The sequence below is a fragment of the Prionailurus viverrinus genome, chromosome B1 (genome assembly GCF_022837055.1).
Source record: "Prionailurus viverrinus isolate Anna chromosome B1, UM_Priviv_1.0, whole genome shotgun sequence".
NCBI lineage: Eukaryota > Metazoa > Chordata > Mammalia > Carnivora > Felidae > Prionailurus > Prionailurus viverrinus.
In genome coordinates this window covers 14,235,074-14,523,431 of record NC_062564.1, presented here as the reverse complement: position 1 = coordinate 14,523,431, position 288,358 = coordinate 14,235,074, and the positions used below count along the sequence as shown (strand labels likewise).

The window sequence follows — 288,358 nt, the reverse complement described above, 5'->3', positions numbered from 1 at the left end:
GCTCCCACTGTATAGATCCATTTGGTCACCGCAGCTGGACGGCAAGGTTGTTTGGTGAACAGAGTTTTCCCCCTACAGGCGGGCACAGGGGCCTGTCACGCGTCACTCGCCCCCAGGCTCACTTGCCCTCTACCTGGAGGGGAAGAGAAATTCAGGCTCAGCGTTATTAAGAAACTGACAAAAGAAAAGGACAGAAAGGAAGAAGGAAAGAAAGAGAAAAAGAAATAAACACCCATCTGAGAGTCCTTGGGGGCTGTTTGGTAACCTGAACAGAAAAACCTTTGATAAAATCCCTGGGAGAGCTTAAATATTTCTCCTGTCTCACTCTTTTGAGTATGGATGGCTTCGGGTCAACTCTGAAACAAGATGACCTATTCCACCAGCATCAATAAAGCCCCAGTCCTGGAGGAAGGAAGTGGGGTCTGGTTTCCACCGCTGCTATAAAAAAACCAGGGCTTTGTTTCGCAGGATTGCTCCTTCCAGTAGTGGTAACACGGGGCGGTTTGCTTTGGCAGGAAAAGCACCTTGTGAAGACAAAGGGTGGCTTTACGCCGGAGCCCCTCTGCGCTCGCGTGATGTTCCGCCCCGATGCCACTGGGTGGCGCTGAGGAGCCGGGATGGTGGCTGAGGTCAGGTCGCACTGGCGCAAGTCCCTCACGGAGGCAACGCGCAGAGGTGACTTGGGGGGGGGGGGGAGGCAGTGGGGCCGGCTGCCCTCCCAAAGCCACTTCTAATGTGGACAGTCGCTGTTTACTCCCTCTTGTATAAAGAAGGAATAAACGCATATTTAGACAAGACGGTTTTCTTTGGAAAATCGTATTTTTGTTGCTCTGTAAAAGACCATCTGCATTAAGAATGTGCACCTGCAGCCCGAAGCCGGATTTCCAGCTGGCAGCCCTTCCCCTCCCCTGCTCGGAAAGACCCGAGAGACCCGAGAGAGCGTGAAATCCCGCGCACCCTTGCTGCCTGGTTACCTGTCCCCTGACATCTCCAGGGGCTCACCCTGCGGTCCCCTTCCAACCCCTCTCCCCCCGCACCTCCCCAGGCCTCAGTGGTCCTCCCTTCCCCTCCGCTGCTCTCTTGAGTAACCCGGCTTAGCAACCTCCATCTTAAAACCCAGACTAAGTTGAAAACCAGCCTACTAGCCTTCCACTTTCCCTTTAGACTTACTCCCCGTCTCGCCTTCCGTTCTCAACAAAGGTTGGGGGGGGGGACTTACCTGTGAGTACAGCCCTGGCTTCCTCCCTCTGACTTCCTTGAGTCCACCCTGACTTAGTTTCTGTCCCTTCAGCTCCACTAAAACGGACTTGGTCCATAATCCCAAATCCGGGAGATGCTGTCGTCTTTTTTCTGTTATATTTGGGACCTGTCATCCTGATCCCCCTCCACCTGGTCCTCTCTTGGCTCTGGTGACTCACTTTCCTTGAGTTTTCTCCTAGGCCCTCCCTTCCTTCATCTCACTCCCATCTTGGTCCCACGGTGGCATCTGTTTTGCATAAAGCACCGTGATGGGCGTGCAAGAGAGTGCAAAGTTCCCATTACAGCAGGGAGTGAAGACCCGGGTCTGGGAGACGAGGTGACTAGAGTGCCATAACTAGCCCTCTGAAGCTTAAGTGAGGTAGCTGATGGGGTCTGCAATTTTGACAGGGATCAGGGTGCAGGAGAACGTTCATCTCTGCCCCATGTGGCACCAGCTGGGCAACTCCACCGAGAGGGGCACGGCTGGAGGATCCACATACCAGACGGCTGGAAACTGGAATTGGCTGTTGGATGGGAGCTCAGGCAGTGCTGAGGGCCAGGGGACTTGGCTTCTGTCCCCGTGGGCCTCTCCGTGATCCGCTTGGGCGTCCTCACAGTCCGGTGGCTGGGCTCCCGGGGACACAGGAAGTGGGTATCGCCAGTGTCTCGGGGCCGGGGCTAGGAAACCTAGCCCAGCACTTTTTTGTGTCCATTGCATCCATCTGGGTAAACGGTTGCAGGGCCCAAGTTCAAGAGAAGAGAACAGAGACCCCCACCCCCGGACAGGAGTATCACAGAATCTGGGGCCATGTTTTCAAACTGCCACACCTAGGGGACTGCCTCCGCCTGTACTCTCGCGGCCTCCTTGGTACTCTTCGCCTCCATCCGTCTAGGTGCGGGCTAAGTGGGGGCAGTCATAGAGTTGAGCCCAGAGGCCTCTGACTTTCTTTCTTCGCCCCAACGTCCGGACTACTGCCCTTCGTCCACGGCCATGCTTGCAGATGAAAGAGGGTGGTTTGATCCCTGCCTCTCCCAGGAGGGCGGAGAGGAGGGTAGGAAATGATGGAGCTTCGTTTGGGAGCAAGAGGAGTTCTCTGAGTGAAGGGAAGAGTGGCCGTCAGAATAGCGGGAGACCATGAGTCCCTGCTTCCGAGATGCCTCAACCCCGTGGCCCTCCCTACAGGCACAGAACAGAACTCCCGCTATTATTACTGTTGTTGCAGGTAGATCATTATTATTTCCTTAAATTGATTTTATTTTTATTTATTTTAGTTTATTTTGAGAGAGCGAGGGAGAGAGAGAGAATCCCGAGCGGACTCCACGCCAGCAATGCAGAGCCCGATGTGGGGCTCTATCCCACGAAGCCCTGAGATCATGACCTGAGCCGAAATCAGGAGTCAGATGCTTAGCCAACTGAGCCACCCAGGCGCCCCGCAGGCAGATTATTATTATTGGAATGGGTTTAAGCTTCTTTTTCTTGTCTTCCAGCGTGCTTCCAAAGTAACAGAAGGTAAAAGTCACGAGGCCCAGCCAGCCCAGGCATTTGCCTTCGAGGTTGGGGACAAGGAAGCGAGAGGTCGTGCCAACTGGGGTGGACATCTGTGCAGCGGGTATTCAACTGAGCCACTCATTTACCTCCCGGACGCAACCACGCGGCTGTAAGAGTGGTGACCGGCTGACCGCGGACACAGACCAATTCTGAGCCCACGGGCCTGAGAGAAACGTGCTTGCCCTGGCTGTTCTGTGAGCCGGAGAACGGGAACAAGTCGATGGCTCCTTGCGATGACGAAGGTGACGAAGAACATAAATCCGCTCCGTGCCGAGGCCGGCGGCACGAGAGTGGCTCAGTGCCAACAACCGTGGTGGCCTTTTTACAGGACGAGGCGCATTTTCCTGATACAGCCCCTTCCTTTCGCAAGCACAGAATTGATTTCCCTTTCACACCCACATGCACCGTCAGACCGGGAGCCCAGAATGGCCGTCAGCCAGGAGGACTTTATCCAGTGCAGTGGATACGGGGGACATTTATCAGAAAAGCGGTTCCACCCGAGGGGACAAGAGAGTCATTAGAAGTCAGCGTGGGATCCAGGAATTATTTCTTGGGGAGCCCCTTCCATCTTCATCAAACACTTCCTAGGTGACCTTGGAAGTCCGTCAGACGTTGGCTTCCTTGGGCACGTCGCAGCCTGGGTGGCCTGTGGGACCCCGTGGGATTTTCAGCTGAACCCTGATGGATGGGTAGGACTTAAATAATCGAAGAGGAAGCCTAGGGGAGTCGCTGAGGAAAGACGGGCAGGAGACAAGTAAGAAAGGAGACAGTGGGATGAGACAGAAGGGTACACACTTTAGGGTCCCACGGACTGGGGTTCAGCATTCAGTCCCTCTTTTTAGGACCTTTTCGCGAGACCCTCTTGAAGTCTCGGTCTCTAAATACCTAAGTTCCAAGTATTTCCATCTCTAAAAAGTGGGGATTAAAAATAATGACCCTCATAAAGTTGTGGTAAGTCAGTGGGGTCACGGACCCCATGGCAGCTGTTTGCGGCCTGGGAGCGAGGTCGAGGCCTGCCATCCACAGTAGTGACCTCACGTGGGCACCTCGAGGCAGGGACTGGTCTGCCCGGACCACAGCGCTTGTGCTGGGGAGGAGGGGTCGGTGTGAAAGACAGTGGGGTGTGAATAGGAAGTCACACAGAATATGGGGGCTAGAAGGTTGGATGTATCGCTTTCGAGATGAGTAACACGGAACCCAGAGAAGTCAGGTAACTCATCACACGAACGCTGTGTTCATAATACCATCTGAATATCTGGCCTTCTCAAAGATGCAGGCCTGGCTGGTGGCTCAGCAGCTAGAGCATGGGACTCTTGATCTTGGGGTCATGAGTTCGAGCCCCACACTGGGTGTAGTGTTTCCTAAATAAATAAAAACTAAACAAAAACAAAAAACCCACAAATAAACAAGATCTTTGAGGGCCCAGGCTGTAACTTACCCGTCTTCGAAAACCCCTGCAAAATCTAGCACATATTGGTGCCTATTCCTACTTTTTCAACGGGTTGGGGAGCATGAGCTCAGTAATGAAACATATTAGGGGCACTTGGGTGGCTCAGTCGGTTGACTGCCATTGGCCGAGGTCATGATCTCAGTTCGTGAGTTCAACCCCCATGTCGGGCTCACTGCTGTCAGTCTGTCAGCACGGATCCTGCTTCAAATCCTCTGTCCCCCTTTCTCTGCCCCTCCCTCACTTGTGCTGTCTCAAAGACTAAAAAAAAAAAAAAAAAAAAAAGAAAGAAAGAAACGAAACGTATTAACTATAATGAAGGTTTAATACTACTATGTGGTTCACCAACTAAATGGATCAAAACCCATCTGTTTTAGAGTGTTTAGGACAGACCCAGCTGACTCAGGGGGCTACAGGAGATGGCTCCATAAACAGCTCTAGGACTGTATCTCTCTGGCACACCAGCTATGGGAGGGAACCAAAAGGAAAAGAAACTGGAAAAATGGGTAATACCCGATGCCAACAAAGATACGGTTAAACAGGCACTCAAATGTGATTCTTACGATGTTATGAACTGGCACAACCCTACAGGAAAGCAATTTTATTCAAAGACTGTGGCCTTTGAGCCCATTATTTCACACAATTAGATTTATTTTTAAACAACGTCTGAATTAAAAGTGGGGCCGAGAAGGGTGGGTATCTGCATAAGGGGTATGACCGGTTGGGAATGCGGAGCCCAAGCTGGGAGAGGTAGGTGTCCGTGTGTGTGTGTGTGTGTGTGTGTGTGTTGAGTGGGGGGAGGATAGAGCAGGGTGTTAACATCCATTCAGGGTAAAGGGACATTCCTGCGGGAGGCGTTGGAGGCAGGGGCTGGCCCAGGGTATCAGAGACTAAGCAGTGGGGGCAGTGGGCAATGGGGGATTGATACCGGAAAAGGGATTTATTAAATAAGTAAATATAATGAGGGCTCTGGGAGCCAGGTTTTGCATGCTGGAGGGAGCAGTTAGGACTGTGGAAAGCAAGAACACTAGACAAGCCTGGGTGTACCATTGAAGCAGAGATAGTCATGTGAGCTCATGGTTGCAAACTTCACAGGTGAAAAGTTTACCTTTTCTTTTTAACGTTTATTTATTTTTGAGACAGAGAGAGAGATAGAGCATGAACAGAGGAGGGGCCGAGAGAGAGGGAGACACAGAATCGGAAGCAGGCTCCAGGCTCTGAGCCATCAGCCCAGAGCCCGACGCGGGGCTCGAACTCACGGACCTTGAGATCGTGACCTGAGCTGAAGTCGGACGCTTAACCGACTGAGCCACCCAGGCGCCCCGAAAAGTTTACCTTTAAACAAAGACAAATGAAGTTGAACATCTTTTTCGTTTGCTTAGCACACATTTTTTAGTTCTTTCCCTGTCAAAGGCCTATTTACATTTTTTACTGTGAAGAATTTTTGGAATGTTAGTAAACGTGGCCATTCGTCCCTAACAAGTAGTGTGAATATTTGCCCAGTTCCTCAGTCTTGTTGTTTTATGGCCAAATAGAATTTAAAATTTCTTACGTATTTGGGCCTGTCGATTTCCCCCCAGATGTGTCTGGGGTTTTGTGTCACGCTTAGAAACAGCTTTCTCTTCTCGAGTTCTCTAAAACGATGCACCATGTTTTTGTCATGCCCGTTTCTGATTCCACCTTTCCCATTTAAAGTCCGCTCCATCGGGGAGCCCTGGTGAAAGACAGGCCCGGGGACCCCACACACCCCGAGGCAGCTCCGCTTTCTCCTACAGGGGGCGGGAAGGAGCGGAGAGAGAGGGGCATGGCTAGGAGTGTGGCCCCCCCAGTGTCCAACAGCAGCTGTGTGAGCTCGGGCTAGTTCCCTCACCTCTCTGTGCATTCACGTCCTCATCTGTTAAACGGCGATAACAACAGAGCCTCCCTCAAAAGTGTGAGATAAGGAGTAATTGAGGGGATACAGTGTCTAGCACAGAGTATATGCCTAGGAAACCTTAAATATCATGTTATCCACCGTGTGCCTCTCTTTTAAGGACCTACAAGATGACAGGCATAAATCTGGGCCCCTGTGTCCATCATCCCAGTGCCAGGACAGCCCGGCAGGGCTGCCCCAGGGGCTGAGAAACAGCCTCGAGCTCTGCCTGGTGTGAGGGAACCCGGGACGACCGGGCCTGCAGGAAGGCAGGGCTGGGCAGGGGGGCGGTGAGGCGGGATGCCTGAGCCCGGAGCCCAGGCTGGAGGTGCAGGGGAGCCCGCACTCGCTCTCATCGCTAGGAGTCTCTGTTGCCACTAGAATCTTCTGATCGCCGACTTCTGCGCCGGCTTGCCGGCTAATTCTCAGGATGAAATCTCTCGGGTGTCCTTCCAGCCTCTTCCAGCATTGCCGTCCCAGTAGGCACGGTGTGCTTTTTTAATAAAGGAAATTAAACACACACACACACACACACACACACACGCTGTTTAAATAATTAACAAATCGAGGATTAAGGAGAGCGATTTCCTGGCTTTGGCTGGGTCGAAGCCAGCCACTTAACAAAGGGCAGGCTGATGAATGGCCGCTGGAGGGCACTGACAGGCAGGTCCGTGCCAGCCTGAGAGGGGCCAGGGCGTGTGTGTGTGTGTGTGTGTGTGTGTGTGTGTGTGTGGAGTTCAAGCTCTGTCTGGGATGCCCTGGCTTCATCCCTGCTGAGGAGAGCCGGGTGAGGGGCGAGGCCGCAGCAGAGAGCCCCTGCCTGCCCGCGGCAGGCTGGCGGCTGGCATTCTCCTCTAGGATGGTGTGCGCTGGGTCAGTGCTGTGGCCAGCAGCTCTGTGGCGTCCTCAGCCTGTCCTCCTTCCTGACTCTGACAGCTCCTGCCCACTGGGGCCGGTTTTTGTGCCGTGTTTTCTGCTGCTCGTCACAGCCACTGCCCATCTTCATTACTTCACAGTGGGCAACTGGTCCTGCCTCTTTCTTCTCCACCTGGTCTGGATGGTAAAGTGCACCCTCCTGGAGGCAGGCGGCCCTGGCTGGAAGGCCCTGCCCTTGAGGGGGCACCTTAATTACCCCCATTCTTCATCCCCCCACCCCTGCCCCGGCTCACACTGCGGCCAGCCAACCAGAGTGGCGCCAGCCCCCTCATAGAACCCACCTTTGGCTTCCTCCGGAGCCTTTGCACCTGCCGACATGCCCCCCCCCCTCCTCTTTGCCAACCTGCCTCCCACCGCTGCTAACACTCTTCATCTTCAGGAGCTGTCCTAGTCTGGCTGCTTGGCTCAGAGCACCTTTATCACCCCAGCGGCCGTTCAGGGGACAGGCCAACATGTCAGGGCTGGAAATAGTCCCCGTGGTTTCATTAGTTCAGGGAAACTGTACCTGTCTTCCCCCTCCCCCAGCTAGCCTTTCTGGGCAAGTCTTCTCTCAAAACCCTGTTCCAGTAGCTCAACTTTCTTTAAAACCTGCCCTTAAGGCCTCGAGTTTCACTTTCTTTAGCAAATTAGTAATTACAGACTTACTTGCCTGCTTCGTTTTCTAGACAGAGACCCTTGAAGGAAGAGCCCACCTCTGACTTATGTTACTATGTTAATAAGGTACGTTAGCAGTAGCTTACACATCTTTGCATTTCCGGGGCCAAACATAGTAGCTGACCTTGGGAATTCCTTTTTTTCTGGATGCGTCTACAATTATTTAATCACTAACTCCCAGACCGTGTTTCTAAACCTCCAGATTATTTCTTTCACCTCGTATATCTTAAATCTCCCTTACCTCACCCATCGTATTCCTAGATCTCTGTCCGTGAGAAAACCAAGTTTCTTAAGGATTCACGTTGGAAGTGGGTTCTCCGGCTATTTTGTTTGTCGGTTTCAAGGGCAGGACTCCTTACATGTAAGAATGATCTTGTTTAGTTCTTCAACATGGCAAGAGGAGCGAGTTTAAGGAGAGTAGGTGGGGACGAAGGCCAGAAGCCCATTCCCAGCTCAGCCCCCAAGCCATGTAGCCTGTGATCAATCCCAAACGGTCCCTACGCCCTTGCGGGCAACGGCCGTCATCAGCTTCCAATGGACAAGAACAGAGACGGGATGGGGGTGCGGCGTTCTGTGACAGAAGGGGGGCAGTGCTGGGTTTGAAAACGGGGGACATTGTTTCCTTAAGACTAATTTTAATCTCCACCTAAGGCTAATGTTGTGAATAAAGTAAGAAAATGGAATCATGCGTATCAGAACCAAACTGTTCTGTAACCAAACTGCAAACTATTAGTTGAGGAAGAGTAGGCAATTGAGAAGAGTGGCCTGGGCCATGGATATGATGAGCCTAGACCGGGAGGAGAGAGCTGGCTCATCCGGAAGAAGAAAGTTAGGACACAGAAAGTGGAAACAGAAACAGTAAGGGAGGAAGTGTTAGCGCCTTCCATCTGACACACGTCACCCAGAACAAATGTAACCCGTGGCTCAGGTAACCCTGGGTGCTGAAATAGACTTAAGTATTTATTTACAGGATACCTGTCGCTTCTCCTCTGAAGACCCACCCTCTCATGGGTCTGGCATATGGCATCATGGAAAACTCTCGTTCCAGAACTGTGCTAGCCTGCCGCTTGCAACAAGCCTGATTCATAAAATGCCAAACATTGTACACGCTCCCAGCATATTACGTTTCTAATGATGGCTCTCGTCTGGGTAAAATCTGCCTTGAGCTCTCGTGTTATTGACTTGAATACACTCATAGCTCCAAATTCGGTGCTTTATGAGGAGTCTCCATGGGCTACGAAATGCAGTTAGCATTTAAATAACTGAAACCAAAAGGAAACAAAATCGAATACCTGACTAATTGCAGAGTTCGCTAAATGGAGCCCGCAAAACAGTTACCAGCCTACAGATGTGTGTTTGTTTGCTTGGCTATACAGTGTTCTGTTCTGATTTTCGCATAGTGTTCAAAATGAGAAAACTTGCAGGTTCCTCCTAAAAATCAGGATTTCTGACTCGTGCTGAAATATTGGAAGATCTCTGACCCTGGTCCCCTTCATCCTGAATGGGAATACTTGGCAGGCCAAGTTTAGGTAGGGGCACCTATCTCCAGTTTCTAGGTTCCACTGGTCCTTCTCATTTACGTAACTGGCCTGTCGGTTATCACAAGGGTATTTAGCCAATGGTTCTCTAGCGAGTTTTCACTAGGCAAAAATGTCCTTACGTAAATGCTTCTTTTAAGTGTGGACTCTAACAGAGGACGTGGGTTAAGGAAAAATAAAGGTGAAACCAGGCTCCGCTACAATTAAAACGAGAACTGAAACAGAAAGCCCTTCTCAAAGCTACAAGTCTATTAGTTTTATGTACGCAGGCCATGTGCATAGGGTCTCTCCTATGTTTTATAACGGTGTTAATATCCTCGAACATGACTCTTTCTTGAATTAGAATATTCTTGCTTGCAATTCTGGAGGGTTGGAGTTAGGAGAAGGAATTTCCAAATTTGGAAGCAAACATTGGGGCACATTGCGTGCTTTTGAAAAATCTGTATTTAGAGCCAAGAGCTATATTTTTATTGTCGTACTGAAACGCGTCTTGCTTTTGTGAACCGGGATAGCACTGGAGCTCTAGGAGAGTCAAAATTCTCCCCGTAATACTTTCTCCTTCCTAAGGTGCTTTAAATAGGAGTAGGTATAACAAAGACGTTTCGACGGTCTTAGTTATTCACGGCCTTGCTCTCAAGCCAAGGATCTAAGAGACTCTCAAATTTCACACCAGCCATTTGGAACGCGAACCTTAAAGCCCCCTCTTCCCTTGGAGAATGGTGGGTTTGCTATCTGCTGGCACTTCCAAGATGGGACTGAGGTACACTGAAATACTACCTGAGGACTGTGGCGTTTACAACGGGAGATCCTTGAAGAGGCCAAGGCAGCAAAATAAACGTGTGTATGTTAAGGGTAGTTTTCAACAAGATATCGGGAGGATCGCTCACAAGATTTATTTTTCTCTTTCATTCTTTAGGGCCTTTGTCAGATCTTTTTCATGGCTTCCCATGGGCTCACGAGACAGGCAAAATAGGGCTTTATTAGAACTTGGTGAGCCATCAAGAATTCATTCACGAAAACTCCTCAGGAAGGTGTGCAGTGCCGTGCTTCCGCACACGAAAAACTGGCACCCAACGTGTCACTGAAAATGACGGGAAAGCAAGAGTTTCTGGGCCCTGAGTTTTTGTGGTATTAAGTCCGCGGAGCTGCGTCTTGGCCACCATCTTGCCATTCGTGTGAGGACAGCTTTCACAACCCCTGAAGCCTGGGAGGTGGTGAACGCGGGTGCTGCTCCCACTTGCTTGTGGGGAATGGATTTCTCCTCCTGTCCCATCACTAGAGCCTCTGCTGGGTGTCCCCGGGGGGGGGGGGGTCCATGCATCTTGTGTTTTCTCTGCACCAGGCGCTGTTCTAAGCACCTCCCACGAGTCAGCTCATTTGATCTTGACCCTAACACTGAGGTAGGCACTTCTCTAATCTGAGCTCTATAAATGAGGGAAACTGAGACACGGAGAGGCTAAGTAACTTGCCCAAGGCGTGTGAAGCAGAGGGGCCAAGATCCCCAACCAAACTCCAGAGCCTGGAGCCCCCAACACCCGGGTGGCAGGAACGGCCAAGCCTGGCTGAAGGCCCGCGGACGTGGACGGACGGGTCAGCTGTTGGCAGAAGGTCTGACCCGGAGCCGTAGGAGCGAGGCTGGCCTCATGGAGTGGTGCCAGGTGGTTGACACGGATCCTACTTGTAGAATTTAGGACAGACTTGGGTAGGAACAACACAAACAGATTTCTTAGGTGTTCCGTTTTCCTCTTAGGTGAACTATCGGCTTGTATCCTTTGTCCCTTTTTCTGTCTGGGGTTCATTGCTTATCTTAACAATCTGTCTATTGTCCTCTCACTCTGCCATGGGGGCGGTGGTTCTGTCTGTATTACCTCCTGCTGGACACCCAGCGCCCAGCAAACACTTACTGCCTAGTAAGTCTCAATAAATATTTGCTGAACGGCTGAATGAAGGAACATTAACTCTTTGTCTGCCATTTTCTAGTTGATTGCAGTGGGTCTTAAATGAATGCTCATGTGCCTAAGTGTCCCATTTTTATGTAATCAAACGCGTTGATTTTTTTTCTTCTGAGTTTTTCCATTAAAAATGTTTATAAAGTCCTTTCTCAGCCATATGTCATATAAATATTTGGTTATTTTTTTCTAGTATTTTTATTGTGATTTTTTTTTTTTTTTACATTACTGCCTTAATTCACTTGTAGCTTGTTTTCTGCTCTCGTGGGTCAGTGGCCACAAATACTTTCTTTCCAAATGAGTCTTCAATGTTTTTTTAGCACTAGGTATTGGATAATCTGTCATTCTTTCCACTGGTTTGTTTGTTCACTCCTGTGTGAGTATCGCACCTTTAAATGATCATTCATGTACCTATGTGAGTGTAATATGTTCAATATATAAATATACGTTTAAACAACTTTTAATACATGTCTGCCCTCATTATTCTGTTTTAAAATTGGATCTAGTGATATTATGTGTTCAGACTATAGGATTCAACCTAAAAATGACGTTGGGGATAACTGACATTTTATAATATTCATTTGGAAACATGACTAGTAAGAGCCAGCTGTTTTTAATCCATTTTCTTAGGTTTTCCCGAGAAAACTGAAAATAATGACAAATGCGTTGCTTGCTTTCTGACAGTTGGAGAGCCCAAGCTGAGAGCCACCAAAGCCTGTGTTCTTTACCATCACACGAAATTGCCCCTGGGTTGGGCTCTGGACCTAGAAGCAACTTAACTGTGTGGTCTTGGGGAAGTGACTTCCCCAAGAAAAGCAAGCATTTCATTAGTTTCTCTGAAATTAATGATTAAAAAACTGACTTGAGTGCTCAGGGTGGCCCAAATGATTCTGGGACTACCCCCAAGAACTCAGCAACTTTTCAAAAGTGGGATGCATCAGTGCGATTTGGGATGGAGCAGAACTCAAAGGCATTGGCAACAGTGGTACCCACACCCATACGTCTATACCACATTTAGTCACCAACTGGAGAGCCGCCTGAGAACCCGTTCATACCACAGGGGTGTCTAGGGTTGAAAGCTAACCACCCGAATCCTGTGTTCTCTGCTTTAAGTCCTGTGGTCCTATTATATACGATCTCTTGTTGTTGTATTCTTTAGTACTTTAATGTTTGAAGCTTTCTTTCTTTCTTTCTTTTCAATCACAGCCGCTTATAGATATCCTCAGACACGAGCGTGTGCCCATATTCTCTACATCTTGTTGGTTGTTCTCCGCTTTACAAATGGAGAGACACAAAGGCCAGACACAAACAGACAAAGACACAGACCAGGAGTCCTCCGCTAGCCACAGAAGGCAAGAGTCCTGCCTCGGAATCCAGTGCATCCGCGGGGCACCGCTCTACATAGCTGCCATCACGCCCTAGTCTGGGCAACGAATGACATGACAGAACTCCAGTGTGGACATGTGAAAACATGCATGTGCGTTCAAGCACCTTCATATCAAGGCCGATTTTGAAGAGAAAAAGAAAGCACAGACTTGGTGACTGTTCAATGTATGATTATGAGAAGAAACACCAAATCGATCAGGAAGGGGGAAGATTGAGTCAAGTCCAAGAGATGAGATGAATCCCACTCTGATAGAAACCAGATCTACAGACATTGCTGTTCTCCCCTATGATCAAAGCAAAACGTTTTTTGACAACAAGGGGGACAGAGGCAAATACTCATTAATGGTTCCCTCTCAAAGGGGGAGGGCGTAAACGATAGCGTCTTGGTGATCCATTTTGGCCAGGAGTTTTACTCTGATTTATTTATTAATGAGAGGGAGAAAAACAATATGGTGCCACTGAACCACAAAAGACAGAGGAAGGGAGGAAAGAAGGAAGGTGAAGGGAGGGAGGGAGGGAGGGAAGGAGAGAGGAAGGCAGAAGTAAAAAATAATGAAATTGTGATATGGCAAACTCAGTGAGGAATCGGGGTAAATGAGAAGAGATTGAATTTAGATAAATGTAAGGTAATACGCCTGGGGAGAAATAACCTTCAGCAAAATATATAAAAAAGGAAGGCTGCTGTTGAGGAAACGGCACTGTAGAAAAAAACCAGGCAGTAATACTAATTTCTTGCCAAAGACCCGAGTCCCTAATATCACTGCCACAACCAAGACGGATGCTGTCTTGGTCTGTGTGTCCAGAAGGATCCCTCAGAAAACAGAAGTGGTAATAAAGTTGCTTCCTCCGGCCTTTGTCTGGCAGTAAATTTCACTATGAAATGTGACTGCGGACTTGCCGAAAGGAACGCGATAAAAAGGCCACAAAAACACTGTTGAACCCTGAACGCAGAATAGCCAGAATCCTGCACGTGAGGTGGGAGTTTCCGTGGTTCAATCAGATCCCATTTTTATTTAAAGACGTCAGATCCAATGGGGCCCACATTTCTCTAGATGGGGATTTAAAGCAGGCATTGGGTTTCGTATTGTTTACTCTGTTCTGTCTCCCTGCGGGAAGAGGCACGTCCTGCAAATGTGCTTGGTGGTATTTTCACTGGATTCCTGGCATTATTTAGATCTCCAACAGAGGGCTGTGGCTGGGGGGGGGGGGGTTCCTATGAACTCAGAAAGCTGGTGTTCCGTCAACAAAATGGAAGTGCTCAGCCAGAATAAAAAATAAACTCAGAGTCAAATATGCAGGGAACTTGCTTCCGGTTTGGATCTTCTCTTGACCTATGGGAATTTTCATATAGTTCAACACAATTTGTAGAGAAGAATGAAGCTGGAATATTAAGCAAATTAAGACATCGGAGCAAATTAAGACAGCATCTTAGAGGCAGGGCGTCATTTCTGCTACTTTACCAACCCTCATACCTCAGTTTCCCGTCAGTAAAGAGAGCAGTTCTGTGTGGCACCCCAACCAAAGGATAATCCATCAAAAGGATGAAACGCAAAAGCCGTGTGAGGCTTCTCTATATAAATGAGTGAGGCAATAGCATCCCGGGATGGACCAAAGTTTGTTGTTTGATTTTCTTGCTGTCGATATAGAGGCTGATTCCGCACTGTTTCTCCTGGGCTCTTCATGCCGATATGGTCCAGGATTTACACTTCACTTGTTCTCAAACTTCTCTGTTCACTAGAATCTTCTGAGAGTTTATTTTAAAGATTTTTTTTTTTTAATGTTAATTTACTTTTGGGCGCCTGGGTGGCTCAGTGGGTTAAGGGGCCGACTTTGGCTCAGGTCATGGTCTCGCGGTTCACGAGTTCCAGCCCTGTGTCGGGCTCTGTGCTGACAGCTCGGAGCCTGGAGCCTGCTTCGGATTCTGTGTCTCCCTCTCTCTCTGCCCCTCCCCTGCTTATGCTCTGTGTTATAAATGTGTTTAAAAAATTAGAAAAAAAAACGTATTGAGTTCTAACTGATACTGTTGTTATGGCAGAGCATCTTAAAGTAATGTTTTTGATGATCAGATAAAATGTTCTATAATCATTGCCTTGAAAAAAATATTTCAGGGGCGCCTGGGTGGCTCAGTTGGTTGAGCGTCCGATTTCGGCTCAGCTCATGATCTCGTGGTTTGTGAGTTCGAGCCCCGCCTCAGGCTCTGTGCTGACAGCTCAGAGCCTGGGACCTGCTTTGGATTTTGTGTCTCCCTCTCTCTCTGCCCCTCCCCTGCTCATGCTGTCTCTCTCTGCCTCTCAAAAATAAATAAATGTTAAAAAAATTTAAAAAAAGAAAAAATATATGTCAAAAACACATATGTGGTAGGAACACTTTGGAATTAAATCTTAGTTTAGGTAGGAAGAAGTTGTTATGGGATATTCTTAGAAAAACGTCAAATAATAATAATAATACCTAGTGTCCAGTGACTGCCTGTGAGGTGATGGGCATTGGGCTTTTACTACATTATTCCTAATTTTCACAACAGACCCAGACTGGGTAATATCATCACTTAAGGATGAGGAAAGGGAGGCTCAGAGGTGTTTAGGGTCACAGAGTAGGAAATGGTAGAACTTGGACTTAAAAGCCTTCTGCCAAGGGACACCTGGGTGGCTCAGTCGGTTAAGCATCCAACTTTGGCTCGGCTTGGGTTCTCATGGTTCGTGGGTTCGAGCCCTGCGTCGGGCTCTGTGCTGGCAGTGAGGAGCCTGCTTGGGCTTCTCTCTCCTTCTTTCTCTCACAAAATAAACAAACAAACAAACAAAAGCCTTCTGCCAACATCAGCAGCCTGCCTGGGAGTCTCTAAGGTCATGCAAGATTTTTCCAAGCGTTTGTATCTTTTCCTGGCAGACCACAGCGTACCCAGAATTCAACATTACTAGTTTCCTCTGCCTTTGCACTGTGAATTGGGAACATGTAAGTTCCCAATCTATTCTTTACCGACATCTATGTTCTCTTTTTGAAATTGTGCCTCAATCATCCAAGAATCCCTTCTTGTGAGTGAAGACATCTCATCCACCCTGAAGGTGCCCTCCGCGTTCCCCAGAGCCTGATGTCACTCGCCAAGGTCACGTTTCTGGTCCTGAAGGGCAGTGCTCTAAATGGATTTGAACTCTGACATCTCTCCCCGCACACCCCACTGTGTCTGGCAGATTCAGGCCAACGCACGCACATTCTGCTTCCGCCGTGTTTCATTCTCTTTTTCTTCCCTTTTTTTTTTTTTTAAGTTTATTTGTTTATTTTGAAGAGAGAAAGAGAGAGAGCAAGCACAAGCGGAGGAGGGGCAGAGAGGGGAGACCGAATCCCAAGCAGGTTCTGCTCCCCCAGCACAGAACCTGATGTGGGGTTCGAACTCACAAACCGTGAGATCACATGACCTGAGCCAGGCTCAAGAGTCGGCCACTTAACTGACTGAGCCACACAGGCGCCCCATTCTCCTTTCCTTCCATGCCGGTCCCTGGGTTACTTGCCCCTTGGCCAGCCTCCTCTGATCCTACTTCTTTCTCTGTTCTCAGGCTGCTCAAGTCTGCAGACAGCTTGGCGAGAACTCAGGTGATCTTGGTGGTACCCAGGGCTTGGGCGGTGACAGGGGTCTGTCTGATGCACCTTTCACTACAGGTCGTGTGACTGTCCCTTTGATGCTTCATGTTCCTCTTTCTTAAATTGGCCGCAGTTATTAAGAAAAATCATTGTGGGGGCGCCTGGGTGGCTCAGTCGGTTAAGCGGCCGACTTCGGCTCAGATCATGATCTCGCGGTCCATGAGTTCGAGCCCCACGTCGGGCTCTGTGCTGACTGCTCAGAGCCTGGAACCTGTTTCAGATTCTGTGTCTCCCTCTGTCTCTGACCCTCCCCCGTTCATACTCTGTCTCTGTCTCAAAAATAAATAAACGTTAAAAAAAAATATAAAAAAAAAGAAAAATCATTGTGAAAGACAACTATGATACAGCTGCTAAGTTCAAAACAGGGGCCGAATACTTGTCGGGATGAGCACTGGGTGTTGTAGGTGAGCCGATTTGACAATAAATAATATTAAAAACAAATAAATAAAATTACTGTAGAATACATATAAAAAATTAAAAAATAAGAAAACAACACAGGGGCCAAATAACACCAACATTTAGAATCTTGCTTTACTTCTCCCCAATAAGGTGACGTAACCACAAAGGTGATCCTTCGGACTTGTTAGCAGAACAGAGGCTTAATCTCAAGTGCCCGAGGTTCTCAGGTTTCTGGAACATTTGAGGACCCTCGCTGTTGCCCCCACCCCACGCCATCCCCCTGACGAGGGTTTCCCCAGGTCTCCGGGAAGGAAACAGAGTGAGCGCTTCTCGACGTTTGCTGTATTTCCATAGCTTTTGTCCCACCAGCTTGCAAGAGGGGGCCTCTTGGCGTTTGGGCCGGGACGTTCTTGGTCGGGAAGGGCTGTGGGGCACACTGCAGGACCCTGCACCTTAAATGCTGATTTGTGACAACCAAAAGCAAGTAAGAAATGCTCCTATGCGTTTTGAAACACCCCCTTGGGCGGTGGGCGGGGCGGGGGGGGGTGTTGTGCACTGCCCCTGGTTAGTAACCCTGGAGAGCTGGTGGCCCAGGATAGCAAACCTTGCCCGAGGCCGGAGGTGAGGAAGCAAACCGCCCAACGTCCTCCGAATCCTCCAGAAGCCGGACTCGGGGCTTCTGGGAGACAGCCTCCAGCCAGTCCAGGGTCTCTCCCAGGACTATCGAGCGGTGGTGCCCAGGCTTCTAGCAAAACCCCCAGCCTACATAGGCCCTCCATAAATAGATGCTAATTAAGTGCCATGTCCTTGCTCATTATTATATGCACACTGAGACCAGAGAGTTCCCATCCTGTCTGTTGTGAAAAGCCCTGGCCGGACTTCATAGAACGCCATGCTACCGATAAGCACTCAGGAAATATTAATTACTATTGACGAAAGTGGTGACTACTTTAATTTAGATGCAAACAACCAAAAAGAGCGAAATACCCTTGGCTCTTTGCCTCTGTTGCGTTTGGAGAGGCTGATTGATACAGTCTTACACTTAATTACTTCTCCTTCCACTCTGGCACCTAGCGCTCGGGTGGATTCAGGTCACTGAGCCGTGGCGTGGGTGGGTAGAGGCCTTCTTGGGCTTTAGCCAGAGAGTCAGGCTATTGGCAGCAGAATTAGACTTTTAAGATACGGAAAACTTCATAAATATGCCAAAGTAGGAGTCAGGCACGGGGGCCAGGTCAAGCCAGGCCAAAAGATGGGGTCCCCGAAGAGGCTGGGAGGCCCCTGAGGGGAGGTCGTGCAGGAGACGCCGGGAGGTGGGAGTTACTTTGAGTGAGCAGGTTGGGGGCAGGGGGCTGGGGCAGGGTTGGAGCCAGTGCGCTGCGTCCCTTCCCGGGCCCCCACACCCCAGAGCCCCAGTTTCACCTGAAAATGTGATCGCTATCTTGCTGAGTGCAGGCAAGATCAAATCTGTGAGCTGGGATCCAAATTTCCATCGTTCTTCATAAGTCAGCCCAGAGGTTATTCCTCCCGGCCAAGGGGTACGTTGTACGAGTTTTCTTTCCCAGGATGCTCGCTCCACCGCGTTGGGCATAACACCATGCTCGGCGATTCCTATCCAGAAGCATGAGAAAAAAGTCCAAGGCAGGACTAAAGCTTTATAGAGAATTAAACTCACCACTGCGAGTTTTAAAACAAAAAATAAACTCTGATAGTCATGAGTAGTCACGGGTTTACCTACGCGAAGCTGCCTCTCTGCTGGCTGTCTAGGTGACCCGGGTTCATTTGCAGCTTTGCAGATTATACTCTCATTGTGTTCAACTTGTATACAAAGAGACAGTAACATTTGCAAACGGCTTAAGATCTGCCTGGTCTGACTTTCCTCAAATATCCGGCAAGATTAAATCCATTTTATTCTTAAAGAAAAAGGAAAGGGAGTGTAGGATTGTGTTTTAAGTACAAGGTGCACCTAAAACACAATCTCTTCCCCGTCAGTTTATACCCCCCCCCCCCCGCCCCGCCCAGTCCAACTGACAATTCCTTTTTAATTAGCCAGGAGTGTTAAATAACAAAAGAAAGCTATATTTTCTTCTTCCTTCCCAGGTGATCAGGATTTGGATCACTAAGTTTTGGTCGTTCTTTCCTGGATCTGGAGTGACGAGGACCCAGGACAGGATATCATGGGTAATGACTTTGCTAGAGGTCACTTTGGGCGGAAAGTTTCAAAGACAACCCCCACAGCCGCGAAAGACGACACTAGCATTCCGTGCGATGCCCTAGGCACGTGAACGTGTGAATGCGTGTAACATGTAAATCCTTAGGCGATGTCACGTCAAGGCAAGCTTGTCACCACAGAGTAGCATGAGGGTACCCACCCTCGATGACCGTCCCTCTTCTCTGACTCCTTAACTCAGGGGCTCCTCGGGGGTTCCTCCTTGGGAGTATTCTCTAAGTTGTGGGAAATAATAGGGTTGCTCGCATATTTGTAGAAAAAGGAAAACTGCATCATGTTTTTAGTTCAGTTTGTGTTTTTTACCTGGATCACAGGCTACTGTAGTCTTAGGTTTTTATAATCATTCCCTTCGAATTGGTTTTGAGTTTTGGCTCGGTGACTCAGCAGAGACCATGGGAGCTTTTCATAAACTCTCCGTTCTGTTTTCTCATTTATAAAATGGAAGTGTTAGGGGCTCCGGGTGGCTCAGTCAAGTGTCTGACTTTGGCTTAGGTCATGATCTCACAGTTGGTGGGTTCGAGGGCCCCGGGTCGGGCTCTTGTGCTGACGGCTCAGAGGCTGGAGCCTGCTTGGGATTCTGTGTCTCCCTCTCTTGCCCTCTGCCCCTCCTCTGCTGGTACTCTCTCTGTCTCTCAAAAATAAATACGCTTTTTAAAAAGTCTTAAAAAAAAATGGGAGTGTTAATACCTACCTCCTCGTGTTGGGTGAGCCTAAAGGATGATGTACAGAGAGCACCCAGCAAAGGTCCCCACGCATAGCACAGGCTCACAAATGGCAGCGAGATGATCCTTTCTGTCCCAGCCACAGCTGCTGGCAGACGTGGGGCTGCTGTCACCCGGGCAAGTGTGAGGACACGTGGCAAGGAGACGCCGCTAGAACCCTGTGCTGGCCACAGAAGTCCTTCTCAGAAGCTAATACTGAAGCTCTGGCATGTGGATGGGGACACTGCGGACAGAACACGGTTTCCACTGCGTCACAGACCACGGGAAGCTGCATGATGCCAAAGGAACAGGAGAAAAGCGGGGCCAGACGGAGCCCAGAGGAACAGCCCCATCAGGGACCGGTGTGGAAGAGCAAATGAAGAAGAAAGAGTGTTGACGATGACCTCCAGGAACCCACATAGTACAGTGCCCCGCGGGACTAGAACTTATGACTTGCCCTTCACCCCCTGGGTCGAATGCAGGGACTGTGTTTCCTCACAGCTGACCTCCTCGTGCTCCTCACCACGTCTGCACCTAATTGTAGGTGCTTCATAGCGATTGATGACCGATTAACTGAACGAACGACACTTTTAGCCTCCTGAGAACCCACATTTGCCTTTGCCTAGCTTCTGAGAAAACGTGGGCATTTTGCAGGGCACCAGGTTCAAAGAACCTATTTTCCTGAGGTCCTGCCTCAGAAATCCTTTTAGAATTCACTTTGTAGCGGCAGAGTGCGTGTGGAGGACCCAAAGAGAAGGTCGGATGCAACAGAGTGGCATCGGCATGCCTTTCGTGGTAAAATTCCAGAATGGTTTTCCGTGGGATGCAATATCATCAGTAAACTTCCAGAATATAAAAAAAAAAAAAAAAAAAAAAAAAGTCAGCAAAAAGCCAGCTTCTCTGCCCTCTTCGGCATTTGTCGCATATTTTATCAGTGGACGTCCTCATTCAAGCCTTTCCTTTAGACTTTCTCTTTTAGTCCCGTTGCTGGAGGTACTGAGTCATTTTGAGCCGTGGTCTCGAGACCATGGCTCAGTGGTTCCATCTTTGCCAGCAAAGAGCCTTGATTCTTTCTTTCTTAGACTCATCAGAAATATGAACGAAACCACGGCATTATCTGCGCGGCGAATCTGCTAGAATATAGGACTATTGCAACTGGTTATCTTGTAAGCGATTGCCCGAAGTTTAAACCCTTCTTTACGACAGTACGTTTACACCTTAAGGAATAACTGGACAGGCCGTTGCCAATTTTTTGGAAAGTAGAAGTTCACAAGCATTTTGAGAGAGAGAGAGAGAGTACGCGTGCGCACAAACAGGGGAGGGGCAGAGAGAGAATCCCAAGCAGGCTCTTCACTATCATTCCAGAGCCCCACGCGGGGCTCGATCCCACGAACCGTGAGATCATGACCCGAGCTGAAATCAAGAGTTGGACGCTCGACTGACCGAGCCACCCAAGGGCCCCAAAGCAATAGTTTTCGGCTGCCCTCCATAGACAGGCAGAACAGACCCAACAGAAGTGTATTTTTGGCAGCTAAGGAGCTTCCCAGGAAGGGATTCCGCCTGGGTCGTTGCTGGAAAACTGGTGTGGGGACCCAATAGGGCTCCTTCTGCAAAAACTGGGGAGCTTATCCAAGGGGAGGAAATTGAGCACGAAGCTGTTCTGAACGCTGTGGGAGCAGCAGGGAACTCGTCCTCCCCTGCTCTTGGCCCAGTTTACTTCACACACACATGTCTAGAGAAAGAGAAAACTACAAGTAGAAAACTGGAAAGATCTGCTTTAATGTACACTGTCAGATACTAAGGCTGAAGCAATAGAGCTTTGAGACGCCCTTCGGCACGGCTCACCATTCCATGGTTCGGGAACCACGAGAACTCAGGACGCCGGGGGGGCATCACCTACAGGGACCCCTGGGGACCAGCAAGATGGGGTCCAGTATCTGGTGGCACGGTGGCAGCCGGCTGGCCAATTTCTTCCAGTATAAACTTTAATTGGCTAAACACTCTACGTTGGTTATCGGAAAAAGAGTAGAGCTCTTTCTGTCTTTAAACCCACAAAATATATTTAAACATATCAAAGTCCTCTGCAAACAGACAACTGGCCTGTGGTGCCTTCCCACAATCACCCCTGCTGTCCACCCTAATCCAGGTGCTTACTGAGGGCTCAGAACTCACAACTTACTTAAGTCTGTGTCCATTACTTTATCCCTGAAATATACTTTTAAAACCCTGGACGGGGGTGAGTAGGACAAGAAGAAGTCCCAGCATCAAAGGAGGAAGGGCACAGGGATAGGCAGGCAGAGAAGTAATTAGCATCTCTTAGGTGCGTCTTGTCTTTCTTGTCTTTCTTCCTTTCTTTCTTTCCCTCCCTCCCTTATTCCCTCCCTCCCTCCCTCCCTCCTTCTTTTCCTTCTTCTTTCTTTCTGGTTTCTTTTCTAACCAAATGTTCATAGAAGCGTTATTATTTAGTTTTTTTAGAAGACAGTGTTGACTTATTTCTTAAAATACTTTATTGAGGTATGATTGGCACAAAAAGCTCTCCACATTTAATGTACACAACTTGGTGGGTTTTGAGGTAAGTACACATCTGTGCAACCATCACCCCAATCTAGGCCATAAACATTGAGGCTCAGAGTTTAGCCAAGTGGCAAAAGTCATACAGGTAGTAAGTATCAGCTCCAAAGCCCATGAAACTGAAGTTGTACAGGGTCACCGGCCACGGTGCGGTCAGGAGGAAGAGGAAGGGTGGGAACAGGGTGGGGAGAGGAGGGGAAGAGGGGCGGTGGGGGGGGCAGGGGAGTGCTAAGTGGTGAGAAGTCACAGGTCACCACGGAAATGGGAAAAGTCTGTGACTCCAAAGGCAGGTGCTATGCCAGTGAAGAGGGAGAGAGGCAGAAAGAGAATTCCCATAGAGCCAAACGGTTTTGAGAGCAAGGAAGCTCAGAGAACATTTTCACTGCGCTGGTGTGAAAAGTGGGAATCAGGAGACTGGGTGGAGGGGTGGGGCGAGGCCAGAGTACCAGACGTGGGGAGTGTGGGAGCTCTGGCTTTGGTTGTTTTGGAGAGACCAGCGGGGATAAGAAAGGCTGAGTCCCCAGCCACGCTGGAAGGACAGGTGTGAATCATCTGTCCCCATACAAGCCTTGCCTCGAAGAATCATCTTGATCGGATGTTCCCCTTTCATTCCTTCAAAAATTACCTCCTGAATGTTTAAAAGCCTGGAGTCTGCAGGCCAATAGCCATTTCTGTATTTGTTCTTAAAAGACGAGTTTGTAGAGTGTTTTAGTTTTTCTTTTCTACGGAGAAGATGCCTCTTTTTTCTCCCCCTTTACAAACTATCCAACACTGGAAACCAGCAAGTTGAGGACTATGCATTCCAGAAATTCCCTACAGGGTCCTAAGAACCTGGAGTGAGTGTTAAAAAGATCATTAAGCGCAAAGCATGTCTTCATTCCCCGGAGTTCCTGGTAATTTCTGTTTAAAGACCTAGACTCTAGCAGAGTTAATATTTACAGTGAGGTAATATATTATTTACACGGACCCCAGACACCAAAACATCTATAAATTCACACATAGTTAACCTCCTTCTGCTCCTTTCTTTACTTATTAAGTCAATTCAAGACCTAGCCTATTATCAGATATAAGGTTCTTTCAATAATTTCACCCACAAGCCCTTTAAAATGAAAATTAAAGAAGAAACGAAGGACCGGTCAAATTCTCATTTAACGCGAGGAACCCTGACGGATTTCAGAAGGAGTGGTTCTCGGTAAGGTAAATGATAAAAACGTGAGCGACAAATAAATTATTACCATTTTGTCCTTTGGCGTTACATACAAATTGCAGAGGAGGAAATGGACTTTAAGGGATGACTCTTCCTCCAGAATATAACAGCTTTTCCTGAGGATTTTCAGGGATAAAGGAGCGTGTGTAAGAACAAAGCTAATCTCAGAGGCAAATTATAGTGCTGACTAACATGGGCATTCGTTAACTTGCATGGACAAATCACGTATTGCACAAGAATTCGTTTTCTATTCACAGCTTTTGAATTTCTTTTTTAATTTATGCACAAAGAATTCTTAAGCAAGGGCTTTCCACCAAGTCATAAAATTCTGCACCTGCTGTTTCTTCCTCTGCACCTTCTGCAGCGGCTTAGTGAGTTCAAGTCAGGCTGCCTGAGTGTCCAGGTGTTCGGGTGTCTCAAGATTTCCCCATTGGCTTAATCCAGCTAAGGCTACGTGACCTGCTTACCTCTCAGGGACAGGAACAGAGGGAATCTCCTGACTTAATTACACAGCAATGAGCAACTAAAAGTAGACGGCAATTGGGAAGGCCTGTTGGGAGCAGGGTGGTACACCGATTTAAAAGCTAGAGGAATCCACACAAGAAGTTGCACGCAAACGTTTATAGCATCGCTACTCAGAAGAGCCAAAAATGCTAACTCAAATGTCCATCCACGGATGAATGGATAAATGAAATGTGGTATGTCCATACAAGGAAATATCGTTCAGCAATAAAAATAGATGAAGAACTGATACATGTTACAACATAGATCAACACAAATCACCAATATCAAGAACGAAAGGGGTCATCAGTACAGATCCCACTAATGTTACAGGAATAATAGGGAATATTATGAACAACTTCATGCCAACACATTACTAACAATTTAAATGAAGTTGGACAAACTCTCTGGATAACTTATAAAAACTGATACAGGATTGGGTGCCTGGATGGCTCAGTTGGTTGAGCATCCAACTCTTGGTTTCAGCTCAGGTCATGATCCCAGGGTCATGGGATCGAGCCCCATGTCAGGCTCCATGTGTGGAGCCTACTTGAGATTTTCTCCCTCTCTCTCTGCCCTTCTCCCCAACTTGTGCTCTCTTTCTCTAAAATTAAAAAAAAAACTGATACAGGATGAATCAGGAAATTTGAATAGCCCTATATCTAATAAAGAAATTTAAATTATCATCCAAAACCTCAGGAAGAAAATTCTTGGCACATATTGTTTCACTAGTGAATTCATCAAATTTTTAAGGAAAAAATATTTCTTGAAAATAGAGTAGAGGGAAACACTTCTAACTCATTTTCTGAGACCAGCATAGCCCTAATACCAAAGCTTGACCAAACATTACAAAAAGAGAAAAGACAGAAAAGAAAATTAGAGGCCAATATCTTTCTTGATTATAGACACAAGAATCCTCAACAAAATATTAGCTAATTAAATGTGGCACTATATAAAAATGATAAATATCATGGCCAAATACATTTTACCCTAGTAGTGCAAAGTTGGTCTAACATTCAAAAATCAATCTGTGTGATGTTTCATCTTTACGGAATAGAAGAGAGACACCACATAATTATTTCAATAGATGCAGAAAACTTACTTGGAAAAAAAATCAATACTCATTTGTGGTAAAACAAAGACATGAAAAAACTATCAGCCAAATAGGAAAGAAGGGAATTCTCTCAACCTGATAAAGAGCATCAACACAAACCCCGGAGCAAACATCATACTTAATGGTGAAGAATTCAGTGTTTTGGAGCAAACATCGTACTTAACGGTGAAGTATTCAGTGTTTTCCTGCCAAGATCAGGAAGAAAAGATGTCCGGTCTCTCCATGTCTATTCTACTCAAGGTCTTAGCTCTTGCAATAAGGCAAGAAAAAGAAATAAAAGGCATAAAGATCAGAAAGAACTGAAATCCCATTCTGTCCCCTTTCTCTCTGCCTCTCCTCTGCTTGTGCTGTCTTTCTCTCAAATATACAAATTTAAAAAAAATTTTTAAAAAATGGGCTTTGAGTAAGGCAGATTGTTCTCCATAATGTGGGTGGATCGTATCCAATCAACTGAAGGCCTGAAGAGAACAAAAGGCTGACCTCCCCTGAGCAAGAGGGAATTCTGTAGCAGATGGCTGTTCAGACTTCATCTGCAATATGGTATCTTCTTAGATCTATGGCAGACTGACTTTGGACTTTTTCCTGTAACATCAGTTCATCCCTGGGTCTCCAGCCTGCTGGTTCACCCTGCAGATTTTGGACTTGCTGACTTCCATAATCTCATTAGCCAATTCCTTACAATAAATCTCTCTCGGTACCTGTGTAGGTGTATGTGTGTGTATAAGTCTATGTGTCTGTGTGTGTATACATCCTATTGGGTCTGCTTCTCTGGAGATTCTGAGAAATATAGTTTCTGTTTCTCTTCTGAAACTTTCCATCTTTTCATTCATTGTGAACATATTCTCCTTTGCTTTGTTTGCCTCAAAGTCTGTCTACTAGCTCTTCAGGGCAGAAAAACTGCAGATTTTCTGTTGGAATTTTAGTAGGGTAATCAACCATCCTGGTTTGCCCAGAACTGAAGGTTTTCCTGGAACACAGGACTTCCAGGGCTGAGGCTGGGACATGTCTGGAAAAACTGGGTTGGTTGGTCACCCTAAGTTTTAGACACTCTGTAGGTTGCAGACTGTGGTTGAAGACATGGAAACAAAGAACTCACCTAGTGCCCTTTTTTTCTTCCAGAAGCTATTTTTGGTCACTTTCCAGTGCCTTCAAGTATTGGGGTTTTCGTGGTTGTTGTTTCTTTGTATTTTGTCCAGAATTTATAGCTTTCAGCTATCATCTGTGGGAGAGGTGGTCCACTAGAAGGTTCTTCAGTCATTACCAGAAGCAAATGTCCCCTCAGTCTCTCTTACCTGACGTGTTGCCAACCTAATTCTATCTCTTTTTGTCTGCCAGGCTGGGGCCCCCCCATTCTCCACAGGCATTCCGTCCTCTTGCTCTCCTGAGCTACCTTCCAAGTCTCCAATCTTATGAATGTGCCTTTCCCGGGTGCTCCCTGAAATCCCCACCCCAAGAGGCAGGCTCGGGGTGGATTATTGATCAACTCCGGTCAACATCAGGAAGCAATTAGTGCCCACAATGCTTGGGCTCTGTTGCATTCATGATCTCACCCGACCCTTATCGCAACTCTGCAAACAAGGCATTTTCCTCTCCTTTCTATAGATAAGACACCAAAGAGTCAATGAAGGTATTATCCAAGATCACGAATCTGGCAAGTAGAAAAAACATAAAACGAACCTCCTTGTCTAACTCAGTGCTCTGGCCCCTTCTTATCACTCATGGGTGTTAGGGCAGTATAAATAGATTCTTCTGAATTGGCATCCTGAATCTTATCTCCGTGGACGCTAACTGGCTTCTCTAATTGGCACCAGTATTCCTGGCACCAATTCCTCATTTCACACATGGGGTCTCTCTTGTCTCAGACCAAAGGCTGTGGCTGTTCAGTGCCCTGGTCCTGCTGGGTGGTGGGCCAGTGATCATCCCAGGTAGGGATGGAGATCTAGGAAACAAATACTTCAACAAAAATTCCCAGCGCCCACCATGCATGAAATTGTGCTGGGCAAAAGCCTTCTCTAAACTAATAACAATAATAGCAACAACAATAACCACCACCACCTTATGTACATGAAGGGAAGGGAAGGTTTTTCTGGGAAAAAGTTTACCGGCAAGAGTGTAAAAAAGATGTTCCTGTGAACGTCTCTCTTGTGAAATGTCGTGCTGGTTAATTCTACTGTTACTTTCTTCTCTGTGGCAGGTTGAGTTCCTTCCTCTGAGTTCCTTCAGAGGAACCTTGCGATTTTGCCCCCAGGAAATGAATAAATGTGGAACAGGTCCATTGGGAAGAGTACTGCTGTTGAGACAGAGCTCCATGGGAGGCACCAGCTGCTAACTCTGATCTCCACATTCCGGTTAAGATCATGTTCACCTGGTCAAGATCCCCGTCCCCCCCAACAATTTATTATAAACATTTTCAAACAGAAAAGTGGAAAGGATTTCATAATAAACACACATATCCCCACCGCCCTGGCTCTATCATTAACATTGTACTATATTTTTTTGATGACCTATCTCTCCATCTATACATTCTTCTTTATTTTGCAACTCATCTTAATTTTTACGTAATTAAAAGTAAATTAAAGACATCAGTGGCCTGTAAGTTTTTAAGCTTAAGTTTTATTTCTCCTTGGGTCACAGAACCTGTAATTTTTTTTTTTTTGAGGGTAAGGTTTTTTTTTTTTTAATGTTTATTTTTGAAAGAGAGAGAGAGAGAGAGCATAATCGGGGAGGGACAGAGAGAGAGGGAGATGGAGAATCCCAAGAAGGCTCCACAATGTCAGCACTGAGCCAGATGCAGGGCTCAGACTCACGAACCGAACCGTGAGATCGTGACCTGAGCCGAGATCAAGAGTTGGACGCTAAGCCACCTGAGCTACCCAGGTGCCCTGAACCTATAAAATCTTTATGTTTGTTTAACCTCTGCCTCTCTGCCCCAGAGGGCTTGTTTCATTCATAGAGGGACCCCTCTGGGGTCTTCCCTTTTTGGTCCTCATCAGTGTTTCTGCACTGTGCACCTGTGTGGATGCCCATCACTCCCTGAGCATGCCCAGGGCTGGGGGTGGGGGAAACGTGGCTGGTCAGGAGGACCTCGTCCCTCCCAGGAGGCCACCTGCTTTACTGGCAAGAGGAGGCAGCCGGGGATTAGGTTACAATACCAAGCAATGCCCATTGCCCATGTATACACATGATACTGTGACTTAAAATAAGAAACATAGATTTGGTCTTTGTTCCTGCTTTTGGGACAGAACCCTTGAAACCTTTGGAATTTCCTACCTGACGAGAGGGACAGAAGTGTCTTTTGCTAGGTTAATGAGGCCACTTTTGGAGCCCATCTAAAGATTGGGGCGGGTGGCCAGGAGAACCAACAATGTGACTGGACGGTTGGAACTGTTAGTTCCAGCCCCTTGACCCCACAGGAGGTCAGGCAGCTGGAGGTTGAATCAGTCACCAATGGCCAATGATTTGATCAGTCATGCCTATGTGATAAAGCCTCCATAAACCCCTAAAAGGACAGGCTTCGGAGAGCTTCTAGGTTGGTGAACACGTGGAGATTTGGGGAGAGTGGTATGCTCAGAGAGAAAAATGGAATTGAGTCCCTGAGATACAACCTTTTATAATATAGAAGGCTTTCCCTGAATTATATCCTTTGATAATAAACCGGACATCTAGGAAGTAAAATGTTTCTCTGAATTCTGTGAGCTGCTTTACCGAATTCATTGACCCTAAGGAGGGAGTCACTGGACCCTCCAATCTGTAGACCGTTGGTCAGAAGCACAGGTCGAGAGAAGACTTCAGTTGCTTCCGTTTTGATCTCCGACTTCCTAAGTGATTAAGTTCCTTTGCAGTTGATCTCTTAACGTAGGCAAAAGGCACTGCAGGCAAAGCATCCCCTGATGGGAACTGAATCCCCTCCTTCGAGCAGTAGGGACTGCCCTGAGCCCGCAAGACCCCGCGGTCAACCTGACCCCAAGACAGCGATCAACCTGACTTCACTGCCCACCTACAGTACCCACTGACCTTTGCCCCCCATTTTCCTTATATAAACCTGGAAGTCTTTTCAGCACTTGGGAGACAGTCTTTAAGGTATTCGTTTACAGTCTTCCCCGTGTTGGCCTCGATGAAATAAATTCCTTTCTTGTTCCACCACCACTTGGCTCTCTGCCTTTGGATTTTGTCAGTGATGAGTGGCCGATCTCGGTCTGTTGGAACACCCACCCACGCCCGCTGCTCTTCTGTGCCCCGGCTATGAGGTGACAAACTGGACTTGTGCTTGGCATCTAAAGGTGGGCGAGGCAGTCTTGTAGGACTGAGCCCTTCCCCTGTGGGATCTGAAGCTACCTCCGGGTAAATAGTGTTAGAATTGAGTTGAATTCAAAGACACCCAGCTGCTGTCCGAGAATTGAGTTGATAATGCGGAAACACCACCCCACGTCTGATACACATTGGAATAATCGGCGGTCAGGATCTTAGCTGGTGTCAGGAGCCTCAACACACCATGCACATCCCCCCCCACCCCCACTCCCACAAACACACTCACACACATGCACACGTGATTACAGCCAGCAGCCCCACCAGCACCTACATAAGTCGGGGAGCCATCAGTTGGCCACAGTGATGCAATTTTCAGATTTCAAATTTCAGCCCCAGCGTGCTTTCTGATATTGGTGGTGGTTTCCCTCCCGTCACTGGGGGTAGGAGGGACACCAGCAGAAATATTTTATTCTCGAAGACGCTCTTCTGTGTCTTGCACCAAAAACACTCATCAAGACCAAAATCAGAACGAAAAATGGAAATGCACCACGAAATAGCCGTCTTTTGGGCGTGGCTAGCTGATTTTTATTTTGTATGAATTCTGTTTAATCTTCCTCATCGTCTTGGAGTCACTGCTAACAGAAGAGCAGTGGAAAGGCTCCATATTCCCATTGCACGGTTTCCCTCGTTTGCTCTGACTATATTTTTCTTTCCAATTCTTCTCCGTAGGCTTCTTGGCTCTCTCCTCAGGGGCCACAGTTCCGTCATTTTTATCCATCTTATTTCTGAAATGTTCACCACTCGAGCGTCTCACATTTCTTAAAATCCCCAAAGCATTCGTAACCGACAGGCTTTCCCTTCTCCTGCTCAGCCTTCCCAAGGAGCCAGGAGTCTCTCCCCGAACATCCTGCTTAGAGTTGAGGGTGGTAGGCCCTCAGTAGATTGCTTCGTTTTCTTCCTCCTGAACCAACCCACTTACCCAGACGATCTTACCTTTCAGTTCTCACAAATCTAAGCATAAGGTAAATATCCCTTAAGGCTTCAATAGCATCTAACCAACAGGTCATTTTATTCTGTTCCTGACACATTTTGATGGCGTCGTGGGTTAACGGATCTTCTCATTGAATTATTGAGCATAGCCTTAAATAAAAACATCAAAGAATCCTTTATCTTATCCTTTCCCAGCCACAGGACAGGCCAACCTCGCAGCTCACCTCCTTATCAGAGCACTAACGCCCTGTGATTTATTCCCAGTGCACGCCCATCAAGAGCTGCTCTCTGCCAGCGGGGCTCGGCGCTCTCCCGCGCCCCCTGCACTGACAAGGCCACCGTGTGGAATAAGGAGTCCTTTCTCTAGTCTTGAACAGAAGGCTACTGGTTTTTCGACAACTGACTTCCGTTCTTTCACGGTATCCTGATTCTGCTGACAGAATACTACGTTGGGCAAATGCTCCGTTGTACACGCTAACAAAAAAGATAAATATTTTCTTTTTCTTTTCTTTTTTAACTTTATTAATTTGCTTAGAAAGAGAGAGAGAGAGCGGGGGCGAGGCAGAGGAGAGAGAGGGGAGAGGATCCCAAGCAGGCTCCCGGCTGCCAGTGAGGAGCCCGACTCGGGGCTTGAACTCACGAGCCGTAAGATCATGACCTGAGCCCGAATCTAGAGTCCGATGTGTAACCAAGCCACCCAGTCACACCTCTTTTTTTTTTTTTAAGTTTTTAATTCATTTATTGTTTTTTCCTTTTCTTAAGTTTATTTGGAGAGAGCGCTAGAGTAGGGGAGGGGGGTGGGGAGGGAGAGAGAAAGGATCCCAAACAGGCTCAGCACTGTCAGCACAGAGCCAGATGCGGGGCTCGACCTCACCAACAGTGAGATCACGACCTGAGCCGAAATCAAGAGTCAGATGCTTAACCGACTGAGCCACCCAGGGGCCCCTTTATTCATTTTTTTTAAGTACTCTCTACACCCAACGTGGGGCTTGAACTCACGACCCCGAGATCTAGGGTGGCACACTCTTCTGAGCCAGCCAGGCACCCCCCAAAAGGTAAATATTTTCTAACTCCACAATTATCTTCCATAATATCTAAAAGCATAGAACTTTATTCCCAACACCTTGAGACGGTTTTGTGGGTTAACAGACCTTCTTACCAAACTGCTGAGTCATTGAACTTGAGACGGCAGAGGCGGCCTCTGTTCGCAGGTGGAAGAGAGACGGGAAGTTCGGCATCTGTCTGGTGAGGTGTGTGGCTGGGCAGAGCACACCCATCTGGAGAATTCCGCATTCAGTCCTATTTCTCCCTGGTTACATTCTGGGCTGGTTAAGAGGGGTGGAGCAGCCTGGGGACCGGAGTGACCTGGGCTTCTATAGCGGGACTGTCTTTTGAAATCAACGCATGCTTAAGGAGCTCTGATTTCTGGGTCTGGTCCTGAAAGGTTGTGCGCGAATTCGATTTTGGTCGTTGTGTAATTTTCTCGCTTACTGACACCATAAAGTTTTGGATGCTTTACCTTGGCACCTAATTATCTTTAACAGGTAGTTATTTCCAACGTTTCGTTCTGTTTTTTCTGCTCATAGGCCTCGGATAAGCAGCTATTATCCTCTTAGTGAATGCTCACAAGTGCCTCGGAAGCTGCGCTTGCGAGAAGGCAGGGCTGTTCTCAGGCCTGAGTTTATTCCCTTTACACAAAATTTCTCACGTGGGAGGTTTTCCAGGCACAGCACACCTGTGCTGGGCCGGCTCGGCGTATCTGCCAGCGCTAAAGGCACCGGGAAGGTTCTGGTTATCTGTTCCGCCATAACCAACCGCCCCCCAAAACGTAGCGGCTTGAGACAACGATGTATTTTTCCGTCTCGTGGTTCGGCGACTTAGCTGGGTCCGGCTACGTGATTTTGATTTGACCTCTCATGCACTTGCCATCAGGTGTGGGCTGGCCTGGCACTTCCCGAGCCTCCAAGAAGGCTTCGTTAGCTATCCGGGCTAGGGTGCGCCCAGGCTAGGGTGGCTGCAACGGCCGGAGGCCGCCTGGGACCTCCTCGCAGCACAGCCATCTCGGAGCGGGACAACTTTCTGGCAGCGGCTTCCCCGAGAGATGCCACGCGCCACGAGGCCGGCAGGCCATGCAAGTCTACTTCCGACGCAGTCCCGGAACCCCCTGAGGAGGGTGGAACCGGACTCAAGGGGACGGGGCTACGCAAAGGCACACGGACACGAGGAGGTGGAGTTCAGGGGAGACCCACCTGTGGGGTTCAGCTACTACCACTGACTATGTGCCTATTGCTATGCGGTCGATGTATCCTCGTGTTTGTAAAACGGCTGCCATTCGCGGAGCCATCGCGCTCTGTCTCCTACGGGAGCCGGAATTGCGCAAAAGCGCGTAACACATTTCCTGCTCTCGCGGAGCTTGCGTTCTAGGCGGGGAGTAATGCAAGGCAATAAACGAGAATATACGTCATCTGTGAGATAGCGATAAAAGCTGCGGAGAGAAAAAACGAAGCAAGGGAAGAGGATTAGGACACGTGGGCCTGGAAGCGGTTGTAAACTGGCTGGTCAGAGAAGGCTTCCCTGATGAAGGGACGTTGGAGGGGAGATCTGAAGAACCGGAGGGAGTGAGACGTGGCCTTGGGGGGGAAGAGCCTTACGGTAAGGGGCCCACGTGGCTGGGGCTCAGTCACCGGGATGGGACAGGTGTCGGGACACGGTGCCCCAGTGGTGGGAGACTGGGGGGCTGGGTGGGTCTCCTAAAGCCTTGCACTTGGCTTTTACCGAGCGTCAACGGGAAGCCCTTGGAACGTCAAACGGGAGCCATTTGACAGAGGACTGGCTCTCTCCGCAGAAAGGGAACCAGGCAGCAGCCACTGCAGTCCTCCAAGCTGGGGTGGATGGTGGCTTAGGACCTGGGTGGTGGCCGCAGAAGTGATAGACACTGAGATGACATATTGCGGATCTATTTTGAAGGCAGGAACCGACAGGATTTGATTACAGATTGGATTCGGAGACCGGTTCCAGAGGAAACCACTCTGAGAAGTGTTGCCATAAATGAGAGGGGGTGGGGAATTGATGTGAGGTTCTGAGGGACATGTTGGCTGTCTCTTTTCTTTTTTTTTTTGATGTGAATAATATTTGGGACCGGCTCAGTCCGTGGAGCGTGCGACTCTTGATCTCGGGGTTGTGAGTTCGAGCTCCACACTGGGTGTACAGATTACTTAAAAAAGAATATTTTAAAGATGTGAATAATGTTTGTATGCTGCCGGGAACGGTCCGATAGAAAGGGAAGAGCTGGTGATGCAGGAGAGAGAGGGGCTAATCGCGGGCAGCATGCCCTTGAGTGAGACGTGCGGATGTAGGGTGCAAATGAGGGGTCCCTGAGGTGGGTGCCCGGACGGCTCACCCAGAATGACCAAGCTTATGGTAGGTTGGGGGATGTAGGGCGGGCGGGACTTCTCTCTTGATTGTCTCCGCCAGCTCCACAGAAGGGGTTTTGGGGGGTCTGGAAGAGTGACTATTTGCAAAACGGCCATCAAGCTGCAGGAGGAGTGAACCCAGGCGCAGGAGGCAGGGCCTCTGGGAAACCCTTGGGCTCTAAAAAGTGGGAGCAGCAGCACGGCCGTGTTTCTCCAGGGTTTTCAGCTTCATGGACGCGGGAGTGCTGTGGGAGGGCTGGACGTGAGCAGGTGGGAGGTTGGCGGGTGATTTCGAGGAAGGGAAGGGAAGCGAAAGGGCGGGGGGAACGTGCAGGGCAGAGCCCCTACCAGGGACCTGGGCTCTCGGCCGGCTGAGGAGGAAAGGGGGGTCGACCTGAATGAGTAGGGGCTACAGAGGTGAGGGATGCTGGAGCCGTGAAATAAAGCCTCAGGGCTACCGAGGAGGTTCCCTACCCGGGTTCGCGGGTATATATACGAGGTTATATACCCAGGTTCCTGCAAGCTTTTCTTAAAAAAATTTTTTTTTCAACGTTTTTTATTTATTTTTGGGACAGAGAGAGACAGAGCATGAATGGGGGAGGGGCAGAGAGAGAGGGAGACACAGAATCGGAAACAGGCTCCAGGCTCTGAGCCATCAGCCCAGAGCCCGACGCGGGGCTCGAACTCACGGACCGCGAGATCGTGACCTGGCTGAGGTCGGACGCTTAACCGACTGCGCCACCCAGGCGCCCCTCCTGCAAGCTTTTCTAAATTGTCTAAAAATACCTTCTGGGCCTCATAGGAAAACCAAATCACATACGCCAAATAACAGACCCTCAAAACCAATGAACAGAACTACAAAACTTTTAGGGTTTCCCTGTGTCAGCTCACCACTAACTGCCCAGCCCACAGAGTCAGCAAGGAAGGCCTTTGAAAACTGCTGGCTTTGACCCAGGCCCCGGGGGGGCCACCTCATGAGAGCCACACCCCTCCCCCTCCCCCAGACTGCCCCCCCTTCCCAGGACCCCCCTCCCATAGCTGCGTTTCCCCTCCCCCACTCCCCCCGGGGCCAGACCCCTTCTCCCTGGGCCGCACCCCCCACCCCCTCTCCTGCTCAAAGTAAAAGTAAGACCTAGGACCCTAGGCCGGGCAGCAGACAAGGGCTCCTGGGGCGAAGCCAAGCGCCCCCCTGGCCCCACCCCGGGCCTGGATGTTGGGAGAAGCCGAGATGAGGCCGGGAGGACTGCTCCACCCAACACCCACCGGGATTGCGGAATCGGATTCGGATTCGAATTCAGGGCCTGGGCCTCCCACAGTCTCCGCGTGTGGAGTGTGGAGCGCTTTCCCTGTCAACGCCCGGCCACCCTCCCCAGCCCCCATTCGGGCTTCAGGTTTCAGCCTAGAAGACTTGCTCAGACCTGCGACCAGGTTGGGGGCCACGGCACTGGTCACGGTCACGGAGGATTCCTCCCGCTTGAGCACAGCTGCTCACTGTCCTGTGGTCTGATGTTCACCGGTCACTTCTCGGAAGCGACAACAGGGCCGAGACAGGTGAGCCTGTGTCTCTGTTCGCAGCTCTATCCCCAGCGCCCAAACCCTTTGCAGCACAGGGGGACCCGATACAAATGGGCTGCATGAATGATGAGTCTTCTCCCCCTTTCCTCCTTTTTCCCAGATGGGGAATTGCGTCTCTGTGAGCAACTCCCTCGCTCAAGGTTGCAAGGCCGGAAGTCCCAGCCTTGACCCAGAGCCTCTTGCTTCCTGTTTCTCCCCTTTTCTGCTCTCTGGTCCCCCCGGGGTGAGGATTCCAGCTCCGAACCCTCAAACATCAGTGAGCGAACTTGTAAGGGGGGTGGTTTATTGTCCTTTTTGCCCCGCTATAAACCGAGTTTCAGTTCCAAACGGCACCTGTCTCGCTGGCCTCCGCATCTGAGATGTACTCTGACCTTCAGTGACAGAGAGCAGAGAACGTGGACGTTTACTCTGGACGTGATCCGGGGCAAAGCGACGGCGAAGACGGGTGTTACACGTCGTCAGGGGCTGGCTCTCTGGCTGGCTGTTGTCAGCTTGCTGGTGGTGTAACACGATTAGTACCGTCCACGTGCCCAGAGGGGTTAACAGCGGGGCGCGTGTTTTTAAAGCCTGAAAATAAAAGTCAGTAACCAACTAATGAGGGTTGTCAAGCTATAGTAACTTGCACGGGGTTGGATCTCCTTCGGAATCCCCACGATGTGTTCCCGACACTGGCACACGGGGGAGCCGTGGGTTGATGCCTTCCCCCACCCCCCCACCCCCCCCACCCCCCCCAGCTCCCAGGGCGGCCTGAATGGGCCTGGATGGCAATGTGCGGGCTGCCCCTTATAAACCACTTGCCCAGGGGGCAGCTTTATCTTTGCATCCATTTGCTTCAGGCTGGGGCATTCTGTGTGGTTCCTGGGCAGACAAAGACGGGGATCTTACCTGTCAGAGTGACAGCACAAATACCCCAGTCATCCGTGAAAAATCCATGTGCAAACACACAAGGAAAATACAGTAATACAGGAACTGTGTTGCAATTGACTTAAAAAACCCGAGACAACGCCTTCCGACGTCGCTCAGGGTTCCAGGTAGCAGGTCTGCTGGGAACGGCCTCTGTGTTTTCTCTCGGGGCCCCATGGCTAAGGGGTTCTTGCCTTGTGAGAACGGCGCTGTGCCATAGTTAGGTCAAAGGATGGTGTTCTGCTCCCGCTGAAGTGTAAACGTTGGAGAGCTAAGGTAAAAACGAGAGTCGGAGGTTTGCACTGTCAGAGGATGGTTCCCTTGCGGGGCAGCCCCTGGAGTCAGGGTCAGGCTTTCCTTTCGGCGTGGTTTCTTGAAGGCACCTCGAGAGCTCCAGCCACTTCTTCTTCTTCTTTTTTTTTTCTTGAGAGAGAGAAAGGGCACAAATGAGCGAGGGGCAGAGAGAGAATCCCACAAGAGGCAAAGAGAGAGAGAGAGAGTGGTGGAACTCACGCGGAGTTTGAGCTCACCCGATGTGGGGCTTGAACTCACCCGAGGCGAAGTCAGATGCTTAATGACTGAGTCAGCCGGGTACCCAGGGTCTGGCCCCTTCTCAACTTATCACTGAGCTAGCGGTTAGGGAGGAAGAAAAGAAGAAAAAGTGGAACAATAACCTTGTATGGAGAAAGATGAAACCCGCCCCCCCACCCCGTAGTCACGTGGCTTTGATTCCTCTGCTAATCCAGGGGGCGAGCCTCTCCATCTCCCAAAAGAAAAACCCAGCCTGAGTACACAGGAGTTTCCTTTCTTGGTGTCTCTTAATACGAAGGAGACAAGCTGGCATTTTTGAAAGGTCACTGACAAAGGAAAACAAAAAGGGAACAGCTACAGACAATATCAGCCGTATAGAAAATGGGATTCCCGAGGCGCCTGGGTGGCGCAGTCGGTTGAGCGTCCGACTTCGGCCAGGTCACGATCTCGCGGTCCGTGAGTTCGAGCCCCGCGTCGGGCTCTGGGCTGATGGCTCGGAGCCTGGAGCCTGTTTCCGATTCTGTGTCTCCCTCTCTCTCTGCCCCTCCCCCGTTCATGCTCTGTCTCTCTCTGTCCCAAAAATAAATAAAAAACGTTGGAAAAAAAAAATTAAAAAAAAAAAAGAAAATGGGATTCCCGATGCCCAGGAGCTCCCAGGGGGCTCAGTCAGTTGAGCATCCGACTCTTGGTTTTGGCTCAGGTCATGATCTCACGGTTTTGGGTGTTCCAGCCCCGCGTCGGGCCCTTCCCTGACAGTGCGGAGCCTGCTTGGGATTCTCTGTCTCCCTCCCTCTTTCTACCCCTCCCCCGCTCACGCTGTCTCTCTAAAGACAAATAAACTTTAAAAATTTTTTAAAAATCATATTTCCTCAAGACTATGTCTGATCCTACCGTGATGGTGCAACTCGACAGGCACGAGGGTCCTCTTGTCATCACTGCCGTCTTAGCTTTCGTCGGCCAAGAATAACCGAAATGTATCATCGCTTATGATCGTCCCATAATGACATACACGCATCTCCCCCCCTCAGGCCTGGAGGCCTCGCACAAATGAGGAGCTTAATAGCTATCAGTTGAGTGAATAAACGAACGACGTTGTATTTCTCGGATTGATGTACAGAACAGAAATGATTGACATGCTTGGGGCCCAGAAAATGGTTCAATAAGCCTGTTGTGGGATTTACCAATGTCCGTGGGCTCCTCTAGGCTGGATCGTTACTTCAATCCTTTGCCTTGCTCGTTCCCTCCTTCCATCCACCCAAAGCCTTCTGCAGGGATGCGTTTTGTGCAGCAAGTGTAGGGGACGAATACGCATCAGTGAGAAACCTTCCTCTGAGCTCTGCTAAGCAGTGATGGGTATTATTCAGGGAAAGTCGGGGCTGGGGGCAGCCCCCGCGGGGATGGAAAGAAACACGAGTTTGGCACACCAGGGAGCACCGTGCGCTCAGGGAAGTTCGGGCGAAGGACAATACAAGGGACCGACTTCAACTGTGAACAATTTGCCGGAGGTACGAAATGTAAGCATCCCTTTGGGAAATGAGGCAATTAGTGTTTCGAAACCGTACGCACACGAAGGTAGAATTGCTAAGTGTCTTCTTACAAATGGATCAGACCAAAGAGAAGTAACCCGGAAACCTGGCAGGTCAGAATGAATTGCTGTGAACACAACAATGAGAAGCGCTTTGGGTTGGCAAAGATTAAAAAGGATGTGGGTTCACAAGGTCGCCAATGCAAGTAAGGGCACAGGTGCTTGCAAACTATTTATTTTTTATTTTTTTATTTTTTTGAGAGAGGGTGCAAGTGAGTGAGGGGCACAGAGAGAGAAAGAGAGAGAGAGGGAGAGAGAGAGAGAAACGGGGCTCAGCTGAGATGGGGCCCAAGCTCACAAACCATGAGATCGTGACCCTGAGCCAAAGCCAGAAGCTCAACCAACTGAGCCACCCAGGTGTCCATTTGCAAGCTTTTTAAAGCGCATGCCCTTTGAACCAGAATATTCTGTACTTTCCTCGTGAAGACCCTCATCACACTTTATTTGCATTCCTTATTTAATACCTCAATTCTCTACCAGACTAACAGCCCTGTAGGAGGGACTGTGTCTATCTCGATTATTGCTCTATCCTAGTGTCAAGAGAGATTGTTAGGAGACACTTGCTACGCGTTTTAATGAATTAGTGAATACCTCCCATTTCTAAGACGTAGCCCCAAAATGTTGGTAAATGGTGACTTATCTCTCCGTGGCTTCTAATGCGTCTACAGAGGAGAGATTGGCTAATAAATTAAAGGCATCTATTCAATAGAATACTATGCAACCATTTAAAATGATGGTCCAATACATAAATAAGAATATTAAAAAAAATAGAGATAGAGGGGAGAAACAGCGTTCCATACTTACGGACACGGGAAGGTGCTCACAATACAGAGCCATGGACACACAGAGCCAAGTACACAACTGCACACCATCTATTGTGGAGTTTCTGTAAAGTAGAAAGCTGTGGGGGCAGGAAACCAGGTATTTTTATTTTCCTCTTCACGTTTCTGTATCGGCCGACTTAAAGAAGTTTTCTTTAAAAAATTCCTTTCATCGTGTGGAAAGCCAATAAAACCACTTCCGTTTTGAAAACAATGTAATTGTTGGTTCCCGTTTGGCCTTTCTCCATACCCCAGGCAATTATAGGCTGGTCTCAAGAAAAGAGGAAAAATGGCCTCAATTAGAGAACACCAGAAACTAGCACCTCATTAATTGAGGGAATTAAAAAGAAGGAATTGTGTCTGCTACAGGCTCTCCCCTTTGCAGCAAACAAAAGGACCCTGAAAAGCAATTTTAAAAAGCCAAAGACATAAAAATGCATCACGGGCCGCAAGTTGACTCGGCGCCCGATTAAGACTCAGAACAGCAAATCGGGAGATGATGAATCACAGGGTTTTTTTTTTCCCCCTTTGGATCCATACACATAATAATGCATAATTGCAACCCAGTGTCACCTGCCTGGAGGCCCTGAAGTCCCCCAGCCCCTCTGCAGCCGCTTTTTTTTTTTTTTAAATATCCGAACACTCACTCGCGAGCCCATGCCATACTGGGGCTAGAGCATGTTGTTGGCCTCACAACAGGATGAATGATGACTCCCCCTGATTTGGGGGTAGGGATACAAGTTTATTGTCTCACTGCCATCTCTCGCTACAAACCCCTGCTTTTACTGAATCTGGGTGACCTGTCCATATTCTCACTTCCCGGGGCTGCTCCCTCCTCCCCGCACTGCTTTGTCCTCGCAAACAGACCCCCCCCCCCCGTTTCCCACTTCCCAAAGCACCAAGATCTGAGGACCACGTGGGGCTCAGAGAGACCCCTACCGCCCTGCTCAGAATAGGTACTGACTTGCAATTAATGAGCCCACATCACCCAGCCCTTCATCCCTCTGCACTCCTGCCGCGGGGTCCTTCTCCCTGGCTGTCCCTCACCTCCTCGTGTCCGTGCCTTGTCTTGCGTCCTCAGGCTGCCTCTTCTCTTCTAGACCCTTCTCTTCCATATCTGTTCTTCTCTCCATCTTCCAAGCCCACAAAGCACTCTTCTTCTAGAACAGCCAGAGGACCCTGCCTACATCCCCCATACTTTAATGTTCTTTTTCTTTTTTTAATTTTTTTTAACGTTTATTTATTTTTGAGACAGAGAGAGACAGAGCATGAACGGGGGAGGGGCAGGGAGAGGGGGAGACACAGAATCGGAAGCAGGCTCCAGGCTCTGAGCCGTCAGCCCAGAGCCCGACGCGGGGCTCGAACTCACGGACCTCGAGATCGTGACCTGAGCTGAAGTCGGACGCTCAACCGACTGAGCCACCCAGGCGCCCCTCTTTAATGTTCTTTTAATATTTATTTATTTTTGGGAAAGTGCAAGTGAGAGAGGGGCAGAGGATCCGATGCGGGCTCTGGGCTGACAAGCTGACAGCAGTGAGCCCCATATGGGGCTTGAACTCATGAACCATGAGATCCTGACTTGAGCAGAAGTCAGAAGCTCAACCAACTGAGCCACCCAGGTGCCCCACATCCCCCTTACTTTATTAAGGAGAACAATTTAATTCCCGCTTACTCTCTGCCCTCCCCTGCCAATCTCAACCCAAATAAACTCCACTGAGGGCTTTATGTCTTCTGACCAAAAAGCCCCCATACGTGTTCTTTTTTTTTTTTTTTTTTAAGTTTTATTTTTCTTATTTTTGACAGAGAGAGCAAGTGTGAGCAGGGGAGGAGCAGAGAGAGAGGGAGACACAGAATCCGAGGCAGGCTCCAGGCTCTGAGCGGTCAGCACAGAGCCCGACGCGGGGCTCGAACCCACGAACCGTGAGATTCATGACCTGGGCCCAAGGAGGACGCTTAACCGGCTGAGCCACCCAGGTGCCCCAACCCCACATGTGTTCTTAAGCACGTATGCCACCTACATCGAGTAGGGCTTTTCCCCCCTACCATGTGAAAAATCTATGTTAATTAAAAATTTTAAATAGTAATTTCCTCTTCTCATTGAAATATCGATAGGGATCAGATGTCAGAGGTGCTTAGCTACGTAGATATTTGCTACATTTCTATATACACAGTTTATCCCTGTCCACACATAATGGGTTTTTTTTTTAAGTAAATAAAAACTGGAGTTTTCTTTAAGAATCTGTTCCCGTTTCTGTTGTACGAGCTTTAGAGGTGGGGAAGCAAAACAGGAACATATGGAAAAGGTATTTGGGGGTTTGGTACGGACAGTTTGTAAGAAATCTCGAAGCAGCCGTGTCTCTGAGAGTCTTTGCAAAGTGGTCTAGAATCAAGGAAAACAAGAGTTTCCATTTTGATGGAGGTCTTGGCAGCTGTCCATGGTCTTCAGAGAGGTTTCAGCCTCTTGTTCCTTGAAGATGGTCCCTTGGACGTTCCCCCCTCAGCTGGGCTTCCTCTCTCTGAACCTCAGGCAGAGGGCACCCCCAGGTCGAGCAGAAAGATAGTGTTCTTTGAAGTGGCCCCGGATGGATAGTTATAATCCCTCCTCAGCGTAATCCAAGCTATGAATAATTTAGAGTTGGATTGCAACCCTTACTGGCCATTGACTGTTCCACAAATCTCTGCCTTTTCCCCTCTTTCTGTCTTGGATGGCCCTGAAAACATTTAATAGAGCATCCGGCATTGAGCGTGTGCCTAAGCGTTCAAGAAACACGACTGAAATTACCCAAGAACATGCATGTGCATTGACTGCGGGCAGCATAAATATTGTCTCGAAGTCAGGTCTGGGAAGCATGATGAACTTATTGTGGGTATCCGCGTTCTGGAGGGACATTTATAGCAACAGCGAAAAGGCCAGATAATGGCCCCATTTAGAACAGCCATTTAGTACCATAAATACATTTCCGCAAATAAATCTGCTGATTACGCTCGCACTGCCCTAACAGCTCAGCCAAGTGGTTTGCCCTAAACGCTGCAAAAGGCCCCGCTGTGTGTTCATCCACATCAGGGACCTCACATGAAGAAATACAACTGGCAGGCCCCTTTCGGAAATGATTGCACAAAATGAGGAGAGAAATGGGGGGAAAAAAATCTCGCCGAGGCCAGCGTTTATATAGCCGGTTGCCTCTACGAAATCATAATTACTGCTTCAGGAAAAATCGGCCACAATTCAAGACCCAGAAAAGCGTTTCTACAAAGATCTTTGAGATGACAAAAGAAAAAAAACCCCAAAACAAGCTTTCTTTCAGATACACTATAAAGATGAGGTGGACAGTGACATGCTGAATTGTTAACCCTTCGGAGGGACGGCGGGTTTAAAGTCCTTTAGAGCTTCCCCTTGGCTTTTAGGATGGAGTTTAAATTCCCTAAGATGACAGAAAAGACCATTCATGGTGTAGCTGCGTCCTCTCTGCCACCAGGAGTCTTTCATGAATCTGGTTCTAACCATACAGAGCCCCCAACAAATGTCTCTTGCCTTTCGGAGGGTTCTCCCCTCTTCTGTCCACACCCATTTCACTCAGTAGAATCTTATTTGTCATTAGGAATCCAGGGCACAGATCATCCCCCCGGGGAGCCTTCCCTGAGTCTCTTCCTCCACCCCTGACTGATTTGGTCCCCCCCCCCCCCCCCCCCCCCCGCCCCAGCTCTGATGGCTGCCTGGTCATCTTGTGTGGTTTTCTTGTCTTTCTTCCGGGAGGCTGAGGGAAAGGGCTTGTGTCCCTGGTTCTGGAACATAGTTGGCGCTTGATGAACATTTCTTAACTAGTAAGAGACAACAGGCACCGAGTACCAGGCGCTATTCTTAAGTCCTTTACATGCCTTATACTCTCTCAGTAGCCTCCCAAAGCCTTAAGGGGTAGGGGCTCATAGTAACCTCATGTTATAGGGAGAAAACTAAAGCACAGAAAGTCTGAGTAACACTCCAAGGTCAGTCATACAGTTAGTAAGTGTTGGAATCAGGATTTGAACTCAGGCAGTTAGACTCCTGAGCTCCTATTTTTAAATGCCGCGTTGGGTTGAGAGAATAAATGGATGAATAAATACAATGGTGAGGAGACATCTTGATGTTCTTTCTTTCTTTCTTTCTTTCTTTCTTTCTTTCTTTATGTTTATTTATTTTTGAGAGAGAGAGAGAGTGCGAGCAGGGGAGGGGCAGGGAGAAATGGGGACAGAGGATCTGAAACGGGCTCCACCCTGACAGCACAGAGCCCGATGCGGGGTTCGAAGTCACAAACTGTGAAATCATGACCTGAGCCGAAGTCGGACGCTTAACCGACTGAGCCACCCAGGTGCCCCTTGAGGTTATTTCTTGAGAGAGGAGGAGGTCAGGAGAAGCTAGAGTTCTCCTGTCACACACACCGGAGACTGGCCCCTTGTTCTCGGGAGCCTGAGGCCTATATATGGCGCCTGTGGGGAGACCCAGGGGAAGGGGTGGGATAGGGGTGGAAAAAAACCACTCTTTCTCTTTGACATCTTCTTGCTCCTTTGACTTCTTGCCAATTTGTTCCTTTGGGGGTAAATAATTGTAGGTTGCAGGGGTGGGCATGGATTATTTCATTTTCTCTCTCCGGCCTAGACACTGTCCAGACTGAAATAGCCACAGATTTCTTCCACGTGTGCTGGTGTCCCAGCCACAAAGCTTCAGTGGCTCTTTCACCGCCCCCCTGCTGGGCTCTGATGGTCCATCTCTCAGGTCCAGGTGGGGATGAAGTGAGAGGTGACGAAGATAAGCGTCAGGAACCGACCCAGGGGCTGCTGAGGGGTCACCGGGGCTCCAGCAGGGCTTTCCTGGGATTTCCCCAGAGAGAGTGGCTGTTGGGCACATCTGGAGAAGGGCAGAGGGGCAGAGTTGTAGACCGTGTCCTTTGGATGGTTCTAGTGCCTCAGCCCCAGAACAGTGCTTGGGGCTTAGTAGGACCTTGGTGAACGTTTGTTTGCCTGTGGAAGGAAAGAGGGAAGGGAGGAGAGTGGGAAGGAAGGAAAGAAGGAAGGAAGGAAGGAAGGAAGGAAGGAGAGAAAGAAGGAAGGAGGGAGGCATGGAGGGAGAGAAGGACAGGAAGCCGGTCCAGAAAGATACACAGACTTGGGTATTGAAGAGGGGAAGGTTAGACATGACACAAGAAAAGCCAAGGGTCATGTTAACCTATGTTAGACTCACATCTGACGGTAGGGGGTGGTCTTTAGGGTGGCGGGTTTTATTTTCCATGTCTTTTCCCCAAGGCTTGATTTCCTGTAGGTCTCAGGTACGTGTTAATTTTCCTGGGTGCAGGATTTGGACTTTGTGGATGAACAAGTTACTGCTTTGGGATTTTAAACCACCTCCCAGGTCCCACGGTGGCTCTTTTCTGAACTCACCCAGCCTCTCAGGGTTCAGATCTGCTCATGAGGCTAGCTGGAGCACAAAGTGAGCTTTTACAACAGGTATATTTTGATTTTGGGCAGCATTTGTCTTCACATAGCAGAGAACGGCTCTGAGATTTCAGGATGGGTTATGGGCTTAGTTCACTGTGGTTCTGTTCCCACAGTCTCACCACAAAGGCCTCCTAATGAGATGATATCCGAGCGTTACCCAGTTGCTTGTTTATTATTTTTCCTGGCTACGCCCCGAAGGATGGCAATGACGAAACCGAACCCTGATTATTTTATCGCAATGAGGTCAGCTCAATGTGAGATCTCCTGGCTGAGACCCAGAAAATATCATAACTCACTCAAGATAAGGTCAGTGTCATGGAGTAAATCACAAACTCTCTAGTGAGAACAACCCTCCGTATACACTAACATCCATTTGCAGACGTGTTCTTAATCAGTGCTTCTAACAATGCATCCTCTATTTGAAGGGTTTGCTGCTTTAATCTCAGACAATAATGGTCATTCACTTTCTCAAGCCGGCAGCTGCCTTCCCCCCTCTTATAAAATTCCTTAATTGGAATCACCCTCTCATTGACCTAAACCATTCATTACAAACTATTCCAGACAAGCTCCTGATAACCCTGTAGTCGAGGAGGCTCTGTTTTTCTCTTATTTCAGATGCTTGTCCACTCGAGGAAGCTCTAGTCACCGCTCTGAAAGCTCATTTCTTTTGTCCTCATGTTCATAATGCACAGCTTTGCATTTAGTAGCAGACCTGGGACCACTCGATCTTGGGGTTTCATTATTTATCCAACAAGGTTGATTAGAGCTGGTGCTAGAAATAAGTATTCTCCTACGCTCTCGATGGGAGGGGCAGTTGCTACAACATTTCTGGAGAGCAATTTTGTGCCATGTGTCAAAAACTTTAGAATTAAATCGTTAATGAAGAATTAATATTAAATGTTAATTAAGTATAACGGACATTCGATAGGAATATTAAATAAATTGTTAATAATTTAAAACTATTTGTTCAAACAAATGCCTAGAAATTTATCTGAAATAATCATGCCCGTGTCAAATGATTTGATGATGAAGATGCTCACCGAGACTTTTTTTTATAAAAGCAAAAAACTAGAACCTCCGAGATGCCTAATAATAAAGGATTCGTTAAATTAATTCATGAATTATAAATATGTTTTTATGGCAAAACCACGCAACGAGCTAGACGGGAGCCACGGGGACAGTGAGGGGACTGGGGGCAAGCAGAGCTGTTATCAACCTTGGCCACCCCCCAGAGGGACGTGGAGGGAAGGGAGGGACGACCAGCACATGTCAGCAGAGACTTCTGTGGAGCGCCCTACGGAGAGCAATGGCCGCTGGTCAAGACCAAGGCCAGCCCAAGGGACCTTGTGCAGCGGAGGCCAAGAGAATAAAGATTCTCCTTTCTCTCTCATCTCCAACTCAGGCTCCTGTTGACTGAGCTAAAGACCACAACAAAGGTAAGGGGTCCTGTGAATGGCATTCCTACAGGGCAGACGCAGACGGGGAGCGGTGGGGAAGAGTGGACGGGGCCGGTGTTTTCGTTTCTGTGGCCGCCATAACAAATCGCCACAGACTTGGTGGCTTGAAACACAGACACTTATACTCTCATGGTTCTGGAGGCCAAAAGTCTAAGATCAAGGTGTCCACAGGGTTGGCTCCTTCCGGAGGCTCAGAGGGAGAATCCACTCCACGCTTCTCTCCTGGCATCTGATGGCTGTTAGCCGTCCTTGGTGCTCCTTGGCTTATAGGCACATCACTCAGATTTATGCGTCCGCCTTCACATGGCCTTCTCCTCTGTTTCTCCTTCGCGTCTCTCCTCTTCTGGGAACATTGGTCACTGGATTTAGGGCCCACCCAACTAATCTGGGACAAGCCCCTGTTGAAACCATTAACTTAATCACATATGCAAAGACCCTTTTTCCAAACAAGCTCACATTCACAGGTTCTGCGCAGGCGTATCTTTTTGGGAAGGGGACCATCCAACCCATCACGGGCAGGCCGATGGTATGTGGTACAACCATGGAAAGATTCTCATGCAGACACATAGGTAGAGGGCCACTGGAACGGGAGAAAAATGTCTTCTTATCCTTTGTTTGGCAAGGAAACCATGTGTGTGCGTATCTAAGCATAAAAAAGTAATTGTGAGAGAAAACCCAGGAGTGTTTAGAATGGATCTTGCTCTGTGGCAAGATTACAGATGATTTTTCTTTGTTTTCTTTCATTCATTCATTCATTCATTCATTCTTCGTACATTAAAAGAAGATGATGCTATGTTACTTTGTATTATGAAAAAAGCAAATAACAGAGAGGGAGAGAGAGAGAGAGAGAGAGAGAGAGACAAAGAAGAAAAGGCCGAGTGATAGCAGTGTTATGATCTGCATGAGACAATGACAGGAGTTTGCCCAAAATGTAAATGAGAGAAAGCCCCCACGTGTGGTCACGGGTGACCCATGCTTCTCTCCTAATAACATGAATGGAAAAAGGCAGAGTGCCTGCTTGGGTGGCTCTGTCGTTAATCATCTGACTTTGGCTCAGGTCATGATCTCACGGTCCGTGAGTTCGAGCTCCACAAAGAGCTGTCTGCTGTAAGCACAGAGCCTGCCTCAGATTCTCTGTCCGCCTCTTTCTCTGCCTGGCTCCCCCTTGCACTCTCCTCTGTCCGTCTCAAAATAAATACACTTAAAAAAAAAAAAGAAAGAAAGGAAAAGAGCATTCATGCTTTGTTTTTCAAGCCCCAAAGCACTTTTACTGTAGTCTATGGGATTTTCAACCACTGGCTTCTGTCCCATCACAACAAAGAAAAAAGGCCATATCCTGGCCTCCGGAGAATGGATTTAATTGCATTTGTTTACATGGCCAAAGCAGGGCTGGGCATTACCACGACCACAGGTGCCTCAAGGCTCTGACATACACCTGAACTTAGACCATGGCCGTGTAAGAACTTTTCTTCACACTGAGTCTGCATCCTGGCCAGAAGGTTCCGATGCTGAGAATACCTTGGGGGTCCCCAAGTCATCCTGGCATAGCCCTGCCCCTTCACTCAGTGTCTCAGAAGACATCCTGCTCTTTAGACAACTTGTCATTAAGACCTAATCTCCTACTTCTTTTCATGTTTCTTCAAAACTTATCAGAATATCTTTAGGCAATCCTAGGAAGCGGGAGTTGCAAGTGCAAAGGTCCTGAGGCAGCCACAAGGAGAAGGTGGGGAAGTCACAGACGTCAAGATGTGAGAGGAAGTGAGTCTAACCATAGGGTTTTCTCATAAGGAAAGGGAAACAGATAAAGGGTCTTGACTTGAAATGACTTAAAGCCTTTTTTAGCAGACTTTATTTTTTTTAAGGACAGTTTGAGATCTACAGAAAAATTGAGAACATAGACTATGGGGCACCTGGGTGGCTCAGTCGGTTAAGCGGCCGACTTCAGCTCAGGTCACGATCTCGCGCTCCGCGAGTTCGAGCCCCGCGTCGGGCTCTGTGCGGACAGCTCGGAGCCCGGAGCCTGTTTCCGATTCTGTGTCTCCCTCTCTCTCTGCCCCTCCCCCACTCACACTCCGTGTTTCTCTCTCTCAACAAAATAAACATTAAAAAAAAATTTTAAGTTGAGAACTTAGTATAGAAAGTTCCCATATGTCCCAGTTTACCCTACTACTAACATCTTACATTAGCAGATACATTTGTTGCAACTAATAAATGAAAATTGATGCCTTCGTATCAACGCAGGGTGTATTTAGACTTCCACAGTTTTTATCTTATCTAGGACACCACATTGCATTTAGTTGCCTTGTCTCTTCAGCGTCCTCTGGCTGTGGCAGTTTCTCAGATGTTCTTTGCTTTTGATGACAGGGACAGTTTTGAAAAACTGACTACTGGTCATATATTTTGGAGGAACGTTGACTATTAGAATTATCTTACGTTTTGTTTTGTTTTGTTTTGTTTTGTTTTGTTTTGTTGTAGAAGTCTGCCTGCTGGCAGAGAAGAGATTGCAACGGCGGGGAGGAGTGGAAGGCGTGTGCTTTATTCAGGAAGGACATGAAAGAGAGGCAACATGGTGACCGGAAGTGGATGGGTTCCAGATGCATCTGGAGTTCGAGCTGCCGGGCTTTGAGGACAGATTGGATGTAGGCTAGGAGAGAGGGAGAGAAGTCTCTCAATAATGAATAAACATTAAAAAAAATTTTTTTTAAAGAATATAGGTACTGAAGAGTAGATGTGATCACCAAATGTAGAGAAGGAAGAAAGTCCAAGAATTGAGTTCTGGAACATTCCAGCGTTGGGAGAAAGGAAACGTGGAAGGGAGGCGGCATTAGTTTCTAAGGCCTGCCATAACCATTTGCCACAGAGTGGGTGACTTAACGCCACGGAAAAGGGTTGTCTCACAGTTCTGGAAGCCAGAAGTCTGGCGTGGAGGTGTCCTCTGGGCTGTCCCTTCTCAGGCTTCCGGTGAAGGCTGGCAATCTTTGGTGTCCCTTGTCTCGTAGAGGTGTCACTCAATCTCTTTCTCTATCTTCCCTTGGCCTTCTCCGTGTGTCTTCTCCCTGTGTCGTCCTCCTACAAGGACACCAATCACGTCAGCCTAGGAGCTCCCTCTACTCCCGGTGACCTCACTTACCTAACCGATTACATCTGTAATGACCCTGTTTCCAAATAAAGTCACATTCCGACTGGAAGTTAGGTTTGCCACACACCTTTTCTGGTAAACAGAGACCGACGAGGAGCTGCCACAGAATGAGCTGGTCCAGAACGTAAGTGCAGATGTGGTTCAAGGAAGGGGCGTCAGGTGCGGCTGCTGGGTCAGCTGAGGAGAGGAAACGATCCGTTGCAGGTGACACCTGGGGACCAGAGCCTGCTGGGCATGGTTCCAGGGGGAAAGGGAAGAGACAATGTCTACGCAAATGTAGACGAGTCTTTTTAGGAGCTTGCTGTAAATTTTTTTTTTTTTCAACGTTTATTTATTTTTGGGACAGAGAGAGACACAGCATGAACGGGGGAGGGGCAGAGAGAGAGGGAGACACAGAATCGGAAACAGGCTCCAGGCTCTGAGCCATCAGCCCAGAGCCCGACGCGGGGCTCGAACTCACGGACCGCAAGATCGTGACCTGTGGAGCTTGCTGTAAAGGGAAGGAGAGACAGCGGTTGGTCGCTGGGAGGGTTTTGCCTTTGTTTTGTGGGGGCAACTACAGGATGATGATGATCTAGACCCAGTGAAGGGGGGAAACTGAGGATGCCAGAGAGAGGCGGGGAGAATTGCTAGGGGCTATGGGCTCTCGCGGTCAAGGACAGTGACAGCCCCCACCTCCTCGCAGGAGGGAAGGCAGAGTGCAGAGGTGAATACTGACAGCTGGCGGGTGGGATGCACAGGGGTGGCTACGTATGACGGCCAGAGTGTGTGGACGTCTCTTCTGACGGCCTCTGTCACGCTGTCACTCATTAGGGCGCGAGGTCCTGTGATTCTCCAGCAGCCCCCACGGCTCAGTGTGGCAGGGGGGAGGGACCGGGAGGTCTAAAGGTTTCCTTCCAGTCACTCAGTTAGGGGACGAACCCGGGTAGAGTTCAGGTCCCCTGACTCTCAGGGCAAGGCTTCTCCCAATGCGCCACCCCTGCCTTGGGCCACTAAAAGAAGACATTCAGCCCGAAGTTCTCCCCCCGCTGCCCACCGGCCGGGTGAGCTGACACTCCCCAGCCCTTCGGGAGTCTGCAGACGTGCCAGCCCGGGCCTCCGGCCCTCAGAATGCAGGCCGTTGTCCAGCACTTGGCTCCCGCCCGCTCAGTTGTGTGCTTGCCTCGAATTAGACCTGCTTAGGGCCATTTTTCTTTGGTTTTGATTTAGCTAGATCTCACCTACACCGATTCAATACGAGTGGCAATAAAGTTTATTTCTCTGCAGACGCGCTGGGGAAAACGATAAAGGTGGGGATCTCAAGATGGGAGCAGGTATGGGTGAAACAGTCGTTAACAGGCTGGGGGAGAGCCGTAAGAATCTTGACGTCTTCTGCACCGGGAACGTTCACGTGCTTTAAGTTTTCACTCCACATTAAGGAACCCAGGAACAGCCTTGGCGGATAGCGCGTTCAGGGGTAGTTTCTGCACGAGAGTACAAAGGCTCGGGTCAGCGGACACGCCGTCGTGGACAGCCTGGCCTGACATCACAAGGTGAGTGGGTGAGTGTATATCTATGTCTTTGAAAGTGAAATGACCCGACTAAGGTGAACGTGTATCATTTTTCACGATTCCCCGCTTCGAGACTGTCTCCATGAGACGACTAACTACCAACGCCGATCGTGTCGATATGAGGGCTTCTGCTCTACTCAGCGAGTTGCTCACCCCTGTCTCCCCTTCGACCAGGAATCGGCACAAATCGGCACTGGCTGTAGGTCACGCACATCCCCTTTAACCGTCCTCGGTTGGCACGTGCCTCTGAGTCAGGCCCACACAATCGTTGGCAGGGAGGTGACAAACTCCGATGCTCACAGGGGACAGGCAGGTAGCATGTGGGAGCAAAATGGGCCAGGTGTCAGAAAAACAGACACAGATACACTTCGCTTTCCTTTTAAATGTGTAGGAACACTCTTTACACCTACAGATAAATATGGCTAACCAGGGGTCTTGGGGTTTGTGACTCTCTGTCTTAGGGCTCATCCCTTCTCTTGCCTGGCTTCCCGAGAGGCACCAGGAATTGGCCCTGAACCCCAATGGGCACCACCTACAGAACAGGTACCAGCAGAACACGAACTTAGGCTCTCCAAGGAGCAAAATATCACAAGAGAAGGGCCAAAAAGTGGGACAACATAGAACATCCAAAGCAGAAGTATTGGAACAGATGAGCGAGGCTTTGAAACACTAATTATCCGGGTGCCTGCGTGGCTCAGTCCGTTGAGCGTCAGACTCCAGCGCAGGTCATCAACTCGAGGTTCGTGGGGTCGAGCCCTGCATCGGGCTCTGTGCTGACAGCTCAGAGCCTGCTTTGGATTCTGTGTCTCCTCTTTCTGCCCCTCCCCTGCTCACACTCGCGTGCTCTCTCTCTCTCTAAAATAAATAAAAACGTTGAAAAAATTTAAAACACTCCTTATATTTATTTTATAGAACATGAAGCTATTGGCAATACGAAACAAGAATAAGAAGGCATTCATTTACAAGACCTGAGAAAAATGATTAAGTATGAAGGTTTTTCTAGTTGAAATAAAGAACACAGCAGATGTGGCAAAAAGAAGCTGTCCGCACATATCAAAAGCACAGCTGGTGGGAGCCCCGGGGCAGGGTGGGTGGCCCAGTGCTTTTGTGAAGCCTTCTGGACCCCAAGCAGAAGCCAGAAAAATTTTTTAATGTTTATATATTTTTGAAAGAGAGAGACAGAGTGTGAGTGGGGGAGGAGCAGAGAGAGAGGGAGACACAGGCTCCAGGCCCTGAGCTGTCGGCAAAGAGCCCGACGTGGGACTCGAACCCACGAACCGTGAGATCATGACCTGAGCTGAAGTTGGACGCTTAACCAACTGAGCCACCCAGGGGCCCCAGATCCTCTGCATTTTAAAATATTATCTCAATTGTACAGAAATACTGAGAAAGCCAGACAAAGCACACAGTCTGTCTGTGGATTCCTGGTTTGTGAATTCTAAGGCTCATAGCCCTGACTAACCTCGTGGATTCGTAATGTGTGAGCTACTGATCATCCACATGATCATTCTTTTTCACACCGAGGATCAGTTACTGCCTGAACTGAACTGACGGTGGGATGAGCCACACATCGGACACGCAGTAGACTACCATCATTTAAAGCCTAGTTTGTGACAGGTGCTTTACGTGCATTATTCCGTCGAATCCCCCACAACAGCCCTGCGCGAGAGAGTTATTATCTCCGTGTTTCTATAAGCTGAGGCTTAGAGGGGCTAAGTAGAGCTGTGGCATACTCTGGGTCCCGCGCCTGGGTCAGACGCGCCAAGGTACGTTCCCACCGGTCTGAGGGGTGACAGGTGGGACATGAACGCAGAAGGCTCTTTGCAGCCCGGGGAAGAAACCAGCCTCCAGGAGCCATGAACTATCTTAGGGGGTAACAGCGCAAGGCAGCGAGGGAGGGCTTGCAGAGGAGGCCTAGGCGTGCTCCCGGCTCCTCTTCTGGTCCCGATGGAGACTTTGGCAAGTTACTTAGAGAAGCAGTGACGGAGGTCGGCTTAGGGGCTTCCTGAGGACAGGATGTTCTCTTTATCGCTCAGCAAGTCCTGTTCTAAAACTCAGAGCGTGGCAAGTCGAAATTCCAGTGAATCGCGCTGGAGTCTAGTCACAGCCTTGATAACTTTCTGAATGCAGAACTGGGGTCTGTAATACGGTAAGAGTCCAGAAATTTTAAATTAAATTTCTTCAGAAAGTTCAGGACCGAATGAATGTCTCCGTACAACCAAAGTCTGCAAGAGTCTTTGGCACACGAGCAACTACGGAATAGATGAAGTGGATTTCATCGAATTTAAAATTTTGTGCTTTGAAGAACACCATCAAGAAAGTGAAAAGACAACCCACCGAATGGGAGAAAATATTTGCAAATCATATACCTGAGAGAGGACTTGGAGCTAGAATATATAGAGAACTCTTCAAACTCAATAATAACAAGACAACCGGACTTAAAAATGGGCAAAAGAGGGGCCGGGGTGGCTCAGTTGGTTAGGCGTCCGACTTCGGCTCAGGTCATGATCTCGCAGTTTATGGGTTCGAGCCCCGCGTCGGGCTCTGTGTTGACAACTCAGAGCCTGGAGCCCGATTCAGAGTCTGTGTCTCCCTCTGTCTCTGCCCCTTCCCTGCTCATGCTCATGCTGTCTCTCTCTCTCTCTCAGAAATAAATAAATATTAAAAAAAATTTTTTTTAATGGGCAAAAGATCTAAACAGACATTTCTCCAAAGAAGATTTGTGAATAGCTAATGAGAGCATGAAAAGATACTCAACAGCACTCATCATCGGGGAAATCAAATCAAAATCACAAAGAGGGGCGCCTGGGTGGTTCAGTCAGTTGAGCATCGACTCCTGATTGTCGGCTCAGGTCATGATCCCAGAATCGCAGGATCGAGCCCTTTGTCAGGCTCCGTGCTGAGCATGGAGTCTGCTTAGGATTCTATCTCCCTCTGCCCCTGTCCCCAGCTTTTGCACTCCCTCTCTCTCTCTCTCTCAAATTGAAAAGAAAATCACAATGAGTTACCGCTTCACACTCACTAGAATGACTAGAATACAAAAGAGAACAATAAGTCTTGGAGAAGATGTGGAGAAGCTAGAACCCTCATACACTGCCGAAGGAACGTAAAACGGTGCAGGCACGTTGCAAAACAGTCTAGTGACTCCTCAGAAGGTTAAACGTAGAGTTACCATATGACCCAGAAATTCCACTGTTGGGTCCATACTCAAGAGAAACGAATGTGTCCATATGTGTCCATATAAAAGCTTGTACCTGAATATTCATAGCAGCATTATTAACAATAGCCAAAAAGTAGAAACACCAAATGCTCATCGACTGATGAATGGATCAATAAAAGATAATATGTTCATACAATAAAATATTATTTTGCCATAAAAAGGAAGTAAAGTACTGTTCCATGTGACAACATGAACATGAACCTTGAGAACCTCATGCTAAGGGAAAGAAGCCAGATACAAAAGACCACTTATTGTAGGAGTCCATATAGGAAATATGGGCAATTTCCATATAGGATGGGCAATTGATAGAGATAGAAGGTATCTAATTGCCTAGTTGTAGGGGTGATTAGGGAGTGATGGCCACAGAGTTTGAGGTTTCTTTTTGAGATGATAAAGTTGTTTTAAAACTGATCGTGGTGATAATTTCACAACTCCACGTATATTAGAAACCATTGAATCATATATTTTAAATGAAGGAATGGTATGGTGTGTGAATTACATCTTAATAAAGCTGTTACCACAGGGGTACCTGGTTGGCTCAGTCGGTGAAGCCTCCGACTTCGGCTCAGGTCATGATCTAGCGGTTTGTGAGTTCGAGCCCCGGGTCGGGCTCTGTGCTGACAGCTCGGAGCCTGGAGCCACTTCAGATTCTGTGTGTGTGTCTCTCTCTCTCTGCCCCTTCCCCAATCACACTCTGTCTCTCTCTGTCCCTCAAAAATAAATAAACATTAAAAAAAAATTTAAAAAAGGTAAAGCCGTTACCACAAAAGTAGCCTTTGGATTGGAATTTAATAGCAACGCAGTGAAGAAAAGAGAATTGATGGCGACTATTTCCTGAAAGGTCTAGTCTGCATCAGGACCGGAGCCCGCACGTCTTAGTTACTCGACCCATTTAAATATCCTAAATACCGGCCTCTTGCTCACTTACTTCCTTGTGAGTGACTTCTTTACATCCTGGCGCAGCAAATGCCAGCCCAGCCAGACGGATTGTCTTGGAGGTCAGGAGGACATCTCGGCATATTCTAAATCAAGCTGGAAATTTCCTGCCTCCCTTGTTAGTTCCTGCCAGCACGATGCGGCCGCAGAAAGGAGACACGTGGCTTCCCCGGCGTTGGGCCGTCCCACGGTGCGCGTAGAAAAGTGCTGTGTGTACTCTGCTCGAGGCGGGTGTGCAAGCCTGGGGTGCAAGTCCGAAACCAAGCAGCACCCACCGCCCACTGCAGCCCTCCGTCCTCAGGGGGCGTCCGGGGCCATGGCGTAGGGCCCCCTCGCTCCCAGGTCCGGGTTGTTTTCCTTCTAAAGAGATGGTCATACAACTGCCTCTTAAAACCGTGCTTTGTAAACCATGAACTTGAACGTCTATGCAAAGCAATGAGCCAGTGAACATGTAAATTACACTTCCTTCCTTTTAAGCTCTCGTGTAGTGTTTGCGGAATACTTCCATGCTTTAAGGAGTATAGTTTCACTCTGCACACACAGGGTGCTTTTACCCTCCGCCGTGGCTTAGTCAGACCCGAATGCACTGATGTGGTCCGTGTCCTTGTCGTTACTGGCCGAGGGGTTTTTGAGATCCCTGTACAATTTGCTCAGCCGTTTCCCCTTTTCTGCGTGTCTGGCCCGATTCCAGCTTTATACCATGTTAAAATTGCAGCTGCTGTGTATATATTTGTACATATTAGGTTGTTGTTGTTGTTTTTTTTTTTTCTTTCTTCTTAAGCATTATTTTCCTGTAGCATATTCCCCAAAGCGGAGTTACCGGGTCAAACAGTTCTGTAGCTCTTGTTACCTATTGTCCAATTTTTCTCAAGAAGAGGAGAAACATTGTGAAGAGCCACCAGCCATGTAAGCATGTGCTCATTTCCCTAAAGTCCTGCCAGCATTGTCCTTTATTCTATTTAAAAAAAAAAAAAAAAAAAAGATTGTGCTAAATAGGTGGGAGATTGTTTTTTTTTTTTTATGTTTATATATTTCTGAGAGACACCCAGAGCATGAGTGGGGGAGGGGCAGAGAGAAACAGAGACACAGAATCCGAAGCAGGCTCCAGGCTCTGAGAGGTCAGCACAGAGTCCGACGCAGGGCTCGAACCCACGAACCGTGAGATCATGACCTGAGCCGAAGTAGGACGCTCAAGAGACTGAGCCACCCAGGCGCCCCGGGAGATTGTTTTAAGTGACTTTTCTATCATTGCCGGGAGTTTGAAATCCACCAGTTTGGCGTGGGGCCAGACGTCCAAAGGTCCATGTGGGGACCCCAGCGGGAAAGCGGGCAGTGAGCCCCACCCAGGGAAGGAGGAGGGGCTCACTGAGAAAGCGCCACCAGCATCCAGGTGCATTTCCCCTCTGACCTAAGTCCCCAGCCTGCAGACCTGCTGGTTCCTCAGCCAGGACGCCTCCCCCTGCTCACAGCTCTTGCTAATACCTATAAATGTGGATCATCTTTTCCAAGTTCATTCCCGACCTGCCGTTCTGGGTTAGGGGCTGCTGTCTGTGTTCCCACAGCATCCTGCCCTCTGTCCCTCCTTACACGCGTCCCACTGGACTGTGGCAGTTGGTGCCATGTTTCCCTGGGACCAGGGCGTGGTTCGATTTGGTGAAAGAATGGGTGAATCATGAGAGGATGAACTAATCAGCCCTGGTACTTACAGTGGCCGCCGGGGCTCACAGTGTCCAGCAACCCGGGGCGGAACCAGAAATCTGTGAGACGTTCTAGACAAGGGAGCCCACGGGTGCTCCTCACTTCAGAGCCCAGAGACGAGCCCGACTCCTGGGGCAGGAGCAGGGGAAGGAGTGGTCACCATGGATACGGTAACAAGCTCCAAACAAGCCCTAATGAACTAGTTTTCAACCAGTTTGATCTAGTTTTGATGCAAGGCTAACTCCCCACAAGACCTCGGGATCGGTACTTCTGATTGTAATGACCATGAACACACCTATCAGTGGGGGGACAGATGTGACTGTGCCCATTGAAGGGAAGAAAAGAGGTGGCACTCTGATTCTGAGAAGCCCTCTCTCCTTCCCCCCAAAACCTCCCAGGTCAGCTTGCATCTGGGCCCCTTAATGACCCCAAACTCATTACCCCCTGACCATGAGAGCTTTTGGGGAGAAGGTGCCTTTAGAGCCTGAGCCCCCCTTCTCCATTCTCTGGCCATTGAATAAGTTACCTACTTGCTGACAAATACTGTTCAGTCACTTGGCAAAAGGCATTCGGTAGGAAAAGAACCTACCTCTTCAGTGACAGGGTTGAGGGCTGGCAGACTTGTTCCATGGTTATCTTTCCGCTTCAGTGAAATTAGGATCACTGCCTCCAACCATTTTTCAGGCTCTCGTCTTTGTTCTAATGGCTTTTATGAAATGAGACCAGAAAATACAAAATACACAAAAATCCATGAATCACAACCTTGTTCCAAGGAAACAGCTTTTCCTCCAGGTTGATCTACAAAGACCCTACCAACCGTCACACATGTACCCCATCCATTGGTGGTCCGAGTCTGCTTGTTACCCACCGCATTGGGTTTAGTCCACAAGCATTAATGAGCAAATGCAAAGTTCCAGAATCCCTGCGGGCCACGGTGGGCGTCCTCACATTGGGTGGCTGGGTACAGAAATTCTAATCTGAGGCAACTGCCAGGAATACGAAACAAACCAAACAAATAACAGTAGATTTGAGCTGAGAGTGGTGCTCAGTCGAGGTCTAAGAACAAGAAGGATGATGCCAAGGGAGTGCCAAACCAAAGCTCTCAAGAACATAGCCAGTAAAGAGGGAGCTGAGGGCATGGGCTAGAGGTGTCAGTCAAGGGGAGGCTGTATGGTCAAAGCCTTGCATTAAGTCGTCACTGCAAAATGCAGTCTCAAGAGCCAAATGCACCAGGAGTGGAAAAAGCTTCCAGAAAGGAATAGAATATGGCCATCACCTTCCAGGGCTTCCTCAATTATCCAGTCAGCAGGGAAGGCAGACAGAGAAACAGGCCACTAGTCACACCCACAGAACATACCGGGAAAAACAAAAATTAATTCCCATCCATGATCATTTAACTTTTTTACACTGACAGTAAATATGTGAACAACTTTTTTATTTGTCAGCTTAGACAGGCTGCACATTAGTCTTCGCTTAAGCCAAGAGTTTACCTTTTATGTCTTTTATATTAAAAATGGTAGCATACACCAGTGGAATAGAATAGAGAACCCAGAATTGGACCCACCAATATATGGCCAACTAATCTTCGACAAAGCAAGAAAGAATATCCAATGGAAAAAAAGACAGTCTCTTTAACAAATGGTGCTGGGAGAGCTGGACGGCAACATGCAGAAGGATGAAACTAGACGGCTTTCTTACACCGTACACAAAAATAAGTGCAAAATGGATGAAAGACTTAAATGTGAGACGGGAAACCATCAAAATCCTAGAAGAGAAAACAGGCAATAATAACCTCTTTGACTTTGGCTGCAGCAACTTCTTACATGACATGTCTCCAAAGGCAAGGGAAATAAAAGCACAAATGAACTATTGGGACCTCATGAAGATAAATGCTTCTGCACAGCAAAGGAAGCAATCAATAAAACGAAAAGGCAACCAGTGGAATGGGAGAAGATGTTTGCAAATGACATGTTGGATGAATGGTTAGTATCCAAAATCTGTAAAGAACTTATCAAACTCAATACCCAAAAAACAAATAATCCAGTGAATAAATGGGCGTAAGACATGAATAGGCACTTTTTCAAAGAAGACATCCGGATGGCCAGCAGACACATGAAAAGATGCTCAACATCACTCATCATCAGGGAAATACAAATGAAAACCACACTGAGATACCACCTCATACGGTCAGAGTGGCTAAAATTAACAACTCAGGAAACAACAGATATTGGTAAGGATGTGGAGAAAGGGGAACCCTCTTGCACTCTTGGTGGGAATGCAAATGGGTGCAGCCGCTCTGGAAAACAGTGTGGAGGTTCCACAAAATATTAAAAATAGAACTATCCTACAACCCAGCAATAGCATTACTAGGAATTTGTCCAAAGGATTCAGGAGTGCTGATTCACAGGGGCACATGTATCCCAATGTTTATAGCAGTGCTATCAACAAGAGTCAAATTATGGAAAGAATCCAAATGTCCATCAACCGATGAATGGATAAAGAAGATGTGGTGTATATATATATATATATGTATATATATGCACAATGGAATACTACTTGGCAATCAAAAAAAAGGAAATCTTGCCATTTGCAACAACATGGATGGAACTAGCGGGTATTATGCTAAGCGAGATCAGTCCATCAGAGAAAGACAAATATCATATGTTTTCACTCGTGTGGAATTTGAGAAACTTCACAGAAGACCATGGGGGAAGGGAAGGAAAAAAGGTAGTTACTGAGAGGGAGGCAAACCATAAGAGACTCTTAAATACAGAGAACAAACTAAGGGTTGATGGTGGGGGGCAATGGGTGATGGGCATTGAGGAGGGCACTTATTGGGATGAGCACTGGGTGTTGTATAGAAGTGATGAATCACGGGAATCTACTCCCAAAGCCAAAACACTGTATACACTGATGTTAGCTGACTTGAAAATAAATTATATAAAAATAAACTAATAAATAAAGATTAAAAATTTTTGTTGATAGCATAAACCAATCTTTTAACGCAATCTTCAAAATTTTGAAGTCGCGTGTACTCTGCGCAAAAGAGATACATCAATAAAACCAGAAGTTTTTGCCACAGTGTTGTTTTGCAGAGGTTTTAATTGTCTTAGCCAACTTCAGATTCTTTAAAGAAGTAGTAGGTGACGTGGGATATAGAGTATAAACTACAGAGTAAAACTAGGCTCCCTTGGTCCTACTATTCTGTCTCTACCATAGGTTGTAGCCATTTATAATTAAAGTTTACATTTTTTTTTCAGTATGTCACGTACTTAAACAACAGCTACTACTATTTCTCAGGCAATTAGAGATATAATTTGCCTCAATTATAGTTTTCTAAAATCGTTTCTCAAACTGGGAATCATAAATGGTTACACACCCATCGAATTTTAATTTCGCAGTTTCGTTTTAGCGATACTATTTATTTATTTATTTATTTATTTATTTTTAAAAATTTTGTTATGTTTATTCGTTGTTGAGAGACAGAGAGTGAGCAGGGGAGGGGCAGAGAGAGAGGGAGACCCAGAATCCAAAGCAGGCTCCAGGCTCTGAGCTGTCAGCACAGAGCCCGACGCGGGGCTTGAACTCCTGAACTGTGAGATCATGAGCTGAGCCAAAGTCAGATGCTCAACCAACGGAGCCACCCAAGTATCGCCCCAGCGATACTTTTTAAAAATGAGTAGTTTTTAAAGACAAAACTCACTAAGAGAATTTACATTGGATATTTTTAGAAGAAGATTTTACGTTTCTTAAGTCTATATTTTCACAAATTGGGTTTCGTGAACATATTCTGAGAGAACTAAAACAAAATGATTTCCCTACACATTCCTCAAGTTTCAAGACCACTGCTAGAGTATATATCCGTACACTTCCAAGTCCATTCTTTTCCGGTTTTGAGGGTCAAATGAATGACGTATTACCACCGTGTCTCACATTTTGCAATATCTTTTTGGCATTAAACAAAGTCCCCGGTTGTAGAAGATCTACTTCTATTTTTAATTTCCTGATGCACTTTTGTTTTTCCAGAACAGGTCTTAACATTTGCCAAGAGAGGTGTTTTTTTTTTTTTTTTTCCCCACCCAGGACCATGATTTTCTTCATCGTTGTTAAAAATGCGAGCAGGAGCTGAATGAATTCCACACGTGAAATAAAATACATTTATCTTTTGCTTATTGTAAGGGTCATGGAACTCTTTGAAAGCTTCACGGTGTCACCCTTGCAAAAGTAAAATTCAAATTATGTAAGAGGTCACGGTCGCATTCATCAAATGCTGAAGGCACACTGGATAAAATTTAGATAAGGAAGCTTTATTCACAGTACCTGGGAGGGTGAGCTGGACCTTTAATAAGGAAATATCAAGGAGTAAGATAAAGAATTCCAGTCTGGAATTACTCTCTCCTGGCAAGGATTAAACCATATGAAATCAATATTATTCAAATCCTGCCCAACTTCCTGAGCTAAGCTCAAAGACCACTTTTCTTAGTGACGCCTTCCCAAATCAACCCGTTGCTTCTCTTCCATCGTTGGCCCTTGATACCCTTGGAGGCATTTCCTGTAATCTGTACCTGGCCTAGGGGACTCCCCACCTTTGCCTTCTATGGTGGTTGCCAGGTGAATGTCTTGTCTTCCCTGTAAGATTATATGCTGCTTTTTTTTTTAAATTTATTTATTTTGAGAGAGAGAGAGAATCCCACAACCCTGGGATCTGAATCAAGAGTCAGATGCTCAACTGACTGAGCTGCCCAGTCACCTCAGGATTTAGCTCGTTTTGACAGAGATTGCTGCCAGCCTCCTCTGTCTTGTCCTTGGGGTGGTACCCAGTTCCTGAAACAAAAAGCTTAGAGGGGAGGTGGGGAGGTTTGTGGAAGAGAGGAAAAAGGTTACTTTAAACCCGAGCTCCACTGAAGCATTCGTGCAGCCATTTTGATTTTTGTTCCACTCAATGCTTTGAAGCGGTTTCAATAACAAGGAGCTTCTGAAGGAAAAGGCCATGACAAAAATAATGTCACTGGGATACAAGTGATTTCCTTTGTCAGGGGAATTAAGAGAGAAGCCTCCTTCAGACTCCCTTAGCACAGCGTCTTTGGGAAACCAGGATGGAACAGCCTTTTGGCAGAACAAAGAGCCTTGTGTTGGGCGAGACGTGTACCCGGTGGCCACAGGCGTGTCCTCTGGGGAGGCCCAGGTGCGCACTGCCGTCCCACAGACCCTTTCCACAGCCCACACTCAGCCACCAGAGGGCTGGGTGGCGCCCACTTGGCTCTGAGCTGGAGACACCCCTACTCCGGGGCTCAAGACTTCAGGACCCAGCCGCTAAGATGGGTCCCCAGAAAGGCTCACTGCTCTGGAAAGGCCTGTGAGCAAGTGACCTGAGCTCCTCCACTCTGCCCCACACTCTTTGAGATTTGGGGTTCGGGCATGATTAAAACAGAGCTTTCCCCGGCCTAGCTCCCTAAGGCCCACCTGCCCTGAGAAGGGCCTTCCCTGTCCCCTGAGACCCCCACCTCGTGGTGGCTGTCTCTCCCCTCTTCTGGTGAGCGTCTGAGTGTACTGACCCTGCCGGGCTGGGGATCAGAGTTCCCAGAAGCTTAAAACCAGACATGGATGGCTTATAGGTACCTAACTCATTTGATTGCTTTTCCATAGATGGCTTCATTTAGGCATTGAGTTCGTATTTCCAGCCAAAATGCATTAGACTCCTTCCAGGAGGACGGGCACCATGACTGCCCGTGATCACCACCATCCCCTCCCCACCGGGGCCCAGCCCTGTGGCTGGCCGTAGGTGCTCAGTAAACTCTGGATCACGTGACTGAGACTCTTAACGTTTTCTGCAGCCTGTTTTGTTGTTGCTGGTGGTGGTGGTGGTGGTGGTGTTTAAAGAAAGGGAACAGAACTGGCACCTCACCGGGCTGCCCAGTTCCAGGGACAAGTATTTCCACAGCATTCTATATAAATGGCTCCCCCTACATAGTGACCTCGGGGAAACTTGACCCGGGAAGCGATGCGAATTCTGATTTTACCTTTTGTTCCCAGAAATTCCTCATTTCGTGACTCCTGGCTAAGACTGGTATAGGTCCTTAGGCTGATGTTTCCTTTAAAGTCATTCTGGGGGCGGGGCGCCTGGGTGGTCAGTCCATTAAGCATCCTATTTCGGCTCAGGTCATCTCGTGGTTCGTGAGTTTGAGCCCCGCATCGGGCTCCGTGCTGACAGCTTGGGGCCCGGAGCCTGCTTCGGATTCTGTGTCTGTCTCTCTCTGCCCCTCTCCTGCTCATGCTCTGTCTCTTCTGTCTCAAAAATAAATAAACATTAAAAAATTTTTTCTTTTAATTTTTAATTTTAATTTTAATTTTAATTTCTGGGGGAGTCTGGTTGGCTCAGTCAGTTGAGGATCTGATTTTTTATTTCAGCTCAGATCATGATCCCAGGATCGTGGGATCGAGCCCCGTGTCAGGCTCTACACTGAGCATGGAAACTGCTTGAGATTCACTCTCTCTCTCGCTCTCTCTTTCTGCTCCTCCCTTCACCCAACTCTCTAAAATAAACATAAAATTAAATAAATAAAATAAAGTCAAGTCATTCTGGAATACAGGACCAGAGCCCCCTCTGTTCACAGAGTCCAGAGCTCCCTAAGGTGGGGGAATGCTGATCGAGTGGGGCCCCCGCCCTTCACGAGCGAGTCCAGGAACTTGTCAGCGGGAGTCTACACCCAAGTTTTGTGAAAGTGAGCCCCAGAACCAGAAAGGCTGTAAACAGATCCTGCGGCCACTCCCCAGGGCATGACAGTCCCAACGATCCTACTCATCTACTGAAGGCTTGAAGAGTCCCGTGTATTGTGTCCACCGTGGGGAACCTTGCACTTAGAGAGCCTCTGCTGTTCTTAAAGCTTTTTTAAAAAAAATAATTATTTATTTTTGAGAGAGAGGGTGAGCAGGGAGGGGCAGAAAGAGAGGGAGACAGAGGATCCGAAGCGGGCTCTGCACTGACCGCACAGAGCCCGACGCGGGGTTCGAACTCACCAACTGTGAGATCACGACCTGAGCTGAAGTTGGAGGCTCAACCGACTGAGCCACCGAGGCGCCCCCTTTTTTTTTAAAAAAAGTTTTTTTTCTGCTGTTCTTGCTTTTCATCCTTTTTCTGAGGAAGCTCATCCCAGCCCAGGGCTTCAACTCTTACCCGCTGGTCTCTCTAGAAACTCCACCAGCAGCCACAGCTTCTTCCCTGAGCACAAGACCCCTAAAGCCACAGGGAGGTGCCACAGGCACACGGGCTCAGTTCTGCCCGTCCCCACCTTCCCGCCTGTGGCTCTGCTAGCTCCCGTCTGGGTTAAAGATGTCACAGTCCGTATATCAACATCGAAATCCCTCCCTCTCCGCGTTATAGGTCACAGGCGCCTAGTGATTCTACCTTGACTCTCTCTTCTTGCCTGTTCGATTTCACCGCTCTGGCCCTAGATTCGGCCCCCAGGGTGTTGCCTTTCCTACTGAAGAACCTTCAAAGGGGTCTCTTTCCCTCCAGCTCGTTGTCAGCCATTCTGAACTCCTCCTTCCTCGTAGGACAAAGTTCAGGCGACTTCACGTGAAATGCAAGGTGAGGCCTTTGTCTCGCAAAAAAAGTCTTCTCTGCCCCTTTCTCCACTGCCCGGCGGCATTAGACAAGTTGGTCAGACCAACCGGGGTTGGAATGTTCTCCTGTCCCAGGTCCTGCACCCCCACATCCGATTTTCCACCGGTGCCTCTCTCCCTGTCACCTCCGCCCACTCACCCTCCTCTACCCTCTCCCAGGGCTGGTGTTCCTCACAGCTTCATTGTGAGCCCTTTTCTCTTCCCTCCGAATCCCCCATAAATCTTGGCCGTGCTCCCAAATCCCACCCGAAGGCCAAAGACTCCCCATTTAGGCCTCCGGCTCAGATCTCCGACCGCACGACGCGTCTATCCAGCCTCCCACCCGGCATCCCTGTGTGGATGACAAGCAGGATCGCAAATATAAGACAGGCCCCAAGAACTCCTGCCTCTTCTCTCTCTTGTCCTTTCCTCACGTCTCTCCCAGTTCAGTACATGGTGCCACGAGCCACCCGGGGGCTAAAGCCAAGATCCTGGGTCCCCGTCCACCCCTCAGCCCCCACTGCCAGGCGTCAACACGTCCTCCCCACTCAACCTCTGGAGAACACAGCCGAAATTCTCCCGTTTCTCACCGTCCTCCCAGGACGGCACCATCATCTCGGCCGCGCAAAGCGCTGCCTTGGCCATTCTTTCCAGTTGCCAAAGTAATCGCTTAAAAACACACGTTGGATCACGTCCGTGCTCCGGGCTGCGGCGCAGGGAAGCAGTCACGGTGAAACCCAAGCCCCTCTCCACAACCCCCGGTGGGCGTGTGGTGGCCTCACCCGGCCCCCCAGCACCTCACTTTGCTCCCTGCTCTCCTGCCACAGCGCCCTCAGCTGGGTTCCGGAAACACGGCAAGCATGTTCCCATTCAACTTCCCACTCTTGCTCCCTGTGCCTGGCCCGGTCCCCCCGGGTCTTTGTCTGGTTGACAGATCCGTTAGTTCCTGGCTCACATGTCACTTTCTCAGACACCTGGACCAGCCTCCATGACTCTCGCCAGATTTGTGCTCATTTTGTTTTCCCCTGTCCCTCTCCCCAACGGAAGGACAAAACTGTGCATTTCTTTTTTTTTTTTTTATGTTTATTTATTTACTTTGAGAGAGAGAGAGAGAGAGAGAGCGTGCAAGTGGGTCAGGAGCGGAGAGATCCGAAGCGGGCTCTGGGCCGTCAGCACGGAGCCGGACACGGGGCTCGAACGCACGAACCGCGAGGTCATGACCTGAGCCGAAGTCGGACGCTCAACCGACTGAGCCCCCCACCCGGGCGCCCCTGCTGTCGCAGCTGCTAACTTCCCAGCCCTAAAGCCTGGGTGGGCTTCGTGGCACCAAGCCGAGGTGCGCTCAGCGCCTGGCCCTGGTTCAAGGAGGGAGCAGGGTGCCCCGCGGGTGCAAAGCGTCTGGACAAAACGGAGAGGCAAGCGCGATGATGGCTGACGGCTGCTTCCACGGTGCTGAAGGGGTTAAGTCTTGGGCTTTGGTGCTATGGGTTTGGGCTTCAATCCTTGCTCTATGTATGGGAGGCTAATTGGCTTATTTAAGCCTCAGACCCCTTACCCGTTAGATGGAGTAATAACAGCGTCTACATCATAGAGCTCTCGTGAGGAGGACGAAGGTACCACAGATACAATCCTCATCCCAATGCCCAGCCAGCAGGAAGCGCTCATCAAATCCTGGCTATTGGCATTAGCCTTCATTCTGGGTTGTTCTGTTCTGTTCTGTTTTTCCCCAGCAGATGCCGCATGGACGGGAGGCTCCCTTCACTACCCGGAGTCGAGGCCTCACATTAGTTTTTCAGCCTCAGTTTTCTTAAGGCTTTGAACCAAATCTCAGCTGGGACTTCGGGAACATCAGGCGACGGGGCCTTCAGAGACACTGCAGCCCCACACACCCAGCTATGAGAAAGGGCTTTCAGACCCGCCGCTGGAACCCCACACGTCCCCTCACGCCGGGGCACGCCAGGGGGGATCGGTTAACGGGGACCAGGCTTCCTCTGCTTCCTGCCCTAAATGCCATCACCTGAAACCGACCCTGGAGCTGCTCACAAACCAGAACCAGTGCGTGTGGACGACGCATCCCGGGGAAAGGGTCCACACCTCCTCCCCGATCCGTGCCCTGGATATCCACCCCGGCCGCCTGCTTCACTGCGTTCACCCCCAGAACTGCCCTGGGCACAACACGGCAGGCCAGGGGGAATAATTTCCTGGCGCCGACCCCCCAGAGATCCAAGCAAGCTACTGGCTTCAAGTTTAAAGGCCCAGGCACACGTGTTCCTGCTTGCAGAGCAGTAATAGTTTGTTTTTGTTTATAGACATATAGAGATATTTTTCTTTACAGTATTCGATGTCCTCTTCTCTCTCTCTCTCTCTCTCTCTCTCTCTCTCTGATTCCAGTTGGCAAGGACTGAATCGTTTTCCTTTGCTCTCTTCTCAAAGTTGTTTGGTGAGTTTCAGGGATGCTCAACGAATAGACTGCCTGGCAATGGTAAATCAAACCAGTCAATTCAAGTGATGGATAAGGGCTATAAACTTTAACACAGTTTTTTGTTTGTTTTTAAACCATCGGTGTCTTGGGGCGCCTGGGGGGCTCAGTCGGTTGAGCGTCCGACTTCGGCTCAGGTCATGATCTCGCGGTTTGTGGGTTCGAGCCCCGCGTCGGGCTCTGGGCTGACAGCTCAGAGCCTAGAGCCTGGAGCCTGCTTCGGATTCTTGTGTCTCCTTCTCTCTCTCTCTCTGCCCCTCCCCGACTTGCCCTCTCTCTCTCTCCCTCTCTCAAAAATAAACATTAAAATTAAAAAAAAAAAAAAAAGAGTACTTACACCGCGGAAACTGGCAAAGGCTAAAAACGGGGGCTCCCACAGCCCAGGAGCCGCTGCTGAAATGTTTACCGGCGCACCACTGGGGGGCAGAACCCCGAAGTCCAGCTGGAACTAAGTCCCTCAGGAGGTTCTGAAGCCCAGAGCCTTAGAGCAACTCCGCTGAAGGCAGACTTGGGGACCGGGCCCCAGCCCACGTCTGTGCTCTGGGAAAAGAATGTAGGCGCCTGCATCCAGAGCTCTGTAAAGGACCCTGTGACTGTGGGTAAGTTACCCGCCTGTGTGTGCTTTGTCATCTACAAAATGGGTCTGCGGCTAGTGCCTCCGCGTTTGGCGATTGTGAAGACAAAGCGAGCTACCGTGTGTTCCAGGCCCCCGGGACAGTGCCTGGGGAGCAGAAAGCATGTGGCAATAGGTAACAACCTATTATTATGATCTGACAAAAGGAAAAAAGCTTAGTCCGACAGTTCCCCGCCCCCCTTTTTATAACCCTTGTTTTGAGAATCCTGCACGGTTTGTAGAACATTTAGAAAACACAACTAACAAAAATGTGGGAAAGGAAAAGCCCCCACCTTTAGCACCCAGTGAACGTTTCGGTGCACCCCCCGGCCTTTCTGGCATTTTCCCAAACCTAGAATAGGTCAATCTTGACACCCTTCCGGAACAGGACACTCTTGTTTGCTAACTCATGATGTTTGGGTAACATTTCCTACCACCGGTCATGCTCAGATACACCAGGACGGCCAGGCTGTGTCATCATCGTCACGAAAGGGAATCGGCGGTGATGGGCATTTATTACAGCGTTGGGACCGTATGTCTCCATTCACTATCATTTAGAGGGACCCACCTTTTTTACTTAATAGACAACTATTTGTTGAACCCAAGGCATCGTGCCCTGGGGGCTGTGAGGGCGACAGGGTGTCTTAGCCTCATGGGCGCCCTCCCAGGATTCAGAGTGTGAATCTCAGTTTAGCAGGACGAGGGATGTTTTTCAGAAACGTCATACACCACAGGTTTTCTTTTGCTCAAAACAATTGTGTTTGGCAGGAGGACCCCTTTGTCTCTACTCATGTCAAAGTGGCAGGGAGGCCTGAGCACCTGTTACGACAGAGGCGGATTCTCCCCCTTCATCGAGCGCTGGAGCCCCCGCTGGGAGACGGGACGCGGAGGGACGTTTGTAGGTTCTGTGGTTGGTTGTTCCCCCCGCGTGTCCCCACGATGCGGATTCCAGAGTCTTCGCTGGGCCCCGGGAAGGTGCACGCTGATCTCCCAGGGCCAATGGGGCTTCTTAGGGAAATTCTGAGATCACGGGGCTTGTGTCTCTCCACGGCCTTCAGACTCTAACGCTCTCAAAAGACATCTCGCGCCCCGGCCCCTTCTCTCTTCAGTCCCTCTCCCTGCTCATCTTCCCCTGCATTAGGGTTGCCATTGCCCAGGGGGCCACCTGCTTCAGGCAGCAGCCACGCTTTCAGGTGGTCTTGCTCTTAGGGCTTCCGTGTCTTTTTTTTCCTTTTTTTATGTTTATTTTTGAGACAGAGAGGAAGAGAGAGAGCAGGGGAGGGGCAGAGAGGGAGACAAAGAATCGGAAGCAGCTCCGGGCTTCCAGCTGTCGGCACAGAGCCTGACGCGGGGCTCGAACCCAGGAACCGTGAGATGCCGACCTGAGCTGAAACCAAGAGTCTGACGCTTAACCGACTGAGCCACCTGGGTGCCCCCGGGGCGTCTGTGACTTAATGGTACAAAGGAGCTTGTCCTTGGGGCCACCGGTTAGGTTGTGCATAAATGACCCTTGCTTACAATCCTGCAAAGGCTTTTGATGATCTATATTCTAAACTCCAAATGATTTAGCTTGCATGACGGTGCCCCGTGACCCAGCCTCATCTTCCACGGGCGCCCTCGGTCTCCGGCCATCCACCAGCTGTTCCGGCCCACTGTCTTTTGGGAGCGACCCCCAGACACCTTTGCCGGCGTCCCTCCCCTGAAACAGCCATCCTGACCCAGCGCTGTCCCTATCAGGGTGTTCAGCATCCCGTCTTCTTCTCTGGGTTGGTCTTGCTTGACGACCGCTCTCTCCAGCCCTGGTTCTCACGTGCTGCCTGGCACAGAGCGGGGGCCCAAACGCGTGAGGCTGAACCCGTGAACCCTCGAAGGGACTCCCTTCCCCGACGGCAGGTCCCAGGACAGCAGGCAGGGGAGGGCAAGCAACCATTTTGCCTGCGACCACAGACTTCACCTTAAACGTGAAAACATAAAACCCAGGAGGGAAAGGAAGGTCGTGTTCCCCACGCGATGCCTGCCACGTGTCTCCTAGGATCTAGATTGGCTCACAGCTGCATTGACAGATCCGATTTCCGAAAATGGCCACGCAAGTACCTCCAGTCCCATAGTTCTTCCAGAGACTTGCTGCTTCCCCACCGAGAGACGGAGCCTCTCCGTCCCTCTCCTAGGATGGAGCAGGCCCCCGTGACAGCCTTGTCTGTGAGGGTGATGTTCAGCCTCACTTGACATCACTGGGAGCAGAGACCGTTGTCCCAGACTGCAGATTCGCGAGTAAATACATCTATGTGATTGCTGTTTTCAAGCAACTAAATTTACGGATGGTTTACTTGGGGACATTCGTCAACACTTGCTCTGGACTGAGAGGTGTCCCCAGGTGTGTGACTTTTGGTAAACAGGGCTTTTTGTTTTGATTTTACTTATTCATTCATTCATTCATTTAATTTTTGAGAGAGAGACGGACGGCGCACACGTGTTGGGGGGGGAAGGGCAGAGGGCGAGGGAGAGAGATTCCTAAGCAGGCCCCGTGCCCAGCATAGAGCCTGACGCAGGGCTTGATCCCACGATCCTGAGATCACGACCAGAGCTGAAATCAAGAGTCAGACGCTCAACTGACTGAGCCACCCAGGCGCCCTTGGGGTTTTTGTTTTCAGATTAATGTTTGGGAGACAGAGATCGTGTGGTCCTCCGCTCACTGAACGTTGTGTTGGTAATTTTGTTTTCCAAATTCCGCCCCCACACCCACTCCGGGACCAGCGCGGCCTCAGCAGGAGCCCACACACTGGCCCAGGCGCATGCGGCTGTGGGTCGGGGCTTCGCACCTTCCAGTCCTAGGGATGCTGCACTGGGTTTTCCCCGCCCTGAGCACTCACTCCCCCTGTTCCTTGTATTTCTCTGAATTCTCTTACTCACGTGTTTCCCCGATGGCTTCTTCCCACTGGGATGCGAGCCCCTGGGGCGGGGCCTGCATCCAACGTGGTCTTGATTGTGTCTTCCACACTTAAACAGTCTGGCCAGGAGGAGGTGCTCGAAAATATTTTTCTAAATGCTGAAAGAATAAAGGAGTTGAGGGGTCACACATCCGCCCCCCCCCCCCCCCCCCCAGCAAGGCACAAACCTCCCCCACGGTAGCCCGGACAGGTGAGAATTAGCCTTTTTAAAACATCTTTGGGAAGGAAGGGTCACTGCCTCCCAGGGCGGCCTATTCCATTCCATCTCCCTCTCTCTCTCTCTCTCTCTCTCTCTCACACACACACACACACACACACACGTCTCATTGTGATACTCGGAATCATCTCCTCGTGACTCTTAATGGTTGTTCTCCAGAGCTCTCTGCATCCTGGCCACCTGCCTGGAGGAAAGCCCGAGCTTACCATTATCCCAGCTCCTGGTGATAAGGGCTCAGGACAAATCGCTAGCCCTTTGTGGACTCTTACGTCTTTGTGCAAACTGGAACCACCTTTTTAGTTCATTGAGGACAGCAATATACTTAAGGGATTCTGAAAATTTGTAAAAGTTAAGAACTCATCTTTTTTTTTTAAATTTTTTTTTTCAATGTTTATTTATTTTTGAGACAGAGAGAGACAGAGCATGAACGGGGGAGGGGCAGAGAGAGAGGGAGACACAGATATGGAAACAGGCTCCAGGCTCTGAGCCATCAGCCCAGAGCCCGACGCGGGGCTTGAACTCCCGGACCATGAGATCGTGACCTGGCTGAAGTCGGACGCTTAACCGACTGCGCCACCCAGGCGCCCCATCATCTTTTTTTTTTTTTTTTTAACATAAAATGATGGCAAATACTCGAGACAGCACCATTCACCTAATGACTCTGAGGCTTACTTTGGCTACATCAGGCTCTGGGTTCTGTTTCTCTCCCATCTCCCATTGAGCAATATCATAAAAGCTCTTCTCTGACCCTGGACTAGACTCAACCACTGGGTTGTGACGGGCAGTGGTTCTGTTTCAGCCGGTTAGGATCCTCCAGGGCAACAGCTCCATTTGAGGAACCTTCCTGTCCTGTCCCCCCCCAAGCCTGTCAGATCCGACCTTCCTGCTGTGGGTGCAGGAGTCCCGGGGCCCCTCGCAGAGAGGGGTTGGAGCAGCCCTGGGAATCTGGAGCACGTGACCTCTTGTCCCACCTGGGAGGCCCTGTATTCTCTCAGGGGTCACCCTCTGCAGAAGTATGCTCTCAAGGTGGGGCCTAAATCGAAAAAACAAACAAGATGAAGCCTCAAAGGTCAGTCCCCTTGTGGCTGTTCTTTTCTCACCAGAACCTTTGTGTTGGACCCGTCGGGAGTCTTCCTGCCTGGTGGTGCTTTGTCTGTGTGGCTTAAATGACAGCAAACACAGGTCAGCTTTGGACGGGGCACACACACACACACACACACACACACACACACGCCTCTCAGATACCGAGAAACACTGTCCCTAATGCGGGACTTGGAAAACCAAGGCCCCAATGTGGATGGAGAAACTCTTAAGAGTGAGACCCAGAGCTTCCCAGGATTTTCCCCTCCTCACTTAGCACCTCTTGGGCATCAGTCGTCGGTCTTTTTCATTTTAATGAACCCAGTGAACCCGCCTCTACCTTTCAAAGGAATCTGGGGCAACTTTCCTGCCAAGTCCCCACTGAGGGCCTGTGACACTCAAGAAGGAGGGCCAGGCCCTTGTGTAGGTTAAGGAAGTCCGAGGAGAATAAAGATTATAGGGAAACAGTCTACCTTTCTTTACAAGGTCTTGTTTTGCATCCCTGAAACCTCAGATTCAGCTATCACAATGAAGTCCTGTTGCAGAAAGAGCCAGCCTTTTATCACCACTTAAAATCTAATTAATCCATATTGAAGCACAAAGATTTCTGTTGTATTTTAGGGTGAGGGGTCACAGAGCCCTCTTTGTTCATCCTCAGACTTATACTCATCAAGCATTGGGGATATAATTTTACCAAGCAAATTGGAAGGTAACAGATCAAATCCTTATCAGAAAGCCTAACTCATAGTTTTAACAGGGTCCTTCGTCCTTTACATGAAACATTATATTCGAGAAGAACAAAAACGCATTTCAGAGTTTCCAAAGAGTTAATGGCCAAAGCTTATATTCCGGGCAGCATAGGACCCAAACAGTCACACTGCTGTGAAGCACGAAAGACAGGGACTCCCACAGGGGTGGCCAAAGTTGTAAGACTTGTTGCAATGGCTCTAGTCTTTAGAGTGGCGACGCAGTTCGTTGGACTTTCGTTATCTTTGCTGGGATGGGTTTTGTCCATTATTACAACTTACCTGCCACATTGGAAAAACCTCAATCTGGACTTAAACGAGATGGAGAACTGGACCATGGGACTCTGGCAGGCCTGTGTCGTCCAAGAGGAGGTGGGGAGACAATGCAAGGACTTTGAATCCTTCCTGGCTTTGCCTGCTGAACTCAGGATCTCCAGGATCTTAATGTTCCTGTCCAACGGGCTGGGGCTCCTGGGCCTGCTGGCCTCCGGGTTCGGCCTGGACTGCTTGAGGGTCGGAGAGACGCGGCCAGGCCTCAAGAAGGGACTGCTGATCCTGGGAGGGACCGTGTTCTGGGCAGCAGGCGTCGCGACCCTGGTTCCGGTCTCCTGGGTCGCCCACGTGACCGTCCAAGAGTTCTGGGATGAGACCATGCCAGAGATTGTGCCCCGGTGGGAGTTTGGGGAAGCCCTCTTTCTGGGCTGGTCTGCTGGGTTTTCCCTCCTCCTGGGAGGCTGCCTGCTGAACTGCGTGGCCTGTACTACTCAGGCCGCTCCGGCTCCGGGCCCCTATGCGGTGGCAGAAATGCAAATTTAGTGTCTGTACCTGGAAAATGGAACTGCAGACCCGAGAGTGTAAGACTTTGGCAAGAGCAGAAAGACATCTTTCCACATCAACCGCGAGGTGGGGTCTATGCTAGAAAGGGGTCTTTGTTATGTAATTAAATCTGTGCTGCTCTCGGTTTCTCATTAAGTAACTACTTTTTGATCCTAGGTCCCCTCTTCCTCCCCAAATCTGGAGAAGTAAGAAAGAGGCAAGTCTTATATCTAAAAGGAAACTATCATGGGAAGCATTACACAGGGATGAGCAAAGATAATTTCATCGACCCTGTTATTTAAATCAAAACGTGGCGGTGGCCGTCCATTCTAATCAGAATTAAGCTTTGATGTGTTAAATTTTATATCAGGAACTTTGCTTTTGTTGATAGCTGGGAATAATAATAATTAGTTTCTATTTCCTAAGGAAAAAAACCAATCTGCGATCTTTTAAACATTCTGCATTAGCAATATCCCCTGTTAAGCCTGTCCCAAAGTATTATTTCCACCACAGGGACTTTGGTCTTCTTTGAACACAGGTGGTTTGCATCTAGGAGATGACTAGGTACCGTGTGACAGGGTTTTAGGAGGGCTTACGGTTTTCAGTATATCACGATTCTCTCAAGAGTCAACATACTGGCCAGTCTCTCCTGTCTCTCCCTTCCAAAGTTTCCAATTTAAAAAAAAATAATAAAATAAACAACTCCAAAAATATTTTGCTTGCCATCCAGATAGCGACAGTTCGTTTGCTCAGTAACAACTTTCCTTGGTTCAGTGAAAAATGATAGACATGGGGATACATACATTAGTAAGTGAACCAGGGGAGATGTCCATCCTGACCTACAAAGCCCTACAGCTTGACTTTTCCACGATGCAGAAAGCCCACGTAGGGGGAAAAAAATAAATAAATAACAAGTGCGTACGCACACGTGCACGGATCTGACAAAAAGCCGTGTAGGTAAGTAGACTGGGTATTTGGGGTTGGGAGTTCAGTACTGCTCCCTATGTTATGTGGTGGATGTAGCTTACGGGTCTTCTGAACAGACCCGATGCAAGGTCTAGAGAGATTTCCGATAAGAAATACTTTTCTGGAACTCGCTTTTAGAAAATGGTAACATCCGGTATGACCACGACGTACGTATTGGAACAGGAGAGCGGCAACAGATGGCAAATCTGGACAGGTGCAATTGCTAAGAAAGCGAGCGGTGGGAGCTGAGCCCAAGCTGTCGGGTACACATTTTGCGTTGAGACTTCTTCACTCTTTGACGCGCTAGAAAGCTAGCAATGTTAACGAGGAAAGGAGGATCGGTCCTACCTGATGTTATTGCAGAGACAAACTGCTACTACGGAGTCAGCTCCTAGGACACGGGCACGGTGCTGGCCACACCTGGGCATTACTGGTTGGCAGACTTACTTCCTTGTATCCTTTGCTGAAACCTAGTCAACACCTTTTCAAACAATAGCAGCTCTGGCAAGAATCCTCTACACACAATGAAGAAATATTTCCGAGCTCTGAAGTGACAGCGTAAGGTGTCACACGTCCCCACGCAGAGATCGAAAGGCAGGAGTTAGTTTGGCTCAAGCTCCTGGGGATCTGCAATGGCTTTAGTAGTTCGAAGCGTGGCGCAATTAGCTGGAATTTCACTCTCTCTGCTGGGATGGGTTTTGTCCTGTCTTACAAACTACCTGCCACATTGGAAAAACCTCAATCTGGACTTAAACGAGATGGAGAACTGGACCATGGGACTCTGGCAGGTCTGTGTCGTCCAAGAGGAAGGGGGAACGCAGTGCAAGGACTTTGAATCCTTCCTGGCTTTGCCTGCTGAACTCAGGATCTCCAGGATCTTAATGTTCCTGTCCAACGGGCTGGGGCTCCTGGGCCTGCTGGCCTCCGGGTTCGGCCTGGACTGCTTGAGGGTCGGAGAGACGCGGCCAGGCCTCAAGAAGGGACTGCTGATCCTGGGAGGGACCGTGTTCTGGGCAGCAGGCGTCGCGACCCTGGTTCCGGTCTCCTGGGTCGCCCACGTGACCGTCCAGGAGTTCTGGGATGAGACCATGCCAGAGATTGTGCCCCGGTGGGAGTTTGGGGAAGCCCTCTTTCTGGGCTGGTCTGCTGGGTTTTCCCTCCTCCTGGGAGGCTGCCTGCTGAACTGCGTGGCCTGCGTTACCCAGGCAGTTCCGGCTCCGGGCCCCTACGCGGTGGTAGAAACACAGTGTCACCGTCAGCACCTGGAGAAAGTCTAAGCCAGGAAGGATCAGTGGCGTCTACTCTTCAAGTGAAGCTCACTCCTGTCTGGGTTTGGTAGGATCTCCTGTTGCACAGCTGCCCGTTCACTGAGCTGTTTAATTTTCTAAAATGCACTTGTTTTTTGTTTTTTTTTGTTTTTGTTTTTTTTCACTGTGGCTACTGGCTTCTTACATTGCAATTTCCTTCTAGGAGAGTAAACCACTGTCTTCTTCTATTCTGAGACCAAAACCACTCAAGACTCGAGAGTAATCACACTCATTACTGTGGATGAGTTTTCTCAATTTTAAAATAGATTCAGTGATTGCACAGAACCGGTAAATAAAGCCTTATATCAGTGCCTCCGTATCTTTGAAGGTGTCATTCGTAGAGATGGGTCACTTTGGCAGCTGGAAAGGTTACTGCTGATCGCCTACTGCTTCTAAGTGTGTAAGATCACCTATTATACTGAAGCTAAAGTCCTGTTGCAGATCGATTGCAAATGTCATTAGAGTATCCTAAAAACTTGCTGGTTCTTTGAAAGCTTGGGAGGTAAGCGATGTGGGACGCGCCATCTCCTTTTTATTCGGAGACCTCAGCGCCTCTACGGAGCCTTTTCCAAGAGCCAGCCGGGTTCATTCATGCTTCCTCACCGGGGCAGAAGCAGAGGGGGGCGGTCTGGTGCATGGGAAGAGTCACGGAAAACCTACCCCACAGGTGTGCTTTGGCTTCTGTGTCCTGTGCTCTGCAGACAACTGATGCCCCGGCCAACTCCTGGCTCGGTGAGCGGCCACGGGGAGCACTCAGGGTCAGGGCGGGGTGCACTGACCGAGAAGCTCCCGGGACCACGGCCCGGCCAGCCGACCAGAGCACAGGCTGGGATGGGCGGGGACCCCAGAGCTCACCTTGGAAGCCCCTTCTTTTACTCCCACTATGAAAATATGCCATTTTTATTCCTCTCAGCAACACATATCTTCCAACCAAGAACTATCCATAGCAAACTGCGGGGTTGGGAATTTCCTCGTGAGAGATTTTATACTTGCTCGGTACGTGGCTCAAGAAAACGCTTGTTTGCAGCACTTAGGGAAATTAAGCAATAAACGACACTGAAATAAAGTATGAGGCAATATGCATCTTTGTTTAAAAAAAACACACAAAAAAACCCACCGAACTTTTGTCCACCCACAAACACAGGGAAAGTGCAGAAACCAACGTTAATCTATGTGATGTATTTGCATACTTTTACAAACGAGACAAATTAAAACAGAAACATATTCAGAATTTAACCTGATTAAATATTTAGTTCAGTCCTGAGCTTTTGATATTTAATACGATATAGATAAAGTAATAGCGAAAAAAAAAAGATTTTAAATTTGATTTGCATGCCACAGAGATTCAGCTAAACTTTGTTCATTTGGCTACCAATATTTTTTTTTTGTACCTGCAACTTAGATTCTGATATACAAAATTATAATAACATACCGATAATTCAAACTTGAGACCTAAATATTACATTCTTTTTACCCTGTGCAGAATAAATTCTACCTTTAAAAAATAGTATTTATAATATTAAAATTCATATTGTTCATACGGTTTTGTGATCAAGTTATTAAAATGTTTTGTCACTGTGAATCATTTGGGTTAGTACAAATATGACAGAATTGTGAAAAGCTGCCTATAAATACATAACACTATTGCTGATTTTTAAAGTGTGGAAAAGGATTATACTAAAATAAGTTCGTTTCTCATGTTAGAAAGGAGCACATTTTGTGAAATAAAACCTAAAGCATCTTGGTCACAACTGTTAACTACCAGCCTGAGACAGATTTAATTCTTGTATAACTGGTCTGAAGCTTTTTGTATGACAAAGAGTGATTTGCTAATCTGGGGAAGATTTATAAAGGTGTAAATAGTCCAATATAGCCTCTTCTGGGTCAAACATTTAAAATGGCCAGAACCGAACTATATATTAAACAGAACATAAATAAGACCGTAAATAAATAAATGAAGAAAATAAAATCGTACGGTACAACTACACATAATTCTATAAACATTTTCACGGCCACACTACGAAGCTGAAAACGGCTGACCTTCATTTAGCTCTATATTAAATAAACTTCTGTCTTTCACATTTGACCTTGACAAGGAGGAATGGCATTCCTGCTCTGGTTTTCCTTAGTCATCTGAAAGAATGGGCCGCGCGGCCTCGAAGGACGGTGCGCAGTCGCGAGGCTGGTTTTTGTCCAGAGTGGTGTCACATCCAGTTATGGCTTCGGAGACATTTTAGATGAGAGTGGTGGGATAACTTAGGAAGAGATAACTAAAGTTCTCGGCTCAGAAACTGCTTACTTCGAATTTTGATTCTGATAAAACGAACTTTCCAGAATATGTAGAATTACTTTCAAGAAACTTAAGAATTCTTGCTGAGGATGCTATCTTAGAAATAGAACTTACTAGTTTTTTAAGGGATCCATTCCGTTAAGAGGATTTTTGTACTTCTCAAAAAACAAAACAAAACAAAACAAAGCAAACCCACCAAGATTTAGTTTGCTATGAAAGATGGCTGACCAAAACCTGCCTCTTCCAGTAGAACTGACTGAATGATAAGTATGAGTTAAATTGCACAAATACTCTTAACTTCAAAAGCCTTTATGCTGGCAGAGCAGATACGTTTCTCGCAAGCAGGGCCTGGGGCGGGTGGGCTAACATTCTACACGGACGACCTAGAGCCTTTTTCCCCTCTCGACACGAGATCATCTAGAATTGTTTTCTTAACCAACCGCCTTGGCTGATATTTCAAGTTAATAATGTCCCCAGGCACACTCTTCTCTTGGCCTCCTCACCACAAATTACAGATAGGATCCCCTAAACACGAGAGCTGCCAAATAGTTTCTAGTAAATGTTAGAAATCTGTTTAATAAAGTTTAAAAAAATTTTTTTTTTCTTTTGGCAACTTTGATCCAATCGGGACTCCCAGGTTCACCAGATGCGTGCTGACGCGCTTCCCTCCGCATCGCCCGCGCGCTCTGGGCTTAGAGCGCCGGCCACCACGGCGCCGTGCGGGGCACCAGCCTCACGCCCAGGACGCGGCGTCAAGGGCGCAGGCTGGGCACGGCCCTCGGAGCACGTACGCGGGCCCGGGCTGCGTCCGAGGCGGCAGGTGCTCGCCGAGGAGGTGACTCGTGTGTGTGTAGGGTCCCCGGTTCTCCCCCTTCCTCTCCCCGCTCAGGAGGTGACCCATCAAAAGGCCTTCCCCGCGGCCAGGAGCACTGCTCCGGCGGTTTGTTTTCTTTAGACTCAAAGAAAAGGACAAAAAGGAAGTTGTTTTAAGGAAACGAGGGGCTCTGACACAGGTGGCGGACGGGAGCGCAGACACCTGTTTCAGGTGGAGCCGGAACCGTACTCACGTTTGAGTTCAAACTCAAAGAGCTGCCCCTTGGTACAAAAATACCGCCCGGCCGGCTGCCATCCTCAGTCTGCTCGTGGGACAACCAAGGAAAAGCAAAAATCACCTTCTGCTAAACTGAGCTATTTCTCAACAGCTGGGCCACTGGGATATGCACGGGGCACCGCCTCCGTTCCACTTTTATGAACTGCAGCCCGTTGGCAATACGCAGGTACTGGACGTTCGTGTACCAGATCAGCCCGTTTTGGTTATCGGATTGCTTTTCTTTTTTAAACATATAAGAATTACATTCAAGATACTTTACAAATTAACATGTTGAAAATCTGCTGTGAAATAAAAGCTCTTTAAGAGTTGATAGTTACGTTACAAAAAGAACCCCCCGAAGCAAAACAAACGTTCAGTCTTGTACCCTCCCTAAGAATGAACAGGAGACAACGTAATGTCTTCAGCGATGTGATCACACATCATCGGCTGGCAGGGACGGGATGCTTATCTTCGCTCTGGTGAAGTAGGCAATCTTCTCCCTAGAGTCAGGGGTGAGAAATAAATGGACTTCAGTAGGAAGCTGAAAATACTCTGTGGCCATGGAAAATAGTCCCAAGAGCTCTGCCAGCCTGGATAGGGGATCTGTTCCTTAGGCAGAACCCCGAAAGGTCAAGATCGTCTTTGCCTGTTACGACAGGATGTAATGCGGGAGAAGGGCAGTTCTGGCTTACGGTAAATCACCTACAGACAAAGGCAGTACGTTCCCTCCCAGATTTCCAGTGTGAGACAGTTTTTAAACCATCAGCGGATCAGTTAGGAGTGCTTCTGCACTAGGCAGTCAAGGATGCAGGAAGTCCAAAGTCCCAGGGAACTCCTCAGGGCCTCGCAGAGAAGTACGTGATATCGGGAAAGTCCTTTAAAATCAGTACCGTGCTAAGCAAAGGGTGGAGTGATGTCGCGACTCCAAATGAAGGGGAAAGAAAGAGCGTGACTGTGGTAAAGGCAGGTCTGTCCTGTGCCCCGAAACAGCGCTCAGGAGAAACAGCCCGAAAGGGAGAAGCTGAGAAAATAGGGCAGGATGGTTTTCAGAGGTCAGGAGAATACTGAAAAACAAAAAACAAAAAACAACCCTTGGAGCGCCTGGGTGGCTCAGTCGGCTAAGAATTCATTGGCTTTTTTTTTTTTTTTTTAAATTTTTAAATGTTTATGAGAAAGAGACACAGAACACGAGCAGGGGAGGGGCAGAGAGAGAGGGAGACACAGAATCCGAAGCAGCTTCCAGACTCTGAGCTGTCAGCACAGAGCCTGATGCGGGGCTCGAACCCACGGACCGCCAGATCATGACCTGAGCCGAAGTTGGCCGCTCAAGCGACTGAGCCACCCAGGCGCCTCCCCAGGCATCTGGCTCTTGTGGTTTCTCCTCTTGATCCCGGCTCTGTTTGGGATTCTCTCTCTCCTTCTCTCTCTGCCCTCCCATACTTGCTCTTTATCTCAAACATAAAACAAAACAAAACAAAACAAAACAAAAACCTCTTAAAAAATAAAAATACAAAGTAAAAATTAAAAAAAGGCAAGTAAGCCTGATCATGACGTCACTGAAAGCCTTAAGGTGGAACCACAAACTGAACACTCCCTGCTAATGGATTTCTTTGGCTCAGGCGGGGTTTACATACCAGAGTCAGTTGCCAATGTTAACATTTGAGATATTTCATGTAGGACTCCTATTTCCAACTTCCCTTGACAAATCAGAGGCTGGGGAACACGGGGCCCCTGACTGCAGGTGAAACCAGGACTGTTCCCCCCCCCCCCCACTCCTCCCCCCCCATGCTTGGGGCAGAGTATCCGGCTCTCCCACCCATGCCTGTGCCCCAGGCTCTGGGCTTGTATCCCCCCCAACCCCCCGCAAGCCCAGCACAGCCTGGGGGGCCGGGGTGAGGGGCATCCACGTCCACGGGTTGGGGGGGGGCGTCTGTTGAGTGAGTGAACAACACAAGACCCAAAGATATATACCTCTTCGTATTTTGCGTCAAGATTTCTCAGCGGGATGACACCCTGGGTTCTTGGGGAGCCAGGCTTTAATCGGGTCAGGACCGCTGTCGTGGGGGCGGGGGGTGTAACCTCACGAAGGAGCAAATGGAAGCACATACGGTCCACCCGCTGTCACTGCTGACGTGAGCTCCCGCCGAACCGAGACCACGCGGAGGACAGTCCGGGAGCACCGGCGGGCCCGGGCGGCTTACCTGAAGGACTGCACCTGGCGCGGCACCTTCCGGCTCTGCTCGCGCAGTCGGCACACGTCCTTGGACACTTGCCGCATCAATTTCTCCGCGTTCAAGTCCTGCTTCTGCTCTTCTTTGGACTGTTCGGCCTGGCAAAGAAAATAAAACCCCCACAGGACGCTAATTAGAAAGTCCCGGAGACAGGGTGTAAGGCTTGAGGGCTTGGGCGCTGAGCCGGGAGGGCAGCCTCCGCAGCGACAGTCCCGCGCGGCTCCCCCTGCAGGTGTGGCGCGGCCGCCGCTGGGGACGAGTTTACTGCAGCGCATTTGAAAGATATTACTACACGGGTAATATGTGATCGTTTTATTGCATCTGGAAAGCCTAAGAACCCTCAGAAAAGAAATGAAGACGGGGTGCCTGGGTGGCTCCAGCCTGGGACTTCCACTCGGCGTCATGATCTCACGGTTTATGAGTTCGAGCCCCGGTTCTGGCTCTGTGCTGACAGCTCAGAGCCTGGAGCCTGCGGCGGATCCTCTGTCTCCCTCTCCCCCTCCCCCTCCCCTGGTGGCGCTCACTCTTTCAAAAATAAACAAACATTAAATGTTACATGTAAATAAGTGTTAAATAATGTAAAAAAAAAAAGATTAAAGAAAAGTAGACAAAAGACCTGAACCGACACCTCACCAAAAAAGATACACAGATGGTAAATAACCATATGAAAAGATGCCCTGCGTCGCATGTCATTAGGGAAATGCAAATTGAAACAACCACCAGATACAGCCACACGCCTATTAGAATGGCCCAAATCCAAAACACTGACAGTTCACTGGCCACACCAAATCCTGGCAAATATGTGGTACAACAGGAGCTCGTGTTCACTGCTGGTGGGAACGCAAAATAGTACAGCCTCTTTGGAGACACTTTGGCATTGTTTTCAATTCTCCCCCCCCCCCCCAACTTTATCGAGATACCATTGACATATACTGTGGTTTAAGTTTAAGGTGCAGGTTGACGGTTTCTTACAAAGCTAAATAAACATGCTCTTGCCGTATGATCTAGGAATCATACTTGTTGGTATTTACCCAAAGGAGTTGAAAAGTTATGGACACAGATGTTTATGGCATCTTCCTTTATAATCGCCAAAACTTGCGGGGGGAGGATGCCAGCTGGCTCAGTCTGTAGAGCGTGCATACTTGATGTCAGGGTTGTAAGTTCAAGCCCCATGTTAAGATTACTTAGAAATGAAATCTCTCTCAAAGAATGTTTATTTACTTTTGAGAGAGTGCAGGTGCAGGAGGGGTAGAGAGGGAGACACAGAATCCGAAGCAGGCTCCAGGCTCCGAGCTGTCAGCACAGAGCCTGACACAGGCTCGAACTCACAAACCATGAGATCATGACCTGCACTGAAGTCGGGCGCTCAACCGACTGAGTCACCCAGGCGCCCCTTAAAAATGAAATCTTAAAAAAAAAAGTTGCCAAAACTTGGGTGCAGCCAAAATGTCCTCTAGTGAGTGACAGGCAGGTAAACTGTGGTGCTTGTGAACAATGGAATATTATCCACTGCTGAAAAGAAATGAGCTACAAGCCATGGAAACACACGGAAACACATGATAGACTTACATGTATATCACTAAGTAAAAGAAGCTAATCTTATATGTAAATTCTACTCCAATAAACTGTTTTTAAAATGGCTAATATAAGAAAAAAGGTTTGGAAAGATGAATGAGATTGAAAGTGTATTTGCCAAATGTTAACAGGAGAGATTTCTTGGTTGCACTGCTCTAAGTTTTTTTTTCAAAGTTTATTTATTTTTGAGAGAGAGGGAGAGCACAAGTGGGGGAGCGGCAGAGAGAAACACACACACACACACACACACACACACACACACACACAATCCAAAGCAGGCTCCAGGCTCTGTGGGGCTTGAACTCACAGACCATGAGATCATGACCTGAGCCGAAGTTGGATGCTCAACAGACTGAGCCACTGAGGTGCCCCTGTCTGCTTTTTAATTGGGCTGTTCCTTTTCTCACTGCTGAGTTTTAAGAGTTCTTTGTATATTTTGGATAACAGGGCTTTATCAGATGTGTCTTTTGCAGATATTTTCTCCCGCTCTGTGACTTGTCTTTTCTGTCTCTTGACACTTACACAGGGCAGAAATGTTTAATTTTAATGAAGTTCAACTTACCAATTCTTTCTTTCATGGGTCATGCTCTTGGTGTTGTATCTTAGGAGTCATTGCCATATCAGAGGTCATCTAGGTTTTCTCTTAAGTTGTTACACTGCAGGACTTTTATCGTTTTGTGTTTTATATTTAGGCCTACAGTTCATTTTTAGTTAACTTTTGCTAAGGGTGTAAGGTCTGTGTCTAGATTTTTTTTTTTTTTGCATGTGGATGTCCAGTTGTTTGACTTGTTGAAAAGACTCTCTTGTCCCGTTGTGTTGCTTTTGCTCCTCTGTCAAAGGTCAGTTGCCTGTATCCACATTTACGTGGACCTATTTCTGGGCTATTATGCTCCAGGTATCTGTTCTTTCATCAATATCACACTGTCTTGATTACTTTAGCTTTACAGGAAGTCCTGAAGTCGGGTAATGTCAGTCCCACAACCCTGCCTCCTTCAATATTGTGTTAGCTATCATGCGTCTTTTCTCTCTCCATGTAAACTTCAGAATCATTTTGTCTACATCCACAAAATAATTTGCTGGGATTTTGATTGGGATTGCAGTAAATCTACAGGTCAATTTGGGAAGACCATTTTGACAATATTAAGTCTTCCTAGTCATGAACATGAACTACGTCTCCATTTATTAGTTCTTTGATTTCATTCATCAGGTTTTGTATTTTTCCTCACTTACGTCTTATACATATTTTGTTAGATACATAACTAAGTATTTCATTTTAGGGGGTGCTAATTGTATTGTTTTTAATTTCAAATTCCACTTGTTCATCACTAGCGTACAGAAAAGCAATTGACTCCATTAACCTTGTATCCTGCAAACTTGCTATTGATTTCTTGTTTTCAATTTAATTGAGAACTACCTAATTTTTATTATTTTTCTTCTGATTGCTTTGGATTTAATCTACTCTTCTTTTTCTAGTTTCCTAAGGCAGAAGCTTAGATTATGGATTTTAAATCTTTCTTCTTTTCTAGTATATACATTGACTACTGTAAATTTTCCTCTTTGCCGCATTGCACAAATTTGGTAAGTTGGCCTTTCATTTTCATTTAGTTGAAAATATGTTTTCTCTTGAGATTTCTTTTTCTGACCCATGTGTAATTTAAAAATGTGTCGTAGGTCTCTAAGTACTTTGGGATTTTCCAGCTATTTTTCCGTTATTGATTTCTAGTTTTACTCCATTGTGGTCTGAGAGTAGACACTGTATGATTTGTATTCTTTTACATTTTTAAGTTATATCTTATGGCACAAAACGTGGTTTATCTTGATGAATGTTCCATGTGAGCTTGAGGAGAATGTGAATTCTGCCGTTGTTGGATGAAGTAGTCTATGGATGTCAGTTGTGTCTAGCTAATTAATGGTTGAGTTCAACTACATACTTGATGGCTTTCTGCTGCTGGGATCTGTCCACTTCTGAAAAGGGGGCACTGAAGTCTCCAACAGTAAAAGTACTGGCTGTTTTGTCATTATACAACGACCTTATTTATACCGGACACTTTTTATGCTCAGATGTCTGTCTCAGATTAATTTGGTTTTGATTAGTGTTAGCATGGCATATTTTTCTCTATGCCTTTACTTTTAGCCTCTATGTGTTTTATGCGTAAAATTGGTTTCTGGTAGACAACATGTAGTCGGGTCTTGTCCTTTGTTCAACGCTGCCAATTTCTTTGAATTGGCAAATTCAGATCATCAATGTTTAAAGGGATTACTGATAGGGCTGGATTGATACCCGCCATATTTATTATTGTGTTCTAGTCACTGCCCTTGTTCTGTGTTTTTGCCTTCTACTCTTTTTCTGCCTTTTGTGGTTTTAATTGGGCAACTTGTATTATTCCATTTTCTCTCCTTTCTTAGCATGTCAATTGTACTTCTTTTTTAAACTTTTAAGTGGTTGTCTAATATTTTGTAATATGCAAAACACCACAGTACTTTATGGATAGTGCAAGTACCATATAATAATAAAATATTCCTAACATCTCCCTCTTGTCCCTCGTATCATTGGTGTCAGTCATTTCACTTATACGGAAGCATATATATGTGAAATACATTGTTGCTATTGTTATTCTGAACAAACTGTTATCTGTTAGGTCATTTAAGAATAAGAAAAATAAAAGTTTTAACTCTACAGTCACTAATTCCTTCCTCAGTGCTCTTCCTTTCTTTATACAGATCCAAGTTGCTGACCTACACTATGTTCCTAATCCCTGAAGGGCTTCTTTTAACATTTATTGCTAGGCAGGTCTCCTGACAACACATTTTCTCAATTTTCATTTGTCTGAGAAAGTAGTTCTCCTTTAGTCCTGAAGGATAGTTTTGTTGGGTATAGAATTCTCAGTTGGTGGTGTCCCCACCCCCCACCTCAACACCTTAAATATTTCACCCCACTCTATTCTTGCTTGCATGGCTTCTGAGAAGTCGTATGTATAATTATTATCTTTGCTCTTATATAAGTTAAGTGTTCTTTCACTTTGGCCTCTTTCAAGATTTTTTCCTGTATCTGTGATTTTCTGAGGTTTGAATGTTACATGCCTAGGTGCAGAGTTTCTTGCATCTAGCTGGCCTGGTGTTCTCTGAGCTTCCTGGGTCTGTAGTTTGGTGTCTGATATGAATTTAGAGAAATTCTCAACCATTCTTGCTTTAAATATTTCTTCTGTTTTTCTCTGTCTTCTGGTACTTCCATCGTGTGTGAGTTTTACCTTTTGTAATTGTCCCACAGGTCTCAGATACCCTCTTCCTTTTTTTCCCCGTCAGTCTTTTTTCTCTTTGATTTTCAGTTTTGAAAGTTTCTACTGACATCTCCTCAAGCTCAGAGTCTTTCCTCAGCCCATATCTAGTCGGGTAACAAGCCCATCACAGGTATTCTCCATTTCTTTGATAGTGTTTTTGATCTCCAGCATTTCATTTAGATTCTTTCTTAGAATTGCCTTTTTCTTTCAGCTTTTATTGACCATCTGTTCTCATATGTTGCCTACTTTTCCCATTAGAGCCCTTAGAGCCTTGATCACAGTTGTTTTAAGTTCCTGGTCTGATAATTCCAACATCCCTGCCATGTCTGAATCCGGTCAGTCTCTTGGTGGGCCTGTGTCCCCAAATGAGAACTTCACAAATGCTTGTCAGTCCCCCAACCCCCCCTTAGGTGAGACAGGGTGGCTGGAGTGGGTATTTTCCTACCCCCACGTTGGTTAGGCTCTCTTAAAAACCCTTGTAGGTTAGACTCTAGCTGCCCCTGAGGGTGGGTCTTGTTAGCAGAATGCTCCGGCCTACTTCAGAATGGTCGCTTTCCCCTCACGCTGCTGGAGGCGCAGGTTTTCTTTTCTGATCCTGAGGACCTAGTAGAGATCCTAGACGGAAAATTCACAAAAGTGCGGGGTGGGGGGCTCCCCATGGCTGCCCCCTGGAGGTTTTAGGTCTTAGGCTTGTTGACCGGGAACCTCCCGCAGTTCACCAATTCCAGTTCAGGCTCTCGGACCCCAGTACTGGCCCCCTCGGAGTTTCTGCTCTGGTGAATGGTCATTGTCTGTGCTGCCTGTCTCTCTACTTTGCGGGGGGCAACGTTTTGACCTGTGACCTCATCTTCCTGACAGATCTAAGAAGAGCTGTTGATTTTTCAGTTTGTTCAGCTTCTTTCCTTGTTGTTAGGGCAGAGTAGTGACTTCTAAGCTCCTAACAGGCCAGACCAGGAAATGGAAGTCCGTAACTTTTTAATAGTTTCATAGCATTGTATTTAATAGCTGGGGCGTAATTATTTACGTAATTATTTACGTAATTATTTACGTAATTACGTAATTATTACGTAATTATTTACGTAATTATTTACTCACGTTTCAATTATTTCCAGGCTGCAATGTTCATTCAGCTGGGATTTAGCATTTAAACATCTAGATCAATGAACATGTGGTTAAATCAGATGTAGAGGGGACACAGGCATGTCCTGTGTATTCTGAAAACTATCCACAATAAGTACATCTGCATATGTGTGTGTGTGTGTGTGTGTGTGTGTGTGTGTGTGTGTGTGTGGTGTGTGTATGTTTTATACTACCCGACTATCTCGGGGAAAAATTAATCACAATTTTGTTTCAGTTATACTTAGAACTTAAAAGTACATCAACTAAAAGGACAATTCCTTAGCTATATAAATAAACTGTGAAGTAGGAAATGAAGCTTAGGTATAAAGGTGCTACTTACTATTCTTCCTACCTTCTTATTTGGAAATTATGGGGTTTATTCATCATGTGGACGCCGGCCTCCACCAAGGCCCGGACTCCCACTTGCAGGTGAAGCCAAGAGGCTGCCTGATTGCTAATTTTGGTTTTGGCTCATGGTTTGCCTTGGGGTCCGAGCTGTTTACATGGGCCCGTAAGCTTCCGAAGGGTAGAGACTGCATCTGTTTGACATGATTTATAGAGGCTCAAGTGCTCAATAAAGATTTTGAAGCCAGTGGTTTGTTTTCGAAAACTGCCTATATTTGCAGAAGCTGCTCGTGATGTTGCGTTATACAATGAACTGTATTACGTCAAGTGGCTGGAGACTTCACGCGACCTACGTACTCAGATGAGGGGAAATGTCATCCAGAAGCAGTCTTGTCAACGCGTACTTAACGCAAAACAGTAGTTGTCCGCACCTGACAGAAACAAAAATCTAATTCAAATTACTTTGCGTTCTGAGGGAGAGTGAGATCTAATAAATATGTGTGCTAATTTTTGGCATTTGTTTGGAAAGCTGCTTTAAGAAAAGGAAGTTTAGGGGTGCCTGGGTGGCGTAGTCGGTTAAGCATCCGACTTCAGCCAGGTCACGATCTCGCGGTCCGTGAGTTCGAGCCCCGCGTCAGGCTCTGGGCTGATGGCTCGGAGCCTGGAGCCTGTTTCCGATTCTGTGTCTCCCTCTCTCTCTGCCCCTCCCCCGTTCATGCTCTGTCTCTCTCTGTCTCCAAAAAAATAAATAAACTTTGAAAAAAAAAAAAAGAAAAGGAAGTCTAAACAAAGTTTGGGGTGGTGATACAGGGTAACTTTCCTCTTCGCTTTCCCTCCCACTTCTCGCCAGGGTGTTGGGGAAAGCAAGCCGGCCAAGCACGCGCTGGGAAGCTGCCTCGTGCTGGAGGGAACCCACGCCTTGCAGCTCTTATTTCAACAGAAACTGTCACTTTTCTCCTGGACAAGATGGGCTGTGACTTGGTTTATTCCAGTCCGTGTCTTAAGTGCTTCTTGGCACATCTTACTAAGCGTCGGCCATTTTCTCAGTGATACCCATGGGCAGCACAGGGACTAGAGATTCTTTTCGAGGCACCCTGCCCCTGCCTTACTTTCTCAAGTGGCTTCAGGGTGGGGACTTGTCTGGCCCCCTCAGTGCCGGAATCCCCAGTGGGAGATTCCACTGCACACAGTGGGGGCACAACTAACGCAGTCTGAATGAATGAGTGTCAGTCTTTGGGGAAAACAGGTTTTTAGGTGACCATCTTTTAAAGATTAATAGGCCTCAGTAAGTCTCAAAAGGTTTAGAACCACCTTGGGTTTTTTCCAGTGGTTACTACCAACACAGCTCTCCAGAAAGTCAGAAAATGGAAACTGATGCATTTAGATTCAAACAAACATCTGGACTTCTGTCATCTGAAAGGTGTTCAAAAGGCAAATGGCAGAATGAACAAAACCATTTTTAACTCAAATAACAGAAAGGTGTCCAAAAGGCCTTCCAAGGAGAAAAACACAACAGGAAAAAGGACACTGGGCAGGAGCAGGCACCACACGGAATAAACACTAATGGCAAATCAACGCGAGTCACCGAAGTGCTACCATTCTCACCTACTGCACTGTGAACAGTTACGGGACCGGAATCATGGGGACAGCAAGGCGGATGTCCCAATGCCTGAGCCTCCACGGGTGAGAGGACTGTGCTGCTACCGAGCCAGGAAGAAGCATCTGGAGTCACAACTGCCGCCCCGCCCCGCCCCGCCCTGCCCCACCAAGGGGGTTTTGGGGTGGGGGAGGGGAGCTAGGGGCTGGGGAGACTCAGCTCATTTGGGAGCCCCCCACCCCCCGCCCCAGCATTGGTCAGCCTCTCTCGCCATGACCTCCCAAGTGCTGCGCTCCAGTGACAGAATATAAAACGTGGCCCTGCTTAGTGGAGGCCACTGGTCACGGTGGTAGCAGCCGGAACTGTAAAGGAAACATCTGTTTGTTTGTAGCTTGGAGCAAAGTCTTACTAGAGGGAGATCAACTCAGGCCAGAAGTCAGCACTGGCACAAGGAAAGGGAAGGAAAAACCGCTTTGCTAAGGGCGCTAGCCTGCAGCCTGCAGTCTAAGTTGACTGGACAATCCCACCACGGAGAACCTTCTGCGCTCGAAAAAGCCAAGTCCCCCTGTTACTAACTTGGGCAGTTACAACATTTAGAAGGAGATAGACTGGTGTTGGCAAAAAAGGGATTGTAAGGGTCTTGGCTTCCCACACGCGCCCGCTGTTTCAGACACTGTCAAGGCCAGGGAGCGGAAGGACGAGGTCTTCAGACATGGCAGAGACAAGACCTTTGACCGTGGTTCACAGCCAAGCTCTCAGGACCGGCAACTCTTCTACTAGGTATTTAAGCTTTGGAAACACTACTGAATCCAGAAAGATACAGGAATGCTCATTTGCACATTGTCCATAACCGAAAATCTGGGAAACTGTCATTAGAATGACTAAATAATTATGACATAGCCACCAAGCGAATGCCTTAAAAATAATGAATTACAGCAGCATTTACTAGTATGGAAAGCTGTTCTTTTTTTTTTTTCTTTTAATGTTTATTTTTTTGAGAGAGAGCAGCACACAAGCAGGGGAGGGGCAGAGAGACAGGGAGCCCGAGGATTCGAAGCAGGCTCCACGCTGACAGCAGACAGCCAGATGCGGGGCTCAAACTCACGAACTGAGAGATCATGACCTGAGCTGAAGCCCGATGCTTAACTAACTGAGCCACCCAGGTGCCCCGGGAAAGCTGTTGTTTGTATAAGAATATAGAATTAAGTGGGGGGGGGGGGGGAGGAGAGAAAAACAAGTTTTGCAACAATTTGTCTTTATGACCCTATTTTTGTGTAACCCTTTCAACTAACCCTAGAGGCTAACAAAGAGCCAGAGGCACAAATACCTGCGGGAATGAGGCTTCAAGGAGGGTTAACAGTTCTGTTACTATTTGACTTGTTATAATAAGCGTATGTTAATTTTTTTGAGAATCTTTTTAAATCTCAAACTGTTCTCAAAGTGTAAGCGTACTCATTTAAAATTTGAAAGTGGGGCGCCTGGGTGGCTCAGTCGGTTAAGCGGCCGACTTCAGCTCAGGTCACGATCTCGCGGTCCGTGAGTTCGAGCCCCGCGTCAGGCTCTGGGCTGACGGCTCAGAGCCTGGAGCCTGCTTCCGATTCTGTGTCTCCCTCTCTCTCTGCCCCTCCCCCGTTCATGCTCTGTCTCTGTCTCAAAAATAAATAAAACGTTAAAAAAAAATTAAAAAAAAATTTGAAAGTAAAAATGCTGAGGCACTCTTAGGAAAGATGAGATTTTTGAAAATTTATTTATTCAGCAAGTGCGTATGAAGAATCAATCACACTCACACTGCTCTGTGAGAAGCTACATGTCCAGCACAAGGGCATTCCTCGTCCCCTGCAGTTAGCGGCTGGCATCTGTCACCGCAAAGGATCCCTTTGCCGGATCTTTTTCACTGTCCCCCTTCCCCATTCCCTGATTTGGTGGATTCTGTTTAGGAAAGTGGCCTTTATTTGCCAAGCGGTAATTCTCTCTTGATTATCTTGCCATTGACGAGGCCGGGTAGCTGTCACTCGGTGCTTCGTGAGGTCCCAGAGAAGGAGCAGCTGACTCGGTAAAGAGAAGCCCCTGGCTTCTGCCGTGCTGCGGTCTCCATCACAGTGGTGAACTGCCGAGCAGACTGGAGAGTCTGCCCAGTTTTCCTAGTTCTTGGCAACTTACAACGTGAATAAACCAATCTTGAAATAGCCAACGGCTTATTGACTTAAGTAATGGGCAGATCGCGAGAGGCCAGACGAGGAAGGTACGTGCTGGCTATACTTAAGTAAGAAAACCTGGGCCAGGTTCCCCAGGATGTCTTTTATCAGATCAGAATGAACAACGGGCTCCCCGGGTCCCCTTGTGCCTCTGGCTGCCTTCCGCAGCAATGCAAGCGCGGGGGCCTGTTCTGCTCTCTACGGAAGGGCCTTGGTGAGATGGTCTCTCTACGGAGCCTGACGTCTGCTGACTGTCAACTACCAGCGTGTTTGCGGTCGCTGCGAAATCACTGAGAAATTCGGCTTTGTTCTGTGCGAAGTTAAGACCGACCGTGGCACACGTTCCTTTCCCCGCCGTGCAAGAACACACTTCACTGAAAACTACATTGATCTCTGTGTGTGTATCTTTCTCTAAAAATCTGGGCGACACAATGCGTCATAAAGTTTTTGCCAGCTGTTAATCATCCAGGGTAGCCAACCTTCAGGCGGTTACCTCTCCATGCCGGATACTTCCCTGTGACCAGTAAGACGTGTATCAGTATCTTTGACACGTCATTTTCTTAGCAGAGTCTAACTCAAAAAAAAAACAAAAAACGTTAACATCTGTATCATTTTAAGCTGTAAAAAAAGGCATTTTGACAGGGAAATCACCCTGAGGAAGAACAAGAACTTTCTGCTGCGGAAGCAACACGAGGCTCTTTTGGAAAAACGCCAAGCCTTCCTCGGCACCCCTCTCGCCTCTCCCCCAACGGGTCGTGACCGAGCTGCCCGGGGCCCGGCACAGGAAGCCACTTCCGACGTCCCAGATTCCAGAAGAGCCTGGCCGCGGGAGCCTGGCCTGCGGAAACGTCCGGTGACTTGGCCACAGCCGCGTTAAGAAGCCCACCGGCCTAAGGAGCGCAGTCCCGGCCTGATCTACAGCCCTGCGTTTCTTGCTCCGCTGCCCAAGGGCGTCGTGCGCCACGCGAAGCCACGGGCTCTGCGTTGGTTTTTATTCCGAGCTGCAAAACGGACCTCCGGCCACGAAGAGGGGGGCTATGGGGCGCGACCCTGGGCCCCGGCGGGTTTCCGGGCGACGGAGGTGGATCGAGGCCCTGCCGCTGCCTTCAACGAACCGCCCTTCCGGGCGCTGTAGTTTTCGTGGCGGTTGGCAGGCTCTGCGCTCACCGTCACGCCTTTGATGGCCCTGCCGCCGCCGCGCGCCTGACAAATCCCCACCCCGAGGGGGCAGCCCGGCCGAAGGGCGGCGGGCGCGCGTGCCGGCGTGTCCGCGCGTGCACAGCGACGTGGGTGCGGAAACGGGCCGGCGGGACGGGGAAGTCCGCCGCGATTGCCCACTTTGGCGGCCGCGGTGAAAAGGGGACGCTGCCGGAATCGTCCGCGCGTTCACGGGCGAGGCTGCCGCGAACTTGGGTGGTGGGAAACCGAGGTCCGCGACTCAAGCGGCCCACACGAGCAGGGCTGGTAGCCGTGAGGAAGAACTCCCGTCCCCGGGACCCCCATCACTACCCGGGGCCAGGGCACACCGGGCTCCGGGAGCGCGGTCTTCCCGCTGCGGCGGCGGCGGAACGGCCCGAGGTGGGCGTGGGTCAAGGTGCGGGAACAGCGGGGCCGCAAGGGCTGCCCCGGCGACCAGTGGGAGGGCCGACTGGGGGGCGCCTTCAGGTGGAGAAGCGGGGAGCGCAGCTCGGCGCAGACTTCCGAGTTGTCCACGTCCGGCACGTGCCCTCAAGGGCTGGCTTTTGGGCCACGTGGCCTTCCAGGCGCACCTGCTGGTCAGCACCTTCGCTCATCCCGGGAACGTGCTGGATTCGATCGCAAACAAACAGATCACAGAGTTTTCGGCTACCAGGGGTCTTGGGAGTCATCTAGTCCCATCCTCCTATTTTGTAGGTGAGGATGTGAAACTCCACCTGAGCACGGAGAACACAGAAGCCGAAGATAGGCACCTTTTTATGGCATTTTCTCAGGCGGATCTGTGTTCATATTTTTGTTAGAAACACGGAAGGGAGCTGCGGCAGGAAGGAAGGGGCCCGCTGAGAAAACAGAGCCGGCGCAGGGGAGGGAGGGCCCGGCCAGCCTCGCTGTCACAGTCACTCTCTTCCTTCACACTGGGATGCTCACCGAGGCCCCCAGCGTCTACCGGAGCGTTTTTCACTATTTATCAGGAGGCTGGGTAGAGAGCTCGCCCTGCATTGTGCACACAAGCATAGCATGCTGTTCACGGTGAACTTCAACTCCCCAGCAAAAGAGTGCGTCCTGCGGTATTAATAGAATCTGCATCTGACGTCCACAGTAACAATCTAGGAAATAACAGCGACGGCAGGGACATTTGAAGAAAAAAGTGATAAAGACGAACAACTACCTCAGCTCTTAGTGGCCCTTAGTTGTTTGGCTACACCCCTGCTTCGTCCCGCTGGATTTTCCCGACGAGAACTGGAAAACTATAGTCTCTCTCTCAATCCGACACTCCTAACACGTCAGCCCAGGCCCTCTCATCCTTTCCCGCTGCCCTCGGGGGACATCAGCTCCCTGTGGGGCCCCGGGGACTTCACGAAGGCACAGCTTCCCCTCGTGTCCCTTCTCCGAGCCTCCAGTCCCTGCCGTGGGTTTTCCCTGTGCACCACCTCCTTCCTCCCTCCCTGCTCCCCGGGCGGCGGCCCGTGGGTGGCGCAGAGTGACTGGGGGGGGGGGGGGGGGTTATCTCCTGCTCTGCACAGTCGCCAGCAAATGCTCCTTGGGCTCCTCTCTCCCCCTGGGATCTCGCTGTGCCCGCCGATTACGAACCCAACTCGGCACTCTTCATCAGATACACAGATGAGAAGACCTCTATTAAGATATAATTAAATTTCTAAGCAAAACCATCAATGCAACTTCCGTAAGGATGATTATAATCATCAGTAGCGTAGTATGAGGCCAGAATCATGCATAAGTGGGTACAGTGTAATGACTAAACAACTGCAGATTAATATAAAAACCAACCACCATTTCACAAGAGAGAATTCTCAAGTGTCACTCCTCTAAGACACTTCCCAAAGCCGGAACGAGACGTGCTTCTATCCTGCGCTGGACAAGCGTCCAGGGACGGGGAATCTTTGCTTCCCCGCGGCAGACAGACGAGGCCAAGGACTCTGAAGGGTCCCTCGGCAGCAGTAAGGCCGGGTGCCCAGCTCCCGCCTTCTCTCAGTGAGCGTCACCCGGTGGTAGGAGAAGACCCACTCCGTGGGCAAAGGCGTCCAACGTGGCGTGCAAGTGAACTCGGCTGGCCAGGCCAGCCACACGGCTCTGGACAGAAGTGTGCTGGGTTGTGTTGGGGTCTGAGGCCCGCAAAAACCTCACACACCCACAGCAGCACCTTCGTGGAGACGGTGGCCCTGGGGTAGACGCAGAGATGAGAGCGGCCGCCAGTGGTTCAGCAGCGCCCGCTTCCTAGACGGTGGCTTACCACGGGGACAATCAAAACGCTGTAATTAGGACACGGGAGGTGAAACTACCACCCACGTCACACAGATGGCTGCCCGAATGACCGAGCTCTAACAGTTTTCAGAGAGGCCACTTCCAAGGGAATTTAATTCAACCTCGTATTACGTCTGGGAAATCTGCCCGACGTTCCTAGGATTACTTCTGCCAGTGAGGACAGGAAGAGGGGCCGATCGACAGGTCTGAAAACAGAGGGCAGTCAAGGATCTCTGTATCACGGCCATTATTGTCCTAGATCGTGACTATGAACATTACGTGGGATGCTGGGATCCGAACAGCATAAATCCCCGTTTCAGAACCGTCTCTCAGAACTCTTGAGGCTCACGCACAAAGCGGTGTCCTACCTAAGCCCCTGGGTTTGACCTGATAACAGCCCTGGACCCTGGTACTCCTGGAGCTTGGAGGCACAGCCCAGACCAAGATGCCCACACCACGGCCGGGCCTAACCCTGAGGGTGGGGACTAGGCCTCAGGTGGCCGAGCTACCCTGGGGCCACCGACCGTCCTCATCCTGTCTATGCTCTATTTACCCATCCACCAGCAAGTCAGGGGCAGTTGTGTGCTCCAGTGGCAGGTAAGAGACAAGCAAAACTCCAAACGGGATAAAATCTTGGCTGGTAAGCAAAGTCAGCAGGCTTTCATGAGGCAGAAGAGACCTCTGCCAAGGTCAGATGGAACATCCCCTGTGGTGGCATCGTGATACAGGGGGTGGCCGCGCCACTGCCCTGGGGGGTTTACGCGGGAGCTCACCGGCTAGGCCAGAGGCACCCAGGAGAGAAAAGACTCTCACTCAAGAGCTGTTTCTCTTTTGCAGGCAACAGTTCTGCTCAAGTTCCCCAGGAAACCCTTCCCGGAATTTTCTGCAGCTGAGAACAGACACACTCAGGTTTTTAGAGGCTCAGCAACGCGCCTAGGCTGGCCCTGAAGATCTCCGTGGTTGCTGTTCTATAGCCCTCCCCGTTTCCATCCACTTGTGCTAAGGATTTCTTTAACGAGGAAGGAAAACAAGAGTCACCCGAAAAACCTGCAAACCTTGAATCCTCTGGTAACACCAGTAAAAGTCTTAGAATTCTATATGATGAAAGATTTAAAAAGCCCACTTAGAAACAGTGCATCTACGATACTTTTATCTTTGAAAGGATGCTTCGATTCCCTTTCTTCCAATCAGGATTAGACAGCTTAGATGTCGCCCAGGCTCCTTTCATTGTATTTTGCGGAAAATGGACGGGGTGGGGGTGGGGGGGGGTTCCCACACTAGCCCTAGGGATGTCACACACACATCCCTACCAAAGGCTTCCCAAAGAAACCTCCTCTCAAGAAGCGTTTGGTGGCCCCCCATCACAGCATTCAAGGCTATCCTTTGACCTTTTTCTTCCGTTAATTTCATCCATTTCCATGTAGATGCATGTAGGCATTCTGCTTGGAGTGACATGGAATCTGTGTACATTTTAGCAAGAATCAACTATAATAACTCCTCCTCCGGATCGGGGGATGGCTAACTCTGGCCTGCACCTGTGTTTGTCAAGTTTTCTTGGAACACGGGCCATTCAGGCACACCTGGTCTGTGGCGACTCTTGCGGCTGCATGGCAGAGTTGAGAGGTAGTGATATATTTCTTCTCCGGCCCTTTACAGGAAAAGTTTGCTGACCTCTGTTCTACATGAATGTGGCATATACGTCTCCATGAATTCAGAGGTTTTTTTCCCCTCCGCTCTTCTCACAAGGTTATTAAGTTTTCCCTGTAATGCAAATTTTTGTTACATTTATTCCTTGATACTTGATATTCTTTGACACTGTGGTAAAAAACATCTTCGTAAGTAAGATGTCTAGTTGTTTCCGGTTGGCATACAGCAATGCAACAGACTTTTGTAGATGATTCTTCTACTTACGCTTCTTGTTAGACTCTCTTCTTCCTCGTAGTCACCTGCAGATCTTTAACGTACACAATCCAGGTGTGCCTGCCAGTGGTGACAGCTTTATCTCCTCCTTTTCAATCCTTCCGCTTCCACTTTTCTCTTGCCTTACTTTGGTTAGAATTTCCAATCCAATGTTGAGCAGAAGAGCGTTGAACGCCTGCATCTGATTTTAAAGGTGATGATTCCAGTGTTTGTCTCTTTAGGACCGTATTTCCTTTTGGTTACTCTCTATCAAGTTAAAGAAGTCCTCTCTTCCTAACTTACCAAGAGTTTTAAACACGAATGGACATTGACGATTGTCAGTATATTTCTTTCATCGACTGGTTTTTCTCCTTAATCTGCTGAGGGGATTCATTACACTAACAGATTTTTCCAATGTGAAAAAAGCCTTGCACAATTCAGCACGGTCAAAATGTTGTATCTTTTTTTTTTTTTAATTTTTTAAAAATGTTTTTATTTATTTTGAGAGACAGAGCACAAGTTGGGGAGGGGCAGAGAGAGAGGGAAACACAGAATCTGAAGCAGGCTCCAGGCTCTGAGCTGTCAGCACACAGCCCGATGTGGGGCTTGAACCCATGAACTGTGAGATCATGACCTGGGCCGAAGTCTGACGCCCAACCGACGGAACCACCCAGGTGCCCCAAAATGTAGTATCTTTTAAATATATTGTTGGATTATATTTACTAATATTTTATTTAGGATTTTTATTTCTATACTTATGGATGAAACCAGCCTATGATTTTCCTTTTTGATAGTATCTTTGTCTACTTTTGGTATTAGGGTTGTTGGTCACATAGAATGAGTTGTGGAGTGTTCTCTCTTTTTCTAGCATCTGGAAGAGTTTACATAAAATTGAGATAATCTATTCTTTGAAAGTTTGGTGGAACTTACCTACAGAACATCTAAACCTATGTCTTCATTGTGGATAGATTTTTAATCACTGCCTTCATTTCTTAAAGAGGTATTAGGGTTTTTAATCTTTTTTCCCCCTTTTCATCAGTTTTAATATGTTATATTTTCCTAGATATTTGTCCAAATTGTGGGCCTTTATCTTTGATATTATTCATTATCTTTTATATCTCAAATTTACCTGTAATTCTATCCCTCTTTCCTTTTATAGTTGTCTTTATGTGTATCTTCTCTTCGTGGATCTTGCCAGACCTTTGTCTATTTTTGTTTCTTTCTTTTAGTTTTTTTCAAATAACCAACGTTAGCTGTACTGAACTTTTCTCTACACACTGGAGATTAGAAAGCAGTCGAAACAAACCAGAATAATTGTCCAAGTGATTCATGGATGAATTTAGCAACATGACATGAAGTGCACAAAGTCCCATAGTTTTTATAATTATTGCTGCCCAAGGATCTAGAACTTCAGACTGTGGCAAATCAAAAACAAACAACAAAAACCCCTAAAGATGCAAGGTTCTGTTTAAATCTGTAGTTGTAAAACTCTAATCCAGCTTTGAAAGCCTTTGACCTTTAGGGGTCAAAGGTCTGTGATGCTTCTCCATGATATTAAAGTTGGTCAGTGTTAACCAAGACTTTGAAATGATTGCTAATGGTGAATCGAAAGACTCAAGAGAATAAAAGCAATGGTTATTATTATCAAGGTGACAAATGTAAGAGTTGGTGACTTCGGCTTTTAATTCAATTTTCCATTAGGCAAAGGGACAGCCAGGCTCTGGGCTCTCCCTTCACTGTCGTGAGCTACCCCGGACATTGACTACTGCAGGATCCCGTGCCTGCTGGCCTCCCCACCGCTGTGGATGAAGTCCCACTACTCGCCTTCAAGACCACTTCGCCACTTCCTCCATGAAACCTCTCCCGACCTCGCTAGAAAGTGATTTCTCTTGAGGACCTGGTCTATCTGGCTCATCGCCTTTACCAAACCGCAAGCCCTAGGAGGGCATGACAGCGTCCAATCACCCTGGTAGTCTCTAAAGTACCAAACGTAGGGCGTATAATTCAACTCCCCACTGAACAGATACTTAACGACGTTCTACTGTATGCCCAGGTTTCTGTCTGTCGGTTGGGACATGATACAGATGCGTGATATGTTTTGTTGCTTGGACTTTCCTTAAAAAAATATTGGGATCAGGGGCGCCTGGGTGGTGCAGTCGGTTAGGCGTCCGACTTCAGCCAGGTCGCGATCTCGCGGTCCGGGAGTTCGAGCCCCGCGTCAGGCTCTGGGCTGATGGCTCGGAGCCTGGAGCCTGTTTCAGATTCTGTGTCTCCCTCTCTCTCTGCCCCTCCCCCATTCATGCTCTGTCTCTCTCTGTCCCAAAAGTAAATAAACGTTGAAAAAAACATTAAAAAAAAAATATTGGGATCAGTATGATCCCGAAAACTCATTAAGTTTCTGAGTTCCATCCAGGATTAGTAGTGCTAGTCAATTAAATGACTCAGTTTCTCCATAGTATCACACATTAGTGACCAAATAACAACGAGGGGCCAAAAAAGAGAAGTTTATACTATGGACAAGAATTTCTATTAGTTTAAGAAAGTTTCTAATCTATTTCGGGTTTCCATCAAATGTGATTGAAAGAGACTAATGTTTTGGCACTTGTAATATTGTGGCTACGTGGGAAGTTCTGTTTGTACGTTACACACGGCTGCGGACACACTCTCTTATGCCCAAATACGAATTCTAAACTTTAGAGAATAAACCAACAAGGCAGGCTCCAAAAAAATTTGGTTGCAGGTAGGTGGCAGGACAATAGAAATACTCCCTTAACAATACCCTAGTTTTTAATCGGTGATCGGATCTTATTTTGTACCGTTACCTGTGGGGTGAGAGGCAAAAATGCCAATATGGGACGTGTGATCTTTTTTGAAGGGAAGAAAGACTGTGAAAATTCTGAAGCCTTCAAATTGACAAGGCGTTAACAGTTGAGGTGGTTAATGAGTCCTAAAGGGCTACTCAGAAGATTCAGATGGAATCTGTCACCGATGTGAAAAGTTCCACTGAGTTTCTTTGCCCAGTCTCGTGTTGAGACCGTGAGAACCTCGGAGCAGGAACGGGATGGCCACTTCCCCCTCGTGGCCATGCTCCAGGCCGGCAGGTGGCCGGAGGGGTGGGGGCGGAGTGGTCGGGGGACCTGCTGTCTACCCGGGGGGGAGGGGGGGTGGCAGTGCTGCCTCTTAGCAATATCCTAGGTAAAAAAAAAAAAAAAAATAGGCCAACGCCAAGGGGAGAAAAGAGTTCCGGGTTCCAGGCAAAGCACCTGCAGACTTTGTCAAAGCGAGGGTAAGCTGGGGACCTTCCACGGGACAGGCTTTAGCACCCATCTCTGCACGCCCCTCGGGGCCAGCGGGGACACGGAGACCGGTACCTGTTTCTCAGCTTGTTTCAGGAGCTTCTGGAAGCGCTCGTCCTCCAGCACGCCCGGTGGAAGGTCAGTCTCCCCCTGAGCTTTCAGCGCCTCCAGCTTCTGCCTCAGGCCCCTCAGGGCCTGCAGCTCGTCGTTGAGGCGGCTCTGCCGGGTGAGAGACGCCTGAAGGTCCAGTTCTAGGTCCAGGGATGTGCGCACGGGCCGTTCCTGCGCCGTTCTTCTCAGGACGGGCTGGCACACCGTCTGCAGGGTCAGAAGACAGAACAGCACAACACCCTCATTATGGTGGCTGGTGGTGGCCATCCGGCTCCTCGTCCCTCCTGGCACGTCTCCGTGCTCCCGGGCAGGGAGGCGCCAGCGGCCGAGGAGAGGGGAGTGGCGGCAGCCTTTCGAGGCCGGTGTGACGTGTGGACATTTCCGTCCCCGGCTAGAGGGACGGCAAAGATTCGGGGGCGGAGGCCTCGTCGGCTCGGGTCCCGAGGGGAGACAAAATGAGCAGAGCATTTAGCCAGCCGGCAACGAACAAGCAGCTGAGTAAGAAACGAACCCGTGTCGGGTCAGACCGCAGAGGCTTTGTGAAGTTGTTGCCGTAGCCCAGGCCTCACTCAGCCTGACCGTTTCACCAGCCGGCGCCTGCCCTCTGTGCAAAGCAAACACAAGAAACTTACGCTCCCTCCAGCTCAGGACACACGGCGGCACCCCACTGCTCACTCCTCGGGCCCTCCTTTCCGGAAGCGCCGGCCAGAATGCAGCTGCTCGGCGCGGCTGAGGGTCTGAGCGCCTCCCCCATCGATATGCTCAAACCCCAACCCCTTCCTCGAGTTCCCACTGTCTAACAGGCACTTTCACCAGCGAGTCACTGGTGCTCTTCCTGGGGCCAATCTTACCCATTTGCCAAGAAATAATGATTGAATACGTGTGAGTAAATGTCTGCTGGGTAGGGGTGGGGGGTTGGCTGTGGGCCACACACCAGGGAGAGAAGACCCAGTCCTTGACCTTGAAGACGTCCAGCCGTGAGCTGTGAGGTAGCGCCTTCTGCGCCACAGGAAGGGAGAGACCACTCACAGCTGGTCACGCCTACTTGACGAAAGGAAGTCAGAAGAGGCTGGGAAGGTTGCATGAGCAGAGGGGAACGAGGAGGGTATTTTTTGTCCAGACCACTGGCAGTGGGAATGGAAAATAAGAGTAAAAACTGGTACTCTTTGATGCGAGAGAGGAGGGACTCAAATTTGAGAAGTACTCGGGCTTGAAGATCTGGACGACAGGGGTGCTCATGACAGATGGCACAGGGAGGCCTGCTGTCCCTCTTCCTGTTTCAGGGCTGCATAGCTTGTACCCCCTCCTCCTCATCCCACACATATTGCTGTAACATTCTCGAACATTCTATAATCTTATTAGGTCCCCTGTATTCGGTCTCTGCTCTAACAAACTTATTACACAGCAGAATCACCTAGACACACACGTGCTTTGGCCGTATTACTTTTTTTCAGAATAAGAAATCCTTCCTAGTGGTTATGTGTACGCGTGCGGTGTTGCGCTGGCCGATGTTTAACAAGCAGCTCTGGGTGGGGGCACGGGTGCAGAAAAAAGCACCGGTCGGGGGCGCCTGGGTAGCTCAATCAGGTGAGCATCCAACTCTGGATTTCGGCTCAGGTCGTGATCCCAGGGTCGTGGGATCGAGCCCCACATCAGGCTCCAGGCCGGCAGCACGCAGCCTGCTTGGGATCCTCTGTCTCCTTCTCTCTCTGCCCTTCTCATGCTTGTGCAGGTGCACTGTCTCTCTCTCTCTTTCTCTCTCTCTCTCTCTCTCTCAGAAAAAAAAAAAGCAGCAGCAGCCTGGGTTTGTAAGAATTTGCTGATTTCCATGGTGTAACTACTCCTGTCATCCCAGTTTTCATGCTGTAAACGCGACGTTACCGCACTGGGAAGACCACACAGGTATCCCTCCTCCCCACCTCCCACAGAGCTACCATCTTCTTTTAAAATTTCAGACAGGGGTCAAGGCCACAGACCTCCCCCATCAAGCCTTTTAGATTCCCACAACCAGATGAGCTCAGTCCCTTCTCTCTCACCCAGGCACCTTTCCCAGCCCCGTGTGCTCCCTGGACGCCTTCTGTACACTGGAAACTCCTGCGGCCATGTCTGCCTCGCTCAGCACACACGATGCTTCGTCCTCACTTAAATGACACATCTAAGCTGCAATACGATGGCTTAATAAATTACTAAACAAATTATTAGCGGGAAAGTAACTCTCCATCAGTATTTCAGCTGTAAGTAAGCGGGAATTGCTGAAGTACCCGAACAGTCCAACCTTTTAACGTATTTAAACATTCTCTCCCACTCATCCTTTAAGGCCAGTCCAGAGCCCGACGTCCCCAGGTCAGCTGGAGCTTTCCCGTCCATGTTAACCTTCACCTTCCCGAAATATCTGTTTTCAAGCAAGTTGCTAAAACCGTGCACTCCTGTACCAGAACATCGGTCCTTCCAAAAAGGTACTGGGTGTTACACTACTCCCACAACTGCTCCAGAGCCAGATGTGAGGTGGGGACCTAGCAGCCATCAACCATCAGGCAAGCCCCTTCTCCACGGATACCGCAGAGTCAATCTCCTGGCTTAATTGGCACAGGATCCAAATCAGCACTGAGTGGCCGCTCTCTGGGGCACCCTCCCTCCATCTCCGTAACTAACACGACATCTGTGTCTCTCTGGAAGTATGGGGGCCTCATTCAGTAGCCCAAGAGCACGCAGCAATGACGCTCAGGAGTTCTGGTACTTATGCTTCACGATCTGTGGTTCTGGGTTGGTTGGAGACAGTGAGATGTTGCAAAAGGAATACATACCCTTTTGACCCTCAAACTGCGCCGTTCGGTGGAGTTTCTCACAAACAGTGATTTTTTAGCCAGGGTTGAGCTGTCACTGTCACTTCGATTCAACTGGCAACAAAGGATAAAAAAAAAAAGAGAGAGAGAAAAGAAAAGAAAGAAAATCACTGCATAACAGTGTGCTAGCAGTTTAGAACTGAGAAGCTTACCAGATAAAGCAGGTTAGTGATTACAGGAGTTTGTTTCTTTAAGAAAATCCTTGCTAAACAAGTTCTTCTCTGTTCTGTGCTTTCCTTAAACAACTAAGTTCTCTTACGTATAATTTCAACAGCTGCCATTTGGGGGCAGTCATCAGAACTCATGCATTAAGATAATCATACAGACTTTGAAATAAAAGTATCTCTTGTATTTTTAGCTAATTTGCAATATTCAGTTTTCAAAAGTAGGGTCTGTATAAGATACAGAGTTCCAGGCCAGATTTCAGTCACAGTTTAGAACAACCTAGAATGTTCTTGACCCAGACAGCCTGTACTCACTCTTTCACCTGCTTGGGACCCTACTGTTAAACTTGAGACCCTCGTTTTCACCATTTCCAAACCCCCTTCACTTGCTCTACTGTTTTCCAGAGAATCGGTCCCCACCTAAGACACTTCACAACTTGTTCACGGTAACTGTGCCTCAACACACAGGGGTGTAAGCTGTGTGAGGGCAGGGCTCTGGGCCTCTTCTGTTCACAGAGGAAGTCCAGTCAAGTGTCTAGAAACATGCTTACCAGCAGATGGTTAATAAAAATATTTGCTGCACTGAGTAAGTTTAGAATTTTGAGGGTATTTTCTAACCCATGTAATAATATAATATTATTTATAATATTTAATAATAAATATTATATTTAATAATATAATATTAATGCATTTAATACTATAATAATTTAATAATAATAAACAACATAATTTAATAATATATAATTTAATAATATTTAGTAATATAATATTAATCTATTACTATCACTCATGACTTCTTCTGGAAGTAGAACTTGGCAAACCGATGCAAGGCCCACCATATTGTCTACAGAGGCAGGGAGGGATGGGACTCAGTGTCTAGAGGCATTATTAAAAGATGATTTTTGTTCTAAAACCTAATTTTGGTTCTGCAGGATTAACATGGTTTGAGGCATGTATGATATGCGGCAGAAATATTTAAGTCTCAGGTCATCTGAAGCTTCTAAATACACACTGAAGTACAAATATATTCAGCAGCCAGGTCCTTAATTCACTTATTTGCCAAATAAATGGCTTAGAGTTAATGAGACATGAAATTTAAGAAAAGGTAAAAAAACAACCCAAACTGAAAGACCCATGAGAGTGTGGTATTTCATGTATATTTCGGGGCATTTCTACCCATCCGTGTTGGTAGGCGGAATCGGAAGACCCCCGGTGACTGTCCCTGGTGGTCGGCGGGCCACCCACTGGCGGGGCGGGGGGGGCAGTGTCCCCCTTACCCTGCAGATGTACTGGTTCCGCTCCCCCGGGGAGAAGGTCTGGGAGCGCACGATCACGCTGCTGCGGACAAAGGGGCGCTGCCGAGTGCTCAGGCCGCTGCGGTCTTTGGGGCGAACTGCCACACTGGTGTCGCCTGCCTCATCCGTGTTTGTCTCTTTATCAACCTAGAACGGAAGTCAGACACCTGTCAGGCGCGGATGGATGAGGATACATTTCTGCTCCTTTCGCCCAGCTACAAAGGCAACAGCTGATCTCCCAACAGAGCCTCATCCGGCACTAGGGCCGCTTCTGAGAGACAGGCTTGGCGTTCCTCCCGACGGGACCCCGGGAGATGGTTTTCTGCCGAGCGGGAAGTGACCGACCTGCAGTGAGCAGGACGGTGTCACCCATAAATGGAGGTGCCCCCCAACACATCTGACCTACACAAGGAAGCCTTCAATTTCCACAGGGTAAATGTGGTTCTGTAGAGAATCTTGTTTAGGAGTACTTCAACACGAAATACCGTTCAACGTGCTGATCCCTGGTTTTTGTGGTGGTTGTTTTTTCAGAACGATACAAGTAATTAACATATAAGAAAATGAAAATATACTACAAAGTTATAGGTTTACACAGAATACACAGTTATGCATACACGGAAATAGCAACTGCTGTGAAGCTGTGTTTGGATTTTCGCTGTACCTCTGGAAATGTAATAAAAAATAAAATTTAGGTAAAAACAGAAGTTTCTCAGGGCACTAACTCTACAGGCACAGGCAGACGTTTATTGTTGATCTCACGTGCATAAAAGGATTCAAAAGCTGCCTCGTGCTGGTTTGCTGCTTTATCGGAGGAAGTCTTGGGTCAGGGCAAAATACTATTTTCTTCAGGAACAAAGGGCTGGAGTTTTGTAGACTCCATCATCGACATCCCAAGCATCCTCCAAGCCTGAAAATGATTTCCTGCCTCTGGGGATGCGCTCTCTACCAACACGTCCCTCCCGTAACCAGCACCCATCCCTACACCGAGCGACCTGCCACGTTCCAGAGCAGATTCCGGTCAGAGCACCACGTCACCAAGACGGACTTGAACGTGTCCACTCACAACATTTACGAAACGTGAGGCAATCCAGTGGTCGTCCTGGTGTTAGCCGGGAAATTCTGGCTTTTAATAAATCCTCCCAGACCACTTACACAGCTCTAAATAGCACTGTTCATCTTCTTACATACAACTTAAGTCACGAATGAATACTGGGGCCCATATGAACATCTTAAAGCCTCCTTTCACAGACACCTGCCGTGAGCAGCTATGGCACGGATCTTGGTACGGATTTACACCCGAGGAGACAGACTTAGCCTGCGCGCTGCCGCCGGAGGTCAGGCCGGTGGGGAGTGTGGCTGAAAGTGCTCACCAGGGTGGACGGCCCGCCGAGCGGCCGGCTGCCGCGCTCTTCAGCACCGCCGTCCTCTCTCCTGCCCACGTCCTCCTCCGCCTCGGGCCCGCGGGGGCGCGAGCACAGGTCTCCTGCACGGCGACCGCCCTCGGGCAACTTCACGTCGGCCTCTTCTTCAGACGCGATTTCATCAGAGGCCTCCCGCAGCATTGTCAACCTATGGTGAGACGGAGCAGAACCACACACAACTTGGGTCCGGCAGGTGCACGCGAGAGCAGGGCCACCTGGGGCGGACACCGCTCTCCCACAAGGAATGAGACTCACGTTAACGATTCAAGCCATCTCCCCGGCTCGAACTGTATACACGCAAAATGAAATCAGCAACCGACCCTCCAGCAATATGCAGCAAAATCACCATAATTGGGTACTACAAAGTTACATTAATGGAATCGGACCGAATTCTTAGGCGTTCAATTAGAAATATTCTGAAAATCACGTACAACATTTAGCCCCACCATTTAAAAGCACTGACACTCACTTTAATGTAACTTGATTTCAGTTGTTTACTTGTTATACAATTAATCCTCCAGCAGAATGGAGTGACTTCGCCGAACGCGAATAAAGCCATAAGCATTGAAAATATCCATCGTCGGGGTACCCGGCGGGCTCGGTGCATTGTGCAACTGTGTATCTCGGGGTTACAAGTTTGAGCCCCACCCTGGCTGTAGACATTTCTTAAAAATAAAATCTTTATAAAAAAAAAACTTTATAAAAAACAACTGTGCTTACAGTCTAGCAGGGGTAAAAACCCTGCGTCAAGGGAGTTTTACACCTGAAATAACAGGAATCCTAAGGCCATGTGACCTTGTCTCTAATCAAAGCCATAGCACGGGCTTGGGTGGTATTACAAGCGGGGCCCCAGAATGTACATACGGGTTTATGTTCAGAATAAACTGCATCGACAGGAAAGCCTGGGTACCAGCGTGGCTTAGAATATCTCATGGTCTGTTGAGTTTCATGTCCTTAGGACAGTAACATCTTCTCCCCTGATAACTGAAGGGTGGGCTGTAATGGTGATTGGTGAGACTCTTGGCAGATGGGCACACGCCTGTTATTAACTGCCTAGTCATGAGGTGAGCACAGGGAAGCTAGCAAAGGATTCCACGAGCTATAAATTCCTTTCTGCTACAAATCGGGTGTATTTTTGGAAATGTATGTGAAACAAACTGTGTTTTACACACACAAATATATCATGATGGGCCTTATAATCACTCTCGTAGTTGTTTATTTTTTGCAGTGCTCTGACTGGTAATCACTGTAAAAGGCTCCTGACAAGAACAATGTGTACCTGTACCTTTTTGCCTAACTGTAGTGAGATGTTCCTTCCAAATGTCCGAGATTTTGTTATTTACGACGTATCTTGCCAGTCTTCGTTTGTAACAAGTTTTATACACACATGCACACACACACAAACGCATGCTGTATATGTATGTGCATATGTGTTAACAGGAGTTCAATCAAACACAACAGTATAAGCAACTGCATATACATTAAAATTAATCCAAATAATTTTACATCTATACTTTAAAAACAGATGCATTCACTAAAATTTGTTTTTAGAGAAAACAATGCAAACCAGGAAAGGCAGTTCTTTATACATATGTGATTCTGGACAAAATCTATAAATAACTTTTTTCTTTTCTCAAAGGACGGGGTATGGATAATTAGGTGGAAACAGAAAAAGAAGGCAGAGGTGAACAAATAGAAAATGAGTACTCAGATATGTGCTTTGCTTTACCTGAACCTAAATGGTACAGAGGTACTTCTGGTAATTTAAAGAAAAAGAAAGTAAGTTCTTAAATTTATTTACGAATTGACAATAAACTACCACACCTTTCAAAACAGGTAGATGATGATGATGATGATTTTAGAGCGAGAGAGAGCAGAAGAGTGGGGCAGAGGGAGAGAGAGGGAATCCCAAGCAGGCTCCGCGCTTAGTGCTGAGCCCGACACGGGGCTCAATCCAAGGACCTTGGGATCATGACCTGAGCCAAGATCAAGAGTCAGACGCTCAACTGACTCAGCCACCCGGGCGCCCCTCAAAACAGGTAGCTGAGACCAAGAATTTTAAAAAGCCCAGAAAAGAGTGTCAGAACGTACGGAGGCAGGAACAAAGAAAGTCCTTCCTGTGTTAACACTGACGCGGCCCAAAATTTTGCTGTTACCTTCTTCAACTCTCTAATGACCAAAGAGGGTCCTTCCTTCAGTGGTAGCAGCCTAACACGGCACCGCTTTCCATAATTCCAGGGTAATATCTGAACCTATAGAGGTTTCCCTGTGATACACACACCCTCTTTGCATTCCCGAATAGCAAAAGGAAGCCAGGGTTTTTACCAGTCTCCATCTGGACCCCTTTCCTCTTCTTCCTGCCCTGGTTCTTCTTCTTCCTCCTCCTCCTGTGCTAATTCTTGTTCCACAGCCAACAGCTCAGCTGATGTTCTCGCAAGGAGGGCTGACACGGCATCCTGGAGAACAGAAGGTGTACGGACGGCAGTTAACATCACGTTGTGAGAAATGATTCAAAAACTCATCAGATGGGGACTGAAGCTTCCGGTTGTGGAAAAGAAGGTGGCACCAGACCCAATTCTCCTGCCGAGAACAAATATGAAAGCTGATGGAAATAAAACAAAAGGCAACAAACCAACCTCCGGCGTTTTTAAAGCAACCGAGAGCGACACAGGCAATCGGGACTGGAGGCCGAGACCCCGGGGGAGAGGAGAAACGCAGGCAGGTGAGACGACGTCACTGCCACCCTTTCCCCTCAGGGACGTGTATCAGTTCTAGCGGTTGAGGCACACAGGCTAAAATGGTGGCTGTGCAGAACAGCGGCACTATCGATAGAACGTGAAGATGAAAAGGCAGAAGGCCCCCAAGGCAGCCAGCACACTGGGGCCCAGGGAAACGAACGGAAAGGGGAGTCCTGTATTCCGCACGATGTTCTTGCTGCGGTATTTCCCACTCCTCAGCTGCAGATCCGACAGCAAGAAGTGGGAAACTAAGCAAAGCCCAGCTGCAGGGAGGCTAAAACAGTAGGCAGGTACTTCAGTTTCTTCACGGTCCTAGGGAGAGAAAAATTGGACTTCAGGTCCTCCAAGTGACTCAGGTGATCTGCCCATGTTGTAATCTGCCTTCTGGAAGAATACTAAATCCTCGCTGGAGGAAAATATCAGCCAGAGCCTCCACAATTCTTCATATGTAATACCCAGCATCCACTGGAAACCAAGAACAACAACGGATAAGATAAAAGAGGCAACCTACAGGTGGTCCATACACTGCCGTTATTTAGAGAAGGAATTTAAGTTTTTACAGTTAATGTGCTCAGGAAAACTGACGAAATGGTGGAGAATCTCGCTAGTGTAAACACAAATCCACATTAGCACATCAGAGTGGAACTGCTGAAAAGCAAAGGAAGAGAGAAAATCTTATAAGCAGTGAATAAAAAAAAAGATGTATTCCTTTTTAAGGATCGACTGTTCTCCAGCAGCTCAACAGAATCAGTGGAAGCCAGATGACAACAAAATGGTATCTGTAATGTGTTCAGAGAATTAACTGCCCACCTCGAATTCTGAATATGCAGGGGAAAAAAAATTCCTTTTCAAGTGGAAATAAAGACACTGATAGATGTGCACTAAAAGAAATCCTAAAGGGAGTTCTTCAAGCAGAAGGAAAAGGACCCAAATGGGAGTGCACTAATGCAGAAAGAAATGAAATACACCAGGAAGGGTAAAGATGCGGGGAAATCTAAATGAATATTGACTGGCAATAGAACAATAGTATCTTGTGGGATATACGTTAAAATACACGGAACTAAAGCGCATGGCCAATAATTTCGCAGAAGGAGGAAAGGGCATAAATGGAGTTCAAGTCTTTTGAAATTCTTGTACTGTGTGGGAAAAAGTAAAAGCATTAATTTAAGGCAGCTTCTCTTAAGAAGGCAAGGATGCATGCTGTAATCACTAGGGATACAGCAAAAAATAAAAGACTGTATTACTCATGGTCTAATAGAAGGGGAAATGAAATTTTCCTTTCCTTAAAAAAAAAAAAGAGTAAGATAATACGTTCAAACCCAAATATATCACTAATAGCATTAAATGTAAATGAACGAAATATTTCAATTAAAAGGTAAGGATTATAAGACTGGATAATAAACCAAAAGCAACTATATACTGCTTGCAAGTGAAACACTTTAAATCTAAGAATTCAGAAAGATTGAAAGTAAAAGGATGGAAAAAGATAAACCGTGAAAACACTAACCGAAAAAGGGTGGATACAGCTTTATCAATACCAGACGAAACAGATTTTAAAACAAGGGGTATTAGTACAGATAAAGGGGGCTCTTTTATAACAACGAAAGGGCCAGCTGAACAGAAAGATACAGCACAACGCTAAATTTATATTCATCTGTGAACATAAACACAGAAGTCAGAAAGCAAAGACTAACAAACTAAAAGGAGAAACAGACATCTACAATCATAAGTTGGAGGATTTTAATCTCTCTCTCAATAACTGGTAAGATAAGCAAATTGAAAAATTTGAAGAAGATGTGAAAGACAAAAATTGACAAACGGGCTGTGAATATGTTCTCTTAAGAACACACAGAACTTTTACCCAAACTGACCATATACTAAGCCATAAAGGAAATTTCAATATTCTGTATGATTGAATAGTATGTTCTCTGTTCTCTGAAAACAGTGAAATACAGCTAGAAGAAATCAATACTAAAAAGATAACTAGAAAACCCCACTGTTTAGGAATTAAGTAACTATACTTCTAAAAAAAACCCTCATAGCTCAAAAAAGAAATTACAATGAAAATTAAAAACTATTTTAAATTCCATGATATTTTGATAACATCATATGATCAAACTTGTGAAAAGCAGACAAAGCTGTGCTCAAAAAGAATTTTTAAGCCCTAAATGCATAAATTGGAAAAGAAGATTGCTGAACAATTACCTATCTCAAGAAGTTAAAAAAAAAAGTGCAGCAAATTAAACCTAATGAAGGCAGAAGCAAGGACATAATAAAGAAAAGAGCAGAATTAATAAAATAGAAAACACATGTATAAATAGAGAAAAAGAATCAACAAGGCCAAAAGATGTTTCTTTGAATCAAATAAAACATTTGACAAGTCCCTAGCAAGAGTGAGAAAAAAAGCAGAAATGGTACAAATTTGCCAATGTGAGAAATAAAACAGAAACATAGCAAAGTCCTTGTATATATGAAAAATTAAAGGGTACCTTGGATAGCTTTGCTAAGATTTTGATATTTTAGGTAAAATAGACAAATCCTGTAGGAAATAATGCTTACTGAAATGAATACAAGTATAGAAAGCTGCAATAGTCCTGTATCTTTTTTTTTTTTTAAAGTTTATTTATTTACTTTGAGAGAGAGAGAAAGCATGAGTCAGGGAGGGGCAGAGAGAGAGGGAGAGAGAGAGAATCCCAAACAGACTCCAAATTGTCAGCACAGAGCCCGACGCGGGGCTCAAATTCACGAACCATGAGATCATGACTTGAGCTGAAGTTGGACGCTTAACCGACTGAGCCACCCAGGCGCCCCTTGAATAGTTCTGTATCTAATAAAGAAATGGAATCTATAATAAAAAATGGTCCACCAGCCCTTTTCAACTGGGATTCCATTAGAGTTAAGCCCTTGTGCCCTCTAGCATCCATTATGTTAAAGCAAAACAAAACATGACATCTAAAATGGTGTGAGTTATGTGCCATCCTTGGGAGAAATAAGAAAATAGTCATCGAAAATATTTTTTTGGTAAATGTTTACTTCTTACATAGCCTTGGTTGTGAAAGGCTGCTTCTCACAAAGAAAATTATAGGCTGGGCTGGTGAATTCTCTTGGGAATTCTCCCAATGACTTATGGAAGGTGTGATACCCACCTTACAAAACCTTCCGCAGGAAGTGAAAAAGGAATACTTTCTAATTTACATTAGGAAGGCTGGTAAACCTTGAAGTAAAAAAAAAAACGACATTACAAAAAAAAGGAAATTAAAGACTAACCTCTCTCATGAACATAAATGAAAATTAACCCAAACACAAAATCAAGAAATCAAAACCAGCAACATATATAAAAACACATATAAAATACATCGCGATGAAGTCTGTTTTATTCCAGCAATCCAAGCGTGGTTTAACATTCAGAAGTTAATCAATGTACAATCTAGCACACTCAGAGAATAAAAGAGAACAACTCTGTAATCAATTTAAGAGTTAAGTAGACAGTAAAAATGTTTGAGAAAACTCAATATCCATGCATAATAAAAAGTCTTAGCAAACTAGAAACAGCAAGAAACTTCTTTAATCTGATAGTGATTATCTACACAGAGCCTCAGAAAAATCATTCTACACGACAAATTACTGAAAACTTTCGCTTTGAAAAAAGTAGAGTATTTTCTACAAAGGTAGACAACTAAGCCAATGGAATACAACAGAATATCTAAGAACAGACTCCCACATGTTCAGGTCAGTGGATTATGACAAAGATGAAAATGCAATGCGGCTGGGAAAGAAAGTCTTTTCAACAAATGGTGCTGGGCCAATGGGCTACCAAGTGGATAAAAAGAAATCTCAATCCCTACCTCATACCTTACAAAAAAATTAATTTCAGATGAACTGCAGATCTAAATGTGAAAGGTAAACCAATAAAGCTTTTATAAGACAAGACAGGAAACCATCTTCATGACCCTGGGGTGGGCAAATAGTTCTTAAATAGCAAAGGAAAGCGCTCAGCAGACAGGGAACAACTGATAAAAAAGACTGCGTTAAACCTGAGTACTTCTATTCACCAAAAGGCAACATTAAGAAAATGAAAAGGCAAGCCACAGAATGGGCAAAGATATTTGCAATAGACATATTTGACAAAACACTCAAATCTAAAATGAAGAACGGCTACCAACCTACTGAAAAAAAAAGAGAGAGAATCCAACAGAAAAATGGGCGAAATCTTGGACAGATGTTTCACCAAAAAGGACATCCATTTGGCCATTAAATATTATAATCAGGGAAATGGAAAAACATGAGAGTACTATACACTTACCACAATGGCTAAAATGAAAGATAAAGACATGTACAAGATGGTAAGAGCAGCACTAATCCTAGTAGCCTCCAAATCAGAAACTCAAACGTCCATCGATAGCAGAATGGATCAATAAGCCGTGATAAAATTACACAATGAAATATTGCACAACAGTGAGCACGAATGAGCTACAATCACACAAAATAACATAGATGACTCTCATAGACATAATGGTGAGCACGAGATGCCAGACATAACATAACATATATCGAAAGATTCCATTATGTAAAGTTCAGAGACAGACGTCAGAGTAGAGATTACCTTTAGGGGAGCGTGGAAATGACTAGGACGGGGGCACCAGGGAGGGCGCTGGGGTGCTGATAATGCACTATACCTTGATGCGGGTGGGAGCCACACAGGTGTGCTTGCTTTGTGAAAAGTCACTGGAAAATTCATATCAGATCTGTACGCTCTGCTATAAATCTCTCCATCACTCCCCTCCACAAAAGAAACAAGTTAAAGTGAGATTAGGATACGATAAAGAGTGTAATAAGAAGGCATATGTATGCATATAACAACACTGTGAACAAACGAGACCTAACAAACACCTATAGAAAACTCACCCAGCAAGAGCGGAATACACATTCTTCTCAAGTGCACATGGCACATTCTCCAGGAATGGCAGCACATGCTAGGCCATGAAACAAACCTCAACAGACTTAAAAGGACTGAAGTCTTACAAAATATATTCTGTGACCACACTGTAAGGAAATTAAAAATCAATAACAGAAGGAAACAATAAGAAATAACAAAGATGCGAAAATCAACACACTCCTAAATAACCAATGAGTCAAAGGAGTCGCAAGGAAAATGAGAAAATATTAAAGAGCTGAATGAAAATTAAAACATACTGAAGTTTGTAAGATGCTGCTTACAGCAGAGCTCAGCAAGACATTTACAGTGTTAAGTGCCTGTGTTAAAACAGAAGAAAGATCTCAAATCTATAACCTAACCTTCCACCTGAAGAAAATGGAAAAAAGAGTAAAGAGTACACCTAAAGCAATCAGAAGGAAGGAAATAATAAACACCAGAGTAGAAATTCACAAAACGGTGAATAGAGAAATATTAGAGAGGATCAAGGAAACCAAAAGTCGATTCTTTGAAAAGATTCAAAACAGTAAAAACCTTTAGCTAGACTGACCAAGAAAAACGGAAAGAAAGTTCAAATTACTGAAATCAGGAGCAAAAGAGGGAACATCACTATCAACTTTAGAGATATAAAATGAATGATAAAGGTTACTAGAAACAACCGTCTGCCAACAAGTTGGATAAACTAGATAAAGTGAGCACATTCCAGAAAGACGCAAACTACTCAAAGTGGTATTATAACAAAATTCTGAGTAGACTTAGAACAAGAGATTGAATTAGTAAACAAAAAACTTCCCACCAAGTCCAAACTCAGAGGGCTTCACTGCCAAATTCTACCAAACATATAAAGAATTCATGCCAATTCTTCTCAAATGGTAGATGAGGAGGGAACGCTTCCCAACTCATTCCCTGAGGCCAGAATTACCCTAATGTTGAAACTAGACAAGGTGATCAGAAGAAAACGACGAATACAGACGTAAAAAAGGGTCTCAACAAAATACTAGAAAACTGAATCTAATATCATAGAAAAAGGATTATACACCATGACCAAGTGGGATTTACCTTAGGAATGAGAAGCTGGTCTGACATCTGAAATCAGTAAACCGTATGAAGAGAAAAAAGGACAAAAAACACATGTCATCTCAATAGATGCAGAAGAAAAGCACTGGTTAAATCCAACAGTCTCTATGATAAAACACTCAACAAACTAGGAAAAGGATTTTCCTCAACTTAACAAAAGGCAACTACAACAACTACAGCAAAAATCATATGTAATAGTGAAAGACTGGAAGCTTCCCTACAAGATCACATACACGACAAAGAACAGAATTTTGTCTGTTCTCACCATTTCTTTCAATATTGTATTGCAGGTTCAGGCCAGGATGAAGAGGCAAGAAAAAGAAGTTAAAAGGAATTGGAAAGGAAGAAGTAAAACCGACTCTATTTGCAGAAGATATGATCTTATGTACAGGACATTCTAAGGAATCCACGAAAACACTATTAGACCCAATAAACCAGTTCAGTAAGGTCGTAGGATTGCAAGACAAATCTGAAAATGAAATTAAGAAAATATTTCTATTTACAATAGCATCAAAAAGAAAAAAATTAATCAAAGAAGTGCAAATTTGGGCTGTGAAAACTAGAAAACATTTTTTAAAGAGGTTAATGAAGACCTAAATAAATGGGAAGATATCCCAAATCCATGGATAAGAAGAGTTGAAACTGTGGAGATGACAATACCCACCCCACCCCTCAACCGACCTACAGACTAGCTGCCTTTTTTTTTTTTTTTTGCAGAAATATGGAAATGCAAGGGACCACGAATAAGACAAACCATCCTACAAAAGAAAAACAAAGTTGGATGATGCACATGTTCTGATTCCAAAATAACTACAAAGCTACAGTCATCACAGTAGTGTGGGGCTGGCATAAATACAGACATACAGATTAATGGAACAGAATTTGGAGTCCAGAAATATAAACAATCACACTTACGGCAAACTGATTTTTAGAAACGGTGCCAAGATAATTCACTGGGGAAAGACCAGTGTTTTCAATAAGTGGTACTGGGGACAATCACACACCCGCAATACAAGAAAATGAAGTTGGACACGCTCCTGACATCACACACAAAGAACAATCCAAGTGGACTGGAGACCTAAAAATAAGACTAAACTGTAAAACACTCAGAAGAAAACACAGGCATAAATCTTTGTGATGTTTGGTTAGGCAAAGCCTTCTTAGATATGACATCAACAGCAGAAGCAATAAAAGAAAGAAACAGACAATCTGGACTTTTATCAAAATTAAAAATTTTGTACTTCAAACAAAACCATCAAGAAAGTGAAGGGGCACCTGAGTGGCTCAGTCGGTTAAGCGTCTGACTTTGACTCAGGTCATGATCTCATGGTTTATGAGTTTGAGCCCCATGTCAGGTCAGCTTGAGCCCCACATTGGGCTCCATGATGTCAGCATAGGGTTCCCTCTCTCTCTCCCATTCTCCCTCTCTCTCTGCCCCTCACTCACTTGCGCCTGCCCTCTATCAAAAATTAATTAACTAATTAATTTTTAAAAAGTGAAAAGAAACCCATAGAATGAGAGAGGATATTTGTAAGTCATTTGTTGGATAAAGGATTTGTGTCAAGACTACACAAGGAACTCTTATCACTCAATAATAAAATAATAATAAAGAGATAATAAAATAAAATGATAAAGAATTTAAAACAAAGAGAAAGGATCTGAATAGACAGTTCTCAAAAAAATTTTTTAAATATACTAATGGCCCAGCATTACCTTGATTCCAAAACCAGACAAAGACCCCATTAAAAAGGAGAACCACAGACCAATTTCCCTGATGAACATGGATGCGAAAATTCTCAATAAAATACTAGCAAACCAGAAACAACAATACATGAAAAGAATTATTCACCATGATCAAATGGGATTTATCAAAATCCGCAAATCAATTAATGAGGTACATCACACTGATAAAAGGATAGGAACCACATGATCCTCTCCATAGATGCAGAAAAAGCATCTGACAAAATACAGCATCATTTCTTGATAAAAACCTGCAAGAAAGTAGGGATAGAAGGACCATGCTTCAAGATCATAAAGCCCATATATGAAAGACCCACAGCTAATATCATCCTCAATGGGGAAAAACTGAAAGCTTTCCCTCTAAGGTCAGGAACATAACAGGGATGTCCACTCGCACCACTGATACTCAACATAGTGTTAGAAGTCCTGGCCTTAGCAATCAGACAACAAAAAGAAATAAAAGGCATCCAAACTGGCAAGGAGGAAGTCAAACTTCCACTCTTCGCAGATGAAACGATACTCTACATGGAAACCCCAAAGGACTCCACCAAAAAACTGCTAGAACTGATCCATGAATTCAGCAAAGTCACAGGATATAAAATCAACGTACAGAAATTGGTTGCATTTCTATACACCCATAACAAAGCAGCAGAGAGAGAAATAAATCAAGGAACTGATCCCATTTACAACTGCACTATGACCATAAAATACCAAGGAATAAACCAAATTACCAAAGAGGTAAAAGATCTATCCCCTGAAAACTACAGAAAGCTTATGAAAGAAATGGAAGACACAAAGAACTGGAAAAACATTCCATGCTCATGGATTGGAAGAAGAAATATTGTTAAAATGTAGATACTATCCAAAGCAATCTACAGTCAATGTAATCCCTATCAAAATAACACCAGCATTCTTCACAGAGCTAGAACAAACAATTCTAAAATTTGTCTGGAACCAAAAAAGATCCTGAATAGCCAAAGTGATGTTGAAAAGGAAAACCAAAACTGCAGGCATCACAATTCTGGACTTCAAGCCAGATTACGAAGCTGTAATCATCAAGACAGTATGGTACTAGCACAAAAACAGACACCTAGATCAATGGAACAGAAGAGAGAACCCAGGAATGGACCCACAAACGTATGGCCAACTAATCTCCAACGAAGCAGGAACGAATATCTGATGGAAAAAAGACAATCTCTTCAACAAATGGTGTCGGGAAAACGGGGCAGCGACACGTAGAAGAATGAACCTGGACCACTTTCTTATATCATACACACAAATAAACTCAAAGTGGACAAAAGAGCTAAATTTGTAAGACAGGAAGCCATCAAAATCCTAGAGGAGAAAACAGGCAATAACCTCTTTGACCTCGGCTGCAGCAACTTCTTACTTGACATGTCTTTGGAGGCAAGGAGATAAAAGCAAAAATGAACTATTGGGACCTCATCAAGGTAAAAAGCTTCCTGCACGGCAAACAATCAGCAAAACTAAAAGTCAACCGACAGAATGGGAGAAGATATTTGCAAACGACATATCAGATAAAGGGTTAGTATCCAAAATCTACAAAGAACTTACCAAACTCAACACCCAAAAAACAAATAATCCAGTGAAGAAATGGGCAAAAGACATGAATAGACACTTTTCCAAAGAAGACATCCAGATGACTAACAGACACATGAAAAGATGTTTAACATCATTCATCATCAGGGAAATACGAATCAAAATCACAGTGAGATACCACCTCACACCTGTCAGAATGGCTAGCGTTAACAACTCAGGAAACAACAGATGTTGGCGAGGATGCGGTGGGAATGCACTGTTGGCGGGAATGCAAACTGGTGTAGCCACTCTGGAAAACAATGCGGAGGTTCCTCAAAAAACTAAAAATAGAGCTACCCTACGACCCAGCAATTGCGCTACTCAGTATTTATCCAAAGGATACAAAAATGCTGATTCGAAGGGGCACATGCACCCCAATGTTTATAGCAGCGCTCTTGACAATAGACAAATTATGGAAAGAGCCCAAATGTCCATCGACTAATGAGTGGGTAAAGAAGATGTGGTGTATATGTACATAGAATACTACTTGGTGATCAAAAAGAATGAAATTGTGCCACTTGCAACAGTGTGGATGGAACTAGAGTGTATTATGCTAAGCGAAACAAGTCAGGGAAAGACAAATATCATATGACTTCACTCATATGTGGATTTAAGACACAAAACAGATGCACATAGGGGAAGGGAAGCAAAAATAAGATAAAAACAGAGAGGGAGGCAAACCATAAGAGAGTCTTAGATACAGAGAACAAATTGAGGGTTGCTGGTGGGGCGTTGGGTGGGGGGCTGGGCTAAATGGGTGATGGGCATTAAGGAGCGAACTTGTTGGGATGAGCACTGGGTGTTATATGTAAGTGATGAATCACTAAATTCTATTCTTGAAATCATTATTATACTGTATGTTAACTAACTTGGATTTAAAGAAAAAAAAAAACGAAAAAAACATACTAATGGCCAGTAAGTCCATGAAAATATGCTCAGTATCATTAGTCATTAGGGGTATAAATCAAAACCATAACGAGATCGTACTTCACACAACACTAACATGGCTAAAATCAGAAGGCCAGATTTGTGGTAAGAGTGTAGGGAAACGGGGTGCCTGGGTGGCTCAATCGGTTAAGTGTCCAACTTCGGCTCAGGTCACGATCTCACGGTTCGTGGGTTCGAGCCCCGCGTCGGGCTCTGTGCCGACAGCTCAGAGCCTGGAGCCTGCTTCGGATTCTGTGTTTCCCTCTCTCTCTGCCCTTCCCCTGCTTGTGCTCTCTCTCTGTTTCTCAAAAAATAAACATTAAAAAAAAGTTTTTTAAAGCAGAAACAGCCCAAAGGCCCATCAGCTGATGAACAGACAGAAAAAAGGTGGTATATCCATATGATGCGGTATTATTTGGCAATAAAAAGGAATGAGGTACTAATACATGCTGGAATATGGATGTACCCTGAAAACAGTACGCTGACGGAAAGAGGTAGTCACAAAACAACAAATACCGTCTTATCCCATTTATCTGACATGTCCGTAACCAGCAAATGTACAGAGACAGAAAGACGAGTGGTTGCCTTGGGGGAGACGGGTTAGGGAGAACGGGGAGGGACCGCTAACGGGCACAGGGCTTCTTTCAGGGATGACGACAATGTTCTAATACCAGATTGTGGTGCTGGAGGCCCAACCCCGTGAACATACTAAAAGCCATTGAACTGCGTGCTTCAGATGGGCGAAGTACGTGTTAAGTGGAGGAACCGTGTGGTATGTGAATTACACTGCATCGAGCTGTGAGCAGCCATTTCCCCACAGTGTGACCATTACAGAAGCACTCTCAAAGGCGACGTCGCCTTCCATCATCCTGGGGGCCTGAGGCCGGGCCGGCCGCGGGCATGGAGTGCAAGCTCTCCCGGCATCTGCGTCCCCTTCACCACCCACCGCGACGTCCACTCTGGCGCCCTGCACACGGTCGATGATCAGTGATTATCTGACTTCTGCTTAGTAAGCTCTTTCCCCACAGATAATCGAAAATAAACTTGAACTCGGTAACAAGGTTCACAAATGCCAAGTCAGCGATGAACGGCCTCCCCAAATGCCCCTCTGTATGTTTTCTGAAACGTTGGAAGTATGGCTGGTGGTTACAAAAAAACCTTTTTCCTGGAAAACTATTTATGGATATTGATGCCACGGATAGAAACGAAGGCCCTCTTTGGCCTTGACGATTTAACATTTGCAAATTACCAGACTTCCGAACCGATAACCTGGCAGAGGAATCAAAGACACGTACACAACCGCACGGAAGTATAAATTTAAATCAAAAGGTCTTCCACGGTTCCCTAAACCAATGAAGGCTCTGCATCGGTTTATTGTGACGGAAGGACGTGTGAGCAGAAATGAGCGTCTGGTGTCGTCGTTGTTGGGAAGCCGGGAGGAAGGGTGAGCGGTCAGAGGAGGAGAGGACAGTTATGTGACAGCGCGCGGGAGCAAGCGGGCACCGCGGCCATTCCGCACGGTTTCATCCGGTCATACTATGAGCCCTTTCTCCGAACGTGACTCACCAAGTCTATAGGCTCGATTAACGGCTGGTCTGGTTGAAACACGGAATCCTCATTTTCTTCTTCGCCGTTCTTTTTGCGAGACATTTGTTTGGAAGGCAGCAAGTTATACCACAGAGTGAAAATCTCATTGGAAAACGGTAAGTCGGCCAAACTGATCTGAGTTCCAGCCTATGTGAAATGAAGGGGGCGGGGGGAGCAAAGAAGAGAGAAAATAACATGTTTCCATTCATATTTGCTTCCTCTCATACAATTAAGATTATTGGGAAAGCTTGCGTTAGGATTTAAAACATGCAATACTCACGTTCTAAAGCATCGGTGGATTTTTTTTTTTTCAACGTTTATTTATTTTTGGGACAGAGAGAGACAGAGCATGAACGGGGGAGGGGCAGAGAGAGAGGGAGACACAGAATTGGAAACAGGCTCCAGGCTCCGAGCCATCAGCCCAGAGCCTGACGCGGGGCTCGAACTCACGGACCGCGAGATCGTGACCTGGCTGAAGTCGGACGCTTAACCGACTGCGCCACCCAGGCGCCCCGGATTTTTTTTTTTTTTAAACCTGAAGATGTCTTATATTTTTAGGTGCGACTAAATAAGAAATAATCCCAATCTAGAAGCCAACCCTAGGATTATTTTGTGAGATACTATTTTGCCAAAACCTAATGACAGAGCATGCAACTTTCTGTACGTGTGGAATTATTTTTAAATGAAAAGACAAAAAATGAAAATTGAAAGAGTAAACGACTAAGCAGAAACCATAATACCTCTTACGATATGCTGCAACATTTGATTATTACTCACAAAAACCCATTGTCCGCTGTAAAGTTCAAAAACAAATAAAAACTCTATAGTGGTTCTTAAATGAGAGACCAGACAGCAAAATTTTAATTTGGGTAAGTTAGTAGTACGTCAAAAAAAGCTTTTACATTCCAGCGAATCACACATACGAGCCAGAATCTAACTGAACTGTATCATTTTTTTTTAAAGGAGATTAATTAACATACCTACTAATTTTACAGAGCTCCCGACATCCGTATCTATTGTGGTACACGCCTTTCTGACAGCCTAATGAGTCTGTCTGTTAGCTTTGCTTCTTTTTTTTTTTTTATTCTCAGGTAATATTATCAAATATTGTTTTCATATAAAGAAAAGGAAATACTTACAAGAAGTCTCTCTACCTTTTAAACTTTGCTCGTCATGAAGCGTGTTTTCGTGCTTCCCATTGTGCCGCCAAGGAGAGTCAACCAGAGACCCGTGCTGTTGTTGAACGCACGGGCACACCTCTAGAGGCTCACATCTGACCCCCCTGTGTCACCTTCCCGCTGTGCAACGGTTCTCTGGTTATTATGTACAGCGGTGAGCAAAACGCACTTTTAGTGACACATATAAGTCTTTTGCTTTAGCGTTTAAATATCATATTCCTCTCAACAGCAACACTGAAGTCTTCCTAGAAGCTGCAACGTCAGGACTAGGGAGAATAATGGGACTACACAGTCAGACTCCCGCCTGATTTCAATCTGTGACGGTGCATTATGCGTGGGGTGCGTTTTGATACCTGGTTCCATCCCTCACCAGCTGTGTGACCCCGGACACGCTACCTCGTACAGCAGTTCTTTATCTGAAAGGAGGGTCATCATACCTTTTCCCTAGGACAGTCGCGAGGATTAAATGACAGAACGCATACGGAGCACCGAGCACAACACTCGTGCTGGGAATAATAAACACGCTCGGAGTGACAGTCGTGACAGAGCTCAGAGTTCGGCTTTAGCCAACGGGTAGACTGGGTAGGTTTCCAGAAAATCACAGTTAAGAAGCAGATTTGAAAGTTCTCGAGTAAGAGGATGAAAGCCAGAAATCACTACTCCAGATTAAAAAAAAAAAAAAAAAAGGAACCCGTCACTGGGTGTGTCCACGGCACTGGGCGGATCTAGAGCGGTACCGGGGCTGGCAAACGGCAGCTAGACGGCTATTGTCAGGATATGCAACCAGAGGTGTTACTTGATAACGGTTAATTGCAACACGACCTACCAGGCATTGTTCACTTTGGTGTTTACTGACAGAGCAGAGATCCACTCTCAGCGTCTTCTGCTGTAAGGCTGTTTGGGAGATGGCCACCCGGAACATATCGTTGAACAGAATGGATTCTGTGGCTAGATGGACTTTCGTTCGAAACAGACAGCTGACGTCAGTTGAGGAGGGAAGCAGAGCAACCCTGAAATATCTGCGAAAGGACAAGAGTAAAACGGATTTCACGCGCCCTTCAGTGATCCCAGACTCACAGTTATCGTCTGAAATGATCCGCAAAAGAGAGAAACACGGGAACACGGAGTTCATGGTCAACCATGACTGGTGCCATAACGGGTCCGTCCGCGCTCGGCGGCAGAGGGGCCGTGTTTGCGACCCACCCGGGCGGGCTATGCCCCAGCCTGCCACTCGCCACAGGGCTGCGGCAGAGGCGCACGATGGGAAAGTGAAGAGGAAGAAAATCTGCGGGGCGGACGAATTTAACGTCCCACCTGCCCACGTACAGCCAATTCCAAGATAAAGCTTCCTGAGCCTGGGAAGACAGAATCCTGCTGTCTTTGTCCCAAAAAATATTCACCCTCAGTGTTACACAAGAGGTGTTTATGATCATTTCCCAGGAATGGAATACATTATCCTACTAGTGAAAAAGAAAGGCTAAGTAGCATATAAGAAAACTTAAAAATTTTAATTGTCTAGCATCACGGAAGTTTCAGATGCGACAAACTGTTTTAAGAGGCTTACGCTTTGTAAAATTCGGAGGAAGAGTTCGCGGAAAACCGTAACTTCTAACACTACCTTCAAATGATTTTTCTAAGCACCCGTTAGGTGAGGGTTCACAATTCTTAGAAACAGCGCGAGGTATTTTCTTTTCAATCCCAGAAAGAGAACACCCATTGAGTCCCTCCCCCACCCCCAATTCCAGCCTTGTCTAATTCATACTCTAAAAGATGCCTTTCTCCAATTATGAAAGCTGTAAGTTCACGTGCAGGGCCGAGGCACGTCACGTTATTTTCGTATTTGACATCGACACTGATTACCGAGGTTCAGCATTAGTAGACTAGTGGGCCTTGGCCGAAGATATTTCACACAAGCTGTCACTTTTTGCAGTGTCATTATTTGGGCCAAGGCTTTCAGGTACGGGTTTAGGAACGTGGTGCTATGCGTCTCGGGGAAGTTCAGACCAGTTAGAGGAGTGACTGCCTGTGAGCTGGCGGGGACGGGGGGTGGGGGTTGCAGAAGAGCCTGCTGAACTCACTGCTTGAGTGCTGACACGGGTCCTGAGCTGTGCTGGCTGTCACCGTACCTCAGGGGCGCTTTGTGACTCCCTGGGGGAACGTGAGAGTGACCGGAGTGGCAGCGGCAGGACATTTGGGGAGCCCTGCCCCGACAGGACGAGGTTGAGAAAATGCCTGATCTTGGGCCCTTCTGTGGTTGTCTCCTGGGCTTGTGGGCTGGCTCTCCCTGTTCATAGGTTCGATCCCTGGGGGAACCGTCATCTCCCAGACCCGCCACCCTGAAATGAAAAGGCTGCCAGCGCCCCAGTATGTCCGCGTATTTACTGGCAGGGAGAAGTCACAAATAACAATACGAAGCCAGTCTTCCCTGGCTGGACTTCCTAATCTCAGTCCTGGGAAGCAGGCTCTCTGGGGTGATCCAGATACTCCCCAGTAAGCATTCCTTCTTTACTGGTCTTGCTATTAATGCAGATCCCACCCACAACTTGACTCAGGAGGTCCTGTGAGCCCACCCCCCCCCCCGGAATCTTACACCCCTCCAGCTTTGACGATCATTAACACACAGACACCCACTAGCTCTAATCTACTGCCTACTGAATGATCTCCATCTAGCTACATTTTTATTTAGATCTAGTCTTTCTCTGACAATTCTTAGAATATTCAGGTGTGGTTAAAAGTAAACCCATAGGGAAAGCATCCAGAACTCTTACATTTACTCTGTTCAATGTCTTTCTCATTGAGGAATATACTCTATCAACGAGAAAAACATCCACCTGGCTGGGTACAGAGTCTGGGGAGGGGGGAGTCACCCCTCAATAGGACTTTCTTCTTTCCAAGCCCTTGTACTGGCAGACTGAACATATTATTGAGTGCAAGGCTGTAGGACATATGGATTCTGGATTCGAAGTCAGAGGTGCTCAGTTGAAATCTGGCTTCTTTCTGGTGCTCTATAGCCATGGACTGTTAAGAGAGTCCCTGAAACGCTGACTCCAGAAAGTGTGAATGGTGGTAAACGCTGCTAGAGATACCTGTCAGGAAACACAGTCCCTAAGCAACAGACCACGGAGCAGTAATGACATCACGTCATTTGACGACGTGAAGTAACTTTAAGAAATTAATGGTCACGGGGAAACGAATACTTGATGTTAAGGACGCGTTACACGTAACACGATAAGGTGTTTGGCAAAGTTGTACTGATAAATTGAATCACCACGTTTTCTTGTAACAGATCAGAAAATCCCTGCAAACCGACAGCGGTCATAATTAGGCAACCACAAACATTTTAATTAAATTTAAAAAAAAAAAACAACAACAACCAGGCCCCAACATAGCACAATATAGAAATTTTGGCTGCAAAGGGAGATTCAAAAATCTTGGTTCCCAGGCTAATTAACGAATTGGCTGCATAAGGATCAACGTCTAATAGGGTTTTCGCACATTCTCCGATTCTTTCTGTTTCATCCACTGTGGATTAAGACGTGGTCGGCCCGGCCATGTCCTTCTCATCTTTATCTGGATGAACTGCTCGGTTACAACGGACAATTTATCAGACGGGAACAATTTTCAGTTCCCCTACTTGTTCTTCGCTGATTTTACTTACACTTTTGAAGTGTGAGGTATCAGGAAGGCATGGAGATTTCGGAGCTGTGCTAAAATCACCATGAAACTTGACCTTCTGGCATCGTATCTGTCAAGAGAGGAGCTGATGAGACCAGGAGAGAGCACAGGCCACTCGTCGCTGCACCGAGTTCCAGAACCTTCCGTCCCCGGGGGGCCTTCCCTTACCTGAGTCCGATCTGCACCTGGGCAGTCTCCACGATGGTGACATCCCCTTCACTGTACGGAACATCTTCAACTTCACTGGGCCTAGGGACAGGGCGACAGCAGGTGTAGGGGACCCATTTAGGAGCAGGGGTATTGAACGTGATGCTTACCGTTTGCCACTTAATGATTCCGAATGAAAACCTGAATTCACAGCCCTCCGACACCACCCAGTGGACCGGACCCCAGTGAGAGCTCACTCTTTTAAATCTTTCTTCACCTTTTCGAGAGCAGTCTGCTTCCGAACCTTGAGGGGAAAGACTTCCTGATGCCTGAGACTTTCCTGAGCCTCCTTGGGGCCCACCACACCCCGAGACATACTCCAGGCTTTCAGAAAGACACAAGGAACTTCATGTGCCATTTGGGTACTGGCCAACGCCTCCAATATTCTCATTAAAATCAAGTTTTAGGGGCGCCTGGGTGGCTCAGTCAGTTAAGCGTCTGACTTCGGCCCGGGTCACGATCTCACGGTTCGTGGGTTCGAGCCCCACGTCGGGCTCCGTGCTGACGGCTCAGAGCCTGGAGCCTGCTTTGGGTTCTGTGTCTCCCTCTCTCCCTGTTCTTCCTCCGCTTACACACTCTCTCTCTCTCTTAAAAATAAATAAACATTAACAAGAAAAATTTTTTAACCAAATTTTAAGTCTCCAAGCGGGTCAGGTGGGATGTTTTTGGTGTACAGAAATTTTCAGGCACCTCACCTCTTTAACACCGACGACCCTTACCCCCTCTTAAGGGCCGACGACCCTTACCACTGCAGGAGCAGACTAAGGGCGCTGGTGCACTCACAGTCCAGAGTCCTCCCCACCCCCCACCTCCGTGCGCAGCTATGAGGACATACAAGGTCACCGAAAAGCACTCCCGCTAAGTCCTTACTGTTTCACGAAAGCTTCGTAGACCCCGCTGTCTCCAGCCACAGACTCATCGGACACAGCAGCTGACACGCAAGCACTTTTCTCCCCAAGCAAGTGGATCACTCTTCTTTTTGGTAATGATTTTTCCACATCTAGGGAGGGGCGAGCGATAATTCCTCTTAGGATTTATCATTCAGAAAAGTTAAGTATAAAACCACACCCGCGGTTTGGTCACGAGAAATCCACAACACTTCCTCCCGCCTGGGACTCAAGGACGTTGCCTTGTGAATCAACAGATGTAGCTGATTCGAGGCACCGGGACTTCTCGGGACGCCGGTTAGTTTGGTCGTCGTTGGAGAGACTATGGTTTTCCTCTGTCCTGACGGCGACGGACTGGGCCCTCGCCTCTCTCTGTCACTCCAGTTACCACGCACTCGGCAAGGAGGCCGCGTCCCTCCAATATTAAAGGTGTTTCTGCAACAGAGGGTATCTAGTACTCAATGGCAGACAGGCTCCTGCCTCTTTTGCCCTCCCCTTCTCTCCACAGGCCATATTGTGCGTCTCTCACAGAAGTAAAAGCAAAAAAAAAAAAAAAAAAAAAAAAAAGTCTTTGACTTCTAGAATTCCTCACCGGCTAACACCGTTGAAAAAAACTTCGTGCCACTGAATCCTTAGCACCAACTACCACTTAACTTTTATCTCTAACTCATATTCATACTCTGCATCCTGCAGTGAGCCAAGAAGCGTTCATTTAAAGCTGCGATCCTATGTAATAAGCAGCAAGCCTGTGGAGCGCTTTCATCCTCCAGCGAGGGAGCAGGGATCAGGACTGGTAGGCATTTCGCCCCCCTTCTGAGTCGTGACTTTACATCTTGTTAAGACGTTTAAGTTTTACGGCTTCAGATTACGGGATCGATTGCTGCATTTCCCCTTTTATTTCCGGCGGCGGGAATGCTCTTTCCTTGATGACGAAGGGCCGCTCTCCGCCCACCCCCCCTTGAGGAGGGGTGAAGGTGACGGCATGATTGATTGATTACCCCCAGGAATATCCACAGCAGCTGAAATTGACTTTGACCATGACAGAGACCGACTGGAAGGACTTCGTCGTCATTCCGACGGGGTCTCTGTCCTCCAGCAAGACGCGCACGAGGGAAGTCCGACTTTACCTGCGGAAGACTCCAGAGTGGTGAGGGGGCACGAGCCGTGTCACCCCCATGGGCCGCCCGCCCCCGCACGGAGGGCGGACGCTCCCTGAGAGGACCCAGTGCTGGCGATCTGGCCTGAAGGGGATTACTAGCCTTTACGGTTAAAAACGTGCTTTTTAGTTGTCTTCGACACCGGATACTCTTCACAAATAAAACTCTCGGACGTAATTCTTTTAGGGGGACTTTTTAGTAGCAGCTTTCCGATCGAATATGCGTTTCAAAGCTAAAAGCCGTGCCCCGGAAGCTTCCGCGACACTGGGCCCCGGACACAGACTTCTCAGACACAGCCGCAGACCCAGTGGCAGGAGCGAGGCTACGGCCGGGCAGAGGCCGAAGGACCCAGGTGGGCTCGGACCCCGGGCGACTGTCGGGCCGGCCTCCCTGCCCCGCCCCTGAGAACTGAGTGTGGAGAAGAGTCGCTAGAGAATTCCAGACGCACAAAGAGGGCAAAGAGCCGCAACGCTCAAGATCCTTCAGGTCCAAAGCACAGACGAATGGCACAGAATTCTGGTGACACGGTGGTATTCATCACGTGAACTGAGAGCCGAGCGCCGGCGCAGGGAGATGCTTTACAGGTGCTATGGCACCTGTCCTCCCAGGACCCCACGAGGTGGACACGGTGTCCCTCCCACTGTGCAGGGGAGGAGCAACAAGGCGGCCGGCCTGGGTGAGGCGCTCACGCTCACTGCACGAAAGTAAGAGCGCAGGCCCGAACCGGCTCCGGGGCCCGAACGCACGGCCCACACACCGCACTCCTTTCCGGGGGCAGGAGGGCGGCCCCACAGCCGGCTTCTGCTCCCTCCTGGCCACTAGGGAAACGCCACTCCTGTGCTTCTGGTCTCTGATGCTGATGATCTGAATGAACACGGGACTTGTAACTTTGGCTCCTTCCAGGCAGCGCCGCACAAACCACACCCGTGTCCCGCGTGCCCTGCCTCTGCCCCTGCTCCGGGCCACCAACAGGTGGCGCTTCGGCCTTCAGTACTAGAAACCACACAAACGCGATGGATCTGCCTCTCTCTTTAAACGTCTGAGTTGGCCAATCAATTCATGCTTAGAATTCTTAGGACCAGAAATACAAAACAGTCTTCTCGAAAGGGCAGGAAAATGCTTGTAAAGAGGCCTGTCCCCCTCGCGTGGGCGCACGAGGTAGCCGAGTGCAGATCGGAGCGGGGCTCCTGGGGACCAGCACTGGGGCTTTTCTTTCACATTCTGTTCCGGGCGAGCTCCGAAACCCACCGTCCTCCTCGGGCCACAGCTATGGTCATTTGCCAGCAAGGCAAGGCATCTTGTTTCCTTTACAGCCACACCGAATATATGGAAAGCTTCCGCCTTGCAAAGGGATACACACATGAAAAGAAAAAGAATTCGATTCTCCCTCTGTTTCTGTGGCTGAGTACAAAGGCAGCAGTGAGAAGTCAATGGGCAGCTCCTTCCCCGGGCTGCAAAAGGTAACGTGGCCACAAGATGGCAGGGTAACACCGGCACCTCGGAACCGGCTTTCCCCCAAATTAACTTGAGGCAGAAAGGGAGAGTCTGGCACGAAACAAAAATTGTATTTATATAGAATTCCCTGAGCAGTCCAAACACTGAACCCCGGTACTAATTAGCTGGTATGCTAATTGCCTTGGTTTTAATCTGTTTTAGACCGACTTTTAAAAGAAAGCCCTCTTCTTTGCCTTGCTATTTCAGAACGAGAATCTATGTGGAAGTATGACGTGTGTTCACAAAACATGTTCCCAGCCAGCTGCCACCGTACAGAGGGTTTCTGGACAACAGGACAGATACTTAACGATTAAGTCTATTAAATAGGGAAAGTGACTTTTAGCTGTTAAAGAAAAAAATGTCTAGTCCGGGTATATCAATAAAAACTCCTCCTCGAGTGAAGCCGAAATGAATTCGCAGCAGACAGAGAAGGGGGCCAGCACAATTTGTTTACGTGGAAAACGTAACCCTCCCGTCACTCTCCTGAAAATAATTAAGAGGGAAAGCGTGGAAGCAAAGGTCTCGGCTCACCTGCAGTTCCTTCATACAACGGCTCCCGGGCGCATTCGCTGAGGTCTTTATCCTCTGCGAGAGACTGGGACGCTCCTCCTGAGTTCGAGTCCAGCAAGATCTGATTGTCACCGAGGCCAATGTCTGCAAAATGGCTACTCAATTCACAGTCTTCAAAGTCAGCAGTGAACCGATGGAGAGGGACATCGTGGGAAGACATGGGGAACGTGCCTTCCAGAACCAGGGGGGAGCCGGGAGGGGACAAGGAGGAGAGGGAGGACCGTGAGGACAGGGACGTCACAGACTTGGGGGCCTCAGTCCGTGGGGGAGTGTGGCCTGTGGCTGTGGCTGCCGCCCCACAGGGGCCGCTCTGGCCAGGCTGGCTGGGGGACTTGACCACCTCGTTTTCATGGATGGTGGTGATGGGTCCAGAAGGAATGTAGCCGCCTTTCTCCTGCAGAAGGAGGTCCAGTTTACATTGATAATCCGCGTCTACCTGGTCGCTCTGGCCGGTGTAATAGAGCTCTCCGGAACTGAGGGAGCTGAGCGACCCTCTGCTGGAGGTGTTCAGAGACCCCCGGCTGGAGGCCAGGGAGCCCAGGCTGCTCCCGGACGACACGGACAGGGTGCTGGCAGAGAGGCTGAGGGGGGGAAGCACTCACTGTGAGAAGTGGTATGACACGCAACACCCGAGCACCGTGCCCTCCGGCCCCCCGAGGCGCCAAATAACGTCATGATGGGGGCAGGGTGGGGGGGGGGTGGTGGCTGCCACTATACCACCTATAGCCTTGGTGACTCCTGAGCACTTTCAAGCTGGCTCCCTGAGTCCTCTCAAAATAGCAGTTCTGTTCTGACTAATTTCCCTGTTGCAAAATTAAAAAAGAAAAAAAAGAGTGATAACTACCTATTGATAAATCTACCTGCACAGATATCGAGAAGCAACTATGCAGTTTAATAATGTGGAAGGGGGAGGGGCGCCTGGGTGGCTCTGTTGGTTAAGCGTCCAACTTCGGCTCAGGTCACGATCTCACGGTTCGTGAGTTCTAGCCCCACGTCGGGCTCCGTGCTCAGAGCCTGGGGCCTGCTTCGGATTCTGTGTCTCCCTCTCTCTCTCTGCACCTCCCCTGCTCATGCTCTCTCTCTCTTTCTCAATAAACACTTAAAAAAATTTAAAATAATAATATTGAAGGAGGAGAAAAAGCATAGACGGTAGTTAATGCAGTTCTTCTGCTTAAAGAATAAAGCTTTTAGTCTCTAGGGAGGGAAAAGGCAAGCTTATAAGAATAAGGGGGTTGTGCACAAGCCCGTCTCCCTGTCCGTTCCTCTCCTCTGTGGGCACAGTGAAGGAGCGAATGGGCAGTTAATTATTTGAAGGCAAGTCATCCCCGCCCTCCCTTTTTCAAGGAAAAGGTGAGGTGGAGAAATGTGTCCTTTTCCTAAGTATGCACTCATAGCTAAAATAGATCTTCTTCCCACAACGTATTTCACACATATTCCACATTGTGACCTTGGGGTTCGTGGGGAAAAAAAAAAAATCTATGCAACTTTAAATTTGATCATCCAAGTTTCAGCTGTACAGGCATCACTATTTTATTTACTTTCAAAGAGTTGACCCAAGTCATCAAGGATGGACCAAAACATGCCTGAATGTTCTTGTTCCCTCAAGGGCCGAACAGGCTTACCTTTTCAGTTGTGAGTGCAAATAAGTAGTTAATTTAGTAGTCTCCTCAAGTTTCTGTAGCAGCTCTTTCCTTCGCTCTTCCAACTGCAATCTGGAAAAAAAGAAACAAATGCGTTTACTTCCATGTAATTACGGTAAGGCGCGGAAACCGGAGGAAAAGATTCTGATTCCATAGACATTATGTGCCACGAGGGGGAAATCCCAATGGGCCGACCAGAGAGAAAACAGAGGGCAGCGAGGAGTGAGGAGGGCATCAGAGTCCACAGGCACGCCAGAGGAAGAGGGACACCTAGCCCGAGTCTCCAACTTTACTGGGAAGTTTAAAACTTTTGATAACCTGCTATTTTCTTAAATGGATTAAAAAAAAAGCCCCTGTGCCCTTATGAGGTAGAGAAAGACAGCGAGGAGGAAAACCACAAACCACTAACACAGATTACAGAATCCTTCCACAGGCCTGGGACCTGGGCTTAAATTACTACGACACTTGACAGGAGCGACAGCCAATCTGTGAAGGACCACTGTGAGGGCTGGAATTGACAAGGACCGTTCCGGACTAATATTTAGTGACAACAATTCCAATCTTATTTGGATGATAATTTCAGCGATTAAGAAACAAATTAGTCCATATTGCCAGCGTGAGCTCATTTGGGCTTAACAGTTTAAACAAGGAAAAGCCACAAAAGTGATTTCGGTTCCTACCGTAACGCATCTCATCGCCTGTGCCCATTATCGTGAAATTTCATCCACGTTCAACCGAACAAGTTTAAAAAAAAAAAAAAAATTTTTTTTTGAGGGTTAGAGAACCGTGTTTTTGACTAAGTTATTTTAAGACATTAACGGGCCTGTGGTCAGTGTCAGCTGAAGGACTTCAGGCGTCCCTGGCCTGAGCCCGTCCGGCGCGGCCAACCACGGCAGAGCGGGACCCAGAAAACCACCAGGGTTTCCAGTGGATTTGCTGCTGTGAACCGTGTGTCCTTAAACGAGTCACTTTAGTCAAGGGGTCCCAGTTTTCTCCTCTGCAAATCGGCGATTAAAATCCTACTGTGTCTGCCCGCGAGGGCTGTTAAAGGGATCAAATGCAGTGATGTACGAGAAAGTACTCCACAGACATCAAAACACATGCTTTTTGTTCAGAGCCTCAGCACGCCTTGCAAGGTGGGGATATAAAAATTAGCGATTTTTTTTTTTTTTGGAGAAAGAGAAAATCTCCCTAATTTCTCACCTCTTTGAAATGTATGTTTTAGGCAGTGAGGAAACATGCCCATATTTTATTTATAGCTATCTGTCCTTTGATGTGTCACCCACACAATTTCATTATATGTTAAAATAAAAAAAAAAGCAATTCTTGTCATTTTGTTTAGCACTTCAAAGCATGATAAATTCTTAATTCCCAGCTTTCAAAGGTGTATTTTGAAAAGGAATACAGTCCCTATTTTTTTTTAATCTCTTAAATATAAACAAAAACTCAACGGGGGAGAAAAATGAATATGAATTAGATTAACTGAATCAGAAGGTATAAAGGTCTGGAAAAAGCCCAAGAACCTACCCAAATCCACGTCTTCCGAAACAGGAGAAACATTGTTAGATAAGTTTTGAAACTAAATCCTGCATGAACAAATGAAGGCTTTTCCAGTGTGTTAAGGAGGCCTCGGTATGACATTACCGTGTTTCCTGCGAAATTTAGCATCCAAAGCTTTCCGCCTCTCAGGCACAAGCGACAGCCCCATTGCGGCCTCCCCCAGCCGACTGCAAAGGCCCTCTTATGGTCATTTGAACCACTGAGACCCGGCCTTGTGTTCTTGTTTGCATGCTCCCCAGTCAGACCCGAAGCTCCTGGAAGGCGAGCCCCAGGTCTGCCCAGGCTGCCTGAAGACGCTCCCTTGTGCTTGTGTCTTTGCTGGGAGAAGCACAACGAAGCACCCGGGAGAGTCGCAGAAGCCCTTCCCGTGGAGTGGCCGTCCTCGGTCAAGCACCTGGCCCTCGTCTCTGAGGGAGTCACTGAAGCCCGCAGCCTCCCTCAGATCCCAGGGGTCCTTTGTAGGAAGCGTTCTCCCCAACTTCCTCTGGACCAGGGATAAGAAGAAACTGCTCAGGTATCAGCCCCTTCCCAAGGGTGCATCCCAGGCTCCGCAAGCCCTTCTCCAAGCTGAGAAAGGGTCATTTCAACTCGGCCCCTCCCGCTGGTCCTACCGTCCACACTCTCCATTCCTCTGCTCTACGCAAGACCCGGGCAGGGCCTTCACTCCGCCCTCTCTCTGCCCTCACTCCCTGACAGACAGAAGACTGTTTTAAAGACTGATGAAGACTGATGATGACTACCCAGAACTTTCCACCTAGGGAAAATGTCACGCCATCTATACAAGTGAGCCGTTCCTTTTCCGTTAAAAAATAAATGACACTCATACCCCCACCTACTTGCTTTAACATTTGTTCAGAAGCAGAGACAAAAACATTCATATAATTCAGTCATGGCTCAGAGTCTTGCCTGAGGCCACCCCCCCCCAAATGATGAGAAACCCACAACATAAATGGAAAACAGGGAGAGTTGGGGGGACCCAGAAGTGGTTTCTTTGACGGCCGTGCAGATGCCAAGGGGAGACTGAGGGGTTTCGTACTGGTGAAGCAGTTTGTTCTATGATGAAACCAAGGCTTGTGCGGTGACCCTTATTTCCCGGAAGTGTCTCCGGCCACCACACCTGCTGTAGCACCGAGGAAGCCCGCTGTTCAGAGCCACCCTCTTGCCTTCTAAGACACCTGTTTCAGTTCAACAGTAACAATAAGCAGAGCGGAAATACTCTATGCACAGACAGCAGAAGGAAGTAACGCAGAAGTAGAAAAGGTGACAGAGAACAGGGGAGTAAAGGAGAACGGCTGACGACAACAAACTCCAAAGCCGACCCCTCTGGGTCTACTCGGGCAGCAAAAGACTCGATGCTCCCAGAGTGCTCCCTTCGGCAGGTGGCTCTGCTCTTTTGGACATGGGAGACGCTGGGCCGTTTTGCATCCAAGGACAGCAGTGAGGAAAGTTTAAGTTGCTCAAGCAAGAGGGTGTTAGTCCCCTCAACCTCAAACTACGACACAACGATGGAGATTTGCTTCTGGCCAACAACATACTACGAATATAAAACATACACACTTCCCTTCCTGCTAACGTTAACATCCGATTGTGGGAGACAGGGTCACGCAGGTATCCTGAGTCAGGAGGAGAGTCAAACTGCCTACTCCCCATCCGATACAAAACCCAGGGCTGGATCTCACTAAATTGGTACTTTTTTATGTATTTCATAGTTCCTCTTCCTGAGGGGTTCACACCTACTGTTTCTGCTGGGATCTGGGCAGTTATTTCCAGTTATTTCTTGGATTATGCGCAAGCCAAAGTACGAAAGCCAAAGCCTCGGCGCTTGGGAACAAACTATTTCTAATGCTACTTCGTTAGTCATTTTTGAAGTTCTAGCTCTAATAAAAAAGACAAACAAGACGCTACTCTGATTAAAACAAACACACACCTATTTTCTCTCTCCCAGAACAAACGTAAAGGCCGTGTAGGGGCCCTTCCCAGACACACACCACAGACAATGGCTGGGACGCACTTGGCCCCGTGAGGCCCGTGTCATTAGATAACACTCAGTAAGCGTTACACAGGACGCAAATACGCTTGCTGCTTTGTGTGTGGGCCACACAAAAACTCCTCATTCCGTCCTATTCACTGGTGATTATCAAACTCTTACCCTAGAAATTTAAGACCTGTAAACACGGACAGGACAGGACATCAAGGTAGTTCAGGAATACAACGGGACTCTGCCTTCTCTCCGGAACTTTTTGTTCCTTCTGCTCTTTGTGGGGTGTATCTTTCCCTGGCCGGCCTTGCTGACATCCACCTTTGGGGAGACCCTTCAGCCGGCACTGCTAGACAGAGATGTCTGAGCAGGAGGGGAGGAAAGAAGCGGCAGGTGGGCAACGAGAATTCTTTCAGGAATGTGAGGTGCAGAGGCTTTCCCTTCTGACGCGTGTGCCTGCTCCGTAAAGCTGTGGCCAGGCATCCTCTCGACCGGCATTTAACTCACAGAAGTCAACTCTCCCCAGGTGATTAAACTCAGGGCAGGCAAGTCCACAGGCCAACACCTACCCGGGAACGTCAGCGGTTCTCCTTCCTACTGTTTCCCGCACCACACTTCAAATATTTTGATATTATGTAGCCACACAACCTTAAGGGGACAAGGAATTAGAAGGCAAGAGGCCAAGAAATTAAAAAAAAAAAAAAAAAGGCGGTTGGATTATGGCTGGGTGTCTTAAAGTTACTTCCAGGTCACTTGAAATTACATGAACGTGACCTTCCTTCCCGTCATTCCGGGACAGGCACTGCTCCTCACCTGCTGGCCTAAAGCGCTTGCTGGCGCAGTGATTTTTTTTTTTAACTTTTTTTTTTTTAACGTTTTTATTTATTTTTGAGAGCGCGAGACAGAGAGTGAGTGGGGGAGCAGAGAGAGAGGGAGACACAGAATCGGAAGCAGGCTCCAGGCCCTTAGCTGTCGGCACAGAGCCCGACGCGGGGCTCGAACCTACAAACCACGAGATCAAGACCTGAGCCGAAGTCGGACGCTCAACCGACTGAGCCGCCCGGACGCCCCTGGTGCAGTGGTTCTGAAAGGCTGCACGGTCCACGGCTGGAACAGGCGTCCGTCCGACCACGTCCGTCAGCGAGGCCTGGACACGGGGCTCCTGGGCACAGCGCCTGCCTGATATTCCCGCTCACACAACTGGCTGTTTTACGTGGAGTGGTCAACTCACACCCTCCCACAGAAAGATCGGGAAACTGCTTCAAGTATTTCCCTTTACATCTTCACCTGCTTCACAGGAGGATTTCGACTGACAAACCAAATCCAAGCGAACATTTTGTGACCTGTTAAGACACCCAAAGGAAGCAAGTTGTCTTTGCCTTGTGAAATGAAAGGCAATAAACTTTTGCATTCCTGTGAGTCGTAAAACCCAGAGTAGGAAGCTTCAGTGGCTCTAACAGTCCAGATAATCTTTCTTATCAGGGTGCAAGAGTTTGTAGCCATTGTTATCACACTCAGTCAGCGACGTGCTGCATTCCTGGTTTTATGTCCACATTCCTTACTTATTCAACGTCTGTCGTGGCAGTTCACGTTCCCAACAGGGGACCTGACACCACGGGGCCTCAGGAGGGTAACGCTCCACCAGAAAGAAAGGCCCTGGGTGCCGGGGCTCGGGCCACTAAGGACGGCCGCAATGCAGATTTGCAGAGACCGGGGGCACGGGCACCCGGGCATGGGAAGACGCACCCCCAGGGGCTGCCGGGCCCGGGGCCCCAGGGAGGAAAACGAACCTTTCGGCCAGCGCCCGGCTCGGCGGACCCCTCACGGACAACAGCTCCTCCTCCAGCCGCTGCCTGGCGGCCTCCAGGTGCTCCAGTTCATCTTGGGTGCGTTTTTGTGGGGTGACAAACTGCAGCTCCTTCAAAAGCTCTTCTTTCTCGTTAATCAGCATCAGCTTCTCCTTCTCGATGTCCAGCGCCCCGGGCCAGGTCTCACTGTCCAGTTTTGACAGTTCAATTTTCAAGTTGGCCATACTAAAATCAAGCAATAAGAAAAGGGGCGCACAGACTTAGAACTCCCAGGAAAGGGAAGACACAACCCAGCCAAGGCTGGGGGTCTAGATGCCCTCCCAACTCTACCCGGTGACCCTCCCCGGGGTGGGGGGGGGCGGTGATCGCCTGCTGGGAGGCAGGTAAGAGCCGCAGCCCGCCCTCCAGCCCCGGGACGCCCCACACCTGGCTTTGGTCTGCTGCATGTTCCTCACCTTTAAGACACAAGTAAGCAAACCCGCCTAGCTAAAAAGAAGAGCGAAGGTCAAAGTACACCGAAGCTTAAAAAGCAGAGAGCGCCGGGAGCCCCGGGCAGGCCCGTTGGGACGTGCGACTGCCTGGGTAGGGGGGCAGGAGGGACACCCAGATGGCTTCCGTTTAAAAAAAAAACAACTCAGGTAAATGATGGCTACCATGACATCACTATAGGTTTTGTTCCTCTGGGTGAAGACGCTGTCCCCTAGTAAGATGGGGGTCCCCGGGGTCAGCTGGGGGGGGCAGCCGGGTTATCAGCCCGTCGGGGAGGATGAGGGGAGAAGACGGAGCGGTGGCTTGGCTGACCAGTAATACAACGAAGTCGATCCAGCAGGCTCCGCGTCGCCAAGGGAAAGGGAGCAGCCCTGCCTCGCCCCAGGCCTCCTGCTGCCCGGAAGCTGTGCACTGTGACATCGGTGCCCACGCCGCTTGCGGAGCACTCACGGAGCCAGCGCCGCAGACATCCCTGCACTTGACCCGGTTTCCCTGAGTATGCAGGAGCTGTCCAGGAGCACGCAGCTCCCAGCGGACCTTCGCCGGCACGGGCAGCTGAAGCGGCTCCCCCACGGTGACAGCAGGTGGTGGGGTGAGGGGGACAGGGATGGGGAGAAGGGGGAGGAGGAGGAAAAACCAGCAGAGGGGAACTTCACTGGTTTCATAATTTTGCCTGACCTCCGATTCTACTATGTCTTCTACTGCTTAACGCTAATTGGTAAAGTTAACTTCTGACTGAACCAGAACGTTCTGGGGGCGTGTGGGTGGCTCAGTCGGTTAAGCGTCTGACTCTTGGCTTCCGTTCAGGTCATGATCTCACGGATCGTGAGTTCGAGCCCCGTGTCAGGCTCTGTGCTGTCAGTGTGGAGCCTGCTTGGGATTCTCTCCCTTCCTCTCTCTCTCTGCCCCTTCCCCACTCTCTCTCTCTCTCAATCACAAAGTACATAAATAAACTTAAAAAAACGTTCTGACCGTCTGAATCAAAGAACTTGCTCTGCGGCACCGTGAGGACCATCAGGACTGTTCACGAGGTAAGTGGCACGTGGCTGTTTTGACCACGAGCACAACATCAAGGTAAGTTATGAAGGCAACTGATGTTGGCACAAGGAATCTATATTCTTATTAAAAAACAAAGCTGGATGGTTACTTTGGATGCTGTTACAGCACATACTGGAATATGAGAAGTAGATAGAAAGGGGGTATTTTTTTTTTTTTTTACTTTTAGACAGAAGAAGTTGTAGAAGGGAAGGAAAAAGATGAACAAAATAATGTTTTCTGGACAAAGATGGAAGTAGTTCCACAGTTTCTGGTTTTAGTTTAAAAAAAAACAAACCACAAAAAACTCCCATCTTAAGCTGGCCCTGCATATACAACGTACTTGTGATTTTCCCCCACCGTCTGCACTTCCCATAGATGTAACATCAGCTTTAACCACAAAACCATACACAACTGTCTCAGTGTACTAGAAAATTAATCATCAAAATGCTAAATAAGCATGATATTATTAGCTTCATTAAGCACATAAAACAAAGGCTGGAGGAGAAAACAGGTTGCAGGGAAATACAACCCGCCTCTTTACGTACTCGGAATTGAGGAAGAAAAGCATTTTCAACATATGCACAAACCCTCGAGATCTACCCTCGCATCAGCATCGCTAGTAACTTTAAAATAAAACCCCAAATGGTAATAGGCCAGCAAGGCAACCAAGTGGGAAAGAACCAATGTCTTAAGTTCTGATGTGACTGACTTAACAACAGAACTGGGAGCGACGACTTAATGAAGGAAAGAAACGCACCTATTACTTGCGTGATCGGGCTTTAGGTGGGTCTTGAATTTTATTTGGAAAGAGCACACCAAATCTGGGGAACGAGACATGATGAAGATTTCTGGGGACACCCAGGGGAGAGCAGAGCTGTGTATAAACTCCAGATGGAATGAACTGTTAGCAGCAAAAGTAAAGCGAAAGTTCAAGCTGATCCAAGGGAAGTCAAGTGGAGCCCCAGAGAACCCAGGGCATGAGGCGTGGTTCTCCAAAATTAAATCTGAGTTACGGCCATTCTCCTTCAGAACACCAGATACAGAACGCTCTTTGTTTACAACAGAGCCCAGGAGTTGTGGCTGCTAAGGGGTTGGCGTGCTCACAGCTGGAGGGCCGCAAACACCATCCACCAGAGGCTTTCACGTCACCGGGCCACAAAACCACAAAGCAATCCTCAATCCTTATGGTGGAGGGCAAGGCATGGCCTGGGCACTGAGAAGCAGCCAGAAAGTATACCGGATTTTTCAGAACCTCAGGAAATGTAAAATCTGACAAGGAAAACTTACAAGCATTAAAATCAGCTGAGTGAAATGTTCAGAGAGGCTAAGTGACTTGTTCAAACTCACACAGTTAATAATTTGTGGAACAGAGCTTAGTTAGGGTTTTTTGTTTTTTTCGGTAAATCAAAGAACCCAGTAACAGCAGTTACAGAAGCTATAAAGAGGCAAATTCTGTGTTTAGGCAAATCAGACAATTGCTTTGTTAAAGCCAGATAACCTCTAAGAATTTTTGCTAATTACTTTTAAATAATCCTCATCACCAATAATAATGGGTATACTTCAGTATCTATCTGATGGTCTTATAGGAAACTGACAGTCTAGCAGGTTCTCAGCTGAGCTTTTCATGTTCTGGAGGAGGAACAGAAGCTTCTCTGTCACCTACAGGGTGACAATGAAGTTTCTCTCCCGCCAATGTCTTCCCAAATCACAAATCAGTAGCATTTTTAAACTCTTAAGAGGAAAATAATGAAATCAAACATAGCTGTATGACCCTCCCCCACAAAATGAGCAAGGTGTCCATATTATGAAAAGAAGGTGAGCCCGTGCACTGGATGAGGAGGGAGAAGTCTCCTGAAGCTTCCACAGAATCACGCAGCACGAAAAGAAAGCACAGGGTTGTAAGGGAATGGAGGGAAACAGAATCTCTCCTTTGCCCTGAAGACGGTCGCAGGGACAGACACCGCAGCATCTTTAAGCACCTTAGCAGGAAGTCTTCCCCTCAAATCAAAGGAACTAAAGCTATTTACCTGAGAGCTCAACTACTATTAAGTCCTGTACCTGAGCCGATATCACGACTCCACCTAAGCAGCCAATCTTCCCGCTTGTACTTGTGAGCAAGGATTGGACAAGTTCGAAGCTTCTTTCTTCCAAAAGACAAGGGGGCAATTTCATGCCCACACTTCTCTTTAATTCTCCTTTTCCTTCAGCTTTGGGGTGAGGGGGAGACAGCGAGCAGAGGGGGAACTCTGCAACCCTTACATCTAAAAACCCTGAAGAGCAGACCTGGTAAGAAGGCGTGGGGAGCACCCAGCAGATGTCACTATACGAGTAAAGATTAATTCTGGAAAAGAAAATACTGTTTGCGCCCGTTGACCACCGAACGCTGAATAGCTCCCCTGTTGTTACCTTCTTTTGGCTTCTTCATACTGTAGGCTCAGCCTGACCTTTTCAGCTAAATTTGATCTACTTCTCACTCCGATCTGGTAAAAAACAAAAGGGAAAAAAGTCAATTAAGTCTGCTAATGAATGAAGGTAAACTGCTTTTGTTTCTAGGAAGCACAAGTAATTGGAAAACTAACGAAGATGGTCTTGAAATCAGGAACGCCACTTAAAAAGGCACTTACTTTCCAGTCTCAGTGGGGGCAAAACATTTCTTTTTAATTCAAGCTTGCCTGTTTTTCAAAGACTTCAACGTCATTTTCTCCACACATCAGATTCAAGATAAAAAGTATCATGTCAATGTTTCCGGTATCTTAGAGTTTACGAAGGGAATACAGGTCAATAAAATTTACGAACTGAAACTAATTTCATCTCCATGAGCCAAAAATTTCCATCATTTAGCTTCCAAAGGCATGATATTAACTAAACAACTTCAAAAAATGATTTTTCAAACAGGTAAGTCCTACTGTTGATCTCTGCCTGTTTTATTTTCATAGCATAGAATTCAAGGACGCAGAACAGAATACGCAAACTGGGAACGTACTGAAAAGTAAATGTCTGCTAAACAGCATCCCAAAGAGAAGGCAAAATAGTTAATAGTTTTCAAAGCCATAGTAAATATTTTCAAATGCTGGGCATAAACCATACATGCATTTTAATATAAACAACCTTGGATATAAAAAAAAAATCTGTTAGCTTTTAAAGGCATATTTTTTTTGTTTCTCATCAGCCTCAATGTTTAATTGAAAAGCTCTAAATTTCTAAGACTCTAAATTTAATAAGGAAAACTTAAATTTTTATGTGTCTGTAACCTTTCAATAGTGTCTCTGAATAAATACGAGAAAGTCTGAGCAAAACCATTCATACGGACAAATCCTGATACATGTGACATCCAGACAGAAAAGATAAGGCTCTGATATTTAAAACCAATCTCTGAATATGAAATATTGAACCCACGCAGTTGGAATTCAAACCACCTAGCGAGCACCCGTCCCACTTGCCATCCATGTTGTAATTCAGGCCCATCACGGCCAGGGCTGGGGCCAACCGTTCACGTGGGTAACTTACATCTCCGGAAATGCTGGTTTGTGACCCGGCGTCAAGGGTCTGTCTGGAGAGAGATAAATGGGAGTTCACAGGACTGGACCTCAAATCTGGCTCGGATGTGCCCGTGCTCTGGTCCAAATGGAACCGCTCCCGCAGCTTAGCGAGACTCTGTTCAGGAAACACAAAGTCTTACGTGAAACTTAACATTTAGGATGGCAAGACTCACCCAGCAGGTAAAATTAAATTGAAAGAAGTGATCTCGATAGAAAAAAAAAACAGCTACTTTAACAGGTATGTATCACTTTAAATTATTGAAAAAATAAGATTAGAACCTAATTTCCCACATACACCCGTGTGACTCTGGAAGTGTGTGGGGTCATAATAAACAGATTATCTTACCTTTCCCAAGCTGGAATTATTCACGCTGTGCTTAATGGCACCTTTACATTTAGTACATACGTTTCTTAATTTTAACAATCGAAAAGATTTCTATTTTTAAAATTTATTTATTTTGTAAGGTTTATTTATTTATTTTGAGAGAGAAAAAGAGTCCAAGCGGGAGAGGGCCAGAAAGAGAGGATGAGAGGGAGAATCCCAAGCGGGCTCCACACTGTTAGTGCAGAACCCCATGTGGGGCTCAAACTCGCCAACCGTGAGGTCATGATCTGAGCCAAAACCAAGAGTCGGATGCTTAACGACTGAGCCACCCAGGAGCCCCAAAAAGATCTCTATTTTAAAATGACTCATCTTAACTACTCACTTCATACAGCAGAAATGATGTAAATGTGGAATACCTACAGTGCAATCTCATTTTAGATATAGAAGGAAACTTCCTACTTAGCAGACTTCCATAATTATGCCATTTTACGTCTGGATGGGACCCAAGAGATTATCTGCTCCTGGTAACGTCAGAGATGAGGAAACTGAGGCCCAGAAGCTGAAGTGCTGGCAGCTGGTCCCAGCCCATCTTTACACTGACTGCATGGCAATGCCAGGGTGATAATGTCTGGTTTTGTAAAGTGAATAATCAACAATGAATGTGCCTGTCATTGCCACCCATGTTTAATATACTGAGCTTACTTTCAAGAGAGGATGTGAGCAAGTGAAAGTATTAAGAAAGAGAAAAATCTTAACTAAATTGTTCCCAACTCTCCCCTGGCCCTAACACTAATAAAAATGGTAAGAAGCTCATTATTGCCAACTTTAAGAAAGGCCAGGATTTAATCCTGATATTTACAATTTTTACCATAAAAAATGAGAAGTGTCCCCCCAAAACTAGAAATATCAGAGATCTGACATGTGCCTTTTACCTAGCCTTTTTTATTTTCTTTTTCAAGGGTTCATTTATGCAAAATGTAAATACAAGAGGGATGAGACTTCAACGATCATGTCAAATATATCACAGAAAAGAACATAGAAGCCTTTTAGTGACTTTGGGCAAGTCTTTTCTATTTTTTCACCTGTAGAGTGGAGAGAGTAGTATTTTTTCAAGCCTGTCGGGGATGACAGTATACCTTATCAATTTAGTAGGTCATGACTGGCATGTTTTGTGCTAAAAAAGAAGAGACTAGAAAGTCAATTCAGACCACATTACTAGTATTAAGAGCAGGCAAACATCTGTGATATATGGTGTGTGTGTGTGTGTGTGTGTCCAAACATAAAGACATTTGTGTGTGACTGGGTTTTCATGCAGAATGTATCCTTTACTGTGGGTCATGGTCAAAGAGGTCTGAAAGTCATGGAAGCTACCCACCTAATGTCCTTCTTAGCTCTACTCTCGATTTCTGTATCTACTAGTTAATTATTTTATATACTTTAGTAACTGAAAAGGACTCTAATCTTTTAACTTAATCTGGTCTGTTTATAAATCCAAATTTCTTCTTTACTGGAAGAATCAAAGATAACCTAAGATTGCTGAATTATAAAATTCCGACATAAATTTGCTCAAGCTAACTATTAATTTTTTTCCAAAGGACCTCTGATGTGCATTTTAGGAATTACTGTTTTAATCATCAGGATCGCTTTAGAACAAAATAGAAATATATCCAAATAAAGTTTTCTATGTTTCCCATATATGTTTAAAACCGCATATTCTGGAGCAAGACTGCCTAGGTTTGAACCAAAGTCCTGCCACTCCTGAGCTGTGTGACTTTAAGGAGGCTACTTAACTTTTGTGTCCTGCAATTTCCTTGTCTGTAAGTGAGAACAATACATGCCCAAGGGCTGTTGTCAGAATTAACTGAACTACTTTCGTGCAAGGCAGGCAGAAGACCGCCCAGCACACAGTCAATACTTACAAGGATTCGCCATCATCACTACTGTCTTTTCTATTTGCTCTCTTCCTGCAGGTTATTTCAAAATTCCCCAAATGTATAGGTGTTTAAGAACATGTACCTACATTCCGTTGGCATTTTGAAAACTGACATGAGGTACTTGAATATAGTATTTAAATGTAGAGGTTCTACTAAGAATGCAAACATTGCCACTGGCTCTAACATTTTCCCAAAGACACAGACTGAATCCTTACTCAGAACCCCAAATATCTGACATACAAAGCATTCTTGGACCTTGTGATCATTATGGGATAGAGGGAAGGTAAGAGAAGGAACAGATATGCTCTTTAAAAACCCCCCAAATCCGACTGCACCTGCTGACTATATGTGTTTAAAATGCAGGACACTGATCACTGAATGGTTGTTTCTTGTACCCACAAGGCTGGCTCACCTTTGGGCTGAGAACTATACAGGTTTAACACGGGGATTTTCTGCCACCGGCAGCTTTCCTAGGATGACTAGATGGGCACCCCCCAGCTGGGTCGGCATTCCCCACCCCCCAGCTGGCACCTCAGAATCACCTAGGGTGGCGCGAAGCTTTTTGAAGCTCCTCACATGCCTTTCCCGTACTCCTCAGGGCATATCCTTGACCTGCTGTTGACAGGTGACGTACCCTTTGTGTGTCCCCAGCTGAGGATCACAGTTTAGGTAACCCTGCTTATCTGGTTTCCACATGAAGTTTCAGTGAGTTGCAGGTGCCCCCAAATGCTAATCTCACGTGGACTCTAGGATCCAGCACATCCTGTCTCAAAGGCCATCCAAAGCCTGCCTTCAAAGAAGCACATCAGAACCTCGGAACCAACGCGTTCACGGCAGCCTGTTGCCTCAGTGCCCGCAAACATCTCCCATGGGAGCAAGTTCTATGTGAATGAGGCAGGGTGATAAAGGGCCATCTGGATTCCGATGGAGAGCTTCCGCCCCGATAAGAGTTTCTGGGGCCCCAGAAGGTAGCTGTCCGACTTCACAAAATGTTTGTAACATACCTGCATCAGATCTTGTTTTTCTTTTTCTCCTGAGCTGATAGCCTTTCTGATAGATTTCAGTTCAGTTAGAATGGCTTTGGCTTCACTGAGTTCATAGCCACTCTGGCCTCCAGACATTTTCTTATCAATTCTGTGAAAAGAAAAAAGAAAGAAAGGAAGAAAAGGAAAGAAGGAAAGAAAGAAAGAAAGAAAGAAAGAAAGAAAGAAGAAAGAAAGGAAGAAAAGGAAAGAAAGAAAGAAAGAAAGAAAGAAAGAAAGAAGAAAGAAAGGAAGAAAGAAAGAAGAAGGAAAGAAAGAAGGAAGAAAGAAAGAAAGAAAGAGGGAAGAAAGAAAGAGGGAGGAAAGAAAGAAAGAAAGAAAGAAGAAAGAAGAAAGAAAGAAAGGAAGAAAGAAGGAAGAAAGAAAGAAGGAAGAAAGAAAGAAAGAAAGAAAGGAAGAAAAAAAGAAAGAAAGAAAGAAGAAAGAAAGAAAGAGGGAAGAAAGAAAGAAAGAGAGAAAGAAAGAAAGAAAGAAAGAAAGAAAGAAGAAAGGAAGAAAGAAAGAAAGAGGGAAGAAAGAAAGAAAGAGGAAAGAAAGAGGGAGGAAAGAAAGAAGAAAGAAAGGAAGAAAGAAAGAAAGAAAGAAAGAAAGGAGAAAGAAAGAAGAAAGAAAGAAAGAAGAAAGAGGGAGGAAAGAAAGAAAGAAAGAAGAAATGAAGAAAGAAAGAAAGAAAGAGGGAAGAAAGAAAGAAAGAAAGGAAGAAAGAAAGGAAGAAAGAAAAAAAGAAGAAAGAAAGAAGAAAGAAAGAAGAAAGAAAGAGGAAGAAAGGAAGAAAGAAAGAAAGAGGGAGGAAAGAAAGAAAGAAAGAAAGAAAGAAAGAGGGAGGGAAGAAAGAAAGAAAGAGGGAAGAAAGAAAGAAAGAAAGAAGAAAGAAAGAAGAAAGAAGAAAGAAAGAAAGAAAGAAAGAAGGAAAGAAGGAAGAAAGAAAGAAAGAAAGAAAGAAAGAAAGAAAGAAAGAAAGAAAGAAAGAAGAAAGAAAGAAAAATGTTAAAGACTGTTGACAGAGTACAAGTTACACAAACAGCAGGAGCTGATTTTTGGAGGATCGTAGTTGGCTGGTGACTTTGCGACTTTCTTCCCACATACCGACATCGTGCTTTCAAGCCGACCGTTCTCCCATTTTCTCTTCCAACCACTCCTAGCTCACACTCCCCCATCGCCCACCTCACGCCCAGTCTGTTTCTCAACATTTTCAAGCTCGGTCATTTTGTCTTGAGTCAATTTGGGCGATCCTTCCACTGGCTGAATTCAAACCTCCTCACGCTAATCCGACCTCTACCCTGAGACAGGTTAAGGCCACCGGGAAAGGATTTAGCAGGACAGAGGTGCCAATAAACTGAACAACTACAGGAAGTGCAGATCCCTCACTGTCGCCTCATCTTACATGCCCTGATGTCTGTGCAAAACCAAGTACGGTGCCTAGGAGCTGGTGGGCGATGCGTAAACGGGAGTGATTATTATTTATACCAGTGAGAATCCTACATATTTGGATTGTGTGGTTAGTTTCCTGTTGGCTTTCAAATATGTGAAAAGTGCTCCTTCTGTTTTATGGCCGTTATGAGTCGAGGTAAAACTGCTTGCCTTGCAGACGAGTTCAAATCTAGGAACCAGGCAGAAGAGCGGAGGTGCTAACGTTGAATAAAGAGTTCTTCCACCAGCTCATCCGTCACCCCTGCAGATCTGCTCACCAAATGTCCTTACAGTTTGCATGGTCACCCTATGTCAGGGGGTTTCAAGTAACCTAATTCTTTGTGTGTGAAGGGCCCAACCAAATTACCTAATTCTTAAAAAAAAAAAAAAAAAAAGTGGCAGGGGCGCCTGGGTGGCTCAGTCGGTTAAGCGTCCGACTTCGGCTCAGGTCATGACCTCACGGTCCGTGAGTTCGAGCCCCGCGTCGGGCGCTGTGCTGCTGGCTCGGAGCCTGGAGTCTGTTTCAGATTCTGTCTCCCTCTCTCTCTGCCCCTCCCCTGTTCATGCTCTGTCTCTCTCTGTCTCAAAAATAAGTAAACGTTAAAAAAAATGGTTTAACAGGACCCTCACTATCACTCTCCAGCCACTGATGCTGCCCGGCATTCATTCTGAATACAATTGAGGGTTCACTTGAAGAACATACGGCTATGCTTCTGCCCCACTGGCCAAGAGCTCTCACTCTTGGACATAATTCTTAGTCTTGTCCACATAGAAATGGCATCCGTGAAGCCACAGAAAACTGGCTCTGTGCTCGTTCGGTTTAAAACATGTAATGATGGACATTTATGTCAGTGTGAAGGGACTAATCTGAAAAAACAAAACAAAAACCAAACAACCACCCACCAATGATGCCATCTTACTCTTCCAAAGGTGACTCGAGCAAGTGCAGTTTGTAGATAACCTACTTCCCCAAGTACCGTTTTAGTAAGTATTTTATTGCCGAACAGTCTTAACCTAAGATCAAATAAATTTCATCATCAGGTTGTTCGATAATACAGTACAACCAACGGCATCACTGAATTAAGCAGCCGTGTGCACACGCACACAGTGTTTAGGGTGGGAAGGGACCCTAGAGATATATTAGTCACACTTCCTCCAAGTAGGAAAAGTAAGACCAGGAAGTTTACCCGACGTTAGCCTTGAGATTGCATAAACACTTAGCTAGTCGGGGCATAATCCTCAAAAGGACAGACTCGGGCTTAGGGTTCTCCTATTACACTTGGAATATTCGATAAAAATCACTGGGGGTACTTTGAATATTGGTGAATTCCATTTCTCTGGGAAAGGATTCATCAGCGAAATTGTTGGCTCCCTTAAGTACTGTATCTACCAACTGAGTAGTTGAGGCAAAAAAACCTTATTTTAATTAAAAAAAAAAACCACAAAGCCCTGAGAATTCATGAAGTAGCTACTAACACAGGACTCTTAAACTGTGTCAAAGGGAATTTCTAAAGCCCAAGTGATTTCTTTCTATTTGTGAAAAACCTTCAGAATCTAACCGCAAAACAGGTCTTGAAGTCACAAATCAACTTTAACATCTGAAAACAAAAAAAGTAGGTGAGCCGTTCTCAGAAATTAACTTTAACACTTAAAAATAAAGGCAGGACTACTTCAAGCCTGCTCATTTACATTTCAGAGAGCTTCAGAACTAGACAAAAATCTCCTGGCTGCCCACTGCTCGCTCAGTTGGGTGCTAAATACGACGAGGACAGGCCATCTCAACTCAGCGCCCACCACGGAGCTCCTTCTGGGCTCTCTCTCCCTTCTTCCTCCTCCTTTGAACACCTCCGTTCTCCTCTAACTGTTCCTCTTCCTCTTTTTCTCCTCAACTCTGCGTCTCCCACCTCTTCTCTCTTTTTCGACCCTAACCGACCATAAAATAAAACCAAACAAAAATCAAACAAAATATGGGCGCTATTTGCTGATCTTTAAGACAAACTCCGGTGTTTTTTGTTCTTGATTTGAGAAATGCCATTTTATATTCTTCCCTAAAAAAAATGAAAAACAAACGTTTTCCTTTTGTTTTTTTTTTCTGTGCACCGTTATTAATTTCCCCTATGTCTTCGTCTCTCCCGAAAGATAAGAGAGTCCCATTTGCACACCTTCCCTGGCAAATATGTACCCCCGAGCCAAATTTTCACAGAATAGGTATATACTTTTGGCTTGCTCAGTGCTTCATCCTTCCCTTCTCATTTTCCACATTTGAGTGGATGCTGCAGGTGGCAAAGTAGAAATGTCCATCTACACATAAGCTCTGCTATTGCCGAGGCCAAAGTCAACTTTGGGACCACAGACTGAAATGAATAATGTAGAGAATAAAGCTACATTCATTCATCCAGCATAAACTACTGTACCCAGTAAAATGAAAGCCTGAGTTTAAATTATATTATAGCCCCAGACTTGGCAAAAATATTCCACTCTATCGTGAATAAATGAGAGGTGGTAAAGCATGCAGTAGGATTCTATTTCCATCTTTTCCTGAAATATATTTTCTGTCAAAACCCCAAGTAAAAGTTCCTTTATAGTATCAGGAATGTGGTTTCTTGGAAAGTATGGTCTCTGGGTTCAATCAATTTTTATCCAATGTTCTAGTAGTATGGTAGTTAACATCTGAATGAAAACAGCTTTATTTTGTCTATAGTTAGGATCAACAAGAGAGGTCTCTGATGTTAGATAGCGTATCTTTCTGCCTTTGGTTCAAGGGCTTAGAATCATTGCAAGAGAATGCCTGGATTTCTACAACAGATGTCTATTGTTTTCTTGTGGAATGTTATTGACAGATTCTTAAACATGCCTTAGATTCCTATAAAAATTGCTTGCAAGCAAACTGCTTTAAAACAATACAGCATTGTTATATCAATATAACAAAAACAGCAACGTTTGGCTAACCTTTAATCCCGGGTGGTGACATGAGTTAGAATTTCATGTGCCTTAAGAATGTTTACCGTATAGCTAAACGTTTTGTGGCACTCTTCAAAGTTTGTGTCCTCTCTCCACTGGCACCACAAAGCCCTCCTTTATGTTGATATGCAATTTACTAAATATCACATCTGTGGCATTCTAGATCTGCTCAGTTTTGAAGGGGGGGGGGCTCTGCAGTCTGCTGAGCTTCTTAGAACACAGCTATACTTGAGAACCACCTGGGGATCTCATAAAATATACCTAGATGGAGACCAAAAATAGGTTTTTTGTTTTTTTTTAAACAGATTATTCTGATACGCAGTCAGGTTTGAAAACCACTAGGACAGGAGCATCTGGAAGAATAAAATGGTTATGATGACATGAGTGAGTGGCCAGAAAGAAGACTGAGCCATAAAACCAGTCTCTGAAGCCAAAGTCACGGGACTGGTGGTCAAGAGTCATGACTGGCGTCCTGATGTATAACTCATCGTGCAAACACACAGAACACCCAGCTTGTGGTTTGTCTGGCCAACAAATATACAGGATCTTTCAAAGGGGTAATGCCATCTGCCTTGGGTGGCTACAGAGGGGAGGGCGGGGGAGGAACAAGCAGGCAATCAGGGACTCTCTCTGTAAACCCTGCTCCGCGGTTGGCAGACGGCCCTGTACACAGAGGAGGGAAGTAAAAAACAGTTAAATGCCTTTTGAGGGATCATGCCTTTAATCCTCTCTGCAGTCATGTGGCTGTGAAAACCATCAGCTTCTTGCCTCGCACCAGAGACCCTGTGGGAGGATCGGGAGGGCTGGAAAGTTCGGTGTGCCTGCCAGGCTTTAGCTGGGCCGCACCTCGTCAGCAGGGAGAACAGTGGCTTCTGGGGGCCGGGAATGGGGCGGGAGATCCCAGGTTCTGCTGCCCTCTGTCAGCCATATTTTCCTTAACTTGGCCCAGCCTTTCAGACTTGACTATAGAACTGGAAAGGACAGAAGGGACACAGGAAAAGAGGAACTCACTCAAGCTCCTCGCGGACAACCTGACTTGCTCCCTGAGATCAACCCCGGGCTCAGGGCAGCAGAGGCTCACCTCGTGCAGCCGCAGGAGCCCAATGTGGAGGCACTTCCTGTGCCTCGTCCCTTGGTTCCATACCTCAAATTCAGAGCAGGCTGGCAGGTGCCCGGGGCACAAAGTTAACATTCCCACTGGTTTCTTTGGATCTCCGATGACGGATAAAACTTCAGACCTCTTCAACGTGTACAGATTTCCCCTACGTGTTTTTGTTGGTTGATTGGTTTTCTTTGGTTTCTGGTGCAGAGCTCCGAGCTTTTTACTTCATGTTTCTTGGAGAAATCTCTTATGTAATCTGTACTTCTATTTTCTTTTTTTTTTTAATGTTTATTTATTTTTGAGATAGAGAGAGACTGAGTGCAAGCGAGGGAGGGGCAGAGAGCGAGGGAGACACAGAATCCGAAGCAGGCTCCAGGCTCCGAGCTGTCAGCACAGAGCCCGATGCGGGGCTCAAACTCACAAACTACGAGATCATGACCTGAGCCGCAGTCGGACGCCCAACCGACCGAGCCACCCAGGCGCCCCAATGTACTTCTATTTTCTTTGTATTAGTTAGGGGGCTTTCAATTATTCTAAAGTGAATTTCAGTATTTTTATACTCACTGTTGCAATGTCTCAAAGCCTTGTTCTTTATAGAGCAATTCCTGCTTCATCTGTGAGAGTTCTCTCTTCAGCTTTTTAACCTTTTGCGAGACATCAATGTAAATATGAATGTTTGTAAATAAGTAGCAACGCCGTTTCAAAAGACTGTCTATTAGCAAGCTATTAAACACACAAACACAGCCATTAGTTTAACATTCAGGCTACCGGTTTTCCCTGGACAGAAGTTCTATGGAAGGTAGGTTAATGATGTTTAAATTATCAATGATGTGCATTATTACTAACATTTACCCTCACCGTCTTATTTAGCAACATTGCCTACGAGCTGGCGTCATGACTGCCTCCATTTTGTTGTGATCGATAACCAGGAAGGGGAGAGTCAGAACTTGAAACCCCGGCTTCTCTACCCCCAAAAGCGTGTACTCCTCCTTCTCTGCTCTTCTCTCTGCTCCGGGACCACTGGCCATCGCTCCATTTCTCAAACACAACAGGCAGTACCTGCCTCAGCAATCAATAGCTCTTTCCACATGTACTTCTGCCCTCCGGCTGGAAGGCTTGACTCTTGTCGCTCAGGCCTCAGCTCCCAGGTCGCCTTTTCACTCAAATAGGACTTCTCTAACCATCCCACCCATGCCATCACTCTGTTTTATTTGGTTCATAGTATTTCTCAAGCACTGACATTTTCTGTGTTCTTGCTTACTGTCTGTCCCCCAGGGGACATATATCGCACCAGCTAGATCCCAAACTTCTAGAAAAGTACCAGGCACCATGAGAAATAAAATGACAATGACAAAAAATGTGTGATCGATACACATTTGCCATCAAACTGATACAAGATATATATATTTTTTCCCGTGGTCCCATATATTCTTGGTAATGACAATGCTAAGATGTGATAGGTCAAAAAAAAGAGCAGAAGCCTGGTTTCATCACAAACTAAAGCTCTTCACGGGGCTGTCAGAAATTTATTTCTGTATTATAGCCTTAAGTTTTAAGCACATTCTGTTACACAGTATGTCCACGCACTTTTGAACTATTATTTCCTCTTCGGTCTATCCATTCCACAAATATTTACTGACTTTCCACCATGTCAGGTACTGGGTCTGAAGTGTGACTAAAGCAGACGAGACCTTTGCCTTCATGGGTCCTACAGAACAACAGGGGAGCCAGATGTTGGGCAAATAATCATCTAACGACCTGAGTCTTACCAATTACCACGGGGACATAAAGGAAGGGTTCAGGATACTTCAGGATAAAAAAGAACAACGGGACCCGATTTAGTGAGGAGCTGGTCAGAGCCTGCGTGTGGAAAGGCCGGTTAAGCAGAGCGGGTCGGCGGGGCTTCGTCTCGTAAAGGGGGTCCTCAAAAGGTAGGGCTCACGGACAAACCCTAAACTGTGGGAGGAGGGTACTTGGCAAATTTGGGATTTAAAGGACGTTACCATTTGCTGAATTACGGAAGTGTTGCGTAGCATGAGACGGGACTGGAAATGAAAGCCTTATTGTAGAGTCGTGAAGCTATGGGGAAGATTTCTAAACCTTAAGAACAATGAGAGCTGAGGAGGAATTTTAAAGCATGATCTGCTTTATGGTTTTTAAGAAACCGCCATGATGACTCAAGTGATTGGACCAGCGGGGCCAAAAGGGGCCATTCTACCTGTACCGCGGGCTGGCCTTTGAGCAGTGTATACAGAGTAGAGCCCAGAGGAAGAATATATTGGGAGGCAGACTCAACAGGACTTGGTGATGGACTCATGTGCAGGGTGAAAGAGAAGATGTGCCCAAGATCACTGCCAGGAGTTTTACTGGCCAGGTGGGTGCACGAAGGGGCCTCCCTGGAGGGTGGGACCAGATCCTGGGGTAGCACCGAGGGTGTTTTTTAAGACGTTTAATTTTCCGATACCCATGAAACTTCAAAGGCGATTAGAATATGGAGGCTGGATGTTCAGAAGTGTCTGGACCAGAGATATAAAACTGAAAGTCACTGACACAAAGATGATACTTTAAATGCATGAGAATGAATGAGATCCCCTAGAGAGAGTGCGTATTGAAAACAGAAGAGTTCAGGAACACGCCTCAGGCACCTCCATCACTCAGAAGTCTACTCGAGGAAGGAACAAAACACACTGTGAAGTCGTGGCAAGAGAAGTTGGAGGGAAAAGAGGGCATCTCGGAACAGGAGAGAAAAAAAGTCAAGGAGGAGACGAGGCACTAGGCAGAATAAAATGACAAGGACAAGAGTTGTGTAAGTCTCCTGTTTGTATACCTAAGGCACAGCGCTTTGGGCATTATGGATATTCAATAATTCATCTGTTGATAAATTACCTGTGGAGCTTATCTGAATGGCTAACAGTCTGTGTCCTAAGGCATTTCTATTTTATTAGGGAAAAGAAAAAAAACAAATAATGATGTTGCAAGGCCCAATTTAGAACTACAAAGAGAGGTGCAAACAATGCTACCAGAATCCAAAGAACAGGAGTACTTGTGGCTGTCCTCAGAAGCAGGGGACTTTGGAGCTGGATTTTTGAAAGTGCTTGAATATTCATGACCAGCAAGGAGCTCATTCACAGCAGATCCTCAAGACTTTCCAGTCGATTCGATTATTATCATGTCAAAAAAGCCATCAGCAATCAATAGCTCTTTCCACATGAACTTCTGCTTCTGACAGCACTCTAAAGAGCTGTTTACCAAAGACTGTAACATTTTTATTTTAAAACAACAACAACCACAGTTAATCCCAAAATCAAGAGCAACTCAAATAGCCTGGCTGAGGCCTGACTTTACCTTTGAAGACACCGTTGATAAAAACAATGGTGATGTGGAACCCACTTAAAACAACCAAATTAAAACAATGAGCATATCTCATGGACATAAAATAGCATTCCACTCAAAATCATTTGGACTGCGATGACCCACTCGACCCACGCGTTTTAATTTCTTTCAAAACTTTTCATTCAAAATCTAAAGTTACCTTTTGACCTTTCAGACCCTTCTGTTTAAGTGATGCGAGATTTTATCGTATGTCGTCGAGTGACCAGGATAGAGGAAGTTAAGCTGTGCTTTCTTTCATTCTGCAGTATTTATTTTCCCTAAAGTTGGCTCTAAGCCACTGTTTTCATCTTGGGGCGCGGGGGGAGGGGGTGTCCTCTTAGTGAATTACCTGAAGGATTCTTACCTGAGTCTCAGTGTTGCATTTTATATTGTAACCTATGAAAAAGCCTGATCCTGTCATAATGACAAGTGAAAACAGGGATTATTTCCAATCAAACATCATTTCCCATTATGTTTGGTTTTAAGAATATGGTCTGAACTAGTTCAACAGCCCTTCTTCTCCGAGAACCTTTGGACACCCTTAGCTACTAGAGGATCACAGTGTCTACTCTTTCATTGTCCAGCTCACCCTCAAGGTAGGTAGGACATGGAATGTAAACGCCAACGTCCTTCAATCACAGCTAAAGGACGAAGCTAACGCTGACTTGGAAACTTAGCACAATGTAGGGAAGCAATGATGAGAGCTGCAATTCAGGGGGACTTTATGTATTCCAGGCATTGTGCTAAATATAAATGCCGATTTTTAAATCCTCGTAACTACTCTACAGATAGTTTTAATTCTTATTTTATAGGTGAGGACTCTCAAACCAAAAAAAGAATAAGTAAGTAACGTGCGGAAGGTTACACTGCTACCAAAGAGTGGAGAACGATCCGGAACCCAGGAGATGGATTTTTAAACGAACTGTAATTATACAAGCGTTAGCTGTTAATGGCACGGTAATACATTTTGCTAATACAAAAGGCATTTTGGAAAATGACCCAAATAAAACCTATGGCCCTTATTTTACCTTAGAAACTTCATGATTCTTATATCCCACCCAAACTGAACACACGAACAGTCCACAAGCCTTAGGGCCTATGTTTTTTTCTCTTACATACTCAACTTTCTGCCACAGCCGACCATCTAATTTCGTAGACTTACTTCTAAGGAATCAAATCTCACAACACACAGTATCAAATTGGAGGCAAAAGACCCATGGCTTTTACACATTTCCTGCTTTCGACACTGACTACACTAAAGCAACTGACATTTTAAATGGATTTCAAAGTTATTTCTGAAAACCAGGAAGATACTGTGATTAAACGTGATGGGTGTGACTGGAAATCACAGTTTCTTATCGTTTCTTACAATCCTGGTATAATAAGTTTTATTTTAAAAGAGGGAGAAAGAAGATGACACTGAAAGAAAAGTAAATTCTGGAAATCTGTGAACCCTGGAAGGATCACAAGACAGGCAGGTTTCATACATCTGCCCTAAAAGTGAACCTTGCACCATTAAAACTATAATGAGCAAAATGGCATTTTACTAATGACTACCTTCCCTTTTCACCACTTTCTCTACTGTCTTGCCGAGAGCTCCTTTAGCAAACCAACAAAGGGCAACTGTCAACTTGCTCCTTCTAGAAATCTTTCTCTTCACAATTGCTTGCACCTCACTAAGTATCCTTCACCACCCTGCCTCATCTCAAGTCACCTTTAAAGAAAATGAGAAATCAGCTCCAGATAGATAAAGGATCAATAATAAACAATTTTTTGACTTTACTGAAGGATAGAGGAAAACAGGGGTGCCTGGGTGGCTCTGTCAGTTGAGTGTCCAACTTGATTTTGGCTTAGGTCATGATCCCAGAGTTGTGGGATTAAGCCCTGAGTCGGGCTCTGTGCTGAGCATGGAGCCTGTTTAAGATTCTCTCTCTCTCTCTCTCTCTCTCTCTCTCTCTCTCTCTCATACATACATATATGTGTGTGTGTGTGTGTATATATATATATGTGTATATATATATATATATATGTATATATATATATATATATATATATATATGTTAAAAAAAATAATAGAGAAAACAATCCCAGATGCTGTTGGAGCCATTTGTGATAACTAATACAAGGATTCTATCATCAGAAACAAGATGACTGAATACAACATATGTGTATGTATGTGTGTGTGTGTGTGTGTGTGTGTGTATACACATATAAGTCAAACTTTAACAACAATAAAAAGAAAATAAAAAACAAAATCCACTGGAAAAAATCGTACGATATATTTATGAAACATATTACCCCAAGATACACATATTAGATAAAAATACAAAAGGTCAATGCTAGATCCCTATAAGTAATTAAAATAAGCCAGTAAATTGCCATATGGCCCAGCAATTCCACTCACAGGTATTTACCCAAGGAAAATGAAAACATATGTTCACGCAAACACTTGTGTAGTAGTGTTCATACTATTCATAATAGCCAGAAAGTGGAAACAACCCAAATAAACACCAATTAATGAATGAATAGATGAAACTGGTATATCTGTACAATGGAACATTATTCAGCAATAAAAAGGAATTAAGTACTAATATATGCTACAACATGGATGAACGTTGAAAACATTATGCTAAGTGTAAGAACCCAGTCACAAAGACCATATAGTATATGATTCCATTTATGTGAAATGTTCAGAATGGATAAATCTGGAGACAGAAAATAAATTAGTTGTTGCTTGGGCTTGTGGGTGGAGAAGAAAGGTCTGGGGAATGGGTAGGAACTGCTAATAAGCACCGGGTTCCTTTTGGGGGAAACCAAAATGTTCTAAAATTAGATTGTGGCTAAAGGTATACAATTATGAGTATATTGAAACCCAGTTGAAGCTCTGTTATGTGTATACATCTTTAGGGTTATGTGCACACATATTTACGTCCTTTGATGAACGGATTTATTAGTATAAAATCCTTGGTAATACTACCCTGTTCTAAAGTTGACTTTGATGTTAATATGGCAACTGCAACTTTCTTTGTATTTCCATTTTCATGGTAGATATTTTTCATTCCTTTCATTTTTAACTTATCTGGGCCTTCATATTTAAAATAGCTCTTTTGAGCCATCATAAAGTTGGATCTTATTTTAACCATTCTGATCATTTCTGCCTTTTAATTGGAGAGTGTACACCATTTACATTTAGTGTGATTATTGATACAGTTGGGTTTAAATCTACTATATTTGTTTTCTACTTGTCACCTATATTCTTTTATCCTTTCTACCTCCATTCCTTCCTCGTTTTGGAGTAACTAACTTTTTTATGATTCCATTTTATTTCCACTATTAGTAATAACTCTAAAATCTCTATATTTTCTCAGTGGTTATTCTAGGGCAGAGATCAGCAAGTGACAGCTTGTGGGTCAAACATACCCTGTGGCCTAATTTTTTATGGCTCATGACTTAACCATGGTTTTCATGTTTTTAATAATTTCCCCCAAAACTGAAAAGAAAACCTAGGGCAGAGACTGTATGTGGCCTTCTCTATCAGTTTTCTGTTGCTGCAGAACAAATTACCACAAAATTGGCTGCTTAAAATTACACTCATTTAATAGCTCAAGTAAGGTCTAGCTTGTGAGTTCTCTGTTCAAAGTATCACAAAACTGAAATCGAGGTGTCAACCAGGCTGAGTTCTCACATATGGAAGCTCTAGGGAAAAATTCAGTCCTAATTACATTCTTGCTATTGGCTGAATTTAATTCCCATGGCTCCATAAAGGACTGAGAGTAAGTTTCCTCACTGGCTATCAGCAAACGTCACTTTCAGGTCCTTTCCCTGTGGGTTCCTCCATCCTGAATACAGAAATGGTGCATTAAATGCCTGTTGTATTTTGAACATCTGACTTCCTTCTCTATAACCAGCTACAGAAATGCTCTGTTTTTTAAATTTTATCATTTTACTTTATTTCATCATGATATGTGTACTCTTTAATCCCTATCCCCTATTTCCTCCATCCGCCTGCCCCGCCCCCCCCCCATCTCCTCTCTGGTAACCTCGTTTGTTCTCTACAGTTAAGAGTCTGTTTCTCTCTCTCTCTCTCTCTCTGTCTCCCTTTAGAAATGCTCTGTTTTTAAAGGGCTCATGTCATTCTTTCCAGCCCACCAGGATGATCTTCCCGTTTTTAAGTTAAATATGCCATATAACTTAATCATGAAAGTAAGATCCACCATATTCAGCTATCACCAGGGAAGGTGGGAAAACAGGAAATCAAAGAGGATACCTTATAATTTTGCTTAACATTTCTCAAAATCTGATTTTTAACTATTTGGATATTTATAAAAAAAAGTTTTGGCCACTCCTGCCTTAGTGTATAAAATATACAGACTACCTGCAAATAGTATTATATTTCTTACGTGCCTTGTGACAATATCAGTTTCTTTTCCCCCAACCTTTGTGATATCCTGTATTTTGCTTCTAAATATTTCATAAACCCCATCACATATTTTTATTATGTTTGTTTAAATAAGCAAATATATTTAAAAAGACTTTAAATTACTAAAAAGTCTTCTAGTCACACACTTATTTACTATTGCCTACATTTTTCATTACTTTATAGAGATCCAAATTTCCATATGGTATTGTTCTCTCCCTACTTGAAGAAATTCCCTTTAGCATTTAGTATATTACAGTTCTAAAGGCAATCAATTCTCACAGAATTTGTGTCTGAAGAGATTCTTTACCTTACCTTCTCTTAAAAAAATTTTGTGGTAAAATATACATATGATAAAATTCACCTTTTAACCATTTTTATTTGTATTTATTTTTATTTTTTAATGTTTTTAATATTGAGAGAGAGAGAGAGAGAGAGAGAGAGCACTAGCAGGGGAGGGGCAGAGAGAGAGGGAGACACAGAATCTGAAGCAGGATCCAGGCTCTGAGCTGTCAGCACAGAGCCCAACACAGGACTCGAACCCATGTACTGCAAGATCATGACCTGAGCCGAAGTCCGACACTTACCTGACCGAGCCACCCAGGCGCCCCAACCTTTTAGCCATGTTTAAGTGTACAATGTAGCGGTATTAAGGGCAACCATCATCACCAGTCATCTCTAGAATATCTTCATCATCCCAAACTGAAACTCTGTACCCATTAAACACTAACTTCCCATTCTTCCCTCCCCCAGTCCCTGCTAACAACTATTCTTTCTTTAAATTTGCCTATTCTAGGCACCTCACATAAGGGGAATGATTACAGTATTGTTTTGTGTCTGGTTTATTTCATTAGGCATCATATTTTCAGAATTAATTCATGTTATAATATGTATCAGAATTTCATTCCTTTTTAAGGCTGAATAACACACACACACACACACACACACACACACACACACACACACACCGTATTTTGTTTAGCCATTCATCTGCTGATGGATATACAAGTTGTGTAGTGGCTAATTTTATGTGTCAACATGGGAATGTTTTTGAGTGACATTAACATTTAAATTAATGAACTGAGTATGCAGCTTTACCTCTATAATGTGGGTGGGCCTCATCCAATCAGCTGAAGACTTGATTAGAACAAAAAGATGAGCTTCCCCAAGTAAGAGGGAATTCTCCAAGAGACTGCCTTCAGACTTCATGTGTACCACTGGCTCTCTTGGGTCTCCACCTGTAAGCTTTGCATAGGAACCACATCTTTGGCCAGTCTACACTGCAGATTTGGATTTGCCAGTCTCCATAATCATGTGAACCAATTCTTATAATAAATCTCTTTCACACACACACACACACACACACACACACACACACACTTAGTTTTGTTTCTCTGGAAAACTCTGACTAATACAGGTTGTTTCTACCTTTCAGCTATTGTGAATAATGTCACTATGGCCACTGGTGTACAAGAATCTGCTTGGGGACTCCTAGAAGCAGAACTGCTATTTCACATGGCAGTTCTGTTTCTGAGCAACTGGTATACTGTTTTCCACAGTGGTTGGATCATTTTCCATCCCCACCAGCAATGCACAAGCATTCCAATTTCTCCACATCTTCAGCAATACTGGTTTATTTTCCACTTTAGAAACAAACACCAAAACCTCCTAATGGTGTGAAGTGATATCTCCATGTGGCTTTGATCTGTATTTCCCTAATGAATAGCAGTGTTGGTCATCTCTTCACATGCTTATGGAACATTTGCATCTCTTCTTGGGACACGAGTCTCTTAAGTCCCCTCTTAAGTCCCGGGCCCATTTTTTTTTTTTTTTTTTTTTAAATTTTTTTTTTCAACGTTTATTTATTTTTGGGACAGAGAGAGACAGAGCATGAACGGGGGAGGGGCAGAGAGAGAGGGAGACACAGAATCGGAAACAGGCTCCAGGCTCCGAGCCATCAGCCCAGAGCCTGACACGGGGCTCGAACTCGCGGACCGCGAGATTGTGACCTGGCTGGAGTCGGACGCCTAACCGACTGCGCCACCCAGGCGCCCCTATAGTTTTAATTTCTTTAAGTATTTTTTGTGATTTCTTCCTCCTGGCTCTTTAGTGGGGGCTCTAACATATACATTAGGCCATGTAAGATTGTATCAGAGGAAACTAATGCGCTGTTAAAGTTTTCTCAGGCTTTTTTCATCTGTGTAATTCATTTTGGATAGTTAACTAGTCAAGTGTCTTCAAATTCACTGATCTTACTTAGCATATAGGTTCTTCTCAACTGGTGTCATTTTTCACTTCTGAGATTGTCTTTTTAATCTATAAAATTTCTATTTTGAGCTTTTTTATATTTTTATTTCTCTCCTATTTTCCTCTACATTGTTGAACAATTTGTATAATATATTTTAACATGTTTGCTTGCTAATTAAATAACAGCTGTCACTTCTTGTTTTCCTTACAAGTCATATTTTCTTGCTTCTTTGGTTGGCAATCTTTAACAGCTTCATTGGTGTATAACCGGCATATAATAATGTGAGTGTGTTTAAACAACACACTTTGATAAGTGCTGACCTGTATATACCCACAAAACCACCAACATAATCAAGATAAAGAATATATCCATCATTCGCCTGAAAGCTTCCTCATGCCCCTTCGGGGGCCCTTCCTTCTGCCTCTCCTCACTACTCTCATTTCCCAACGTGTATGGAAATTTTCGACTAGATGTTGGCCACTGTGAATTTTACGCCATTGGTGCTGAATGCTGATGTATTCTTTTAAAGAGTGCTGGGCTTCAGTCTAGCACAGAGTTAAACTGTTTTAAATACACGTGATCTGTTCAAGGCTCGCTCGTGGTTTCTGTTAGGGCAGCTCGAGAGCAGCCTTTAGTCTTAGACTAATGTGGTCCCACTACTGAGCTCTCTTCCTACTGCCCCATAGCGTATGAGGTCTCTCCATTCTGGCTCATAGAACACAAACTATTCCGAGCCCTACGAGCTCTGAGAATTGTTTGCCCTGCTGCTTTCCTTCCCCATTCTTGTCACATTTTATACCATGCTTAGCACTCAGAGATTTGAGGAGATCACACTGGAAGGCTCCAAGGTTTTTCTTGTTCCTTCTCTCTCTGTAGCTCCTTCCTCTCTAGGATTCCCCACAAATTCCAGACGCTTCCACTTCACCGAACTTTATTCTTCTGTTTCTTCAGCTCAAGCACACAAGTAGACTATGTTTTAGACCTTCTCCCTCCACTGGAGACGGTGTGATCTCAGGGCTCACCTACTCGGCTTCACTTCGGTAAGAGATTACAGTGTTCAACTGCCTGTTATCCAGTGTCCAAGAGCAGCTGCTTTATAGATGTTGTCCAGTTCTTTAATTGTCAGCTGTTAGAAGCCAATTCCTATAGCAGCTAATCCTTCCTGGGCTGTAACGAGCCATTTCGAGCTTTTTTTTTTTTTCTTTTGCATTTTATTTATTTTTTTCAATATATGAAGTTTATTGTCAAATTGGTTTCCATACAACACCCAGTGCTCATCCCAAAAGGTGCCCTCCTCAATACCCATCACCCACCCTCCCCTCTCTCCCACCCCCCATCAACCCTGAGTTTGTTCTCAGTTTTTAAGAGTCTCTTATGCTTTGGGGCTCTCTCCCACTCTAACCTCTTTTTTTTTTTTTTCCTTCCCCTCCCCCATGGGTTCCTGTTAAGTTTGTCAGGATCTACATAAGAGTGAAACCATATGGTATCTGTCTTTCTCTGTATGGCTTATTTCACTTAGCATCACACTCTCCAGTTCCATCCACGTTGCTACAAAGGGCCATATCTCGTTCTTTCTCATTGCCACGTAGTACTCCATTGTGTACATAAACCACAATTTCTTTATCCATTCATCAGTTGATGGACATTTAGGCTCTTTCCATAATTTGAGCCATTTCGAGCTCAAAGGAGATTTGTGGGAGGGGTGCCTTGGTGGCTCAGTCGCTTGAGCGCCCGACTTTGGCTCAGGTCATGACCTCACGGTTTGTGGGTTCGAGCCCCGCGTCGGGCTTTGTGATGACAGCTTCAGGTTCTCTGTCTCCTTCTCTCTCTGCTCTTCCCCCGCTAGTGCACTCGCTCTCTCTCTCTCTCTCTCCAAAATAAAAACAAACATTAAAAATGTATATGTATTAAAAGATAGAAGAGATTTGTATGATTCCAACAGCCTACAAAATATCTCCCTTTTGGACCTATCTCCTCAATCTTCCTTTCTCTCTCTAAAGGCACATGATCTAAATCTGGTGTCCAATTGGCTAATCTCAAATCATGAAATTCTATTTTCCTATACCTTGAAGGAGCTCTCTGATTCCGGTTCTCTGGTAAAGTAGAAACGGTTAGTACCATGTCTCCCGCTCTCAACTCTAGAAATAAACATGCACATGAAAATGCTGAAGATTACAAAATGCATATAGTATAAATATGCTATTTATTTATGTGAACACATTAGGTCAATGTATTTATTGTGCAAGTATCAAGAAAAAGTATCAGACTATAATTACTAGTTTGAATATATTCATTGTAGTATCTTTATCACATACAGTTTCACAAACCTGAACTCCCACGGCCTTTCAAAAATGAGAGAATGAGTTTCCGGGCTTTACAGAATCGTTTAAAATTGATCACTTACGAATTATCATTTTCCTGTCTGCCTGTGACTACATATTTTCTCATAAAAGAAGTTAATTGCATTTCATTTTATAAATTGCCGTCAGCATTACGGATGTAAGAATGTTTTTGAGTTAAGAGGGAGGAGATTGAAGGTCAGGGCCAGAGAGGCTGAGATGGTAGTTCATCTGGGTGAGAAGAAACGAAGCCTCTCCCCAGCAGCACAGTGTCAATAAAGGATTTCTTTTCAAGTATCTATTACTTCGCTTGCTGGATGGCCCCTGTCAAAGCTAGAAAAGGAGATCAAAATCCTTAGAGAGAAAGAGAGAAAGAAAATATGGTGAAATCAATGGATGTGACGAAGTGTCCCAGAGTCACTTTCCTCAAGGTCTGAATACGGTTTTCGAAAAAAGCACTCCTAGGTTATGAATTTTAATTACTTCAAGTTCCTAGCACGTCATCATAGAGACAACTATAATGTGGCTCTTGCATTCAGTAGAGTCCTCCTGCCTCCTTTTCTCTTTCAGTCTGCTCTCTCTCTTTCTTAAGGAATGTGAGTCAAGTCACATCATTCCTTTCGCTCACGATTGAGACCGGTGTACTATTTTCTAGCCCAGCACCGACTGCAATGCAAATTCATTTCTGAACGTCCTGAAGGAACGAGAGCCTTGCCTAACGTACGGTCTGGTGCCAGAGGCCTCAGTACTGCTCCAGCTCCTTCAATATCCGGTAAATCACAGCTGGAAGAACTTGGGACGTCCGCTAAGTCTTAAATGTAGCGTGAGTATAAAGACACCTCCTGTGTCGGGTCGAAAGACAAGCCTTATCGGCAGCAATGGACATTCGCAGAAGGCATGTTTTTTTCTTCATCGGAAGCACACCGCTAGGATTTTTGTGTTAGTTACATCGTTAGTTAAAGTGTAATAATTCGATGTTCACATGAGTTAACTCTATCCACAGGAAGGGACAAATTGAACTTTAACTGCCATTCTTATAAATCTATGCACAAGATTACAAACAGGTAAGATTAGAGACGACTTTTCCGAGTCCATCACCGCTGCTAAAAATAATTCAAAGTGAATTCACGTTAACAATGTGGGAGTAAATATATTTGAGAACAAAATATAGTACACAGTTTTTAACAGAAGTGGCTCACTAACCAGCCATGTGTTTGGAGTGGAGTGTATATAATTTAACTAAAGGGGCCTTATTTATTTATTTATTTATTTATTTATTTATTTATTTATCTATGCAAAAGTAAAAGTTGGATCACATAATATGTTTTAGTGCTCAATAAATTTCTCAAATGCATTTGTATTTCTAGGGATTTTCTTTTACACTTCTAACATTTTATTTCACTTTAATAAACAACAGTAATAATTTAAAATTCACCACCTATTTTCTCCACCAAATTTTCATCAACTCTCACCTATATGTAACTGGGAATATAAGTTTTGTGTGTGTGTGTTTATATGTTTACATTTTCTTATTATTAATTCCAGTGCAGTTAACATACAGTGTTATGTTCGTTTCAGGTGTACAATATAGTAATTCAACAGTTGCATGCATTACTCAGTGCTCATCAAGACAAGTGGACTCTTAATCCCCATCACCTATTTCACCCCTCCCCTCTGGTAACCATCTATTTGTTCTCTCTAGTTAAAAGTCTGGGGTTTTTTGGTCTCTTTTTCTTCTTTGATCGTTTGTTTCTTAAATTCCACATATGAGTGAAATACTATGGTATTTGTCTTTGTCTGACTTTGCTTAGCATTATTCTCTCTAGATGCATCCATGTTGCTTCAAATGGCAAGATTTCATTCATTTTTTATGGGTGAAAAAATATTCCACATGCACCGTATCTTCTTTATTCATTCATCTATCGATGGCCACTTGGGCTGCATCCATATATTTGCTATTATAAATAATGTCGCAATAAATATGGGGATGCATATCTCTCTCCAAGTTAATGTTTTGTATTCTTTGGGTAAACACCCAGTGGTGCAATTCCTGGATTTCTTTTTCTATTTTTCTTTTCTCTTTCTTTTTTTTTTTTTTTTTTTTTAGCTTTGAGGCATCTTATGAAAAGCTGGCACTCATATACGTAAACTAACAAGAACTTAAAATTCATCACACATTGACTTCATTTACTAGCTTGACTTTCTAGTCAATCTTTAGCTTCACTGACTTTGGCTGCTATATAAGGAGATCCTCCCTTGTCTGGATGATTTAAAAGCATAATTTGTCAATAAGCAGCTCTTATTTTTCCTTTATTAACAGTAGGGCTTACATCTACTATTAACGCTGCTTCTCGTTTTGTGACTTCAAACCCACCTCTCTGATATTCTCCATTGACGCAGATTTTGGTAGACTTCGGAAAGCTGGTCTTACTCGAGGCTCCACACGTTTCGTGGCTTGCACAACATAATGGCCTGTGAATCCTGCTGCGGCAACGGTCAGTCCAACTGCGACCGCTGTACTGGCAATGGCTGTGGCTCGGCGGCCCGGGCTCCACGCGGAGTGCAGTTCATCCCGGTCCAAAGCCACAGCCACCAATTCCATGCCTCTACCAGACAGTGAGGTGGCCACCACCAGTAGGCACAGAACCGGTTTTTAATTTTTTTTGGAACCTCCATTACTGTCTTCCACAGTGGCTGCACCAGTTTGCATTCCCCCCAGCACTGCATGAGGGTTCCTTTCTTTCCATATTCTCGCCAACACCTGTTTCTTGTGTTCTTGATTTTAGCCACTCTGACAGGTATGCGTTGACATATCCCTGTGGTTCTCATTTGATTTCCCTGATGATAGTGATGTTAAGCATCTTTTCAAGTGTCTGTTGGCCACCTGGATGTCTTCTTTGCAGAAATGTCTGTTCATGTCTTCTGCCCATTTTTGAATTGGATTGTTTGCTTTTCTGAGTTGTACAACTTCTTTATATATTTTGGACACGAACCCTTTATTGGATATGTCATTTGCAAATGTCTTCTCTCATTCACTAGGTTGTCCTTTAGTTTTGTTGTTTCCTTTGCTGTGCAGAAGCTTTTTATCTTGATGTAGTCCGATAGTTTATTTTTGCTTATGTTTCCCTTGCCTCAGGAGACATATCTGAAAAGATGCTGCTATGATTTTTCTAGGATTTTTATGGTTTCAGTTCTCATATTTAGGTCTTGAATTCATTTTGAGTTTATTCTTTGTGTATGGTGTAAGAAAATGTCCAGTTTCGTTCTTTTGCATAGAGCTGACCAGTTTTCCCAGCACAATCTGTTGAAGAGACTATCTTTTCCCCATTGCATATTCTTGCCTCCTCTGTTGAAAATTAATTGATCATATAATTGTGGGTTTATTTCTGGGCTTTCTATTCTGTTCCATTGATCTATGTGTCTATTTTTATGTCAGTACCATACTGTTTTGATCACTACAGCTTTGTAATATAACTTGAAGTTTGGAATTATGACACTTACAGCTTTGGTTTTGTTTTTTAGTTTTTTCATGATTGCTTTGGCTACTCAGGGTCTTTTGTGGTTCCATACAAATTTTAGGACTGTTTGCTCTAGCTCTCTGAAAAATGTTGGTATTTTCATAGAGACTGCATTAAATGTGTAAATTGCTTGGGTAGTTTAGACATCTTAACCATATTGTTCCTCTAATCCATGAGCGTGGAATGTCTTTCCATTTCTTTTTGTTGTCTTCAATTTCTTTGATTAATGTTTTATAGTTTTCAGCGCACAGATCTTTTACTTCATCGATGACATTCATTCCTAGGTATTTTCTTTTTTTCGGTACAATTGTACATGGGATTGATTCCTTAATTTCTCTTTTTGCTGCTTCATTATGAGTGTACAGAAATGCAACCGATTTCTGTATACTGATTTTGTATCCTGCAACCTTACTGAATTCATTTATCAGTTCTGGTAGTTTCTTGGTGGACTCTTTGGCATTTCCTATATGTAGTATTATGTCATCTGCAAATGGTGAAGGTTTTACTTCTTCCTTACCAGTTTGGATGGCTTCTATTTCTCTTTGTGGTCTGATTGCTGTGGCTAGGCCTTCCAGTACTATGTTGAATAAAAGTGTGTTTAACAAAGGACAGCCTTGTTTTGTTCCTGACCTTAGGGGGAAAGCTCTCAGTTTTTCACCACTGAGTCCAATGTTAGCTGTGGGTTTTTCCTATCTGGCCTTTATTGTGTTGAGGTATGTTTCCTCTAACCTACTTCGTTGAGAGTTTTTACCATGAATGTATGTTATGGAGTATAAGTTTTTTAAAATATCAGCTGAATTTAAAGTTTTAGCTTGTACGAGATATTCCATTCTCTATCCCAAGAAGGCTATGGTCTAAGTATCTATTATGAATGAAGTAAATAGCATTTTTTCCCAGTTTCCTGAGAAATAGCTGACTTCCCTGTAGAAATAATAAATTTTGCAGTAAAAAGTTTTTACGTTCCTCTTCCCAAGAAAGATTTTCTCGTACCATTAGATGACACCTCTAAAACTCATGAGTATATTAATAAAAAGCATGAACTTACTTATTTCACCATTTCAATAATGACGAATAAGATGTCAAGAAGTACTATTATCCCTTGACCAAGGGGGAAAAGAAAACCCAATCATCACCAATACCTATGACCGAAAACAGATGTTTTAGATAGATGTTCCTAAGCACCTGGCTCCCCAGTACTTGACCAACTAGCTCTAATTCAGCAAAACAAGTGTACGACATCTACTTACGCCATTACATCAAGATAATGAAGCATGACGCTAGTGTTTGGCTATGCCTGAACAACTGCTGGTGACCAAAAATGCAGGCAGGTACTTGAGACCCCAAAGCAAGGAAGAGTTAGCTCATTCACGAGCTATTATTTCTGTGGCATCAGCTTGTGACAGGGACTAACAGACACAGGGATTTCTAAAGGGGAGGCAAGCCAAGAAGGGCCAAGTTACCAACATCTATGAGACTCTGCCAAGTCACCCATCCACTTCCGGATGGCGGGGGCATTCAAAAAGGGCTACCTGGCCAAAACGTGCACAAACGGCAGAGCAAGGGCGCCATCTGTTTCACAGTGTTCAGACCACGACAGTAGCAGCATAGACCACAAGGGCCAATTTCTGTGGGAGTGCTTATAAAAAGGCATTTACGTTGACAGGAATTGTTAAACTATTCACGAACGACAAAGACGAAGACAGTCATTTCTGATCCCCCACATTCCAGCTGGTTATTAATGTCTTACACCCTCTTCTGGAAGGAAGCGCTTTCTTGAGGCGGGCACTCCCTTATAGCTCATTTTTGTGGCCTCACAGTGATGAAATATATATATGAAATACAGACTGCTGATAGTAAGGGTACATCAAACCTGGGGCAAGACAAGCTTTATCTAAGAGGGCCAGCTGCATTAGGAGACAGGTCTGGGGAATGTGACCACTTGGGGTCCCCTGGGATCCCCCAATTCCAATGGGGCTTCATTTCCTTCTAAATGGTTTCTGTGGATGAGATATCCTACATGCGTTTGCTTTTAAATCTTTTCTTTGGTTTACATCTTTCCTAAAAGTAAAAAATGGAACACTATTCCTCGCGTAATATTCCATTTATAACGTGTTTTACAAAGATAAGAACTGTGAAAAACTGTTAAAATTTCAAAGGGCAATCATAAGTGATAATTTCCTGAGAAGTGCATAGCTCAAGTGAGTGCTGAAGTTTACTAAGAGTAAATTGGACAAAATATCCTCATTTCCATTTTTTAGGTAAGGTAACTAGCCAAGCAGATCACAGAAATGTGTAGACACAGGACTGAGGTACAACAACAAGGCATCTGACCAGCCATCGCATGATATTCTCAAGAAACGTACAGAGGAATATGGTGGGCTGACGGAGTAAAGGGTCAGTGATACACTGGACGGATGTTTATGGCAGAATGACACAGAACACTTCTATTAATGATTTCATAAATTAAACCAAGAAATCCAAACTGAAGGTAGATACAGCTTCTAAGAATACAAACTGTTTTCACACTCTTCCTCTGAGAACAAATAGAAAAGTTGTGAGAAAAAACAAAACAAAACAAAACATCTACATGAAGACACGGGAGAACTACCAAGGCAGCAGGAACTTGTGCTAAAGACTCAAAAGGTAAGGAAAGCTCATAGTCAGGATCCAGACTAGGCGATGTTTTTCCTTTTGAAGCATTTGTGTGTACAACAGAGAAGCTGAAAAGGTGGGAGAAGACAGTAACTGAAGCCACAAGTACAGAGCTATTATCGATCCCATAGAGGTGAGAGGTTCAGGGGAGAGATTTGGAGTTTGACCTCAGTCGAGCAGAAGGGGCCCTCATAAACGTTCTCAAATTTCAGTTGGGATTTTGAAGAGCTCTGCCCTAAGAGAAAGGGTAGACGGGAAATAGACCCGCTCTTAGAAGAAGAATGAAGCCCAGATTTCAGATAGCTTGACCCGAGACGGATTTATAATTATCGGCCCCTGGCCTAACTGCCCATGAGAAGCAAAACTGAATCCTCACTGAAGGATGACAATTTCATCCCAAAGTTCAAATTATCCTTATACTTCCTCATTCATAATACATGGCTCTTAATAAAAAGTAAGCAGCGATACGAAGCTTGCCCAAATAGTGACCAAAAGTCATGAGAAACAAACAGACCACATTGAAGAATCCAACGTATAGGAAATCTAGACATTGTATTAATAAAGATGTGGAGCTCAAAAGCAACGGATTATTTTGTTCAAAAACCTACATATCAGTGTGCAGAATGTGGGCAAGTAACTAGAAATAAAAAATACTCCAATAGAAATTTTAGAACTGAAAAAAAAACAGTGGAGAATTAAGCTGAAATCAGTAAAAAAAAAAAAAAAACGGTAAGAAAATCCTCAACTGTTTAAAAATTAATACCCTTATATGAGAAATCATAAAGAGTTAGAAAATATTTTGAACCGATAATAAAAATACGAAGTTCAAAACCTAGGGGATGAATGCAGAAGCTATGTGTAAAAAGTAGTTTAAACCTTAAGGGCGGGTATCAGGAAATTAGAAGGCCCGAAGCCCTTTGTCAACAAGTGCTAACGTTGAAGCATGTGTGTTTTCCGACATGGCAAGTCCTCTCCGAGTTTCACAACAAATGAAAACGTGTACTTACGTGCACCAAAAGACACGCATCACAGAAAGGTATTTTTTTTAATTACCGGAAATCGGAATAAACGCTAACGTACATCGGTAGTTAGACGAGATACAGAAATCAGGGTGTGCAGACAAAAGTGGGATGCTTTAACGCAGTAAAGGTTAACGTGGATGAATCTCCAAATGTTCCTTCAAGGGAAGCCATTCATGATACGTACGGTAACATTCCTGTTTTACAAAATCCAAAGCGAGCAAGCAAAAAATTCCCCTACCACGTTGAGGCGGCCAGTGTTACCTTTCGGGAGAAGGACAGCGTCGGTGCAGGGACGCAGTGGGGGCTTCTGGAGTCATGATAATAATCTACTTCGTGACCTGCGTCCTGGTTGCATGAATGCAGTTACTTGACGAACGGTCTTTCGGACTCCAAACATCAAGGATACACAAGGTCTGGCCTTAGCAGCAGTTCGGTCAAAAAGATTTAAGGTAAAGATCAGGAAACAAAGCCATGAGGCAGTGTGAGGAACGAGTGAAGTCTGAGCGAGAGAAGGGATGATGTGGGAACACGATCTGTGGGCACCTGTAAGTACCGGCTTGTCCAACGGGAGGGCAGTTACCCTCAGCTCTGGAAGACGCTGTCCAGCATGGTCAGGGAAGGTTACAGAGACTCAGATTTTGATTTAATATACTAAATATTCTAAGTCTATTGTAACGTCACATTAGTGTACATTAAATAAGTACATTTAACATACTGGGTGCGTATAATACACGTAACACGATGCAGGTAATAACAATCGCCGAGTAACGGAACACGCGGTCTCTCCAACAAGGACGGTCTCGGGCACTGAACGTGGCAACAAAGGCAGAATGGCCAGCTTCCGGGAAAAGTGGAGGACGTTCCTGCCAGATCCCTAAAGCCCTCTCCGTCACCCTCAGATTCGATGCCTATGTTAAACATAGAACCATGATAAAGAAAAACCTTACCCTTAATCGCGTAGTGGAGATCTCCGCTTTTAAAATATCGGGATCGTACTTAGTGCTGGATGAAGATCCTGAGAATACTTTTCAAAGAGAAAAAAGGAAAAAAAAAAAAAAAGAACTTTTACCAGTTGTAGAACTAGCTCTCAGCTTGGAATTTACAAACTCTAAAAACGAGATTTACATGCTTTTGTGGATACTTACTTTATAACTCCTTTATTGTCATTCATCAGACACCTAAATATAAAAAGTAGTCTTCAAACCTTTATACTTTTTTTTAAAAACAACTCAAGAAAGAGGAATGCCTTAAAGACCATGGAGCCTACTGGTTTCTGGATTTCACACCTATGTACGAACTCTCAGAGGACCTTCCCGTGCACACGGTTTGTCAGAGCTGTGCGTTACCCAGAAACCGGTAATTTAAGCAGAACTTCTGAGCCGCTCACATCAAAACTGCTTCTTTAAACAAACCGGCTCCAGGCGATCCATTTCTGAGATGTAAGCGGGTGATCGACAGAAAACTTCATTCCAGCCAACAGTTCTAGCTCCTCCCGCTAAAATATTGTACAAGAGCAGCAAAGGGGGCCGAATTATTTGCCTTGACCCGCAGAGGTAAACATTAACTCATAAATAAATAAAAGGCAATCAGGCAGAGGAGTGAAAACCACCAGGGATTGATGATCCACAAATGAGGGAGGGACTGCCGCCTGGACGGAGGGGAGGCGCCTTGCTGAGAAGTCTGCGGGGTGCCCTCGCCCTCTCTCCTGGCTTCCGGGGACTTTCTCTGCCTAGGAAGGGACAGGCCTCGACAGGCAACTCCAGCGAAACGCAGGTGGCCTTCTCTTAGCTACACTTCGGTCCCCATTCTCACAGTCTGAACAGCCACACTGCACTTACAGCTTGTGTGAGAACTTGACTTCTCCTTATAGGCGTCATTTAATCGTACGTATTCATCGAGGGCCAGGGCCAGTCTTTGCTCCTTCACGTGGTACAGCTCCTTCTGTGTCCGGAGAGCATCCTGGGCCACCGAGAGATAGTCCTTGAGCATCTTCTCCTGTTCCCCCCTCCACTGTTTCCGTGGATCTTCAATCTGTGTGGTTTCTGAAAATACACCAGGTGGGTTATTGTTGAGAATTTAATGATTTTTTTTTTTGGATTATTTAAGCTTTAAAAAAAAAAAAAAACTTACCAGCTTTAAGTCTTATATACCCTAGGCAGTTTGTTGGTTATTTGTGAAGTGACTTCTCCAGAAATCTGATACAAGTTTTATTTATCCCCAGGGCTCCCCACAGTCCACTCCCTTTCAGATCGTTAACACTTTATCCTCACTGGGAAGCCATCCTACACCAAGTTGCCAAAGTCGGCTTCCTTAGCTGGGGTCCCGCCATTCCTCTCAAGAATCCTCTGGCTCCCCAACACCTACAGAATAAAAGCCAAGCTATTTATGCCAGCATTCAAGGCCCTGTGTGATCTGAACCCAATCTGCTTCCCACGGTGCATGTTTCCATTTACTTAATCCGGGACGCCATGTTGCCCTCTACATCAGCGCTACTCAGAGTCTCTGCGGGCAGACTACACGGGTCCCCGAACTCTCTCACACGTCCACTGCAAAAAGTAGAGAAGTCACGACGAAACATTTTGAAATCTTCATAGCAATTTTACATAGTTATTGTATAGTGATGACTCTAATAATATTGGGGCTTGCATTTTCTACTTTCTTTTCCCTTTTTCAAGGAATTCATTTTTACTGTACTTTACAAAAATATCTGTCATTCCACAGTGGGTTTGACATTTAAAAACAAGCCCAACACAGAAGCCAAAAAGCCAAACCAAAGCCTGGTCTTGGTTGAAGAACACTCTACGGCCCGGTTCTTGGTTCTGCAGTCTTGGATACTAGAATCGCCCAGAGAGCTCTTACGAAAAGAAAATCTCAGCCCATTAGAGTTTCTGTGGGTAGAACCCAAGCAATGGCGGGTTTCAAAGTTCCACAAGAGATGCCAACGAACCCCTCTGCAATGGCCCACACGCTGCCTTCTCCACGAAATTATCCAAACGATCCAATCTCGAGCTTGCCCAAACTTGCCCGCCCTGCCTCGCCCATTCCTCCCCACGGAAACCGCAAAGAAGGCTCTGGCCGGTGCTCTCTCCCTCGCTCCTCCTGCCTCCTGACCAAACCAGGGGCTTCCCCCTGTGGCCCTGCAAGCATGGACAGGGGAACTGTGGTACAACTTCCTTCCATGGCACTGACCTCCCTGTGCTGACAGGCAGTCACCTCTCTGAATTCAATCAGTTACCGCCAAAACAGGTGTGTCAAAACGGGTCTGCCGCTGTATGAATACGAGAACCTGTTCCCGACCAATTAGGACAGGAAAATTAATTTGTTAATTTGCTGGAATGTTCCATGACACGTGCTGTTTAAGATGTTTTGCGTGTGAAGCCCAATCTTCCGGCACCCCAACTCAGTATTACTGGTTGGCCCCGGAGGCTGCAGTAAGTCAAAGCCCAGACAGTGACGTGAGGGGATCTGACGTGGACCACGGGGCCAGGCTGGTTCTGGAAACGTCTAACTAATGTGGTGTCTGGGGATAAGGGATAACACTAAACTGGAGTGGTTCAGCTATGAACCCTGGGTCCCCTTAGGGCTTAGAGAGGCTTTGGATGATTTACAAAATGGCCTGAGTTAGCCAGACACATTGCAGCCACTGACTCGGGCCTAGAATCTTTGCTTCACCATCACTGGTACAAAAAGTTGAGCGTCCTCTAAAGTAGCATTTTGAACTCTCGTTTTGCTTTAAAGTTTCGTTTGGTTTATTCATTTTGAGATAAGAGAAAGAGGAGTGCAAGCAGGGGTGGGGCCGAGAGACAAGGAGAGACAGAGAATCTCAAGCAGGCTCTGCACTGCCAGCATGGAGCCTCGATGTGGGGCTCCACACTGGAACCGTGAGATCGTGACGTGGGCCGAATCCAAGAGTTGGATGCTTAACCGATTGAGCCACCCAGGTGTCCCCTGAGCTCTAATTTTTAAAGACGTAAATATTCCAACATGCAAACGAGGCATATCTCATGTAATTAAGAGAAAAAAAAAAAAACATGCTGGAGTCAATGTCTAAAGAGATGTAGGAAGGGACAGTCCCGGTTGGACAGCCCCTCCAGCCCCGAATCCTCAAGGACATCATCACGGTGGGGCAGCCCAGCCACCTTGGAGAATAAGGAGAACGGGCAGCTGTCAGCTAATTAAGAGCCTAAACTTCTCTTTTTTCTTTTTCTTTTTTTACATTTATTTATTTTTGAGAGACAGAGAGAGACAGAGCCCAAGTGGGGGAAGGGCAGAGAGAGGAGGAGGTACAGAATCCGAAGCAGGCTCCAGGCTCTGAGCCGTCAGCGCAGAGCCCGACGCGAGGCTCGAACTCACAGACCGTGAGATCATGACCTGAGCTGAAGTCGGAGGCTTAACCGACTGAGCCACCCAGGCGCCCCAAGAGCCTAAACTTCTCAATTGACGATATTCATTACAACTCAGGTCTCCGGCTATCCAAGCATTTCCAACATGTAAACACCATCTGACTCAAAGTCCAGAACTCATCCTCTGACGAATGGGAATTTATGGTCTTAGAAAAGTTTTCCCCATGGTGGACGACCTGTAATAATCCTCACCTCCTCATATTCCTGACCCTTGAATACGGGCTAGACCTAGTAATCTGCTTCTAATGAGTATGACAGGGATGGTACTTGGGACTAGATTACAAAAGGCCGTGCGGGCCACCTTGTGCGTGCCCTCCCTCCCTGGCTCCTGGCTTTCCTTCCGTGGTGAAGCAAACCGCCATGTTGTAAGCTGTGCTACGGAGAGACCCACGTGACAAGAAATGAGGGGGGGCCGCTGGCCCACAGCCAACAAGGACCTGAATCCTGACAACCAGCATGTGAGTGAGCGTGGAGGCGGATCCTCCCCCAGCAAACCTGGCTGACACCCTGAGGACAGACGGCCTGTGACGCGGCGAGCCACAGGATCCCGCGAAGCCTTGCCTGGACTCATCACCCACAGGAACCATGAGGTAATAAATGTATTGTGAGCCACTGGGTTTGGGGGTGATGTGTCCCAGTGAGATATATAACTAATAAACTACACAACTAAAGGGATGATACAAAAACAAAGTGCAGGTGAACAACTTGAGATATTCGTAAGTTGCAATAGTTACAGGAAGATATGTACCCCGAGTTCTCCCTCAGTATCTTCAGAGGTTTCGTCTACTCGTATTTTCTCTATGTATTGGGGAACTGGTGTAGTTTCAATAAAATACCTGTCGATGGCTAAACTGCCACAAAACACTGAAAGTAACGTTGACATTTAAATGAATAAAGTGCAATAATAATAATAACAATAATAATAATAATAACAATAATAATAAACGAGCATTTATTTGGACAGATCAGCAGAAACACTCCAGTAGGCTGGTTTAAATACTATATGCTACAAGAGCTGCAGTGGGAACATTTACATTTCTGAAATGCCGTACAAATCAAATATGAGCTACAAAGAGGGTTCCCGAAGGCACCTCCGAAGGCTTCATAAAGCAGGATCGTGCTTCATCTCCATTGGTTGTATTTGCTGAACGGACTGTGAAGAATTTTTAATAAATGTAAATACTAAAAAAGTGCATTATAAAAATGTGGTATGTTAGTGTTAAGACCTGGTGACCCTGGGAAGTCACTGTGTCAGAATGCTGTATAATTTGCATGATGTCTGCGAAAACGTCACGTGCCTCGAGGGAACGGACGTGGCGTCAGTTTTAGATGTGGGACTTTACAGACAGAGAACACGGTTGTGGGTTCTAAGAGCTTTACCATGGAAGATCACATCAGATTCTTGAAAGGAACGTGATTTCTGTCTATCACGCCTATTTCTGTCCTTTCTGTCGTGCTCGGGAAGAATGGATGAAACAAACATGAGTAGCTTTCCTTGTCTTCCTTTCTAGAAAATATCCGCTATGCTTATTATCTGTTGTTACTTCTGCAGACAAGTACCGACCATCTGCTACACACAACAGGGAAACAAGATGTTCAGGCATGAGTCCCTCCTTCCAAGAACTTACAAAATACAGAAAAACTTCTGACACATGAATTAGACACACACACACACACACACACACACACACACACACACACGTCTGTGCAGTAAAAAGTGATAAAAGCCTTGAGAGGAGAATGCGGTGCCACATTTAGAGACCGTTTAGAGACACAGGGTTTTCTCTGGTTGAAAAGGAACGTTCCATGCAACAGGCAGTGACGGAACCGGGTTTTGGAAGGTTCCAGACAATGGCCCCTCAGGACTTGGCCCCTGTTGACTTCTCCAGTCACCTCCCAAGACCCCCACAAAGACACACACCAGCCTTCAGCTGCTCTGCATTTCTTTCTTTCATCAAGCCCTGCTTTCTGTGGCCTCTCTAGACTTCAGCTTTAACTTGTGGTCTCTCTTCTTCCGGGAAGGTATCCTTCTCCCAACCCCCAAACCCTACCCCAGCCCCTCTTCCCCCAGGCCCGGTTCACTCAGTCATTCTTTGGGTATCAGCTCAAAGCACTGTCTCTAGCAGCCTCAGCGACACCCTTCAGGGCATCCGAAACAGGGCACTTTTACGTGTTCTCCTTTGAATTTTTTTTTTCCAACGTTTATTTATTTTTGGGGGGACAGAGACAGAGCATGAACGGGGAAGGGGCAGAGAGAGAGGGAGACAGAGAATCGGAAGCAGGCTCCAGGCTCTGTGCCATCAGCCCAGAGCCCGACGCGGGGCTCGAACTCGCGGACCGCGAGATCGTGACCTGGCTGAAGTCGGACGCTTAACCGACTGCGCCACCCAGGCGCCCTACATGTTCTCCTTTGTTCTGCTGGCCCGATGGGTGGTTCTTTCCACAGGCTACTGTATTTTCTCATTTCTTCCCCCATACTCCAAGAGCCTGTGGTTTCTTGAATACCAGGTTAATAAACATGAAACTCCATTTGTAAGCGATGGCGGACCACAAAGGTTCTAAGCAAGGCCGGGAAAGGATCTCGGCTGTATGTGAGGAAGAACGTCTGACAGAAATGTGAGGTCTTACCATCTCTGCGCAACTCAGCACTAACTCTACAGAAGAGTCTGTATAATTGTGCAGCAAGTTTTTTTGATAAAAGATTTTATGGTAAGTGAAAAGAGCTTATAAAACCATATGCATACTACTCCCACTTGTGATATAAAATTATATTTAAAATTCTGTGTGTCTGTTTGTAGTAATATGAAGTCTGGAAGGATACACACGAAGAGACTTAGAATACTTAGTTCTCTTTGGGTGGTGTGAATGTGGACAATACTTTTCTTCCTTTGATTTGCCTGTATTTTCTATTTTTCTCCTATGCACGTGCATTACTTTTATGCAATTTGTTTTTTTAAAAAAAAGAGACAGAAAGCAAAGGCAAAGGTAACGAGGGTCTGAATTAGGAAAATGACGGTGGAAAAGAGGTTAGAGGAGCAAATGTGGTATTACGTAACAGATAAAAGTTCTGTAAGAACTGACAAAACGATTCTACATTTTTCAAGTTAATAATCACGAAGACTGTAATGTATCAAAAAATAATAAAGTCAAAGGGAAAACAGAAGAATCCCATTTTGTACTTGTTTGTTTGCAAGTTCTGATGACAACAGACGCGGCAGTGTCCTATAGATGAAATGTCTGACAAAATATTAGGACGCTCAAAGCCACAAATAAAGACAGAAGAGTCGTTCACACGGGAAGGGCAAAGAACAACAGTCCGGCAGATAAATGACAGCACGCTGGGGAATGAGGGTGAGGTCACATCTTCGGGGAGTGACAAGAGACAGGGACTCTCAATGCGTGGCAAATGAGGGGCGAGGGGGAACAGTCTGCAGGAAGGAAGGCTACAGGTTCAGGAGGAAAGGCACGGTCACCTACGCCAACCGTACATCTGGGTGGAAGGAGAGGATCGCTGCGACTGAGAATAGATCCCGGAAGTGAAATATGTGGATTATTACAGATCAGTGATACTGACAACTGTTAGTTACTCTCACTAAAAACGAGTATCATTGCCACTGAAATCTGTTTTACTCGCATGTTTTAAGTATCTAGAACGTTTCCTTATAAAATATCCTAACGGTTTCCCCTCCTAGGGAAACATAAAGGATAAAATAAGACACAGATGAAACAGGAGGGTCCCAAATTTATTTCCCTTCTCCTAAAGGAGACAGCTCCACATAAAATATCGCCAACGCTTGAGACATTTTCATCAAATTTAAACACAACAGGTGTTGCTTCGCAACTAATCCAGAGCACTTTGGCTCAGCTAACACGGGGTAAGCGCACGCTGTCCGGTCTCTCCGACCGACCACAACTAAAAACCGAGGACAGCAGAACAAAACAACAAGAACAACAGTGACAATGTCCGGAAAACAATCAAAGCAAGACTCGGCACGGTCAGTAAGAGCAAGGAGGATCGTGGAAGGAAACTGGAACTCGCAGAAGCATCACATGGCAGTGAGTCCTCTCTTGTTGTTTTACACATCCCTCACCTCTGGTGCTTCCCATATCCCCAGGTACTGCAAATGGGTGCAGGCCGACCCCTCTCTGTCTTGTCGGAGGACCGGCAGGGAGAGGGGGTGCCGAAGGGCGCGTCTCCCACGACCATCCGGGGAAGCCCGGGAAAGCGGGCTGAACCCCGTGGCGGCCAACGGTGGTGGTGTGGTCCCCCCTGCGCCAGCTCGTCTCCTGTCCGTTCGGTTCTGAGGAGCGGCCGGCAGCGTGTGGCGAGGCTAAAGCCAGAGAGTACCTGCTAGAATGCCCAGAGGAGAGGCTCCACAGAGCCAGAGGGCATGGGGCAAGATGGCAGAGAGGAGAGTTGGGAGAGTGTCTAGGTCGGCCCTTTTTAAATTCGGTTATTTGCTTCTTAGTGTGGATTTCCAGGAGTTCTGTGTCTGGCCTGGATATGGCTTCTCTGTCAGATGAAGGCACGGATATTCATCCACGATACCGTGTGCTATCAGTATCCGATTCCTTAAAGATATGCTGAGTGAAAGATTCCATTCACGGAATCCAATGTACTCAGTGTACGTGAGGTTCTGGAACACGCAAAACTAGCCCATCCTGATAGAAGTCAGGACGATCCGTAGCAGTGGGGAGGGGGGGTGATTGGAAGGGACAGGAAAGAACTTAGGGGGGCGATCCGCATCTTGACCGGAGCGGCCGTGACAAAAGATTTATACATTTGCCACAATTCACCCAGGTGCACTTAAGAGCTGTATATTTTCTATCAATGAGACCTCCATTATCAAAAGAAAGACAAAAACATTAAGGCACAACTCTAAAGCTACTAAAAAGTGATTTATTTCTGCTTCTAGTGATAATATCAAAACCTTATAAACCATATTTCATAATTACCTTTCCATTAGTTACCAATGTCCCCCACCAATATCCATAACCCCCACTCAAACCCACAAAAAGGTGGATTCTATCATAAAACACTTAAGGCCTAAAATACTTTTATTGTCAAGGTCAAATCTTTTACTTCTAGATACTTAACAGTGTTACACAGAAATAGTATTAAACAGCCAAACAGTCTTCATTTCATTTTTTTTTTTTTGTAAATAAAGAGAAAATAATGCTGAAACTATACAATGTCAAGACACAACATATGTGTGGACCAGCTGTTGTGAGAAGATAATACCATTTGTTCCCTAAACTACTTCACAAGACTGTCTTTAAGATTAATGAGATAATGGACCAGATCCTTTTTAGTGGGAAAACTACTTGCTGTGGGTAATTTGGGCACTTTAGGGCACAGTGCGTCCATCAGGCCGCTGGGATACGATTATCGCACTAAAGCAAGATGGTAAATTTAAAAACCTACATTGTAATAATTGAGTTTTTAAATATCCACGGTGGTGCTTTCACAACTTGGTGAGGAGAACACACAAATCAATAAGTTAAAGGCCGTTTGCCACGTGCTTTCCAAAAATCCCTAGGTACCTGGCACTGTAGAAATACCCGGACCGGGCACCCCATCAGAGGGGGGGGGGGGGGCGGTGGGCACCTGCAAGGAAGGCTGGTGCCGGAGAAGGTCTGTGGGAAGCAGGGAGGTCTGGGCAGAGGGGTCGAGAAGGATGTGGCCGAAAGGGAGAGCCGAGGGGCTGGGCCGAGAGCGCTCCGGGCTCCAGCCAATAGTTGCAAGGAAGCTCCCGGCACAGGTGCTATGTCCTCCGGTGTGGGGGCGGGGCAGAGGCAAGGAGGCAAGTGGAGGCCTGTGGGGGCAGACAGGAAAGGGCCCCTAGCAAGGAATCAAGTAGGCGCATCTGGAACTGTGGACAAGGCTGAAGGGACAAACCTGGCAGCCGTCAGTCTCAGGAAGTAACTGAGGTCCTCACCCAAGGGGACCCGCAGGCTGCACACGGAAGCCCAGGGGCAGGTGACGAGGGACAGGCAAAGGAAACCGGGCAAGAGCAGCCAGGTGTGTTAAAATAAATCAATCAATAAATCCCAGCAGAAGGTACTGTGAGGAAATAACCCACAGTGACAAGGGACTCTGTCGGATGAAAAAAGACGAGACCCCGGTGTGGCCTGGATCGGGCCATTTGTGGGATGTCAGGCGAGCTCAGCAAGGGCACTTTCTGTGACACGACGGAGAACGAAGGCCTCACGCAGGCCGTGGCTTTCGGGAAGCTTCGCCGAGAGGGGGCGAAAGAGTGGGCCACGGCCGGCGAGGGACTTGGGCTGAAAGACGGTTTTGGGTATGAGTGAGCGGGGTCGGGGGGAGCCGGCTGTTATTGGTTTCTTCTGGTAGTTTTGGTTTGGTTTCATTTTGAGAGTTTCCAGAGTTTAAATACGAAGACAACAGAACCACTAGGTAAAGAAGCGGAGGGAGGGATTTTTAAAACCAGAGAATGACGGGTAAAGAAACGAAAGAGGGGAGGACGATGGGATATAAAAGTTATCAAGAGGGCTCCTGGGGATGGAGGTGCAGGAGAACCTACCGAGACGGGGAGGAAGCCCTACAGGTGGCCCGTGGGTAGCGAGAGAGAAGCCGAGGGCGTTCATCTCCTCGTTTGGTACCACGAGAGTTCAGTTTTGGCGAGTCAGGGCAGGTAGGCTCGCTTCTGCTTCCGCAAATGTTCTTTAAAGAAGACAAGCTAAACTTGCGTCCGTATGAAGTAAGGATGCAAGTGAGCTTTAAATAGTGACGCATTCCAGATATTCCGCTGACCGTTTATTTGTCAGAATTTTACCAAAAGTAGTCCCTTCCGTCGCAACATTAAAATATTTGGGGGTGACTCGCTGGCTCCTTTGCTAGAGCGCGCGACTCTTGATCTCGTGGTTGTTGAGTTTGAGCCCCACGTTGGGTGTGGAGAGGGCTTAGAAAAATAAAATCTTTAAAAAAAAATAGCATTCAAATAGTTAGATGTCAGTCACTGATAAGCAATAGAACCCACTTACAGTAATACAATCAAGGAAGGTTTGGGGCGCCTGGGTGGCTCAGTTAGTTAAGCGTCCGACTCTCAATGTCAGCTCAGGTCATGATCTCACAGTTCATGAGTTTGAGCCCCACATTGGGCACGATAACAGCACGGAGCCTGCCTGGGATTCCTTCTCTCTCCCTCTCTCTCTGCCCCTTCCCCCCACTCGCTCTCTCTCAAACGAACATTTTTAAAGAAGAAAGAAGCGTTTACTGAAAGATACAAAAATGAAAGCTAACCTTAAAACCCACAATTATGAATTCTTCACAGACTCCGGGGCAGCTTTCAGGGAAACATCTCTCTACCCAAAAGTCGCACTTCTTCTAGTGACACAGAAAAGAGACAGCGGCAAAACCTGCAGAAACTGTCACCTGCACTGACACTGAACTAATGTGTGCATGAAAGCTGGTTCCCAAACCATACGCCCCAGATCACCGGCTGTCGGTGTTCACTGAAAAACTGGCTTCACTCTCCCGTGTCCTCGCTCCTTTCAATCCCTCCATCCCATCGACCTGTGTGAGGCTCAGACAAGTTTCCAGCCCTCAGGCGTATCCCGCGACAGGACTCCCTACGCCGCCTGCGGGCCCGACGCAGTGGAACCCACGCTCGCCTCGCCATACTTCCTAACTGCCCTCTCCTCTGGCTGCTTGGCGGCCACTGGGTTGTGGGGGAGCCTTTTCCCCGCCGCTCTCGGTGGTCTCCGGGCAGAGCCCCTCCCTGTGGTGTGGATTGCTGGAATGGGGACCTGCATCCCGACCGCCCTGCAATGGAGCCTCCCACCAGATCTCCTGGGGGCACCAGGCCTTCTCCCCCAGCTCGGCACATGCCCCCACCTTCAGCCTCTGCAGGCGTCGGGCAGGAGTGGAGCAGTTCTATCAGTTCTGGAACCCTTCCCCGCTGTCCTGGGAAGTATTTGCACAGGTAAAGAAAGATCCTGACAGGAAACCAGTGCTAGGATATTTTCTCCGATCCGATAGAAGTGCTGTAAGCCTATTCTGTATGTTTAACATACGGAGGTTTCTAAGGGAGAACTGTTATTAATACGGGCTGTTTGTGCCTCTTCAAGACTTCATCATACACCGACACGAGGGAGGCTGCAAGCCACCACTAATAACCGGGCATCAAATAAGATACTTCTGTTCTTTCAACTTTTTATTTATATGTTTGAGAGGGAGCGGGGGAGGGGGCACAGAGACGGGGAGAGAATCCCAAGCAGGCTCCGCACTGTCAGCGCGGAGCCCGATGTGGGGCTCGAACTCACGAACCGCGAGATCATGACCTGAGCCAAAATCTAGCATCAGACGCTTAACTGACTGAGCCACCCAGGCGCCCCAGATACTCTTCTGTAATATTATTCCTAAAGATATTAAAAAAGAGTACTATATTATATAAATCTTTAGTGCAACAGACCTATGAGAAATAAGTTAACCGAGTATAAACCATGAGGTATTACTCAAAACCCAGAAAAATAAAAGGGTTAGTTTTTTTTTTTTTTCAACGTTTATTTATTTTTGGGACAGAGAGAGACAGAGCATGAACGGGGGAGGGGCAGAGAGAGAGGGAGACACAGAATCGGAAACAGGCTCCAGGCTCCGAGCCATCAGCCCAGAGCCTGATGCGGGGCTCGAACTCCCGGACCGCGAGATCGTGACCTGGCTGAAGTCGGACGCTCAACCGACTGCGCCACCCAGGCGCCCCAAAAGGGTCAGTTTTTAAGTGAAATAAGCAAAGCGAGTATCAGTATTACACGTGTCCACCTGAAAAAAATTTTTAAAGGGGTGGATAGAGACCCAAACATAAACACACACACAGACATAAAAAAAATACCCCGAGTATGTGTTTCAAAAAGTTGTTCATGTTGGGCCGTATGCACGCCCAACTCTGTCCGTGGCAAGGACGAGAAAAAGAGGAAACCCAGTCCGAGGGGCGGGGGTGACGGGACGAGGCAAATGGCTCATGGTCTCCACAGGCCTCTAGACCTGTGCTCGAGAAACTCCCTTCCTACCAGGTAGACACGCACACGGACAGACAGATTCGTTTCTCTGTCTCTGCCCCCATAAGCCCAATTCTATACGCGCCCCAGATTGCAAAACAGGCATATGTGTTCATGTTAGTCACTGACCAAGTGGGGTTTACAATAAAGAAGTTCACTTTGTAGAGGGTTGATGCTTTTGCATGATTCTAGATGGGGGGGGGGGGGGGGAGGCGGATCACTGTTCTGCTATGTTTACTGTTACCAAAATGGAAAACTTACTGTTGACGTGATCGATGTAGTAGACACCAATCTGTGGGTCAAACCCTGCTTCCCATCCCCACGGAAGTTCATCCCCAACACAATCGGCAAACGACAAGGGCTTCGTTAACCTACAACAAACCAGAATACACGTACAGGTGATTCTTTCTGTCAAACCACGTGTGTCAACATTCAGTTACCCTCCCCACAAGGGAAGACATGTCTAGGCCGCATTTCCCTGCTGTTCTTGATTGTATCTAGAGTTGGCACCGCTGTGTCTGGAACCTCAAAGGGGAAAAACAAGGATAAAATACAGAGACGAACATCCAGAAAAGGAGCAGTAAGTCATAACATCCTTTTCAAAGTTCACAGCTTCAGACTGGGCGGTAAATCCATACAAAAGATAAATACAGACTATTTTTATTTTATTTTATTTTATTTTATTTTATTTTATTTTGAGAAAAAGAGAGCGAGTGCACACATGCACCTGCAAGCAAGCAGGGGAGGACAGAGGGAGAAGGAGAGAGAGACTCCGAAGCAGGCTCCAGGCCCAGGGCGACCGTGAGATCATGACCTGGGCCAACGTGAAGAGTCGGACGCTTAATTGACGGAGCCACCCAAGTGCCCTGAATAAGACCATTCCAGGCTGACAGTAAGGACGCCTGGGCCCTAGGCTCTAGCTCTACGGCTAAATGCCTATCTCAGTACGAAGACGATTTTGTCTCAGGATTCAAACGCTGGCATCGTGGAAATCACCATACCAGTAACCCCAAGACAAGGTATGCATCGGCCTATGCTAACTTCAGATTTAGAGGCTCCTGCATAAATTAATGGAACACTTCCTTGGTTGTGAGGTCCGCTATGAGTTCTCCTTGATGGGAGGGACAAGTTTATTTCATTTTTGTAAGTATCTTCTACATAACAGTCACTCAACACGAATTTTAATGCAAGCAAATGCACAAGTTATTTACGTATCGATGTGATGTCACCTTGTGAAACGGCCTTACACTTTCTCTTTAAGCTTCAAAATGAATGGGGAAACTTACAATTTCTTAAGCAGGTTTCAAACCTGATCGCGGGTTGATCTTTCTCTCTCACTTCCTTCATTTTTGATTCTGAGATTCTCCTTGGCTGTCGGCGCACCCGTGGGCAGGCTAACCCTACAGACTAGTGAATGCCCCGTTCCTGGGTGGCCAACATGAGTTGGCACACCTCCTGATTTAATGTGCTAGCAACACCAGCACAATGCCTACACACAAAATCACCCGGAGTCCCTTTTATCCGCGCTCGCGAATATCAACCATGTCAGAGCTCAGCTGAAATGGAGCTCGTTTCCAGAACCTCATCGGTCATCAGAGTAACAAACTGTGTCGTCTGCACCCTTCAGAACGCCGCAGGAACAAGATGAGAAGGAGGGAGACCCTTTCTTCCCAGGCCTGGCCTACAGGAGCCTCCTCCAAGGACATAAAATACCAACGGATGAAACGGAGGGAGTGCCTCCTTTCCTCTCAATGTTCCCATAGCGTGAAATCTGCATCCGGACAGAGCTCCAGGGACACTGTTCTTTGAAACCAGGTCAGCTGGCCGAAGTCATAATGAGAACAACCAGATGTGTCACTGATTCACTACGAGGCCACCTTACTGGGGGCCTCTATCTACCTCAGTTTCCTTCTCTTCCAAGCGGTGATCACACTCCCTTATCCTCTCCCTGCAATTTAACCGCCTCCTAAGATTGAGGTGAGATAAAAAAGGAATGAAATTAGGACACTGTCGAGGACATGTGGTAAACGGTCAACAAAGGTTAGAGATTATCAATACCAGCACAACACGTGAGTTCTCTCATTCGTTCTTCAGAGGGACGGAGTCAGACTCTGGTTCTCAAAGTATAGCCCTCACGACTAGCAGCATCAACATGCGGGCACCGGTCAGAAAGGACAAATTCCTGGGCCCTAGCAGAGGCCCAGAGAATCAGAAACTCTAGGGCCCACCAATGCATGTTTCATCGAACTCTCCAGGCAGTGATGGAAAATCTGGGAACCACTAGCTCAGGAGGTAAGAGCTTGAAATGTGGCACCAGAGACATGGGTCAAATTCCTTGTCTGCCACTTACTTGCTATACAACCTAGGGCAGGTTGTTGACCTTAAAAAACCCGTTTCTCGGGGTGCCTGGGTGGCGCAGTCAGTTAAGCGTCCGACTTCAGCCAGGTCACGATCTCGCGGTCTGTGAGTTCGAGCCCCGCGTCGGGCTCTGGGCTGATGGCTCGGAGCCTGGAGCCTGTTTCTGATTCTGTGTCTCCCTCTCTCTCTGCCCCTCCCCCGTTCATGCTCTGTCTCTCTCTCTGTCCCAAAAATAAATAAACGTTGAAAAAAAAATTAAAAAAAAAAAACACCTGTTTCTCGATCTTCTTTTCAAAGGTGGGTGGATTACGAAGTTTAAATGAGACCTGACTAGCATAATGCTTGACAAACGGTGAGCTTCAATATACATTAGACACTATACGTTAGTGAAGTGAGCCTCGGGCAACGTGCCGAATATGGCAACTCGCCATATTTCCTCTGCAAACCTGGAGTCAATCTGAACCCCCTCGGAGTCAAAAAAAAAACCTGTGCTCTTGGAGCTGTGCTTAAATTCCATCTCAGATCATAAACCGCCCAGGAAAAGTGACCAAGGGATTAGATACTGTATCAAAAAATCTCCGTACCATAGGAAATGGCCTTGTCTTCACCCATTGTAAGACTGATCTCTGTCTACCTTGATAAAGTGGATTATTAGATAAGGCCCCTTGGCCAAGTTACCTTGCATATTATTCTGTTCTCTTTCCCTAACCCCTTTTATCGATGCCGTCTAAAACACACACACATCCTAAAGAAATGGATAAGACACAGAAATGACAAAAGAGTGGTATTACACAAATTTTATCCTGGTACCAAGTCAACATGTTTAAGCACGAGGGGGACAGGAATATATTTATCACTCGAAGAATGAAAAGTCACAAAAGCTTCAGAACATGGGTTATGATTACAAGTTACGGTAATTTGACTACACTTGGAAATAATCCAGTTTCTCCTATTAATTGTTCAGTAGATAATAAGCATTTTATTAACTGTCACTGTTCCAAGACTAGAATTACATCTATAGGTACCCATGTAATTACGAGCTCAGTTAAAAATTCAGACGTTTCCATCCTCAGGAATTTTAACATAGAAGTTATTTGCAGTGTGACTTCAAAAATCAATCAGATGCTTTATATTCTGTACCTGGATAGCTAGCTAGCTTTTCTCCGCACTCTATCAATAAGTAAAACCATTAAATACATATTCGTACATTTTAAAATTTTAGAATGTAATTCTTACCCGAATTACAAGATACAAATAGAATGACATTCTCAGGTACCAAACAGAATTAAGCACTCCATTATGCTGTTATCCTGAGAATGGGAACGTATTACTATGACATAGTAAGAAGTCAACACAAAACAAAAAGAAGTAACAGGTGCATTCCAAAATCAGAAACGATAGGACTTAGAACAAACACAGTAAGCAGAAATGTTGATTAGTTTCTCAACTTCTTCGTCTTGTTTTGGACAAGGAATCTCTGAAACATTCAGTCTTTCTCTGATGTTGAGGAAGTAAACATCGATGGAGTTTTGTGGTTGTTGTTGGTTCCTCACAAAGGAGGAACATCATGCAAAAAGCCTGAAACTAACAAGAGTCTTTATGCTAAATTCCAGAGACTACTCTTTGCTTTAAAAACAGCCCTCTTTTGCACCGTGACTAATGTGAAGAAAATGGCAATTTACTGCGGCACTGTGCCAACGGTGACATGCGAAATTTGCACTTCGCGTGGTATTTCCCCTCTTTGCGGGCATTATGTCATCCCCGTACATGAGCCGTCCGTTAGTATTTACTGTCAATCATGGATACCTGTCCTATGACGTGAGACGCCACACAGACTAAATATTGACAATTACGTGACGCCGAACACTGTGTGTGAGCAAGCACAAAACCAGAACGGAGTTTGAACTCACTGCACTAAAAGATAAGGCACTGGACAGAGAAAACCATTCTCAGGTTAACAGAGCTCTTGCCACGATTCAAGTCCCCCAAATATATAGTTTGGCCTGAATGTTAATAAAGGTCTTAACAGTTATTTTTACTTCACAGCATCTGCTGTGGCCATTGTTAACTCAAAGCAGAGTTCGTATTGTGAGCGGTCTATGATCACTGCAGAATCTGTCCACACTAACACTGCTGAACTGCTCTGAAACAACAGGGAAGAAGTAAGGATGTGGCTCACGATTTGGATTTTGAAAGAAGGGCAACATGTTTTCTAATTTTAATTCATAATGATGTTGATTAGGCCCCTCTGCTTCTATCACCGTGCTAGTCCGGGGAAGCAGCCAAGGGACAGAAAGAGGGGAATGACAGGAAGGCGTGAAGAGGGGCAGCAAGAAGCAAACAACTTTTTTTTTTTTAATCTTTATTTATTTATTTTGAGAGAGAGAAGCAGGGGAGGGGCAGAGAGGGAGAGAGGGAGAGGGAGAATCCCAAGCAGGCTCCACGCTACAGCACGGAGCCCAACACGGGGCTTGAATCCATGAACCGTTAAGATAGTAACCTGAGCCGCAGTCGAGAATTGGAGGCTTACCTGACTGAGCCACCCAGGCGTCCCGAGCAAATGACTCTTAAGAGAAACTGGACAAACCAAGTCAGAGGAGGGTAAGAAGGTTAACTCTGTGTCTCTGTGGAAATTCACTAAGATTCTTCAAAAGGAGTCATGTGAGATAGGAGGACCACAGACAGGGACAGTGCTGAGCCCGGTACACCGGGTCAAGGAAGAGACCGGGGCTCCGTGATATCAATGGCTCGCCCAACGTCTCAAAGCTGGGAAGGCGTGTAACTGGGCAGCCCAACCAGCCCATTTCTTCAGGCTGAGTTCAAGTACTCTTTGCACCTGCCCGGGCTCCCAGACAGTCCTTCCTTGTGTCGGCCCAGGGTCTGGTCTTCCTGTAACTTTTACCCGCTGGTGCACGCTTTTTCCCTTTGGTATCCCTTTGATCCCTTTGGTATCCCCTGGTACCAAAGAGAAGTAGTGTAATCCCTCTTCCATGTGATGGGCTTTCAACTATTTGAACACAACAGTCTTGTTTCCCAAACCTGCTCTCCTAGAACCCAAATGCCTGGTTCCCTTCACCTCGCTCATAATTCCTTCTCTTCTCAAAAGCCTGCCAGTCGTCAGTCCGTAATCCACCCCATTCTCCCTGCTCTGCAATCACGTCCCATCAATGATTATCAAGCATGGATCTCCCCTCTTAGAGTTCATTTTTTCCTCCCGGCAGCCTACAAACAATCCCTCCACCCTAAAAAAGCCTTGCCTCAAATCTTCTGGTTCCTCTTTGACATTCACTTCCTAATCATTTATTCATTCCAACCTAGAGATCTGAAATCCGTGGAGGACTTTAGGAGGCCCTATCACCTCCCTTAGACCTAACCCCTTCTATAGCTGCTTCATGAATACACTACCGAAAGGCAGTATTTGTGGGTAATTCACCTTGGAAAAAGCACACTGCTTATGCTGTTGGTTTGGGGACTCAGCGACATCATCTGCAAAAATGTCGAAGCTTAGAATATGCTACGTAAAAAGAAGCTGACTTTTACGTACAGTAATTACACTGAAAATATAAAACACTCCCTGTTTACCACGTACCACACACATGCGTCAATACACATGAATGTGCACGCTAAATCCTCATAAAACTCTGCGAACTAGATACAAGTATTGTTGCATTTGAATAGCCTGTGTAGGGGGCACCTGGGTGGCTCAACTTGGTTAAGCGTCTGACTTCAGCTCAGGTCGTGATCTCGCAGTTCGTGAGTTCGAGCCCCGCATCAATCAGGCTCTGAGCTGTCAGCCCGGGAGCCTGCTTCTGATTCTGTGTCTCCCTCTCTCTCTCTCTCTCTGGCCCTCCCCCGCTCATGCTCTGTCTCTCTCTCTCTCAAAAATAAACATTAAAAAAAAAAAACTAGAAACAAAAAATGAATAGCCCATATAGGAAAAAATTTTACTTATGATCCAGTAAGCACACGACTGGGTAACATACACCTCTTCTAGTCAACATCTGCCGTTTCCAGCCATCTGCTGTATCATGCAGTATGTGGCCATAACTGTTGTTTTCTAAAGCATGCATTCCTCTGTTCATATGCTATCTGCATGTGACTCTCCTCCAGCTTCTGGAAGAAGTGGCAAGGGAGGGACTCCTTTAAAAAGCTCTGGAGGGAGAGGAGAAGGGCCTGGATGCTGAAGCAGCATCGAGGGGGGACAGGAACACCCTGCGGCCCTAGTCACCGCCCGAGGGGCTCCTGTAAGGAGGTAATGGTCGCGAGCTCCCCTACACGGGCGTTCACGCCAACCACCTTCACCAGAGGCTCTGAAGGGAGTAGAAGGTAGAGTCCAATCACAGAAAGCAGGAAAGAGGCAGATCAAGGACACACAACTCTCACATTCTTTGAAGACTTGCCCAAAGATCAAAAGTAGCTTTTAAAAGATACTCATCTTTTTTACATGATGTGTAGACTCCACTGCAGTTTCCTTTTTTTTTTTTTTTCAGAGAGAGAGAGAGAAACAGAGAGAGAGAGAGAGAGAGAGAGAGAGAGAGAGAGAATCCCAAGAAGGCTCCGTGCTCTGCACTGAGCTGGATGTGGAGCCTCAGTCCCACAACCGTGAGATCGTGACCTGAGCTGAAATCGAGAGTCAGACACTTAACCAACTGACCCACTCTGGCGCCCCTGAATTGCAATTTCTACATACAACTATATGATTTACACACGCCATTCTGAAACAGGAGGTTATAAAATGGTTCGCCTGAATTGGTTATACTGTCTGCCTATTTTAACTGAAAAAAGTTGGTGCCTATAAGGTCAAAATCGTGGATTACATTTCCAACAGGAGCTCTTTAATGTAAGCTCAGACTGAAAGTGTGGATTTACAGCAGTGACTCTCAAACCGACGTGTACATCCAACTCATCTGAAAGGCTTATTAAAACAGATTGCTGGGCCCACCCTCAGAGTTTCTGCCTCAGTAGTTGGGGAGCTGGGGTCTGGAAATCTGCGATTCTTACAAGTCCCCATGTGATGTGACGCTGTGGTCCCTGGACCATACTTTGAGAACCACCAGTTAAACCACAAAATCACACCCCTAATCCACCTAGGTGATGGAGAAATGAAGACAAACTCCATTTAAAAATGAAGCTGGAGGGGAGCCTGGGTGGCTCAGTTGGTTAAGCCTCTGACTCTTGGTCTCAGCTCAGGTCATGATCTTATGGCTCGTGAGTTCAAGCCCCACACCAGGCTGTGCACTGACAGTGTGGAGCCTGCTTGAGATTCTCTCTCTCTCTCTCTCTCTCTCTCTCTCTCTCTCTCTCTCTCTCCCCTCCTCCTCCTCTCTGTCCCTCTCCCACTTGTTCTCTCTCTCTCTCTCAAAATAAATAAATAAAATTTTATTTATTTATTTTTTTAATTTTTTTTTTTAACATTTATTTATTTTTGAGACAGAGAGAGACAGAGCATGAACGGGGGAGGGTCAGAGAGAGGGAGACACAGAATCTGAAACAGGCTCCAGGCTCTGAGCTGTCAGCACAGAGCCCGACGCGGGGCTCGAACCCATGGACTGTGAGATCGTGACCTGAGCCGAAGTCGGCTGCTTAACTGACTGAGCCACCCAGGCGCCCCAATAAATAAAATTTTAAAAAATGTTTTATAAAGAAACTGAAACTGGAGGCAAAAGCCTGTGCTTCATAAATACCCATATTACGAAAACTATGGAATTAATGGCTTAATAATTCTCAGATTAGGGCCACTTCATTTAATTTTAAGTAAGCATTTTTTTCCCTCAAGGAACATTGAAACAATTTTAAAATAAGTTCTTTGAAAGCAGGCTTTCCTTTTTCTTTCATTTTCTCACCTGCATACAACAAAATAGTAACAAGTACTCAACATCGGTAGTCGTCAGGAAAACGAAAATAAATAACATGATGAGGTACCAGTTCATCCCACCAGGATGGCTATGAGTAAGACAACAGCAGCAACACCCCCAACATAGAAAGTGCTGGCACCGAGGTGGAGAAAGGGGAACCCCGTACATCGTGGGCGGGCAGGTAAAATGGTGTAGCCTCGGCAGAAAAGTCTGGCACTTTCTCAAAGAGTTCAACACAGAATTACTCTACGACCCCGCATTTCTGCTCCTGAGTGCACGCCCAAAAGAACTTACAACAGGTACCCAAGCAATTACGTGTACATGCATGTTCACAGAAGCACTATTTACAGGAGCCAAAAAGTGGCCACACCTCAAACGTGCATCAGTGGATGAATGGATATACGACGTGCGGTCTGTACATGCAACGCAGTGTTGTCATCCCACCGTAAAAAGGAAGGAAGTGCCTATACAAGCTACGCGCGGATGGCCTCCAAAATACGATGCTAAGTAAGGCCAGACCCAAAAGGCCACATATGATATGATTCTAGGCATATGAAGTACCCAGCACGGCCAAATCCATACAGATAGAAAGTACGGGAGGAGTTGTCGGGAGCTAGGGGGAGGAGTGAGTGGACAGAGACTCTGGAAGGGCAGAAATGTTCTGGAATCAGACAGAGATAGTGCTTGCACAACCCTGGGAATTGTCGTAAATGCCACTGAACTGTTCGCTTTAAAGCGGTTAATTACGTGGTGTGTGAACCGAACCTCAATAAACTATTTTTTTGTAAATAGCAACGGGTCATAACAATGCAAAGACTCCAAGTGAGTAAGGTATTTTCACAAGAGGAAGTTAAATAATAAAAATGCGTGAAAATGCGTAACTTCACTAATAATAAAAAGAAGTGCCAAAGAAAACGAGGCTTGATTTAATTTGCAGCCTATTAGGGTATCAAGTTTTTGTTTTTGTTTTGCTTTGTCTCAATGAAACGCAGTTCTGGCGAAGATGTGAGGAATCAGTTACTTTCATTTGTTGCTGGTAATTTCGCAACTTGATACATTCCTTTTAAGAGACAGTTTGGCAGTATTAAAAAAACCATTGAAATGCTGACTCCATTTACCCTAGGAATGCCATTCTTACCCAGTCCCCCTGACTCCTGTCCCAGAGGACCACTCCAACACAGGCTCGGCTGCCATCTAAGGCGGCTGACGGCCTGCTCTCCCCGCCGCCCCCCCCCCCCCCCCCGCCCTAGCCTGTTCTCTGAGCTTCTCAGAGGCACGGCCCCTGCTCTCTTCTCTGCATTCCCGGCATCACGTCCACTTCATACGTAGCCAGCTCGTAATCCGTGCTGACTGAATGGACGCAGGTTAGAAGGAAAGAACTGGAAAGGAATGAAAACAATTACGGAAGGGCTGTTGTTGGTTTGTTTGTTTGTTTTTAATTTTCAATGTATATAAATGTAACAGTAAATGCATTTACTGTGAGCAAGATGAAGGTTAGCATTTAGGTGATAGTTGATGACTACGCGGATGAACAGTCGATAACAAGGTGAGAGTTAACTATGGGACAGGCTAGGAGAAAAATCTTTCAATACGGCCCCCAAAATCTCTGGCCCTGTAACTTATTTCAGCCTATTATAATTACATCATGCACCACAAATGAACAGCTAAACAGAAAACACATTCTTCGTTGCAGAGAGGTAAGAGAATTTATTGCAGGTGTTTCGATAATTCGGCAATTTTTACCAAGTATTTGACCCTACGGAAGAAAACAGGGTGGTCAACACACTTTAACCTGAACCTCTTCTGTGTCCTAAGTGTCAAGAAATGTTTGCCCACTGGATTACTTGGTTTTGGAAAACAGCTTGAGATTTTAAGTGGCTATGTCGGTAAAGAAGGTAGGAATGCGGGCGAGAGGAAGAGGGCTTAACAGATTATTATCCCAACAAACAAACCCACCACCAAGACTGCCCCGTCCTCCTGCCTCCCGCTCAGACAGGACAACCACCACGGGCTCCATCCCAGACAAGAATGCAAGACGCTGGAGGACTTACTCTGGAGGATGTGCTGTCCCCAGAACAACAAAGAAGGGACCCACAGCACACCCCTCTGGATGGCTAGAACCTTGCTGGATTCGTCCTCTTCCTTCAAGAGGTGTCCCGAATGGTTGCAATGATCCTGCACTCATTTGATCAAAAGCTAAGGAACTAGAGGGCTCCTGGGCGGCTTAGTTGGTTGAGCGCCCAACTCTTGATTTCGGCTCAGGCATGATCTCACGGTTCGTGGGTTCAAGTCCTGCCTCAGGCTCTTCGCTGACAGTGTGGAACCTGCGTGGGATTCTCATTCTCTTTCTCTCTCTCTGCCCCTCCCTTGCACTCTCTCTCTCAAAATAAATAAATAAACTTAAAAAAACACAACAACAACTAAGTAATTAGGAAGATGTTTTTTAATCCCTAACACTTTATTACATAGGGATAACCCCAGGTAACAAGCGGTTTCATTCCAGGCTGTTTTTCTTAAATAAACGTATGCACCCATATACGGAAGCGCATACAATATTATGCACATTTTTAGAAGATTGGTGTTAAACTAAATAAACTATACAGACACTACAGTTTTGAGCCTTGCCCTAAAAAACGCAGCTAATATATTCTCATTATGAAAAATATATAAAATAGAATAAACTATTATTAAAGTCCTGCCTTCATTTCCCTATAGAATGATCTATGTTCCAATACGTTGGTTCTTTTCAGTCCATCTATAAATCCACATGCGATTATCAAACATACAAACAGGCTCATACTGTGTGCATTTTCTAGGACTTTATTTAGTTTGCAATACAAGTTAGAAACCTTTCAATGATCGACGCTACAGGTTGACCTCAATCTTCTAATACCTACATACACAGAATGGATTACAGCCCATTATTTGACTAATCACTAATTAACAGACATCAGTTTCAACTTCCTTCGAGAGGAATTAATGCTTCAATGAACATACTTGTAAATATTTTAGCTCTCAGAGTATATTTTAGAATAAATTTCTGACAATGAGTCAAAGAACATACCTACTTGTAAAATTCAAAAGTGTCAGTGTGCATTAGAGAGACGTTAAAGACATATTACCATTGGAATTTTTTTGAATGTTCACTTATTTATTTTGGGAGCGAGTGAAAGCGTGCACACAGGAATGGTAGAGAGGGAGACAGAGAATGCCAAGCCGATTCCGTACTGTCAGTGCAGAGCCCGACACAGGGTTCGATCCCATGACCCTGGGATCATGACCTGAGCCAAAATCAAGAGTCGGACGCTAAACCGACTGAGCCACCTAGGTGCCCCATCACTTAAATTTTTTAATTCTGACACCTACTCTCCTCCACGTGGGCATTAACCAATTTGCACTCTCATCCACAATGGAAGTCAGCGCCATTACCCCTGATATGGTCGAAAGGGGAGGAGGAATCTAATAATTATTAGTAAGGTTTGTAACTTTTATTTTATTCCTCTTTTTTTTTTTACATTAAAAAAAAACTGTTTATTTTTATGGGGGGGGGGTGGAGGACAGGCAGTGAGAGAGAGGGCAACAGACTCTGAAGCGAGCTCTGTGGTTTCAGCAGTGAGCCAGATGTGGGGCTTGAACTCACAAGCCCTGAGATAATGACCTGAGCTGAAGGTGTACCCTTAACCAACTGAGCCACCCAGGTGCCCCTGTCACTTTTCTATATGTTTATTTGCTTCCTTTGTGAATTGCTCTTTTCTTTTTAATTTGAGAGAGAGAGAGAGAGAGAGAGAGAGAGAGAGAGAGACCAAGGGCAGGGGAGAGGAGCAGAGGAAGAGAGAGAGAGAGAGAGAGAGAATTTAAACCTGACGCAGGGCTCGATCCCACGACTGGGATCAAAACCTGAGCCAAAATCAAGACTTGGACGCTCAACTGACTGAGCCACCCAGGAGTCCCTAAACTGACCTTTTTGAAACTGTGCGGTCTGCCCTTCTTATTGATTTGTAGCAACCTGTGATATACGCTGGCATTAATCCTTTGTCAAGTTGCAAATATTTTTTTCCCATGGATACTACTTGTCCGTGAACTTTGTTTACGATGAGTATAATAAGACTGATTATTTAAAAGTGTTGGAGGGCACCTGGGTGGCTTAGTCAGTTAAGCGTGCGACTTCAGCTCAGGTCACGATCTCACAGTTCGTGGGTTCGAGCCCCACATCAGGCTTTGTGCTGACAGCTCAGAGCCTGGAGCTTGCTTTGAGTTCTGTGTCTCCCTCTCTCTCTGTCCCTTCTCCGCTCACACTCTCTCTCAAAAATAAGTAAACATTTGGGGCGCCTGGGTGGCGCAGTCGGTTAAGCGTCCGACTTCAGCCAGGTCACGATCTCGCGGTCCGTGAGTTCGAGCCCCGCGTCGGGCTCTGGGCTGATGGCTCGGAGCCTGGAGCCTGTTTCCAATTCTGTGTCTCCCTCTCTCTCTGCCCTTCCCCAATTCATGCTCTGTCTCTCTCTGTCCCAAAAAAAAAAAAAAAAAAAAAAAAAGATAAAAGTGTTGGGAAAATTGGATGGCCAGTTAGGGGAAAGAAGCTAGGTCCCAGATCATCCTTCCAAAAAAAGTTAATTCCAGATAAATCAAAAGAATCGTATGGGATAAATGAAACTGAAGTACGAAACCAACTAGCACAAAAGATACACAAAAATTCTTTAAGACTTCCGGGTTCCATTTCCACATCCAGTGTTTCAAATTGTGGTCCTTTAACACTTGCCATTGAAAATAAATACAATGAGAACACAATCATATGAGAAATTGTAAAGAGCTGCTGACAGAGACATTAAGCTTACAGGTTGCTCTCTTTGTTGGAAAGGCAATTAACGAGAATCAGAAAGGTGTTGAAGTCATATTAGCGCCAGACAGACTTTCTCCTTTACCTGACTGGAAGAGCTGAAAGAAAAGTAAAATAGAAAAATAATATGACTGGGGCGCCTGGGTGGCGCAGTCGGTTAAGCGTCCGACTTCAGCCAGGTCACGATCTCGCGGTCCGGGAGTTCGAGCCCCGCGTCAGGCTCTGGGCTGATGGCTCAGAGCCTGGAGCCTGTTTCCGATTCTGTGTCTCCCTCTCTCTCTGCCCCTCCCCCGTTCATGCTCTGTCTCTCTCTGTCCCAAAAATAAACGTTGAAAAAAAAATTTAAAAAAAAAAAAAAAGAAAAAGAAAAATAATATGACTAATGTGATGTCCCTGTTCTACTACTCCCACCTTGGGAAACCTGGTCCCAGACCAATGGAAGACCCCCAGCAAGGAGTTGGCATAACAGGGACAGATTTTAATTTAGGAGAGTGAACCTAACGGCAGCGCACTGAACGGAATGAAGCAGTGGTCCCCGAACCAACAGCGTTAGCATCATCTGGTGACTTATTAGAAATGCAAGTGATCCACCCCCTCCCCTCAAACCACGAAGTCAGGAACTCTGAGGGTGGGGCCGCACCCTGCACCTGCCTCCGACGCCTGCTACAGGATGAGAGGCCCTGGACTGGAGAGACGCTGAAACATCTCAAGGTTCCAGTTTACCGTCACGTCGTAAGCAACGGCAATTGACAAGGAGAAAGGAAACCAACATGGTGGCAGACAGGAGGGCTGTCTAGGGAAGGTGATAGCAGCATCTGAGGCTGCCGGGGAGGAGAAAAGCCTCCTAGTATATGCAGAGTTCCCGGCCATGGATATTTGGAAGTGGAAGCTGGATAAAGAAGTGCTGGAGTGTTACGGAAACAATGCGTTCCCTGCACACGAAAGAGGTTGACTGAGCAAGTCTCCGATTCTGTGCTTTGAGTAGAGCGAGATCAGGATGGGTAAGCAAAGTCATCGGGAATTAATTTAAGATATGCCATGTGTGAGGTGGCAGAGGGACACACAGGTGAGATATGGACCCAAATTTCCACAGGGGGATGGGAAGCTGGAAGAGATCAATGAGCCAGACGAGGCCTTGCTTGGGATGTGCCCACAGTCAACCGGACAAAAGCAGATGGCAAAAAGGCGGCTTAGAAAACGGACTTCCACCGGAAGAGGGGAAAAGCCCCAGTTCACTCTCTGATCGTTTCATTCCTGCCAATAGGAAGTAACGAGAAACTCCCCACAGAGGAACATTTCATTCACGCGTGCATCGGGTCACCAAATATTGACCGAACGTCTCCTCCAAGCTCCGGACTTACAGGATGTGTGAGGCATGGGTCTCGTCCGTCCCCCAGTGGTTTCTCCACAGATGACCGGTGACCGGCTGCCCTCTAGATGTAGGCCTGGCCTAAAATTCTCGCCCCGTGATCGCTAAGTGTTTGCTTTGAAAACCCATCCCTGAGTGTGTGCCTGTTTGTTGGACGACCAGAAAATCACTGAATTCACACGAGGGAGGCCGTTCAGCCGAACACAAAGTAATCCTCTTAACACCATATCAGACTCTCCACGGACTGAAGCACCCAGCTCTCCGGCTTATGTCCCACCGACCCCATGTTTGTTAAAAGGGAAGGAATCTCGGCAGCCGGGAAACCCGGCAGGCAGAGGCGACACGGGGACGGCCTCTCCTCAACACGCTGACCAGGCCTTCACTACCGTGCTCTCCTGCCACCTGACCGCGGGGAGCTGCCACTGCTCATGCCGAGACCTCGTAACCCCAAGCCCAGCTGTTGTCGGTACTGTTTATTTTTTTTTTTAACGTTTATTTATTTTTGAGACAGAGAGAGACAGAGCATGAATGGGGGAGGGTCAGAGAGAGGGAGACACAGAATCTGAAACAGGCTCCAGGCTCTGAGCTGTCAGCACAGAGCCTGACTCGGGGCTCGAACTCACGGACCTCGAGATCATGACCTGAGCCGAAGTCGGCCACTTAACCGACTGAGCCACCCAGGCGCCCATCGGTACTGTTTAACAGCGTTACTGGAGGGGCACCTGGGTGGCTCAGTCAGTTAAGCACCCGACTTCGGCTCAGGTCCCGATCTCACAGTCCGTGAGTTCGAGCCCCATGTCAGGCTGTGTGCTCACAGCTCGGAGCCTGGAGCCTGCTTCGGATTCTATGTCTCCCTCTCTCCTGACCCTCCCCCGTTCATGCTCTGTCTCTCTCTGTCTCAAAAATAAATAAACATTTAAAAAAATTTAAATACTGGAATGTAACTTCTGCACCATAAAGTCTGCCCATCGCTTAATCGTACAAATCAGAGACTTTGAGTAAATCCATGGAGTTAGAAACACCACGCAAGCTAAGTTTAGCACGTTCCCACCAATCCCCGAAGATCCCTTGTGCCTAGGTGCAGTCACCCCCTGATCCCTACCCCCTGCCCCGGGCAACCACCAATTTACCGTCTGTCTCTACAGATTTGCTTTTCTGGAATTTCACCTAAACGGAGTCCTACGGCGTGTGGCTTCCTGTGCCTGTCTTTTTATTCGGCACGTCGTTTGGGTTTTTTTGAGGCTCATCCATATTGCTGTGTGCGTGTCAAGAATCTGTTCCCTTTCTTGAAAAATAGCATTCTATTGTATGGATGTACCACGTTTTGTATCCGCTCGCGGCTTTACAGACTTTGGGACTGTTTCTGCCAGTGTGAATAAGGCTGCTATAAACATGTGCAAACGAACCTAGCGTCTGCGAGAGGAAAAAAAAAAAAAAATGATCCGACTTCAAGCTCGGCGTGAAGGGCCAAGTCTCACGACGTGGTTGGCACGAGCTACTGGCACCGTGGGCCACAGACGCAAAACATGAGAGAAGAAAGAAAAACCAGCTCGGACCAACAAGGGAGTCGCTTATTAACCTCATTAACACCAGAAAATCACGATGTTTGCCGGCTGGCAGAGGGTGGCGGTCCTACACGACCTCGCTTGCCTGGAAGCAGGACATCTGCACTTCGGATGCCTGCTCCTCTGACTGCTGAAAGCCTCAGTGAGCCCACAAGAAGCAAAAAACCGTGAGCCTGACATACAAGCAGCAGAAACGTGCTTTCGTGTGCTATGTGCAACTCCCTCGGCCTGGACACCCTCCCTGCCTCCCCTTTTCCAGTGCTCTCTCCTTCCCCAGTTTCTCCTTACGCTTGTCCTTTAAAACCCAACTTCCTTAAGAGGTCATTCAGAAAGCATCTTCTTCCCAGGCAAGCCTTCCTGCCCCCGAGGCTGGGCCGTTTAATTGCACTGGGTGAGCTCCGGTTTGGGAACTGGTTTTCCCATTCAGACTGGTCATTTTCCGCACTGTTTATATTTTTCTAGTTCACTTGTCTATTCTGTTCACTAAGTCCCTCCCGGTTTTTTTTCTGAGCGCATGGCACAGCACTGGCTCAACAGACGTTAGAGAAAACGAGTGAGTGAGTGATTTCTAGCCACACCTCTCCGTGGAGATCCTGCATACCAGAGCCAACATCTACCTGATAATTCCATGGGGGGGGGGGGTGGTTCATAGCCACACGGAATGTTTAACTCCCATGAAACATAACCCGTGACCCCCAACCGCACTCCTTCCCTGAGACTCCCTGTCTTGGAAAATGCCATGATCTTCAACCCAGATGCTGGAGTCACAGCTCCTGATGCCCGCCCCCCCCCCCCCCCACAGTCAATCCATCAGAAATCCTGCAGGCTCAGCCTCCAGACGCAGCCTCCACCCGCACGGCTCACCTTCTCCACCTCCCTCGACGGCCGGCTCTCGCCGCGGTCCCCACACCCCTCTCCTCCGAAGCGCCCACGCTTACCGGCGCGGTGCGTATCCTTCCAGATCCGTCTCTGCACATAGCTAGAAAACCATTCGCAGCGTTAACATAAATAATACACCGCAGGCGTCATTCTGCAGTTCACTTTACTCATTCAACAATGTAACTTGGGACCTTTCCTTTACCATCTCATTTTTGACAGGCTTAGATCACGGTTTATTTGGCCTTTTCAGCACAGTCCAGTACTGATGGACACTCAAACCGTATCTAAAAGCAACACCGGACTGAATATTCCAGAAGGCACTGCCCACTGCACAGCTACCCACAGGCTCGCAGGAGGGCAGCTCCTCAGGGGAAGGTGACTTCAGGCCGAGGTGCCTGGTGGGGGGGAGGGGGGGGGTTCTGGCTCTGCAGCCCCGAGCCCGGTGGCTGTGGGACGGAGGGCACAGCTACGGCGGGCCGGGTTCTGGCCGCCACCACGAGCAGGCCGCTGGTTTCAAGGCTGGAGAATTCTGAGAATTAAAAGCCCTGGTGACTCGTGGGGACGTGTCTGGTGCTTCACTCCTACCCTCTGGTTTTGACTACTTATAGTTTACGTCTACGGACGTTGTTCCACGTAGGGACAAAGCCAACGCATGGCATAATGTTCGTCACGGGAAGCTTGTGTTGTTTCAGCAGATCCCCACTTTGTCAAGCCTGCCCGGATGAACGCCCCAAGAAAGTGTGTGGGTTTGGCCCCGTGAGCACTGCATTCCTGACAGGTTTGACTGGAAAAGTTTCCTTGATGCTCTGGTGATCCCATTAGCAGAGCCTGGTCGGTCTTGCATTAAGGGGTCTCTTGAGGACCGACCCAAATGGAGGATCTAGCATTTCACCGCCAGGGACCTTGCAGGGGCCCAGAGTGGAGAAGGGAGTCTCAGGTAAACACAGGTCTTCGAGAACGTGAAGACCACAGAGACGTCTGACCAGATTCCCACAAATTAAACCACGTCCGACTGCTTCCAAAGAGAGCCCTGAGGTGCAGGAGGCCTCGGCCTCTGTGTACCTGAGGCTTCTCATACCAGAGGAAACGCACCTGCTGGAAGGCGTGCTTGTTTCAAAGCTGACTGTTTATAAACAGGCAAGAAATGTATGCCTGGACCCATAAATGTTACTTGGAAATTCTGGGGATAACATCGGCTACGGGCTTTTGAAGATAATTTATTTATTTACTTATTTATTTGAGAGACCAAGAGTGAGCACGAGTGGGGGAGGAGGGCAGAGAGAGAGAGACTCGTAAGCAAGCTCCACACTCGGTGCGGAGCCGCAGGGCTCGATCCTACGACCCTGGGATGATGACCTAAGCTGAAATGAAATGTCAGACCCTCAACTGAGCCACCAGGCGCCCCCTACTTTTTAAACTTAGTTAAGTTGTGGTCGGTAGTTTCTATAGAGTATCTATTCACATATTTTATATATAATGTCACCGTTAAGAGGAGGAAACATCCATTCAAGTATTTTAGGTATAATGTCTTCATTATGAAGAGAAAACATCTTTCTATCCTTTAGCCATTCTTAAACGTTTCTTGGTGTACATCAAAGGAGTATAACAAACACTTAAAGCTTCTGACCAAAGATCCTACAGTTTACTTCCATTTCTTTGTAATAGACTGTTTTCTATCAAATTTAAAGGTTATAATTTTAAGGTATTAACACTGGGACCTAATTCGCCTCTTCTGTGACATGCGTATACTGGACTGAGCCAGACTTGAATTTTTTATTATTCATTTATTTATTTATTTATTTTTAAAGGCTTTGTTTATTTTTATTATTATTTTATTTTATTTTTTTTTTTTTTTTTGGGGACAGAGAGAGACAGAGCATGAATGGGGGAGGGGCAGAGAGAGAGGGAGACACAGAATCGGAAACAGGCTCCAGGCTCCGAGCCATCAGCCCAGAGCCTGACGCGGGGCTCGAACTCACGGACCGCAAGATCGTGACCTGGCTGAAGTCGGACGCTTAACCGACTGCGCCACCCAGGCGCCCCAGGCTTTGTTTATTTTTGAACGAGAGAGAGAGAGAGAGAGAGAGATTGAACACAAGCAGGGGAGGGGCAGAGAGAGAGGGAACACAGAATCCAAAGCAGGCTTCAGGCTCTGAGCTGTCACCACATAGCCCGATGTGGGGCTCGAACCCATGAACTGCAAGATCATGACCTGGGCTGAAGTCGGATGCTTAACCAACTGAGCCACCCAGGTGCCCCTAAATTTGAAGTTTCATTTAAAGCACATGTTTTCAGTGACCAGTTTAATAGATCACGTGTAATCCCCATCCCTTCAATGTATAGTTTAGGTGACTATCTTCCTTCTTATTTTGTTTTTTAATTGACTTGATATAATATGAACGAGAGGCAGACGTTTGTGTAGAAGTCACTGAGATTTGCAGGCTGCGTGTTAACTCAGCAGGGCTGAGTAATACACAAGTCTATCTAAAATAATCACTATACATCATATCACTCAGTTGATTTCCTCAAAGTTACTATCAGGTCTGATTCGTCTTGCTTACTGATGTGGTCTTTCTTGGTACCTCCTCACCACCGTCCTGTCCACCACCGCAGTCCTCGGTGTCCAGAACAAAGGCCCGTGTTCATTCAACACGCGATCAATAAATGTGCTTTCCGCCAATCACTGCATCCGTACCGATGCCCCCATCGACCACACACTACATCACCTTCGGGATACTAGACTTCTGCATTGGAAAGCACCTCATCTTGGCCCCGAGGACAGCTAACACACAAACCAAAAGAATCACAGAATCTTTTAAACCTCCAGGGTTGGGATTTCAAGAATCAAATCTGAGAGAACTAAGAAATGTTCCCAAGCAGCCTAAGCGATGGCACGAACACGCTACAAATCAATTCCATACCTAGCATTCGCTTGGCTAGTTAAACACATGACTGAATTTTTGTAACTTATACGAAGACTGTCTCTGGTGGTATTTCCTTGTGCTCTCACTCTCCATTTTCCTCTGGCATAGCACCAGGCCCTCGAAGCACTAAGAATTAGACATATGGAATGCCAGGAATGTCTGATAACTATACTACCTTCAGAGATCAGCCCTTCGTCGTAAACAAAAATGCATGCCCTCTGAGCTTCGACTCGGATTCACTGTGAAGCAAACACAAGTCATGAGGCTGAATGCTGGCAAAGGGTACAAGGTGAAGTGGGGTGGGCCGGGAAAAGCGCTAAATATAGTTCTTCATCACTGCAAAGATAAATATTGCTTCTTTATCTACAATGCTAATGAACTGAATGTGCAATGCATATTGCTTGGTTAGTTTTTAGATGAGTAACCCCTGACTTAGAAAAACAAGCCACTAAAATTACTTTCTAAAATAAAACCCAGCCCGTTCACACATACGGTCATTCCCCTCTCCTTAGCAGGACCTCATCTTTAGTTATTTATCCAGTTCTATAGGTGCTGGGACTGGTCAAGATGAATTAAAAGAAAAAATGCAAAACCCAAAAAGTTTGAAGAATTTGCTTTTAGTCCAAAAGAGAAATAACAACCAATTACAGCATGTTTATCTCAATTAGATTCCAATTTTCAAGGGGAAAAAAAGGTTATAAAAGAATTCTCGGAACAACTAAGGTAATTTAAATATACTAGATGTTAGGTAATATCATAGAACCTTTTTTGACTTTCCATAGCTGTGATAATTGGTATTACGATGTGTAAGAGAATATTTTTGTTCTTGGAAGATGTATACAAAACTACGTAGTAGGGAAGGGTCATAGTATCTTAACTCACCTTCCAATGTTCCAGCAAAAAAGCTAAACATAGATATAAATATAATACACACATGTATGTAAAAACAGACGAAGGGAGGATAAAGCAAATACCGCCATAAGTTATTTGTCAGATCTAAGTAGAAGGTGTATGTGCATTCATTCTAGTTTTTTTGTCTGTTTGAAATTTTTTATAATAAAAAGGTGGGGGAACATCCTTCATTAAGGAAATTCCAATAAACACAACAGACTCAATACACGTTTGCCTCTGGAACACAGCAAATGGGGTGAAAAGAGGCATAAACACAAAACGACAAAGGGCAGAGCAACGGACAAGTGCAACAAAATCTGAGGTAGTGAAAAGCAAATGGCTGGCTGAGTAGTAACCGACTTAGCAGACACGTGAAATAGGAAACCTAATCGGCAAGAAAGCAAGCTCGGAAGCTGAGTGATCCACACTCCAAGCCCCTAACACGGTTCTGTAATTCCAGCATCGAGGACTTCAGACGTCAGGCTGGGCTGGGAGGACGAGCTGGAAGTCCGTCTGGAAGTAGTCAAAGGTTCAGCCTGCTGGTGCCCATCCTGGTCAGCAACTGCAGGTTTCTTCTCTAGACAGACTCAATCAGAGAGGGACTGTGGGCTTCCAGGCAGCTGGTATGGCAGAAAGGAGGATTACGGGACAGTCTACATACCACCCGGCCAGCCTCCCAAGCCCCCTCTCCCTACCCAGTTGTAGAATCTTGGTAGCTGGGCTTACGTTTACGGTAGGTAGGGGACGGTGGAGCTTTTCCTGGGAAAACTAAAAAGAGCAGGAGAAGAGAGCTGTTGACACGAACGCCTGGGAGTACCACGGCAGAGAGCCTGAGCTCGATGGCTACCCACTGAAGCCCGACCCACAAACACAGAGCTTCTAAAGAGCTTTAAATGCCTCGTTCTTAAATAGGACTGATAGCTGTACTAGTCAGGACAAGCCAGGTGACGCTGCAGTAAAAAACAATGCCAGTCTCAGTGGCTAAACAGAACAATCACCCATTTCCCACCCGAGCCAAGTTCAAAGTGAGTCTGGATGACTCCTCTAGGCAACTGGCCTCCATAGCATGGCTCAGCCATTCCAGAACACATTCCGGGTGACTGTGGCACCTCCATCCCAAGGTTACATGCATCTTGTGGGCAGGGAAGACATGCACTTCACTTCTATTCATATTACACTGGCCAAAACAAGTCACATAAAAGCAGGGAAGTTAATCCTCTCATGTGCCTTGAAGGAGTTAAGAACCAGAATGACTGATATTAATTATGTCTAACATAGAAGTTAAGAACCTGTAAAATAAAAGCAGAGTCTAAAACAAACACACTGGGGCACTTGGATGGCTCAGTTGGTTCAGTGTTCAATTCTTGATTTCGGCTAAGGTCGTGATCTCATGGTTTGTGAGATCAAGCCCTACATCAAGCTCTGTGCTAACAGTTCAAAGCCTGCTTGGGATTCTGTCTCTCCTCCTCTCTCTCTCCCCTCCCCCGCTCGTGTACACACACACACACACACACACACACACACACACACACACGTACACGCACACGCACACACGCACACATGCACACACTCTCTCTCTCTCTCTCTCTCTCTCTCAAAATAAATAAACATTTAAAACAAACATACTGAGGGGCACCTGGGTGGCTCAGTTGGTTGAGCATCTGACTTTGGCTCAGGTCATGATCTCATGGCTCGTGGGTTCGAGCCCCGCATCAGACTCTGTGCTGAAGCTCAGAGACTGCAGCCTACTTCCGATTCCGTGTCTCCCTCTCTCCCTCTGACCCCCTTCACCCCCCATTTGTGCTCTGTCTCTCTTTCTCCCTAAAATAAACAAACGCTAAAAAAATTAAAAATAAATAAAACAAACATCATGAAACAATGAAACAGGCAATGTAACGTGTAGGAGAAAATTTCAATTTAGCAGACATTTCAATCAGCACCTGCAGATAGTTACAACAGATCAAAAGAAAAATATCCAGAATATTAAAACTCTTGGAAATAAACAATATGATAGTAGAAATGAACTCAATTATTAAGTGTTAGATCAAGTTAAGAAAATTTCCCAGAGTAAGATCAATAGAAGAAGGGAAAAGACAGGAAAATTGGAGGACTGATATCTGACAGCCTGGAGTTTCAGAGACAGAAAATAAGGTATACATGAAGGAGAAGATATTATCAAAGATATAGTGCAAGAAAATTTCTCTGAACGGAATGACATAGGTTTCTAAATTGTATATGGCCCACTCAGAACCATGGTTAAGAAAAGACCTGAATCAGAGCGCAACATTGTTAAATTTTAGAACATGAAGGCAAAGAGAAAAGTCTCAAAGCTTCCGAGAGGAAAGAGGTCACCAAAAACAAACAAATTAAGAATCAGAGAGGCTATCCACTAACAATAAATTTTCTGAAAAAGAAATTTAAAAAATGGATCCCATTCATAGCAGCATCAATCAATAAAATACTTAGGAATAAATTTAACCAAGGAGGTGAAAGACCCCTGCTGTGAGATTTATAAGACATTAACGAAAGAAACTGAAGAAGGCCCAAGTAAACAGAAAGGTATCTCATGCTGAGAGAACTGGAAGAATCCTAACGGTGTCAATACTACCAAAAGCCTTATATAGATTTGATGCTATCCCTATCAATATTCCAATGCGATTTTTTACACATGTAGGAAAAAACGCTCTGAAAATCTATATGGAAGCACAAAAGACCCCGAAGAGCCAATGAAATCCTGAGAAAGAAGAACAAAGCAGGAGGCATCACATTGCCTGATTTCAAGCTACAGCATCAAAATACTATGATACTGGCAGAAAAACAAATAGGCCAGAGGAACAGAATTGAGAACCCAGAAGTAAACCCAAGCATATAAGGCTAACTAATATTTGACAAAGAAGGCAAAATACTCAGTGGAGAAAAGCCAGTCTCTTCAATAGATGGTGCCGAAATAACTTGATATTCACATGTACACAACACAACTGACCCCTGTCTTAAATCGCTCACAACAGTTAACTTAAAATGTATTAAAGACTTAAACGTAAGACCTGAAACCATGAAACTCCTAGAAGAAAACATAGGAATAAAGCTCCCTGACATGGGTCTTGGTAATGAATTTTTGAATACGATACCTAAAGCACAAGCAACAAAATAAAAAATAAACAGGTAGGATTTCATCAAACTAGGAAACGTCTGCACACCAAAAGAAATCATCGCCAAAGTGAAAAGACAACCTACAAAATGAGGAAAAAAAATTTGCAAACAATATACCTGATAAGGAGTTAATATCCAAAATATTGGGGAACTCATAGAACAGCAAAAACAGACAAACTACAAATAGCCCATTTAAAAAAATGGGCAGAGAACCTAGATAGACATTTTTCCAAAGAAGATCTACAAAAGGCCAACAGGTACATGAAAAAATACTCAACATCATTGGGGAAATGCAAATTAAAGCCGCAATGAAGTATCACCTCACACCTATTAGAATGGTCATCATCAAAAAAGATAAGAGATAGCAAATGTAGGTATGGATGTGGAGAAAAGGGAATCCTTGTGCACTGTGGGTGGGAATATAAACTGGTATAGCCACTATGGAGGAACCTCAAACAATTAAAAATAGAACTACCATAGGATCCAGCAATTTCACTTGTGGGAATATATACAAAAGAAATGAAAACACTAATTCCAAGAGGTGTCTGCACCCCTATGTTCATTGCAGCATTCTCTACAACAGCCAAGACATGGAAACAACCTAAGTGTCCATCGAAATATGAATGGATAAAGAAGCTATGGTATATACATACAACGGAATATTATTCAGCCTTAAAAATTGAGGGAATTCAACCATTTGCAACAACATGGATGGACCTTGAAGATATTATGCAAGTGAACTAAGTCAAACAGAGAAGGACAGACACTGGACAATTTCACTTATATGTGGAATCTTATAAAACAAACAAATTCATAGAAAAAGATCATACTCATGGTTGCTAGAGGCCAAAAGTGTGGGAAGGGGGAATTGGAGGAGGGTGGTCAAAAGGTACAAACTCCCAGTTATAAGATAGATAAGTTCCAGGGATGGAATGTACAATATGGTGACTATAACTAGCACTGCTATATGATATACAGAAAAGTTGCAAAAAAAATAAACACGAAGAATTCTCATCACAAGGAGAAATTTTCTTTTTTCTATTTTTTTGCCATATGCATATCAGATGATGGATATTGGTTGAACCTTCTATAATTATTTCACAATAAATATCATGTAGTATACCTTCAACTTACAATTATTTCTCAATAAAACTGGAAAAGCAAGAATCAGAGTCATCAGACTTCTCAAACACAAGACTGAAAGCTACAAGTCAGTAGAGCAATATCATCAGATTTTTCAATGCTAATTATTTCCAACCTGGAATTATATCCCCAGCTAAAATATCAATCAGATATGAGAGTAGAATAATGTGGCATTTTCTGAGATGCGAAGCCCCTACAAATTCATCTCTTATGGCCCCTTTCTAACAGAATTCTACCAAAATGACAGAAGAAACCAGGAAGACTGGGATCCAAAAATTAAAATATCTAGCACAGGTAAACGACAAATGAAATCTACGATATGACAGTAAATGGAGATCCCATAAACATATGACGTGTAGCAGTTATAGTGATAACCAGTCTGAAGTGGAGACCAAGAACAGAAGGAGGCAGGAAGTTTGAAACCAAAGAACATCTGTTGTGTTTAAATGCACTGAGAGGAGCTTTATAATTTTGGCAGCTACTTGGTGAAAGGGACACAGAAAATAGAACCAATGGGGAAAAAAAAAGAGATAATTATTAACCACAGGAAAAAAAACACAAAGGAAATTCAATTCTATTACACTAGATTGGTCATCCAGAAATAATATTTACATAGTCAAAAATGTAAACACTGAATACTGATTTCTTTACAAGGCTACAGAATACTCTGAGATGATGAGGGGAAAGGAAGTGTGTGTGTGCAGGAAGGGCACCGGTAAGAGAGCTGAATCCTCATCCAGAGCAGGAAGTTGATTCTCAAAACCTACAACTAAAAAATTAAGACATGTAAATATGCTATTTAAAAACAGAGGTAGGGGCTCCTGGGTGGCTCAGTCAGTTAAGCATCAGCCTCTTGATTTCGGCTCAGGTCATGATCTCACAGTTGATGGGTTCAAGCCTGCTTGGGATTCTCCACACTCTACTGACAGTGTGGAGCCTACTTGGGATTCTCTCTCTCCCCCTCTCTCTGCCCCTCCCCTGCTCTCTCACGCTCTCTCTCTTTCTCAAAATAAATAAACTTCAAAAATTAAATAAATAAAAAATAAAAACACAGAGGTAAATACCAAAAGTAACCATTAAATATCTACATGTGTAGTTGATTCTGGGGAGAGAGAATCAGGTGTGGGTGCGAGGAAGTCAATCAGGAGACCACAAACTTATTTTGTGTTTATTAATCACTTACAGATATAACTTGGATGGACATAAAGTTGTAAAATCTCCCATAAGTTTCCAACTTTAATTTCAAAAGTCTGAAACCTTTCTCTATTGTCTCTATTTACTGATTTCAGGTGTATCTCTAAATAAATTTCATATAAATTGATAACATTACACTTGCTCGGAACTTACGTACAGTAGACTTTTTGGAACTCGAAAGCACATAACCTAAACATCTGAAAATCGTGCCAATGTGGTCTTTTAGTATAAACCAAGTTTTAGTGAATCTCAAATAAAATAGAAAATACACATCATATATCTTTTTCTTCTAGCTTTTATTTAGAAGCCTGTTACGTGCAATGCACGTACCAAATAATATATACCATTATATTAAGAGATACCAGATAATATATATGGAAAGTATTCCATAAACTGTTAAAGCACAACACTAATGCTTTTATTTTCATTTTTGAACCCTTGACTCTGTTCTCAAAGAGGCTACAGTCTAACTGGGAAGATAAAGCACACACAGAAATAGTATCACATAAGGCAGTCTGTGCTGAGGACCGCGTGAATGGTATGAAGAAATGAAGGCAGTTTAGAGAAAGATTCCATCTGGATGCATCTGAAATGGTGGTTGTCATGCTAAGCTCTCATCAGCTACCTTCTCTCTCCCCATTTAAAAAGCAGAAATACACATTAATTTGAAGGAATCCTTCTTCTTAAATGTCCTAATAGGTGACCATTTCTCTGCTCTATTATGTCTACCACGCTCTCAAAAAGTCAAATAAAAAATCAGGATAAGTGAAAAACTATGCCCCAAAAGCGCCTTTCAACATCCGAGGCTCCAGCGTTCCCCCAGGAGGACTTGCTCTGAGTTCCCCTGGTCCCCGCCTCTTTGCAGTACTCTACCAGGCCCCAAACCTGGCCAACGTGCTTTCCTCCTCCCCTCAACTGACCCCCCCACCCACACATTCTTCCAAATGACAAAAACTCCAGGACCTCAGAGCTGAAAAGTTTGCCCATGGAAGTCCTGCAGCTGTTGTCAGATATCTGGAGATCACACTCATGGAAGGTTTTAGAATGTTTTATTTCTCTACCTTTCGAGCCTCAGGCTGGCCTGGCTAGCTCATCCCCCGTTGTGACTTCAAGCGTCTGCCTCCTGAATCTGACGTTTTAAGACAGATGACAGATCAAAGAAGACCCACTATTTTCTACAGTGGAAATCATTCTCTGGCCAAGGCCATAGCAACTGCTAATATGTCTTTGCCCTTCTGAGTTTCTAATAAGCATTTGGAATATGCATCTGGAATAAACCTGTCACCATTATTTCTGCTGCAGCTGTGTGCTTGTTTTGTCCAACAAAGCTACTATTCCTTCTCTTTTTTTAAAGTTTATTTATTTTGAGAGAGAGAGAGAGAGAGAGAGAGAGAGAGAGAGAGAGAGAGAATCCCAAGCAGGCTCTGCATTGTCAGTACAGAGCCCAAAGCGGGGCTCGAACTCACGAACAATGAGATCATGACCGGAACCCAAATCAAGAGTCGGGTGCTTACCCTACTGAGCCACCCAGGCACTCCCAAAGCTATTATTCTCTAAGTAACTTGAGAAACCTAGTTCCCAAAGAAAATAAAACCATCCTTTCGAAGTGTGCTTTCTTTTTGAAGCTCTAAGTGATGTCTGTGAGAAACTACTGATTTTATAGCGACTTCTACCTGATTGTTTACACTATATTAAATAAGCCAGCATCAGGTTCCAAAAGTGTTCCTGGGATGAAAACCTAATTTTACATGATACGTTTATTTGATGATTCAACTAATGGCTTACAAGAGAAAGTTGTAGCCCTTCATATAACACTTCCGTTCTTTATATCAAGTTCTTGAATTTCCAAAATTACTTCCTTTACCATAAATATTATGTGATATACACAATTAGGCTTTTACGCATGAAAATATTCACCCCACTGCTTGGGTATGCACCATGGTCATTCCAAAGGTATTTTCTCCGGATTTCTCTGATGGACATCCAGAAATATTTATAGTAACACATCTAACCTCAATGAGTATCAATCATGATTGTGTCTAATTAGAGCAAAATAAAGTGCTCGCATGCCAATGATTTGTAAGCCCGTCCTTATTTGATCAATTTTGCTAATTTTAATATTTCCAAGTGTTTTTAAAAATACAAAGATCTAGGGGCGCCTGGGTGGCGCAGTCGGTTAAGCGTCCGACTTCAGCCAGGTCACGATCTCGCGGTCCGGGAGTTCGAGCCCCGCGTCGGGCTCTGGGCTGATGGCTCGGAGCCTGGAGCCTGTTTCCGATTCTGTGTCTCCCTCTCTCTCTGCCCCTCGCCCGTGCATGCTCTGTCTCTCTCTGTCCCAAAAATAAATAAACGTTGAAAAAAAAAAATACAAAGATCTAGACCTTATGACGCTTTCTGCTGTTGTTGTAAAAGATAACATTTCATAATGAAAGATATGTTTAAAAAATTCTTGCATTTCTACCCAAGCCGTAATTTAAAAGCCTGTTTCAATGTGTGAAAATGGTACTTACTGTCCTTGCTCTTAATTTTTGTCCTTAATGATGTCTACCATTGGCGGCATGCGCTCTGACACCCGGGGACAGACGAGAAGCAAATGGCTTCACAATCTCCCTTCTTAATGTCTGCTTTCTTCAAGGCATTTCTAGGCACTCGGCATTTTAAAAAGTAGGCTTCAACATCCTTGAAGTAGAGTAGACATCTTTACTTTATCACAACTAAGCCGAGACACGATGACATTGGTATCACCGGGCTAGACGTTGTCACAGAGGCCCCAGAATACAGGTCTACAGTGAAGTACTCACTACGCAAGAATCAAGAAATCAGGGTCGCGAGGATCTATCTCTGCCCACGGCTCGCTCGAAGAGCTTAAACACTTAACAATCTCTTTGCTAAGTTTTCTTCATCTGTAAAACAACAGGCTTTGATTCGAAGTCAATTCATGCTCTAAAGTGTAATGACTTTTTGGATTCTGCAATATTCACGGCAGATTGCAGTAATTCAGATCTCATTTTCCCACGGACTTAGATAGAAATACATACGATCCTTAATTGGCAGGGCCCCTAACAATTTTGTTTTAACCCCCCGTGCCCCCAAAAAAGCCCTTTACTCTGTCTGGAAGGAAATACGAGGATCTTTATAAATCTTAAGAGAAAAATTGTTCACTCATTCCCGTGGCCAGCTACATAAAATGCAAGGTATATATGTGGTCTGGCATTCAGGTATACCCAGAACCTCAACGGGCCTTCCTGACTTTTATCTCTAATAATTCCCTTTCCTGTTCCCAAAGCTCCAAACTGAACACCAAAGCCTTCCCATTGCCCATGTTTTTTTTTTTATTCACGGTACTATCCTTACCTAGAGACTGTTCTCTGTCTCCACAAAGTCAAGTTTTACCTAATCCTCAAGCCAGAGGGACCATATAACTTATCATCTCAACTGGGACGATTTGACAGTGAAAAGGAGATGTTGATTGGGTGGGACACGAGGACGCCAGGAATCTATGTATCTCTTTTCAATGGTCGTATCTTGTATATCTGAGCTACATGTATAACAGGTTTTATCTCTCTTACCAGTCTGAGTCATGAAATAATTCAGCATTATACTCCCCTCAAGGTCTAGCATACATACTAGGTGCTCAGTAAATATCTGATGAATGGCTGAGCTCCTAGGTATGTCTAAATCTGGTATAGTACATTAGGTTCTTTCAAGTCGGTTGCATACGTCCTAAAATCAGCGCCATAGTTCACACGGAGAAGCACCACGCTCCTTGGCCACGCCAGAGAGCCATCTCCCTCGGAAATGGCCACGTTCACACACTATGGTGGTTCGTCCTGGTATGAAACTTCCCTTCTGCCAAATTCACATACGGTGTCGTATGTTGGGACAGATTCCCTATCACCCACCACTTGGTGCTTTGATAACAGCTACACGTCTAAGCCTGAATCGAGATCTACAGAATTCTGTTTCCAATCTGTGAGGAGATGTCTCATGAAGAGCCTTGTTCTCCCTTGGCAGTCTTACACCTCAGGATTAAGAGCTGAGAGATCACTTCCTATCCAACAGGCTTCTGACCGCCCTGAATCCCAAAGTATTTCATCCATTCCTTTCTTAGGATATTGACTAATTTCTAGTCATACATTCTAGACACTGTGGGGTCCAGATCTGTACTCGCGGATCTTTGTATCCTCCGAGCGCCCAGAATAACATACATAGTACTCACTCAATGAATATGGGCTGAATTAATTTAAAATCGATAAGTAAGTAACTTGAAATTGTGCGGCAGCCTTACTTACGTGGAAAGGAAGAATTTCCGTGGCCCTGCTGAAATGTGCTTCAGATATACAGTGAGTCACGCCTGCTTTGTCCACGTATTCCAACTCCTTAATGTACAAAAATCCCATGAGATAGATATGATGAGTCCTCGTGGTACAAAACACTCTATGGTTCAGAGAAATGCAGAGCACTGTCCAGAAAGAGCTGCTAAGTGATGCGGCAGCTCTTAAATCCACACACTCTGACCATAGGACTATCTCGGTTCACACAGCCACGCGGCAATGAACTTGACAGATTTGGCATGCATGTAACAGGAGGTGTTACCAGTCGACAGCTACTCTCGTCCCCGAGTGCCACAGGCTACAACAGAAAACGGCCCCCAGGGTCTTAGGCGTTTCTATTAACTTTCTGAAAACAAAGGGAGAAAAGCTTTCGTGATCTGCTTTCAGCTACAGACAGACCTAGCTATGTCAGAGTCGGGTAAAAAGAGAAAAATTAAAGCACAACTGAGAGAAACAAGGAATTTAGAAGCAGAAAGTGTTAAGTGCCAGAGTATCAGCATGGCACCGCATTCATCACGAGCACACGTTACAATGTCGCTACATAAACGCATCGAGCTATTTTGGGGACACAATAAAAGAGGCTCTTCATCGTGGCGAATGTCCACCTGGCGACGGACTCTGGGACTGACACAGAGCGTCTTACGGATCAAACACAAGCACTTTTAAAACCTCAAACAGGGGCGCCTGGGTGGCGCAGTCGGTTAAGCGTCCGACTTCAGCCAGGTCACGATCTCGCGGTCCGGGAGTTCGAGCCCCGCGTCGGGCTCTGGGCTGATGGCTCGGAGCCTGGAGCCTGTTTCCGATTCTGTGTCTCCCTCTCTCTCTGACCCTCCCCCGTTCATGCTCTGTCTCTCTCTGTCCCAAAAATAAATAAACGTTGAAAAAAATAAATAAATAAAATTAAAACCTCAAACACACTTATTTTTTTGTCCAAGTATATTTCATGATACCATCTTTAAAGGCCACACACAGGATTCGGATGAAAAATTAAAACTTGCACTTTATGCCAGTATTTAAGGTCCCTTCATTACCTACACAGTTTCTACATTCTTTCTTTGTAACAGTAATTAAATGTAAGCCTCAACGGGCTCCATTCCCATTTGCTACGGGTCTGAAGGCATGAGAAGTATGTAGCATTTATATAACAGGAAGTATCTAAAAGCATTCTGCTGAGATTTCCTTCCCCCACACCCCCTTCCACACCCAGTCCTTAAACTGCCTTCAAAGGCCTGCTGTGTTCTTTAAAAATCAAACACGAGTTACTAATAGAAATAGTGCACCTATCCCGTAGTGTGTTTAGATACCCCATCTCCACTACAGTTGCATTTAGCCCGGCTTCAACAGCTCCTCCAGCCTAACCCCTGACCCTTAATGCTCAAATATTTTAATGCCGTGCAGGTCAAATATGCTTTTCTGTCGTTATCAGGGTGGAATTTCGGAGCAAAAGAAGAAAGCTTACCAACTCGGCTTTCCATTCTCCACATACCAAACCCTGATCAAGAGGCCTTTCCACCGTTGGACGTGAACGTGGCTCTGACTCTCCAAGTCAGGAGAGGCCCTCCCCCGCCCCCCCCCCCCCCCACTCCACCTCTCTAACCCTTGCTCCCTCACCCACTTCGTATCAACTCTGCCCAACCTTGGTTTGAGTTCCCACGGGCGTTTACCCAGGACAAGTAAGAAATGGAATGTGAGGCGCACGGGCTCGGGAATGTTGGTGGATGGGATATTAGAGGTCGGGATCGTTAGCACACGGTTCCAATGAGTCTAACATTCATCAGCTATCCGTACCCTCTGGGACAGCACCTAGGAACAGCTGGCAGCACTTCTGGTTTATTAAATGTCCAAAGTGTGCCTTTTCTACAGGATACCACTGGTCAAGAAAAAAATCATTATGGTAATGACAGTGTGGATGTCACCACACTGGAGGCTGTCATACAGAACTGGCACACTGCCAGCTATAATTTGCCTGGCTTTTGAACAATCTACCTATGTCCCCAGAAGCCAGTGAATGTCAAAGAATACCCAGAGGTCTGGCTCCACTGTGGGACATCCTAACGGGTGGGTCAAGCTGGCCTACCCCTGATCTTCTCTAGGACCCGTACCCACAAGAAAGGACAAACTTCTCCGCCAGCTCTGAAGTCACATAAAACTTGCCTCCAACGGTATAGACTGGCTTCAGGGTTTCCCCAAATACTCCTGATTTTTACACAGGCAAGAATCTCTAACTTAGCTGTAACTTTCTCTGTCTTTTAAAGACTGATTCCCAATCTCTTCTTTCCGTTCCCACCTCTTTCTGACCCATTAAAAAAGGGTCAAGTCACATAACGCAGAGGACGCTGACCTGCATTAAGTCCTAACGCTTTGCAGGCAAAAGAAAAGGCAGTTTAAGGTTATGAAACCTTACTAAATGAAATTTAGAGCAGGAAGTGAATTTCTTATATGGACCTTCTTAATTGCTGCTTACAGAAATTATTTTGTCCAAACTGCGAAAGAGAATTTTAATTTCTGTTCCATTTTCTCATTACCCTCAAAACCTCTAAAAGTACCATTTTGTTAAATTGAGTCAGTCCCAACTGAATACAGCAATCCGGTAACTGGGCTCAACAGTCCGAAGGAACACTAATTTCATTTTATCTGAAATTAATGCAAGCTGCAACACTGACCAGACCGCTCCCTCTAATCCCGCCACTGTATTTTATGATTCAATTCTAAGTATAATTACGTCGTAAAATTACAAGGCACCCAATAGCTAGGTCACTCGTCGCTTTTGCCTGATGACCTCGAAAACACCCCACGTCTCTTCCCAGAGCTGAACACATCTAAAAGCCACCCTTGCTTACCCGGAGTTAGGCTCCAAGAGCTCGTCGGCGAGCCAGCCGGTCAGCGCACAGGGTGCTGACCCGGTGAGGCCCCCAGACCAGATGGCGGAAGTCTCGCCCTCACGGTTTACGGACATAAAGGTCTCTGGTCTTCCCCACCATATGGCAAGCTTTCCGCCGTCATTCCGTTCTCATTACCCTCTCAGCGGTGGACTCGGGGCCTTTCTTCCGGAGGCGAGGGAACGAACACATTTCCCAGCGGCATGCCCGGGCCCAGCGGGAGCGCGGGTGTGGACCAGACAGAGAGCGAGGGCTCCTCCCGCTGGCACGTTTTCCAAGACGCTCAGGTTCTGATCTCTCTGCGGCCAGGAGGAGGGGTCTGGCTGCTTCACTCTTCATCTGCTGCCACTTTTCTTCCCATCCGGAGCCCCGTCCTTCCAGCTCACCGAGGAAGCAGTCCTACGGCGTGGCCCCGGCCCCTCCGGTGCCTCATGCAAGTCGCTGGCGGTCGGAGGGCTTTGCGGTGCCAGGCACTCAGGCGAGACGGCTGCTCCTCCCTGAAGCCATCTCACCTCCCCAGGGCGCTCTAGAGAAGGACAGGGATCCAACACCGGAAAGAACGAGGCCTGGTGGAGCCCAGACGAGAGACGAAGCCGTCCGAAAAGGCAAAGGCCTTGATGAGACCTTGAGACTGTGGAGGAGACTCCAAGCACCTGCCGCAGGAAGCAAGCTGTGCCACCGAAGGCACAGCTGCACGAGGGGAAGACAGCACTGCTACGGGGCGGGGAGACGGGCAGGGAGAGAAAGACTTGATCCGGGAGTAGAGTACTTCCCCCCGAGTCAGACGACCTACACGGCCCCCGGAAAACAGCTCTGCCAACTCAACAGACCACGACAAGGACAGGGAAGGCGAGACAATGTGAGACAGGCGGCGGTAGCGGGTAGCACGTCAGCAGCTCAGCGCAGACGCTAAAACAGCCGACGGTGGTTGCCGAAGGGATGAAGGCGAGGGACTTGTACCTCCAGTCCCCACGTTGCCCGCCAGTGCTGTGCAGTCAAAGCGAAGGTGCCGGCCGAAATCGTGCCGAGTCATCTTCGTAATCAATGGGAGAGGCTACAGCTGTTCTATGACCTTGGAAACCCGCTATTCAAAATATTAAAGGCTCTCTATTAATGGAGACAGGGACGAACAAAACAGTAAAACGAATGTTGACTTAGCATGCTGTGATTTAAACCATTAGAAACTGGGAATGAAAGTGTTTATTTCTTCGTAAGAAGCTCAAAAGTTCCTGCTTGGAACAGGGCTTGCCTTCTTTAGGCTGTATCACTTAAGATACGAAGAGAGAACCTTTTCCATACCTTGACAAACTGTCACACTCTTTTTTGTTTTTAATTTTTTTAACGTTTATTTATTTTTAAGGGAGAGAGAGAGAGAGAGAGACGGAGTGCAAGTGGGGGAGAGGCAGAGAGAGAGGGAGACACGGAATCTGAAGCAGGCTCCAGGCTCCGAGCTGTCGGCCCGGAGCCCGACGCGGGGCTCGAACCCACGAACTGTGAGATCATGACCTGAGCCGAAGTCAGAGGCTTAACTGACTGAGCCATCCAGGTGCCCCGTGCCACACTCTTGCTAAGTCTGGATTGGCTGCCAACATTTTACTCTTTGTCATTTCATGATTATCTCCAAGAGCTCCTTTAATGCGAAGATATTTGGTGGCATCACTTCCTCTGGGACATTTTGATCCTTGCCTCCTTTATGCCAAAAAACTTGCCTTCACCAGATTCCTATAGCTCCGTATCTCCAGTATCTCCAATGGCGGCCAGGTGAAGAACATTTGCCTGGTCAGCTATCCCTTCTGCAACTCTGTTTCTGTTCAGCTCTAATCCCTCAAGGGGTTTATTTGCACACTTTATTTGCAGAGTGTGGTAAAAGTTGCTGCCATTCTGCACATATTAGTCACTGTTACTTCTGGCTGTGATGCCTGGACGTTTTCTAATGCATGCTGTATGTCGTGTCTGTTCCAAAATTCAGCTACAGAAAATGCATGATCTCCAGCTGTAGCATCAATAACCTTTCTGAAAGTCCATTTAAGGTCCTAGGTTTTATAAGAAGGAAAAAAGGAAAGAAGGAAGGAAGGAAATAAACTAGCCTCTACTGGCTGAAATAACTCCTTGGTTCACTGGCTCCATTAATGAAGTTGTGTTTGCTAGTAAAACTCAAGTTTTCCCATCCATTCAAGTCCCCAAGAGAAGCAGGGTGACTTGGAGCATTATCTAACAGTAGCAATCATGCTTCAAAAATTAAATTATTGTGCCTACCTCTGGACAAGAACACAATGGAAGCAAGTTTTCAAACAATGAGATTATAACCCAGGATCTTTTATTCGCCTGCCAAGTGACCGGTCGAGATGCTTCTTTGTGTTTTTTTTTAACGCTCTGCGATTCTCAGACTGGTAGATAAGCACCAGTTTTAATTTAAAGGAGTGTGTTGCCTCCTAATGCAAAAGTTACCCTGTGCCTGACTCCGTTACAGCCACTTCAAGATCTTACGTCTTCTGTGGCACAAGTTCCTGATGGGGTTGCCTTCCAACGTGTCTCATCAACTTGAAACAGTCGACGATGGAGATCTTCAGTGGCCTTCCCTAATCCTTGCAATCTGCTATAGCTTCACCTGATGGTCCAACGTTAATCAATCCATCCCTTCTTGGTCCTGCTGTCAATGTTCTCAAATCTTCTGAAACACCCAATTTCACTTCTAACATCACCGCCTTTCATTTCTTTGCTGCACTTTCATTTTCGTTGGCCAATTCCCCCTTTCAATTATTCATCCTTATAAAATGACATGCGGGTTGGGGCGCCTGGGTGGCTCAGTCGGTTAAGTGTCCAACGTCGGCTCAGGTCGTGATCTCACGGTTCGTGGGTTGGAGCCCCACATCGGGCTCTGTGCTGACACCTCAGAGCCTGGAGCCTGCTTCCGAGTCTGTGTCTCCCTCTCTCTCTCCCCCTCCCCTGCTCATGCTCGCTTGCTCTCTCTCTCTCTCAAAAATAAATACACATTAAAAAAATGTTTAAATGACCTGTGGGTTTACCACTACAACTACACATTTTGTTGTCTGTATGTGAACAGAATTAACAGACACAAAGTGACTGGTCGCTGAGAGCTGAAAAAAGGTGCTGTGCTTTGTCACTGGTCACGGTGCACATCTGTTATTTAGGCAATGATCTGCGGACTGAGCAAAGTTCACACTACACACAGGCACAGCTGATTGACTGGGGTAGCTGAAGGGCGAACCATGTTGCCACAGAACTGCTATCATTTAAGTAAACCATGGTAACGTATGTATGTGCGCATTACAATCATTCAAAGTGAAAGCTGCCTATGGGGCGCCTGGGTGGTGCAGTCGGTTAAGCGTCCGACTTCAGCCAGGTCACGATCTCGCGGTCCGTGAGTTCGAGCCCCGCGTCAGGCTCTGGGCTGATGGCTCAGAGCCTGGAGCTTGTTTCCGATTCTGTGTCTCCCTCTCTCTCTGCCTCTCCCCCGTTCATGCTCTGTCTCTCTCTGTCCCAAAAATAAATAAACGTTGAAAAAAAAATTAAAAAAACAAAAAAACAAAAAAAAAAAACAAAGTGAAGGCTGCCTAATTTCATTCCAAACTCTGCTTAGAAATTATTCAGGCGAGGGGTGTCTGGGACCACTCCCACAAGGAGACACCAGGTCTTTCTCTAAAGCATCGTGTTTATTGGAGTATTTATGTGTATTTCTAATGACTCAACATGGGCAAAATGGCGCTACGGTTTTTATTAGGTTCCTATCTTTTCTTTAAACGTGCCATTGGCATTTTTTGAGTGCTGTACCCCGTTATGGGCTGAATTGTGTGTCCCCTCTGCCCCAAATGTGTATGTTTAAAACCCCCAGTACTTCTGAATTGGAAAGAGGGCCTTTAAAAAGGTAACTAAGGTAAAAGGAAGTCATCCAGGGGGGACCTAACCCAACACGACCGGTGTCCTTATCAGAAGAGGACATTAGGACAGAGACTCACAGAGGGAAGACCCTGTGGGGACACAGGGAGAAGGAGGCCGTCTACCAGCCAAGGGACAGATGTCAGAAGACACCAACCGTTGCGACGACACCTGGACCTCTGGCTTCTGGCCCCCAGAAGAGAATAAATCTCTGCTGTTGAAGTCATCCAGCCTGTGGTATTTCGTTACGGCGGCCCTGGCAACCCATCGCATGCCCCCAAACCCATCTTCCCCACGGGTGCTGTGGCTTTTATGGTGCCATCCGGCACAGCATGATGACTTCTTAGGAAGGCATATGCTGCAGTAGAGCAGGAACAACGGGACTCTGGGAAAAACGGAGCGGAAGAAAGAAGGGGGCGGTAGCTGTGGTCCTGAAGCTCGGTCAAAGTCAGCGCTCAGCGGGAAAGCCCACTGAAACGGAGGGGTTAAAGAGAGAACTACAACAAAGAGGCAACCTTAAAAGTGCATCCTGGACACCAGGAGGCAGTCCTGGAAAGACAACTGTGGGGGGGGGGGGGGGAATGAGGTTAAAAAAGCGAGTCGCTCCTGGGAAAGCGCACGGTAAAGTTTTACAAAAACTGAGAAACCTGCAAGGAAAATAAAGAGCAAAAAACTTCTCAACCACTGAGGGGCACGGAAATCCTTCCCGTCTTCCCCAAGTCATCCAGTAAAGCAAGTACACGGTCAGAACCTTGCCAGACACCCCCTCACACGAGAGACCAAAGTTGACCTCACCAGCAATGCGCCAGACAGACATCGCGTGCCCCCTGACACGACGCACTGCGAAGGACACAAGATCACTTCTGGAGCACTTCTAGCAAAAATGCATAATCTGAACCTAACCATGATTCTGTATCGGGCAAACACAAATTGAGGGACGTTCATCATACCGAACAAATGACCTATACTCCTCCAAAATGTTTAGTGCAGGAAAGACAGGTACCGAGAAACTATCCCAGGAGAACAGAGAATAAAGAGACATTACAACTAAATAAAACAGGTGAGTATGAATTGTAGAGTGGACTGGGGGGTGGGGGGGAAATGTCCTACAAAGAACCGTAGGTAGGGCTAAAAATTTAGCACAAGCCGAATGAAGTACATGAAATGGATCATTGGCCCGTGACTGTCTAAGAGAATGTCCTTGTTTTTAGGAAATGCAAACTGAAGCGTTTGGGGCCGAAGGGCATCATGTCTGCAACTTACTGTCAGACGTAAGAGCATGAATGTCAGAGCAAAAATTAGTGTGTCTAAGGCAGTGGGTGTGGCAGGAAGGAAAAGGGGAGGAGAGAGAGAAAATGATAAAGCAAACACGGTAAAATGTTAACATCTGAGGAATGTGGATGAAGGCTAAACCAGGATTCTTTGTACTCTTTTTGCAACTATTTAGTAAGTATGAAATGATTTCAAAATAACAAGTTAGAGAGAAATTGTGCCCAGGCTTCCAGTGTGTACTTTCTGGACAAGGCCTTGCTTCATTCACCGGGGAAAAAAGGCCATGGCAGAGTAGACAGGAGATTAAAGAACAACAAAAAAAAGAGAGATGAAATTTCACAAATAACATCAGCATATCATCTAAAACTCTGAATTGAGAAATTAAAAAAAAAAGTAACCTTGTAAACTAAGCAGGCTCCAAAATACAGGTTGGAAAATTCTGATTTAAAACACCAGCCTTGCCAGGTAGCACAGGGAGAAACTATTGCCTCTCGCCGGGTGTCCCACGGACAATGACTATAAATAGACTCTGTATTAGCAGCAGGCTAATAACCTCTGTATGAGGTTCCTCCTCATACAGAGAGGAACCAAGCAAAAAGTTTATATGACATTTTTTTTTAAGTACATGGTTTTTCAATGTGTATTTATTTTCAGAGAGAGAGAGAGTGAGAGAGAGAGAGAGAGAGAGCAGGGGAGGGGCAGAGAGAGAGAGAATCCCGAGCAGGCTCCTTACTGTCAGTTTAGAGCCCAACACAGGGCTCGAACTCACAAACCGTGAGATCACGACCTAAGCAGAAATCAAGAGGCAGACACTTAACTGACTGAGCCACCCAGCCGCCCTGTAAAGTACATGCTATTTGCTTTCAAATGCACACGGTCTAACCAACTGCCAACAGAGGAAAGAATGACGGAGCAACTCTTACGTAACTCCATTCCAGTACCTGCAGGGGACCCAGGCGCCCGCCTCATCCCTAGCTCATTATAATATTACCTAAGCTAGTCTCCCTCCTGCCCATCACTCTCCTTTTCAATCTCTCCGACCACACTCTTCCAGAGTCCGAATTCTAACATACGCCCTCCGTGCCACCACACCTTTACCAAAACCCTGTGAAAGACATTTAAAAACAATCAGGTTATGGGGCGCCTGGGTGGCACAGTCGGTTAAGCGTCCGACTTCAGCCAGGTCACGATCTCGCGGTCCGGGAGTTCGAGCCCCGCGTCGGGCTCTGGGCTGATGGCTCAGAGCCTGGAGCCTGTTTCCGATTCTGTGTCTCCCTCTCTCTCTGCCCCTCGCCGGTTCATGCTCTGTCTCTCTCTGTCCCAAAAATAAATAAACGTTGAAAAAAAAAAAAACAATCAGGTTCAAAAATCTTACCCTAAATATGCAGCGTCTCCTATCTAGTCTTCGGTTTCTTCTCCAAACTTGTTCTCCAATTCCCCTTGAGCCAAGGCTGGCCACCATGTCTACGCTGACCCCTCGCCCGGACGGTCCTCAAAGCCCACCTGGGGGCTCACGAACTCCATGAAGCCTGTCTTCACTACCTCAACCCTCTCCCTCTCCTTGGAAGATATAGTAATTAGAACTTGGTGCACGTAGCCGGGGCGGGGGGGGGGGGGGGGGGAAGGAGAAGGAGAAAGAATAGAGAAGCCCTAGAGTTCTCTTTTTTTTTTTTAATTTTTTAAATTTATTTTTGAGACAGAGAGAGACAGAGCATGAATGGGGGAGGGTCAGAGAGAGAGAGGGAGGCACAGAATCTGAAACAGGCTCCAGGCTCTGAGCTGTCAGCACAGAGCCTGACGCGGGGCTTGAACCCACGAACCGCAAGATCATGACCTGAGCCGAAGTTGGATGCTTTGACCGACTAAGCCACCCAGGCGCCCCTCTCATTTTTTTAAATATCGACGATCTGAGTCCTGCCCGTCATTCCTACCCCCACTTTCATTCTTGTATTGCTCGAGCTTTACAAGTACTTTGGCACGTGCTTATTCTACAATCCAACAGGATGGCGCAGCTATCGAAGCCATTACGGTTCTCGAGGAGGCGTAAAGCCAAAGGTGTTGCAGGGAGAAGCGGTGCTTGAGGTCTGAGAGCAGGAGCCAGAGTGTGGGCAAGGCAGCACTGGCAGGCACGGTGCTCCCAGCACACAGCCATTGGCAGCATCATCTATCCCTCCTGGGGAGGGAGGAGGGCCTGAGGGGTAGTCAGCAAATGCTGCCCACGGACAGAAGGGTGGACTCCGTCTAGTCCAGTTCAAATGATAAAGAACTGTTGGTTAGATAAATCTAAGTTAATGAAATGTTGCCACATTTTCAAGGACAGCAGTAACGAAGGGCACATCTCTATTAGAGACGTACCTGTTCGGTTGCAGGAATGGAGATCCTGCTGGTGAACACAGAAATCCAGCACTGGGGGAAATGCAAGGGTTGTACCTGACCTCTCTCTCCTCTTCATTCAGGACAAGGGCTTCAAGATCATTTCAAGATATTCTCTGGGGGTGACTATGTGTGGGGATGGATGTGAACTAGACTTCTTATGGTGATCGTTTCACAATATGGACAAATACTGAATCATTATGTTGTACGCTTGAAACTAACATAATGGTGATGATACAGGTCAATTACATCTAAATTTTAAAAGTTAATTTAAAAAAAAAAAAGTAAAGAAATTCTTAGGACTGCAGTCCAGTTCCACAAAACCAAGAGCCCAGCTCAAATGAGAAAAAATTTTCAATGTGTTTCTTCTTTTATTTTCCTCTGAAATAGAGAGAAAAAGTAGTTGAAAAGAGGACACCTACAACCCTCCAAACGTTTCCGAAGAGAAAATTCATCCCAAATCGAGAGGACTACGCGAGTAGCCAAATTCGTTTAGGACACCCTGGTTTGGGAAAGAGAGAGCTTCTTCTAGAGATTCCAACTTGAATAAGAAAGTCCTTGTTGCAACAAGTTCAAACCAGGGGACAGAAGTGGCACGGGCACATGGATAATCCCTCTCCGAGCTGAGAGCAAGAGCCAGGATATATGCAAAGGAACAAAGACGTGCCGTCACTCCCTGAAATCCGGAGCCTACTTATTTCGGTTAACAGTGCCATCTTTGGAGAGGAAGAAGCCACACTTAATCTAGCAGAGAAATGGAGAAGGCAGCAAGGAACATAAACGCGGAGTTTAGTAAACATTACACTAGCTTACCAAGAAACAGAGCCGTTTCTCTATGTTCGTTACCTAAGGTTAAAATGGGGAGGGGAATACTGAAGCAGCATGATAACCTTAAACGTACTTGCTTAGTTCCACATCTACAGGTCTCCTATTTTCCAAGTGTACTGGATTACAATATTCCTTAGCAGCATTATCAACATGGGATCTGTCATTACCAAATTAATTTGTTTGTTTTTTTAACAATATTCTTCTTATATTAAAAAAACCCCACACTTTGGCCCACTCCAGTATTTTTACCTGACAGGGGAAATATGCACACCTAAAGCCCTGTGGGACAGCCACGATCTCACACACCACATGTATCTTTTGTACTCGGCGAGGTAAACCAGAGTTTAAGGGCGGTTTTAGTAAGATCAACTAACCGCAGGACTATAATTTCACAGAGTTCTAAAATTTCTTATAACCTACTTTTACTTTTTTTGACTATTCAAAACAAAAGGATTATTCAGGACAATCATTCTAAGTATTCATTTTATAAAGGCTGTTCCCATTCATACTGAACAATGAGACAGAGTGAAATTTATTAGCACGTGCAAATATATACTTTGCTGTTGAAAAAGTGTTTCACCGTATTGTTCTTGTATTTGCCTTGATACGCTTTCATGTTTGTCTTCATGAAGTTTCAGAAAACAGACTTTTATAAAAGAAATACATTATTTGCAGAACCCTTTGTCTTAACCTCACCCCAAATCTCTCAGCATAAGATTTAACGGAAATGCCAAATAAAATATGCCAGAAATTTCTGTACCATCTTCAAGTTGACTCTAAAGTTCCGAAATTTCCTTCTTTTTTAATAATAGCGTCCTCTTACGAGGTTTTTAAGCGAAAAGTTGAAGAGGTTTTACCAGTGACAAATTTCTGAAATTCATTTGGTGCCACACACTTTGGGTCTCGGTGAATGGAGAATCTGTACCAACACCAGAGTAACCCGAGTGTTCCTGACGACAGATGCGAAGGCTCCCTCCGCTGCCCTCAACTCTACCCTGTTCCTTGTGAGGAAAATAACAGGAGTTACAATAGGAGTTGGCATTAACTCGGAAAACCGGTCAAAACACAGACGAGCTCTGTGGCTGTGGACAAATTACTCGGTCTCTCTGAGTCTCCACAGCCTCACAGAAAATACAGATTATACAACTTTATGTTTGTGAAAATCAACTGATGCTATACATACATATACGCATCTGGGATAGAACTCAGAAGTTCCTATTTCTTTCTCTTCTCTGCAGAAACACTGAGATTGGGGCCTGTGATACCCAGTAGATCTGAAATAGTGGTTCTTCCAGTGTGGTCCCAGGACCAGCAGCACTGACAGCAGTGAGCCTCTTAGAAATGCAAGTTCAAGGTGTAGGCCCCAGCTCAACCTCCCGAATCAGAATCTCTGGGACAAGCCCAGGAAGCTATGTTTTATTGGCTTTCCAGGTGTTGCTTAAGAACATTAACATTTGAGAACTACAGATCCAGAAATACGAAGCATTTCCATGCAGCATCCTCTCGTGATTCCTTATCCCACGTTCTAACCCATGCTTCCTCCTCCTTCCTGCTGGTCACCTCAGCTCCTTCAACTGCCCAGCCGTGTAGCTTCAACTTTTGACTTCAGTGGCTCACCTCCCAGACCACAGCTGGTTGCTACCCGTCCTGGCACTCCTCTCCTGATGGCAATGTGGTAACTGTCCCATCACCACCCCCGGCACCACCCTGATACACAGACAGACACCTAGAAGGGCCTGGTATTCGCCCAAGCTGTACAATGCCCTCATGAGCAGGCCGGCCTATGCACACTCCGAACCGAAGTGAGCCTTCCCCGTTCTGTCTCAAATTACGATTCTACCAAATCCACGGCACCTGGGGCATGGAAGAATCCCCAAGAACTCTGAATGTCCTATACCTCACTTTTAAGGCTTTTCTTGGAATCGTGTTCCAAGTCAAGGTTTGACAAAACTCGCAGTTCTGTTTACCATAACTGAGTCCACACCCGCCCCCCCTTTCTCTGCCCCAACTGTAGGAAGTGCTCATCCAAAAACCCCTCAGTGGACGGACTGCCAGTGTTCTGGAGGCAGCTCATCACACTTGAGATCTTTCCAATCATTCTGCCCCAAATCAAGACAAAGGGAGTCTCAATCCTGCAAATAAATACGGCGGACACTTGCCTGAGGTGTTCAAACTAGTAGCTGCTGGCCTGGACTGAGATGAGAGCATTGGCCAGTTGAGGAAGACACTCCATCATCTATGATTGCCAAGCCCTGGTAACCTATATCCTACTTCTTCTGATTCTCTGGAATGCTGTCCTGTCAAAGTCTAGTTCTACCAATACCCAAGGCTGATAATTAGAATGAAACTGTGGCCCAATTTGCTTGGGTGCGAGAGACGAGCTCTCTGCCGGCAGATACTCACCAGTTCCCATCAGCACCCACTCAGATGAAAGCCAGACTCAGGGGGAACAGAAGACAGAGACCATCACCCTGGCAGTGAGTTGTTCCAGGGGTCTCTAAAAGATAAGCCACTTCAATTTCTGCCTTGGTGGGGTCCGGAGTAGACACAAACCAAAACTGGCACCAAGATCTTCCAGCTATCGATGAAATACCCAACAGAGGAGTTTATCCCTACAGGTATCATCGTAAGTACTTAAAGACCTCAAGCCAAAACCTCAAAACCTGGGGAACCGTGTGTATCTCTGACAGGTGAAGTCAGAGATATGCACTCAACAGATATGACAATCTGAGGTTATATTTTTAATTAAGTTCACATCAGAAAATTACTCTGTTTCACCCCATTTGTTCCAGAAATTATCTGTCAACTTACAGTCTGACTACTGCTATGTGCTTCTATTTCCCTGCATTATGTCCAGCACTGAGTGTAATGATATTTTTACAGCACTGAGTGTAATGATGTTTTTAAGGCTTTGTCAATTTCAAAAGCGGGAGAATTGGTTTTATTCCTCATGTATCTTTTTTTTTTTTTTTTAGTTTATTTATTTTGAGAGAGCACACATGTGAGCAAGGGAGGGGCAGAAAAGAGAGAGGGGCAGAGAGAGAGAGAGGGAGGAGAGAGAATCCCAAGCAGGCTCCACATTGCCAGTGCAACGCCTGATGCGGGGTTCAAACTCATGAACTGTGAGATCATGACCTGAGCTGAAATAAAGAGTTGGACGCTCAACCGACTGAACCATCCAGGTGCCCCTCTTGTATCTTTGACTGCTAAAAAAGTTGTACAATTTTTTCACCTTTTTAGAAAATGGACACACGCCTTTCTTCTTTTTAGAGATCATTTCTTTAAACAAACTGCTGCAGGGCAATTTTGATAAACATGTACTTTTTACTTACTCTGTTCAGACACTATTAAGAACAGGGCACGGGCGCCTGGGTGGCTCAGTCGGTTAAGCATCCGACTTCGGCTCAGGTCATGATCTCACAGTTCATGAGTTCAAGCCCCGTGCTGACAGCTCAGAGCCTGGAGCCTGCTTCAGATTCTGTGTCTCCCTCTCTCTCTGCCCCTCCCCTGCTCATTCTCTCTCCTTCTCTCTCTCTCAAAAATAAATAAACATTAAAAAATGTTTAAAGACGAAAAAAAAAGAAGAGGGCGGAAGGCAACAAAACTTGAAACAAAACATCTTGATACACGATCCTAAAGAAGCAGTATGGCAAAACAAAAATATCAAAAAGCAGTCTGTACCTTAAACAGGGTAAATGTAGGGGTGGAGAAAAGAACATCAACTGATCTGATGCTTTATTTTACAGACCTAGAAAGCTCGTCCAAGGTTATTCAGCTCAGACGGCATTTCCCTTGGCCCTTCAGTCTAACACTCTTCCTACTACATCACGATCTCAGCTCGAATCCCCGAAGGAAATGGAGTCTTTGCAGTACGAGGCTGTCATTGCCACAGTGATTGTACCTGTTTAATGAACATACACTTCCGGACAAGAAATACCGCTCACACAGTAGGAGAAAGCCCACTGCTCATCATAGTGGACTTCTCTTCCTTCAGCAGCTTATATTAGCCCTCCTTCTCCCTCTTTGAGGGAAGACCCCATGCCCCCTCCCATGTGGCTATGGCTACAACCTCTATGACCGCCCCACTCCTTAGCAAGCATGTGACCAGGATGGACCAATCATATTCGGTTGCCTTCAGTGACTGCTACATACATCATAATTTCAATATCATAAAATATGCATACAAATAAATTATAATTAGAAGATAATATGCAAACAAACATTACTTTTAAAAACTGGTTATATGGATAATTATTTTAAATTCCTCTTTAATGCTGATGATCTATCAGGGAGCCTGGGTGGCTCAGTTGGTTAAGCATCTGACTTCGGCTCAGGTCATGGTCTCACTGTTCATGAGTTCAAGCCCTGTGTCGGGCGGGCTCTGTGCGGACAGCTCAGAGCCTGGAGCCTGCTTCGGATTCGGAAAATAAAAAATAAACATTAAAAAAAAATTTTTTTTTTCAAATACTGCTGATCTCTTCTCTTTTCAATAATAAAAGAAAAAGTGTTTGCCAGATATATGTTCAAAAAAGCTTAAAAATAAATACCGCCTGGAATTTTTAAATGTATTTAAAAGTCATTTACAATCAGGGGCGATGAGGCAATGGTGATCCTAAATGTTTTATTAACGCACATTTAACCCCTGAAAAAAGCCTAGGAGGGAACAGGCAGAGAAACTCACCGCGGGGCTACTTAGTAGCTCCCAGTGCCAGGATATGAACCATACTCTCAACAACCAGGCTGTTGGCTTCTCGACTGTGGGGCTAAGTTCATTAAACCCTCTCTCTACCAACGGAGTCCAAACTCTAAAGAAAAAAATCCTGCGAGCACACCACTATCTTGCCGATGGCCATGCTTCCTTGGGTTGGGATTTTTTGATTCAGACTTCATCAGCTAAATAAACCAAATCTAACCGGTACTTAGATATACAAGAAAAGCAGAGTGGCTTTACGAATGCCCGAGATGTTACTGAGGTGACACTGTTTCCAATTCAAAAACGATAATGTCTGTTTGTGATTCTCTTCTAATTACACTGCAATCTGTACATGCAGTGCAGTGCAGTACATGAAGAGCATTCCACGTACAATCAACGTCATTAAACAAGTCTTGTCCTGTTATAAACAGTATGGAAACAACTGAAGCCAGAATAATCTCTCATTAGTAAGACATATCATGAATGAGTAATGACATCTGGGCTCATACGTTTTCTCTCTACAAAACTTTCAATTAGTCCTGGCAGCCAAAGGCCTTAATTATTACTTTCAACTATTAATTTTAACCTTCAAAGAATGATTTAGCAATGCTCCAAAATTCTGAAATTAATGGCAAGCAGTTGTCTTCAAGGTCATTTCAGTACGAATCTATTAATAAAATCCTCTCTAAATCTGTAAATTTTTTTTAGTTTGCAACTGAAATACTACAACTGGATACTAAATTAAACACAGAAGTTGCACAGGAAACAGTTATGCCTTATTCAAGTCAAAACGGTCACATTTCATCAGACTCTTACCTTACATTCTTATCTCTGCAAACACTTCAACACATACATTCACATCAGAGGAAGAGGTCCCTGATTCGGACTATGGAAACACCTAAAAACTAAAGTAATGAATGAGCTAACCAGCTATTTAAAAGAAGCTTGCCTTTGTTGCTTTCGAATATTACATAACTCAAAGTAGGGAAACAACTCATTCAGAATTTCTGAGGATGTGCCCATGGCATATCCGCAAGTTCCCATTCACACAGGATTCTGAAACAGGTGCCTGAAGAAGATACTGGAGAACAGTTTATTCTACTTTCCTTCTCTATGTCTCTGGATCCACTACCCTGATTTCATATTCCCTAGCAGTTTGGCCTTCCCGTTAAGGAAGAGTTGACGCCAAGAACGTCAACCCCATGCAAAATCAGGGCTTCGCTCAAAATGCGCACCGTTTTTAATTTTATGAAAAACTTTCAGTGTATCTCATTTGGTATCCTGGAAATGGAAGTGAACATAATTCTTGCCTGGACAAATGCTTTTCTATTATTAAAAATATATACAACTGAAAGAATGATCATCAGGGTCCGCTATTTTATAGTGGACTCCCCATCATCTAATCAAGTTCATATATGTACTTAACAGAGTTAGCAAATGAGTTCATCTCTAGGATGACTCTAATGAATTAGTTAACGACTTCCTGGAGCACGGTGTTGATGATTCTAGGCAGCAGAGAGCCAAGGCCAGGATGCGAGTGAAGGGTGTGGTGGTGCCTACACTGGGCCTGTCACCTACACCCACTATTAATAAATATTCGATGACGGCCAAGTTAATTTTAACACTAATTCAATGAAACATAATTCAAGAAGAAAATTAGCCTGTAGAAGTGAGCATCACATTATCAATTCCAAAACCGGATGAAAGTGATTGGGGGAAAAGGCTTGTTGCTCCCCCTTCTACCTGGTGATTCAATTCTGATGGTGACGGGATGAGTTTCACGGCTCATTCTTGGCCGCAAATTGGATTTTCTGATGCTTCGCTTTATACTGCTCATTCTGGGGGTGAAAACCCTGCATTTTCCTTATTTTTACTTTATATAGAATTTATGGAAGGAAGCTGAACATTCTCGTGTGTTGCTTTACAGGATACCGAAGAGTAAAACCACCCAGCCCACACCCAAACACCCTCGGGTAACATTAGCCTGCTGCGGAACCTAAGCCAGAACATACACCGCATGGCTCTGTTCCAAGGCTTTTCATTCTGCTGCAGGCCAGGTGATGTACCTGGGGCAAGGGTCTTCAAATCCACAAAACAGACAGGGCAATTACAACTTTATTTAAATATTAAAATAAGCACAAATAATATTATTTACAAGAATAGAAGACCGGCACGAATCTTTAGAAGAAAATAAGAGATTACCAAAAAAGTTCCCTTTATGGAACGATTCCATACACACACACACACACACACACACACACACACACACACACGCTTATGCACACATACCCTTTGGGTTCAATCTTCTTCGCATTAAGAATAATTTGGGGGGCGCCTGGGTGGCGCAGTCGGTTAAGCGTCCGACTTCAGCCAGGTCACGATCTCGCGGTCCGGGAGTTCGAGCCCCGCGTCGGGCTCTGAGCTGATGGCTCGGAGCCTGGAGCCTGTTTCCGATTCTGTGTCTCCCTCTCTCTCTGCCCCTCCCCCGTTCATGCTCTGTCTCTCTCTGTCCCAAAAATAAATAAAAAACATTGAAAAAAAAATTAAAAAAAAAAAGAATAATTTGGTGGAAAACTTAGAGAAACACAATATTACTCTATTAGCATACATAAACTGAGGAGTGACGTGGAAAAAATAAGTTCTCTTTTTTTTTTTTTCAACGTTTTTTATTTATTTTTGGGACAGAGAAAGACAGAGCATGAACGGGGGAGGGGCAGAGAGAGAGGGAGACACAGAATCGGAAACAGGCTCCAGGCTCTGAGCCATCAGCCCAGAGCCTGACACGGGGCTCGAACTCACGGACCGCGAGATCGTGACCTGGCTGAAGTCGGACGCTTAACCGACTGCGCCACCCAGGCGCCCCAGAAAAAATAAGTTCTCTTGATTCAGAGGAGAGACGGGAGGCAAACTGATCCCTGTTAACAGTGTAGCTTCCAATAAGGGTACATTTGGGCAAAAAAAGTTGTGTTTATCGCAGTTCCGTCTGGACCATAACGACGACAGTCACAGCGATACTGAACATGTATTGGGCCCTCCCAAGGCACTGAGGCCCCAGGGCCAGCGGGTATCATCACCCTCGCACTACTTGCCAAGCATAGCCCCACTAGCGTATTTCGTCCTCTCTGCCCAAAACGTTGGTCTCTGAGATAATTCCCCGGCTCACTCTCTTACTTTCCTATCACTTTTCTCAAGTTTTCTCCAGACTGCTAACCTCAGTCACCTTACCTTTCTGTATTTTTCCTTCACGGCACAGATGCATCTATGTATTTCTTTATCTGTTAAACGTGTGTCCCTCTTCTAGAGTATACAGTCTGTGAAGGCAGGGCCCTCTGAGAATACACTTTTCACTATACTATCAGAGCCAGTACTGGGCACACAGCAGGATAGTTACGTGTTTGTTAAATGAATGACTACTAGACTGCATCTGTTTATTCAAAACTGCATGAGACATGAAGATTTGTACATCTGCATAATTATACACGCCTCCCAGTACACAGAAAGACATACTCTGGGGGTCTCCACAGCGGTGCCACGGTCTGCCTTATTTTAGGAAAACAATACCATTTTGCTACCTACAGAAATGCCAAATATTTTGGGGGCGCCTGGGTGGCTCAGTCGGTTAAGCATCCAGCTCTCGATTTGGGCTCAGCTCATGATCTCATGGTTCATGAGTTCGAGCCCCGTGTCAGGCTCTGTGCTGACAGCATGGAGCCTGCTTGGGATTCTCTCCCTCTCCCTCTGCCTCTCTCCTTCTCTCTCTCTCTCTCAAAATAAATAAACTTAAAAAAAAAAAGAAAGAAATGCCAAATACTGACACTCACTAGAAGGTAGCAGAGAACCTAGTTAGTCTTGGAAGATGTTCTGTGTTCCTTGGGTGGTGGCAGAATGCTACCGACTCAACTGTGTCCCCCCAAAATTCATATGTGAAAGCCATTACCCTCACTGTGATTATACACGGAAGCGGATCTTTAGGAGTCAAGTAAGGTTCAATGACGTCATAAGGATGCAGCCCTGATCTGGCAGTGCTGGTGGCCTAAAGAGAGAGGAATCTTCCTCTGTCCATGCGCACTCAGACAGAAAGGCTGTGTGAGGACACAGTGAGAAGGTGGCCTCTGCGACCCAGGAGGAGAGCCCTCACTAGAAATCCAATTGGTGGCGCCTTGATCTTGGACCGCCAGCCTCCAGAACTGTGAGAAAACAAACGTCTGTCGCTTAAGCCACCCAGTTTATAGTATTTTGTTACGGCAGCCCGAGCCGACTAAGATGTAGGGGATGGAAATCAAATGATCTTTAACAGCCTTGAAATCCTCCAGAAACCCATTCCTCTTCCTCTGTCAAATGCTCCCCAGCTGGTTCCCCTCAAACCTCTCTCATCCACACAGAGGAGCTCTTCGGGTCAGGATTTCCCCGCTATAGTAACACAAGTCAGCAGTTCTGGAAAGGTTTCATTGCTCTCTCTGTGCCTTTCTCTAAGCCTCCGTAAATCTAAACGTCAGCCTCATAGGGTTGTGGTGAGGCTCTCATTAACTTACGGTAAACGTTCAGAGCAGCGCGTAGCAGAGTAAATGCTACATAATATTGGCAAATATTCTTAGGAGCACAATTATCAAATTTTGCTCCCAAAATAACATTGTGCAGTGGGTACAACCAGCATCCGCATTTCAGGAAAACTGAGGCACAGAGAGGTCACAGTTATTAAGCAGAGAAGTCAAGATCTGAAATAAGGCAGCCTGACTCTGGGCTCTAGGCTCTTAACTCATGACTGGTCCAGAATGAAACCTGTAAAGGTGGTTGCTTTTATTATGAAGGTCATGCTATAATATTAGTTTTAAAAAAAGCGAAAGTGGGCCCAGATCGAGAGAGTAATTCATGTTTTTCTTTCCAGTGCTATTCCTATAAGAGCTCATAAATCATTTTATCTGATAGTAAAACCATAATTCTATCTGCTTATTAAAAAAGAATGTTTCTATATATACACTAAAAAATAGCTGTTATCTCAATATATTCTTGACAGCACTGAAAAGTTCCAAGTTAATAGTTCATATCTATGACCCCATGTGGATCAATATCTTCCCACGAATAACAATGAAGCAAATCTGCCCTTGTCTTTCTCTGTTTATTGCCAGCACTGACCACTGTCCCTTGGAAGCAATGGTTTCAAATCTGTATACAAAAAAATCACTGCAATAACTATACATACTGTTTTCAAGCTCACATGTAATGTTCACTAAAATGATAATGTAACAGGCCATAAACCAAGTTCCAACAAAGTCAAAAGACTGGCACTACACATATTATATATTCTCTGACACCAGTTCAATTATATCAGAAATCAAAATCAGTAACAAACCTTAGTTGTTTGGAAAATGAGTTACGGGTAAAAGAAAAAAATAGCTATAAATTACAAAATTCATAAAACAACAATAAAGAAAACGCTGCATGTAAAAATATATGATTCAAGTAAAACACCGTGTACTTAGTTTATTATCTAGCGAGTGCAATTTTTGTTTTTTCTATTTTTTAAAAAATGTTTATTTATTTATTTTGAGAGAGAGAGTGCACAGGCGAGGGGCAGAGAGAGAGAGGCAGGGAGAGAATTCCAAGCAGACTCCATGCTACCAGTGTAGAGCCCAATGCAGGACTCACAAACTGTGAGGTCATGACCCTAGTTGAAATCAAGAGTCGGATGTTTAACCGACTGAGCCACCCAGGCGCCCCTAGCAAGTGCAATTTTAAAGAGAAAAGACCAATGGCCGCCTGGGTGGCTCACTTGGTTAAGCATCTGACTCTTGGTTTGGCTCAGGTCATGATCTCACAGTTCATGGGACCGAGCCCTGCATCAGGGCTTAGGATTCTCTCCCCCTCTCTCTGCCCCCTCCTCCCTGTCTCTCAAAATAAATAAACATTAAAAAAAGAGAGAGAGAAAAGACCAAAATGTAATATGTTAAATATCCCTTGTAAGAAGTTTTAAAAAGTCAGCAAAATCAACCCAAAGTAGAAGTATGTTAATAACTGGTATAGAGAGCAAGTGATAAAGAAAATGAAAAATGTCAAGGTCAAAACTCATCTCTTTAAAAAGAACAGTGAAATTGACTAACGTCTAACAAAGACAGGTGAAGAAAAAAGAATAAAACACAAATAGACAATAGCACAAATGAAGAGTAGACAACTATAGATGCTACATAGATTAAACAACCATATGCTATGAACCTATTATGAATTACTTTGGGCTAACAAATTTGGATATATGGATGAAACGAACAAATTCCTCAAAAGAACTGAATCAAAAATAAATAGAGGGGCAGCTGGCTGGCTCGGTCAGAAGAGCATATGACTCTTGATCTCGGGGGTCATGAGTTTGAGTCCCATGTTGGGTGTAGAGATTAGTTAAATAAATAAACTTTAAAATAAAGAAAAAAAAAAGAAAACCTGAATAGTTTCATAAGGATTAAAGAAACTATATCAGTAGTTAAAATGTTACACCTATATGATTTTATAGGCTTGTTCAACCAAGAAGTCAAGAATAAAATAAAGACAATATTACATCAACTATTCAAGAATATCAAAAAAGTAAACACATTATTCAACTCATTTTATTATAGTGCACAGCCTTAATACCTAAGTCTGACAAGAAAAGAATGAGGAAGGACAACTGTAGGTCAAGTTCACTTAAGAACACAAACACAAAACATATAATATTAGAACATTTAATTGGCATCAAGACACAACATTTCAAATATTTTAACTTCTCTCAAAACCACAATATGTTTTACAATCTAATCATCATTAGCCATTTAAAAAGAAAGGACGGGGGGCGCCTGGGTGGCGCAGTCGGTTAAGCGTCCGACTTCAGCCAGGTCACGATCTCCCGGTCCGTGAGTTCGAGCCCCGCATCAGGCTCTGGGCTGATGGCTCAGAGCCTGGAGCCTGTTTCCGATTCTGTGTCTCCCTCTCTCTCTGCCCCTCCCCCGTTCATGCTCTGTCTCTCTCTGTCCCAAAAATAAATAAAAAACGTTGAAAAAAAAAAGAAAGGAAGGAAGGAAGGAAAGAAAGAAAGGAAGGAAGGAAGGAAGGAAGGAAGGAAGGAAGGAAGAAAATTTAACATCCCTGAAATAGGAATGCATCTTACATAAACAGCATTTTAAATTTGAAAAAAAAAAAGTACTGGCAAATGAAACTCTGAAAAATAATTCATAACCGACTTAAGTTTATCCCAGGAATGCAAGGTTGGCTTAACATTAAAATATCAACTAATGCATTTAATGAAATTTGTGCCATTCACAGGGGGAAAAAAAAAAGCACCTGATTATCTCAAAAAGAACAGAAAACCTTTTGATAAAATTCAGCATCATTTAAAAAAAAAACAACTCTTAGCTTGCTAGGAATAGAGGGGAACTTCCTTAACCTGATAAAGGTATCCACAAAACACCTATTTACCTTGAAAGCATTTCCTGTAGGATTTAGAGCAAAACAAAGCTGCCCATTATTACTACTTGAATTCAACACTGTATTGCAAATCTAAGCTAGTACTGTATGGCAAGAAACAAGGGGGAAAAGGATTAAGGATACAGCAAAGAACAAAAATGTCATTATTTGCAAATGTAGTCACTGTCTTCACACAAATAGCCTGAGACCTTCACTACCAAATACTGAAATTTGTTCTAGAACTGAACAGCAATACAAAACCAGAGCCACACAAAGACTGACACTTGATGTATAGAAAGTGACCTGGAAAAGGTATCATGGCTGCTTGGGTGGGAAAAGTTGGACGTCTGGATACAGAGTGCTGTGGTGACAAGTTAGACCCACAGGGGAAAAAGTGAAGCTGGCCCCACCCTATACCCCATACTCAAAACCAAAGTCCTGGGGATTTGAAGACCCAAATGTGAAAGGCAAATCGCTAATGCTTTGCAAAGATAATATAGCAGGATGCTTTATGACTTTAGGATACAAGAGGCAGGTTTCTGGAATAGGAAACAGGCACAATCACGAAGGAAAAGATAGACGGGTCTGACTATATTAACTTAAGAACTACCATTCACAAGAAACTCCATAAAGAGAGTGCAAAATGGGCCACAAACCAGAAGATACTGGCAACACATATAACTCACAAGGATGCGTTTCTAAAATATATAAGGAACTCCCGGGGCTCCTGGGTGGCTCAGTCGGTGAAGCGTCCGACTTCAGCTCAGGTCATGATCTCACGGTTTGTGGGTTTGAGCCCCGTGTCGGGCTCTGTGCTGACAGCTCAGAGCCCGGAGCCTGCTTCAGATTCTGTGGCTCCTTTTCTCTCTGCCCCTACCCTGCTGGCACTCTGTCTCTCCCTCTCTCAAAAACAAATAAACGTTAAAAAAAATTTTTTTTAATATATAAGGAACTCTTAAGACTCAATAAACAACAAACCAATAAAAAGGTGAGCAACCAAAAAAAAAAAGAAAAAGAAAAAGAAAAAAAGCCCATCCAGAAATGTCTAGGAAAAGGAAAATAAATGGCCTCTAAACATAAGATGTTCAACCACAATGAGATCCCAGTTGAAACCCACGCAATGAAAAAAAGTTTAGAAGCCAGACAAATTCAAGTGTTGCCAAGAATGTATACAAATGGGAAATCTCATTTGCTGCTGGAGTGGCAACTGCTTTACAAAAAAAAAAAATTTCTTTTGAAAAAGTTGGCTTTACCTAGTGAAGCTGCACATGTACAACCCAACAGACCCAGCCCTCGATACGCACTCTGGGGAATCTCCCCTTGCGCGTGCGCCCGAAGAGCCGTGTAAAATAGTTAGCATACAGCGTAATATTAGTTTCAGGTGTGCAATATAGTGATTCAACACTTCCGTACGTCACCGGGTTGCTCATCGTGACAAGTGCGCTCCTTGATCCCCATCACCTGTTTCCCCCATCCCCACCACCCACCTCCCCTCCCCTAACCATCAGTGGGTCTCTACAGTTAAGAGTCTGTTTCTTGGTTTGCCTCTCTCTTTTAAAATTTTCCCCTTTGTCAGTTCGTCCCTTAAATTCTACATATGAGTGAAATCACGCGGTATTTGTCTTTCTCTGACTGACTTCTATTGCTTTGCATAACACTCTCTAGCTCCGTCCATGTTGTTGCAAATGACAAGATTTCCTTCTTTTTTATGCCTGAGTAATTAATGTTTCAGCATATACATACACCACGTCTTTATCCGTTCATCAGTTGACGGCCACTTGGGCTCTTTCTGTAATTTGGCTATTGTAGATAATGCTGCTATAAACATCAGGGGGCGTGTATACCTTTGAATTAGTATTTTTGTATTCTTTGGGTAAACACCTAGCAGTGCAATTGCTAGATCGTAGGGTAGTTCTAGTTTTAACTTTTTGAGGAACCTCTGTACCGTCTTCCACAGTGGCTGCACCAGTTTGCATTCCCACCAACAGTGCAAGAGGGTTCCCCTTTCCCCACATCCTCACCAGCACCTGTTGTTTCTGGTTGTTGATTTTAGCCATTCTGACAGATGGGAGGTGATATCTCACTGTGGTTTTGATTTGCATTTCCCTGATGATCAGGGATGTTGAGGATGTTTTCATGTGTCTGTTAGCCATCCATATATCTTCTTTGGAAAAATGCCTGTTCATGTCTTCTGCCCATTTTTTAATTGGATTATTTGGTTTTTGAATACTAACCCTTTATCCCATATACCAAAATCTCTTCTCCCATTCCATAGTTGTCTTTTAGTTTTGTTGATTGTTTCCTTTGCTGTTTGGAAGCTTTTTATTTTAATGAAGTCCCAATACCTTATTTTTGCTCTGATTTCCTTGCCTCAGGAGACAGATCTAGAAAGAAGTTGTTATGGTCAATGACAAAGAAGTTACTGCTTGTATTCTCTTCTAGTATTTTCATGGTTTCAGGTCTCACACTTAAGGTCTTTAATCTAGTTCAAATTTCATTTTTGTGTATTCTATACGAACGTGGTCCAGTTCTTTTCCATGTAGCTGTCCAGTTTTCCCAACACTGTTTGTTGAAGGGACTTGTTTCCCATTGGATATTCTTTCCTGCTTTGTCAAAGATTAATTGCCATATTGTTACGGGTTCATTTCTGGGTTTTCTATTCTGTTCCACTGATCTGTGTGTCTATTTTTGTGCCAGTGTCATACTGTTTTTGATGACTACAGCCTTGTAATACAACTTGAAGTCCAGAATTGTGATACCTTCAGTTTTGCTTTTCTTTTTCAAGATTACTTTTTGCGGGGCGCCTGGGTGGCGCAGTCGGTTAAGCGTCCGACTTCAGCCAGGTCACGATCTCGCGGTCCGGGAGTTCGAGCCCCGCCTCAGGCTCTGGGCTGATGGCTCGGAGCCTGGAGCCTGTTTCCGATTCTGTGTCTCCCTCTCTCTCTGCCCCTCCCCCATTCATGCTCTGTCTCTCTCTGTCCCAAAAATAAATAAACGTTGAAAAAAAAATTTTTTAAAAAGATTACTTTTTGCTACTCAGGGTCTTTTACGGTTCCATACGAATTTTATGATTGTTTGCTCCAGTTCTGTGAAAAATGCTGTTGGTATTTTGCTAGGGATTGCATTGAATGTGTACATTGCTTTGGGTAGTATAGACATTTTAATAGTATTTGTTCTTCCAATCTGGGAGCGTGGATGCCTTCACTTCCTTGGTTAGGTTTATTCCTAGCTATCTCAATGTTTTTGGTTCAGTTGTAAATGGCATTGATTTCTTAATTTCTGCGGCTTCATTACTGATGTATAAAAATGCAACAGATTTCTACACATTGATTTTGTATCCTGCGACGTTACTGAATTTGTTATCAGTTCTAGCAGTTTTTTGGTGGACACTTACAAGTTTTCTGTATAGAGCATCATGTCATCTGCAAATAGGAAGGGATTTACTTCTTCCTTGCCAATCTGGATGCCTTTCATTTCTTGTTTGTTGTCTGATAGCTGTCTAAAACTTCCAGTACTATGTTGATTAACAGTGGTGAGAGTGGACATCTGTCTTATTCCTGACTGTAGAGGAAAAGCTCTCCACTTTTCCACATTGAGGATGTGGGTTTTTCCTATAGGCTTTCTTTTGGGCATCTTCTTATTGGTATTTATGCTTCCAATTGTTGAGTTTTAAGAGTAATTTACATAAAATATAGTCAGATATGTGATTGGCAAATATTTGCTCCCAATCTGTAGGCTGACTTTTCTTTTTTCTTTTCTTTTAAAGGACTTTAGTTTTAAGTAATCTCTACACCCAATGTGGGGCTTGAATTTACAACCCCGAGATCAAGAATCACATGCTCCACCAACCAAGCCAGCCAGGCGCCCCTTTAACTTGGTTTTTCACTGTCTTAACATCTTTCACTTAACTGTCTAATTTTGATGAAGTCTAAGCTACCTTTCTTTTCTGTGAATCATGTATTTGGTATCATGTCGAAGAATTCCTTGCCTAACAGAAGGTCATGAAAATTTTCTCTGATGCTTTCTCTAAAATTTTCATTTTATATTTTACATTTACATGTATGATCCATTTTGAATTCATTCCTGTACAGAATGTTAAGTTTACATGGAGGTTTGTTTTTTTGCATAGATATTCAATTGTTTTAATACTATGTGTTGAACACAAAGTATCTTTTCATTATTAAACTGCATTTGAGCCTTTTCCAAAAATCCACTGCCCATATTTGTGTGTTTATCTCTGGATTCTCTATTATGTCCCATTGATCTCCATGTCTGCCCTTCATGGTACCATGCTGTCTTAGTTACTGGTGGTTAATTTTACATGTCGACTTGGCCGAGCCACAGTACCCAGATATTTGGTCAAACCTGAGCCTAGGCATGACTGTGAAGGTACTTTCTAGAAGAAATTCACATTAGATGTTAAGGCCTTAAGAGAAAAAAAAAAAAGATGGATCCCAGAAGAAGAGGAAATTTTGCCTACAGACCTCCTCAGACTCAAGCTTCATCGGCTCTTTCCTGGGTCTTCAGCTGCTGGCCTATCCTGCAGATTGTGGACTTAGCAGCTTCCTTGATTGGGTGGGCCAATTCCTTGAACATACCTCTTAGCGATTGTTTCTCTGGTGAACCCTAATACGGTTACTATAGCTGCACAGTAGGTCTTATCAGGGGATAGTGCGATTCCTCCAAACTTACGCTTCTTTTGCCAAATTCTTTTTTCTAGCCCCTTGACCTCTTCGTATACATTTTAGACTCAGCGTGCGTATATCCAGAAAGAAAATCCTGGTGAGATTTTTTACGGGAGTTGAATTTGCTCAGTTTGAGAAGAGTGGGCATCCGTACTATTTCGTCTTCCCATCGATGACTCTGTCTCCCCGTTCATTTAGGTATCCCTTGATTTCTTCCACTGGCATTTTAGGCACTTTAAAGATGGTAGTTTTGTGTACCTTAGGTTTGGTAATGCTGCCGTTTTCATTTTGGTTTCAAATGTTCTATTGCCAGCTTATAAAATCACTGTCGTCATGTATGTACATACTGTGCCTTCAAGGAGGCAGAGCATAAGCCCCCACTCCCTAAGTCAAGGCTACACGTAGTGTAGCAGGGGAAGAGGGAAGGAAGAGGTAACTGTAGCAAAAAGAACCCTGAAAGACACTACCTCGGCCAAATTAAAGGCCGCATCAACAGTGATAAATCTTACAGAAGCACTTGTGGTAACGGCGGTAGGTGACAGGTTAGGGGCCAGTGATCCACGAGGCTAATTGAAAGTGTGACTGAACTTGAAGACTGCATATCTTCAGTTTCATTTGTATCCCCTGTGTTCCTGGAAAAAGCGCTCTCCAACCCCAGAAGGCACGCCGTAAATATCCACCAACAGGTATTGACAAGATGCGTGTCTCCCTGTGATCAACGAAGTCCGTAATATCTTCTTCACGGCTTTCAGATATACTAAGATGCAGTCCATAAGGTGCTCTCCTTAATATCTGCACTAGGCAACGACCTTTACTACAACCCCTATGCCTACTACCGCAAGAGAAAGATTACAAGAAGCAGAATTTTCCTTACAGCACTATCTGCGAAACTTCCCAAAATATGTGATAATTCAGTAAGGGCTTTCAAAAGAAAAGGAAAAAAAAAAAAAAAGCTCATTTGTCACCAGAGCATTTAAAAATATAACATTTTGGCTCAGAATGCATACAGAGATGCATGCATTTGGCTCAGAGATGCACACAATGATTACACATAAGAGCTTTAATGGGAGAGGAATCTCCACTGCTCGGCAACACTTGCAAATGCAAATACCTTTGTTAAAGATATTCCAAAAGCAAAACCTGTATTTCCACCAGCCCTGCTTCGCCAGGCTCCTCTTGATAGGAGATGATAACATGTACTTCAGTTGGAGACTGCAGTAAGAGAAAAAAAGTCTCAGATTTAACTGAAGAAAAAGCAAATGTAGAGGCGCTTGGCTAGGCTCAGTCAGTAGAGCAAGTGACTCTTGATCTCAGGGTCATGAGTTCAAGCCCCACACTGAACGCAGAGCTTACTTTAAAAAAAAAAAAGCGTATTAACAAAAAGCAAATGTAACATAAAAACTTCTCCCCGATTGGATGCCACAGGAACTGGGGAACTTTTACCTGAAGTCAGACTGACGGACAAAAAGCCAGCTCAGCTCCCACGAAGAAACAGAAGGCAGCTTTTCTTCTGTTCTCTTTTTGCAAATAAATCAAACCTCCACTTGGGTTTAGCAGGTCTCTAGGGAAAACTAGGACTTTTGACCTTGATTTATCAAGCCTCTGTCCTCAGGAGGCTGGGCCATCAAACCCTCATTGACTCCCTAGACAATCTCTATTTACACCATCGTTTACTGTCCCTTGGGCTTCCCACTGGGTGAGTGTGTGTACGTGTGCGCATGCCTGTGTACACGCACTCATCTATGTGTTTCCAGCAAGTTTTGTGGGTTTACTTATGATTTCATACGTTAATCTCTCAGCGTACAGACCACACTCTGTGATGCAGGATTCCCAAGTGATCAGCCTTGGACGCTTCTGATCTTCTTACTCCCCACGAACCATTCCAGGCTTCTCCAGGACGCTACGTTTGGGAAAGGGAGGCTTACTGAAGTGTAAATCCCATAACATTCAGTCTTTTGGGGTCCAATTCTAGTAAGTCTGACAAATGCATACTGCAGCACAACCGTCGCAATCAATCAAGAAACAGAACCTTCCCATCACCTCCCAAAGTTGCCTCATGACCGTCTGTGACCCCTCCTTCTACCCTGGTAAGCACGGGCCTTTCCTGTGACCTGACAATTCTTCCTTTTTGAGAATGGCATATAAATTCATGAATTCGGCTTCCTTCAGTTAGCCCATGCATTCTCAATGGGGAAGTGAGAGCGATACTGTCCCCAAGGAGGTAAAAACTGGTTCCGGGCGGGTGCAAAAACCTGAGACATTCCACTGGTCTGGGTCCTCCAAAGGGCCTCAGCACATAAGGCCCGAGGTATTAAACTTTCATGAGGGAGGGGCGCCTGGACAGCTCAGTTGGTTGAGCGTCCAATCTCACAGCTCGTGGGTTCGAGCCCCACGCTGGGCTCTGTGCTGACAGCTCAGAGCCTGGGGACTGCTTCGGATTCTGTGTCTCCTCTCTCTCTACCCCTCCTCGCTCACACTCTAGCTCTCTCTCGCTCTCTCAAAAATAAATAAACCTAAATAAATAAATAAATAAATAAAATTTCACAAGGGAAATGGGCAGATCGGGGGGAAAATCTAAAGAGGTTAGAGGAGGTATAGCAATTTTTCAAGGCTGATAAATACCGACGTAGCATCGGAGATGCATCCGTACCGTCTCATGTACCAACAGCTTGTCGCTTTTTACGATCGAGCAGAATCTCGATACAGAAGCGCCAGTTTGTTTACGAGAAATCAGTGGACGCAGGTCTTCATTTCTCTTGAATAATAACCGAGGAGTGGGATTGCTGGACGGAACTGTGTAGGCGGATGAAATTGCTCACCGGCGTGTCCGTCCCATACTGCGCGCCGGCAGCGTGCGAGCGGTCCAGCGGCCACGTCGTCACCAGCAGTCGGTGTCAGCAACCGCTTGCTGCCTTGCTTGCTTTAGCTATTCCAGTAGGTGTGCGGTGGGACCTCTGGAGGACTTAATTTGCAGTTTAATGGCAAATGATACTGAGCATCTTTTACGTACTGTTTTCCCGTCACTGTATCTTCTTCGGTCAAGAGTCTGCCCAAATCTTTTGCCACCTTCTATTAAGTTGCCGGTTTTCTTTTTTTTTTTTTTTTTTTTTCAACTTTTTATTTATTTTTGGGACAGAGAGAGACAGAGCATGAACGGGCGAGGGGCAGAGAGAGAGGGAGACACAGAATCGGAAACAGGCTCCAGGCTCCGAGCCATCAGCCCAGATCCCGACGCGGGGCTCGAACTCGCGGACCGCGAGATCGTGACCTGGCTGATGTCGGACGCTTAACCGACTGCGCCACCCAGGCGCCCCAAGTTGCCGGTTTTCTAATCACTGAGTTGTGAGAAACCACATTAAAACTATGTGGTCAAAACAGTTTTTTAGACAGCCAGGACTCCCAAAAGAGGGACTGTATCTATCAAATACAGTATTAAACTTTGCATCTTCCCTACTGCCCTTACAAAACTATTATACGTTAACTACCAGAATGTTCATAGTTCCCAAACAGTTACACAACGTTTTCGCTTTTTGTAATGGTTTCCACTTCTAAAAATTTGTTGGCTTTGTGTTGTTTCTCTCTAGGGTAAGGACAAAGCATGTATAATTTTTTTTTTTTTTTTTTTTTTTTTTAGTTACTGCTTAGCTCAGAGTTGACAGCCATTACACCAGGCCAATGGCTCGGAAATTTCTTTGGCCAAGGTAGCCACCTTGAAGGAGCGAAATTCCTCACAGGCCACTTCCTCCACCCACCATTTCTCCTCTTTCTGGGAAAAAGAACTCAGGACCAACAAAAAGCTGGTAGCTATCTAAGAAAAGTCTGGGATGACTATTATAAATACCTCCCAATTCAGGAATAAGCACGTATATGGGACAGTTCGTATTTTAACCCTAATTAGTGTGTCTGAAGTTTTGTCAGGAGGAAATAGGGGTAAAAGATACCCTTGGTGTAAACATGCATGACTACATTCAGTTAAAATAACTCCGACAACTCAGTTGAAGACAATGACACCCCAGTAACTGAAATCAAGAATTACAAAGTGAAAGAAGCAACTGGAAACAATGGCTATCTCCAGACAACACTAAATATGAACACCCTTCCAGAACGAGGTGGGAACTCAACACATGTTACATGAATAAATGAATGATTCCAACTATCTGTAATGCATTTGTAATAAATAAGCTGTTGTCAAGTTGTGTGATAGCCAACTTCACAAGGAACTCTATTCATATGCTAATTGTTATCAAACAGCAAACTGTAATCGTCTCCACACTCACTCACTGGACTTTAATAACACCCTATAACATTGGGTATAGTTGACCCATGGACAACACAGGGATTAGGGGCACCGAACCCCATGCACTCAAAAATCTACGTATAACTGGACTCCCTGAAACTTAACCAATAGCCCACTACGGAAGGAAAGCCTTACCAATAACATAAACAGTCTACTAACACATACTGTGTATGTTATATATATATATGTACATATATATATATATATATATAATATGCTGTATTCTTACAATACAGTGAACTAGAGAAAAAATGTTAAGAAAATCCTAAAACAGAGAAAAACAATGACAGTCCTGTACTATAAAAAATCTACATGTAGGTGGACCCACGCAGTTCAAACCCATGTTGTTCCAGGGTCAGCTATACGTCATTATCTCAAAAACTACAAGGACATGCTTTTTTAAGCACTTTCCACCACAACAACATTTTCATCAGGTCACCGACCAGGGTGACCTCACCCATTCCCCAAATGTGAATTACCATTGTTGTAACTGTGTATCACTCTACAATATCATCTCCCAAATTATATCCTAGGACTAATCCTCTCTCCTGAGCTCTGGGCTCCAACAGTCAAGTGAGTACTTCACAATCTCACCCATTGTCTCACCCATTCCTTAAATTCAACAGGTGTACAACTGAACTCAACCTTAACCTTCCGTTAGTGTTAACCAGCCTATAAAATGACATCATCGTCCACCCAACTGCTCAAGCTTGAAAGGCTGGAAGACAGCCCTGTGTTTCACCCCTAATATGCCATCAATCAACAGAACCTCCCGTTGTTTAACACTAAATCTCTCTTGTATGAAGCCACTTAAGCTCTCTTTCCATCACCACTCTTTTTCTGTGAAAAAATAAGTAAATAAATAAAATTTTAAATAAGTCATTGACATATAGCTGACCTACAACATTGTATTAGTTTCAGGTGTACAATACAGTGACTCAACAATTCTATACATTACTCAGTGCTCATCACAGTAAGTGTAGCTGCCATCTGTGACCATACGATGTTCTTACAATTTTATGGACCATACTCCCTATGCTGTACCTCTCATTTCCACGACTTACTTATTTTATAACTGGAACTCCATACCTCTTAAGCCCCTTCACCTATTTCGCCCTTACTCCTACCCACCTCCCTTCTGGCGACCACCAATTTGTTCTCTCTATTTGTCTATTTTTTTCAGTTTTTTATTTGTTCATCTGGTTTTCTAGATTCCACATATAAGTGAAATTATATGGAATCTGTCCCTCTGACTTATTTCACTTAATACCCTCTAAGTCCACCTATGTTGTCACAAATGGCAAGACTGCATTCTCTTTTATGACTGAATAAAATTCCATTTATATATCCCACATCTCTTTATCTATTCATCTACAAATGGATACTTAGGTTGCTTCCACATCTTGGCTATTATAAATAATGCTGCAATAAGCATACCACTGCAAGTATCTTTTCAAATTAGTGTTTTCATTATCTTCGGGTCAATACCCAGGAGTGAAATTACTGGATCTCATGGTATTTCTATTTCTAATTTTTTGAGGAACCTCCACGCCATTCTCCACAGTGACTGCACCAACGTTCCACCAACAGCTCACAAGTCCTTTTTCTCCATATCCTCGCCAACACTTGTTATTTCTGGTCTTTTCTAGGCTAGTCATTCTGACAGGTATCAGGTGATCTCTCACTGTAGCTCTGATTTGCATTTCCCTGTTGATGAATGACAGTGAGCACCTTTTCATGCGTCATTTGGCCATCTGTGTATCTTTGGAAAAATGTCCTTCCCCACGTTTTAATTGGATTGTTTAGGATTTTTGGTGTTGAGTGTAAGTTCTTTATATATTTTGGATATTAACCCCTTATCAGACATATTACTTACAAATATCTTCTCCCGTGGGAATGCAAGCTGGTGCAGCCACTCTGGAAAACAGTACGGAGGTTCCTCAAAAAACTAAAATTAGAACTACCCTACGACCCAGCAGTTGCACTACTGGGCATTTATCCACGGGATACAGATGTGCGGTTTCGAAGGGGCACGTGCACCCCAATGTTTATAGCGGCACTATCAACAACAGCCAAAGTATGAAAAGAGCCCAAATGTCCATCGATGGATGAATGGATAAAGATGTGGTATATATATACATGGAGTATTACTCGGCAATCAAAAAGAATGAAATTTTGCCATTTGCAACTACGTGGATGGAACTGGAGGGTATTATGCTAAGTGAAATCAGTCAGTCAGAGAAAGACAAAAACCATATGACTTCACTCATACGAAGACTTTGACAGAACAGATGAACATAAGGGAAGGGAAACAAAAATAATATAAAAACAGGGAGGGGGACAAAACAGAAGAGATCATAAATATGGAGAACAAACTGAGGGTTACTGGAGGGGTTGTGGGAGGGGGGATGGGCTAAATGGGTAAGGGGCACTAAGGAATCTACTCCTGAAATCATTGTTGCACTATATGCTACCTAATCTGGATGTAAATTTTAAAAAATAAAATTAAAAACAAAACAAAAAAAACAACTATCTTCTCCTGTTCAGTAGGTTGCCTTTTTGTTCTGTTGAGAGTTTCTTTTGCTATGCAAAAGCTTTTTATTTTGGTGCAGTCCCATTAGTTTATTTTTGCTTTTGTTTCTCTTGTCTACAAGGACATATCCATAAATATGTCTTACTAAGGCTGATGTTCAAGTGATCCCTGCCTATGTCTTCTTTTAGAAGTTTTATGGTTGCAGGTCTCACATTTATGGTTTTGTCCCCACTATATATTCTTGCCTCTTTTGTTGCAGATCGATTGATCACATATAAGCTCCACCCCCACTACTTGAATCCAAGGCCCCATCATCTCCCGCCTGAAATACTAATGGTTTACTAGTTATCTTCTACCTCTGCAATACTGCACTCGTCAGGTATATTGGTGTTAGATATATACTTGCAACAGAATACCATGCAGCCAGAAGAAAGAACGAAATCGGTTGAGAGAGGTCATCGGACAGACATGGCTGCCGAGTGACCCATGACCGGACCTGGGCCATCAGAGGCTCCTCACCGCCTCCCTTGTTCTTAGGAAGTAGGCTCGGCTTGCCTGTCCCGCTCCCAGAGGCTGCTCCAGGGACGGAGCCTTGCGACAGCGATGTGATGTTGAGAACACCTGCACGGTATGCTGACTGAACCCGGGCTGGGCCTCCGTACAGACTTCCACAGTTTGGCGGGCAGTGCAGGGATCCACTTGTCTTGCTGCCACCCAGGGAAGCCTTGTGAGGCAGTTTCCTTTGCTCGTGAAAACTGCCACCTACACCTGGAGCGCCTGCCTTCTTCTCCGGTCTCTCCTTGCCTTCCACTAAAGGAGGCCGGTTTCAGATGACACCTGGGAAGCCACCGAGAGGGCTGCGGGCCAACAGAATAGCTCTTCCTTTACTGCCATGGAATGGCATCTAAAACATGTTAACTGAAAAAAGTAACGTATGCCAAACAGTCTGTATAGTATTTTGCTATTTGCGTAAAAAGGGGGGAGGAAAAATACATCGTCGTCTATCTACCCGTCTGTGCACAAGCTTCTGTGGAAGGTCACGCAGGAAGTGAGGCTACAGGGGTCTCCAGGGAAGGGAACTGGAGGGCGGAAGACACGAGGCGGGAAGGAGACCACACTACCGGGCCCTTTGCGGTCCTTTGAAAATCCCATTATGTGATCGCTTCACGTATGCAAAAGACACATAAAATTAAAAGGAAAGAAAAACTACCTGGTGGTCCAGATAATCTACCAAGACCTTGATCTAGCCCCTGCGTAACTCCCCAGTCTTGTATCAAGCATCTCCCTCTCTCTTTCTCTCTCCTCATACAGGTGCGCATGCACACACACACACACACACACACACACACACGGATTCCTTCTGAACCTCTAGGACATCAAGTTTCTCCCCCAGAGATTCTACACGTGCACTGTCCTCTGTCCCCCAAAGCAGTCTCATCCCACTCCTCTCTAGCTAACTCCTACTATCCTTCAGGTTTCTGTCTCAATGGCACTTCCTCAGCTCCCCTGGAAAGCTTCCTTGACTCCCAGAGTAGGTCAAGGGCCACACAGCACACTGCCATTACATTCTGTACTTGTCTTCTTAAATATCGTGATATGTAAAACAAAACTCATATTCTCGATCTGTTTACTCAACTAGACCCCCAACAACATGGGGACAGTGGCCGGGTCTGTCTTACTGACCCCAGCAGGAAGAAATCTGCCACTCTGAAGGTACAGAAAAGTGCCCCATGTGACTCGAGCGTGCGCTTGTGGGAAGAAGCGGGGGGGGGGGGGGGGAGACTTGCTACGAATCTGGGAGAGACGAAGTCTGGCACAATGCACTCTGATACTGGTCAAATAAATACATACGTGGATGGGGCACCTGAATGGCTCAGTCGGCTCAACATCCAACTCTTGATTTCAGCTCAGGTCATGATCCCAGGGTCGTGGGATCGAGCTTCACATCGGGCTCTGCGCTGAGCGTGCAGCCGCTTGGGATTCTCTCTCCCTTTGCCCCTCCCCCCCCACCAAACAAAATTTAAATAAATACATACATACATAAGGGGACAAAGGAAGAGACCTGGGCTTAGATCCATCTGGTATACCTACGGGCTGGGTCACCTCCAGCGGAGATGAACCCTTCTCAACCCTTACACAGAAAATGGAAACAGTCCCATGTGCCACTCAGAGCTGTTGTGAAGGGCTAAACAGGGTACTAGAGGACCAAGCACCCCATCAGCGCCCGGTGGAAGCCAAGGAATGACCACAGCACCCACAGAAAGAATGAGCACATCCAAAGTCTGTACCCCTTAAAGCTGAAGAGATGGCCCTGCCACGAGGAAAAAAAGGTACCTCTTTTGTTTAGCATAAAACCAAGACTCACAGAAATAAAACATTTAACAGAAAGGTATTTAGGAGGAGAGGTGTCACAGTGAACAAGACAACAGCACTAGAGCTGAAAGTGGGGGGGGAAAGGCCAGAGACAAAGGGCTTGCCGGCCGGTACTGTGGAGAATGGGCGGGAGGGGCCACGCCCTAATCCAGAATGCACGGGTTCTGATCCCACGACCGCAGGGCGAGGTCTCCATAAAAGCCATCAAAGGCATGGGTTCTAACATCCTCTAGTGAAAGGCACAGGACCCTGAGCACACAAATGGTTATGCTACCGGTAATGAGAAAATGGACATCTGCACAGTACCTGCAAAAAATACATACACAAATATTTGATGCGTTGGTACAAATGCACTGGCCCAATCTCTCCCACAGAGGAGGTTTAATCTTTCTTTCACATAACAGACCTTCAAATGTTTGAAGATTATTTTAAGTAGACGACCATATGTTTCCACTTGCCCTGAAGAGTCCCAGTTTACGCCCATCGTCCCGGCCTAATTATTAACACTGACCTCTTTCACTCTCAAAGAGTCCTGCGTTAGACAATAAAATTATATGATCATCCAGTTGTGAGACACTTCCCTGCCCCCTGAAATATTCTCTTCTTCAGGCTAAGCACCTGCCTTGTCACCAACCATCCTCCTGTGACGCAATTCCTATGACGCACCATCCCCTGAGCCCTCGGCTCTGAAGGCGCTCCACGGGACTGACATTCCTAAACCAGACAGAATATTCTAAATATAATTCCTCACAGGAAAAAGCAGAATGTATTCCTCTGGTCACGTAAGGACACCTCAACATCCTCAGAAACAAGATCACCCTCTTCAATTATGTTAAACCCAAGTTATCAATGAAAACTTTTAAGTCATTTCCCCTTACGCTTCCATCAGGAAATACTGTACTTACACAAAAGGTTTTTAGATCCTTCTGCAAGGCCGTACATTGTTGCATTAGGTTTCACTGAGTTCATTACTCTACTCAAATCCACAACGCATTGTGATGTGCCTTGATCTTTCCCCCACTTTATCCAATCTGCTAATGTGATACACGTTCCTCTAAGACACTAATAAGAAAGACCGAACGGAGAGCTACTGTCAAAATCCTGGAAGAGCCAGTCAACTCACGAAGTGCAGCTTCTCTATGTGCCAAGCATTGTGGCTGGCAGTGGTGATGCAGCGGTCACGGGTGCATGGCCCCTACGGACACAGAATTTTAAAAAGACTGATTTTTAGGGGCGCCTGGGTGGCGCAGTCGGTTAAGCGTCCGACTTCAGCCAGGTCACGATCTCGCGGCCCGTGAGTTCGAGCCCCGCGTCGGGCTCTGGGCTGATGGCCCGGAGCCTGGAGCCTGTTTCCGATTCTGTGTCTCCCTCTCTCTCTGCCCCTCCCCCGTTCATGCTCTGTCTCTCTCTGTCCCAAAAATAAATAAACGTTGAAAAAAAAAAAAAAAAATTTTTAAAAAAAAATAATTTCTTTTTAAAAAAAGACGAGACAAGGGGCACCTGGGGGGCTCAGTCGGTTTAAAGTCCGACCTCAGCTGAGGTCATGATCTCACGGTTTGTGGGTTCGAGCCCCGCGTCGGGCTCTGTGTTAACAGCTCAGGGCCTGCAGCCTGCTTTGGATTCTGTGTCTCCCTCTCTCTCTGCTCCTGTCCCGCTCATGTTCTGGCTCTCTCAGATATAAAAAATAAAACATAAAAAAAAATGTTTTTAAGGACTAGACAAAAATAGAAGAATATTTTCATAATCTTCAGACAGAGAAAGCCTGTATAGGCATTTGACAAAACCCAAAAGCACAAGGGAAAAGACTGGGAAAACTCATTAAATAAAGATTCAAAACATTAAACACCATAAAACTCTATAACATCTATATGGAAAAAAATACAGTACATTAACAAATGACTAACTGCTATAAGCATTTAAATATGAGCTTTTGCAGATTATAAGAAGAAAAAAAAAAAAACAACCAAATTTAAACATGAGAAAAACATTTTCCAAGGAAGCTACTAAAAGAATCCAGTCTAACGATTAAAGAAGGTTTCCCTCCCGCCCCCCCCCCCCCACTCCACCCCATCAGATCAGGAAAGACAGGCAGACCCCAGAATCACAGCAAAGTTGTGAGGGAAACAAGCATTCTCAAACACTGCTGGTGGGAATGAACACACTTTGTGAGGGCAACACTGAAAATAGCTATGAAAAGCGCCCATGTACAGAGAAGGCCATTTCACACGTAGAAATGTATCCTCCAAAAAGATCCTGCACGTTAAGGGGGTCAGAATTTAAGTACCCGCAGGACAGTAATAGCGTATCAACCACAATGATAATGAAACGGACACATAAAAATAGGTGACAGCAGAAGACTCGTCCTTATACTATGATGAGGAGTACAAGTGGGGGGAATGGGAAAGACAGAAAATCAACATTCTGAAATCTATCGAGATGGGAGGCAGGCAGAGCGTGGGCATCAATGGATGCTGAATCTAAGGGGAATTCTGGAGAGGAACAGGACTTTTTTACGTTCTCAAAGCGTCTTCCCCACACCCCTTGTTCGCTTACAAGGTAGAAAACAGTAAATAATTTCTCAGCACCCCTCTGTCCGGATGGTTCCCGGTGAGCTGGCAACAAGAAGAGCATGCGGGAGACTGAGAAGCAAGGGAAGAGACGAGACAACACCTCAACTATGTGATCAACACAGCACGACCACGACCGAGGGGGACCAGGACCCCGCGCGCCCCTGCTGTGACGCATGAAAAGGACACAACACGGTACAAGGTGACAGTATACTCTGCCCAGGACGCACAGCCGAGAATCTAATCGCGGAGTAGCATCGGACAGACCCACACCGAGGACCATGTTCTAAACCGACCGACCTGCAGTCTTCAGCAATGTCAGGGCCCTAAAGGGTTGATGATCCGGGTTCCAGATTAAAGGAAACTAAAGAAACGGGACAACTAAATGCGATGCTCAGCTCTGACCCCTACGCGGGCAGCGGGGAAGGACACCACGGGAGCAACTGATGAAATGCTGTGCTGACAGCAGATGAGAGCGCGGCATCGATTTCCCGAATCTTGAAACCGTACTGAGGCTGGGTAAGAAAACAACTTTGTTCTTGAACGTGCACATTCTGAAGTAACACGGGGGGAAAGGGGCAAAATGTATATGCAAGGTCTCACGCGGTTCAGAAAACAGAAGTTCTACATAAATTTTCAAAAGAGAAAGATCATAAAGCAGATGCGGCAAAAATGTTCACCATACCTGGTGAGCCTGGAGAGAAGGTCAGGCAGGGTCCTCTGTGCTGCTTTTACAATTTTTCTGTAAGATTAAAATAATTTCAAAAATAAAGGATTTAAATTTGTTTGCATGTTTAGTTTTTACTTTTGAGAGAGAGCGAGCGAGCGCGAGGGGGAAGGGCAGAGAGGGCAGAGGATCCGAAGTGTATCCAATGTAGGGTTCAGACCCACGAACCTCGAGATCATGACCTGAGCTTAAATCGGACTCTTTAAGGGACCGTAAAAGATTTACATTTTCAAAAGCGCACACCGTTGTACATGTAAGGACAGTCACTGGGGTATCATTTACAAGAGCAAAAAAACTGGAAACGATCCCAATGCCTATCAATAGACACGTAAATACTACAAGTAAATACTATAAGAAACTTCTATACGATGCTGTTAATTAAAAGCTTGCATTAAAGCTACCTGAACGAATAGGGAAAGATAACTAAGATATTAAGTGAAAAGCTCAAGCTATAAACCGTATCTAATATTATCCCATTTGGTTTACAAAAAGTAAATATGTCAGTACAGGCATTTTTTTTTTTTTTGTTTAGAAAAGGTGACAAATACATAACACACTGCTAACGATATAGCCTCTTTCGAGGTGGGACTGCAGGAGACTCCGCTGTGTAATAATACAGCCAGTAAAGGAGGGAGTTACGACCATGGGAACTACTGGAACGACGCAAAGACGAGGGACTCGCCTGGTCTCCGTGATGTACGTAGCACAGGGAGGCTCGCTAACAGAAAACAATGATCGCCCGTGTGACGACGAAAGTGGCCCCCAAAGGAGAGAGCATGGTGAAGAACGAAGACACCAGGACGAAGCTCTTAAGACGTGTGACACAAAACTTTGTGGGTGGGAAGGGAGGAGGGAACGGGAAGAGGGCCACACACGGAGGGAGAGGAGACAAAAGGTGGGGGGGGACCCTCATGCAAAGCAAGGCAGATAAGCCCCAAGCAGGTGAAAGGGGCCACCGTGTCCTACATGAAAGGAAGGCTGAGAAGCAGACCGCTGGCTGTCCCCCCACCCACCACCCGGAGTGGCCACAAATCCTGGCCCCGCGCCCCTCCGCCTGGAGGGTTCGCGGTGGCTTTGCAAGGAGAGGAGCTCCCGTGAGATCAGCAGGCACGAATGAAGGTAGAAGGTGGAACCCCAACAGAGGCTGGCCGCAGCCTTCCGACCCCCCAGATCGGGAGAACTGCACCCCTGCAGCCGGAGGAGCTAAGCCGGCCAGAGGTGCAGTCACCGCCAGGAGCCCTGAGAAGCGACCGCTGCTGGCTCAGGCCTGTACCTTCTACACCTTCTCCTCGCTCCGCAATGCGCAGCTGACTGCGTCCTAGGCTCGCTATGCCTTAGAAAAGGGAATAGCTTCTGTCTTCCTGAATCAGCCCTGATTGGTTCGCCACTGGATTTAAGAAGACCACTGTTTACTTTTTTTTTAATTTTATTTTTTTTTAATTTGCATCCAACTTAGGTAGCAGATAGCTTAACACTGATTTCAGGAGGAGACTCCTTAATGCCCCTTCCCCATTTAGCCCACCCCCCTCCCGCAATCCCCTCCCATAACCCTCAGTTTGTTCTCTGTATTTGTGAGTCTCGTGTGTTTTGTCCCCCTCCCTGTTTTTATATTATTTTTGTTTCCCTTCCCTTGTATTCATCTGTTCTGTCTCTTAAAGTCCTCCTATGAGTGAAGTCATATGATATCTTTCTCTGACTAATTTCGCTTAGCATAATACCCTCCAGTTCCATCCACATAGTTGCAAATGGCAAGATTTCCTTCTTTTTGATTGCCAAGTAATACTCCATTTATGTATATACCCCATCTTTATCCATTCACCCATCGATGGACATTGGGGCTCTTTCCATACTTTGGCTCTTGTCGATAGTGCTGCTATAAACATGGGGGTGCATGTGTCCCTTTGAAACAGCACACCTGTACCCCATGGATAAATGCCCAGTAGTGCAACTGCTGGGTCGTAGGGTAGTTCTATTTTCAGTTTTTTGAGGAATCTCCATACTGTTTTCCAGAGTGGCTGCACCAGCCTGCATTCCCATGCCTCTGTTTACTTTTGAAAAGTCAGAGTATAATTAAGCAAAGGAGCAGGAAAACGAGACCAGGGGTTTCAGGTGGTGGTGGCTGTTGTCGTTAAGTAGTCCAGCATCAGTCACATCATTTTCTGAGCAGATGCCCACTAAATATTTGTTGACTGTTGAATGTGGAAGAATTTATTTCAAGGAGATGAGCAATTAAAAGAAAGAAAAGAAGTATCAAGGTATTTCAAAGGTCGTTTTTAGCCGCGTCTTAGCTTGGGTCGTTTTTAGCCGCGGTCTCTAGGACCCAAAGGATCCACGATCTTCTTGAATACGACTTTGACGCGGAAATAAAAGACAATTGTATATTCCAACCCTACTCATTATTGGCAAATCAGATTTAATTCTCACAAAACAACGCATATCCATTCTTCATAAAATCCCTAAAAAAGAAAGAGGAAACCAGGCCCCAAAAGCATTTCTTAATTTACTGAAGCATACGGACAAAATGACAACTCTTTTCTGTGTTGATGGGTAATACAAATACAGCAAAGTTATCTATGTAGGCAGGAAAAAAAAAAAAAGATTATCACAACAGTAAAACAATGGATTAAAACAGAGAAGTTGGGGTGCCTGGGTGGTGCAGTCGGTTAAGCGTCCGACTTCAGCCAGGTCACGATCTGGCGGTCCGTGAGTTTGAGCCCCGCGTCGGGCTCTGGGCTGATGGCTCAAAGCCTGGAGCCTGTTTCCGATTCTGTGTCTCCCTCTCTCTCTGCCCCTCCCCCGTTCATGCTCTGTCTCTCTCTGTCCCAAAAATAAATAAACGTTGAAAAAAAAAAAAAAAACAGAGAAGTTGAGCTTACTGGGCTGTTCCAACCACATTTAACATAAACTATCCCTCCAAGGTCTCACTGTACCTGTGCCATGACCTTCTCGCGTAGAGGGCAGACAGAATGGAATGTCCATTGTTCTCATGTGCCGTCATAGGGAAGAATACAGATTTATAGCTCCTGAGAGAAAGTATGATGTAGTGCCTAACAATAAGCTAGAAATCAGAAATTCAGAGTAAAATTCAGATTCAGTTGTCTTTCAGAAGGCCAAAAAAAAAAAAAAGTTATTCAACTCATGAGACGGAGGCGCTATATCTCTGTTCACGTCTCAGTGAGAATCTGACAAACAAAGGAAATATTTCTAAAGAATTTTTTAGTTCCTCTGATACAAAGCGTAAGGCAAACAGGAATTTCAGAAGTGATCCATAAAATAAATTCTCTTCAATCCATTAACCCGGCCCAAAAAACTGGTAACAAATAGGATACTTTACAAAACTTTCAATTCCCACGAAAATGTTATCGTCAGCACAAGGGGCCGAGTGTTCCAAACAGAAAAGTTCTTGAAACACACTTCTTAATACGGCAAGCACTTAATTTTTAATAGCCTTCAAATGCCTACCACTGAACCAGGTAGGAGAACTGAAAAGGGTAAGATTTGCTCCCTCCTGCCCAGGAACATGCAAATCAATGGCACCGGGGAGGCCAGAAATCTTAGTGAAGTAGTCAAATGGCACGCACGATGAGGTGCCACATGCCTGAGCACCGTAAGTCACAGAATCCGAGAACTTAGCCATTGAATCATTCATGAGTCAGCAAATACTTAACGCAGAGCCTGAAACGTGCCGGATACCGTACGAAGCGGTGAGCACACGACAGGGAAAAATAACAGCAACACGAATGATAATAGCAGCTGTTTATTGATGTCTGTTCAGCAGACCATATACTTAAAACTCTAAATTACCTATTTAATCCCCCCAACAACCCTATGAGGTCAGCATTATAGAATATCTCCACTTTTCACATTAAATGATGAGGCCCTGAGAAGCGGAGTCACATAGACCTGATTTTATTTCGGGCCCTAGCTCAGTCCCAGCAAGCTCAGCAAACTCGGAACCTCAGTTTCCTTACTCTACAAAAGGATCACACTCGAAGGATTAAGTGATACACTTACATAGGCACCAAAACAAAGTTAAGAGTCCATCAGATTCCAAATCCTGCTTTCTAGAACCGCAATACTATGTGAAGGGCCATGGGTGAGGTTACAAGTTTTCTGCTGCCAGTAAAAGCTTTGGGCCTGAAGCTGGTTCAGACAGTAAGAAAATCTTTTATTCCACCGATCACAGCGACAGTGGGCACCCCAGAGCCGACGGCTGCGGCGCCTCAACGGTAAGGACCGTGCCGCTGTCTGTGGCTTCACCGTCTGCGGGCAGCACGACGGACGCCACAGTTCCAGGCGAAACACCATGGACGAGAACAAGACCGTCTTCTCGTCCAGCCTCCCCACCCCCCACCGCCCCCGGCCTCCAGCGGACTGCCCCTGACCTCTCACCGGCCAGAACAGATCACGTGCCCATTCTTGACCGAGTCCTCAACAAAAGGGGTAGGATTTCCACAACGGGCATACACTAAGTATCAGCGACGGAATGAAGAGTTAACAGATGTATCGAAAGAGAACGAAAACGGCAAGTGTCTCCTACTGAATCCACGGGACACGGATGACAAGAGGAACAGGAGAATTCCAAGCGGGGACGGTGGGGAGCCCAAAACACAAATGTGTCTGTTCACTGGACAGTGAAGACCCCACTCGCATTAGAGAAACGTGGATCATACTCTGAAGGAAGTCTGATGTGCAAGTGAGCCTGGGAGTCACGAAACTACTCGTAAGCACCCCCGAGCCACTAAATTTAGAGGTAGCGTGTTACGCAGCAATAAATAACTGATGCACCGAATATCTACCCACACTCATCCCTGCACCTAATTCAAAATGCAACTAATCTCAGAGCGTAGTAAATAATAGAGAGTTCTGGTACAGCATTCTGCTTCCTTTTCCAAATCATCTCCATTCTCACTCGTAAGTGAAAATAAACTAGTGTGAGCATACACAGGCCTTAGAGACTTTCCAAATTATTCTTCCTATTCACTCAACCAGGTTTGATGTAAAAGCTAATCTATCCGGGGGCGCCAGGGTGGCTCAGTCGGTTGAGCGTTCGACTCCGGCTCAGGTCATGATCTCACGGTTCCTGGGTTCAAGCCCTGGGTCCGGCTCTGTGCTGACAGCTCGGAGCCTGGAAGCTGCTTCAGATTCTGTGTATCCCTCTCTCTCTCTCTCTCTGCTCCTCCCCTGCTGGTGCTCACTCACTTTCTCTCTCAAAAATAAATAAACTTCATGAAAAAAAAAAAGCTCATCTATCCTCTGACCTGAAAATCCTGGAAAGTTCCAAGGAAATCACTTCCATTTCATCTACAATAGCTCCTCTGCTACTCCTAAGAAACTTCTAGTTTTAGTAGCCTTGAAAATGACCAGAGCAGAGAGGAGGACATCACACGTCTACCACCAAGTCCTATTTTGAGGAGCACCGGGATGCCTCCCCGGCCGAGAAGGACAAGGGCCAGTCACTGCACCTGCCATAATAGGGTCTTGGAGGACTCAACTGAGAAACAAGCTACCAGGGGCAGATCTTGATTCCACAGTGTGCACTCCCGGGAGAGCAGCACTGGCATCATCTCTCAAACCAATCCAGAACAAGAACTGGTTCTCACCCGGTTCTGGTCGGCAGCGAACAAAAGTTACCTGGGTACCTCAGTGGACCCGATGGTGGCGTCTCAGTTACTCGGAGGACAAACAGGCCCCCAGAGACGGTCTCTGCAGAAGTAGGAAACACGGCCACGGGCGGAGGAAGCGGACAGGGCCGGGACTACAGGGAGGCGGGCCGAGACTACGGGGAGGCAAGCCGGGGCCCCAGGACACGAAACTCGAGAAGGCCCTCCCGCTCGGCATCACGCCATGCGACGGCTGACCCCAAACCTGCACCGGCACAGGGGGGAGTGGTTCCTCGGGTCCCGCGTCCTAGGCCTCACCCCCGTCCAGTCCTGGACGTGACCGATGCCAACACTTGCCATCTGCCCAACGTGGGCGTTCATTACACAGTCTTAAAGGCCTTTCCGTTCGGCGCGGCTGAGAAGGTGGGAGGTTACTCTTCCTCTAATTTGGAGGGAAGAACATGAGAAGGAGCATGAATTCTGCGGGAACGCGGCAGACACCTACAGACAGGAGGCAGTTTGAGCAAGGAGTATGCAGAATCTTCTGCTTTGATATTAAAAAACAAATTCCTAGGGGCGCCTGGGGGGCGCAGTCGGTTAAGCGTCCGACTTCAGCCCGGTCACGATCTCGCGGTCCGGGAGTTCGAGCCCCGCGTCGGGCTCTGGGCTGATGGCTCAGAGCCTGGAGCCTGTTTCCGATTCTGTGTCTCCCTCTCTCTCTGCTCCTCCCCGGTTCATACTCTGTCTCTCTCTGTCCCAAAAATAAATAAACGTTGAAAAAAAAAAAAAATTTAAAAAAAAAATTTCCTAGAAAAGCACACTAAAAAAAAAAAAAAAAAAAAAAAGCACACTAAGTTGGGCAGGAAAAGTTTTCCATAGGCCTTACATTATGTGGGCGCGGGAGGGAGCAAGGAAGTAGACGACATCATGAAATTTTAGACCTAATATTGTATGATACAATGCCAACATGAGTATCTTTAATTTTGGTTTTCTTTCACAACTGAACATAGACACAGCTACCTTAAATCAAATAAGCATTTGATTGAAGCGAAGGAGTCGTCATATTTTTCACTCGTAGGAGTATTTTCCATTTTCTAGCATTCATTTTTATAAAATAACAACCAACTTATCTAAAATTTTATAATTATGAAAACAGTGCTTTATAGGCAATCACGGCTACGACACCGAACCAGAACAGTTGCCAGGGAGCACCCATATGCAGCTAAAACTGTGTGTCAGATAACCTGAATTCGGCATATGAAGGCAGATCCCACGGCGTCCTTGAATGGGAGTCATTTGGAAACAGAACTGGCAAAATCGAGCACGCCCCTGCACCTCGTTCCGAGAAAAATACCTTGCTCTATGTAAGAGCCTCCAGCCCTGAGCTATCAGGGGAATGAAGGCAACTGAAAGAAAAGACTGCAATTCTACACCAGCCTTCCCCGCCCCAGTGCCCCACGCACATTACAAGCAGCCTCGTAGCCCGTGTCACCTCCAAACCCCTGGCAGGGATGCAGCACCGGGGACGTTTCCCACACTTGGGACGTTTCCCACACTTGGGATCATCTCTTTGGCTACACAACACCTCTGAAAAATTTAGCAGGTTAGTCATTTCTATGCTTCTCTGGAGAAAGTCCGAGCTACCAGAGATTCTAAATTCTGACGTAAAGAGGAATTCAAAACTGAGTAATGATGAATGAGTAAACAATAACGACGAAGTCCTAACATATCAGAAGCTCTGATACAACTAAAGCAGGGAAAACTTTTCCTTGACTCTCTTAAGGTCCCTGGCTGGGTCCAAAAATTAAATTGACAAAGACAGGGGTGCCTGAGGGGCTCAGTCGGTTAAGCATCTGACTTTCGCTCAGGTCATGATCTCGTAGTTTGTGGGTTCGAGCCCCACATCGGGCTCTCTGCTGACAGCTCAGAGCCTGCTTCGGATTCTGTGTCTCCTCTCTCTCTGCCCCTCCCACTGCTTGCACTTTGTCTCTCTCTCTCTCTCTTTCTGTGTCTGTCAAAAATAAACTTTAAAAAAGTAAATTGACAAAGACAAATTAATAGAAGAGAAACACAGAAAAGTATGTAATAGGTTTTATGCGACACGGAAGCCTTCCTAAGGAAATGACGAGCCAAAGAGGTGGTTACACTTGTGTCTGTGTATGCTAGGTCTGATGAAGAGTGGACAACGGTTGAGGAATATGACAGACTAAGGAGTGTGCCATATTTGGGGGCAGTATGTCCTGAACCCCATCAGATCCAAAGAATATTCATAGCTTTAACTGCTAATACCGATAAATAACAATCAGGATAAATTATGCCATCTCAAGAAATTACCCAAAAAATGAGAAACAAAGCAGAAGGAAGGAATGAATACAGATAAAAGCAAAAACTACTGAATTCGAAAAAGACGACTTCATAAGAATAAATTCAACGGCTGGTTGCTTTAAGAAGAAATACCCAAATAGCTGAGCAATTAGCTAACCTAAACTAGGATAAAAAAATGAAAAAGCACAAATACACGAAGTAATAAATGAGAACAGGAAAACCACCACAGATGTAGTAGAAAGGAAAAGAACATTAAGGGATTATCTTGCCCAATAAATTTGAAACACTGAGGATTTTCCAGGAAAATATAAATACTGAACTGATCCCTGAAGACAGGGACAAAAACCTGATCAGCCATACCGCTATGAAAACGGGATGCCAGAACTAACCCTTCAGGAAAAGCAGGTCGAATACATACAGGAAGTCACAACTGTGAACCTTACCACACTGCAAGGAACACCCAATTCCAGCGATACGTGAACTGCACCGTGGAAAGGAACGAAAGTTTCCATATTGATTTTAAGAAGTCAGTGTACCACTGAGACCGAAATCTAATACACGGAGCATCAAAAGAGAGGAAGAAAAAAATGAGATGACTCTCATGAATATTACTGTACAAGTCCTAAATAAAGTAAGAGAAAACAATCCAGCAATACACTTTTTAAATGACTCAGTGGGCTTTATATCAAAATTCAAAATTAATAAAATTCATTAAATTATCAACCAATTTCACCATGTTATTCGCTTAAAACACAAAGTCTCTCTACACAGTGAAAAGGCGTGTGGCAAGATTCAAAATGTATATTTAAAGTGTATCAAAGAATACAGAGACAAATGGACATCTATGTGTACAATACCAAGATTTAAGGAACGAAGATTTAAACACACAAAGAATATGAATATCTCTTTTTTTATATATATTTTGGCATTTATTTATTTTTGAGAGACAGAGAGAGACAGAGCGCAAGTGCGGGAGGCGCAGAGAGAGAGGGAGACACAGAATCCGGAGCAGGCACCAGGCTCTGAGTCAGCTGTCGGCAAAGGGGCTCGAACTCACGAACGGCGAGATCATGACCTGAGCCGAGGTCAGATGCTCAACCGACTGAGCCACCCACGCACCCCAAGAATATGAATCTCTTTGAGGACAGACCCTCACATACCCTTCCCTTTCCAGGCAATTACTTTCCTTATGTCCGGGTGGATCGTTTGTTTTTACATCTTGACCGCACACATATGTATCCACAAATGCTATAGACTCTAGTTTTGTGGGTTTTTTAAAAAATTTACATGAATATGCACTTCTGAAACTTGCTTTTTTCTCTAAACACTGTCATCAAGATTTATCTATGTTGATATATGTAAGAAGAGTCTAGCTCATTTATTTTAACTGCTGTATAGCATTCTATTACATAACTAAACCATAAAAGTTGTGCATTACAATCCCCTACTGATGGACATTTGGATTGTTGCCAACCTTCTGCTTTTTCAAATCATGCTACAATGAACTCACTTGTACATATGCCCTCCTCTAGGGCATGCAAAGAACCCTGGACTTAGAGGAGTACAAATGTTTAAGCAGACATACGTTGCCAACTGCTCTCCTTAGTGATATTATCGGCTCACATTTCTTTTTTTTTTTTTTTTAATGTTTGTTTATTTGAGAGAGAGAGAGACAAAGACAGAGCGGGAGCGGGAGAGGCGCAGAGAGAGAGGGAAACGCAGAATCCGAAGCAGGCTCCAGGCTCTAAGCTGTCAGTGCAGAGCCTGACACGGGGCTCAAACTCATGAACCATGAGATCATGACCTGAGCTGAAGTCCGACGCTCAACCAACTGAGCCACCCAGGTGCCCCAGCTCACATTTCTATCAGCAGTGATAAAAGCTCCTAAGTCCCACATCCTCTCCATATCTGATGTTATCCTGACTTATTAACTTTAGTAAATCTGACGAAAATGAGATGGTAGTTCGTTGGGAGCTTTACTCTGTGTTTCGCTTATTACTAGTGAGATCAAGATTTCTCCATACATTTGGGGCGTCTGGGTGGTTCAGTCAGTTGAGCATCTGACTTCGCCTCAGGTCATGATCTCACAGTTTGTGGGTTCAAACCCCGTGTCAGGCACTGTGCTGACAGCTCAGAGCCTGGAGCCTGCCCTGCTTCGGATTCTGTGTCTCCCTCTCTCTCTCTCTGCCCCTCCCCTGCTTGTGCTCTGTCTCTCTCTCTGTCTCAAAAATAAATGTTAAAAAAAAATTTTTTTTAAATACTAACTTTCTATGGTTATATGCAATGCTGTCCCTCCTACCCTTTTGTTTTTTAAATTTGTAACTTTCGCTATGTCAAGTTTTTTCTGTAGTCAGATGTATGAACCTGTTCTTAAACAGTCTGGACTTCTTAACCCCTGCTGAGTCACACAGACACGCATCTACCTAATTTTCTAGTAGCTTAAAATCTGTTTTTCCACGTTGATAAATCCACAAATTTTTGTGTATGGAAAGCAAAGGAATCTGAATTGGGATTTTTTGATATGGATGGCCTATTGGCCCAGCACCATTTCTTGAACAATCTATTTTTGCCCACTGATTTCACAATTTCCTAATATAAAATAAAGTCTACAAATCAGTAATAGCAAAAAAAAAATAAAGAATATGAAGACTTGGGGTGCCTGGCTAGCCCAGTCGGTGGAGTGTGCAACTCTTGATTTTAGGGTTGTAAGTTCAAGTCCCAATTGGGTATAGAGATTACTTAAAAATAAAATCCTTTAAAAAAAAAAAAAAGAATATAAAGACTTGGTTCACAAAAGAGGAGAAATAAATGGCTTTTAAGTAAGTGACATAATGTTCTATCTCACTCATAAAGGTGGAAAATGCTATTTCACTGTCATTTTAATTTGCATCTCTCTTATCAGTAAAAAATACCAAATGTTTTGAAACATAATGGTTGGCAAAGGTGTGGGGAAAAGTCACTAATTAGAAAGTTGCCGGGAGCAGAAACGGGTACCTCAACGGACAGCAACCCATCAAAATTGTAAATGCAAATCCGATGACCCAGCCTTTTCACTCCTAGAAAGTCACTTGCATTAAAGAAACTTAACACACATTAGTGTCAGTGAAGCGCTGTTGTAATAGAAAAACAAAACCTGGGAGAAACTTAAACGTCCGTCAATGAAGCGATGGTTCAAAAAGGTTCAGTACACCCACCAAATAGAGTGTCAAGAGGCAGGTTATATGCAACAGCATGGAACAACCTCCAAGACCTACTAAGAGGAAAACACGGAGCGGCAGTACAATTGTATCAAAAAATAAAAAGCTAAGATATTCGGAGAACCATACCTGTGCTCATATAGGCTTATGCAAAGAATATCTCTGGAAGAATCCACAAGAAACTGGTAATTGAGGTCTCCCTTTGGGGAGAGAAATGGGGCACCGAGAGGGGTGGGAAGGAGGTTGACTTTTCACTATCTTTTTGCTCTTGAATTGTGTAACATGTAATTACCTATTCAAAACATGAGAAAAACTGAAAAATAAAGGGAAAAAAATTGCTAACTGATCCTGACTTGCTAAAGTAATGAGGCATCTTCCACCTCTTACTAGGATGGGGAAAGAGGATTTCACTTACCCCCTAAAGACAGAACCATAACAACAGTGGAACTGCAGAGCCTAGGAGAGAGAGCAAAGACAGGGCAGGTGATGGAATTTTCATATAAATGAATAAAGAAGCAAACGAAGTCAGAAGGCTAACACCGAAGACTGTCAACCTATCTACCTCAAGGTGTTTTGGTAAGAATTAAATGAGATAAGGCACGTGGAAAGCCTAGAAGAGTGCCTAGCTCATAGTAAACACTACAAATGCAAGATCATTATTATGTCATCTAGGTCACATTCATACAAGTGTATACCAACCTCTAGTTACCAGCAGGTGATATATGCTGTGCTGGGAAACATACCAAAAAATCTTCATTCCAACCTTCAGTCAATTTATAATTTAGCAGGAGAGACAGGAAACATGCATATATACTTATATACACATATAATCGTTCCTAAAAGTGAAACACATTACATCTTCAGATATTTCTTGTTTTGGATACGTACTAATGACCTTTTGATTTCTGAAGAGTGACAAACTAGCTTAGTGTACCGTATAAATTCAAAGCCTGTGGTCAAATTCTGGCTCCTTATCTTCTAGTTAAACCTGTTTTCTTATCTATAGGGGGATATTACCTATCCTGCTAAAAGTGCTGATATAAAAAACAGACATATAGACCAAAGGAACAGAAAACAAGGCCCAGAAATAAATCCTTGTGCGTATGGTCAAAGGATCTTCAACAAGGGTGCCAAGGCCACACAACGGGAAAAGGGTAGTCTCTTCAACAAACGATGATGGGAAAACTGGACATCCACATGCAAAGGAATGAACTTGGATCCTTAGCTTACACCATATACAAAAACTAACTTAAAGTGGATTAAAGACATGACCAGAAACTAAACCTCATATAAGATAGTGAAAAGATTCATGATATTGGATTTGACAATGATTTATTGGTTACAACACTAAAAGCACAGGCAACAGCACAAATAGACATGTATGATTACATCAAACTTCAGAGGTCTGCACAACAAAGGAAGCGAGCAATAGAGTAAAAAGGCAATCCATGAACTGGAAGAAAATATTTACAAACCATATATGTGATAAGAGGTTAATATCTGATATGTACAAAGAACTTGTTCAACTCAAAAACAACACAAACGACCCAATTTTAAAATGGGTGAAAGACTTGAATAGACATTTCTCCAAAGAAGATATACAAACGGCCTAGAAGCATATGAAAAGATGCTCACCATCAGCAGTCATGCGCACCACGACCACAGTGAGGTATCGCCTCACACCCATGAGGATAGCGACTAAACAAAAATTAAAACAAACAAGAAACAGCAAATAACAAGTGTTGGTAAGGATGTGAAGAAATTAAAAAAATGTTAAGTGTATTTATCCGTTTCGAGAGAGACTGAGACAGCAAGCAGGGGAGGGGCGGGGAGGGGGGAGACAAAGAATCCCAAGCAGGCTCTGCACTGTCAGCACAGAGCCCAATGCAGGGCTTGAACTCAGGAAACGCGAGACCGTGACCTGAGCCAAAACCAAGAGTCAGACACTTAACCGACTGAGCCACCCAGGAGCCCCAGGATGTGAAGAAATTGGAACCCTTTTGTACTATTGGTGAGAACGTACAGTGGTGCAGCCTCTAGGGAAAACACGATGGAAGTTCTTTAAAAAAATAAAAATAGAATTACCATACGACCCAGCAGTCCCACTTCGGGTATGTATCCAAAAAAATTAAAAACAGGATCGCAAAGAGATATGTGCACAGCTATGCTCATGGCAACGTTATTCACAACAGCCAAGAGATGGAATCAACCTAAATGTCCATCACCAAAAAAAAAAAAAAAAAGTAAGGGGCGCCTGGGTGGCTCGGTCGGTTGAGTGTCGGACTTCAGCTCAGGTCATGATCTCGCGGTCCGTGGGTTCAGGGCCCCACGTCGGGCTCTGTGCCGACAGCTCGGAGCCTGGAGCCTGCCTCGGATTCTGTGTCTCCCTCTCTCTCTGTTCCTCCCCTGCTCTCAACTCGGTCTCTCTCTCACTCTCTCAAAAATAAAGATTAAAAAATAATAATAATAAATTTAAATAAATAAATAAATGTCCATCACCAGGCGAATGGAAACAGAAAATATGGTATATACAAGTTACGGGATATTATGCGGCCCTAGAAAAGAAAGGAATCTTGTCACGTGCAACAACAGGAACCAATGAACCTTGAGGACGTTATGCTAAGTGAAATACACCAGTCACAGAAAGGGAGGTACTCCACGATTCCACTTCCACGAGGAAGCTAAGTCAAACTCTCGGAAACTGCCAGTGGTGGTTGTCGGCAGCGGGGGAGCGGGAAAAGAGGAGCTCTTCAGGGGATACCATTTCCGCTTTGCAAGATGGAAAGGTTCTAAAGATCTGTGACCCAGCAGCAATGTGCGTGTTGTTAGCGCTACCGCACTATACGCTAAAAAAGGTTAAGATCGTAAATTTTATGTGTTTTCTGACAACTTTTTTAAAAAGCTATGATAATTGATGATACATTTAACACACCTACCATACTTACGGCACATAAAGGCCCTCAAAAACTAACTGGAATGCTATTATGGTTACCAATTCTACGAGTTCAATTGATGGTGGCTTATAAAAACATAACATAGCAAAATGAAATTTAAGTCAAGTAAGAAAAAGTCAGCAAAGAGAAGCAAAGGAGGTGAGTTGGTTTACACACACACACACACACACACACACACACACAGCCATAGATCCAGTACACATGCTATGTAGTGAGGCCAAATTAGGGTAAACGATTTATCAAGAAGACTCACTGTCATCAATAGTTTTCCACAAAGAAATGCATTCCTACTTTTTTTTTTTAGTATTATCTTATTTGAGGGCTGAGCAAACTTTTTGTTAAAAAGGACCGATAACAGGTAAGTCAGCCTTTGGGAGCAAGGAGTCTCTGTCTCACTATTCAACTCTGCCTTTATAGTCTAAAAGTAGACAACATGTACACATCCGTGTGGCCATGTTCCAATAAAACTGAATTATGGACACAAAAGTTTTAATTTTACGTAATTTTCACGTCACAAAATCCTCTTCGTTTGATTTTTCTTCAACCACTTAAAAACGTAAAACCCTTGATTAGGTCACAGGCCATTAAAAAACCAAATGTGGGCAGGATCTGACCTCCAGGCCACGGTTTGTCCACTCCCCTAGAACAGTCCTCACTCAAAGAGAAGAAAGATATTTCATGTGTAGATGATACGCACTGAATAAAATGTAACTTTTTACTTTTATTTTTATTTTTTTTAATGTAAATTTTTAAATTAATTTTCGAACTAAACCCGGCAACTGCATAATACTTAAACTATTTTACCTGGCAAGACTAAAATATGTAGATATTAGAAATGTTCTCTCCACAGACAACCAACAGATTATGGACATCTTTCTACTTCTATCTTTGGGAAACAATCATCAGCAAGAATCACACATATCAACAATCTCATTGTTTTCCTCCACAATATTAGTTTTAAGAACAATAAATAACATTCACAAATTAATAAATGTGTTTTATTCCATCCGTCTTATCCCAGAGGCGCTTAGAGAATTTCCTGCAAAATTCAGAGGGGTGAAAATTATACAATATTAATTAATGGAAATTTAGGAATATTATGATTTTAACAAACACTCTTTAGTTATAAAATACTTGGGCTTTTTCTTCTCTGTAAAGAGGAGCTTTGTTTCAACAAGTGAGAAGTTATGTACATAATAATAAATGTGGCCCAGAAGTGATTATAGAAAATCCAAGTTTTTATCCCAATCGCAGTCTTCCTTCCCCGAAGTAGCTGCTAATAATAAAGCTTCCTTGCTCAAAACCATTCCAGTTGACAAGAATCAGAATGCAGGAGTGTGGAGGAGTGCGTTCATGCTTTAACTCAGATGGGACCACAGCAGAGATTTCTCATTCTATCTCGGCACCCATACGTCTTTATCAGTTCACAGTATTTCATTTCTATGTGCGATGACTGTTCAACGTGAATAAAGGTGTTTTTCAATGAAATGTACACACACACACACACACACACACACACACACACACACACACCCTTTTTCAAACAACTGACCTCGTGACCTTAAAAATTCTAAATAACTGGTTTTCCAACGAAGTGATTCTTCATTTTACTCTTCAAGGCCACAAAAGGAAAACCAGCTTACCTGGTTTTTTTTTCTAATCCTGAAATTATTAGTTAACTTAGAAGGAGTTCATCTTAAAGTAGTAAAAACATCTTTTCCAGGGGCGCCTGGGTGGCGCAGTCGGTTAGGCGTCCGACTTCAGCCAGGTCACGATCTCGCGGTCCGGGAGTTCGAGCCCCGCGTCAGGCTCTGGGCTGATGGCTCAGAGCCTGGAGCCTGTTTCCGATTCTGTGTCTCCCTCTCTCTCTGCCCCTCCCCCGTTCATGCTCTGTCTCTCCCTGTCCCAAAAATAAATAAACGTTGAAAAAAAAAAATTTTAAAAAACATCTTTTCCATACTTGCAAAGGTAACTTTCCATCTCCACCGCCAGGACATCACCTCTGATACCTTGATAAAACCAGATGTCTAGATGATTTCCATCCAGAAATGTGACTTTCCGCTGTGACTTTCTTGAAAAACCCATCAATAAACAAATTCAAGTTCTTTGGACAGGTTGCTTAGGAACTCTATAATTAATACCGTGGGTGAATATCACAATAAAGGACTTAAAGATGGCCCTTGGAACAAGAATTGACAAGAGTGGAAAGGAAATGAACTTCGTACACAAGAGGCAGGGTTTGGGTGAATGAATACCCATCCCAAATACTACGTGCTCATTTTAAATTCCGACTCTTCTCCCAGAATGTATTTTTTTTTATTTTTTTTTAACTTTTATTTATTTTTAAGATAAGAGAGACAGAGCATGAGACAGAGAGAGACAGAGCATGAACGGGGTAGGGTCAGAAAGAGAGAGAGACACAGAATCTGAAACAGGCTCCAGGCTCTGAGCTGTCAGCACAGAGCCCGACGCGGGGCTTGAACTCACAGACCGCGACATCGTGACCTGAGCCGAAATCAGCCGCTTAACCGACTGAGCCACACAGGCGCCCCAGAATGTATTTTAGAGTTAGCATGCTAACACTCTGCCTGTGCTTTTAAAACTGGCATCTTAACCAAAAACTAAAAAGCAAAAGCCCAATTTACATTTTCAGAATTAAAAATAAGACGTCCGTTTGAAACAGAAATCGCTGCTTCCCAACAACCAAAGCACGCGGCTACAGAGACGCTGGCGTGCGGAGGAACCCACACCCCTTCCTCGAGGTGGAGAGCTCCGCAGGAGGTGCTGAAATCTGGGAGAAGAAAGTCCTGTTTTCTCCCTGCAAACCATGTAAAGGATGGGCACTTGGGGGGGGGGGGGTTCGTTCTCCAGAGCGGGCTGGGCGGAGGCAAGAGAGCAGGAGGCAAAGGGCGTCTCTTCCCGGAGTCCTGTATTCCCCGTGGGAGAATGAATTACATTATCACTGTAAGTCCCTAAGCCGGCCATTCCCAGCCCTCCTGCCTCTGACCGAGGAGCTGGCTTCCCCGTCCGGCCAAATTCCTAGCGCCCCTAGGCGGAGTGAGCTCAGGGAAATGCATTGGGCAATGCGGTCTCGATTTTCATTCAAATGGGCCAACCTGAGTCCTTGGCAGCCACCACTAATTTAGGTAAACACTGCTAGTTTAAACAGCACAAAGGAGTGTAATCAAAAATCACACAACAGAATCAAACGGCAAGCCTAAGCAATCACCAGGAGTCAGTAAAGTTTAGATGGAAGGAGGGTGGAAAGCAACGAAACAAATACTGTCAGGACAAAAGAAGTCTTCTAAGAGTGAGATAAAGTGTGGTGTGGGGGGATGCGAGGCAGGGTTTTTTAAAAAAAAGAAAAAAGGTTGGGGGATTTCAGATAAGTCATGGTTTTTTCTATGCAAACCACTCTACACACAGCTTCTTTTCAGCCACAACAGTAAGCGCAGTCAGACGCACCGACTAAAAGGACTCAACGCTCGGCTACTCGCTGCAGACCCGTAAGTCTTTCCTCATTTGAATAGTATTTTAGGAATGTTTTGTCAATGTGTCGGATGATTATTCACTTCTACTGCATTCTTCCCTTCGCCGTGATAATTATGGTCACAGGAACGATTTCTTTTATAAGCAGAACAGTCACAACACTAAATGATGACCCTTTTTTGAGTGTTACAATTCGTGTATTTATTTGTCTACATTTCTTTAGAAAGGGGAAGGTGAACTTTAACAACCGTTGCGCATAGCAACACAGGAACAAAAGATTTTTCACATGCATCATCTAAGCATTTAATTAAAATTCACAAACTTGGATCTCAAACCAAGTCAAAAGTAGAAATGTAAGAATACGAGATTCCCAAGCAGAAGCAGATACACGATATATTGTTTAGCTATCACAAAGACCAAAACAAGTGCGGCGACTTGTGCCGAGGTTAAAGAACATACAAGTTACAAGGTTCCTTAAGAACCATCGTTTTAATAGGGCTTGTATTCTTCCAGGTAAGTTTCACAGCATTAGTAAATCAAACAAAAATACACCACACACTCTCTCAGTTTCTGTCACTTCCCATTTATGAAGACTAGAGCTTGACTCCAAATCCAAGCAATATAAAGCAAACTGAGGCACAGCAATTTACAGAAAAAGATGATTTTCCCCCCAAGACTTACACTCAACCACAAGAGTCAAAGTAAAAAGCAATTTCAGTCAAGGTCTCTAAGGTACACACTCGAGGTAAAACCAAGGTATTCTCAGACAATGAATAGATCACCCACCAGGGTTTACACTGATGAAAGAGAGCTCTAGAAAAGAATCTGGAAGACCTGGGATTCAGCTTTATGCTTTGAAAATTCTCTATCCTTACTCATCGGTTCACCTGGAAGGGTGCAGGTAGCATAAGGCACACTTGCGAAAGGGACGATTCCACAGAAGCCTGGATTGGGAGAAGGTTGTGGTACAAGGTCAAAGGGTTTTTAGCACCAGAAGACAAGGATAAAGAGGATATATCGCATATGGGATCTCGGCCTCTGAAGGAACTCAAAGCGTTGGAATAAGGCACAAGTGACAGAATCGACGCAAGGTTACTCACAAGACGCGCTGGCTGTCCTGGGAGGGACCTGACTAAACCACAGTGTACGGGACTTAACCCAACGGTGACAACACGGCGCACAATTTGGTTCGATACAGATGCAAAAACCAAGTCCCGCGAGGATGAAGGCATTAGCGGACAGCATGTGGCTAAGCTGTTAAGGGAGAGCTCCAAGTGCTGAAACTTCGTTATGACTTCCAACCCCAGAGAAGAGGCCGAGGGCTCTTCTTGGCGGCTGTCAGAGGCAGAACATAGCCGAACACACAGCTCTGAGGTCAGAGAGACACGGATGAGTTCGGCCGCCACCACGTTACCAGCTTTGTGCCCGAGACAAGTCGCTCAACCTGCGAAGCCTCAGCCTCCTAAAGTGGGGGCAGTAATGGTACCTATCAAAGGTTTCATTTATTTAATAAACATTTATGAAGCCACAGAACTAGGCGCTGAAATGCAACGGTGAACAAGACAGACACAGTACGTACCCTCATGGGGCCCGAGATGACATACGTGAAGGCTTCGGTGACGGCCATCACGATGACCGTCATCTCCTGTCCCCATCATTTTTCACCTGGTGCAACGTATAAGGGACTTTCCAATGACGATAAGTAAACAATCTATCTTAGTTGGAACAAGGCTTCACAAACGAACAAAAAAGACCTGTACTGAGCCTCAGGCCTGTCCTTAGTCCTGGCCCCCCTTCTTTTCCTTCTCTCCCAGGGACCTTATCCCATCCCACCATTTAAAAATGCTATCCATCTACACCCAAATTTACTATCTCAAGCTCTGAGCTGTCTTCCAAACTCCAGACTCTATATCCGGCTGCTTATTGGGTATCTATGTGTACGTCTTGGCAGGCATCTCAGACCTACGGGTCTGAAACAGAACTACTCCAGATGACCGACCCGACTGCATCCCAACCGGCCGTACTCCACCCTTTCCCCATCGGTGTGCCAGCAAATCCCTCGTTCCCCTGCTTTCCTCACGCCTCACAGAGCCAACGCATGAGCAATTCTGTCACTTTTACCTAAAAAACATCCCAATCCATTCACTGCTCTCCCCACCGCCAAAGCCAAGATCTCATGGTTTCTCCCCTCGATCACCTCCTTGCAGTAACATCCACTGCTCCTTCTCCACAGAGCAGTGACCTCTTTTTAAAAATGGATAAGGTCTTGCAAAGCGATGTGCCCTTAACGGAAAGACGGGAACACACACAGGCACACCATACCTCCATTCAACCTAAAACTCCTCCACGGCTCCCAAATGCCCTGAAAGCATTGATGGTCTACAAGGCATACCCGATCGGACCCCTTTCCACCTCTCCGGCTCATTCTCACGAGACCCTCGTCCCTCTGTGTCTCTACACCTCAGTCATGCAGGCTGCCATTCAGCTCCTTGAACGTACCAACCTCCTTAGCTCTTCAGGACAGTGCAGTCCAGTAGAACTTTCTGCCCTGATGGAAATGCCCTAGACCTGCACGTGTGGCCCCTGAGCACTTAACTTGTGGTTAGTGAGACTGAGAAAGCAGGTTTCTAACTTTACTGAATTTTGATTAATTTCAATGGCCACATACTCCCAGCAGCTATGACACAAGACTGGGATTCCCCGTAGCCTTCTCCTCTGCCTGGGCCACTTTTCTCACAGATCTTCCCAGGGATGGCTCTTTCTCACCCTGATGTCTTCGTTAAACGCCCACTCCTCAGAAAGGCCTTTACTTAGCACCCCGCCCAAAGCAGCTGCCACTGACACCATTTACCGTGTCACCTTGTTTATTTTCATCAAAACACGTTCACTACTGCCTTTATCCTTTCTCTTCCCTGAACTGGAATGTAAAATCCATGAAAGCAGAGACCTTGCCTCTCCCCTTCCATGCCATGTCCCCAAGACACGTGTTAGGCATGTAGTGTTTTTAACAAATCTTTGATGAAGGGTCGAATAAATCAACCCAATCAACACACACTAGTGTGTGAGTGACTAGAGGGTCAAGTCAGTCAAGAGTAGGCTGGGGACAGATTATGGAGGCTGCTGGAAGAAGACGAAGGTCCTTCGAATACTTACATTTCGTGTATAGGGGCACGGGGCTCTGCGGTTCTTAAACGTCCCGTGGGGACCGGCAGTGTGAGCAGACAGCACAAAGGAACGGCGTACGTGCAAAGCGGGTCTCCGTCCTCAACTGACTTGAACTCAATTTTACGAGAACATTAGTGATGCAGACACACAGATGCTCCTTACATGCGAGACGTTAGGAAATCTCTCAAGAATGCATCTATATACATCGAAAGGCATCCCTCCGGTGGGGGTGCGGACAGAGTATTAGACATCCAAGTCAGCCCCGCAGTCTGGATCTGCAAACAGCAAACCAGGGCATTAATGTCTAGCCAAGTTAAATACCGGTTTACAGTCATCGGTCCTATGAGAAATGTCATGAGCTGGGCCACTCAGCAGAAAGGGGGGAAGGGAGACAATGAGGTTCAAGCAAGGCGAGAAAGCAAACCCCCAGCAAGTTCAAACACCCGAACGATCGGCAAAAAGGGAAGGAACCCACAGCGTGGACGGAACCGCTGACCAGCCACAGATGAACCGGCAGCCCGGGGACGCCACGCACGACACGGATCCCTCACGTTCGTTCGCGCTGAGGATTTCAAAGAAGAAACAAAAAAAGGCCCGCGTGTACGTCTACCTCTGTGAAAAACCATCCCACTAAGGAAGCTGCAGAGCAAAGTTTTACACTGCCTGAAACCGCGTGCTCTCCCGCTCTTCCGCGGTTACGCGTTGTGTCCCAAGCTTTAAACTTTACCGAGGATCAGTGCCACTTAATAAAGTTACCTTCTCACGGAAGGGAGCCGTGTCAGTGACGTGCACAACACATTCCACGGGCTCCCCCGAAGACAGGCTCTTAATCAGGAGTTTAGAGCCAGCACGGAGCCTGCTTGGGATTCTCTCTCTCTCTCTCTCTCTCTCTCTCTCTCTCTCTCTCTCTTTCTCTCTCTCTCTCCCCCCCGCCCTTCCCCCGCTCCCTCTCTAAAAGAAAAAAAAAAAAAAAAAAAAGATAACCTATACATTTCTTTACATTTTCCACCCCTACTGCCACTGAGACCAAAGTAAGGTAAATGATGTTCACCTCTGTTCAAAGTCTCTGTCGGGACCACCTCAACTCCTCAAGTGGTACAGGAGTCAAAGACCGGGTCCCGGAGCTTAACTCTGTTACCCCACTATCCTGCCCAACTGCCCAGCTGGTTCCGTCTTCAGTGCTGCTCCCCACGGGTCTCTCAGAACTAGGATTTCTTTATTGGCATCAGGGCTAACAGCACAGGAAAATTCATTCACAGAGCAATACAATCTTAGCCTTTCACGGCATCTTTGGAACACCCTTGGCTGTGACAGGCACCCGCTTTATCAAGGTCAAACGTGGACTTATTTTCTACTTGATCATCACCACCCACTTGGTGATTTTATAAATCCCATCAGTCTATCACGGGGAAATCAGTGTTTCCAACCATCACCACGGATCACTATGTTTATCCTTCCAACTGTAAACGGTACAACTATGGTATCTCCAAAAGTTCGTTTTTGCCTGTTTTTTCTCAGGTCCCTGCGTACAATTCCAGCTACTTCAGAGAAGAATGGGTTTGGAAAACTTCACGTGACACACAGGCAGTGATAAGAAAATCAAGACAACTCCTCACCTTCAGCATCCCTGTGTGATTCATCATTACAGCACACAGTGCATAGAGCCCGGGCTACTTGTGGCATAAACGAACGATCAAGGATGACTGATAAACATGCCATTGTATCACAGAAGATCAGTATTTCTTTGAAATGCTTACATAAAGTATTTTAAAAACTTTATCACCTCACTTTATATGAGAGGTCGGCAAAATCGTTCCGTCAAGGGCCAGAGTAAGTGTTTGAAGCTTTGTGGCCCACGTACTATTTCGGACACACCTTCCTCTTCGTTGCTGTTTGTTTACAACCTTTTAATGATGTAAAAGCCATTCTTGGCTGGGGGGTTATATGGAAAGAGGGTTGCAGGCTGGGATTTGGCCCTTGGGCCATAGTTTGGCCACCCCTGCTTTTCGAGGATACCATAAAAACCATAATTATATAGCACGGTTACATTTTGACTAAAGAAAAACACTTCCAACTGTTTTGCATGGGTTTTTTTTTGTAATCTTTTTAAATTCAACTGTTTTGGGGGAACACTTTTAGATTTATAGAAAAAACGTAGTTCGCATAACTTCCATATATCCCACACTCGGTTCCCCCTATAAGGATGTTATGATTATTATTACTACAATCCATACTTTTTTTCAGATTTCCTTAGCTTTTATCTAATGTCCTTTTTCTGTTCCAGGACCCTATCCAGGATGCCATATTACATTCCTCATCATGCCTCCCGAGGCTCCTCTCAGCTGTGACAGTGTCTCAGGCTTTCCTTGTCTCTGATGATCGCGATAGTTTTCAGGAGTATGGGGCAGTTATTTTGTAGAATGTCCCTCTTCTGAGATTTGGTGGGTGCTTTTCTCATGATTACATTGGGGTTATGCTAGTTGGGGGGGAGGAAGACCACCTAGAAAAAGTGCCACTGTCATCACATCGTATCAAGGGTACCTCAACAGGAGTCACCATCACTGTTGACATTCACCTTGATCACCTGGCTGAGGCAGTCTTGCCAGGTTTCCTCCAACTGTTTAAAAAAAGAAAAATTAATAGGGTGCCTGGGTGGCTCAGTCAGTTAAGTGTCCGACGTTTGCTTTTGAGTTGCTTTCGGCTCATGTCATGATCTCAACGTTCATGAGTTCGAGCCCAGCATCGGGCTCCACCCTGGCAGTGCGGAGCCTGCTTGGGATTCTCTCTCTCCGTCTCTCTCTGCCCCTCCTGCGCTCCCTCTCTCTCTCTCAAAATAAATAAAATAATTACATATTTTAATTTTAAAATATTTTAAAAAATTACAAAATAAAAAAATGAACATAATGAAAATGAACTTGAATCTTACCACATAGGACTAAACTAAAAGCTTTTAAATGTCAAAATCATTTTTAATAAGTTGGCTATACACATATACACATACATCATCATTCATTATTTATATGATTCACATCTATGCCTCTTAAACATATCATATTTGAGATGAAGACAAAAGTTAATATGATTTGTCACTGTCTTCTACTTTTAATTCCTCTCAACTCTTCCTCCTCACTGTTAGGCTAAATTAAAGGGATAGCTAAAGAAAATCTAACGCACACTACCCAAATCTTCTTTCTTTCACTTTAAAAAAAAAAAATTAAGATTTTTATTTTTTTTTAGTGTTTTTTTTAATTTTACCTGTTTTAAGACAGAGTGTGTGCACTTGAGCACGGAAGGTCAGAGAGAGGGGGAGAAAGAGAATCCCAAGCAGACAGTGTGGAACCCCACGCGGGGCTCGATCTCCCAATCCTTGAGATCATGACCTGAGCCGAAATCAAGAGTCCCAACACTTAACCGACTGAGCCACACAGCCGCCCCTACTTTCACTTTTTAAATGGTGCTTATGCAAACTACACAGTGAGTAGCCTGAGCTGGGGAGTCCAGGGCACTTAGCTGGCTGGCACAGTAAAAACTGTTGAATAACGTGTGTCTTCAACTTCAGTGTTAAAATGATTCAAAGGGATCAGAAAGGGGAAACAGGGAAGCACGATGCGAGACTAAAAAGAACTAATGTCTCTTACCTAACTTTCTTGGTCAGGTAATTAGCAAGAGGACACAAAAAGGTGGGGAGAGTAGGAAGGACTAAAAGGCTAGAAGAAAGGCGGGAAAGCTTCGGGTCACATGAAGGCTATCCAAACACCCTGAAAAGGGAAACGCGAATCCAAACCACAGTAAGATACTACCTCATGCCCACTAGAAATACTTTACAACACACACACACACACACACACACACACACACACACACACAGAAAATAACAAGTGTTGGTGAGGATGTGGAGAAACTCGAATCTTTGGACACTGCTGGTAGGAATGGGAAATGGCACAGCCACCCTGGAAAATGGTTTGGCAGATCCCTCAAAAAGTTAAACATAGAATTACCATATGACGGAGCAGTTCCACTGTATCTACCCAAGCGAACTGAAAACATACGTCCATACGAAAACGACGCGTGAATGTCCACAGCAACATTATTCAGAAGAGCCAACAAGGGGAAACAACCCAAATGCCCATCAACTGACGAATGGATAAACGCAGTGTGCACGGTGTAGCCATACAACAGAATATTCTTCCAAGTCATAAAAAGGAATGAAGCTCTGACACAATGCTACAACACAGATGAATCCTGAAAACACTGTGCCAGACACAAAGGACACACGCTGTATGACTCCATTTACATGAAATGTCCAGGATTGCTGGTTGCCAGAGGCAGCCGGGGTGGCGAAAGAACGGACGGGTACCGGGTTTCTTTCTGGAGTGAAGAAAATGTTCAGGCATTACATGATGGCTATGGGTGCACGACCCTGGGAATATACTAAAAATCACTTACTGGTACACTTGAGAATGGTTAAAATGGTGAATTTTATGCGATTTTTTTTTCTGTCGATAAAAAATAAAATAAGTAACTGGAAAGAAAAGCCACTGAAGACAGTGAAAGCATTCTGAAATGTTATTTTAACCCACACCTTATACATACACTGTCCTGAAAATTCCCTTTTCCTATTCTATATACTTCTGTGATCATTTTTCCAATAACAGGAGCTTCAGAAATGAAGAAATTAGTCCAAAATTCTAGTAAGAAATCAGGTCAACCGATTTTAAATCAAGTTCACAGGACCAGCGCATACACAGACCCAGGCCCTAACTCCAGGAATTTACACTGCATGAGGGCTCACACTGCTTGCTACCACTTCAGTAACTCCCCCATCGGCAGAATGAAGGTGGCCACGCCCCTCTTTAATGGTGGCATCTTTTTTTCCTACAGACATTTACCGGAAACGAGTTAGAGGGCGCCATTTTTAAGGCGCAGGCAGGCAGAGCAGGGCCTTGGCAGGCCACGCCTCACAAGGGCTGACTATGTAACTCACAACTTAGTGATCTGCAGCTACAAAAAAAAAAAAAAAAAAAATCACTTATTCATAGATAATAGTCTTTCTGGAAAAAGCAAGTATGGCCCTGGGTCTTGCAACAAAATGAAACTGCCAAGTATGGACTATTAAAGTCACTGCAGAAATCTCAGTACTAATACTAAGCAACCACTATGCCCTCCTGCAAGCGTTACAGCACACTGTGTTGAAAACAAGAAATACTTCTTTGGGAATTTTTGGAAGACAGCACAGTGGAGTTTAAATTAGTGCTTCCCAGAGTGGGTTGTTGTTTGTTTTTTTTTGTTTTTTTTGTTTTTTTTTTCAAAAAAACAAAAAAAAACAAAAACAACCCTTCTTTTAACTACCTCTCCACACTTCAAAAACCATAATCACTCAAATAATTCACAGTAACCACTTGGCACCCGAACTCAGCCGGCCGGGGAGGAACGACTTCCGGCAAAATCTATGACATCGGCAGCCGTGATTAAGACTGGAAGGCCTGATTTTGTTTTCTTTGCTCTTAGAAGTAATTCCCATATTTATACGATTAGTCAAAATGGAGCGGCTTCATTCTCTCATTATTGTTAATCTAACTGGAAAATCAATTGTCTCTGGTTGTTGGTGGTTATGGGTTTATTTTCTGAAAGCCGAACAATAAGCAACTGGAAATAAGAGAGTAGCTCAACTGGCATTCTTTCGTTAATTTAACAACTTTCTTCATTAATTGACCTAAGCAATATTCATTTAACATGTACCATCGACAAAGGACACAGAAAGCAGTAATAAGCAATTAGGTCTCTTGAGGAATTTACACTCTAGCAGGAGGGTTAGCAAAATTACTTGCTTTGACTTTGAAAGAACGACAATACAGAGTTCCTCAGAGCCTAATCACGTGCCATAAACTGGGTGTAAAGAGCCAAGAGTTAGCTCAGCCATCAAGGATACCCAGCTGACATCCTCTTCCTCCTCCCGGTCACCCTCCCCACCCCCCGAAACTTCTTCCCTTCAGTTAGAAAGCACACAGGGCACTCAATATCGGATCCTAGCCATAAACCAAAGACTGTATAAATCAGCAAGTTTTTGTGTGCTGGTAAATCTTTCACGTTCAACTAGACAAAGTTATTGTATCTCCGGATAACAGTCAATCCAAGCACAGAAAATGAGAAAAATTCTACTGAGAGTTTGTACCACCATTCACCCCAGTCTCCGAGGCCTGCCCACCTTAGCCCCCTAGTCCCTTCAGAGGCAATGAATCCATCCTACCTTTTTCTCCTATGTTGAATGTAGCCGTTTTTTTTTTTTTAAGCACCACACCATTTGGCCATGATCTATGGACCACCATAAACACCAACTGGTGTGGTCAAAAGGGTGTCCACGGTGGGCAAAATAAGAGGTGAGGGAGGGAGTAGACCCGCAAAATAACAGCTGACCCGCTGGGGGGTGGGGGAGGGGAGCAAGGAATCATGGACAGGGAGATTTCCCCAGGAACGGTGATGGGGGGGAGGGGGGGCGGGTAAAGTCAAGCCTGTTATCATAAAATTGCAGTCTATTCAGGAACGAGACAGAGCCCTTAACTCTTCCCCAGACAGAACTTCTCATGTGCCCAAGAGGGCAATGACTTTCCAAGTTCTACCTGGCCCTGCACTGCTGTTCCGTGGGGTCAACCTGGCAGGCCTTCAACCCATTAGGCTCAAAGCATTCATGAACCAGATCCTACATGTATCTAAGAATCATAAAAAGTTAACAGGAACCTTTGAAGACCAATAAAGACAGGTCAATCGACCTGAGAAATCAACACCGGGCAAAGAGGTTCCACTCCACCCAAACACCTCTAAGCACATCCAGGTGTTCCAGCGGTCTGGAGGAATGACATAGGACACAGGTTCTAGAGTCCAACTACCTGGCTTCAAATCCTGGCCACCTTGAACAGCCATGGCGTCTCTCCACCTCCTCTGTAACCGCAAGACAATCCTAGCATCGACCTCATAGGACTAATGGGAGAATAGAAGGAGATCACTGTTAAAGAGCTTAGCACAGTGACTGTCACACAATAAATACTGAATAAATATGTGCTGGTACACCCACTAGTTCCAGGGGTAACCTGAACCACCCCTCAGTTCGTGACCTGGAATGACACCACCACACCCATGACCATTCGGCTGGGCCCTAATTATGGATCCCTAACCATCGCCATGAGGTAGGTGGTCTTACCTCCATTTTAGAGTTGAGAACGAGGGTTTAGAGGGACTCACAAACTCACCTAAGCTTACTCTGTCAATAAGTGCTGGGCCAATTTTAATACTTCGGTATTCCAAAATCACTACTTACTGAACAAAATTACGTTCTCATAAAAGCCTCCAGCTTCCCCCCCACACACAAATATGCATATTCATCTATACAATCGGAAATACTTCACAAATTCTGATAGACCGTCAGAGTTTTTCTTAACATAAATAGCACTGGGTAAGTCATCATGACCATTTTAATTAAATGACTTTGAAGGTTCCAAAATACTGCCTACCCACAGTTTATCAACTCACTTTCTTTCAGGATTTGTCATGTGATCCTGTAGAATGGGCACACTCCAAAAGGCCCGTGTCACATCTCTTTTTCCGTAAGTTTGGTGCGTGTCTGACAAAATTGACTAGAGTTCAATATATCCTCCAAATATCCTCTCCCACCATCTCTCACACAACTTAGCAAGACCTACAGTCACTTCGTTGCCCTAAAAGCAAGCAATCAAATTTAAGCTAAGTATTGTCCATATTGACCCTGATCTCGTAGAATCTTTTGAAACTCAGAGTGAGATCCAGAAATGTGTATAACCCAAATTTATATTGCCAAATACTTAAAGATCTAACCGCTGCACGGACAACTAGAATCATAACAAGTTATCTTAGTCAAAACTGTTTCTCCACATCAAATGAACTGGTTATTGGTTACCCAGTTTCCTGAAAACAGAGTTCATAATAATTGTTAATCCATTAACAGTTTAAAATAAAAGGCATGCTTAACTTGTTTAAGAAGTAGTGATATGGATAAGCCAAGTCGTTTCTTACTTCACTTTCTATTTGCTTTACCCAGGCATTACATATTCTTGTAATCTCTGTTGGTAAATACAAATGACACGATATAATAGAAGATGCAAAATGAAGACTCTGAAATGCCTAAATATTTCAAGAATTCACTGTGATTTCAATGGCCTGAAACTCCAAGTATCAGAAAGCAGAATGACCACAGGACTGTAAAAGCCAAATATTTACACAGGTGCCTTAAAAGTCACTGCTGGGTGCACACCATCATCACTGACATTTACTATCTGTTAAATAGTTTCAAGTGCAAGGGCAGAAGTCAAATAACTGACCTGGAGCAGGAAGTTTATGACAACAAGCAGTACGTCTGGAGAAACTGTGAAGGTGTGATGCTTGTCATAACTTTTTATCAGGCCAGCAACAGGCAGCCAGGCTGGGGCACGCCAGAACCTCAGCAAGGTGCCTTTTCTCATTTCAGAAGGGAAACCAAAACTGATACCTTCATGGATAATTTAATAAGGGCTGTTCCATAAATTTATAATGTCATTTATGACTTTTTTATAATTACTCGTTAATAGGTTTCAAAAACAATATTCGTAAGAGAAAAGTTAATTGAGAACATATAGTATGAAACTCTTCCAGCTTCAAATTGAGAAACGGGGCAGTGTTTAGTAGAAGCACCTTAAAAAAAAAAAAGGTTATAAACCCCTAATTTACAGTTAGGAACTGTAAAAATTGGCCTCCTTAATGGCCAACTTACAAATTTACAGTTAGGAATATCTATTATTCTTATAATAAATCTCACTATTAGAAATTTTCCTTTGAAGGGTAACAAGACGGGATGAAGGACCAACATTTGTGAACATTCAGCAAAACTTCAGCTCCGGAACTTCTTAGACGATGATTTGGTTATGCTTCCCCTCTTTACCTCCGAGCAGGACTAACAAGTGTGGGTTGAAAACTACAAGAAATCGTGATAAGCTCAAGTCTGTTCCAATGTTCACTGCATTTCTTTCTTCAAAACACAATCTGCCTTTTCAAGATGTGGGGACTCAGTTCAAGGTTTCTGGCGAGGGCAGTACGCAGTAACACCACCACCCCCCCCCCACACCCCCCAAAAAGTGTTTCTAAACTCTGAGGGGCAGAGCTTATCACACCCACAGCCAGGGCTCGGCGAGGAAGGGTGCCTGGAGCCCCCCTCCACGCCCAGGACCTCCGGCCTGACCGGTGGCGCGCCCCGTCAAGAGCTTGCAGTCAAGGCAGGGAGCCAAGGACAGCCAAGAGAAGATGCCACAGGTGGCTTGGTTGGCTGGTTCCCCACCTTGCACTCAGGCCTTCTCCAGGAGGCTCCCGGCCCGTCCCCTCCTCCCAAAGGCCGAAGATACCCTCCAGCTCAAATCTGGCCCACTTCAGGCGGAAGCGAGCTCGCCACGGGGCTCAGGTGGCCCCTCGGGGTCCATTAACTGGACACGGAGTGCCAGCCCGGAGCGCCAATGCCACCCTCGCCTCCCGGCCGGGAGTGTCTAAAGGTCCCAGGGGGCGTCGAGAAGGGAGCAAGGCAAAGAGGCCCTGGAAGGGGCGGCTCCAACTGGCCCCCTACGGGGCTCCTCGCCGGCTGAGGGTCCCGCGCCTCCTGGCCGAGACCCCTCCCGGCACCCCGGGGCCGGCAACGCCCCACGCCCCACGCCCCCCGCGCCGCGGGCGCCGCCGATCGGCCGGATCTCCCGGACAACAGCCGCCGCGCTGCTGAGGCGGGTCCCCGCGCCCACCCGCGGCCCGGCCGCCCACCTGTCCCGGGGGTCGATCCAGCTGGTCCTCCTGGTGTTGTGGTCGATGTAGAAGACCTTGCCGTCGTAGTCCCTGGCCTCCTCCCAGCCCCGGGGTAGCGGCAGCTGCCCGCTCCCGGCCCTCCTAGGCATGGTCGGCGGCCTCGCCGGCGAGCGGCGCCTCCATAGGGACCGGGCGCGGGACGCGGCGGGAACGCGAATGCCCGGCCCGACCGCCGCACCCGACGCGGGCGCCGGCGAGGGGCTGCGGGGCGCGGGGCGCGGCGGGGCCACGCGCGGGGGGCGCCTCAGGAAACCCTGCTCTCGGCCCCGCCGGGGATCAGTCCACCATGTCTGCGTCGGAGCAGGCGAGCGAACCCTCCTCCTCCTCCTCCTCCTCCTCCTCCTCCTCCTCGCGGCTGCAACCGCTGCCTCCGCCTCTTCCTCCTCCTCCTCCCCGTCCCCCTGTGGCCGCCGAGGGTCGCGGCGCCCAGGCTGCCCGAGCCGCCGCCGTCTGGGCTCGGATCCGGGAAGCTCCGCGGAGCGGCGGCCCCGGCGGCGACGGGCCTCCTCATTTGCATGCTATTAGCATGCGCCCCGCCCCGGGCCCGCCCTCACCCGCCCCTCCCCACGCTGGGCTCATCTGCATGCACATTCCTCGCCGCCACATTCCAGGGCTTAACCCTGCAGCTCCCGGGGCCTGCTGCAAGAACTGGGGCGCCGGGCCGAGCCCGGGGCGGGGGCGGTGGAGGGGAGCTGGGGGACCAGGTGGGCGGGAAGAGGGCGAAGGAATGCGCTGTTCGCTCCCTCCCCTTGACCCCAAGTATCTCCCGGCGGCCACACGCCTCGGGATTTTTAAAGTTTCGGGACAGAAAAGAGCCAGAGAGCGCTCCGCAACCTTCGCAACTTCTTTCCGACTTCTAGGGAAACCACAAGACTTTAGAGAGGAAAGGGGTGGGGGAAGAGCTCTTTTCGGGAAGAAAAAGTCCCAGCAAGCAGCGAGGGCACAAAGGCTTCCCCCACGCCGCTCCCTGGGCTACTTCGGCACCCGAGGGCGGTTCGGGGTGGTGGAAAAGTGTAAAAAGCACCGAAAGCGCTTAGAAGCGTGTCGGTGGCGTGTCCGGGGCGGTGTCGCCCCTGGGGCCTCTGCAGGGCGCCTGGCCCTCCATGACCTCAGCCCAGAGGCCACGGGCCTCGAGGCGGAAAGCGAAGGCGGGTCCAGCGGTCCCAGAGCGCAGTGACACGCCTGCCCCTGTGGCCTGTGGGGGAAACTCCAGCCTGATCCTGGGAAGCGACTGCCTCCCACCCCCACGCGGGCCAGGGAGCACAAGGCACCCTAGCCTCCCGCCGGGTCGGGCCGCTCAACCCGCGGGGGCCAGGCCAGCCATCAGGGCCCCTCTGCCGCTGGCCTCCGCTGCAGGGGTTTAGGACAGTTGGACGTGGACAAATCCTGGAACCGGTCCCTTCCGCCCAGCCCCCGCGGCGGGAAGTCCCCCACCCGAACCCCGCTGTGGCCAAGAAGGTGTGGGCCACCACGCTGGAGGGAGCCCACTGCGGCCCGGAAGCCAGGCTTTCCTAGGCCCTGGATGAATCTTAGATGGAACGTGGATCTTTCTTAGCCCACAAGCAGTTCTTTATTCAGCGCCTCCTGCGTTCCGGTGGGCACTGACCAGGGGCTGGACCTCGGACTCCGGGTAGGACAGTGCCAGGAGCGGTAGGACTGGCAGAGCCCTGTCGCAGGGCATTCAGTGCCCCCAGCCCCTGGGTCTGGGAGGGGGTCTTCCAGGCCCAAAAGTATTCTCCAGCTGGGTCTACACCATCCCCGTTCATATTCTTCCGGGTTACTAACAGCTTCTTTTAAAGTATGGGGTACCTGGGTGGCTCAGTCAGTTAAGCATCCCACTCCCGCTGAAGTCAGGATCTCACTGTTCCTGGGTTCGAGCCCCGTGTGGGCCTCTGTGCTGACAGCTAAAAGCCTGGAGCCTGCTTCAGATTCTGTGTCTCCCTCGCTCTCTGCCCCTCCCCCGCTCATGCTCTGCCTGTCAAAAATAAACAAACATTAAAAAAAATTTTTTTTAATAAATAAATAAATAAATAATTTTTAAAAAGTAAAACACCCTAGAATAAGGGTCCCGGAGCTCAGTCATTCACCTCCTGGTATGAATTCGCTTAAACCTGCCGGCTAACATAAAATGACTTCCCCACCGTGTGCAGGACACAGCGTCGGACAGGGGACAGGGGCTTTCCGAGCGTTTGGAACAAAGTCCTGTCTCCTGGGTTCACAGATCGGTAAGGGAGTCAAGTGACTCAGGATTGACAATGGTACAGCACACCGAGGTTTGGGGTAGCAGCTGCCCCAGGGATGTCGAGGGCTTTCAGATTCCCAGGGAGTCCGGCCATCTGCAGTCAGTCTTGAAGGTGGAGGAGGGAGGAGTGAGGTCCTGAAGAGTAAGGACTGAGGGCCAGGCTCGGAACAGCTTCACGGCAGCCACTGGACTTGCCTTCTCCCGCCGGAGTCTTAGAGTTGTATTTGCACTTGGCGTGGAAACTTTAAAGCAACAGAAACTCTGAAAAGCAGAAGGCGAGGAAGGGAGTCATCCAGTGAATTCAATCCCTTTGTCCTTCTAGGTCTTCCAAAAAGAAGCCCCCAACTCCCGGTCTCTTGTTTTGCCCCCACTCCACTCGTCAAGACGTGATCACACAAGGCAAGCTTCTCCAGTTCCCAGTGACATGTGACATCCTGGTGGGTAATCTTAAATTTGGACTTCTGAATGGTGTGGAAAAAAATGCGGCCTGTCTGAAATTAATCTCTCACACTACTAAGGTGTGAGAAGGTGAAGGGGCTTTGTTTTGGACCACTCTGAACTGGCTCACTTACTTGCATGGTTAAATTTGCATTCTAGTATACTAATAACATCACTCAGCAACGCAGCCACACTATTCTTGTTTCAGCCTTCCTTCCAGGCTCCCGCACCTACCCATTAAAAAACATGTGGGGCGCCTGGGTGGCGCAGTCGGTTAAGCGTCCGACTTCAGCCAGGTCACGATCTCGTGGTCCGTGAGTTCGAGCCCCGCGTCAGGCTCTGGGCTGATGGCTCGGAGCCTGGAGCCTGTTTCCGATTCTGTGTCTCCCTCTCTCTCTGCCCCTCCCCCGTTCATGCTCTGTCTCTCTCTGTCCCAAAAATAAAAAAGTTGAAAAAAAATAAAAAAAAAAACATGTATTATACTAAAATGTCTACATCCTGCTATTTAAAAAAAAAAAAAAAAAAGTAACTTTCCAGTTGCCACAACTTAATTTGTTTCACTAGAATGAATAACTGCAAAATACTTCGTGGTACAATTTCAAATTTGATAAGCTTTCAGATAAATATTTTTTAATCTTTATTTACTTTTGAGAGAGAGCGAGCATAAGCGGGAGAAGGGCAGAGAGAGAGAGAGACAGAGACAGAGAGAGAGGGAGACACAGAATCTGAAACAGGCTCCAGGCTCCAAGCTGTCAGCACAGGGCCCAGTGCGGAGGCCGAATCCACAAACTGTGAGATCACGACCTGAGCTGAAGTGGGCTGCTTAACCGACTGAGCCACCCTCAGATAAATATTTTTACCCAAACTTCTAAAACCGATGAGCATGCCAAAATAACACACTGCGGTAAAATGGCATTTATTTTTCCATAAATTGCGGGACTTCAAAAAGGTGCGTTAAGTAAATAAACAAAACTCTAAAGCAATTAAGAGAC

General features: G+C 45.8%; 3 protein-coding genes, 3 long non-coding RNA genes and 1 pseudogene across 7 annotated transcripts; 2 read left to right on the top strand and 5 right to left on the bottom strand.

Moving 5' to 3' along the window:
* Window positions 1-48,113: 48,113 nt before the first annotated feature.
* Window positions 48,114-49,402, bottom strand: LOC125163311 (uncharacterized). The gene is made up of 3 exons (XR_007151394.1): window positions 49,162-49,402; window positions 48,854-49,024; window positions 48,114-48,599 (listed from the first exon to the last, which is right to left on the bottom strand). It is a non-coding gene; the product is annotated as an uncharacterized LOC125163311 (long non-coding RNA).
* Window positions 49,403-50,328: 926 nt separating this feature from the next.
* On the bottom strand, window positions 50,329-51,831 carry LOC125163310 (uncharacterized). Its single transcript, XR_007151393.1, has 2 exons — window positions 50,798-51,831; window positions 50,329-50,557 (listed from the first exon to the last, which is right to left on the bottom strand). It is a non-coding gene; the product is annotated as an uncharacterized LOC125163310 (long non-coding RNA).
* A 20,547-nt stretch (window positions 51,832-72,378) lies between these two features.
* On the top strand, window positions 72,379-72,999 carry LOC125164256 (putative claudin-24). The gene has a single exon (XM_047856850.1). The coding sequence runs from the start codon at window positions 72,379-72,381 to the stop codon at window positions 72,997-72,999; it is 621 nt and encodes a 206-aa protein (XP_047712806.1).
* A 1,598-nt stretch (window positions 73,000-74,597) lies between these two features.
* Window positions 74,598-75,242, top strand: LOC125164714 (claudin-22-like). The gene has a single exon (XM_047857564.1). It carries the CDS (start codon window positions 74,598-74,600, stop codon window positions 75,240-75,242), a length of 645 nt encoding a protein of 214 aa, XP_047713520.1.
* Window positions 75,243-76,339: 1,097 nt separating this feature from the next.
* On the bottom strand, window positions 76,340-285,006 carry WWC2 (WW and C2 domain containing 2). Of its 2 annotated transcripts, XM_047856004.1 has the most exons (23): window positions 284,645-285,006; window positions 183,324-183,433; window positions 171,480-171,683; window positions 170,589-170,665; window positions 150,638-150,717; window positions 144,562-144,691; window positions 141,267-141,413; window positions 140,166-140,239; window positions 136,215-136,457; window positions 130,869-130,958; window positions 129,208-129,827; window positions 126,009-126,138; window positions 125,100-125,180; window positions 124,915-125,001; window positions 122,083-122,275; window positions 120,058-120,225; window positions 107,803-107,933; window positions 105,427-105,625; window positions 104,039-104,203; window positions 102,559-102,651; window positions 99,719-99,961; window positions 80,854-80,981; window positions 76,340-79,152 (listed from the first exon to the last, which is right to left on the bottom strand). In XM_047856004.1, exons 1-23 carry the CDS (start codon window positions 284,773-284,775, stop codon window positions 79,086-79,088), a joined length of 3,591 nt encoding a protein of 1,196 aa, XP_047711960.1. In that variant the 5' UTR covers window positions 284,776-285,006; the 3' UTR covers window positions 76,340-79,085. The 2 variants fall into 2 exon arrangements, with proteins under 2 accessions (XP_047711960.1, XP_047711961.1); XM_047856005.1 differs by lacking the exons at window positions 171,480-171,683; window positions 183,324-183,433; window positions 284,645-285,006 and adding an exon at window positions 170,787-170,804.
* Window positions 90,526-92,171, bottom strand: LOC125163806 (uncharacterized). Its single transcript, XR_007151562.1, has 2 exons — window positions 92,007-92,171; window positions 90,526-91,562 (listed from the first exon to the last, which is right to left on the bottom strand). It is a non-coding gene; the product is annotated as an uncharacterized LOC125163806 (long non-coding RNA).
* On the bottom strand, window positions 164,633-165,394 carry LOC125163805 (mitochondrial import inner membrane translocase subunit TIM14-like; annotated as a pseudogene).
* Window positions 285,007-288,358: the final 3,352 nt, after the last annotated feature.

What these genes read in the sequence shown, in the direction of transcription:
- LOC125164256 (XM_047856850.1), top strand. Translation starts at nt 72,379, where the DNA reads ATGGCTCTAGTCTTTAGAGTGGCGACGCAGTTCGTTGGACTTTCGTTA.
- LOC125164714 (XM_047857564.1), top strand. Translation starts at nt 74,598, where the DNA reads ATGGCTTTAGTAGTTCGAAGCGTGGCGCAATTAGCTGGAATTTCACTC.
- WWC2 (XM_047856004.1), bottom strand. Translation starts at nt 284,775, where the DNA reads ATGCCTAGGAGGGCCGGGAGCGGGCAGCTGCCGCTACCCCGGGGCTGG. An exon ending in AAAAACAAGATCTGATGCAG is followed by an intron (nt 141,414 to 144,561) that starts GTATGTTACAAA and finishes TTTCCTGAACAG; the next exon opens with AGTCTCGCTAAGCTGCGGGA. An exon ending in TAATCGAGCCTATAGACTTG is followed by an intron (nt 107,934 to 120,057) that starts GTGAGTCACGTT and finishes TCTGTTCTCCAG; the next exon opens with GATGCCGTGTCAGCCCTCCT.